Source organism: Mobula hypostoma, chromosome 13, assembly GCF_963921235.1.
Source record: "Mobula hypostoma chromosome 13, sMobHyp1.1, whole genome shotgun sequence".
NCBI classification, from domain to species: Eukaryota; Metazoa; Chordata; class Chondrichthyes; order Myliobatiformes; family Myliobatidae; genus Mobula; species Mobula hypostoma.
Genome location: NC_086109.1, coordinates 23,067,242 through 23,352,228, shown reverse-complemented (window position 1 = coordinate 23,352,228; position 284,987 = coordinate 23,067,242). Strand labels below are relative to the sequence as shown.

General features: G+C 41.8%; 2 protein-coding genes across 4 annotated transcripts; one reads left to right on the top strand and one right to left on the bottom strand.

Annotated features, from left to right (window-relative positions):
- Positions 1 to 36,337: 36,337 nt before the first annotated feature.
- Positions 36,338 to 54,227, bottom strand: fam72a (family with sequence similarity 72 member A). 2 transcript variants are annotated; one of them, XM_063066454.1, is made up of 5 exons: positions 54,069 to 54,227; positions 52,972 to 53,147; positions 45,283 to 45,360; positions 41,587 to 41,711; positions 36,338 to 39,278 (listed from the first exon to the last, which is right to left on the bottom strand). In XM_063066454.1, exons 2-5 carry the CDS (start codon positions 53,115 to 53,117, stop codon positions 39,190 to 39,192), a joined length of 438 nt encoding a protein of 145 aa, XP_062922524.1. In that variant the 5' UTR covers positions 53,118 to 53,147; positions 54,069 to 54,227; the 3' UTR covers positions 36,338 to 39,189. The 2 variants fall into 2 exon arrangements, with proteins under 2 accessions (XP_062922524.1, XP_062922526.1); XM_063066456.1 differs by having other exon boundaries at positions 52,972 to 53,144.
- Positions 54,228 to 80,752: 26,525 nt separating this feature from the next.
- srgap2 (SLIT-ROBO Rho GTPase activating protein 2) lies at positions 80,753 to 279,319 on the top strand. Of its 2 annotated transcripts, none has more exons than XM_063065453.1 (22): positions 80,753 to 82,114; positions 196,490 to 196,685; positions 203,097 to 203,259; positions 212,699 to 212,761; positions 229,948 to 230,163; positions 231,133 to 231,261; positions 233,886 to 234,107; positions 235,058 to 235,159; positions 236,816 to 237,013; positions 239,337 to 239,421; positions 244,583 to 244,610; positions 245,302 to 245,332; positions 247,146 to 247,206; positions 248,270 to 248,347; positions 249,054 to 249,188; positions 254,954 to 255,059; positions 257,308 to 257,532; positions 258,943 to 259,022; positions 268,507 to 268,687; positions 271,708 to 271,854; positions 272,146 to 272,470; positions 275,080 to 279,319. In XM_063065453.1, the coding sequence occupies exons 1-22, from the start codon at positions 82,048 to 82,050 to the stop codon at positions 275,461 to 275,463; spliced, it is 3,222 nt and encodes a 1,073-aa protein (XP_062921523.1). In that variant the 5' UTR covers positions 80,753 to 82,047; the 3' UTR covers positions 275,464 to 279,319. The 2 variants fall into 2 exon arrangements, with proteins under 2 accessions (XP_062921523.1, XP_062921525.1); XM_063065455.1 differs by lacking the exon at positions 80,753 to 82,114 and adding an exon at positions 187,629 to 187,767.
- The last annotated feature ends 5,668 nt before the right edge of the window (positions 279,320 to 284,987 follow it).

Genomic DNA, 284,987 nt, shown 5'->3' with positions numbered 1-284,987 from the left:
AAAACATAACAGTGGTGATAAAAAAAGTTTTAATCAAACCCGGGTAGACTATTTACCTGTCGAAGCACAGCTAGACATTCAAGTTAATAAAAATAGCACAGCTTGCTTTCATTGCAAGAGGAAAAAATGCTTGAGTTTATAAAAAGGGCAGGAAATAGACAAATTCACAGGTTCATAAATAAAACAGAAGCAGAAGTGGTTGGCTACATCAGAAAGATAGATGTGTTTGATTGCACAAGAAACAACTGGATAGCGTATACTGAGCAATTGAGCAGTTTTTTAAAGCAAATGGAATAGTGGATGAGAAGTGGGTGTCAGTTTTGCTTAGTGCATTTGGTTTAAAGACATACAGTTTGCTTAGTAGTTTAACTGCTCCAACCAAAGTAGCCAAAATAAGCTTTGCTGATGTCGTAAAATAGGGGAACATTTAGGACCAAAACCATTGTTAATAACAGAATGCTTTAGGTTTCATAAGTGGAATCAAAAGGAAGGGAAGTCCATTTCAGCATTTGTGGCTGAAGAGATTGTCTGAGCATTGTCAGTTCAATAATGGGCTTAATGATCCATTGACAGATTGTTTAGTTGTGATATTTTACAAGAAAACATTGAAAAACAGCTTCTAACTGAAGCACAGCTCACATTTAAAAGAGCAGTTGAAATTGCTGTATCAATGGAAACGGCATACAGAGATGCAGTTGAGTTGCAGTCAGGAATGAGAGCATGAACAAAATTGCAAAGTCTAGGCAGAAACCTGCCCTGCTGAACAAATTGTGTTACCATTGTGGCAGCGGTTCACATACACCAGACCAATGGAGATTTAAAGAGGAAACTTGCAAAAAATGCAACAAAGGAGGACAATGCAAAAAGTATGTGAGGCTGACAAAAATAAATAAACTGGACAGGAAAGTGAAAAGGGTAAAAAGTCAAGTTGTAGTTTCAAAAAGAGCACTAATCTGCATGTTGTTGATGAAAAATCTGTTGATGATGAGAGTGACACAGGACTGTGTAGCCTTGAAATTTACATGTGAAAACTAACAGTAGATAAGCAATAAATACGAGGAAGTCTGCAGATGCTGGAAATCCAAAGCAACATGCACAAGTTGCTGAAGGAACTCACCAGGTCAGGCAGCATCTATGGAAATGAATAAACAGTCAACAACTTGCCCTTCTTCAGGACAAGTAATATGGCTTACGCTAGAAGTGAACAGAAAATTACTTAAAATGGAATTGGACACTGGCTCAGCTGTTCCCGTCATTCCAAAAAATGAATTTAAATGGTATTTCAAAATACTAAAGTGAAGTGTGCAGATACCCAATTAAGAGCTCAAACTGAAGAGAAGGTAACTCCTGTGGGAATGAAATTTGTAACAGTGAAATACAACAAGCAACAAGCCACATTGTGCTTACAGGTGGTAAAAACAGAAGGGACAGCATTGTGGGGATGTGAGCTGCTTAGACAACTACAGCTTAATTGGAGATTCATCCACCATTTGCATTCCAGATCCCTAGCAATAGAGTCCACTGAAAGTGAATTAAGAAAAGTGATGGATGATATGACTCATTAAACTTATGGTCCTATGTAATTCACATTCTATTGCTCCAGGTTTCTTAGGAAAAGTGATAAATACTGATTTTTTTCATCTCTTCTGGTATTATTCCAGTCTCATAAATGTCATTGATCAAATCAGTAAGTTTTTCAATTCCATAATCTTCAAGATACTTCTAAGAATTTTGATGACAAGAGCTAAAAGTAAGATACAAGCTGAAATAGGTAAAGAACAATGTGGTTTTGTGAGAGACAAAGGTACAAGAAACGCATTACTGTATTGATGTTAAAGGTACTATCAGAACGAGCTATTCAAGTGCAAAAAGATATGTTTGTTTGTTTTATCAACTACACAAAAGCATTTGATAAAGTAAAGCACAATAAGTTATTTGAAATATTACAGAAAACTTTAGATCTAGATTCGAAAGACCTCTGTAATCTGTACTGGGAACAAACTGCCACTGTAAGAATAGATGGAGAAGTGAATCAGTTTACGAAAATCAAGAGAGGCGTTAGTCAAGGGTATGTTCTCTCCCCTGATTTATTTAATGTATACAGTGAAACAATATTACAAAAAATAAGAGACATCTTGGGAATCAAAGTTGGTGGTGAAAACATCAATAATTTCAGATATGCAGATGAGACTGTGTTAATTGCAAGTACGGAGGAAGAACTACAAAACTTAATTGATATAATTATTGAAGAAAGTGCAAAAATGGATCTATCTATCAATTGCAAAAAGACGGAATGTATGGTGATAGCCAAAAAGAAGGAAAATCCTATCTGCAGGCTGAGAATAAATGGGGAAGACATAAAACAAGTACAGAACTTTTGCTACTGAGGAAGCTGGGTGACATCAGATGGCAGGTGTGACATGGACATCAAAAGAAGAATAGGGATGGCAAACGACACCTTTACGAGAATGAAGAGTATACTCACCAATACTAAACTAGGCATGACAACCCGCCTCAGAGTACTGAAATATTACATTTATCCAGTTATGTTATATGGCTCAGAATGTTGGAAAATATCTCGTAAGATGAGGAAATGAATTGTAGCAGCAGTGATGTGGTTTTTGAGTAGGATGCAAAGAATATCATGGACAAAACGAATATCTAACGAGGATGTCATGAACAGAGCAAACTCAGAAAGAGAAATAATGTATGAGATCATGAAAAGGCAACGTAACTTCATTGGACATGTGATTAGGAAAGAGGAGTTAGAATGCACGGTAATTATGGGAAAGATTGAAGAGAAGAAAGCAAGAGGAAGACAAAGACAAATGATGATGGAGACAGCAGCCAGAGAACTGGAAATGAATACCAATGAATTAATCCACTTGACCTGAAACAGGAGTGTGTGGGCCATGGCAGTCAAAGCTGAAAATGGGCATCTGATGATGATGATGATGATGATGGATGATGTCACAGCAGTGGTCAAGGATAGCATTGGAAAACTGAAACATATCAAGGATAAAATGAAAATGCCACACCCAAGTTTTGTAAATCCGGTCAGTTTCCTTTTTTTCATCCTTGAGAAAGTAGCCAGTGAGCTCGATCACATGGAGATCTAAGGAATTCTTTCCGAGGTTGATTGGAGCCCAGGAGCAACACCAGTGGTCCCAGTAGAGAAGAAGAAAAGTTCGGTCAGGATCTGAGATGATTTTAAGGTCACCATCAATCCAGCATGAAAGTAGATCAATGCCCCTTACCCAAGATAGAGGATATCTTTGCAAACCTTTCTGGAGGAAAGTACTTCAGCAAAGTGGACATAGCTGAGGCTGACCTATAGATGGGGATGGAAGAATGGTCTAAAGTGTTTCTCACCATAAACACTCACAAAGGGCTCTTATTGTTATTATAGGATTATTTTTGAAGTAGCATCTGCACCTGCACTTTGGCAGAAAGCCATGGACCCACTGCTGCAAGGGTGCCCAGTGGTATTTGCATAACATTATTGTTACCGGTGACGATGTCACAAAACATCTACAAAGTCTCAAAACACTGTTAAAATAATTAGAAGATTATGGGCTCAGTGCATAATGCAACAAGTGTGAATTCTTTAAACCAAGCATCTTTTACTGTTGTCACACCATCAATGCACAGAGATTACCCACATATGCTGAGAAAATTCAAGCAGTGTTGGATGCCTCAGGACCAAAGGGCATGTCACAGTTGTGGTTATTTTTAGGATTTGTCAATTACTATCAGGTTGCTGCCAAAGTTGGCTACTGTGCTCCAAGTGAAGAAATGGCAATGGAGAACGCAGTGTGAGGTAGCTTTCAAAAAGGCAAATGAAATGGAGACATCCAAAACTGTACTAACATATTATGATCCACATTGTCTGCCTGTGACACCTTGCCTATGGTATAGGTGCAGTCATGTCACATGCTATGAGTGATGGAAGTGAACACCCCACAGCCTTTGCATCACAGTCCTTAACAATGCAGAGAAAAATTACGCACAGATTCTCGGAGAGGCCTTGAGTCTGGTTTAGGATGGAAAATGTTTCAACCAGTTCTTGTATGGGGGAGAGTTTACCCTTGTTACTGATCATCAACCACTAGTGTCCATTTTCAATCCGCAGAAGGGTTTGCTACTAACAGCAGAAGCACGTATACAGAGATAGGCTTTTTTTCTTGGAGAACACAATTACCATATCGAATTCAAGAAGGTGGCTAATCATGGGAATGCTGATAGATTGTCCCATTTACCTTTGAGGAAGGAAATACCTGAAAAAATTAAAAAGAGGGCACTCCTCTTGACTTATTCTCTCTAGTGCAAATCAAAAGTCTCCCTTTTTTTTTCAGATTATGAGGACACTCAGTCCTCGTTTATTGTCATTTAGAAATGCATGCATTAAGAAATGATACAATGTTCCTCCAGAGTGATATCACAAAAAAACAGGTCAACCCAAAGACTAACACTGACAAAACCACATAATTATAACATATAGTTACAACAGTGCAAAGCAATACTCTAATTTGATGAAGAGCAGACCATGGGCACGGTAAAAAAAAGTCTCAAAGTCCCGATTGACTCCCGATAGTCCCCAATACCAGGCGTCAAAAAGGAGAGACTCTCCCTGCCATAAACCTCCAGGCACCGACAACTGCCGATGCATTGGAAGCACCCGACAACAGCCGACTCTGAGTCCGTCCGAAAACTTCGGGCCTCCGACCAGCCCCTCCGACACAGCCTCCCGAGCGCCATCCTCTACCGAGCACCTTCGACGCCGCCCCGGCCGCCGAAGCAAGCAAAGCTGAGGTCTCGGGGCCTTCCCCTCCGGAGATTCTGGTCCACACAGTAGCAGCGGCAGCGAAGCGGGCATTTCAGTATTTTCTCCAGATGTTCCTCCGCACTCTCACGTCTGTCTCCATCAAATCAGGATTGTGCACGGCACCCGACTTGACAGATAACAGACATCACCGAAGTGGTCGCGCGCGTTGCATCGCACCGCCATCTTCTCCTACCTATTAATGCGGAGATGATCCAAAGGGACACTAGAAAAGATCCCACACTGTCTCAGGTCTACATGACAACTCAAAATGGCTGGAATGTGCAGCAGAACCTCCAGTTCCCCCATTTTTACCAGTGCCGGGATGAACGTGCCCTTGACAGAGGTTGCCTTATGTGGGAATTGAGAGTTGCTGTGCCATCCAAGCTGAGAGCTAGAGTGTTGGGAAAGCCAAATGCTGGTCATCTAGGTACGGTCAAAATGAAAGTGTTGGCTTGAAGCTTTGTCTGGTGGCCTGAGATAGATCAGCAGACTGAGCAGCTCGCCATGCACTGTTCAGGACGCCAATATGTCCAGAAGATGCCAACATCAGTGCCTCTTCACCCCTGCGAATAGCCTGCATTGCCCTGGCAGAGGACGCATGTGGATCTTGCTGGACCATTCAGGTGTACAATTTTCTGAGTAGTAGTGGATGCAGCCACGAATTGGCCAGAAGTGCTCCCAGTGGTCTCCACTACAGCTTCGCATGCTATTGATGTGTTAAGAAGCCTCTTTGAAAGGACTGTGTTCCAGAACACTTAGTGACAATGGACCACAGCTTAAGCAGAAATTTTTCAGTCATTCCTATAAAGTAATGGAATAAGACATATTACATCTGCACTGCACCACCCAGTTACCAATGGCTTGGCGGAAAGGTTTGCCCAGAGACTAAAGAATGCACTGCAAGTAATGTCAGCAGAACACACTACACTAACACTGAACCAGAAACTCACCAATTTCCTCCTTGCATATCATACTGCAGCACACTCCACAACCAACAACTCACCAGCTATGCTGTTCCTAGGTCATCCCTTGCACTCATTCTCGGACCTCCTCAAACCCAATCTCAGAACAAATTTGCCGGAAAAACAGCTGAGACAAATAGAGGGTACCTCAAACAAGGAGGTCCAATGTTTCACTCTTGGGAAAGCAGTCCTAGCAAAGGATGACAGAGGTGATTAAAAGTGAGTACTCAGAATGATTAAGGACGGAACTGATCCTCTCTCCTACACAGTGGAGATTGCATCTGATATCATCTGGAGATGACACATCAATCAGTTGAGGAGAGCATAGACAATTGCTAGACAAGAAAGGTGGCCCAAACCGTCAGAACCACTTCCTACAGTCCCAGAGTCAACTCCTATGACCACCAGGGAAGAGGCCCTAGAACCTGTGATTGGTTCATAGGCCTTAGAATCTGAGATTGGTTCACAGCCACAAGTCTCACCTGCCAAGCAGAGTGATCCCCTTTATCAGTAAAGACCTTATGCCACAAGAGTAAAAATGCCTCCATTGTGATTAAATCTTTAGGCCTGAATGGGACAATTTAACAATTTAAAATTTACTGTGCTGTGGATATCTATATAGCAGTTACATTATATGGTATATTCTATATTGAGTTGTTTAGAACTAAATAGGGAGGAGTGCTGTGTATTTAATGTTTGAGTAATTTAATATTGTAAATATGTTGTTTGATTAAGCATTCTTTGTTTAAATAATTTATCATGGGTTACATGTAACAGTACGTAAGTTACATTCATCATTACGCCACCATGCCATAACATGCGTGCCTCGCTTAAAGTAAAAACAAAACTAGACAAGTTATCTCCGGGCTTCCGTCTGTTTTTTAAAATCATCTTTATGTTTTGGAGTAATGAAACATAACACCAAGGAAGATCCGGAGCATTATTTGTTGATCATTGATGGCTCCAAATGTATTCCGAGGCATTAAAATAATCTCTTGAAATTTGCCTTTTATCAGTTCCTCCAGGAACACCCTCAGTCTGACAGCCAGTTTCTGTCACAATAGGTTGACTGATGCATGAAGTTCGCTTTGAAATATCAGCAGAAAACAGAGACTCTGCACCAGCACCTTCCAAGTAAACACAGTGACCTTTTACCAATAGAAACAAAACAAAGCTTTTCTAATGGAACTAGGTAGAACTAAACATGAGCTGGGAATGCATGAGGCAAGGTTGCCAGTGAAATTCAAGACTGTGTTTCATCTTCATACTTCGTTTGAAAGACTGAAACTGGCTTTGTAGGTTAATTATATTATTAAAAAGTATATTTATCCTTTACCTAATAAAGTGGCCACTGAGTGTACGTTTGTGGCACATGATTGGCTGATTAATATTTGTACTAATGAGCACAAGACCATAAGATCATAAGATATAGGGACAGAATTAGGCCATTTGGCCAATCGAGTATGCTCCACCATTTCATCATGGCTAATCCATTTCCCACTCAGCCCCAATGTCCTGTCTTCTCCCCCTATCAATAAGTTCAATAGGTACATTTAATATCAGAGAAATGTATACAACACATCCTGAAATTCTTTTCCTTCACGAACATCCAGAAAACAGAAGTGCCACAAAGAATGACTGAAAATCCCCCAACTCCCCCCTCCCACGCATAAACAGCAGCAAAGCAATGACTCTCCCCCCCCCCACCAGCAAAAAAGCATCGGCACCCCCCACCGAGCACTTAAGTGTGCAGCAAAGCATCAATAAAGACACAGACTTGCGGTACCCCAAAAACTACTCGTTCAGATGGTATTTGACATAGCACAGACTCTCTCTCTCTCTCTCCCTTATAAGGGAAAAAAAGGTGTCCCCAATTTCACAGCGAGTGCGGAGACATAACAAAACAACTCGCCGACTTATGGGGTTAAAAGTCTGTTGCATCGCTTTTTCTGAGCTCTGTGCCCAAAAATCTCAGGTCTCTGAGCACATAGTCAGCAGCCAGCTCACTGCTTTCGACCTTCCGTGTACTCCCACGACACATCAGGCGGCAGCACCGTCCTCGAACCAGCCTGTCTCCAGAGCCACGAAAATCCAGCACCCTGAAGACCACCCTCTGGTCTTAGACTCCCCCACCATAGGAAACAGCTTCTCCACATCTGCTCTTTTGAGGCCTTTCAACATTTAATAGGGAGTCTATGAGATTCCCCCCTCTTTCTTCTGAATTCCATTGAGTTCAGGCCCAGAGTCATCAAATGCAAATGCTCCTCATATGATAAGCCCTTCAGTCCCGGGATCATTAGCAGCAGTACGGGAGTGCCTAATAAAGTGGCTGCTGAAAGTATTATTTAAAAAGTAAATATAGTACAGTTCATCTCTTTTAAAATGGAGCTGGTATGGATATACTAAACACGTCAAATTTGCCACGATGCAGAATTTTCTGGTCATCACAGTATAAGAAAGATACAAAGCTACAAGGGAATTTGCAGAAAACAGATCGCAGAGCTGAGAGGTTCAAGCACACCAGTTCCAGAGGAGTGACGTGACAGATGAATTAAAGATTATGAACAGGTTTGGCGAGGTGGGATGCGGAAAAGATATCTCCATTTGTTGGGGAGGCCAAAAATGTAAGAAAGTCAGTCATAAATTCAATGACTTCTTCACTCAGAGATTGATGTGAAATGTACCATCAAATGGAATAATTGAAGTGAGAAATGCAAATGCCTTTAGGAGAAGATAGATAATCACTTCAGGGAGAAATAAATAGAAAAATGTGCTAATGGGTTCAGGTCAAATCGAGTGGCGGGCTCTGGCTGGAACATTAATGAAACCAAGGACAGAACACATTGATTCCATGCTCCAGATTTACTGTAGTTCAATGTGACATTGTCTGATTTCCCTCCTGTGCTACAAGATTTGTTGAATCATTTACATTCCTACTCCCTTCTCTCTCATCTTCCTAAATCTCACAATTGACACCGTGGTGAGTGAAGAGCATGAAATTGTGTACATTTTTCTCCATAAGTGCGTGCATTAAGAGCTCCTGCACAAACGTGCTATCACACACAGAAACAACAGAAGTGTAAAATAAAATGTCTAGGCCGTTGTCAAATTGCTCATTCTGGAAGAATTCCAGTGAATTAATAATGAACTCACAAATGAGCTGTTGCTCTGTCCGCTCAATTAGGCAACAAAGCTTGCAGGTTTCACAGAATCTTCAAAGTGTATGGCTGAAGAGGACATCAATCGGCCCTTTATCTTTGTGCCATCTGGAGAAAGCCATCCACCAAATCCCACCTCCCATTTCTTGTTCTTCAGCCTTGTAGGTTACAGCAGCTTCTAATGTCCTGCCGGATACTGTCAGCACACAATCAATGTTTCTTGTTTTCAGACCTCTGTCACTTATTGGGTAAAAGTATTTCGGGTCATAGAAAACTACAGTGCAGAAACAGGCCCTTCGGCCCATCTCATCCATGCCGAACTAGTCTGATACTTAGTGTAATTTCCCTGCTCCCAGACCAGGCCTCTATACCCATCTCATCCATGTACCTATCCAAACTTCTCTCAAATGTTACAACGGAATCTACATCCACCACTTGTGCTGACAGCTCGTTACACACTCACACCACCTTTTGAGTGAAGAAATTTCCCCTCAGATTTTCCTTAAATATTTCACCTTTCACCCTGAACCTATGACCTCTAGTTCTAGTCTCACCCAACTAGTGGGGGAAAAGCCTGCAAGCACTCACCCTATCTATACCCCTCATAATGTGCATCATCACCATCATTATATGCCATGTCATATGACATAGGCAATCATAGTTTCATGACCATTATTGCTCTTGGCAAATTTTTCTACATAAGCAGTTTGCCATTGCCTTCTTCTGGGCAGTGTCTTATATACCTCTATATTATCAATACAATATCTCGCCTCATTCTCCAGTGCTCCAGGGAATAAAGCTCTAACCTATTCAATCGTCCCCTATAACTCAGGTCCTCAAGTCCCAGCAGCATCCTTGTACATTTTGTCTGCACTCTTTCAAGCTTATTGGTATCGGTTCTGAAGTAGGTGCATAGAACTGCACACAGTACTCCATATTCAACCTCACCAGCTTCTTATATGACTTCAATATAACATTTTAAAACTTGTACTCAGTCTGCTGATTTATAAAGGCCAGTGTGCAGAAGTTCTCTTTATTACCCTATCTACCTGTGATTTTTCCCCAATTCCCATTTAAGCCTTTTACTGTTAACTGCAGCCTAGGCCTCCTGTTATAGAAACTGCTCTCTAAAGGGAATTAGGTCCTTCGCTTCTCCAAGCTATCAATGACCTATATTTTATAGGTTTATATCCCACAGTCTCCTCTTTTCCAAAGAAGATAAACACAACAAATGCAACGCTGATCTTTCCCAGATCAGGGTTCAAACTGTCAACAATAATAATTAGTCCGTCTGCATTAGAGCATATTGAACGTTTCACACAGTGGTTCAGTTGCAGTGGTGTCAAAATAGCAGCGGGATCACACCATGATCATCAGCAAGATGAATGACGTTTCATTGGTTTTAACTGATGGTAATATGTTCATCATAAATATGTGAGGGCTACCCTGCTCCTCATGAATGGTGTCATACAAAGTACACTGCCAAGCAAACAGGTGTGGCCTCACTTCTGAAAGATCGATCAGTGCACTATGCTCTCAATATTGCAGTGGAGGGCAGGCTCGGATTATGAACTCAAGCCTCTGTTGGAGACAAGAGCGTTTCCAAAAAAGTAGTAAACAATCTTACATCAGTGTATAAAGTCATGAGGGGCATAGACAGGGTGATTGTACATAGTCTTTTGCCTGGGGAGAGGGAAGCAAAAACCAGAGGGCAGAAGTGTAAGGTGAGAGGGGAATGATTTAAAGGGGACCTGAGGGGCAACTTCTTTAAACAGAGAGTTGTGTATATATGGAATAAACTGCCAGAGGAAATCGTTGAGGCAGGTACAGTAACGACCTTTAAAAGACAGTTGGAGTGGTACTTGAATAGGAAAATGTTAGAAGGATATGGGCCGTATGTGGACAAGTCCGACTCACTCAGGAGGGCACCTTGGTTGGCGTGGACAAATTGGGGTGAAAAGGAATGTGTGTATACAAATAAATAAATAACAGATGGGGTACGAGGGGCAAGTGGGGCATTAGCGGAAGTTTGAGAAGTCAATGTTCATCCGGCATGAACATTGACTTCTCAAACTTCCGCTAATGCCCCACTTGCCCCTCGTACCCCATCCATTATTTATTTATATACACACATTCTTTCTCTCTCTCTCCTTTTTCTCCCTCTGTCCCTCTGACTATACCCCTTGCCCATCCTCTGGGTTCCCCCCCTCCCCCTTTTCCTTCTCCCTGGGCCTCCTATCCCATGATCCTCTCGTATCCCTTTTGCCAATCACCTGTCCAGCTCTTGGCTCCATCCCTCCCTCTCCTGTCTTCTCCTATCATTTCGGATCTCCCCCTCCCCCTCCCACTTTCAAATCTCTTACTAGCTCTTCTTTCAGTTAGTCCTGACGAAGGGTCTCGGCCCGAAACGTCAACTGTACCTCTTCCTAGAGATGCTGCCTGGCCTGCTGCGTTCACCAGAAACTTTTATGTGTGTTGCTTGAAATTCCAGCATCTGCAGATTTCCTCGTGTTTGAGGCTTTTTCCATGCTGTTTTACTCGATGACTATGAACATATTAGTTTATCTAATGTAATTTTCTCCCATCCCTCCTTCTCTCTTTTTCCATTCTCATTCTGGTTATCCTCTCACCCCTCATCTTCCCTTTCCCTGCCTCCTTCCCTTTTTCCATGGTCCATTATCCTCTCCGCTTAGATTCCTTCTTCTTCAACCCTCTTTCACCTATCCCCTCCTAGCTGCCAACTTCATTGCCCATTACCTCCGACCACTCAGATCTCCCCTCATTTGGTCGCACCTATCACCTGCCAGCTTATACTCCTCGCTGTCCCCCCACCTCCTTATCTTGGCATATTCTCCCTCCTTTTTCAGTCCTGATGAAGTGTCTCAGCCCTTTATTCTCCTCCATTGATACTGCCCATTTGCTGACTTCCTCCGGCGAGTTGTATGTTTCTCGAAAATTCAAGCACCTGCAGAATCTCTTGTGTTTATGGTTTATGTTATGAGCATTTGAATCTAATTTCTGGCTGTGTAAGTTTTAAGAAAACACGCAAAAGTGATGGAGTGATTGCTTGTTTTAATCTTGATAAATTAATAGAGAAGTATAAATTTGAAAATGTAATAACTGAAAGAAAGTTTAAATATGAATGAGAATCGATAAATGGGAGGACTGAGACTTGAAACTTGCACTCAGGTTCCTGTGACATTAGTAACCTTAGTGTTACTGAGATCCCAATGAGTGAGTTCCCCAACTAAGTGGGAACTCCAATGGTGCTATACTGATAGTCCGACCCCACCTGTGGATGGTCACACAAGCACTAGGAACAAAGAGGAGTGTTACTATACACACCCGACCGCACCAGCTTCCGGGGTTTAGACACTCCAAGTCTCCGGAATATGGCTGGCTGGTGCGGCCCCTTTAAAGACTCAGGCCCGCCCCGCTAATTGCCAACCATGTTCTGGCACCAGGATTTAATACTTAAAGAGCACCTGAACTGAGGTTCGGTGCTCTGCATTAAACAAAACATTGAAAATGATAGGGAAACACCAGACAGGATTGTGTGAGGAATGTCAGGACGAGGAGTCAGTAGAACATGTAGTTCTCTGTTGCAGGAAGTATGGGATACAGAGAGAGATGATGAGAAATAAATTAAGGGAGTTGGGGATGCAGGAATTCACATTAAAAGGGTTGCTGGGCATGGGTGAGAGAGCACAAGTCCGGGTATTTTTAGCGTTTTTAAGGGGTACAGGGGTTTTTTATAGAATATGACGAATAAACAGGAATAGGATACTAGGATGGTCAAAGATGGGAGGGTGAAGTGTAGGTTTGTATATATATGTGTGTGTGTGTGTGTGTGTGTGTGTGTGTGTGTGTGTGTGTGTGTGTGTGTGTGTGATTGGGTGAAGGGATTTAGAATGTATGTCTAGTGCACATTCTGGAGCAGAGGGTGGCGGTAATGCACCATTAAGCTGGATGCCAACCGCCGTAAAACAAGATACAGACAGACAGACAGGATCGGTGCTCAGCCGTCAGCTCAATTTTGGATTCTCGTCCCGTATCTAGTTAAAGAACCCTGTTTTCATCTCAGTCTTGTATTGTCTTGATTCTAGTCTCGGATACTGCAGTACTTGGGTCCTAACCGTCCTCACCTAGGTTTCTAGTCACAGGGAGGCTGTTCAATCTTTAGAATCTGTTTGATAGGAAGAGCACTTCGTGGACTATTCAGCCCAGTTAAATTAGAGCACGGCATGGGAGCAGCCAGTCCATTCCATACAATGGATTGCAACTTCATTCATTTCGGGACAGCTTCACCGAGATCACAATTCATCTCTAAATAATTATCAGTCTCAGTCCTAAAAGCTCCTTTGATCTCAGGCATTCGCAGCCCTTTGCATGAGAGACTTCTAGACATCCACAATCCTTTTTCTTTGGTGAAAATAAAATCTCTGTTTTCACTTGTGAATGGCCCAGCTGTAATGATTATGTCTCCTGTTTTAGGATTCCCCTGACAGAGGAAACAGTTTAATCATAACAACTCTGTTTAATCTCTGAACCATTTTAAACACCTTGGTCCAATCACCTTGTGAGTTTATTCTACTCAGAGGAATAGGAGCCAGATGCCAGTGCATTGAATTACCATTGGAAGATTACAGGCAATTCACTGAAAACATAACCTGGAAGGAAAGGAAGTCACAACTGCTCTGAAAAGCCAGTCATACTGGTATCCAGACAACAACAAAAACAGGCTTATATTTGGTTCATTGCCAGAGAAATGATTGTAGGCTTTTATTCAAAGACATACTGTAGATTTCTTCAAAAACAATAACTTACTTGTTCTAATATAGTCTCACTAAGCAATTATTAGAGCACAGAATATTGAACAGCACAGCATTGTACAGGTCCTTTGGCCCACAATGTTGTGCCAAACTTTTACCTGCTCCAAAATTAATCCAACCCTACCCTCCCACATAGACCTCCATTTTATTTCATCAATGTTCCTCTCTTAAATGTCCCTGAGGTAGCTGCCTCTGCCACCAGTCCCAGTTGGTGTAGGGTGGGGAGGTTTGAGTATCTCAGAAACTGCTGACCTCCTGGAATTTTCTAGGTATAACTAGAGTTTACAGAGAATGTTGTTTAAAAAAAACATTCAGTGAGTGGCAAATCTGTGGGTGAAAACATCTTGTTAATGCGAAAAGTCAAAGCAGAATGCCAGGCAGGTTGACACTGACAGGACTTTCTTCCTTTCCCCAAAAGAAACCATTTGGAAACATTAATGCAGTTGAAAGATCGTAACATTTTACAGTATTGAAGGAAGCAATTCTGCTCACTGTCCCTGTGAAAGGCCTAATAAATACGATTCACACCACTAATCTTTCCCTGCAAGCCTGAAATGTCGAAGATCTTTATTGATCTTCTTTTTCCATCCTTTTAAACATTGCCTTTGAGTTCATAACAGTCCACTGTATAAATAAATTCCCTATACCTGTTTCTGATTACCTTAAATCTATCTTTATAGATCTCCCTCTGAATCTCACCTAATTTTAAAGCATACCTATTAAGTCATATCTTAATCTCAAAGTTAAAGTCAAAGTCAAGTTTACTTCATATGCACAAATACATGTGTGAAAAAGTTACTTGCAGCAGTGTCACATAGCATCAGAGACACGACATTCACAAGCATAACATATATTAACCATAAATTCTACATAAACTCATTTAGGACAAATAAAAAGTCAATTTTAGTGCAAAGTGGTCATAATGTTGCTATACTGAGGTAGTAATTAGGGTTGTGCAGTTTGGTTCAAGAACTGAATGGATGAACAGAAGTTCAAAGTTCAAAGTAAATTTATTATCAAAGTTGTTATTACAATACCATATGCTACCTTGAGATTCATTTTCTTGCAAGCAAACAAAAAGAAATACAATAGAATTTTATGAAAAACCCATACATAAACAGGCAAAGACTGACAAATAACCAATGTGCAAAAAAAATCAAACTGTGCACATAGAAATAATCCTGAGAACAAGAGTTGAATAGCTGCTCTTGAACCTGATGGTGTGGAACTTCAGGCTTCTGTACTTCCTGCCTGATGGTAGCCACGGGACCCTCTTTTGATAATTTTTCAACTTAATACTGTAGAGAGATAATCACTTCCTTCTTCCTGTGTAGAAGAGTTGTTGCAATAATTTCTGAGTGGATAAAGAAGAAGGAATATTTGGGATGGTATTCTTTTGTCAAACCATTGACATTGTCTCCTGACTAAAAAGCAATTTTAAAATGGCCATCAGACATTAAAAACACCAATTTCAGCAAAAAAGGCTCCTAGATTTTATGTATTTGGATTCAAATGGATAATGGTTTCACCAGTATGTTAACCATAAGGAAACAATATCCTACTCGCAATAGTTGGATTATTTTCTAAATTTGGGGACCAATTGCTTGATCATGAAAGAATAGTCAGATCTAATGTGACCTGGTTCAGAAAGTTGATTGCCCAAACCTCTTATTGCCATTAAAATGTAATACAGTTTAATTATTAGTATGATTGAATAAAGCACAATTTCTCACCCTCATCTCAAAGTCAAAATGCCAAGACCTCCAGTCTTGCATTGCACACTGTGTGGCAGCGCAGCCTAATAAGGTACTCCAAGTTCAGAATTTGCTTCAAAGTACACAAAAGGAACATCTTGGAAACATACCATCTTAAAGGCATAAAATATGCTTTTAGGCTTAAAGCCTGGTATTGAAAGACTAATGGCCAAGAAAGGGAGAAAGAACCTCCAAAAAGTAATGTATACAACCCAGTCCATCACAAGAATAGCCCTCCCACTATTGAGAACCTCTACAAGGAGTGCTATCACAAGAAAGGGGCATCCGTCATCAAGAAACCCGCCGTCCGGGCCATGCCCTCTTCTCGTTGCTGCCATCGTGAAGGAGTTACAGGAGCCTTTCTTCCCACATCATCAGGTTCAGGAACAGTTATTACCTTTCAACCATCAGGCTCCTGAACTAGCATGATAACTTCACTCACCTCAACTCTGAACAGATTCCACAACCCATGGGCTCACTTTCAAAGCATCTACAACTCATTTTCTCAGTATTATTAATTAATTAATTATTGCAGAAATGTATTTTTCCTCAGCTGAAGCTGATGAACCCTGAAGTACAGGCATAGCCAAGCACTTGTCAATTGCTCAGAACTTTCGGGCTATTCCAGTGGTGTTTACGATTGCGGCTTTGTGAAGATTTACATAGATATTGTTGTGTAGGCCTAATTGTTTAATGCTATTGTGTAGTGACTTTGGAATGATACCAGTTGTAGGTATTACTATTGGGACAATGTATATATACCCTGTTTATGTTCCAAAGTCTTTCAATTTCCTCTTTTCATTCAGCATATTTCTGGTATTTTTCACCTAATGATTTTTGTAAGTTATGTGTGTTTGGAATGGTTCTATCTATTAAATAAGTTGTTCTTGCTTGGTTATTCTGTATTATCAGATCCGGACAGGTATTATGGATTGCCCTATCTGTAATAACTGATCAGCCATAATATAATTTGTGGTATTCTGACTCTACAACTGCATCAGGCTTGTATTTATAGTAAGGTATGATTTCATTTATGAGTTTGAATCTTAAAGCAAGAATTTCATGAATGATGTTTGCTTCTTGATTGTGCCTGTATATGTAATTAGATTGTGTTAAACTGCTATAGGATTCTGTCAGGATTGTTTCTGGTTTTTCTTGGAATTCATTACACTTATCATCTTGAATTTGTTGGTCTTTTATTATGTATTTTTGATATTTTATTGTGTTAACCACCCGGTCCTGTATTGCCACAAGGAACCCCTCTGTTTCTGGGAAGACGTCACCAACTCTGAACCAGGTGTTCGATGCTTTCTTGTCAACATCTAGCCTGCTCAGCTTGTGGGGCTGTCTTCCATGGAGGGTCATGCTCTTTCATTGGTTAACTTATACTTCCATAGTGATAATGTCTTCATTTTTCTGGGTTGTGGTCTTAATTAAGTTTAGTGGTGTATATTTCTGATCAGAATTGCATATGCTTGTGTGGAGTACTGATTCCTGTGATAGGAGAGGGTAGAAGACCATGGAAGAAAGGAAAAGGAGAGGAGCACCAGAGGGAGGTGATGGGCAGGTAAGAAAATAAGGTGAGAGAGGGAACCAGGAATTTGGAATGGTGACGGCGGGGGGGGGGGGGTGGAGGGTAAATTACTGGAAGTTAGAGAAATCGATGTTCATGCCATCAGATTGGAGGCTAACCTGACAGAATACAAGGTGTTGCTCCTCCGTTCTGAGTGTGGCCTCATCGCGGCAGCAGAGGAGAACATGGACTCACATATCTGACATGTCCGCCAGAACAAGTGGGATCTCCTGGTGGCCATCCATTTCAATTCTACTTTCCATTCCCATTCCGACATGTCAGTCTATATCTTCTATGGTCTTCTACCCTCTCCTATCAGATACGCCCTTTTCCTGTCCTTTATCTCTTTCATTAATCTACTTCCCAGCTCTTTACTTTACCCTCCTCATCCCCCTCCCCCATTTCACCTACCATATAACCACCTTGTACTTCTTCCTCCCCTCCCTGCACCTTCTTACACTGACCTCATCTTTTTTCCCAGTCCTGATGAAGGGTCTCAGCCCAAAACATCGACTATTTACTCTTTTCCATAGATGCAGCCTGGCCAGCTGAGTTCCTCCAGCACCTTGTGTTTGTCGCTCGGATTTCCAGCATCTGCAGGCTTTCTCATGTTTGTAGTCACCAATGGGTTTGTAAATGGGCTTCTGAAAGGATAAACACAGCAGAGTCAAGGATTTGAACTGCAGCCCATGCAGAATTTAACGGCAGACACTAGACTGAAATAATTACACATAAATAATTAATTTTTTTTTGTTGTGAAACTCTGAAATACTTCAATACTCTTCCCAGCATGAGAATTGATTTGAATAAAGAGATTCCCAGAGATTGGAGACTGCTATAAATCTGCAGGAGAAGGAATAATGATGCTTGTCACTCGCAGACAATGTGATATATGTCCCCCTTTGAAATCGATAGGTATCACTGAGAAATGGATGGTGATGAAATCCTTCTGCGAGCTCTTCACCTCTGCAGACGAGAAGTGCTTGGTGTTTCACATTGAATTCAGTGTAGCATTTCAGTGAAATGAGAGTGAATGGACTCGATTCATCTCTTTCGAGTCTGAATAAAAGTTTTGTTGTACTAAAGGAATTCAAGTTTTTTTTTGCACCTCCATAATTTATAATCTGCCTCTGTCCTTGTCCTCTTGTTCCATAATGACACCGACTTCAGGGAGTGCTGATCTATCAAACATGCTGTCTTTTAGGTCTGGTATTAAACAGAAGCCCTGGCAGCCATCTCAAATGTATATAGAAGATTCAGTGATACTATTTCAAAGAAGCAGGGGATCGTAAGACAAAAGACATTGCAGACACTGTAATCTGGAACAAAATTAAACAGGTCAAGCTGCATATGTGGATGCAAAAGCTGTGTGTTAACATTTCATGTCAAGACCCTGCATCAAGACTTGGGTAGGGGGTGGGGTGGCTGGTTGGGAGGAGAGGAGTAGGTACATGGAAATGTGGGCAAGAGGTGGGGCGGGAGTTACTGGGTGGTAGGTGGAACAAGGTGATGGGTAGATAGAAGCAGGGGGAAGAGGGGAATAGGTAAAGTAAACAAATGAGAAAAAAAAGCTGGGTGGGGACAGTTTGGCTTGTGTCAGAAAAGATCAGGGAGAGGGGAGGGAAAAGTTACCTGAGACTGGAAATAGAGCTAGTAAGAGAGATCTCTTACTAGCCCTTCTTTCAGTTAGTCCTGACGAAGGGTCTCGACCCGAAATGTTGATCGTATCTCTTCCTAGAGATGTTGCGTGGCCTGCTGCGTTCACCAGCAACTTGTATGTGTGTTGCTTGAATTTCCAGCATCTGCAGATTTCCTCGTGTCTGAGACTGGAAAACTCAGTGCTCACATCATAGGGCTGTAGGCTACCCAAGCAGAATATTATTCTTCTAATTTTGTGTTTGGCCTCTAGGGAGAAATGGAGGAGGCCAATGATAGAACATTGATTGTAAATGATTTCCATTACTAGTGCACCGAGTTTTTTATCTAGTAGGCGACAAAGGTCTGAAGCAATCAAATAATTTCTAATGTACTTGGAACAACATTTGAAAAGCTTCAGCCTACAAAGCAAGAACTGGAAAGTTGGATTTAGTTGAATAGCTTTTTATTTCAACTGGCACAAACATGATGGTGAAATGGCCTCCTTATGTGATTTAAATTTCCATGGTTCAACATATTGCATGACATTACATCTTTACAGCACAGATGTAGGCTATTTGTCTCAATTGATCTTTGTTTCACTCAAGCGTCCTCACCTGTTCTTTATTTAAACTTATCAATACATTCTCTTATTCTTCTCTTTCTCATTTATCTAGCTTTCTCTTAGATGTGTGCTGGCTATTTATCTCAATAACTCTTTTAGATACAGCAGGAAGTAAGTTCCATATTCTCTCTACACTTAAAGAGGCTGATTTTGAACTCCCTTTTCAACTAATAGTAACTGTTTTATATACTGATGCATCTAGTTTTGATTAGCCTCACATCTTCAGTATCAAAGGACATCAGTTTAGGTCAATGGAGGAACGTTTAGGGGAGATGTCAGAGGTACAGGGTGTGTGTGTGTGTGTGTGTGTGTGTGTGTGTGTGTGTGTGTGTGTGTGTGCGCGCGCGTGTGCGTGTGTGTGCGTGTGTGTGTGTGTGTGTGTGTGTGTGTGTGTGTGTGTTGCTAAAGATTTCCAGCACTTGAAGAATCTCTTGTGTCTCCAACAAACCAGAGTGGATGAAAGTTAATCAGAGATGTCATGGGTATGATTTGTTTACACAGAGGGCAATGGTGTCTGCAATGCACTGCTAGGGTTGTGGTTGTGGCAGATACAATAGGGACATTTAAAAGACTCTTAGAGGCACATAAATGTAAGAAAACTGGAAGGTTATGAGCTGTGTAGGAGGATAGGGTTGGATTGATCATGGACTAGGTTTAAACAGGTCAGTACAACATCATGTGCCAAAGGGCCTTTGCTGTACCGTATTGATCTATGTTCAAAGTTTTATATTCTCTTCATTCAACTGATCACAAGAACATAAGAAAACCCATATGTCAACCTAAAGAACCCTTAAGCCTTCTCCAGTATTGAACAAAGCCACGGCTGACCCCTTATCTCAGATCAATTTTTTCATCTGATCTTTGCATCCCCTGATTCTCCTGGTCAACAGTTTGTCACACTCAGCTATGTATGTACTTAATTGAACATATATGGCCGCTTAACATTGGATTTTAAACATTTGCAACTCTCTGTGTACAGAAGTTTCTTCTTATCCATGTCCTAAGTAGCCAAATATTTAACCTGAGACAATGGTTCTCCCTTTCTAGTGTCTCAGGCTAGAGGTAAGAAATGATGTCTTTCTATACCATTTTTCACAACCTCCAGATTTGTATGCTTCAAAGTATAAATGCGTAAAAGACACCTTACCTTACTAGAAGTACAAGCCTGATCCAGTTTTAGAGTGAGAGCTCTACAAATTACACTACGATTGATCTATTATTACAGGTAGGATAATCCATAGTAACTGTCCAGATATAATATTACAGGATAAGCAAGCAAGAACAAATTACATAATAGATATAGCTATTCCAAACACACATAACATAGAAATCAGTAAGTGAAAAACATTGACAGATGGAATTTAATTTTGACAAGTGTGAAGAAACGCACTCTGAAAAGTCAGACAGGTGGAACATGAAGTAAATGGTAGGGCACAAGGAGTGTTGATTGAAGATGTAGGGGCCTTGAGGTTCAATTCCCATAGTTCCCTCACTTAGTAGATAGGACGGTGAAGAAAGAATATAAAAATTGAAATTGTTGTGTGCCAGAGAGAGTGCAGAGGAGATTCACCAGGATGTTGCCTAGATTGAAAGACTTAAGTTATATTGTATGCATGTAAAGAAAAATTATGGGAAACAATCACTACAAACAATGAAGAGGTGAGCGAAGGGGAGTCTGACTCGAGGGCCAAGATTTGCGGGTGCGATGCAAAGTCAGAGCGAGGTTGAGGGATGTTTGTGGAGCAGTGGTTTGAGCGAGGTTGAGATATGGTTGAGACGGTGTCCATGCACTCACCTTCATTCTGAATGCTGTTGCTTGCTTTTATTGTTTGCATAATTCCAGTTTTTTTTTCTCTCTCTCTCTCTCTCTACATATTGGGCATCTGTTGGTGTTCTTTTAATGGGTCCTTTTGGATTTCTTGTTTTGTGATTGGCTGTAAGGAGATGAATGTCAAGTTTGCATAATGCATACATACTTTGATAATAAATGTACTTTTAACTTTAAAACTTTGAGATTGGATATACTGGGCTTGTTTTCCACAGAGTAAAGGAGGCTGATGGGTATCCCGATAGAAATAAATCAAATTACAGGTGACATATACAGGGTAAATAGAATACTTTTTTCTCATAGTTGGCTATCTAAACTAAGAGGGCTAAGCTTAAGGTGAGAGGATGAATTTGAGGGGAAATATTTTTTTACACAGAGAGTGGTTGGTATCTGAAACTCACTGCTTGGGGAGATGATCAAATCAGACACAATCAGAACTTTTAAGAGATATCAAGATAGGCACTTAAGAAAGCAGGGCATTGAAATATACAGTCCTAATACAGGAAAATAGGATTACTGCTGATGGACAAAATGGTCAGTATGAATGTAGTATTGGAATTGCTTTATTATTGTCACATGAACTGAGGTACAGTAAGGAGCTTCTGTTTCACACTGCTCATACAGATTAATTCATTGTACAGTGTGTTGAGGTAGAATGAGGTAAAACAGCAACAGAATGTGGAATAAAGTGTAACATCTACCGAGGAAATGCAGTGCAGGTTGACAATAACATGCAAGATCAAAATGAGGTCAAGGGTCCATCTTATCATTGTAGGAAACCATTTACTAGTCTTGCAACAGCAAGGTAGAAGCTATCTTTGAGCATGGTGGTACATGATATTGGAGCTTTTGTATTTTCTGCCCAGTGGAAGAGGAGACAGGAGAGAATGTCTGGGGTGAGTGAGATCTTTGATTGTGCTGGCTGCTTTACTGAGACAGTGAGAAGTGTGAACACTGTCCGTGGAGGGGAGGCAGGTTTCCATAATGAGTTGAGCCATGTCCAAAACAGTCACAGGAGGAGCAGTTTCCATACTAAGCTGTGATGCATCCAGATTGGATGCTTTTTGCGGTGCATGGATAAAAATTGATGGGGACATGCCAGATTTCTTTGGCTTCCTGATGAAGCATTGATGGGTTGAAAGGAATTTTTCTCTGCTGAATGACTCTGTCTAATGCTGCCATGTTTATGGGCAGTAGTTGAATTGAATTGACTTTATTTTTTACGTCCTTCACATGCATGAGGAGTAAAAATCTTTATGTTACGTCTCCATCTAAATGTGCCATGTGCAATCATAGTAATTTATAATAATTTATAATAAATAGAACAGTCAATGTAATATTACACTCAAATCAGCGTGAGTTCATCAGTCTGATAGCCCGGTGGAAGAAGCTGTCCTAGAGCCTGTTGGTCCTGGCTTTTACGCTACGGTACCGCTTCCCGGATGGTAGCAGCTGGAATAGATTGTGGTTAGGATGACTTGGGTCCCCAATGATCCTACATCCCCTTAGCTGTCCTTGTAAATGTCCTGAATCATGGGAAGTTCACAACTACAGATATGCTGGGCTGTCCGCACCACTCTCTGCAGATTCCTGCAATTAAGGGAGGTACAGTTCCCATACCAGGCAGTGATGCAGCCAGTCAGGATGCTCTCAATTGTGCCCCTGTAGAAAGTTCTTAGGACTTGGGGGCCCATACCAAACTTCCTTAACAATCTGAGGTGAAAGAGGTGCTGTTTTGCCTTTTTCACACACAGCTGTTGTGTACAGACCATGTGAGGTCCTTGGTGATGTGGAGACCTTGAAGCTGTTTACCCTCTCAACTCCAGATCCACTGATGTCCATAGGGGTTAGCCCGTCTCCATTCCTCCTGAAATCCACAACCAGCTCCTTTGTTTTTGCGATATTGAGGGAGATATTGTTTTCTTGACACCACTGTGTCAGAGAGATGACTTCTTCCTTGTAGGCCACCTTGTTATTGTTTGAGATAAGGCCAATCAATGTACTGTCGTCAGCAAATTTAACCAGCAGATTAGAGCTGTGGGGGGGACGGGGGGGGGGCAACACAGTCCTAGGTATACAGGGAGAAAAGAAGGGGACTCAGTACACACCCCTGAGGGGCTCCTGTATTTGGAGTCAGAGTGTTAGAGGTGAGGGAGCCCACTCTTACCACCTGCTGATGATCTGACAGTAAGTCCAGGATCCAGCTGCACAAGGCAGGGTCAAGGCCAAGATCTCTGAGCTTCTTGTCGAGCCTGGATGGAACTATGGTGTTGAATGCTGAACTGTGGTCCAAGAACAGCATTCTCACATAAGCACAAAGGATTTGGCTGTGATGCCTGCACAAAGGATGAAGAGGGTGTCAGCAGAAACTGCACGTTGGTTCACACAAGAAGAATGGGCATTAAACTGTCAACTGATGAGGTGTTTTAGAAAAATGGTAATGATCTCACCCCTGAATAGAAGGTCAGGGATTCAAGTCACAGCACAGAGACGTAACATTATAAACTGGACTGGCAGCACATAGAATATGTTAAATGAAGCATAGTCTGTGATGTCATCTTGCAGAAATGGCCTTAAACCAATGCCTCCTCTTTTCTCCCAGGGGCATTGAAACCTTGACGAACAGCAACAAAGTTCACATCATTCTGGACAACATTTATCGAAAACAAATATGCAATATATTTAGCCCAGGGCTATTGATGGCAGCTTAATAAACACAAATGGTTCCATATTTTTCAATGAAACAACAGTGACTACACAAAAAAAATCATATGTTTGAAGTACCCTGGGACATGCCAAGTGTATAGCATCTTTCCTTTCTTTTTAATAGAGTAATCCAAGTTTTGGGTGGCGGGGTGGAGATGCGTCGTTACCAAAGGAGATGTAAGGCCCTCCTTACATCCACTGCCCTGCAGGTCATCTTTGGGCATGGTATAGCACCTGCTGAGCCCCCCCCCCCAATCAGGGTCGCGTGAAGCAATGGTGGTGGAGGGTTGTATGAGCAGCTGGTGCGTATCACAAGTCGTGGTTATACGATCACTGACACCAGGCAGACAATCTCTGAAAGAGCATTGATAATGGTTAGGGACACCTGTCTTGAAAAGACACTGCCCAGCAAAAGGCAATGGCAAACCACTTTCGATAGAAGAATTTGCCAAGAACAATCATGGTCACCTATGTCATATGACATGGCATATAATGACCATTGTGATGATGAACTCTGAATTTGAGTTTCTCACTTCCCTGCAGGGGTTGTTCATAAAAATCCTGCCCTGATTCCCTACATTTTTTGCCTCCTCCTGACTTTACTTCCTGTAAGCTCCATCCTGTTTGCAATGAATTTTCATATGCACATACAGCTGGAGAAACTCTGAGGACTGAGCAACATCTTCTTGTGGGGAGAGGGGAGGACTTGAAGTAGGGTTTCAACCTGAATCATTGACAATTCCTTTCCCGCCGCAGATGCTGCTCAAGCAGATGTGTTCCTCCAGCAGACTGTTTCCTGCTCCAAATTCCAACATCTGCCTTCTCCTTCTATAGATAGGTGTTCTGCAATCTATGAGGATCCCTGCAGCACCCGGTGATCCTGTGCTGTCTGCGTCGGAAGCCGACATCAGGCTGCCTTTCAAGAGGGTGAGCCGTTGCAAGGCGATAGGCCTCAATGGAATATCTGGTAGGGTTCTGAAAACCTATGCCAACCAGCTGGTGGGTGTGTTCAAAGACATTTTCAATCTCTTATTGCTACAATTTCTCCCTTTGAAAGCATGCATGAACGGCGTAGAGCTCATCTGGGAGTGAAGCATCTCTGCCATCATGATGTTAGGTTTCACTTTGTCGGAAGTAATGGCCTGCAAACCCTGCCAGAAATGATGTGCTTTGATTCCTCTTCCAACTTCATTCAGAATTGTTCCTTTGCTCTTGAGATAGCCCTCCATAAGTCATACCTGGTCTTTTTGTGTAGTCCTGTGTCACCAGACTTGGGTGCCACAGACCTAAGCTTCAGCAGACTATGAACCTCCTGGTTCATCCGTGGCTTTTAATTCGGCTATGTGCCAAAATACAGTGAAAAGTTTGTCTTTCATACTGTTCATACAGATCAAATCATTGCACGGTGGACTGAACTAGTACAAGGAGCCTTAGACCTGATGTCCATGGCATCTAGCTGTATGTGTTTATACACCAAGAAGACATAATAAATTGGTGAGATCAGATAAAACTACTGTGTGAAAAGAAAGTTTTTTTTCCAAAGACTTTCCACTTGTAAATCAGGGAAGTCTAGCAACAGTCTTGTGAGAAGAGTGATACTGGCATCAGCTCTCTATGAAGCTTGTACTGACACAATTTTAACACAAGAAGAGTGCAAAGCAACCATGGTCCACGGTTGTGAAGTAGATTACAAGGGTCCCAGCGGTCTCTGTAACATGGGAATCAGTTTAAAAAGATGGTGTTCACTGGGTCCAACCCTGCAGTCACTAAATTAACGAAAAAAGATTTAGTGTGCTTATATGTAATATTACCTTTGATAACAATGAGATCTAACGGGGAATATAAATCAGTGAAGGGTCTGGATGTGAATCACCAACTGTTTCTCTCTTTCCACAGATGCTGCCTGACCCGATGATTGTTTCCAGCATTTTTAACCTTCGACCTCTCCCTGCTGTGGCCTGAGGATCCTACCTGCTTCGTGCCAGTGCCGAATAACATCGGGGTGAGCTGCCTCAATGACTATCAACTGGGTGTTTGAGAGATTGGCTATGGCTATGGCTAGAATTAATTCCTGACTGAGCAAGGACCTGGGACCTCCGCAATTCACCCACTGCCATAACAGGTCTACAGCAGAATCAATCTCACGGCCTCTCCACTCTACTTTGAAGCACCAAAACTAGAAAGAAATATACATCGGCCTGCTGTTTGCCACTCAATACCATCATCCCTCCAGTATTAGTCACCAAGCTTCTAAAGTTGGGCCTCTGTCGCTGGATCATGACTTCATCATCTGGAGAGCAGTCGGTACAGATCAGTAATAACATTTCCTCCTCACTGACAGTCAACACAGGTACACCTCAGAGATGTGTGCTCAGCCCACTGCTCTATTCTCTCTACACCCATGACTGTGTGGCTAAGTACAGCTCAAACACTCGGTATAAATTCATGAGTGATATCACTGTCATTTGTAAAATCTCAGATATCAATGTGAGTATCCAAGTATCCAAGACATCTTCAGGGAGAAGTGCCACAGAAATGTGGGGTCCATCACCAAGGACGTGCCCTCTTAGACCATAAAACTATAAGATATAGGAGTAGGAGTAGGAGTAGGCTATTTGGCCCATCAAGTCTGCTCGAGTACTTAGATATAATATTACCTTTGATAACAATGAGATCTGACGGGGAATACAAAATGGTGAAGGTTCTTGATGTGAATCACCAGCTGTTTCTCTTTCCACAGATGCTGGGCTGATCCAATTCTTCCAGTTATCCCCACTCCCCTGCTTTCACCCCATACTGTCTTCTCGTTGTTACCGTCAGAAGCCTGGAGGCACACACTCAGTTTTTGTTAACAAAGGCTGTCACTGATGATAAATGATTCAAATAATGTTATGCCTTCTCTATGTAGTGAGAACATGTACAACAGGATACAAAGATATCAAAGCATGATACTGTAATGGTTGGCAAACACAGATGAACCCAACTAAGTAATGGATATTACACCTTCCCATTCTAGACTGATTGTTACAACTGTATTTTACATGACTCCATCATCCAATTTGAATATTGTATGTTCATATGGATATTCAGTACACCAGTGTATACTGCTATCCTGGGAGAAAAAACTATTTTCAGTAAACCACTTAAGTCTATGTGCCTTTCAAAAGCAATAACAATATTAATATTTCACATTATTTATTTAATATTTTCTTATGACACAGCTGAAAGTGATTTGAACTATTGAGTCTTTACTGGCTCTCAGAGTAATCCAATCCATCCTATTTTTCTCATTTATTTTCCTGTAATCTTTTCTTACTCATATGCCTGTAAATTTGCCATGTTTCTCCTACCGCTAACCTCAGTAAGGGGTAACTTACAGTAGCCAATGATCCTACCAATTAGAAGGTCTTTGGGGTGTGGACCATTGACTTAATTACATATGTCCCTCATTGGAACCACGTAATCCACATTCAAATGCCCGATTATGTCTGTAATCACAACCAATAACTATCATTACCTTCATCCATTTTAATAGAGGCGATCCAAAAGTTTCCCTCTTTGGAATCTGACTGGAAATATTGTTTCTGGTCATTTTATTTCTGTTGCATTCTGTCAGTAACATTTGTTGAATGAAGCTCAAACTCCTTTGCTGTCATCTTTTCAGGGGAACGACTGCTGGCATGTAAATCGTTGTGCCATGTGGAGTAGTTTTATGTTTTATGGAAATTTGCCAAATAATATTTCATGCTGAAAAGAAAATCCTGGTAGTACTTGATTCAGTAAAGCATCCTTGATTATTTTGACAGATCATTCAGCTGCTTCATAGGGTGCTTGATGATCGGGAGATAATAAGGTACTTATGTTGATACCATTCCACTTCACAAAATTTTTAAATTACCATGTGCAACGCTGTGGTCTGTTGTCAACAACTATTTCCTCTGTTGGACTGTGACACACAAAAATTCACTAGAGTTAACTTTCAGCTACTTCAAATTACCATCAATAAGGGATAGGAAATGTTGATGCTGCCTTTTGGAGAAATTTATAGGCACGATAAGACACAGTTTCTTTGGCCATTTTCACATTTGCAATGGAATTTTCATGGGAGTTGCTCTGCACTTTTGATAAGTAGTCAGACTCAAAATCAGGGTTATATCACGGACATATGTCATGAAATCTGCCGTTCTGCAGCGACAGTACAATGCAATACATAAAATTATTATAAATTACAGAAAGAAGATGCAATATATAAAATAAATAGTGTAAAAAGAGAAAATAGTGAGGTAGTGTTCAGAAATCTGATGGTGGAGGGGAAGAAGCTGTTCCTAAAATATTAAGTGTTCATTTTCAGACTCTTGTAGCTCCTCATTGATGGCAGTACTGAGAAGAGGTCCTCTGACTCATCAGTAACACACGATCTCAAACCAAACCTGGCTACTTTCATTGTTCCTGTATCATCTGTCTTGACTAGCAGGGCATAGTTTTATTCACTCTACATCAAAGAATAGGATGGCAAGTGGTTTTAATAGAACATAGTACCGCCCAGGTCACAATATTGTGCCAAACCAATTAAGCTAATGTTGCCTAATTAAACTAATCCCTTCTGCCTGCACATGGTCCATACCCCTCCATCCTCAGCATATTCAAGTACCCATCTAAAAACCTCTTAAGCGTCTTCATGCCATTTGCGTCCACTACCACACGTGGCAGTGCATCCACATTGCAAACTGGCCCTGCACGTCTTCTTTGAACTATCGCCCTCTCATCTTAAATGAAAACTCTTTATTCCTAAACATGTTCACCTTAGGAAAAAAGACAGTGGATGTCTATCTACCAATGCCTCTCAAAATGTTATAAATGTCTATCAGGTCTCCCCTTAGCCTCCTCCATTTTTCTGAGTCTCAAGTTGCAGCTTTCAGTTAGCTCTAAAGCAGGGAACTTGAAGCAGTCTTTTATTTTCTTCGCCATCTCTGCAAAACAATGCCTTTTGAGGTGAGTAACTTGGTCAGAAACATTCTCAATTTTCAGTTAAGAGGATTAATTTCTTCTCTTGAACTGTGCTGTTGAGTGTTTCAGCAGTTTTTCTCCAGTTCGTCGAATTGTAAGATACCAATGGTGCGAAAAAAAGATCTCTACACCATGTATGAAGCAAAGTGTTCTAAATCCTTGTCTAAAGTCCTTTAGTTTTCCAAAGTAAAGGAAAAAATTGATACCTTGTCTTAAAAGCAGAATCAGAATTGGATTATCTCTGCCTTATATGAAATCTGTAGGTTTTGTTGCAACAGTAGTACAGTGTAAAGACATAATGAATTACAAATAAATAAATACAGTAGTTAAAAAAAATAGTGTGGTAGTGAGGTAGTGTTCATGGACCATTCAGAAATCTGATGATGGAGAGGAAGAAGCTATTCCTGAATTGTTGAATGTGTGTCTTCAGTATCTTGTACTTCCTCTGTGATGATAGTAATGAGAGGAGGACACGTACATGATGGTTTAGGTCCTTAATCTCCTCAAACTCCAAACACAGTAGAGCCATTGGTGTGCCTTCTTAAATTTTGCATCAATATGTTGGGCCTCGGTTAGATCCTCAGAGATGTTTACACTCAGGAACTTAAAGCTGCTCACCCTTCCCATCATTGAACCCTCAGTGAGGACTTTAGTGTGTCCCACAGACTTCCTGTTCCAGAGCTCCACAATCAATTCCTTGCTCTTGCTGATGTTGAGTACTAGGTTGTTGCAACACCAATTTACCACCAGATCTATCTCACAAACACGAGAGACTCTGCAGATGCTGGAAATCCAGAGCAACACACAAAATGCTGGAGGAACTCAGCAGGATAGGCAGCATTTATGGAAACGAATAAACAGTTGACATTGCGGGCTGAGACCCTTCATCAGGACTGGAAAAGAAGAGGGAAGATGGCAGAACAAGAAGGTGGGGGAGGGGGAAGAGGACAAGTTAGAAGGTGATAGGTGAAGACAGGTGGATGAAGTAAGAAGATGGGAGGTGATAGGTGGAAAAGGCAAAGGGCTGAGGAAGAAGGAATCTGATAGGAGAGTAGAGTGGGATTTCTGCACAACTCAGAATCAGGTATAATATCATTGGCATATATCGTGAAATTTGTTAACGTAGCGACAGCAATACAATGCAATGTATGATAATATAGAAAGAAATAAGTAAGTAAGTCAATTACTAATTATATATGTAGTTAAATTAAAAATAGTGCAGAAACAGGAATAATAAAAAAGAAGTGAGGTAGTGTCCATTTAGGAATCAGATCACAGAGGGGAAGAAACTGTTCTTTGTTAATAAAAACTGAGTGTGTGCCTCCAGGCTTCTGATGGCAACAACGAGAAGACGGTATGGGGTGAAAGCAGAGGAGTGGGGATAACTGGAAGAATTGGATCAGCCCAGCATCTGTGGAAAGAGAAACAGCTGGTGATTCACATCCAGACCCTTCACCATTTTGTATTCCCCATCAGATCTCATTGTTATCAAAGGTAATATTACATATAAGTAAGAACTTGCCAAATTCACCTCTTAGCCAGCCCTTACACTCCCTTCGTCTGTAATCTCCTCCAACCTAGCAAGCATCTGAAATCTTGCTCTCAGCAAATTCTGATCTCTTCTATCTCTTTGACTTCAATTCCACTACTAATAACAGCCATGTCTTCATCTACCTAGGCCTTAAGCTTCAGAATGCATACTCTAGATCACTCAGCCTCTTTAAAATGCTTCCTGTTCTTAAATTTTGGTCCCCTCTCCTTATATTTGATAGCATGCATGTGAAGCTGATAGAGACAGCTTAGCACATAAAACATGCTCTGCAAAGGGCAACTTGTCATTGCTTTTGTATTTTTCTTAGGTTGTGAGTATCACTGACATTAATTGCCCACTTGAATTGCATTAGAGAAGGTGTTTGTGGGCCATATTCAATCAACACTGAAGTTAACAAGAACAAACCATGCAATCTCACATTTGCTTCTTGTATAAATTTGTTTATGTTGTTATTTTAATTACTGAACAGTAAATGTCATTGAGGAAGTAATTCCATTTTTCATTTGGATGTGTCAAAACATGAAACAGTCACATTCTAATACTTCAATTCTCAAAATATTGTTAACCCTATGATTGCCAGCGCAGAGGAGGGCAAGTTACCAGACCACACAACGCCACCTGCAGCAACACAAAAAACGCTTGAGGAACTCAGCATGTCAGGCAGATTCTATGGAGGAAAATGGACAGTTGACGTTTCAGATCAACACTTAATCTGGATTGAAAGATGGGGGAGGATACCTAGTACGACAAAGAAGGGGTGGAGCATGAGCTGGCAGGAGGATCCAGGTGAGGGGGAAGGGCTGCAGTGATAAACTGATGAGGGTGGGGGAGATTAGGAAAACCACCTACAGATCCCCTCCAAGTCACACGCCATTTTGACTTTAAAGTATATCACCATAGTTAATGCAAAGCTTTAGATAAAGGCTGCCATTTTCTGTCCCTAATATTACTCTGACCTTATCTGAAAGTTTAAAGTTTAGCCTCCACCAGCCATCAGACAAGTAAACATGCTTCCATCTTAAATTATATAAAATCGATTGCTTAATGTTGTGAAAAATTTGAGTGTTTGTTTTATAAGTGAATCATACAGACTTATCAGTATAATATCAGAGCTGAGTGTCTACATCTAATAGAAAATATTTAAGAGGATGGAGTTTGGGTCTGTAAAAGAAAATAAATATGAAGATGATTTAATGGAGAATATTAAGACTGTAAGAGAACTTGGAAGAGGTATTGACAGGATAACCACTGAATGGTTTTCGTGAAGTGCAAATTGGCTGCCACATTTCCTGTAGTGACAAAATTTCAGAGGTTACTTCATTGGCTGTGAAATACTTTTAAGATGTGAGGTTCTGAAAGCTACTTTCTAAGTGCAAGTTATTTCACTTTCATTGGCAAAATCAGTGGTTTATCATTCACCCTGAACTAGAGGTGCTGAAACTAATTGCACTTCCCTATGTTGTATTGGTGGGAAGGAAAACTTTGAAAAAGGAGAGGAATAATATTTTATTAAATTATCTTAGTTAACCAATATTAAATGTGGTGGTTATTTAGGCAACCGTTGGTTGAGTTCTGACCTAATGACTAAGTCTGGGCTGCCACACCAATGTATTTAAATATCGCTTCTGTGATGGTGGTTGTCCAGCCTGTCTGATGATGACAGAAGACCTGTGTGGGAGAGCTTTTAAAGTGGAAAAGCTGTTGCACTGGGCCAGGTCCACTCGCTCGACCTCAGAAATCTGGGTCCAGTGGTATGAACAAGCGTCACAAACTGCTTCCTTGTTTGCTTCTCACATTGTTAAATATCCCAAGTAACTTCATAAGAATGATCACTAAATAAAATCTGAGAACAATCTACAGTAAAGTGCCATTTCAAAGAGCATTATCTTAGAGGATGAGAGGAAGGGGCCATCTGATAACAGCAAGGTTCAGGAATGAAATTGCAGAATTTAGAATTCGGGCTGCTGCACTCAGTCACCACGGTGGAGAAATTAAGGTGTGCAAGAGGCTGGAATTGAAGAACATACAAATCAGCTGGGCTGGAATGACTAAAGATTAGGGAGTTGAAGGGCAATGGACTGGTAATGACCAGTTTCATCAGGGCTCCAAAATGCAGGAGGAACTCAGCAGATCAGGCAGCACCTCTGGAGAGGAATAACAGTCGTCATTTCAGACCGAGACCTTTCATCAGTACTTGAAAGGAAAAGGGAAGATGCCAGTAATAAGAAAGCGGGTGGAGAGGAAGGAGTAAAAGTTGGCAAGTGCTAGATGAAACCAGATGAGAGGGAAGATAGGTGGGAGGTGGACCGGGTGTGAAGTGAGATTCTGGGAGGAGATATGTGGAAGAGGTAGAAATCTGATAGACTTCCTAAATATAGTTCACATCTTACACTCTCCTGACTATTAGATCTGTACATCTGCATTTTGTATTCAGACTGTAACCAAGCAACTATATCAACTTCCAGAGTGAAGCATATTGAGATTGCTTAAAATTACATAAGACTGCCTAATGAGAGATATTTTGTTTTGAATACAAAAAGATTTATGAGCCCATGTTTCAGTTATATGTTATATTGGAAACGGAATTTTATATTGTGAGTTGGTTTTATTTTTTGCTTGACTTGTTTTCTCATTGTTTAAACTCTGAAAATTGAAGAGCAATGCAAGAATTCTAAATGAATCTCCTGCTGATATAAACCTGAATAGTTGCATATTCTTTGATTGTATAGCCCTTCAGATGGTGAACGGAAAGAAACCAAATTTTTTTTTGTATTCACTCTCTACTCTTCCAGGAATTTTCTTCCTTTTAATGTGGCAAAAAAATGACAAAATTCAACTGGTCCAGCAACAGATTTTTCATGATGGCTTGATCTATAAGTTCAGTTATAACCTCCTTGCCTAAAAGTTCACGTGTACACTCCCTTATCCCAGTAAATCTCTTCTTTACAGCATCTCTTTATGAGAAGTAAGAGAAAGCTAGATGTGAGCTGGGAGAGAATGCTGTCCCATTGTTCAAAGGTCTTACTTCTCTGCATTTATTTAGCATTTTTAATATACAATGACACAAAGAAACTTTATGAAGCCATGAACAAAAATTGACTGAGTGTGAGATATTAGGACAATTGACAAAATGTTTGGTCAGTGAGGTAGTTTTTAATGAGTGCCCATAAAGAAGAAATGTTAAGTGATTTGGGGAGAGAATTTCAGAGTTTAGGTCCTTAGCAATGAAAGAACAGACCCACTCAGTATGATCAATAGGAGAGAACATGAGGAACACAGCAATTTTGGAGGATTGTAGGGCTGGAAAAAAAGATCACAGCAATAGGGGAAAGAAGGCCTCCAGGTTTGTGGAGTTCAAATCAAACCTGTGCTTACCTAGAAACCAATTTGGATCAAAATGTTCAGGCTGTCATTTTGTAGGAAGTTACAGGAACATAGGGCCCCAGGCAGAGATAGTTGTATATTGATTATTAGACTCAACACTAGCAGCAGGTCCAAATACTTTATACAACAGAAAAATAACTATATTTCTAATTAGAAGCTATAAGTTAAGAATGCCCAGTAACTGGGACCAAAGCCTAACTCAAATAAGCTCTAATTTTAAATCACACAACAAACACATAAATTAACTCCTCAATGTGAAAACCCAATTTATCTGTAGTAATTGAAAAATATCAAGTCAATATTAACAGAGTAAAATCTCTTTCTCTGAAACTTTGCCATTACCCATCAGCTGGGGAACTCATTATCCCTGGATCAAATAATTATGTTTCAAACACCATTAGGGAATTATAAACAAAATCCAGGTTGACACTTGCAGTACAGTACTGAGAAAACACAACAATATCAGACAGGCCAAATTTTGGTTCAAATACGTCCAGTTTGTTCTTCGCTAATCTCAGACAAATCACATAGCATTCTACTCAGCAAGGAATCCTCTACAATTTTGTGAGCATATATTTGTCCATCAATTTCTAATCATGAAAGGAGATTAGTTGATAATTGTCACATTGTTTTTGTGATTATCTGTTGCAGCAATTGGCACTACAGTGTTAAAAAGTACTTATAACATTATCTGGGGCATTCTGAAGTTGCAAAAGATGCAATGTAACTGGAAGGACTTCCTTTTAATAATAAAACCTGTAATGATGAACACACAAAACTCTTTTAATATGTTTCAGGACAAGTGGGAAAATTTAAAAAAAGGAAATGGAAAAATTTGTTTTTGTAAGTAGAAGCATTTTGAAAGCAGGATGAATGAGCAAATGGCAGACATATATCTGGAGGAGGTTTTAAGGACTGAAAGTGTAACCATCACTAGTGAGTATAAAATGGTGGTAATGGATAACCCAGGTGTTTAAGGTACAAAAAAAGAAATATGGAACAGCACGTCTGGAAAATTAGCTGACAAGAGGTCAGAATGAATTGATGGGAAATGGGAAGAAGAGGACAAGATAAGGTGACAAGGCTTTCTACAGAGTGAGATCTTCGATGGTTAGCTGATAGCATGGAAGGACAAAATGGAGAATGGGAGAAGCTTGAGTGAATGTAAAAGTACATATAATATAATTCTAAGTAATTACAAAATTATAATTTCAACTGATGTTCATCTCAAAATCAAAGTTCTAGGATTGTGAAAAATCAAGTAACAAATAAAAACCCACCCTGTTCTACAGAGAAAACTATAGAATTGTTAATGTCCACCAAAGCAATGAGATCAGGCAAATAAAACATATATTCCTGATGAAGGGTCGCAGCCAGAAACCTTGATTGTTTATTCCACTTCACAGATGATGCCTGACCTGCTGAATCCTTCAGTATTTTGTGTGTTTATATAGTGCTGGTACATTAAAATTCTGCAAACGCTTTCAAGGAACTAAATTCAGCTGACTTCAATGTAATAAGTGGCTTGATTCAAGCAAAAGTATGCAATTTGTTTATGAGCACACTTGAATGAAAGTTTTCTTCTCTACACTTTACTGTTTAACATCTTTGATTTGATCTTAAAGATTGCAAAGATCATTAGGAACATACAAGGGTCTGAAATGCAGAAAAGACACAGGTGATGAATGATTATCATCAGCAGTACACATTCCACTATGTCACACTGTGAAAGTTTAAAAAGGAGTCAATAAATCTAACCATTTACACTGGAGCCAAGAGACCTGCCACACTGTCATGTTGCCACTGAATTGAAGAGTGGGAAGTAAGAGGGGGAAGAAGAGAGAATGGAAAAAAATCATTTTGGCTCACCAAGTGTACAATGTACTGCAATAGCAAGGATCACCTGGTACCATTTCTAAGGAATGTGCAAATGCAGACACACTGAGAAAACTCTCAGTTTATCAGTGAAGAACAATAGTATATTTTTGTAAACAAAATAGAAATAAGAAGAAAAAAATGAAAAAAGACTACCTGGTGGTACTATGAGCATTGGGAAAGAAAAGTAAAACAAGTTAAAAGATCTATTCTAGTGAAAAAAAAAATCACCTCTGCATATGATAAAGTTTTTTTTCTCAGACGTTAGTTGATCTGGTGTGATTTGTTGAATTTAATGCTAATAAAATGTCAACACACAGACCTTTAAACCTAGAACATGTTTTTTGTTGCAATAGAGACCAATTCATGAAAAACTGTACATTAATGACCTATATTCCTCACATTCACTTTACTGTGATATTTATGAATCCTTCCTTAAACTTAAACTACTCCCTGAAATTTAAGGATTCACACAAAGAATGTTAGAAACACAATTCATGCTCAGATTTCTACATTCTGAACTCTTCAATCCAGCACATCTTTAGAATGATATCTGATACTATCATCCTATATTTAGGCTATCACAAAGAAAAAGTGATGTCACCTGTGGTTTCATTTCTCTTTTATTGATTGACCAGAAAATCTATTGCAATATGCCAGTCTTTCCCAGGATATTGGTTTTGAATGCACAAACTAACTAGAAAATAAAACCACATACATATTCACAACAGGAATAAATATCACAGCACCAAACTCTTCCACACATTTACACTATATTACACAAGGTTCACTTCCAATTCATTCACTTTTCAGAGTCATGATATACTGAACTTGCTTTTGCCTTTACTCTAAGACAATACAAAAATCCAAGCCAAGAATAACATATATTTAAAAAAAGCCAATAAAAGAAAACAGAGGATGCTACTGTAAGTAATTCATCTGTGCATTACGATCCCTTTCAGATCTGGATCCCTTGTGAGAAAATGATAACACTATAATATTTCCTCTGTAGAAGCGAGGAATTAAATACTCGGCAGGTACTGATTTCTGCATTGAGGAGTTTCTGTGTGTACCATTTTTTCCCTGTCTTTCTTGTGGAGGCATCAAATAAACTCGGTTTTGTTCCACATCCACAGTAAATCATGCTGTCATAATTTATGAGCATGTCCAGACAGGTTTTTTACTACAAGAACTGGGAGGATATGCAGCAGGGATAAATGGGACCTCAGTGCACTTGTACACAATTTACATGCACATACTTGCAAACTAGCAAACAGGAGCAGGGTCATAATCGATATTCCATCCCAACATTTTTGCAATGGACATTAAGAACATATCTACAAATGAGCTACAAATCAGGGAATCAAAAATTGGCCTATTGAATGGTTATCAATTAAAAAATCATTCCGCTTTTAATTTATACCAGATTTTCCAAAAGTAATTTAGGCTAAAAGGCACTTCGGCCTTTGTGAACATTCAACAAGTTGTCCCAAGTTTTGCTCCTCTGACCTACTTGTGATTGGAAGGACAGAAGTAGTTTAGACACACATAGTCATCCTCCTAAGAGCTGAAGTTAGCCAAATCAACTTATTATTGCAAAACCCAAGGATTGTGAGAACTCGAACACATTGCTTGTGGTAAATTATGAAGCAAAGCAAGAATTAAAGAACATTAATTTGACAAAACTATTCAGATAGACTGTAAATATAAAATAACTGATAGATATTTGTACAAATTGTTGTAACTTTTACAGTTTCAAACAAATCAATAATTCCTTTCCCATACTCATAGCATAAGTATATCGGATTTTACATACAAATATCATTCAATAGTGCAGCAAATGAAATATTTAGCCCTTAGTGAAGGACAACTCCACAAGGACCAGGTACCCATATCTTAGACAACGGATCATATTTTCTTCTGAGTCTGGAGACAGAGTGCTGAGTGGAGATTTCACCATAAGCCATGTAAATAAAGGACAAACGCCAAGCAGACAACCTTTTCTTTTATGCAAATAAAGAAAAATGACTTTCAGAAAATGTTTCAGTTACTCTTTGTAGTTCGGAGATTCATTAGCATTGTTGTCATTAATACTTCATGATACATTGAGTGTGAGCCATATGTGGCTAGTTACATTACAGATTAATATACAAAAATAGTAAATAGTATCATATAATCTTAATATTTGTATCTGTGTGATGTGCACAATAGACTTTGTCCATCATTTGGAAAAATAATAGGATTTAATACAGCATGTGTAACTGAGTCTTCCTTCATTCAACTTTGTCAGCGTCATCCCAGTACAGTTAAAATACCAGTAACTGCTGCAAAAATGATCTAGTAACTGTCTGAAAACTCAAGACAGATGCCCATCTTTGGTAAATAGAAAATAGTTTTCTATTGTATCTTCAGTGCATAAATGGTGTCCCTATTGTCCATTCACGGTTAGTTAGCATTTTTTTATAAAATAGATTACTGGACATCCAATCAAAGGAAACATTAACCATTTCCCTCTCCCCAAAGATATTGCCCTGCCTGTTGAGTATTTACAGTATTTACAATAATATATATTTCAAGTTAATGGACTTAATGCCTAAATTGGCTTTAAAAACCAGAAGATCAGTACAAGCACCTGAAAATGGCCATCATCATGAATGAGGATGGACAAACTCACACTTCATTTCAATTTGTCCAGATATATCATTTAGCCATAAATCCATCATCCCACGCACGCATTTGTTTATTTAATTGAAAATTTGATTAGCATTCCAACATTGTGGAAGTATAGCAGGGTTATTATTCAAAATGGGGTCCTTTCTACACAGTGGTCACTCTTGAGGTAATGACAACAAATATGCCCAATTCCATCTTGAATCTGGTTAAGTTTCCCTGAATAAATTGCTCTCAAAATAAACTAATTCCTCTTTATTATCCCTGCCAAAATAAATTCTCCATCTCAAACTTTACTTTAGAGTGCAAAAAAAGCCATCACATTAGAGTGAAAAAATATAATTGAAGGATGTAAACTGGAGAACCAGCAGAGTAGTTTCCAATTCCAGCAACCGTGAAGGGCGTAACAACTTCTTCACTGGCTGTTCATGTTTCTGTGAAATCTTATATTTTCTGTGCAAAGCCTGTCCAATGATGGGTCCACCCAAAGCTAACCTTCAATCAAAAGCATAACTCTGTGCCAACATTCCTAACAAATATTTGGAAACTTGCAAAGGTCCAAACCTGGCTACTGCATACCTCATAAGATTGGTACACACTTGCTGTTCATCAGGGTATGTACATTCACATCCTTCCCTGGATAAAAGAATTTCAAACAAGCTTGCTCTGCTACATAAACTGCAGTTAACCATTACGGTTAATTCAAAGCACTTGTGACCTTTGAAATAACGTCAAAGTACTTTAAACAAAAAATTGGCAAAGCAACAAAATTGAAATACTGTTATCTTGATTACTCCATTCCATTATCTGATACATTCCTCTTCAAATAGATCGGATTCATTCTCTTCATCCTCTGTATCTGGCAAGTTGCCCCAGAGAAGAAAATCAACACCTGAAATTAAATAACTTGTACTGTTAGTATTTGCATTAACTTTCTCTTCAATACTTATCCCATATGCAAAGTTAAAAGAAAGTTATCGTAAAAGTGAGAGCATTTGTAACTCAGCTTCAAATACTTTATTTCCTTATCTCTCATTAATATTTCAGCCAGACCTGCACCACTCGCTCTCCACGTTCTACTTCCCTTTGATCTACTCCGCATTTTCCAAGCCTCAAACATCATTCCCTTCCACTCTCATATCTTTGTAATGCATAGTAATTTCCCCCACCACCCCCTGCCCTCCCTCATACTCTGATTACATTGATTAATTAAAAATGGTCAAGAAAATGAATAAGCATTAATTTAATTAAGTATTTGTTTTAAATATTGAAATTAAGAAGAATTCTGGACAAGCAGGCACTTAGGCAAGGAGCTGAGCTATTGTGAAGAGGTAATTAAGATAAATGGGAACTGCAACCAAGATCCACATGCTACTGCATTGAAACCACCTGGAGTTTTTCAGATTTCAGTAAAATGCTTTTAAAGCATATGTAGGATTTCCCTTTCCTCCAAAGATACTTGATGTTCTTTTTCACTCAGCACCAAAGTAAGTAGTTAATTGTACATTCACCTCCAAGAGGACCACAACCTCGTCATAGTTTAGGGGCTTGCATGCCTCAATGACCTGGAGAGCTATGTTGGCTGGAGTCAAGGCTTTATGCTTTGTAGGGTTACATGTGGGCACATGGCCAAGTGGTTAAGGCATTGGACTAGTGACCTAAGGTCGTGAGTTCGAGCCCCAGCCGAGGCAATGTGTTGTGTCCTTGAGCAAGGTACTTAATCACACATTGCTCTGCGATGACCCTTGTGCCAAGCTGTATGGGTCCTAATGCCCTTCCCTCGGACAACATTGGTGTCATGGAGAGGGGAGCATGGGCAACTGCCGGTCTTCCATACAACCTTGCCCAGGCCTGCGCCCTGGAGAGTGAAGGTTTTCTGGGCGCAGATCCATGCTCTCGCAAGACTAACGGATGCCTTTAATTTAAAGGGTCACCCATGACAAACAGGTCAAAGGGTAAAGAGCAGACTAAGGGTGGTCCACTGGTCTTCCAGGTTTGGGGGATTCAGCTCAGATGAACTCTGACTGGGTAAAACAAAATTGTTAAAGAAACAGCAATGAAGAGCCCTTGTACATCTGAGTGCGACAGTATTCCTGTGTCTCCACCCGGGACTTGCATGACTGACAGTCGTGAAAATCAAGAGGACATGATGAAGGAAGCCCTGAACACCACCAGAGATGGAGGACCTTCATTGCTACCTAAACATCAGCGGGGTAACCGGCAGTAAGTATACAGTACATTCATGGTTTCTCACATATCAAAAGTATTTGCTCTGCTTTACTGAGTCGACCTCTACAACTTTGCCTCTGATCATATAATTGAATGCCTTAATTGCACATAAAATCTTTTGAATTTTTAAAACTACTCTTCCCTCCACCCTCGACTAACAATGTTGATTCATGCTGGATTATTATTTCACAGGTACTGTCTACCACGAGACACCCAGGAACAGTGAGTGTTGACAGACAAATTGATAGCGGAAGGTATAATATACAGGCTCATCTTCTGAATAACAGGCATCTTCAAAGGAACTTTCTAGTCGGAGGCCCTAGATAGTAATTAGAATTGGAAACCATTGCTGAACTTCTCTTTTGTATTATTTTTGTTGCTGCTCTCCGAGTTCAAAGCACCAACAGCACAAACCACAGACTAAACACTTGATATTCAGCAGGTATTCAATTTAGGTCACCTTTTACTAGTGTGATTTATTCTATTTTCTCCACTAGTGATAGACTAATCAATAACACAACAGAAACGGAAAGGAGTTCTCCCCAGCCGTATGCAGTTTATCTTTCACTGGAAAGCCTGAAATTGGGAGTTCTTCACAGACAGCGGGAAACCCATTACTCAGAAAAAGAATTACAAACCTTGCAGATGCTTTGATAGCATTCAGCTTTCCTATTACTGTAAATAAGCAGAAGGTAAGGGTTCATGAAAGTCTTGGTAATCTGATGTTATACCAGTAGAAGCAAAGCAGATGGCTCTTCAAGATTACTAAGAAAGTAAGTAAAAATATAGTGTGCAAAAACTTAACTCTATGCAACAATATTTGAGTTCCTGATCAACAGACACAACAATATCCTGTGATCCAATAGATAATAACTAGGCTATTAGTTCCCCGCACAAATACAAAACCAACAGGCTGGACAATGAAGGAACTATTCTGCTGTTTTCCAGACCCAGCCTGACACTGCACTCACCAGAGGAATCCAGTCTATTAACAGCGTAGATCACCTGGCTGTGAAACATCCAGAAATGCCCATTGTTACAGGAAAGCAAACAGGATTTGCATGGGACAACCACATGGTAGCCAACAGCATTGCCACTGAAATGAAGAAAAACATGATGATCATGCAAAGATGTGTTTTAGAGATGTGCAAAGGACTCTGCCCGCCTGCTTTTACAGAAAGCTTTGTCGTGAACTTTTTGTGCAGTAACAAATTGAAAATCAATGCATAGCATAAATTCGTGATATATTTGAAGCAGCACGCACGATAAGAATATTAAAGCACACACAAAGTAAAACTAGAACTCAGGGGCCACTTTATTAGGTACAGCCATACACCTGCCTGTTAATGCAAATATCTACTCAATCAATCACATGCCTGCAACTCAGTGACAAAAAGCATGCAGACATGGTCAAGAGGTTCACTTGTTGTTCAGACCAAATATGAGAATGGGAAAGAAACGTACCTAGTGACTTTGACCATGGAATGATTGCTGGCTCTAGATGGGGTAGTTTTAGTATCTCAGAAACATGACCTCCTGGGACTTTCACACACAACTGTCTCTAGAGTTTACAGAGTGGTGTGAAGAGCGAAAAACATCCAGTGAATGGCAGTTCTGTAGGCAAAAACGCCCTATTAGTGAGAGAGGTCAGAGCAACATGGCCAGACTAGTTCAAGCTGAGAGGAAGGGGTCAGGAACTCAAATAACCACATATTACAACAGTGGTGTGTAGAAGAACAGGGTGTACCTAATAAGGTGGCCACTGAGTGTAAATCCTCAGGAACTAATGACCCAATTGCTAAAAGCACTGATATGTATAAGTAAGAAAAAGCTTTAGACCTTAGCTGATCAAGTTGTGCTTGATAGCCCGTGCTACTAACTGTATAAAAGTATGCTCTGTCACTTTCTATAGTTAAATAGACTGTCTTTGCACATGGATGACAAAATGCATTCTGAGAGCATGTGGGGGGGTGGGGGGGGAGACATCATCAGTAAAATCAAACACCTAGTTAGGACTCATAAAAAATTAATAAAAATTTACACATTAATTTTGGTCAAAAATTAGATCTCATATTCACCTCTGCGCAGAATCCTCAATGTGGTAAACTTTAAACTTCAATAGGTGGCTTGGAGGAGGGAGCACACAGTAAAAATGAAACAGAGGATGAGCTGGAGAAGTGCAGAGATGCCCCATTTTATTATGCATACAAGTGAGTGAAGCAGACGGGTCAGGAACACAAATGGTTTCTATTAGAAAACTGAAGGATGGAGGTTTAAAGAAAGTAGTTAGGAGGGAATGGAGTGATACAACAGCAGAATTGAGAGGTAGCAAGGAAGATAAATACAACACGTTGTGGGTCAGTATGTCAGTTTGAATTAGTGAGGATAAGTGTCGTTGAGTGATATATGGAATTATGAACCAGGCAGAATGTTGAAGAAATCTAAATCTACAGTTGATTAAAACACAAAGGCTTCAGTGACTGTGGAGTTGTGTAAGCTTAATTGCAAGCAATTTCACTAATGGATCAACAAGATTCATTGTTGGGTTTAAAATATTTAAATTACTTTTGGTTGGGAAGGACCTAAAAATGAACAAAATCATGACATTTGTTTATACAGATCATTGCAATTCAAAATAATTTACTGCAGAAATGTTTAATGATGATGAAAATATCTTTTTTCATTTTTAAAGTTAATTTAATTATGATATATGCACCCAAGCACAAACTTACCATTCACTTTACCCTACTTTCAGTTTGAAAGGGAATTGCTGTAATTTCCTTACTTGGATTAAAGCTATACAAGCAGTAAACATATTAAGTGGATTATTAACAAAACTAATTTCTACGTACATAGATTACTTATGAAGTTGCAAGCAACATATTCATCAATTAAGAAGCAAGAGTTTAAGAAATGCATTTTTTACAATCCACGGATGAAGTCAACTGGACATACATACCGTACAATACAATATAAAAAATAAAATGACTTTACAATGAATGAACCAGGAAGCAACTGAACAAAATCAGTTTGGTAGTTGTAATTCTGGAGGAACATTGTATCATTTCTTAATGCATGCATTACTTAATGACAATAAAAGAGGACTGCGTGTCCTCATAATCTAATCTAATCTAATACAAGCCAAATAAACAAATGCATTTGATGGTCCTCAAGATGGAGTACCAAAAGAAAACAATACTCTAAAGAAATCTTGTCAATGATTTGCATGGAATTAATTCTTATCTTTTGTATCCTTATGGTATTTATAAAGCTTCATACCTCAGTGTTTTTGAAGTTAATCTTTTTTTCTCCTGGCAAAATCACGTAAGTATTAAATAAATTAACATGGTTGAAAACGGAAAGAAGTTTCTGCTCTTCTTTGTTCTAGTGATGCTCCAACATCTTAAACTCATTTGTAGCAATAAATCCTCTAAGAGAACTGCAACTTTGTTGTGCTTTGGAGGCTTGTATACTGCAATGACCCAGAGAGCTACGTTGGCAAGAGTCAGAGCTTTATGTGTTGGCTCTTGGTAGGGTCACCCATAACAAACAGGTCAAAGGGTAGAGGCCAGAGTAAGTGTGGTCCACCAGTCCTCCAGTTTCAGAGGTTCAGCTCAAAGCTAACAACCCCAAATGGTAAAACAAAATTGTTAATGGAAACAGCAATGAAGAATCCTTCTACATCTGAGTGCCACGGTATTCCTGAGTCTCCACCCGGGATTTGCATGACTGACAAGTAGTGAAAGCCAAGGGGAAGCTACTGACACGATGAAGGAAGCCCCGAACACCGCCAGAGATGAAGTACCTTCATTGCTGCCCTAAATATCAGCAGCATAACAGGCAGTAAGTAAGTAAGAAGCAGTGAGTAAAATTCAATTTAGTGCAAAAAGTATTACTGAAACATTAACTTAAGGGTTTGCTGGTGGCATGGAGTAGGACACAGCTGCTGCACGTAGTGTTGCTGTCTCCCTGTTCCAGTAACTAAAGTTCATTTCAGGTTTCTGGTTGTACAGAATCTGGACATTCTCTCTGTGACCATGTGGGCTTCTCCTCGGTGTTCTTCTTTCCTTCCACATCCTAAAGATATGCTGTTTGATAGCTTAGTTGTGAGGATGGCAGAATCAGGAATTCTTAATTGGTATGTGCGAGCAGATCACTTACAGCAAAGAAAGCGGGCAAATGGAATTAATGGGACTATTACAGGGATAGCATAGACTCAGTGGACTAAATGAGCTCCTTCAACTTTTTACAAAGTTATGAAAAGTTAATTCCACAAATCTGTGGTAATCATTGGTCTTCCGGCAGAGGTCAAAGGTACTTCCACTTGTTTAGCTGGCACTTAGAGAATGTTAATAAAAGTCAGAGAAGATAAAATTAATAGAATATTTTTATGTTAGAGAATTAGGGGTAATGGAATCAAAACTGAATAAATATATTTAAAATGTGAATCAGCTATGATCTAATTGAAATGTCACAACAATTTTTAGAATCCAAAAGGCCCTCTCCTGTTTATATGTGCCTTAATAAGCCTAGAAGAATATCTGTTACTGCAGTTAGGGACCAAGCAATTTAGTTATTCTTGTCACAAGACAAAAGCAGAATCCAGACATTCATTCCTCCATGGCCATTCATTTAAAACGTCAAATTACAGATGAGAACAGACTTACCATTTTAAACATGCAATATCCTTTATTTTACACTTGCAGCTTTCTGTGGAGTAGCAATTTCCAACAAAGTCCACGGCCCTATAATTTAGAACAAGTCAGCATGAAGTAACAGCTGCAATGCCTATCACTCAGCGGGACATGTCCAACATGTCTATAGTCATTTACACCAGTGTGCAATGCTATGGTTATCAGCTTTGAAGTATTTAAATTGTATCAGCCGGGATAACAGTACAAGTATCCTTACTGACTGTTCACAAGATTATCAAGTAACGAGCAACAGTAGACGTGAACGTATTTTCTTGTGAGTTGACAATAGGCATAACCAGCTCTAACTTAGTAGCTTTAAGTTCAGAAAACCAGCACTCATTTTGAGGCTTATACAAAGAAAAGCTGGTTTGGATAGAAGCCAACGATTGCAGATGTAAATGGAAACACATCCAGTGAGGAGAGGAGGAAAAACTAGGAGTCATTATTTTGGCAATAGTACAAACACCCTATGTGGGAATTCTGCATCGAAAGATACACAATATTTTGATAAAATAGAATATGTCCGAGCAGGTCAGAAAGTTTGTGTGGAAAGAGAAGCGGGTTTAAAGTTCCAAGTCTAACATCCCTCTTCTGAACTGAGGAAGAGATAAAAACTGTTTGCTTCAAGTTACAGAGGTGGAATGGATGTGTGATAATGGTTTGAAGGAATGAATGTGACAAGGTGAATTCACAGTTACCACAAAAATATGTTTTGGAGGACACCCAACCCGTAACTAAACATATCCTCTAGTTAGTGGATTAATGGGAAAGAAATAAGACAAAACATAAAATGCTACAAAAACACAGGTTCTGCTAATGGAGACAAAATAAAACTGAACCAATATCACAGATGTTTGCCTGATAACAGAAATGGCCCAATAAGAAGGAAAGCACTTCAGTCACCTGTGTGGAGACTCTCATCACTGGAGCGAATACAATAGGGGCAGAGTGACTGGGGAAAGAATGGAGTCCTTACAGAAGCCCGGAAGGAAGAAGGATGGCTGTGGGAGATAAGTTTGCAATGATGTTATAGCTGGAGATAGAGAGATCTAGAAAGGGTAGTGTCAGAGATGGACTATGTGAAGGTGACAGAAGGGTAGATATTGGAAACAAAGGTAATGAGATTCTTGAGTTCTGCGTATGTCATAGGGAGCTGCATTAATGCAGTTATCGATATACTCAAAAAGCGGAGAGAAGGGACCCACTGTTTCACATATCCCATGGAACGACTGTGTAGCTCGGGCCTATGCAAGTTCCCATAGCAAGGTTCAAAACAAACTTAAGGAGCAGCCCCTTAATATATATTAATATATATATATATATATATATATATATATATATATATATATATATATCATAACTCTCTATCTGCCTCAATCAATCGACCGACCATTGGACTTCTATAACCAGTGAGGTTAACATTGGCTTTGACCTGTCACCAGATGTTCATTATCCCATCTACCCAACCTCCTCTCCCACCATATACTTTACCGTGCAAAACCAACTTGTTTGTCACTCTTTCCCAGTTCTGACAAAAGGTTATACTAACCTGTGGCTGTTTCTAATGTTTTCTGCTTTTTTTAAAAAAAATTCTAGATGTACAGCATCTGGACATTTTTGATTTTGTCATAGTATTGAGGAGAAACTAGTGATCAGGCAAAATAAATATTAAACTTGGGTCACAATGTTCTATTTTCTGCTGAACCAAGCTGGTTCAACATGAGTCCACAAGAAGCTGTAGATGCTGGCATCTGGAGACCTCTATTGATCCACCAAGCCTCCATCAGCATTCCTCTACACTCTCCATTTGTTCCCCTCCCCCCGGTTCTCTCACTGCACTACTCCTACCCATACTCCGCACCTCCCTCCATCCCTTAATTCCATGCTCCATCTTCACTCTCCTGTCGGATTCCATTGTCTTCATTCACTTCCACCTACAACCTTTGAGCTTTTCTTTCTGTTCCCCACTCTTCTACAGGCCTATCCCCCTTCCTCACCTGGATACCTGCCTATCATAACATCTGTTAGGTCCTGCTCGAACCCTTCAATCATTCTACCTTTCCATCTAGATGAAGGGTATCAACCCAAAACAATGACTGCTTATTTCCCGCCAGAGGTACTGCCTGACCTGCTGAGTTCTCAACTTTAACTCTGTTGCTCCTGATTCAAAAGGATCGCATTATATCCTGGACTTCTATAATCTCAGAAACGGGTAGATCAGTAATTTCAGAAAGTATATTCAGTTTATTTTGTGAAATATTATGCATCATGCTTTGTTTAGTTCAATATGGCAAGATAATAACCAATTACATTTAATATACTAACATCCACAAAGTGCTGGAGGAACCTTTCAGGTCAGGCAGCATCTATGGAAATGAATAAACATTCAATGTTTCAGGTCGAAACCCTTCCTCAGGACTGAGAAGGAAGGAGGAAAATGCCAGAATAAAGCAGTGGGGGGAGGGGAAAGAGCAGGAGAAAGAAGAGTCTGATAGGAGAGGAGATTGGACCATAGGAGAAAGGGAAGGAGGAGGGGACCCAGGAGGAGGTGATAGGCAGGAGAGAAGTAGAAGTTCAGAGTGAGGGGAGGAGGGGAATTTGGTTACTGGAAGAAGAAATCGATATTCATTGCATCAGGTTGAAGGGTGTCGAGATGGAATACAAGGTGTTGCTCCTTCACCGAGGAAAGCCTTGTCTTGGCACAAGAGGAAGCGCCATGGACCGACACATCAGAACAGGAATAGGAATGGGAATTAAAATGTTTGGCCACTGGGAAGTCCCGCTTGTGGCAGGTACTGCACTTAAAATAACATTTAATATCGCAATTTTATCTCCAAAATCTCCCAATGTCATCTGCACTCACAAATGAGAAAATATACTCCCAGGTGTCACACTCAAAACAGCAGCTCAAATGAGAGAAACAATTTCTTCCCCACCCTTTGACACTAAGGTGCCAGATGTGAAATGGGTGTCATATTTGTATTCTATGTTTCAGTAAAATGTTTTACCTTCTTTAACTGTATTTAAAAGACCTTGTATAAGTTCCTGTCATTGTTGTAACACCAGGAAGATTCTGGGCAGTACAGTGGTGAATTAACATGCAGTTCTGACTCATAAAATGTACAGAGGCTCTCTACTCTTTAAAGTAAATGAAAGTGGTATTTGATTAATGCAACACCCCAATGGACTAACAGTTACTACCAATGGTAAAAACTCTTTACACATTTATCTTTCAGTTATTTGAGGGCACAGGCAGGTGAGGAAGCATGGATTATAAAAAAAATTACACATTGTGTATATTAATTCATTTTTCAGGGTCTTAATATTGTTGGGAAGAACAACATTTACTGCTCATTCCTTTTTTCCCCATTGAGAAGATGGTGTTATCACCTCTTTAAACATACAGTCCTTCTGGCAAAGGTTTTCCAGGAGAGAGTTCCAGGATGTAGATTTAGAAGGAGTTGCAATATATTTCGAAGTCAGGATGGTGTATAGTGTGGAGGGGAATCTATATGAGGTGGTGTTCCCTTCTCCTTCTTGGTGGTAGTTTACATACTTCAATGGTTCAATTTAATATCAGAGAATATATACAGTATACAACGTGAAATTCTTACTCTTCACAGACATCCACAGAAAAAAAAACAAAGAATAAATAACAGAAACGTTAGAACCCTAAAGTACCCCCCACGCACACACAAAGAGCAGCAAAAGCATCAGCCCTCTCCCCTCCCCACTTGCACCAGTGAAAACATCAACCACCTCCCCCCCAAGCAATAACAAAACCCTCAAAGAGACCATGATCTCTAGACGTCAATATAAAAACTACTGTTCATCCCAACACTTTGACATCTCAGACGTGCTCTCTCTCACTAGCAAGGAAGAGAGATATTGCTCCTGCAACAAACGAGAGTGAAAGACTAGCAGCTCGCTGGGGTGGGGGAGAGGGGAGAGAGGGGGAGAGAGGGGGGGAGAGGGGGAGAGAGGGGGGAGAGGGGAGAGAGGGGAGAGAGGGGAGAGAGGGGAGAGAGGGGAGAGAGGGGAGAGAGGGGGGAGAGGGGGGAGAGGGGGGAGAGGGGGGAGAGGGGGGAGAGAGGGGAGAGAGGGGGAGAGGGGGAGAGGGGGAGAGGGGGAGAGGGGGAGAGAGGAGGGTGAGGAGGGCGAGGAGGGCGAGAGCTAACAATTATTCCTTTTCTTAATAACTTACCACCCAGCTGAGAGGTACATCTAACACAAAATGAAAAGGATCAGAATCAGGTTTAATATCTCTGGCATATGTTGTGGAATTTGCCGTTTTGCAACAGCAGTATATTGTAATACATAATAATAAATATACTATAAATTACCATAAGTATACATAATTTACTTAAATAAGTAGTGTTAAAAAAAAGTTAAAAAATAGTGCGGTGGTGTCCAATCAGAAATCTGATGGTGGAGGGAAAGAAGCTGTTCCTGAATTGTCAGTGTTTGTCTTCAGGCTCCTGTACTTCCTCCTTGATGGCAGCAAATGAGAAGGGGCCATGTCCTGGATGACAGAGCTCCATGATGACAGATGCCACCTTTTGACGATGTCCTTGATGCTGGGGAGGATAGTGCCCACAATAAAGCTGGCGAGTTTCTAACTTTCTACAGCTTTTTCCAATCCTGTGCAGTGGGCCCTCAGTAACGGACAGTGATGCAACCAGTTAGAATGCTCTCCACAGTACATCTGTAGAATTTGCAAGTGTCTTTGGTGTCATTCCAAGTCTCCCCAAACTAACAAAATATAACTTTGTAAATATTCTTTTTAATTACATCAATAAGTTTCAGAGATGTCGACACCCAGGAACTTAAAACTGCTCATCCTTTCCACAGCTGTTCTCAATGAGGGCTGGTGTGTGTTTCCCCCACTTCCCCACCTGAACTCCACAATCACTTCCTTGGCCTTACTGACATTGAGTGAAAGGTAGTTGTTGCGACAAGACTGAACCAGCTGATCTATCTCACTCCTGTACCCCTCCTCGTCACCATCTGAAACTCTGCCAACAATAGCTGTGCCGTTCTTAAATTTATAGATGGCGTTTGAGTTGTGCCTAGCCACACAGTAGAGCAGTGGGCTAAGCACGTATCCTTGACGTGCGCCAGTGATGATTGTCAGCAAGGAGATGATGTTATTTCTGATTCTGTGGTCTCCTGGTGAGGAAGTCAAGGATCCATTTGCAGAGGGAGGTACAGAGGCCCAGGTTTCAGAGCTTGTTGATTAGAACGGAGGGTATAATTGTGTTCAACACTGCGCTGAAATCAATAAACAGCAGCCTGACGTTGGTTTTACTATTGTCTAGAGGATCCGAGGCCAAGTGGAGAGCCGGTGAGGTTACATCCACTGTATGGTATATTCATTGTTGTGATAGACAAATTCCAGACAGTCTGGGTTTTTGCTTAGACAGAAGTTGATTCTAGCCATAATCAAAGCACTTCATCAAAACAGATATAAGTGCCACTGGATAATATTTGTTGAGGCAGCTCACCCTGCTCTTCTTGGGCACTGGTATAATTTTTTTTTTAATAGTACAGCACAGTACAGGCCTTTCGGCCCACAATGTTGTGCCAACCCTCAAACCCTGCCTCCCATATAAGCCCCCACCTTAGATTCCTCCATATGCCTGTCTAGTAGTCTCTTAAACTTCGCTAGTGTATCTGCCTCCACCACTGACTCAGGCAGTGCATTCCACGCACCAACCACTCTCTGAGTAAAAAACCTTCCTCTAATATCCCCCTTGAACTTCCCACCCCTTACCTTAAAGCCATGTCCTCTTGTATTGAGCAGTGGTGCCCTGGGGAAGAGGCGCTGGCTATCGACTCTATCTATTCCTCTTATTATCTTGTACACCTCTATCATGTCTCCTCTCATCCTCCTTCTCTCCAAAGAGTAAAGCCCTAGCTCCCTTAATCTCTGATCATAATGCGTACTTTCTAAACCAGGCAGCATCCTGGTAAATCTCCTCTGTACCCTTTCCAATGCTTCCACATCCTTCCTATAGTGAGGTGACCAGAACTGGACACAGTACTCCAAGTGTGGCCTAACCAGAGTTTTATAGAACTGCATCATTACATTGCGACTCTTAAACTTTATCCCTCGACTTATGAAAGCTAACACCCCATAAGCTTTCTTAACTACCCTATCCACCTGTGAGGCAACTTTCAGGGATCTGTGGACATGTACCCCAAGATCCCTCTGCTCCTCCACACTACCAAGTATCCTGCCATTTAGTTTGTACTCTGCCTTGGAGTTTGTCCTTCCAAAGTGTACCACCTCACACTTCTCCGGGTTGAACTCCATCTGCCACTTCTCAGCCCACTTCTGCATCCTATCAATGTCTCTCTGCAATCTTTGACAATCCTCTACACCATCCACAACACCACCAACCTTTGTGTCGTCTGCAAACTTGCCAACCCACCCTTCTACCCCCACATCCAGGTCGTTAATAAAAATCACGAAAAGTAGAGGTCCCAGAACAGATCCCTGTGGGACACCACTAGTCACAATCCTCCAATCTGAATGTACTCCCTCCACCATCACCCTCTGCCTTCTGCAGGCAAGCCAATTCTGAATCCACCTGGCCAAACTTCCCTGCATCCCATGCCTTCTAACTTTCTGAATAAGCCTACCGTGTGGAACTTTGTCAAATGCCTTACTAAAATCCATATAGATCACATCCACTGCACTACCCTCATCTATATGCCTGGTCACCTCCTCAAAGAACTCTATCAGGCTTGTTAGACACGATCTGCCCTTCACAAAGCCATGCTGACTGTCCCTGATCAGACCATGATTCTCTAAATGCCCAGAGATCCTATCTCTAAGAATCTTTTCCAACAGCTTTCCCACCACAGACATAAGGCTCACTGGCCTATAATTACCCGGACTATCCCTACTACCTTTTTTGAACAAGGGAACAACATTCGCCTCCCTCCAATCCTCCGGTACCATTCCCGTGGACAACGAGGACATAAAGATCCTAGCTAGAGGCTCAGCAATCTCTTCTCTCGCCTCATGGAGCAGCCTGGGGAATATTCCGTCAGGCCCCGGGGATTTATCTGTCCTAATGTATTTTAACAACTCTAACACCTCCTCTCCCTTAATATCAACATGCTCCAGAATATCAACCTCACTCATATTGTCCTCACCATCATCAAGTTCCCTTTCATTGGTGAATACCGAAGAGAAGTATTCATTGAGGACCTCGCTCACTTCCACAGCCTCCAGGCACATTGTTGCCCCTTTGAAGCGGGTGGGAACTTCCAACTGCAGCAGTGAGAGATTGAAGATGTCCTTGAACGTTCCCACAGGTTTGTTTTCAGAACCCTACCAGGTACAGGGCCTTGACGCCTTGTATGGTTTGTAAACTCCTAATCAATGCTGATCAAATTCTTTAGCATAAGGAGTGCGTCATTACAGAGTTTAGAGCAGTCTATGTTTTCATTTACGCTACACAAGACTTCATCCGACTGTCAGAGAATCACTTCCTTCCACTAACACGTAATTATCTCGCTGACCTTTAAAAGTTTCTAAGCTATTTCTTATCTACACCCCGTGGCAGGAAGATCACTTTCATTCAAAAGTAATTAAAATACAAGGACTGAAAATCACATGACACAACAAAACAAGTCATCGCCGATCCTTACCTTGTGGGGGGAATATCAGTCGAGTACAGTTCTACGTCTGTGTCAGAGAGCAGGACTGCCCTCATGCCCCGAGCGCACAATATATTGTCACAGAACTTGCAACACAGCAACGTAACAAGCTTGTTTTTAAAAGGCAGTGTTGACATCTCCGTCTCGATCGATAATTATTAGACCTACTTTTAAAAAAAAAACAAAATATTTTCAATATTTGTCTCCCCTTTCTCCCACGGGTTACCAAACCTGATCACTAATTATTCTTTATCATTGCACAATGTGAAGGATTAATACCGTTCGTTCTGGAACAAACCGAACACACCCGGTATTTCCTGTATTTGAGGGTGTTCACCCAGCCTGAGTTCTTTAACAAGAATCTTTTGCTTTGATTTGCATAAAGTTAGTACCGTTGCTTTCCCTTGTAGCAACATAGGAATCTCGCGAATTGTACGCTCCATTCACTTCCACCATACTTCTCCATTCACTATCTTAAATCATAGCGTTCTCACATGCTGTTTTCTGGTCCTCATGTTCCCAACTGGGATCTGCAAGAAAAGCCTTTACCTCCACCCTTGTGTTCACGGCGATGTGTCTAACATTCAGTATCTAACCTGCACTCCAGTGTTTCTCTGTACTTCTCTCATTGCCCCCACCAGTATATGCTTTGTAGGTAGATGTCTTTCCTGTCCTGACGAATATCTTAGAATATTATCTCTTCCATGCATTAGCACGAAGCAAGATACTTTACAGTTTCTCAGGAATCATGTCAAGTTTATTTTTTTAATGACTTAAGGCCATAACTTTATAAACCCCCCCCCCCCCGAATCCACCGCCTGTCCAGCAACTCTGTGTGTGCCTATTTTTCCTGCTATTTATTTCTCAGTATATAACATCTAATTCCCGTGGTCTACCATTTCTTTCATTCAGTTTAGTGTGCACCTTTCCTATCTCTGTATCTCACAACAACTACTTCTGAATCCACCTCTCTCACACTATCCTGGTGCATTCTGCGGGGTATTGTTTGCATCCAAAAAAATGCACTGCAATCGTGCACCTTTGATTCTCTGGAATATCTGCCAAATCATTTCTTCATTTCTATGCACCTGCTCCTCCGTATCCGAGACTGCAAGCTCGATCCCTTTGACTGCACCCTGGGGTCTCTTCAGGTCTGCACCCTGGGGTCCGTTCAAGCTGGTCCCCTCGGTTTCTCTGTTTGCATCCTCTGCCCGTACCCTCCGGTCTCCCAGTCTGCGGTGGCCGTACCCTCGATCTCCTGTACCCCGGGGTCTCCAAGCCGGCTCTGTCGCTGACTGACGTGCTTGTCTCCTGGGCTCCGCCCACTCACCTTGACAGTTGACACTAGAACGTTCATCGGCATTCAAATTCCGGAGCTCGTTTCCCATTGGTTGTAATAAGCTTAAGGTACGATTGGTTCAGGCGGATGATTTAAATACAGTGCTCTTTTCTCGTTAAAGAGAGAGCCGTTGCCTAGACAACGGCCGATTAAACGGTCCGGTGTGAAAATTGTGCATCTGCCTCTGGCTGGGGCGTTGTGGAAACTGTTATATTTGCAGTGCGAGTAACTGTAATAATTCTGCTAGGTTCCAGGCTGAAAACTATCATTTAAAAATTATTCTCTGTTAATAGAACAGATTTTAATTTCGTGTAAATTTAAAGCGCTGAATAACTGATAACATAAAGAGCAAATGCTGAAATAAATGACTGACTGCTGTAGAATCAATGGTGAATGAATTCTCAATCTGTACAGCAAATATTTCTGTCATTTCATATCTTTTCTCCCAAAAGGTTCTTTCACCAAGTAACATATGCGAGGTCTGAAATTCTTGGGAAAAGCTAGAAAACACTCTGTACTTTTGGGCAGCAGCTGTGGAAAAAGAAACACACTTGAATGTTTCAGTTTGAACACATTTAGTCAGAACTATGAAAAGTTGGAAGTCGGCATGATTTAAGTTGGAAAGAACAAAGAGGAAGCCTGTGAAAGGACCAAGACTGGGTTAAATCATATTTATGGCGTCGATGCCAGCTGAGGACAGGCAACGGAGCTTGTTGGTTGCAATTGAGTGTCTAGGGGCGAAAAATGAGAGCAGCTTGCAACAATGAAATATTGGTTCTGGTATATTATTGTCGCATGTACCAATCTACAGTGAAAAGCTTTTGTTTGTGAGTCATCCGGAGAAGGCTCACCTGGTGTATTGAGAGCATTTCAGGGCCCCTTATCTGAGAAAGGATGGCTGAAACTGGAGAGGGTTCAAAGGACGTTCACAAAAATGATTCCAGGATTAAACAGCTTGTCATATGAAGAGCGTTTGGTGGCGCTGGGCCTGTATTCACTAGAATGCAGAAGAATGAAGGGTAACCTCATTGAAACCTATCGAATGGTGAAATGCCTTGATAAGAGTGAATGTGGAGAGGGTGTTTCCTGGGGTGTGAGAGTCCAGAGGACACAGTCTTAGAATAGAGGGGCATCGTTTTAGAACAGAGATGAGGAGGAATTTCTTTAGCCAGAGACTGGTAAATCTGGAATTCTTCACCACGGGCAGCTGTGGAAGCCAAGTTTTTATGTATATTTAAGGCAGAGATTGATATATTCTTAATTGCTTGGTCAGGATATGAAGGGATATGGTGAGAAGGCAAGAGATTGGGGCTGAGAGGAGAAATAGATCAGCCACGATGAAATGGCAGAGCAGACTTGATGGGCCAAATGGCCTAATTCTGCTCTATATCTTATGGTCTTATCCAGATAGGTGTAAGTGAATCAAATAAAAAGAAAGACAAACTGCGGAATAGTGTTCATGGACAGGTGAAAGTCTGTAGATGCTGGAAATCCAAAGCAATACATACAAAATGCTGGAGAAACTCAGCAGGTCAGGCAGCAATGAAGGGAGTCAACATTTCAGAAACAGAAACTTCTTCAGTACTGGAAAGCAAGGGGGAAAGATGTCAGAATAAAAAAGGATGGGGAGGGGAAGGAGGATAGCTAGAAGGTGATAGGTGAAGCCAGGTGGGTGGGAAAGGTAAAGAGCTGGAGAGGAGAGAATCTGATAGGAGAGGAGAGTGGACCACAGGAGGAGGGGACCCAGGGGAAAATGATAGGCAGGTGAGATGAGGTAAGAGGCCTGAGTTGGCAGGGGATAGAAGAAGAGGGGAGGGGAGAGAATTTTTTTACCGGAAGGAAAAATCAATATTCATGCCATCACATTGGAGGCTACCCAGATGGATATAAGATATTGCTCCTCCTCCCTGAGGGTGGCCTCATCTTGGCATAAGAGGAGGCCATGGACTGACATAATGTCAGTACCTCAAGTTCAATTTTGTCTTTTTTGTGTGTTTTCCCCCTAGCCATCAGTCTGTGGTTTTGTATTGCCATGTGCTCCTGCCCTACTCCAGCCCCTGTATTACTGAGTACTCTGCCTCTCACCTGTTTCTCATTATTATCTGTTTTGCTGCCACTTCTGTCTCATTGTGCTCCACCTATCACCTGCCTCTCTGTTTATTGCTCAGTGTATTTCAGTCCTGTGTTTTCACCTGTTTGTTGCTAAATTCTGCTAGTGAATTTTCCTGAGTCTGTCTGTCTGTCTGTCTGTCTGTCTGTCTGTCTGTCTGTCTGTCTGTCTGTCTGTCTGTCTGTCTGTCTGTCTGAACTTTGATGCAGACTTCGTTTGTGCCATGCGATTTGTTATGCAATTAATATCGCTGTGTGCAAAGTACTGGGTCTGCGATTGGATCCCTGCTCCGGCATACTGACATATAGGACCAGAAGTGGGCCATTTGGCCCATTGAGTCTGCTCCGCCATTCTTTCATGGGCTGATCCAATTCTTCCAGTCATCTCCACTCCCCTGCCCCTGCCTTCTCCCCATACCCTTTGATGCCCTGGCTAATCAAGAACCTATCTATCTCTGCCTTAAATACGCCAAATAACTTGGCCTCCACAGCCGCTCATGGCAACAAATTCCACAGATTTACCACCTCTGACTAAAGTAGTTTCTCCGCATCTCTGTTCTAAATGGACGTCCTGCAATCCTGAAGTCGTGCCCTCTTGTCCTAGACTCCCCTACCATGGGAAATAACTTTGCCATATCTAATCTGTTCAGGCCTTTTAACATACAGGATGTTTCCAAGAGCTCCCCACTCATTCTAGGGAATACATGTGCGAGTGGGAATTGGAATTAAAATGTTTGGCCACCGGGAAGTTCCGCTTTTGGCAAATGGAGCAGAAGTGCTCAGCGAAATAGTGTTGTTGCATCTACAGAGAAAATACAGTGTAGCTAGACAAATAAAGTGCAAGGGCCACTATGGGGTCAAATGAGAGATTGAGAGATAAAGAGTTCACCTTTTTGCATATGACTGGTCCAGTTAAGAGTATGATAATAGTCTTCTCCGTGGATTGTCACCTTGTCGTGGTGGAGAAACTTGTATGGTCCTGTGATCCCGAGAGCAATGCAGTCTGGAGCTATGCTCCTGGTAGTGTCACCCATGGCGGTAAGGTCGAGGGTGAGGTCCCTGACAAAGAACAATCCAACCAAGACCTCAACGGTGGAACAGGTGGACGAAGTTACTATGAACTCAACGGCTGTGAAGGCGGATGAAGGCTGCAACAAATCCATCAGCTCCAATCGTCGTGGTTTCCATGCCATTGGAATCAGTTGGTTGATTTGTGAAGTATCGTGTGCTTCTTGGAGTGCAACATCAGGTATATGTTAAACAAATATATGCATGGGTGTCTTCACTCTGTGGGCCACTTCTTCAGAACGAAGACCATCATCCTCAACCTCGAGGGATAGCCACGACAATGATAAAAGTGGGATAGAAACTGCTCTTGAGTTACAAAGCATGTGGTTGGTGATACAATATAAGGTATCATATGCCATTTTACCTTATATATTACCACCTGAAGAATAGCTATGATTGTTCACATATTCTAATAGGTAAGTATATGCAGATAAGCATTCCGTTACAATCAGCACTTGAGTTTTATAGAAGCTGCAAAGGGTTTGAAGGGCAAATATGTGATTTACTTCTCACTGTTGAAACCACTCTGTTATAAGCAAGGGGTTGCTATGGCTGACCTAATGCAACATTAGTCAGTAGTGATTTCTCGTATTTGTTACAGTGAAGGACTGATTGGGATCAAGGTCAAAAGAAAGTGGATCTGCTTTCTTTTGCAAACAAGAGGAATTCTGCAGATGCTGGAAATTCAAGCAACACACATCAAAGTTGCTGGTGAACGCAGCAGGCCAGGCAGCATCTCTAGGAAGAGGTACAGTCAACGTTTCAGGCCGAGACCCTTCGTCAGGACCCCTCGGCCTGAAACGTCAACTGTACCTCTTCCTAGAGATGCTGCCTGGCCTGCTGCGTTCACCAGCAACTTTGATGTGTGTTGCTCTGCTTTCTTTTGCTCAGGATTCTTGTCCTGTGGCATACATTATAAATGTTTCTTGTTTCTCTTCACTTCATATTTGGATTGGATGTAACTGAAAAGCTGAACTTGTGGTCACAATATCCAGTAGATACAAGTGTCCACGTAAGGAAGTGAGTAGATCTAGTGTTATAGGTTTTCATTGCAAACACTTGCAGATTATTAGGTTCACAATGTAAGTTGCTTTTATTGTGCTTTGCTACTTTTTGGCAATTGACAACATTTCCTGGAGTGAAATGCAATAAGGACCATTTTCAGGAATTTAACCCAGCACTTCCTTAAAACACACACATACTTGTGATGTAGTTCTGGTGCAAGCCATGCATCTGATGATCTCAGTCCTTGTGTAATGTTCTTTTAACAATGCAGGTAAAATTCAGTAATTTCTGACATTACTGTCTAGTTGAGAGAATGCCTCTGCCTCTTTATTGTCTCTGAAATGTACCCCCATCGCCTTTAAGCCTACTACTGACTCCAGTGACTATTTCGGAACGTGGAAATTCTTTACAATGTTACGTTGTAGCACTATTGATATTGCTACACTTCTTTATACGCATGAAAATGTGGCCTTTCTACTAAAGTGAAACAGAATGTGTATTTTCCAGCATTGCAGCTTCCCTGAAGTTCAGGCTGTAACAGATTCCTTGGATTCCCTTTCAGAACCTGGAGCTCTTCATTAATTACAGAACCCACTCCTTCAGTGTTCGGTCACAAACAAGGGAAAATCTGCAGATGCTGGAAATCTAAGCAATACACACAAAATGCTTGAGGAACTCAGCAGGCCAGGCAGCCTCTATGGAAAAGAGTACTCTTTTCCATAGATGCTGCCTGGCCTGCAGAATTCCTCCAGCATTTTCTGTGTATTGCTTCAGTATTCAGGTTCTTGTCGCAGTATTCAGGTTCTTGTCCTTAGCATTCATATAATTCATTCACATTAAAGCAGTCAGAGTTTCCTGTCATCTTTTAGAGGCCTGTGAGGAAAGAGAGGATTTTCAAACCAAACGGTGCCACTGGGTCTCTTATAGGCTTGGGACTGCTGTTATCCAGATTACAAATTCCATAATAGCCTCTAGAATCCTGCCAACTTCAAATATTGAGCATGGCATCCATCTCTTCCCTCAAAACAACAATCTGCTCATGCTGAAAATCAATCAACTGTTAGCTTACTATTAGCAAAGAAATGAATAGACTTGACCTGAAACTCCACGATAACACAAGTACTTTGATCGATGTCAGCTTGTACCACCATGCAGCCAGAAACATGATACGTTAATGCTGTGTTGTTGGAGTGTTAACGGTGACTCCCGCAGCTGTGTTTCGCTTCCATAGTAGAAATGATGCTTTCCTGGCATTACATGAGCCCTTGCATGGTGCAAGAGGTAATTGCTATCATGTCGTCGGGCATTTTATATAGACAATTCACAAGTATTTCTCACCATGCATACCTACCATTCTTTTGCTTCCCTTCCATAGTCCTCACTAAACTGATAATTAACTTGTGTCTCTTCAACTAGCTTTGATTGATTGCCTTATATTGCCTATAATTATATGCTTCGATGCTATTTAAGTCTGAGCAAATTATCATAGGCCAAAGATATTATAGATACTTGGAAATGCATGTAGCATGATGCCAGTTGTCACATTCAATGATGTTTTATGACCATTGACATCATGTATAAAAATCCACCACAGTTAGAAAGCCCATGGTGCTGGATTAGAGCACTATAGGTGACATTAAAGGAAAGATTGAGTCTCTTTCAGTTTTGATCAAGGATTTGATGCTTACTGAGCCACTACCAAAAAGTTTAAGGAATTCACCTTCTATCAGGTAAGTGGATGGAGGGGGACATACAAACAGCGCCCAACATCAGACTCAAACCTGAATTCCTCAAGCTATGAGCATAGAACATAGAATAGCACAGCACAGTACAGGCCCTTTGGCCCACAATGTTGTGCCAACCCTCAAACCCTGCCTCCCATATAACCACCCACCTTAAATTCCTCCATATACCTGTCTAGTAGTCTCTTAAACTTCACGAGTGTATCTGCCTCCACCACTGACTCAGGCAGTGCATTCCACACACCAACTACTCTCTGAGTAAAAAACCTTCCTCTAATATCCCCCTTGAACTTCCCACCCCTTATCTTAAAGCCATGTCCCCTGGGGAAGAGGCGCTGGCTATCCACTCTATCTATTCCCCTCATTATCTTGTACACCTCTATTATGTCTCCTCTCATCCTCCTTCTCTCCAAAGAGTAAAGCCCTAGCTCCCTTAATCTCTGATCATAATGCATACTCTCTAAACCAGGCAGCATCCTGGTAAATCTCCTCTGTACCCTTTCCAATGCTTCCACATCCTTCCTATAGTGAGGTGACCAGAACTGGACACAGTACTCCAAGTGTGGCCTAACCAGAGTTTTATAGAGCTGCAACATTACATCGCAACTCTTAAACTCTATCCCTCGACTTATGAAGACCCATAAGCTTTCTTAACTACCCTATCCACCTGTGAGGCAACTTTCAGGGATCTGTGGACGTGTACCCATGAAGCAGCAACACCAACTGCTGTGCCACCATGTTGCCCACTGATCTGCTGTGGAGACTTCCCTGTTACTCTTAATTGGATGTGGTTTCTTTTCATCCATCTGGCAAAGGCAAGAAATACTTAATTCAACATCTTATCCAGAAGATAGCCCCTCTAACAGTGTAACTGTTCATAAGTAAAACAAGTGTCTACATGGATTACAGATTCATTTCTCAGGAAAATATTCCGACTTGGTCAAGAGTACTCTGCCTAATTCAAAGTTAATGTCCTTAACTAAACTATAATTTGGAATCTAATTTTATATAAATGTTCTGTATTTTGTTTTGATTTTTTTCATGGGTCGAACAGTTATACCACTAATAAATTGAGCTCCTTTATCCTGGATGAAGGATTGACCTGGTAAACTGGGTCTATTAATCTGCTGCCAGGATAAAACACTGGGATTAAGCTGTTTGAATGTTAGGAACCAGTTTAGATATATGACATTACCAGTATTAAAAAATGTAAAAGCAGATGTACTGTCTGTTACTGTGCACCAAAAAATTGCAATTATTAGAAAGTACAGTAAACAGTGGAGTGATTAGTATTGGCAGTTCTGTCCATTTAATGAGTAACTGAGTAACACAGTCTGCAGAGTCAGCTCTCTGCCATCAACGCTGAGTGATCCAATTGAAGATAGTTAGGTGAGAGGGATTCATTACTGAGAAAAAGAAAATCAGACAAAGATCTTTCTGCAGATAATGTAACGCCAGTGCAAAATAATGAGGACAAAAGTGTACTTGAAGGATCTCGGCCTGAAACGTCAACTGCTTATTCATTTCTATTGATGCTGCCTGACCTGCTGTGTGTGTTACTTTGGATTTTCAGAATCTGCGGACTTTTCCATGTTTATAAAGTGTTCTTGATTCTATAATTTGTGAAACTGCTACCTGGGTGAAGCACTTCAACAGCAGAAATGGACAGTAAAGATGTTATGTGGAGGGCTGATGGATAGGCAAAACATCATGCTGTTTTAATAAATAAGTACTATATTGCCAAGTTTGGGTTGTATTTGGGAAGATTTTCTTTCTGATAGTACTGACAGGGAACCCATGGGGTAATCAATGCCCACAGCCTTTAAAACAAGGGTGCCACTGACACAAATAAATGGACAATGGAACCAAATTAAAATCTCTGTTGAGTAAGCTGTCTCATAATTATCAGATCTGGGTTAATTAGTTTGTTTCAGTTTATGTTATGACATATCAATAAATACGAATAATCTCCTTCTCCCTTTCACTCTCCAATGCCAGTGGAATCTTTTTTCAACTCAAAAAATTTCTGTGATTTAAGGAAAACCTATTGGAGTAATTCAGCTTGGATTTCCCATTCAGGCTTTCAGAATTCACATCTGTTTCCTGTAAGGGAACAGCTGAAATTTGCATCTGTTGTACACTCCTTTGCAATGGCCTTTTCCAGTGCTGACTTGTGGCACTGGGACGCACTCGGTGGAATGGAATCGTAAATCCCCAGTTCATGCCAGTGATTTCCTCACTTTGGCGGCCCCAGTACTGGGGATGAAGTGCAGCCCAGTAGGAGATCTTGCAGAGTTTTATGTGAAAGGATGAGTGAGAGTCAAGGAGGAAGCAAACCACAGCAGCTCTCTCATAACCTTTGATGCTGGATTATAGAACAGCAGTGTCACAGTTTGAAGTACTCGTGTACTAGTATGGCACACAAAAGATGGCGAGGGTTATAGAGGAAGGAGGAATTAACATGTTTTACATGCTAGAATAAAGATATCAGTTCAATGTCTCAAATCTAGTTGTCGTGTAAGAGGCTTTAAGCTGCATTTTTTGTTATTTCAATTTCCTCTTTCTTTAATGGATTTGTCATTTCAATTTTCTCTTTTTTTATTCCTGCATGGAGGTACCTCTTCCTGCAGTGATGTAGTTTTCCGGATAATAGTTGTCTGCTACTGTCTCATATATATTCTTCATGCATTATTATGGATGGTACTACCAGAAGGCTTTCAAAGAAGGGAGGTTCAACGGTCAAGAACAATTCTGTTTTCACCTACCATCCAACCACATCTAAGTGCGTTTAAGAGACGGGCTGAATTGCAAACACTGGGTACAGGCCCCAGAGCGGTCCGAGAGTGAGGAACTACTTGATGTTTGTACAATTTAAGCACTGGGCCAGATTGAAAAGGTCAGGGTGTTGGGACCGGGTGGGGGGTGCGAGATGAGATCCAGCTCTGGCTGGTTCTGCTCGCTACTCCACAGTATTTACTCGGCTCTGGTTCGAACTGAGGCTGTTCCCTGCTCTGCCTGCAATGATGCCTGGCTTTATTGCTGTGGTCCCACGATGCTTATTCAACTACGCAATGAACTGAGGCTGTGGGCTCCTCTGGCTGCAGTGATGCCTAGCCTTGTGTCTTTTGTAAAACTTCAGTGCTGAAGCTATTTGCCTACCTTTAGTGTTTGACGATTTGTTTCTTTTCTTTCTTTGCACACTGGGTGTTTGACAGTCTTTTCTTTAATGGGTTCTTTTGAGGTTTCGTTGATTTGTAGGTGCCTGTAAGGAGACGAATCTCAAGGTTGAATATGTATACATACTTTGATAATAAATGTACTTTGAACATTAAACTTTGATTTTTGACAATGGGTCTGAATGCAATGAACTTTTTGACCTCAAAGAAGTTCAGATCATTCCAATAATACAGGTCAGACATGCAAATTGACACCATGAACATGGTCAAGAGGTTGAAATGCAGGTGGGAGGCAGATCAGTCTGTTATCAGAAAACATGTGACTTCTGGTGTGCAGAAAGCTTTGTTGGCAATGTAATGAAAATAAGGTCAAGGAATATCAGAATAACTTTCTGGAGAGGGAAAATTGTGAAGATGATTAGAAGAGAAACAATTGCTGGAGAGTTTCTAACTAAATCAAAGTTCAAGGTAAAAGTTATTATCAGAGCGCATACATGTCACCACATACAACCCTGAGATACTATTTCCTGCAGCCATACTCAGCAAATCTATAGATCAGCTACTGTAAACAGGATCAATAAATAACAACTGTGCAAATGCAAATATAAATAAATAGCAATAAATAACGAGTATGAAAAAATAAGTGCTTGAAGTGAGAGAACATCGGTTGAGGGGAACACCAGAAATAGAATCAGTGTAGTTGTCCCCTTTTGTTCAAGAGCCTGATGGATGAGGGGTAGTAACTGTTCCTGAATCTGGAGGTGTGAGTCCTAAGGCACCTGTACCTTCTACCTGATGGCAGCAGCGAGAAAAGAGCATGGCCTGGGTGGTGAGGATCTTTGATGATGGATGCTGCTTTTTTACAACAATATTTCATGTAGATATGCTCAATGATTACCTGTGATGTACTGGATTGAATCCACTACCTTTTGTAGGATTTTCCGCAAGAGGGAGATTAAAAACTTGGTTGAGTGGTGCAATAACAACAACCACTCACTCAATGTCATTAAGATCAAGGAACTGATTGTAGACTTGAAGAGAGGGAAACCAGAGGTCAATGAGCTGGTAATCATGGGAGGATCGGAGGTGGAAAGGGTCAGTAACTTTAAATTCCTGGGTGTCACTAACTCAGAGGACCCATCCTGGACACATCATATAAATATAATTGCAAAGAAAGCATAACAGCGTCTCTACTTCCTCAGGAGCAGAGATTTGGCATGTCATCAAAAACCTTGGCAAGCTTCGACAGATGTGTGGTGGAAGGTGTGCTGACTGTCTACATTACGGCCTAGTATGGGAACTACATTTGAAAAGGTAGGAATAGTATCAAGCAAAGGCAAACCAGTGGGGTTTGACACCAGAAAGATTTTGAAAGGAGATGACAGTGACCATTATTGAACACTGTAGTAAGTATCAGGAGATAGGGGTTGTATAAACAATACTTAAATGTACATTCATACACTCTCAACAACTTCTTTCAATTCTTCTGACTTTCTATTTATCAAAGATATACCATGGCCACTCACTCGGGCCCAAGATGCACCTGTCCTTTTATTGGCTGAGTGGAACAGTCCTTGTTCCAAAGCTACAGTATACTCTCTACCACCCTTTCCCATCTCTTTCACCACTACATTGATGATTGCATTGCATTACTTCCTCCTTTTGAGCAGTACTCATTAATTTTATAATCTTTTTCGATAACTCGACTTTGCCTAAATAGTCAAATTCAGCTGGACTATTTCTGATATTTTTCTTCCTTTTCTGGATCTCTGTCTCCATTTCAGAAGAAAAACTAACACCAACACCTACTTTTAACCCTTGGATTCCCATAGCTACCTCAACTACATCTCCTCCCAGTCCTGCCTCCTGTAAGGATACCATTATTTTTCTCCAGTTTCTCCATTTCCGGTGCACGTTTTCAAGATGAGTCTTTCCATTCTCTAACTTCTGAAAAGTCCTCCTCCTCAGAAAACATGACTTTCCTTCTTCTGTAGTTCATGGAACCTTCACTCGCATTTTCTCCATTTCTCCGATGCCTGCTCTCATCCCGCCCAAACAAAACAGAGATAGTGTTTCCTTTGGTCCTCACCTTTCCCTCCAACAGAACCGCACCACCAGCCACATCTTCCCCTCTTCTCCCACTTTCTGCTTTCCGCAGCAACCACGCTCTCAGTGACTCTCGGGCACGTTCATTCCTTCCTGTCCTCTCCTTCCCTCCCCACCCCCCAATACTTCCCCTGAAGCTGGGGGAGGTGCAACACTTGTCCCTACAACTCTCTGCTTTCCACCATTCAAAGACCTAAACAGCTTTTACGGGTAAGGCAGAGATCAACGTGTGCCTCCTCCAATCTGTTCTGTTGCACTGGCTGCTCATAATATGGCCTTCCCTACGTTGGCAAGACCAAGTGTAGAATAGGTGAATATTTTGCAGAGCACCCGTGCTTTATCTGCAATGACAATCTTGAACTTCTATTTGCATATCACTTCAACTTAGGGTTGCCAACTTTCTCACTTCCAAATAAGGGACAAAAGTAGCAGTCAAATATGGGACACTTGTGTTTACCCCGAGAAAGACTACCATGACCATGAAGCCTTGTGCAGGCACCTGTGTGGACATGTGTGACATGCCGATTTTTTTCTACAAATTGGTTTTGGCTTAACCTTTCCGATTCTGTTAAGTGAAACTAGACTGTACATACATTGTTTCTACTTTATATAGGCTGTGTATTTATCATATCATTCCTGCTTTTACTATATTTTAAGATTTATGTGTTATCTGGTATGATTTGGTAGGTTATTTTTTGGGTCTGGGAACGCTCAGAAATTTTTCCCATATAAATTAATGGTAATTGCTTCATCGCTTTACGCCATTTCGGCTTACAAACAGTTTCATAGGAACGCTCTACCTTAGCGGGGGAAATACGGGGCATGGGCGGTCCCATATGGGAGAAACCAATTTAGCCCAATATAAGGGATGTCCCGGCTAATACAGGACCGTTGGCAACCCTACTTCAACTGCCTTTCCATTCCCACACTGACTTGTCCATCCTTCTCTACTGCCATAGTGAGGTCAAATGCAAAGTAGAGCACCATCAAGAATATCCTGTCCGGCTGCATCATTGTGTGGTAGGGAAGCTGCAAGGCAAGACCTTACGGAGGATAGTAAGAACCACCGAGAGGATCACCAGGGTCTCCCTCCCTGCTTTTTGTAACATTTACCAGGAATGTTGCAGACAAGGGGCCCAAAACATTGTTGAGAATCCCTACCACCATCCCACAATCTCTCTGACACACTACTGTCAGGGAGGAGGTACAGAGCATCAGGGCTGCCAGACTAGGTGACAGCTTCTTCCCTCAGGCTAATACCCTGCCTCCGCTGAGGTCTCGTCACTAGGACAGCGATCTGCTTACTGTTTACCTGTTCTGCTCACGACATGCCTTTTGAATTACATTTTATTAATTTATTTATGGTAATATTTTGGTTCATGTGCTGTGCATGATATATGTTTTGTGGGTGCACTGTGGTCCAGAGAAACATTGTTGCATTTGGTTGTATGTATGTACAGTCAGATGACAATAAACTTGAACCTTACAAACAACATTTCATATTCTGCTTTGCTAGCATTGGATAGCCCAATGATATGAACACTGAAGTGTCCAATTTTTTGTAACCCATACCCCTGTGTTCTTTTCCCACTCTCACCAGTCTACCCTGGGTCTCTCTTCCTTTGTTCACGTTTTCCACCCCTCCCCTCTCATCAGCATCCTTCCCACAAGGTCCCATTCCATCTGCCCATCAACCCCCCTTTTTATGGATTCCTGTCCCAACCTCCATCTCAACTTTTGACATTTGTTTTCTTCCTTCCAGACTCTCTGTTCTTATGCTGGAACAACCACCATTCCTTTTCCTGCTGAAATCCTTCCAGCAATTTAGTTTTTTTGCTTACATGCACGAGCTTACACATAGCAATTTTACTACTTGTATCATAAGTTTTGAATAATGCTTTGAATGCCAACAGTATTTGATTAAAAGCCTTATGCAAATTCTGTCTGCCCTGCTACAACTACAAGCCTCTTATCACCAGGTGGAGCTGCTGCAACTCTTCTCAATTTCCCATGTTTGGTGGTAGAAACAAGGGGACATCATTCATTATGGTCAGGATGGTCCATGTTTTATCTATATTCATCACATTTTCTTAGCTTTAAAATTAATTGATCTAATAACTAGAGTTTGTGTTTTGTTTGGAAGATCCAACATTTCTAAAACCCATTGCATGAAGGAGGATTTCCTAAGTGCTCACCCGAATTACATCGTTCTAGTTCTAAAGTTATAACTCTTTGTCTTAGACCAACTCGCCGGCAAACAGTGCTAGCAGCTCAGTGTAATAGGATACAGTTGCTACAGGTTGGAGAGACAGAGGAGTTGCCTTCTTAATGAAAAAAGGGCCTCACAATGGCCAAAAGAGGGTATTCCTGGGGAACCATCCAGGGAAGCCAAATGGGCAGAACTTGACACAAAATAATCTGCAGATGCTGTGATCAAAGCAACATTTTCAGTGTGCTGGATGAACTCAGCAGGTCAGGCAGCATCAGTTAGAAACGATGAGTCGACGACGGCCTCCTCTACTGCCATGATGAGGCTAAACTCAGGTTGGAGGTGCAACACCTCATATACCGTCTAGGTAGTCTCCAGCCCCTTAGTATGAACATAGAATTCTCCAACTTCTGGTAATTCCCTCCCCCTCCCTTCCCCCATCCCTATTTCACTCTACCCCCTCCCCCAGCTCCCTCATGGTTCTGCCTCCTCCTTCTACCACCCATTGTTTTCAGGGCTATGACGTCAATGCTTCCCCTCTCCCACCCCTTTGTCTTTCAAATTACTGGTCTTTCAACTGAAGCTACAAGCATTCTTCAAATCCTTCCCCATCTTTCATTCTTCAGTCCTGACGAAGGGTTCCGGCTCGACACGTCGACTCATCGTTTCTAACTGATGCTGCCCGACCTGCTGAGTTCATCCAGCACACTGAAAGTGTTGGGCAGAACTTAGAAACAAGAAAGGAACAGTCAATTTGATAGAATTGTACTATAGGACCCCAGCAGTCATAAATATATGAGATTTTGCAGATGCTGGAACATACATAAAGAGTCAGACAGCATCTATGGAGAGGAATAAATAGCCAATGCATTGGACTGAGGCCCTTCATCAGGACTGGAAACGAAGGAGGAAGAAGCCAGAACAAGGTGGGTGTGGGGTGGGAATGGCTGACAGGTAATAGGTGAAACAAAGTGAGGGCGAAGGTGGGTGGGCCAGGGTAAGGGGATGAAGTACGAAAAGTACGAAACTGGGAAGTGATCTATGGAAGCGATAAGGGGCTAAAGAAGAAGGAATTTAATGGGAGAGGACAGTGGATCATGAAAGAAGGGGAAGGAGGAAGGGCGCCAGAGTAGGGCAATGGGCAGGTGAAAGGAAGAGAAGGGGCGACAGGGGAACCAGAATAGATAAAGGGGGAGGGGGTAGAAATTACCAGTAGTTAGAGAAATCGCTGTTTGTGTCATCTGGTAGGAGGCTACTCAGATGGAATATGACTCGTTGCTCCTCCAACTTGAGAATAGCCTCATCATGGCAGTTGAGGAGGTCGCGGACAGTGGGAATTGGAGGAACAGACATGTGGGGGATTGCAGCTTGTTATAAATACAAAAAGTATTACTAATGGGAGATTTTAACTTCCATAACTTAACTTTCTTGAGACAATCATAGTGTAAGAGGCTTGGACAGAGTACAATTTGTGAAGTGTGTCCAAGAAAGTGAGAATGGAGCACTTGACCGCTTCCTAGGGAATGAAGTAGGGCAAGTGGCAGAAGTATCCGCCGGTGAGCACTTTGGATCCAATGACCGTAATGCTGTAAGTTTTAAAATAGTTATGGAGAGGGGTACAACCAGTTCACAGGTTAGGTCCTGAACTGGGTCAGAGCAAGTTTTGGAGCCATTAGGCAGGATCTTGCAGACATTGCTTGGGTGAGATTGTTAGCACGGGAAGGAGGGTCTGCCAAGTGAGAGGCTTTTAAAAGCCTCAAGAATTGAGAGCCTGGATACTCCTGTCAGGGTGCAGGGCAAGTCTGGCAGGTTTCAGGAGCTCTGCTCACTCTCATATGCAGAAGTACACATGCATAGATGCGATAGAAAGTATACTTGCTGCAGCTTCACAGGTTCCTAGCTTCATAGAAGCGGTATTCACAAGGAAAACATCAATTATGTATGTTTTTTACAAGAAAACACAAAACAAAAAAAATCCGTTTTGGAGTAAAGTGGTCTTAGTGTTGCTAAACTCCAGTGATTTGTTTTTTCCCTGATTAGTTCAAGAACCAAATGGTTGAAGGGAAGTAGCTGTTCTTGAACCTGGTGCTGTGAGACTTCAGACTTCTGTTACTTCTTATCCAATGGCAGCTGTGCGAAAACGGCGAGATCTTTAGTGATGGATGTAGCCTTCTTGAAGCAGTGCTCCTTTAGATACTACCACTGGTGAGAGATGTGGCCATGATATAGTGGGCAGGCCTCACTATTCTCTGCAGCTCCTTGTGTTCCTGTGCATTTGAATTACCATACCAAACCATAATGCAATCAGTCAGGATACTTTCAACAGTACATCTGAACAGGCTTGTTTGTGTCGAATGACAAGTCAAACCTCCATGACCTCTTAAAAAAGTAAAGATGCTGACACATTTTCTTTATGTAAAGTGTGCAGCACAGGTAAACAGTTCACTGTTCTAATGACGAGACCTCGGTGGGGGCCGGGTAATTATTAAAATCGTTTTTTCTTCTGAAAACGGCTGCGCTTAAACCCAGCCCATCGTGGGCATCGATGTACCTGTGAGTGGAAGTGTTTCAGGAAAGAAAAACCCGAAGAATTTGCTTGCTGCGAGCGCATTTTTAAAGATGTCTTAGCAGACAATTTTGGAATTTCACTCCAATTTAAACCCCACTCTAATCCCCTTTAAGACGCCAACGCACCCCGCCCATATAGGACAGCCTTGTGTAGTCAGGTTGTCACCGCCAGCCTTGGGAATTTCTTCACCAGGCTTTTGTACTTCATCACCAACAGGTGCCGGATCATTTCAGCATCATTACAGACGGCAGTAACTGAACTGATGGACTATGGAAGAGAGAGAGAGGTTGACTGTAAAGCCTGTCTACAACTGATAGTCTACTTAGCACAAAGAGAGATCAAGCAGGATTCATTCATTTTCTTTCTTACTTTTTTTTCCCTCTCCCTCTCTAAAAAATCGATTTCCGGGATATTGTATATAATTTGCGGGCATCAGGGAGCCGCTATTGATATGCGGGAGACTCCCGGAACTCCCGGGAGAGGTGGGATGTCTGTGTTTGCATCTATATACTGGGCCCAGGACAGGCCATCCAATATGTTAATGCTCATTAATTTAAAGCTACTGACTCTCTTGCCACCAGCTCCCCAAAATATTCACTCTCCTTCTCTTTCTTGAAGTCAACAATCACCTCTTTTTTTTGTGTGTGCAGTACTCTGCCAGAGCCTCTTTAGTTCTGCTGATGTTGAGTGAGAGGATGTTTTTGCGGCTCCATTTAACTAACTGACCTCTCTTGCTCCAGGAAGCTGACTCATTGCTACCCGCCATTCGTCCAACAATAAGAGTGTCATTGGCATATTTGAAGATGGAATTGGAGTTGTGCTTAGCCCAGTCATGTGCGCACAGAAAGCAGAGCTATTGAGAAATATTGATGTTCTGGTTAAGTAAAAGAGGCAATATGCTGCAGAAGTGAAGGAGTGTATTTAAGAGAGAAGTTAGGAGGACAAAAAAGCTGCAATGAGAAGACAAGGTGAGGCAACATTGTAAGAGGTTCTGCAGGTATATTAAAATGTTGGCTCATGAGTAACTATGTCCCTGTCATTTATTTAGTTAGCAATACAGAGTGGAGTGTGCCCGTCTGGCACCCTGAGCCACGCTGCCACAGTAACCCCACAATCCTGATTAACCCTAGCCTAATCACAGAACGATTTACAATGACCAATAACCTACCTGGTATGTCTTTAAACTGTGGGAGGAAACTGGAGCACCTGGGAAAACCCATGCATTCCACAGGGAGGACATACAGAGACTCCTTGGATGGAGCGAAGGTGCTCAATGAAGCAGACTCCCCAGCCCACATTGTGTTTCGCTGACAGAGAGGAGGCTGTACCAGTTGCACCAGATACAGCGCATGATCCCCGACACACTCACAGGTGAAGAGTCGCCTCACCTGGAAGGACTCTTGGGGCCCTGAATGGTGGTGAGGGATGAGGTGTAGGGGCAGGTGTAGCACTTGTATCACTTGCAATGAGAAGTGCCAAAGAGAGAGATCATTTCGGAGGAAGAAGTGAGCAAGGGAGTCATGTAGAGAGAAATCCCTGTGGGAAGCTGGGGGGGGGGGGTGGGAGGGAAAGACGTGCTTGGTGGAATGGCATGAACATGGCAGAAGTCACAGGGAATGTGTTAGTACTTTTATGGTGATACAAAAATAGTTGGTATTGTAGACAGAGTAAAAGTTTATGAAACTGAGTGTAGGAGTTGGGAAGTTATATTGAAGTTATACAAGAAATTGGGGAGATCTCTCGAGAAGTTTTGTATCTCCCTTTTACTGAAAAGATGTTTTTAAACTGGAAACAGAGAACAAAAGATTTACCAGGGTGATGCCTAGATTTGGCACCTGACTTACAAGAAGAGATTATATAGAGTAGGACTTTATTCCCCGGAATGTAGGAAATTGAAAGGTAACATCATATGATCATGTGGGGCATAGATAGGTTGAAAGCATGGTCTTTTTTTCCCCCACAGGTAGAAGGTGCTGATAACAAAGGGGCTTAGGCTTAGGGTGAGAAGTAAGAGATTTAAAGGGGACACAAAAGGCAGCTTCTTCATGCATATTTGAAATGAGGTGCAGAGATAGTGGTTGAGGTGGGCACATTAGCAATGTTTAAAATTCATCCAGTGTATAGATATGAGAGACTTCGGGGGCTGTGGGCCATACAAGGGAAGATACAACTAGCTAACTGGCCAACACAGTCAGCATGGATGAGTTGGGCTGAATGGTCTTTTCCATTACATTAGACTTTCTGACTCTGACTGTAATCAGTTCCTTTAATCTGAAACAATTACTTGAATCCTGTCTTGACCTCCTGCATTCAAGGAGAGACAAGCCAAGTTTATGTTATCTCTCCCTAATTAAATCCATGGAGGCCTGGTAACATTTTTATAAATTTGTACACTTTTTCTGAGTCCAAGATTTCCTTTCTGAAGCATGGTTAGAGTAACAGAGCAAGGAAACAGGCCCTTTCTGTCAATGCTGACTATGGTGCCCACCAAGCAAGTCCCATGTGTTGGCATTTGGCCCATATCCCTACAAACCTCTTCTATCCAGCCACTTCTCCAAATGTCTTTTACATGTTATTTTTGTGCCTGGCCCAACCACTTCCTCTGGCATCTCATTCCTATTTACACCACCCTCTGCATGTCCCTTTTAAATCTTTCACTTCTCACCTTAAACCTCTGTTCTCTAGTTTTTAGTTCCCCTTCCCTGGGAAAAAAACTATGTGCATTCAAAGTAAATTTATTATTGAAGAATGTATGTTTTACCATAAACTACCTTGAGATTCATTTTCTTGCAGGCATTTTCAGGAAAAAAGAAATTATTAGAATGTTATAGAACATAGAACATAGAATAGTACAGCACAGTACAAGCCCTTGAGCCCACAATGTTCTGCCTCAAACCCTGCCTCTCATATAAACCCCCACCTTAAATTCCTCCATATACCTGTCCAGTAGTCTCTTAAATTTCACTAGTGTATCTGCCTCCACCAGACTCAGGCAGTGCATTCCACGCACAAACCACCCTCTGAGTAAAAAAAAAACTTCCTCTAATATCTTCCTTGAACTTCCCACTCCTTACCTTAAAGCCATGTCCTCTTGTGTTGAACAGTGGTGCCCTGGGGAAGAGGTGCTGGCTGTCCACTCTATCTATTCCTCTTAATATCTTGTATATCTCTATCATGTCTCCTCTCATCCTTCATCTCTATAGAAATTCTATCTATACCCTTCATTATTTTATACAACTCTACAACGTTACACCCTCAATATTCTACATTCCAAAAAAAAAAAATTTTCATGCTCAACCTCCTCCTATAACTCAGGATCTTGAATTTTGGCAGCATCCTTGTAAATCTTCTCTAACTCAGAAGTTGGTGGGTAAACTATCCTCATTGGGTCTCAACACCTCTCTCTGTAACTGGACCTTGGGCCTTGACAGAAAGTAAACAGTATAATGCTACTGTCTCCTCATACGTGATGAGACTTGGGTGGTAGAGCCAACCATGTTGGCAGAAACATCTCTAGCTCCGTCACGCTGAGCACAGGTGCTCCCCGGGTCTGTGTGCCCAGCTCACGGCTGACACATGACGGCGGCATTCCTAAATCCAGTTCAAATCCGGATCATCAAGTTTGCTGATGACACAGCAGTGGTTGACCTCATCAATAGTAATGACGAGACGGCGTTTAGAGAGAAGGTGGAGCGGCTGGTAGAATGGAACAAGCACAACAACTTGAGTCTCAACATGGACAAGACCAAAGAGATTATTGTGGACTTTAGGAAAGTGCAGGCTGATCACTCACTGCACATACATGGCTCCTCTGTGGAAAGAGTTAGAAGCACTATTTTTCCAGGAGTGCACATAATGATAACTTCACTGGGTCCCTCAACATCACCTCTTTGGATAAGAAAGCACAGCAGGGTCTCCACTTCCTGAGGAAATTAAGGTGAGTGAGGCTCCCTGCATCCCCCCCCCCCACATTTTTAACCATTTTTATAGGTACACCGCCATGAGTGTCCTGCATCATGGTCTAGTAAAGGAATTGCAAGGCATCTGACCACAAGACCTTACAAAGGACATTGAGGACTACTGAAGGATCATCGGGATCTCTCTTCCACCCAATACAATTATTTCCCATCCATCCAATGGTCTCTTTGATCCCCTACCATCAGGTTGGAGGTACTGTAGCATTAGGACAAGAACTGTTAAGATGGGAAACAACTTCTCCCCCAGGTCATAAGACTACTGAACTCCCTGCTACCACCCAAGTCTCCTCATGTATGAGGAGACAGTAGCATTATACTGTTTACTTTTTAACATGTATGGTATATATACCTTTTATTATTTGTTAATTTTTTTGTGGTAATATAATTTTATGTGTTATGTGTGTGAGTTATACACCTCATCTGGAGGAATGTTGTTTCATTTGGTGGTATACATGTGTACTGTTGAATTACAATAAACTTGAACTTTTTACAATTTAATGATGTCTTTCTTATAACAGGGTGGTCAAAGCTGTGCACGGTACTTCAAGTGTAGTCTCACATATGTCTTGTACAGCTGTAACTTAACAGCCCAACTCCTCTACTTAATGCCCTCTGATCTCCTTTTAATTCCTCCCCCCTTCTCCTTAAACCTTATCGTTTAGTTCTGGAAAAAGATTTTTGATTCTATGCTATCTAATCACCTCTAGCTCTTTATTAGGGCTTACCTCAGCCTCCTATGTTCCCATGAGAATAAAGCCAGTCTATGAAATCTCTCCTTTCATGACTACAACCCTCCATTCCAGGTGACATTCTGGTGATTCTCTTATACACTGTATCTATTACTACCACATCCTTTGCATGGTGTGATAACCAGAAGTGCACATGCTGTTCTAAGTGCGGTTTAACTAATGCTTTGTGCAGCTGGACCATGACAACCTGAACCTTGCATTCAATGCCTCGGCATATGAAGGCAAGCAAAGCAATTGATTATTTCAGTCTGTGTTGTTACTTTCGGGGAGCAGTGGCCTTGCTCCCGCCCCCCCCTACATTCTCTCTCTACATCAAACTCCTAAGGTCCCTGCAACTTACATGTTCTACCAGAATTTGACCTTCCAAAGTACATTACCTCACATTTGCCTGAATTAAATTCTATTTGCCACTGCTCTACCCGACCTTCCAGCTGATATATGTCTTAGTGTCTGCTTCGCCAATGTTATTCACTATCTACTTTACCAATTTTTGTGTCATCAGCAGACAGTCTGAACATCCCATCTACATTCTAATCCAAGTCATTTTATTATATTTATAAGTATAGACCAGGTTTATAATTATTGTCATATATGGCGTGAAATGTGTTGTTTTGCAGTAGCAGTGCAGTGCAAACACATAAAATTACTGCAAATTCCAAACTAAATTGTGTGCAAAAACAAAAGGAATAATGAAGTAGTATTCATGGACAATTCCATAATCTGATGGCAGAGGAGAAGAAGCTAGAAGTAAATAGGTGAGTATGACTCTTCAGGGCTCCTGAACCTTTCTTCCCTGATGGTAGTAATGAGAAGAGGGCATATCCTGGCTGGTGAGGGTCCTTTATGATGGATGCCACCTTCCTGTACTGCAGGGATCACTGCTGGGGACATTTTTTATTGATATATTATATTATCACCCCTGCACAAAACCATATTCACTCCTAATCAATCCCTGCTCTTTCAAGTGAAATAAAGTCCGGCCCTTTCATATCTTCAACAACTTCCCCACCACTGATGGAAGGCTCACTGGCCTGTGTTTTCCAGGACTTTTCCCTCTACAATTTGAGAGGGAGAAGGGAAACTCGGAAGTGTCAGTGTTACAGTCGAACAAAGGGAACTATGGTGCGATGAGGGAGGAGCTGGCCAAAGTTCAATGGAACAATACCCCAGCAGGGATGACAGTGGAACAGCAATGGCAAGTGTTTCTGGGAATAATGCAGAAGGTGCAGGATCAGTTCATTCCAAAGAGGAAGAAAGATCCTAAGGGGAATAAGGGGAGGCCGTGGCTGACAAGGGAAGTAATGGACAGTATAAAAATAAAAGAGAAGTATAACATAGCAAAGGCGAGTGGGAAGCCGGAGGATTGGGAAACTTTTAAAGAGCAACAGAAGGTAACTAAAAAGGCAATACGTGGAGAAAAAATGAGGTACGAAGGTAAACCTGCCAAGAATATAAAGGAGGATAGTAAAAGCTTCTTTAGGTATGTGAAAAGGAAAAAAATAGTTAAGACCAAAATTGGGCCTTGAAGACAGAAGCCGGTGAATTTATTATGGGGAGCAAGGAAATGGCAGACGAGTTGAACAGGTACTTTGGATCTGTCTTCACTAGGGAAGACGGAAACAATCTCCCAGATGTAATAGTGGCCAAAGGACCTGGGTAATGGATGAATTGAAGGAAATTTATATTAGGCAGGAAATGGTGTTGGATAGGCTGTTGGGTCTGAAGGCTGATAAGTCCCCAGGACCTGATGGTCTGCATCCCAGGGTACTTAAGGAGGTGGCTTTAGAAATTGTGGCTGCATTGGTAATCATTTTCCAATGTTCTATAGATTCAGGATCAGTTCCTGTGAATTGGAGGATGGCTACTGTTGTCCCTCTCTTTAAGAAGGGAGGAAGAAAGAAAACAGGGAATTATAGACCGGTTAGCCTGACGTCGGTGGTGGGAAAGATGCTGGAGTCAATTATAAAAGATGAAATTATGACACATCTGGATAGTAGTAACAGGATTGGTCCGAGTCAGCATGGATTTACGAAGGGGAAATCATGCTTGACTAATCTTCTGGAATTTTTTGAGGATGTAACTATGAAAATGGACAAGAGAGAGCCAGTGGATGTAGTGTACCTGGACTTTCAGAAAGCCTTTGATAAAGTCCCACATAGGAGATTAGTGGGCAAAATTAGGGCACATGGTATTGGGGGCAGAGTACTGACATGGATTGAAAATTGGCTGGCTGACAGAAAACAAAGAGTAGCGATTAACGGGTCCCTCTTGGAATGGCAGGCGGTGACCAGTGGGGTACCGCAGGGTTCAGTGCTGGGACCGCAGCTGTTTACAATATATATTAATGATTTAGATGAGGGAATTAAAAGTAACATTAGCAAATTTGCTGATGACACAAAGCTGGGTGGCAGTGTGAAATGTGAGGAGGATGTTGTGAGAATGCAGGGTGACTTGGACAGGCTGGGTGAGTGGGCAGATGCATGGCAGATGCAGTTTAATGTGGATAAATGTGAGGTTATCCACTTTGGTGGTAAAAACAGGAAGGCAGATTATTATCTAAATGGAGTCAAGTTAGGAAAAGAGGAAGCACAACGAGATCTAGGTGTTCTTGTACATCAGTCACTGAAAGCAAGCATGCAAGTACAGCAGGCAGTGAAGAAAGCTAATGGCATGCTGGCCTTCATAACAAGGAGAATTGAGTATAAGAGCAAAGAGGTCCTTCTGCAGCTGTACAGGGCCCTGGTGAGACCACACCTGGAGTACTGTGTGCAGTTTTGGTCTCCAAATTTGAGGAAGGACATTCTTGGTATTGAGGGAGTGCAGCGTAGGTTCACAAGGTTAATTCCCGGGATGGCGGGACTGTCATATGTGGAAAGATTGGAGCAACTGGGCTTGTATACTCTGGAATTTAGAAGGCTGAGAGGGGATCTTATCGAAACATATAAGATTATTAAGGGATTGGACACGCTGGAGGCAGGAAACATGTTCCCGCTGATGGGTGAGTCCAGAACCAGAGGCCACAGTTTAAGAATAAGGGGCAGGCCATTTAGAATAGAGTTGAGGAAAAACTTTTTCACCCAGAGAGTGGTGGATATATGGAATGCTCTACCCCAGAAGGCTGTGGAGGCCAAGACTCTGGATGCTTTCAAAAAAGAGATGGATAGAGCTCTTAAAGATAGCGGAATCAAAGGTTATGGGGATAAGGCAGGAACTGGATACTGATTGTGGATGATCAGCTATGATCACAGTGAATGGCGGTGCTGGCTCGGAGGGCCGAATGGCCTACTCCTGCACCTATTGTCTATTGTTTATTGTCTATTTTTCCTTCTGCCATTTTTGAATAAGCGATTGAACATTAGCTGTCCTCCAAGTTTCTGATATCTTACTTGTGGCTACTGAACTTGCAAAAATCTTCATCAGAGCCACAGATTTCTCCTCCTTTGCTTCCTTTAGGAGCCTAGGACAGATCCCATTTGGCCCAGCGTACATTCCACCCTAATGTACTGCTAAATTTCTAGCATTTCTTCCTTCCAAATGTAGATGTGCTCCAGAATATCAGAGTATTGCTCTCTGACTTCTCCTTCTCCCTCGTGAATACCATAGAGAAATATTCTTTTAATATTAAGTACTTTTTGAGAGCCACAATTAAATCTGCTTCAATATTAAATAAGGTATTCCATTTTAAATTCTTAGTCCTCCTAAAGAAACCAAAAAAAATCTCATGTTTCATTTAGTTCTTTACCCTCTGTTTCACAATTCTTCCACCAGCTGAAGTATTTCACTTGAAGTACTTTGTCACAATCCTTCATAATTTTGGATGCATCCATTAAAGCTCTTCTCAACCTTCCAAGGAGAATAATTACAGGATCCTCAGCCATCCATATGACTGAACTCACTGAACAGTGAACCAGTCTGCTGACTAGCTTACGTGTGCTATCAAAGGCTTTCCTATCCTTCCTTAGCACACTATATTACGATGACACAACGTTCCTGGTATGGCTAAACCAGTATTTTTTTTGAAAGGTCAACATGACTTCCTTGCTGTTGAATTCTATTCTTCCATTTACAAGTTAGGATCCTATATGTTCTCTTTAACTATTTTATTAACTTGTCCTCTTGCATGCAAGGGTTTATTCACATATATATATATACACCTAGGCCTCTATCCTAGCACCCAATTTGGGAATTCTATCCTTTGGGACTAATGTTAGGTAATCATGTGCCAGATATAGATTAATCAACAGATTTTCCCATCTAAAATTTATTTTGTACGATGATGATATGTTGAAGGATGGAGCAAATGTACAATTTGCTCATTTTTCTTATAATTCAAAGGAGGGAGGCCAAGAAAAATTCATTGTAAGTATCCATGGGAAACAGAAGCTTTCATTTACAAAACATATTGATGTAATAAAACAATCTAAAGCTCTTCACAGCTCTAAAATTATCAGTACAATTACATGTGAATACAAGTCCATAATTTGTTGAAATGCTGTCACAGGTAGATAGGGTCATAAAGAAAGCTTTCAGCACATGACCTTCATAAATTAAAGTATTGAGTACAGGAGAAGGGATACTATGTTGAAATTGTATAAAACATTACCGAGGCCTAGTTTGGAGTATTGTGTGTAGTTTTGGTCACCTACCTACAGAAAAGATGTAAGTATGATTGAAAGAGTACAGAGAAAACTTACAGGATGTTGCCGGGTCTGGAGGACCTAAGTTATATGGGAAGACTGAATAGGTTAGGACTTTATTCGTTAGAACATAAAGGATTGAAGGAGATTTGGTAGAGCTATCTATAATTACGAGAGATATAGCTAGGGTAAATGCTGACAGACTTTTTCCACTGAGATTGTGTGGGATTACAACCAGAGGTCATGGGTTACAAGTGAAATGTTTAAGAGGAGCATGAGGGGAAACTTCTTCACTCCGGGGGTTGTGAGTCTGTGGAGTGAGCTGCCATTACAAGTGGTGTATGTGAGCTCAATTTCAACGTTTAAGTGAAGTTTGGATAGGTATATGGACAGTAGGGATATGGAGGGCTATAGTCCTGGTGCAGATCAATGGGAGTAGGCAGTTAAATGGTTCAGCATGGACTAGATGGGCCGAAGGACATGTTTCTGTGCTGTATGACTCTATATGAATTATTAGGGTAAATGATCAAAAGACTGGCCAAATGGGTAGGTTTTAATGCACGTCTTAGAGAACACAGTGAAGATGTGGGGGTATCTCGAATTTAGCGCCCTGGTAGATAAAAGCTTGGCTGCTGAAGGTGGAGTGATTAGATTTATTGAAGTGCAAGGTCAGATTTCGATATGTACAAGGTTAAGGTAATTGAGATTTGTAAAAAATATCAAAACAAATGACATTGCTTAACCAACACATGTAAGTCGGGGAACGCAAGGGTCGTGGAATAAGACCTGTGGAAGTTAGAACTGGAGAAGTTCTGAATTATCTAATTTACAAACATTAAGGTCGACTAGAAGTATGTGGTAATTGTCCGGCTAAAAATAGTACAACACAATCTCAAGGTATTTTTATTTTGATTGTTATTTCATGCTTTGTGTCGCTGCATTTCCTTTTTGAGAAGGCTAGAATTTTTTTTCATCTTTTTGGTTTCGTATGCATTCCTACAGTCCCACTCCGAGACAGAAGGAAGCGCTCCTCGTTTCCTAACAAGCTTTTTTTCTCTCCGTTAACTAGCTGCTCTCATCATGGATGGGCGAAGGGAGGCTCCTCTTGTCTGAGTTTGGAGCTCCTCGTTGAATAGACTGCAGAGAAAAAATTCCAGCAACTTTAAACCTCTGCGGGAATCTGAGTTAGCTGGACGAACGTGGAATGAGAAGCAAAGTGTATATCTGAAGTCGGCGGAACAGGCGGGAGGATTTGCACAAAGGAAATTGTGTATTCGAGTAAACAAGGGAGGAAAGGAAGGGAAATAAGAAGAAAATTTGAAAAAAAAGTTTCTGGACTTGGACAAAAAAAATGTCAGTTTTGTGGAAGTTTGCAGGGACCGGAAAGGGTTGGATGGATTTTTCTACGATGTGAATTTGAAATGAATCCAGAAACAGCGATTTAAACTCCGGAAAACTTTTTGTTCATTATTACTTGTGTTTTTGTAAACTTTGTTTAATTACTTGGATTTTTGCCTTTCCATCAATCGTGGAAGATATTTCCCCCCTAACAAGGTCTATAATACTTAGGATTCTATTCTACTTGAAAAGATTTTAACATTTTTAGAGGAGGAAGAAGATACATTAGGTGACTTGCCACCCCTCTTAATCTCGTTTAATCTTGGATAGAGTTCAACCCCCCCGTTACTGAAGGCGGGGTGGGGGAGCGGAGGTGGAAATCACTGGAAAAACTGACATTTCAGGGTTCCTTGTCCTAACCCGGTAGTTTGATCACATTCTGGATCATATCAACCTTTAAGAAGAAAAACGATAAATTATTTCAAACACATCTCCGCTTCCCTGAAAGAGTATTTATTTTTTTTTAAAAAGGCTCTGGTTATTACGACTTGACCAACAACGCCTTGTTTTTTTTTCCAAAAGCGATATAAAATCTAATTTTGTGAATCCGCATCGAGTGTGGTGGAATTCGCCTGGTTTAGGATTGCAGCATGCTGAGCTTGGATACAAAGACGCACAGCCTTACATTTTTCACACACTGCTCCCTATCTCTTCCTGTTATTTCCACCATCTGAAAGCTTTTTAATTATTTTCGAACCCATTCATTCCCCTCCTCCTCCGCCTCCTCCTTGTTTGAAGGACCTACCGTTCTCTGAGGGGATTTGCTGCAGTGTTTCTCTCTCCCTGTCTATTATACATATATGATAGCCTTTTCTCTTCATGGTCAGTTTCCGTCTTGATTGCGTGGTTTCCATTTCCATCCGAACGTTCTCATTCTTCTGGACTGATTGAAAAGAGGGGGAAAAATCGCCAGCAACAAGATTAGCTTACTGCGGCTGCAATTTCTTTTAGCGGAAGAATAAAACGTTTCTACACGAACAGTCATGACATCGCCTGCTAAATTCAAGAAGGACAAGGAAATTATTACCGAGTACGAAACACAAGTCAAGGGTAGGTTGATGCCCATTTTTTTTTCCCAGCATTGTGTGTAGAGCAGAGTTCTGCTGTATGAAAAAAATATTGGCAGTCTAGGTTGTTACAGGGTTAACCATGCATTCGATGGGTTGCTGCTGCCCACCCGGTTGCTAGTATATTATTGTGAAATAATCAAGGAAATTAATATTGAAATTATATTTGTTAGTATTCGACAGCATTCTGAATACGCTTATCGACAGCTTTCATGGTACGTTTGCAGTTTCTGTGTCTGATTTCTCAGGCATATAGACAATTCTGTAATTATTAGTAACAGTTTTTTAAATCTTGCAATCAATTTGAGATTATTTTTGCATTACAAGGACAACTGTGTCTAGATTTTTGATGTGGTGGAAATCCTATTTGTAGGGGTATGTGGGGGAGGGGGAGACAGATAGTTGGGTCCTGCAGCAAAGGGGTGAAGGGTCAAGTTACTTCAATGATGGGCTACGACCAAGGAGAAGGCGTTTTCTCGGCAAACAAGAAGACCAACTTGCAACGGTCCACGGGACATCTCTGAATTCAGATTTTTAATCGCAAAAATGTCTGGTATCCTCAAGGAATAGATAGTACAGAAGCTTGCATAAAGTGTTTGCTATGGTCCTCAATCAGTGTTGTGTTCATTCAAGGCAACAGGTGTGATATTGCAGCAAGTCCCAGAGCATTGCCCACCCACTTACCAGCTACATTTCCTCCTTGATGGCTCACCAGTGACTCCTGCTGGAATGTGCCAACAGATCCTGGACAAGGCATGGTCATACCTTGCCATGCTAATGATGCAGCCTTTCAAAACTCAGTGTCTGATCTTCTGCTTTAAAAAAAAATGCATATATGGTGAAGCATTGGGAAGGTGATGCTGATGAGGCAAGGGTGGTGGGAACCATAGTTGATTAATTTTTGGACAACAAGAATCTGGGATAAAATTGCCCTTGGGCAGAGGCACAAACCAAACTATAGCTCAAAGTAGTCAGTTTAAAACTCTACTGCATTTGGAGATAATAGGAAAACGTGATGGGTAAAATGTGCTGCTGATTTTTTTAAAGTACTTATTCATGCACCATTTTCCCCTCCAACTTGCTTGAGAAGGCTAGTGTGGGGGCGGGGGGAGGCACAGGCAATGTATGTCTCAAAGCAACGTAAGGAGGAGGGCACAGAACAGGACCAGATATGTGAATGCACGGTTCTCCATTCTCTGAGACAAAGGATTACATATGAAATTCTTGTCAGAACAGAACATTGTACAGATTTAAAATCCTGAATAATCCCAATCTCCGCCTCCGGTTTACAGATGGCTTTCCAAAAAAATCCCTGATGCATTACATACTCCAGAAAAAGATGCACCAAAATGCTGTACATACTTAAGATCAAGACATAAAGGCCATCAAAAGTGCATTCAAAGGATGACAGTGTTGAACCAATTTTACCTGTCATCCTCCACCTCATTCCCTCCCTACCTACCCCCTTCCCTTTGGACTTTGCTCCTTAACAAAATTATTTGGGTTACCCCCAAGACATTGGGCGTGAAGACACAATCCCTCAATCCAGTAATGACACACTATCATAAATTCAGATGAATTTTATTCTCTATATCCTAATCTGTTTTCAGCGATGGTTGTACCATACATTGAACACTGCTACAAGTCTTTCAATTAAATCCACAATAATTGTAACTTGTAATCATTTTAATTTTCTCTATTATGGATTGGGCAGTATTGTCATCTTGGGATCTGCACCCAAATTCCCAGGAAAGAGCCAAGTTCTAGAGATCCCTGAGTGTCTGTACTTTAAAAAAAATTAGTTGTCCATTCTTTATTGGCCTTGAAGCGAGATAATCTCATTGGTAGGCTTGCAATTTTAGACCAGAGTGAGTAGAAAGACAAATTTGTTTCCCTGAAGAGCATTAGTGAACAGATGGGTGGAGGGATATAGCTTAGTTTTTAATAAGCCAAAAACATCATGAGCTCTGAGTATCTTCCTGCTACTTACAGTGCCCTGTTTAAGTAGTTGGGAGTCAAACTCAAGGTTTAACTGTTTTAGCAAAAGAGGGATTAAGCTGAGAACTGTAGATTGCTGATTTAACTTGGGTGGGAACTGCACAGGATTTCTGAGGCCAAAGAAATGAAATGAAAGAGATCTTCCAAATCCACATTCATTCATCACTTCACCTTCTTACCCCAGCACATTATTTGTGCTAATGGTGATTGGATAAATAAATGGAGAGAAAATTACAGGATGTCTAGACACAAAGAGAAGCAAGTGAAGCAAACTGCATGGCTTTTTTATAAAAAGCTGACATAAGCACAATAGGGCAAATAGCCACAGTGCCAAAGGGTTTAATTACTGACCTTGACAGAGCCACGTTTTGCAAAAAGTTGAACAATAAAGCTATTTTTTTTAAAATTTGCATTGAATTACAATTTTTTCAGATGTCAGCAATTTTGCTGGGCAGGGAACAGTAGAGATATCCATCTAAACATGTGGTAGCTTCATTATAATGTAATGCAAAAGACCGTGCATTACATTATATATGTTTTAATAGTGTTTGCTGCTTTTTGTAAGACATTGAGGATTATTGTTATGATTAAGTATTCTGGACTGGTATGGATAATTTATGACACTTGAAAATGAAAACTGAAAGAACCGTAAGGGAGCAATTTGAAGACAATGTTCATAACTATTAGATTTATTATAAATATAGAAAAGATGAATTTAGATCAGGACTAACAATTTTAAACTGGTGTTAAAGTCTGTTAAGGACTTGGAAATGGCTGCTTTAAGATGAAATCAGTATCACAGTGGTAGAAGCTGTTCAATGATAAGACGTCGAGGGTTTTCACCAACTATATTCAATTTAAGAAAAGAGAGACATTCTCAAATATATATCTCCATGGATGTCAAAGAGCATGTTAGATTTTTTTAAAAATTTGTATTCCCAACATTTTAATGAAAGCAGTAGATGAAATAGCAAGGGGAATGATTATTGTTTTACAATCCTCTTTGGCTCCCCTTATGCTGTTGGGAAATTAAAAGATGGCCATTACAGAACTTGTGCTTTTTAGCAAAAAGGAGTACACAAAAACTACAGACTAATTGTAAATGGTCTAATGTCAGTGGAGGACATATTAATGGGAAAGATTCTGAGCAAAGGCATAATTTAGCATTTGGAGGGACACGGAAAGTTGAGCCAATCAGTATGGATTTGTTAAAGAAATAATGGTTTTTACTAATGATTATTTTTGTCAGGGGAGGGGTGGGTGTTAGATGTGGTTTACATGAATTTTAGCAAGTGTTAATGGTTAATATAGCAGATTGATTAAGAAAGTAGAAGTTCATTGTACACAAGAGAAAATGGTGTTTGATTAAATGTTGAAAATGAAGGATAATAGGAACCTGATGCTTTTCAGTGACAGAAAGCTGTATGTAGTGAGATTTTGCATTGAATTGTGCTAGTTTGCTTGCTTTTTGTGATTATATATTAATGATTATATATATTAATGACCAACTTAAATTCTGCTTGAAAAATTGTCAAAATGTCCAAATCATGACATAGTTAATAATGAGGATGCAGGATGACATCACTAGCAAACCAAATACAAAGCAGGGAAGTACAAGATTGTACCTCTAGAAAGAACAAACAAGGCATGAGAATGTGTGGTAAATAGTAAGATACAAAGAAATGTCGAGAAACAGAGAGATTGAAGTACATATCCACAGGAAATTAGCCAAATGGTTAGATAAAATGGTTAGGAATGCATGGGAGATGCAGGTTGCAACTCTGAGTGTTTCTACCTGTGGTCTTGTATTCTATGGTCCAGCAATTACAGTGGTCTAGCATGTTTTGAATCTATAGTATATATTTGTACAGATTTAACTAATTCTAGCTAAGATAAACTAGGATCTAAAATTAACCAAAATCTCTATTAACTCATTAACCTACAAGTGCAACGTTTGCTATTTCAGATGACGATATTCCCAATTTGGTGAAACTTCAGATTATTTGAACTTCTGCGTAACTCAGTCTAAAGTAGACTGTACTCTAAAGAAAAGTTCTGCTTCAGAGGAAGGTGATCGGTGGACATTTTCTATGTCCCGGCATTTTCTGTGGTCTGGCACCAGTCAGATCCCTAGGGTGCTGGACTGGAGAGTTTCAACTGCTACTAGCTTTTATAAGCCAAGGCAAAGGATATAACTAGAGGGAGACTGTGCTTGAAGTTGTATAAACATCAGTTATGCTACAGCTGATGGACTGTGTATACTTGTTGCACCACATTGCAGGAAGGATGTGATAATGGTTGAAAGTACAGAGAAGATTTATGAGGATGGGGATTTATAATTATGAGATTGATTGGGCTGAGATTGTTTTTAGAATGAAGGAAGCCAAGGAAAAATTTAATTGAGATGTACGGAATTATGAGAACTTTAGTAAGGGTGAAAAGGAGGTATCTATTTTTCTTGGGGATCTGGGACTAGGAGACAGATTTAAACTAACTGGTAGAAGAACTAGAGGCAGGATGAAGAAAAAAGGCTCCCAAAGAGCAGTGAAAATATGGTGGAGGTAGAAACACTCATTATATTATTTAATTGGAGATAAGCGCAGAATACGTCCTTCTGCCTCTTTGCACCGCCCAGCAACCCCAACGTCCCCAATTTTCCACCTGGGGATGAGGGAGGTCTCCAATGGAAGTCCCTTTACGAGGGAGTTCTTCCCATGCACCTTGGGGATCTGGGGTGGAGGCTGCTGCATAGAGCAGTGCCTTGTAATAAATTCTTTAGTTTGTACACAGATCTCCCAGCCGCATGTCACTTCTGTGGGCTGGAGGAGACTGTGTACCACATATACATGGAGTGTGTGAGGCTGCAGACCCTTTTTGCGTATCTGTGTGGGCTGCTTCTCGGCTTCTGGCTGCATTTTAGCCCCACCCTATTTATCTACGGTCATCCAGTAAGGGGGGGGGGTGTGGAAGGATGAGGATGTTCTTGTCAACTTGCTCCTGGGGCTGGCGAAAACAGCCATCCGTGGGTCTTGGAAATGGGTGGCGAGAGGATTTGCCCGGGTAGACTGCCTGGCAATGTTTAGGGGGGTATATTCGTGCCCAGGTAGATATTGAGAAGGAACACACGGAGTCCACAGCGACCTTAGAGGTGTTCCGGGACCGTTGGGCTCTACGGGGGTTGGGGGGGGGAATAGTTGTCATCATTGATAGAGATGGAAACATTTTGGTTTAATGTATACTGTCTATTTGTAGTGAAATAATTGTGTTAGTCACTGTTTTGTATATATAACACTGAACTTGTAATAAAGATTTTTTATGGGGGAAAAAAAATCCCCAATTTCACCCTAAGCTAATCACGGGACAATTTACAATGACTAATTAACCTACCTGGTATGTCTTTGGACTATGTGAGGAAACCGGAGCACCCGAGAAAACCCACGCAATTCCATGGGGAGGACATATAGGGAACGCTGGTGTTGAACTCTGAACTCTGACGTCCCGAGCTGTAATAGCGTTGTGCTAATGGCTATGTTACTGTGGCACCCAAAGAGGTACCTTTGGGGATTTGTAATCTAAAAGGTTTCACATCAAGGGGTGCAAAGTGAAAGGAGCCTAAATGTACCCACTTTGATCAGCAGGCGTACAGTGGACTAAAGGCGTATTTCTTTGGTTCTGTGTCCACAATCAAGGAGGGAGACCCATAATAAAGCAGACAACGGATTTTACTGAGAATTTAATTTTGTTTTTCTAACTGATATTCATTAAACCATTTTATGCAATCATTTTCTTCTAGAGCACCCACCTTCCCAGCTTGCAAGTTTGACTTGGAAGTATGTCCTTGCATCTGAACTGCTAAACGCCTAGTTTCCAGGAGTTGTATTCTGAGTAGCCTGAGGCTAGTTCAGGATCGGAGAAAAAATTTCAGTTGAGACCCCAGTAATTCAAGCCTTGTCAAATCTTTTATTTGCTTTTTTTTATTGTTAAGTTGGTTTGTGTGTACACAAAGGTAAAGGCAGCAGATAAATGTTGGCTTAATATTTATACTCACAACCTTGTGTTTAAGTTAAACTGCAGGGATAATTGCTGTCTGCAGTAAACTCATGCATTTCCAAATAATATACTATACTTAAATATATGCTAAAATTTAATTTTGGACTTGGTGTAACTGCTGAAAGCTTCTCTAGTCATTTTATTCGGTAACAATTCAATTATTGAATGATACAAGTGCTTTCACTTTTAGCCTAACTTTGAATTAACAGGCATAGATTGTTATCTGCCTATTCTTCCTTACTAGATATGACTTTTAAATTCATTTTGTAATATTTTGACCTTGCGTTAGCCAATTTTAATGATTGTTAAAGGATGCTTCAGAATTGTGGGTGAGACTTTCACCCAAAGTTTGAAGTCATTTTAGATTCAAACGAGTGTTATTCCTCTCTTCTTTGCATCCTGTTGTCTTGACCCAATTCCTGTCTGGCAAGAAAAAGTGTTAATTTAGTACCAATTGGCACTGCATCCTTAAGCTCAATCAGTAAGGTTTAGTTTGCTGGGAAGTAGAGAGATAGAGAAGGAGAGCTCTTTTCCAAACTTGGAAATAACAGTCTTCATCATTGGGTGCTGCTAAAGTTTTAATCTAACACTGGTTATATTCTTCCTATTCTAGGTTTACTTGAAACTCAATGCTTCAAATCCATCCTTGATATAGAAATATATTGGCTCAGTGAGCGTAAACATGACTAAAAAGGAAAGAAGATACCTCATTACTGTTCTGTGTAATTTGGAGGAGTGTTTCTTTAATTTAGGTACCATTTTCTCACTTCAGAAAAAAAAATGAAAGCCAGTTATGACTAAATCTAGTCTGGATTATAGTCAATCTCAATCATAAATACCTCATCCACCCTGGTCATTCTTTCTTCTCCTCTCTCCTATTGAGCAGAAGATACAATAGCCTGAATCACATACTAACCAGCTAAGGACAGCTTCTACCACACTGTTATAAGACTGTTAATTAGCTCCCTAGTACAATAACAAGGATACTTGACCTCACGATCTGCCACGTAATGATCTTGCACCTTATTGTTTACTGGTACAGTATTGCACTTTTCTCAGTCGCTGTTTCACTTGATTCTGCGACACAGTCCACGGCCTTCTCTTCTGCCGCGATGAGGCCACACTTGGGTTGGAGGAGCAACACCTTGTAATCCGTCTGGCCTGATGGCATGAACATTGATTTCTTGAACTTCTGGTAATGCCCCTCTAATTCATCATTCCTGTTTTCCCCTCTCACCTTACCTCCTTGCATGCCCATCACCTCCGTCCTGATGAAGGGTCTCAGCCCGAACCGTCGACTGTTTACTCTTTTTCACAGATGCTGCCTGGCCTGCTGAGTTTCTCCAGCATTTTGTGTGTGTTAGATTTTCTCGTGTTCGTGTTCTGCACTTTATTTTGCATTGATATTGTTTTAACTTTTTCCCACCTCAATGCACTGTAAAATAATTTGATCTGTGTGAACAATATATACCTCGGTATATGCCTCTGTGTGACAATAATAAATCAATTCCAATTTTAATCCTTCTTCCCATCATCCCTCTTGAATTGGTGCATGCTGACATTGTTTCCTGCCCCTTTGTCTTCTGATTCATACGGTTTCATAAACTGTCAGTCAGTCTGTTAAGTCACCCAAGTGATTAGTCTTCAAATTTGAACTAAACTATGGTCAATGGGATGCCTCATTCTGTATAGTCTAGTTCTCTAGGACATCTGCATGCACTTTCCGGTATGAATCATGGACTAGAGCTCAGTGACAGGAACAATAGATTTGTTCTTCCTTCCCTCACTTTGGGAGGCAGAGACCTATCATAGTTTCCACTGTTTCCCATTTGAGATTATCCCTCCATTTAGCTTTGCATTCTGTTTCCTGATGCTGATTGCCATTCTGGAAAGGATCTACCTTATATCAAAACTAAATTAATAGAATTGGCCTTTCAAAATCAAATAAACGCAACACAGCAGAAACTGGCTCATGAATAAAACATCTATGTATAAGGATGCTGCTTTTTTCTAATTGATTGCACTGTAGTCAATCCTTTCTAAACATAGGATTTGTACAAAGAATAGGTCTTTTCGAAAGATGATCAAAGTATCCTGTTATACAATGGACCAAGACACACATTTGCTATGTCATAGCAGTAATTCTCAGATGCATATAGTATCTAACTGTGGTGGGAATGCCATTATCAATTATAGCTTGGGTCCTTAACCTGCCTGATGTTTAGCCAAGTAATTGAATAAGAAATATTGCTGATATTAGACCTCCCACAGTACCAAGGGAATGATGCACTCTAAGGATTGTTATCTTTGGGATTTGCAAGAAGAAATCAAGACACTATTTGTTCCTGTAGGTGAGTGGAAAAGATCGCATTGAAAGAAGTCGTGGAGAATCCCTGATGTCCTTTGAGACATTAGCCATTTCTCAGCACCATCTAAAATCAATTTAAAGAATCTCTATTCCATTGTTCTTATTGGATCATGCCACAGGACAAATTGATTGTTGTGCTTTCTACATTATAACATTAGTTACAATTCAAACATACTACATCAGAGGAACAAAGCGCGATTGCTGTCCTGAGCTTGTGAAAGGCATTATATATTTCTAAGTCTTTGTTCTTGCAAGTTTTGCTTTCTCTAACTTCCCCATTTGATTTTTCTTTTGTTAAATATGTTTTGTTAAATGTAGTACTGTACTTGTGATACAATGGTCCATGGTCTGAAAACACACTTGCTAAACCTGTCCTGTATTTTAAATCATCTGAGATTTCAGTCAAATCATAGAGGATTAGAAGCTAATTGAGTCTAATGATTTATTTCTGGTTCCTGTTCTGTTGCGCTCCAGATCAGTTGCTGTCACTTGTAATTGAAATGGGAATTAGAAATCCGTGTGTCTTCTCCAAATGTCCCAATTTATGCGACTGTTTCTGATTGCTATAATGGTCACAAGCCTCTGTTACTGTGTTGTTTGTCCAATTCCTTAGCCCTATCTTTTTTTAATCATTTAGAATATTCCATCTCTTCAGGTAGTTAAGTCATACCAAGCTTAGGCCCATCACTCTCACAGATGGGATGCGCTCAGAGGTACAGGCAGCAAGTTTGGTTGAGATGCTGGCGGCTCACCTTGAAACGTAAAGCTATTTTTGAAACTGGTATTACTTTGATTTTTATGACCTTGTGTGGAAGATACGGATTTATTGGTTTGGCATAAATTTTATAAGCAACAATTGAACTTAACAGCTTTATCAACATTTTTTTAAATTTGAGGGTAAAACTATTCCATGTGACAGGCACTACAGTACATTTAATATTTAACATAAGGACCCAACATCTCAGACGTTTTAGTGAAGAACTCACTATTGCGAGTTATGGAATTTGTGCAAGTTGGTAATATATAAGCACAACTCTGAAAGCAGCCAGTTGTTGAGAGTTACTGAAATGGGTGACTCATGATTGTCACTGCAATACTACACTGCTGTCTTTAGGGCCGTGTCCATATGGCAATGCCAAAAATCAAATCTGTTCTCATCCAAAGTCTCCACATGTGGGAGGTATCTCATAATCCAAAGTTGGAACACTGACAGATTTCTGCAATTCCCTCTCCTTCCCATCCCAAAGTAATTTTTATCCTGTTGTTTCATCTCAACTGTTGCCCTGCTAGGAACTGTTTACCTGGTGCAGATTAAGATTTAGTTCTTTCAGCCTGGTCTTATTCTATAGGCAATGGTTTTTGGAGAACTGCTGCCTCATACTTGAGGGCTGAGATTAAAGAGATCAGGGTCCAATAGTTCTTAACCAGCTCCTAATAAAATTTCTTGCATTCAAGCAAAAAAAATGAAGTATTTGTAAGTCCAAAAGAACCTGCAGGTCACAACACGATTTTATGCTTAAAGAGGGGTAACTTTGAAGGTATGAGACGAGAATTAGCTAAGATAGACTGGCAAATGACACTTAAAGGATTGACGGTGGATATGCAACGGCAAGCATTTAAAGGTTGCATGGATGAACTACAACAATTGTTCATCACAGTTTGGCAAAAGAATAAATCAAGGAAGGTAGTGCACCCGTGGCTGACAAGAGAAATTAGGGATAGTATCAATTCCAAAGAAGAAGCATACAAATTAGCCAGAGAAAGTGGCTCACCTGAGGACTGGGAGAAATTCAGAGTTCAGCAGAGGAGGACAAAGGGCTTAATTAGGAAGGGGAAAAAAGGTTATGAGAGAAAACTGGCAGGGAACATAAAAACTGACTGTAAAAGCTTTTATAGATATGTAAAAAGGAAAAGACTGGTAAAGACAACTGTAGGTCCCCTACAGACAGAAACAGGTGAATTGATTATGGGGAGCAAGGACATGGCAGACCAATTGAATAATTACTTTGGTTCTGTCTTCACTAAGGAGGACATAAATAATCTTCCAGAAATAGTAGAGGACAGAGGGTCCAGTGAGATGGAGGAACTGAGCGAAATACATGTTAGTAGGGAAGTGGTGTTAGGTAAATTGAAGGGATTGAAGGCAGATAAATCCCCAGGGCCAGATGGTCTGCATCCTAGAGTGCTTAAGGAAGTAGCCCAAGAAATAGTGGATGCATTAGTGATAATTTTTCAAAACTCGTTAGATTCTGCACTAGTTCCTGAGGATTGGGGGGTGGCTAATGTAACCCCACTTTTTAAAAAAGGAGGGAGAGAGAAACCGGGGAATTATAGACCGGTTAGCCTAACGTCGGTGGTGGGGAAACTGCTGGAGTCAGTTATCAAAGATGTTATAACAGCACATTTGGAAAGCGGTGAAATCATCGGACAAAGTCAGCATGGATTTGTGAAAGGAAAATCATGTCTGACGAATCTCACAGAATTTTTTGAGGATGTAACTAGTAGAGTGGATAGAGGAGAACCAGTGGATGTGGTATATTTGGATTTTCAAAAGGCATCTGACAAGGTCCCACACAGGAGATTAGTGTGCAAACTTAAAGCACACGGTATTGCGGGTAAGGTATTGATGTGGATGGAGAATTGGTTAGCAGACAGGAAGCAAAGAGTGGGAATAAACGGGACCTTTTCAGAATGGCAGGCGGTGACTAGTGGGGTACCGCAAGGCTCAGTGCTGGGACCCCAGTTGTTTACAATATATATTAATGACTTGGATGAGGGAATTAAATGCAGCATCTCCAAGTTTGCGGATGACACGAAGCTGGGTGGCAGTGTTAGCTGTGAGGAGGATGCTAAGAGGATGCAGAGTGACTTGGATAGGCTGGGTGAGTGGGCAAATTCATGGCAGATGCAATTTAATGTGGATAAATGTGAAGTTATCCACTTTGGTGGCAAAAGTAGGAAAACAGATTATTATCTGAATGGTGGCCGATTAGGAAAAGGGGAGGTGCAACGAGACCTGGGTGTCATTATACACCAGTCATTGAAAGTGGGCATGCAGGTACAGCAGGCGGTGAAAAAGGCAAATGGTATGCTGGCATTTATAGCGAGAGGATTCGAGTACAGGAGCAGGGAGGTACTACTGCAGTTGTACAAGGCCTTGGTGAGACCACACCTGGAGTATTGTGTGCAGTTTTGGTCCCCTAATCTGAGGAAAGACATCCTTGCCATAGAGGGAGTACAAAGAAGGTTCACTAGATTGATTCCTGGGATGGCAGGACTTTCATATGAAGAAAGACTGGATGAACTGGGCTTGTACTCATTGGAATTTAGAAGATTGAGGGGGGATCTGATTGAAACGTATAAGATCCTAAAGGGATTGGACAGGCTAGATGCGGGAAGATTGTTCCCGATGTTGGGGAAGTCCAGAACAAGGGGCCACAGTTTGAGGATAAAGGGGAAGCCTTTTAGGACCGAGATTAGGAAAAACTTCTTCACACAGGGAGTGGTGAATCTGTGGAATTCTCTGCCACAGGAAACAGTCAAGGCCAGTTCATTGGCTATATTTAAGAGGGAGTTAGATATGGCCCTTGTGGCTACGGGGATCAGGGGTTATGGAGGGAAGGCTGGGGCAGGATTCTGAGTTGGATGATCAGCCATGATCATAATAAATGGCGGTGCAGGCTCGAAGGGCCGAATGGCCTACTCCTGCACCTATTTTCTATGTTTCTATGAATGAAGATGACAATTCCGCCATTTTCTTTTGCCAGTTGAACATAATGAACAGCAGAGTAAATGGTGAAGACCACACTGTCGGGCAGTGTGTTCAACCTCATGACAACTTAAGCAAAATGTAAGATGTTCTGGGGCTTATTTTGGTGGTGAGAAGTAGTTCATTTGCAGCCAGATGAAGAGTTTTTAAGAAAGTGCCTGTACTTGTCCTGAAGTCGTAACTTAGATATCTCAGCTGGAAAAGCTAGAATGCAGAGGAGAAGTGGATTTGGATTGAGCTGTGATACCCTTTATAGTTCAAAAACCTTCATGGTTAGTCTTGTCATTTTCCAGTTTCATATCATATGGGCACATTCAGAAATATCTCCCCACACCAAAACCCTCAGTTCTTGTTAGTTCCAAACTGCCATTGCTTCAATTTTCTTTTCCTGGCAGTGGTTAGTACTTTAGTACAGAGGTTCCCATCTGTTTTTATGCTATGAACCAATGCCATTAAGCAAGAGGGTCTGTGGATGCCAGGTTGGTATCCCCTGCCTTAGTGGTTCTCTGTTTTAAAGCTCAATATTTGCATTACATTATCATTTCCATTTGCTCCCTGATGACAGAAAGTGGGGCTTGTATGTTGCTTTTATGAACTACACAGGCTACATTTTATTTGCTGTTTACACAAATAGTTCAATTGGTAGAATTTAAGAATCATAGTGAGAAGGTGGGTGGGTGGGGCAGAGGTTGACATTAGAGATGTGCAGTACATCAAAAACAATCAGATGTGCAATTATCTACCTGCAAATGGGTTTTGCTTCACTCCAGTTAGAGATTAATGAGCTGATGAATTTGATTTAAATGACTGTTTAAAAAAATTTATGTTAAGACATTAGTTTAAGATTATCAGAATCAGGTTTAATGGCAGAGGGGAAGAAGCTGTTCCTGTTCGTTGAGTGTGTGTATTCGGGCTTCTGTACCTCCTTCCTGATGGCAGCAATGAAAGTAGGACATGTCTTGGGTGATGGGAGTCCTTACTGATGGATGCTGCCTTTTTGAGACATCGCTCCTTGAAGATATCCTGGATACTACAGTGGCTAGTGCCCATGATGGAGCTGACTAATTTTATTTTGCAGCTTTTTTCAATCCTGTGTAGTCTCCCCTCTCGCCACTCCCAGCCACACCAGACAGTGATGCAGCAAGTTAGAATGCTCGCTCCCTTTACTAAATCAACTTCATAGGTAGAATGTCCTGGTCAATCTCATCCTTATTTTATAATCACTGCCCTATCCTCCCTCCCACATGGCATTGTGCATGACATGGTTTGGAAGGAATAGGGGGAAGCTATGTAAATGCATATTTGGCATCCAGGCATGCTTGGGAAAAATCAAAGTGTCTCTCAAGCACTTTACATTTACATATTGGGACGTATTTGTAATTCTCCAAGGGTCAGACCTGCAATCAGAACACTCATCTAACACACAGCCTACAAGCTATGCACACCTCACATCTGAGCAAATAAGACTTGAAATTTTGCCTTAGGCCAAAGAATTAACAGTTATACTTTGAAGTTATTTTGTTTTTGGAATTTATAATTGTTCTCTAGTGTACCTGAAGTCCAATTCCATAGTTCAGATTCCATTAAATGGACTGATGTATACACTTATGTTATTAAATCATTCAGTGCTGTTTTAAAGCAAGTGAGTCCGGTGCTGCTTCCTTGTCATTAGAATTTAAGGTAAGTGAATCTGTGAATGCATAGCCCATTATTCTCATTGTAAACATCAGTGATAAAGGATGGACATGCTTTCCCTTAATCATTCCAGTCCAACATCCAACCCAAGTAGGTACTTTAAACTTACAGTGCTACAGGGTAAATTTTGGCAGTGTTGTGGATTATGTAAGCGGGGACATGAACACTAAGTATATTGGTTGCTTCTACCAGCCACAGACTCGCGAATGCACAGAGAAGAGGGCAGGATCTTTTTGATTATTCCACATCCTACTTTTGACCAATGTTGAAATACAATTACCCCTTGCATTTTGTACAATTAAAATATCATTTTATAATCTGATAACGCAAAATATGAAAAGCCCAGCACATGAAAGGTTATAAAATGCTGGAATTAAGAATACTGTAATTTTGTTTAGTTTGTGTCGATACAGTCAAGATTCTGTTCACTCTTTCATAAGGTCCAGTAAGTTCACTATTCATAGATGCCTAATTATTATACTTAATTACTTTCCCTTTTAGAACCCTTGAGCTGCATTAATGAGGTTAATTAGGGGCACAGCATAAATGATCACTGCACCAGCTGTACTATTAGCCCAGTTAGCAGATTTTCACCAGTTAGGTGATGAAACAAGCGGGTTTGCTCTGCTTTACTCCAATTCACGATGGCCTGTGTTTTGTACCCCAAATTCCAAAATGTTTTAAAGCAACATGGCTGATGCAGACTCTTGGATCTGCTTCTTAGCCAGTCCATTTGGGCTGAGGATGAATTGCTGCTCATTCACTGAGGAGTGGAAGGTGCCAATGTATGATATCTGTCCTTGCAGGGTTGTTACATATGCCTGCAAGATACAATTGCAAGGAAGACCATCATAAGTAGAGACCTGGTGAATTTATCTGCTGTTACCCACACCCTCTTCCTTAGCATCCTTTCCCCTATTTGTCCTCACACTCATTTCAGCTTTTGTTCCACATTCCCCTTGTAGATCTCCCATTTCTCATTTTCTTATCCTTCCCTTTTACCCCTATCTTTCAAACCACAGTCCCCTTTCTTCCTTCATCTCTTTACTTTTGCACTATTGCCTTTTCCACCTGTAGTCCCAATCCCCTGCCTTTTCCACCAGCTCTCCCACGTTCTGGTTCCAATCAGCTCTCCAAGCCCTGATCCCACCCCAATTCTCCAGCTGATGGATAACGGCCAACTTCTGATAATTCCCCCAGTGGCTTTTTCTTGACACTTGGGTTTCTACCTTGTCTGATAACCAGAAAACTTGACATCACAGCTGAAAACAATTTTTCCACACCAACAGCCCATGCTTCCCCAATTTCCAGGAACCATTGTGAATGTTGGTATAGACAACAAAGACCATACGAGTATATCTTGTTTTCCTTTCACTAACTCAACAAAACTTGAATTGCACTGCCCAGTTTGAAACCAAATGAGAGGATTGGAGCAGCACTGGTCCTAATTTTTATGGTTGATGACTTCCTGTAATCTCCACTGTTTGCTCTGTTTTATCCATTTACATTGATATATGTTCCAAATAAACGCACATTAGTGATAAGCTGCGCTTTTTTAACTGGGTCCCAGAGAATGCAGACTTTGTGTTGTGACTGGATACATGCTGCAATAAATATCATATCCGGCCTTTGGGACATTGTGATTGTTTGTGGACATATCTGAATAAATGAGCTGATTTTTCACGTCATCTCCACAACATCCTTGACCTACAACCTGACACAGTCTGCTACTGCATTCAAAAGGCTGCTGTGAGAGCCAATATCTGGTAGTTGGATGTCTCAATAGTTGGAACTGCACCAGTTACAATATCTGGGCTGAAAGCACATTACGTTTTTTAAGAATTCTATTAACAGAGAATAGTCATAAGGTTCTCAGAGATTGAATTGAGTGCCTATCCAAGAATTTACTATGGGTGGAGATCTATGCTATATTTGAAAGGACTTTGTTCTAAAGTGTTTCACAAAGGCTAAAGAAATTTGAAATCTGTTTTTAGGAGTCAGTTTACACAGCAGGATCCCAAAAAATATGCTCAAGATGAAAGTCTTGGTGCTCGTGATTCAGCCTCTGCGAACTCATTTTAATTTCTGGACTGAAAATAAAAGGAGGGAAAACTGGATATAGTTCATTTCTATTCCAAAAAAATTTAATTATAGTGGCCTTGGTTGTGTAATGGTTAACACAACACTTGTACAGTAGAGGCGACCTGGGTTCAATTCCTGCCACTGCCTGTAAGGAGTTTGTACGTTCTTCCCGTGACCTCCAGGTGCTCCGGTTTCCTCCCACCGTCTAAAGACGTACCGGTTGATAGGTTAATTGGTCATCGTAAACTGTCCCATGATTAGGCTAGGGTTAAATCAGGGGATTGCTGGTCAGCGTGGCTCGAAGGGTCAGAAGGGCCTACTCCGCACTGTGTCTCAATAAATAAATGATAAATAAATTACTGCTAACCCAGTGAATACTAATTTCATTAGTACCAGTTTGCTATGAATTTACATTGTTCATGGGCCTACATTCTATATCGAAACACCAGATGAAGTATGGTAATGTAAAGCCTACTTTCTGCACCTGTGACGAGGTGCAAAACCAAAATTAAATATATAATCTTATTCCATTAGTTGCAATGAGATCTAATGGAATCTCACGTTGCCAAGTAACTTCCTAAACTAGACAGTGAAAAAAGATCAAGCAACACACATCAAAGTTGCTGGTGAACGCAGCAGGTCAGGCAGCATCTCTAGGAAGAGGTACAGTCGACGTTTTGGGCCGAGACCCTTCGTCAGGACTAACTGAAAGAAGAGCTAGTAAGAGACTTGAAAGTGGGAGGGGGAGGGGGAGATCCAAAATGATAGGAGAAGACAGGAGGGGGAGGGATGGAGCCAAGAGCTGGACAGGTGATTGGCAAAAGGGATATGAGAGGATCATGGGACAGGAGGCCCAGGGAGAAAGAAAAGGGGGAGGGGGGGAAAACCCAGAGGATGGGCAAGGGGTATAGTGAGAGGGACAGAGGGCGAAAAAGGAGAGAGAGATAAAGAATGTGTGTATATAAATAAATAACAGATGGGGTACGAAGGGGAGGTGGGGCATTAGTGGAAGTTCGAGAAGTCAATGTTCATGCCATCAGGCTGGAGGCTACCCAGATGGAATATAAGGTGTTGTTCCTCCAACCTGAGTGTGGCTTCATCTTTACAGTAGAGGAGGCCGTGGATAGACATGTCAGAATGGGAATGGGATGTGGAATTAAAATGTGTGGCCACTGGGAGATCCTGCTTTCTCTGGCGGACAGAGTGTAGGTGTTCAGCGAAACGATTTCACAGTCTGCGTCGGGTCTCGCCAATATATAAAAGGCCACATCAGGAGCACTGGATGCAGTATATCACCCCAGCCGACTCACAGGTGAAGTGTCGCCTCACCTGGAAGGACTGTCTGGGGCCCTGAATGGTGGTAAGGGAGGAAGTGTAAGGGCATGTGTAGCACTTGTTCAGCTTACAAGGATAACTGCCAGGAGGGAGATTGGTGGGGAGGGATGGGGGGAACGAATGGACAAGGGAGTCGCGTAGGGAGCGATCCCTGCAGAAAGCGGGGGGGGGGGAGGGAAAGAGGTGCTTAGTGGTGGGATCCCGTTGGAGGTGGCGGAAGTTACGGAGAATAATATGTTGGACCCAGAGGCTGGTGGGATGGTAAGTGAGAACAAGGGGAACCCTATTCCTAATGGGGTGGCGGGAGGATGGAGTGAGAACAGATGTGCGTGAAATGGGGGAGATGCGTTTGAGAGCAGAGTTGATGATGGAGGAAGGGAAGCCCCTTTCTTTAAAAGAGGAGGGCATCTCCCTCGTCCTGGAATAAAAAGCCTCATCCTGAGAGCAGGTGTGGCGGAGACGAAAAAGATTCAAGGTTTGAGTATAGTTGGGATTCTTCACAACACCTTTTGTTGTTGATATTCTCTGAGGTACAAAAGACAGGTAGAAATTTATAAACTGGATTGTGTGATGCCATGTGATTCAATTTTAATGAAAAATAATTTGTGAAAGAAAATTCAGAACTTGCAGTGTATTGCACCGTTTGCTATTTTGCTCCCAGGTGCTCCGTGTGTTTAATAAAGCATGGAGGAGCCCTGACATGTGCACTTGTGTCCCGTGTTGTCCTGTGTGTGCTTGGACACTACCCACCTCTTGTATGCAGAAGTAGAATTTAACAGTAGGTAAAAAAAAAAATCTGCATATTTAGTTTCTCTTTAAACAATAGTCGTTTTCCATCTTGCAGTTTGTGACTCCTGTCTGATTTGCCAATCCAGCACTGACTGTGAATGGATCTGTTAGTCTAACACCCAAACTAGAATCAGTCTCCACCTGCCGAAGCCCTCCTGCTCCAGATCAGACCAGCCTCTTACCTGTCCTCTACCTAAAGCAATGCTGTGCTATGATTTTTTTTGCCTTTAAATTTCACTCGTTTCCCTTCTCCTATCTACCATTCGCTGCATCACCTTGACTTGTTTCTGTTGTTAAGAGTGGAACAGTAAAGTCTGCTCGGAGAGAGGTGTATTCATCCGAATGCCTGTTCAGTTGCGATGCCCTTCACTCTCATATCTTCAGGAGGATGACTAGAGTGAGCTTGGGATAGATCAAGGAACAAAGAGGAAATGTCAAGGCTATAAATCCATAAGACATAGGAACAGAATTCGGCCATTTGGCCTGTCGAGTCTGCTCCACCATTCAATCATGGCTGATCCTTTTTTCCCCTCCTCAACCCCAGTCCCCGGCCTTCTCCCTGTAACCTTTGATCCCGTGGCCAATCAAGAACCTATCAATTTCTGCCTTAAATACATCCAGTGTCATGGCCTCCACAGCTGCCTGTGGTAATAAATTCTACAAATTCAGTACCTTCTGGTTAAAGAAATTTCTCCGCATCTCTGTTTTAAGTGGACTCCCCTCTATCCTGAGGCTGTGCCCTCTTGTCCTGGACTCCCCCATTGTGGGAAATATCCTTTCCACGTCTACTCTGTCTAGGTCTTTCAACATTAGAAAGCTTTCGATGAGATCCCCCCCCCATCCTTCTAAATTCCAGTGAGTACAGACCCAGAGCCATCAAACGGTCCTGATATGATAACCCTTTCATTCCTAGAATCATCCTTGTGAAGCTCCTCTGAACCCTCTCCAATGCTAGCATACCTTTTCTCGGATAAAGAGCCCAAAACGGTTAACAATACTTAAGGTGAGTCCTCATCAGTACCTTAGAAAGCCTCAGCATCACATCCCTGCCGTTGTATTCTGGACTCTTGAAATGAATGCTAACAATGCATTTGTCTTCCTTACCACTGGCTCTCCATCTCAGATCTTTAGATTTTCTCCCCGCTTAGAAAATAGCCTGCACATTTATTTCTTTTACCAAAGTGCATGACCATGCAATTTCCAACATGTATTTAATTTACCACTTTTCTTGCCCATTCTGCAAATCTGGCTAAGTCCATTGGCAGCTATCTTGTTTCCTCAACACAACCTGCCCCTCCACCAAACTTCATATCATCTGCAAACATGGCGGCAAAGCACAATCACTGATATACAGCATAAAAAGAAGTGGTCCCAACACTGACCCCTGTGGAACACCACTAGTCACTGCCAGCCAACCAGAAAAGGATCCTTTTATGTCCACTCAGTGCCTCCTACCAATCAGCCAATGCTCTAACCATGCTAGTAACTTTACTGTAATACCATAGGTTCTTAACTTGGTAAGCAGCCTTGTGTATGGCACTTTGTCAAAGGCCTTCTGAAAATCCAAATATGCAACATCCACTGCATCTCCTTTATCTATCCTACTTGTAATCTCCTCAAAGAGTTCCAACAGGTTTATCAGGCAAGATTTTCTCTTTAGCAAACTATGTTGACTTTGTCCTGTCTTGTCCTGTGTCACCAAGTACTCCATAACCTCATCCTTAACAATTGACTCCAACATCTTCCCACCCACTGAGGTAAGGCTAACTGGTCTATAATTTCCTTTCTGCTGCCTCCCTCCATTCTTAAAGAGTGGAGTGTTATTTGCAACTCTCCAGTCCTTCAGAACCATTCCAGAGTCTAATGATTCTTGAAAGATCATTACTAATGTCTCCGCGATCTCTATTGCTACCTCTTTCAGAACCCAAGGGTGCAGTTCATCTGGTCTGGGTGACTTATGCACCTTTCGGCCTTTCAGTTTTTTGAGCAAGGTGCTCTCTTGTAATAGCAACTGCACTCACTTCTCTTCCTTCACACCCTTCAACATCTGGCAAATTGCTAGTGTTTTCTACAGTGAAGACTGATGCAAGATACTCATCTAGTTCATCTGCCTTCTCCTTGACCCCTGTTTTTTTTTCCTCTCCAGCCTCATTTTCTAGCGGTCCTATATCTACTCTCATCTCTTTTGCTTTTTATATACTTGAAAAACCTTTTTTTGTTGACCTTGATATTGTTTGCTAGCTTGCTTTCATATTTCATCTTTTCCTTCCTAATGATTACTTACTTCCTGTTGGTTTTTAATATCTTCCCAATCCTCTATCTTCCTGCTAATTTTTGCTTTGTTGTATGTCCTCTCTTTTGCTTTTACATTAGCTTTGACTTCCCTTGTCAGTCACGGTTGTAATATTTTGCCATTTGAGTATTTCTTTGTTTTTGGAATACACCTATCCTGCACCTTCCGCATTTTTCCCAGAAAGTCACACCATTGCTGCTCTGCTGTCATCCCTGCCAGCATCTCCTTCCAATTTACTTCGGTCAACTCCTCTCTCGTACCACTGTAATTTCCTTTACTCCACTGAAATACAGCTATGTCAGACTTCACTCTCTCCCTATCAGATTTCAAGTTGAACTCGGTCATATTGTGATCACTGCCTCCTAAGGGTTCCTTTACTTTAAGCTCCCTAATCACCTCTGGTTCATTACATAGCACCCAATCCAGTATAGCTGATTCTCTAGTAGGTTCAATGACAAACTGCTCTTAAAAAGTCATCTCGTAGGCATTCAAAAAATTCACTCTTGAGATCCATTATCAACCTGATTTTCCCAATCCACCTGCATGTTAAAATCTCCCATGACTATCACAACATTGCCCTTTTGACGCATCTTTTCTATTTCCTGCTATCTGTAGACCACATCTCAGCTACTATTGGGAGGCCAGTATATATCTGCCATCACAGTCCTTTACTCTTGCACTCTCTTAACTCAGCCCACCAGGATTCAACGTCTTCTGATCCTGTCTCACAACTTTCTAATGATTTGATGCCATTCTTTACCAACAGAGCCACGCTACATCCTCTGCCTACCTTCCTGTTTCTCTGATACAATATGTTACCTTGGCCATTCAGCTCCCAACTCCGACCATCCTTCAGCCACCTTTCAGTGATGGTCATAACATCGTACCTGACAATCTGTAAAAATGCAACACGATCATCCACCTTATTTCTTATACCCCATGATTGAGATAGTGTATTTGCTACCCTTTTTGATTCTGCGTCCCTAATGCACTGATACTCACCCTGCTGGCTGCAATTTTGTCCTATCATCTGCCTTCCCTTCATAACAGTCTGACTGCATGCTCTCTTTGCTTTTTTTACCATCTGTCCCATCCTGAGTCCCTTCGCTCTGGTTCCCATCCCCCTGTGCCTGAAGGGAGGTAGGGGAGGTCCTTGTGAACACTAAAACAAAGTATCAATTTGAGAGAGACCTTGAAGGTTTAGAAGACAGTGTAAAACAAGCTGATATGCTGGAACACATTGACGTTATGAAAGAGGATGTGCTGGAACTTTTGAAAAACATTAGGATAGATAAGTCCTTGTGGCTGGACAGGATATACCTCGAGTTGCTACAGGAAGCGAGGGAAGAGATTGCTGCATGTTTAGTTATGATCTTTGCATCTCCACTGGCCACAGGAGCATCCATAGAATATTGGAGGGTGGCACATGTTTTTCCTTGAAATGTTAATAGGGCTAACCCATGGAATTGTAGATCAGTGAGTCTTACTTCAGTGGTGTGCAAGCTATTTGAGAGGATGCTTATAGAGATAGGATCTACACGTATTTGGATAGTACTGTCTGATTAAGCATTGTTAACATGGCTTTCTCAGAAGTGAAAAAACAAATGGTGGGATCGTGGTCAGAATCAGGCTAAATGTCACCAGCATTGGTCTTGAAATTTGTTGTTTTGCTATTGCAGTACAGTGCAATTACATAATTAAAAAAATCTATCAAACAATACATGTAAAATAAAAGAAAATTAAATAAGTAGAATTCTCTTCTCCTTATGCACTGAGGTAGTGTTCATTGGTTCATTCAGAAATCGCTCGGGCGAAGGGCAGTAGCTGTTGCTAAAACATTGAGTGTGTATTTTATGGCTCCTACGCCACCTCAGCGCATGGCCAAGTGGTTAGGGCGTTGGACTCACGATCTGAAGGTCGTGGGTTGGAGTCTTGGCCAAGGCAGCATGCTGTGTCTTCAACCCAGCTGAAAATGGGTACTGGCAAATGCTGGGGGTTAACCTCGCGATAGATTGGCATCCTATCGGGGGGGGGGGGGAGAGTCTGGTATTCTCAGTCGCTTCATGCCACAGAAACCGGCATAAGCATTGGCCTGACGGGCCACAAGGCTCAGGACAAACTTTTTTTAAACACCACCTCAGCTGAGAAGAGAGCACATCCTGGTTGATGGGTTCCTTGGTGATGGAAGCTGCCTTTTTGAAGCATCACCTTTGGAAGGTGTCCTGGATGCTGTGGAGGCTGGTGTCCATGATGGATTTGGTTGATTACAACTTTCTGCAGCTTTTTTCGGTCCTGTACAGTGGCCCCTCCTTACCAGACAGTGGTACAACCAGCTAGAATGCTCTGAAGAAGGGTCTCGGTCAGAAACATTGACTGCTTGTTCTTTCGTGGATGCTGCCTGGGCTGCTGAGTACCTCCAGCATGTTGCTTTTGATTTCCAGCATCTGCAGAATTTCTTGTATTTGTGATTTCCAGCTCCCTCTTTCCACTTCTGATCCCTCAATGAGCCTTGGTGTGTGTGTGTGTGTGTGTGTGTGTGTGTATGTGTATGTTCCCTCGACTTCCCCTTCTGAAAGTCCACAATCAATTCCCTGGATGAATGCAAGGTTATTGCTGCAACATCTCTCAACCAGCTGATCTGTCTCACTCATGTACGCCCCCTCGTCACCATCTGAAATTCTACCAACAATACTGGTGTCAGCATCAAATTTATAGGTGGTGTTTAAGCTGTGCTGAGCCGCACAATCGTGGGTGTAGAGGGAGTAGAGCAGTGAGCTTCGTTGAGGTCCAGCGGTATTGATTACCAGCGAGGAGGAGATGTTATTTCTGATCTGCCCGGACCATGGTCTCCTGGTGAGGAAGTCAAGGATCCAGTTGCAGAGGCCCAGGTTTTGGAGCTTGATGGTTAGAACTGAGGGTATGATTGTGTTGAACCCTGAGCTGAAATCAATAAACAACAGCCTGATGTTGGCATTGCTGATATCCAGAAACTCCAGTTTTTCCCCCTCTACATCCCACCCCACAATCCAAGGATGCTGTAAATTTATTCCAAGGACAGTTCAACAACAAGGCGATCAGAAGGGATTCGAAGTGCGTCTGAGAAAGAATAGGTTGCAGAGAAATATGTTGATGGGCTGACAGCTTCCTTCTGTCTCTCTAGAACATAGAATAGTACAGCACAGTGCAGGCCCTTCAGTGCATGATGTTGTGCTAACCTTTTAACTCATTCCAAGATCAATCCAACCGTTCGCTCTCCATTACCTCTTGAACACAATTACCCGGCTAATGAAGACCAATGCAACATGTGCCGCCTTAATCACCGAATCAACTTGTGTGGCAGTTTTCTGTGGACATGCACACCAAGGTCCCTCTGTTCCTCCACACTGCTAAGAATCCTGTCATCAACTTTGTATTCTGCCTTCAAGCTTGACCTTCCAAAATGTATCAGTTCACACTTTCCCGGACTGAACTCCACTTGCCACTTCTCGACCCAGCTCTGCAGCCTATCAATGTCCCATTATGACCCAGGACAGCCTCCCATTGAGAATGTGCACATGCATCAGGGACAAAACCGGAGGTCGTTCAGGGTCAGGATTGAACCTGGTTGTGTGTGGCAGCAGCACTAACTGCTGCACTATTGTGCTGCCGGTGTAAAATGTCCAGCTGGCGCACTGCTATCTGGACGACCACGTGAAAAATGTTACTTAGACGGCGTTCTTGAGAGGAACTGCTGGTTGACTACAGTACTTTTTATTCCAGAGGAAAATTGAAAATGAGCATGCATCAAAAGCGTTTTCTTTCTTCTCTTCTCCCCAAAGAAAACAAGTAAACCAAGATGAACAAATTCTCCTCCGATTCACGTTAAATTTCAAAAGCATATCTTTCCTGTCAGCTGCCTCTGTCGTCTTGGCAGGGGAATGCTCTGAGGCCTGCTGTGGCCTGTTCCCTATGGAGCTATTCTCTGCTCGCTAGCAGAGAGGGGAAAAAAAAAATCCATGAACACCGACTGCACAAAAGAAGCATTGGCTTGAAAGAATAATTAACTATGAATGCAGGCTGAGGCGCAGCTGACCTTAGCACCATTACTGTAATGGCATGTTAGCAACAGCTCAGTCAAAAACAAAACAGCATGCTATCACCAGACAACTGGTTAGTTCCTGTCGCAGCAACAATTGTCGATTGCGCTGCGGGCGTGTCGGTAGACACACGAGAGATGGTTTTGGGAGATCTTGATGCTTTTAATACTGCTCACTTTGTGGCTTCTAGAATGCATTACGATAATGTTTTGATGCAGTGGGTTGCTATATAATATTTCCAGAAAATGTGAAGTTTTATTTTGCAAACTACTGAAGATGGGTTTCTGACATTGATAAGGATTACTGATGGTTAAGTGGTCTTTTTCTGCTAGTTCCTGTGTTCCTCCTTATTTACATCCAGCATTGATAGAAGATCTCAACAATCTACTCTTTCCAGTAGGCCTCAGATTCAAATGCAACAGCAAGACTAGTTAAATCATTGATTTAGCTCTCAAGCAGAGGTGCTTCTATATTTAGGATGCTGGTGAATATTGGTAGCTTGGTTTGAGGCGTTTGAATCTCGAACCTCACAGCATCATGGTCACTCTCAAACCAACAGTGACTTTAAGGAAGCTTGTCTCAAGAACCATGGTGCCTCTGACTGAAACGTCACGGGAGAACGTGACGAAGCAGGTTTGCTGCCAGAGGTTGTGTGTCCAGAGGGCTGCGCCTTTCTGTGCTGAGTCTCCGGGTGCAGAGCCCGGGAAAAGCAATGCAACAGACTTTTAACATCGTAAATCAGCGAGTCGTTTGTTATGTCTCCTCTCGCTGTGAAACGGGGACATCGCTTTTTCCCTTATTAGGGAGAGAGAGCCTATGGTATGTTGAATACCGGGTGAATGAGTAGTCTTTGGGGCACTACAAGTCTGTGTCTTTATTGATGCTTGCTGCATGCTTGAGTGCTTGATGGAGGATGCTGATGCATTTTTGCTGGTGAGGGAGGGGGGCCATTGCCTTGCTGCTGCTTGTGCATGGGAGGGGGGATCTGGGGTGGGGGGGAGCTGTGGGGTTCTAACATTTAACTGTCATTCATTCTTTGGGGCACTCCTCTTTTTGTGGATGTTTGTGATGAAAAAGAAATTCAGGATGTATAATAAACACACATTAAAAATTGCTGGTGAACACAGCAGACCAGGCATCATCTCTAGGAAGAGGTACAGTCGACGTTTCGGGCCGAGACCAGGATTAACTGAAAGAAGAGATAGTAAGAGATTTGAAAGTGGGAGGGGAGGGGGAGATCTGAAATGATAGGAGAAGACAGGAGGGGGAGGGATGGAGCCAAGAGCTGGACAGTTGATTGGCAAAAGGGATATGAGAGGATCACGGGACAGGAGGCCTAGGCAGAAAGAAAGGGGGAGGGGGGGGAAACCCAGAGGATGGGCAAGGGGTATAGTGAGAGGGACAGAGGGAGAAAAAGGAGATAGAAAAATATATGTATATAAATAAGGGATGGGGTAAGAAGAGGAGGTGGGGCATTCGCAGAAGTTAGAGAAGTCAATGTTCATGCCATCAGGTTGGAGGCTACCCAGAGGGAATATAAGGTGTTGTTCCTCCAACCTGAGTGTGGCTTCATCTTTACGGTAGAGGAGGCCGTGGACAGACATATCAGAATGGGAATAGGACGTGGAATTAAAATATGTGGCCACTGGGGGATGTATAATGTTTACATTTGGCTGACATTAAATATACCTATTGAAACAGTAAAGACAACCAACAAAAGCAATGTGGTGTACAGGGTCATCAGCGGAGACTGCAACAAGAACTTTGTCAGCTAGGCAGGACGTAAACTTTCAGCTCGTTTACAGGAACACAGACTGGTGGTATGGAGACATGATCCGCTGTCATTGATCTCGGTACATGAAGACCGAGAAAGACACCATTTGCTTCTGGTTCTGGCGCAGGCAAACTCGAAGCAGGCACGAGAATTTTTAGAAGCATGGTTCTCTTCTGATAGCTCCGTGAACACACGTAGAGAAGTAGACGCCATCTATAAACCCCACAGAGCCAAAGAAGTGCGAGCCAATAGAATTCAAAGGTCAACTGAAGGGATAGCCAATCAGGACTGAGGTAAGCAAATTGGAGCTTATATAAATGTGAGTACTGTGGATGTCACCTTGACTGGTGATGAAATGTCTGCAAGCTCGGTGAACACCTCACTATCAAATACTTCTCTATTGCCTTTATCAGGTATTCTTCAGATGAGTGCAGCTCAATCAACGTCAGGGGTTCCCAACCTTTTGTAGGCAGCGGACCAATACCATTAAGTAAGGTGTCTGTGGACTCCAGGTTGGGAACCCCTGATCCACATAGAGTGTGAAGCTCCGCCTCACGAAGTTGAGGTTGTGCAGGTAGATTCCACGAAGAAGTGCTAACTGTTGAGCAAAGAGTCAATTGTTGTAATACGATGCTCCTGCAAAATGCTGTTCTTTCCATAGACATTCCCATACTTGTTTGCCTTTGAATTCATTTTGGATGGTGCCTTCCCTTTTCAATACAGGCTGTCTTCTCTCATAAGAAGTATGAAGGTAAACCTTGCAATTTTAAATTAATAAGTGGAAGATAATTATACTTGGAGGCCTCACTTCTCTCTGATGCAGCTCTGTGAATTCCCTTGATTAGCTTATTTTAAGCAATTAGCGGATTTTAGATAAAATTGCATAAATCGAAGCCAGCATTTTCAGTTCTGGAAGATATGAACACATGTGCAACCTTTATTTGGCAGTTGCAGAAGAGGGATAAAGACAGGTTAATTGTGTTCTCGTCATACAGTGCACGCGCTGTTGGCTCATCAAGTGTGGGTAGAGTAATGTGCAGCTCCAGCGGTCCCTATAAAAGGAATGAGGATTTGAGCCATGGCCAGGGGATGAAGAAGATTCAAAGTATATTCACATGAAATGTAACCTGGAAGTGTTCTCTTGGGTAAAAGAGAGCACGTAAAGAGAGTTAGCTTGGGTGGGGGAGGGGGGGTTAAATGGTGGAGAAGCTGGGGCTTTGGGAGCAGGATGGGTGAGATTGTAATGAGGTTTGCAAAATTGCAATTGATCTGCAGTGTGAATAGTAAAAATAATTTGACTAATCCCCACTGGGTATCAAGGAAACAAAATAAAAGACCAATAGCTGAAAAATAAGTTAGATTTTTCACTCTGATTTGTTTCAACGTATAACAATTGAGACAGAAGATTGTCAGTTACTAGAGCCAATGAGTATACGAAAAGCACAAATATAAAAGATTATAAAAGGAAATAGATTGAAATAGGTTGCTGCTGTTGAGTTAACAGAAGTGGCATTATCTTTTTAAAATCATAAATCATAAAATCAATGCAGCAATGAGACCCATCAGCTCTTTGTAGATCCATGAATTCTAATTGCCTCCTCTTTACCTGAAGCATTGGGAAATATTTTCCCCATTACCACTTTGTTTTTAACCATCCGTTATGGTTTTAGGTTATATCCATTCTGCAATAAAAAATAATCCTTGCATCATTTAGCACCTTTTCCCCTTCACCTTGCATGGGTATTTAAATTATCCAAATCTGTCTCCATTCTGCTTGCCTTTATCAAATCTTCAAGCAGAACAGCCTAATCTCCTCTTGTAGCTTCGCATCTCTGGAACTATGTCTCATGTTTCCCTCGAAGGATTTTCAAACCCTCCTTGAAGTGTGGTGACCACAGTTGGGTGCAGTACTTTACTTTTGTCCTTGCCCTGATCATTGCTTTAAGAGCACTTAGCATAATCTCCTCACTTGTTTCTTGTCTCTTCATATGAAGCCTTGGATTTATAAGCTGCATTCTTTACGTCGAAGATTTAAACGTGCATGCACAAGCTGCTGTGCTCAGCTCTGCGCACCTTCCTGATTGTGCCATTTAGTACATAATGCCTCTGCTTGTGCTTTCTTCCAAGGTGTATCAACTAACACTTATCTGGGTAAAATTTTATCTACTTTTCTTTTGCCCGCATGTCTATAGTATGTCCTTGTAGCATCTGCAAAATTTCTTGTGTTTAACGATGTCCTTTTGGTCTCATCTGCAAATTTAGAAAATTAACACTGCATATCTACAGTATATTTCATTAATGTATATCAAATAATCTGAACATTCTGCGCTTGACGTCTGGGAAACATCACTGTCTCCCAAATTCCAGTCTGATGGAAAAAAGAAATCATGACTGTCTGCTTTCTGTACTTAAGCCAATTTTCTTATCCATGCTACCACTAATTGCAATTTTTTATGGGCCTTGATTCAGCTTATTGGCCTTTTATGTGGTATTTGGACAAATGTTTTTGGAAAGTTCATATAGACAGCATTTTTTTTGTATTTAAAGTTCATTTGTATCTTCCCCTGATTCTACGAAGGATGGAAGGAAATGTCGAGTCTTTCTGCATTTTTGCATCCTGGGCCCTCAGGAGTTGGGAAGCATCCACCCGAGCTGGGTGAACTATTTGGAGCACAGGCAGCTTTTTCGAATCCTCCTACTGTTTTTAGTTTCACCCAGGCTGGTTCATTTTCACCCGCCCTAAATCTCTGGTCTTTAAGGAAAGAAATGCCAATGTAAAACACTCATTTTAATTATTCTCTCCACTCTCTCTTTGTACTTCAGATGATCTTTTCCTCCAAATCGGCCTCATTATTGTCAACTAAATTTGCAAAGCAATCGCCAATACATCCAGTTTCGGTCCAAGCAGATTGTCAAAATGTGATAGTAGCACAGACTCCCTTATCCCTGTACTCACTGATAATTGAATGAATATATTTTGTTCCATTTGAAGATGGTAGATTTCAAGGTCAAGCTAACACAAGATCAGACTTTGTCATTTTTTCCCCTCTCTGGTTGGAGCTCCCAGACTATCTTCATGTCTTTAAATTACGACAATTTTGAGTTTACTTTTTCCTTTAGAAGTCCATGCTGTTACATTTGCACAGCAGTAAAGATGAGCAAACATGTTTACTGCTTTTGTGAGTTTCTGACGTCCTTGTTTTTCAAGGCACGTTGGGACGATCGCACCAAGTACTTAAAAAATTTGATCCTGTCGGCTGCGTGTGTCGTCATTTCTTTTACAGCAGTTCTGAGTTTTTAATCCATAATCAAGTAATTTGAGGCTGCTCCTCAGTCACTGATGCATCCTCAAGGACAAACATTGGTAAAGCCTAGTGACTGCAGAATGATGTTTTACTGGCTTGTCACCTATTCTTTATCATTCTTGCTGCGTCCACAATTAATTTCTGTGCTCTGCGTACACTGTATCTTTCAGATGCAGGACCAGCCAACCATAATTTCCACCACCTGTCAACACATCCAACCCATATTCCTGTAGGGATGCAGTTCCACGTCTTTTAATTCATTCACCGGCAGGCAGGACTTATTATATTTCTGTTGACTTAGGATTCAACAGAATCCATCTTGCCATTTTATAAAACCTGAATGATGTTTCTAAAGTTTCCTTTCAAAATGTTTCCATCGTACCAACTCTCAATACAATGTGATAAGTTCCAATTTCTCACTGGATTTCGAACATGAAGCAAGAAGTTGCATCCATTTGCAATGGTTACAAATTAGCGTAGTGACTTTGCAGGCTTTGGAAAACTGCAAGACAGTATAAGAAAGTTGTTTAGAATCTGGTATTAAAGTGTATTGACCTTGATCATCTCTAATGTGGTTATAATATCTGTCTTCATTTTGGAGATGGTGAGGCTCAGATGGGGTGAATTGGAACAAAGTTTGGCTTATTTTGGGGTGGAGGGATGCCTATCAGGAACAGGGACTTTGAGTGGCATCGGGAGGTCAGTTCAAATGAAGTATCATTGGAGGTGGGGCAAGATGTGAAGAGTTCAATGCGTGAAAGGTGGGAGCTGATAAATATCAGGAGAAAGGGACTGGAGAGTCAGAGTTGCAGGCAGATACAGCACTCTAGTCAGCCACAGTGGAGAAATACTCCTATTTCCCCAGCAATCAACTTTAGCTGTGGCCGATTGATTTCTGCGTGCATCATTCATGCACGACTGTCCTTCAAATCATTGCTTTTTATGAGAAGTCACCCCACTTCTGAGAGATGTTGTTGTAGTTTACTTCCTTGCATTTAGATGGTTAGATGAGTAAATTAATAATGTTTGTTGCTCTGTGGACTCTACTGGGAGTAGTGGGTGTAGAGGGTGGCATAGTAGCGTAGCGGTTAATGTGATTGCTCTACAGCGCCAGCGATCGCCAGTCAGGGTTTAACTCCTCCTGCAGTCTGTAAGGAGTTAGTATGTTCTCCCTGTAACTACATGGGTTTCCTCTGGGTGCCTCTGTTTCTACCCACATTCCAAAGGCACATGTTAGGGTTAATGAAATATGGGCGTGCTATGTTGGCACTGGAAGCTTGGCAACACCTATGGGCTGCCCCAGTACAGTCCTTGGACTGTGTTGTTCGTTGACAAGAAAAAAAACCATTTCACTCTCTGTTTCGATCTTTCAATATACATGTGACAAAACTGATCTGATCCAAGCTAATCATCTCATTATTTGTATTGCAAATGCGCACTTTGTGTTTCTCCAAATAGAGCAGCAACCACGTAGCTAGAACCTGAACTTAAGGGAGGACTGTGGGAAAGATGAAGACATCCAAAATGCAGACTGTTTGATTCAAAAAGAAAAAGAACTGTGGAATGGTTGTACTGTTGAGTTTATTTGTTGTGCTGTGCAGTTTTATCTTTACAATCAATGATAAATAGAACATAGAACAGTATGGTGTGGGACCTTTGGCCTACGATGTTCTATTGACCTATATAGATCTACTGCACCATCAATTTAACCCTACTCTCCATTTTCTTACAACGTTACTCTGCCTATGCAAGAGTAACTTATACGCCCTCATTGTATGTCTCCATCATTACCTCACTCAAGAACCTATCACTCTGTGTACAATTAAAAAACCTACCTCTGACATCTCCCGTAAACTTTCTTCCCCTAACCTTAAATGGATGACTTCTGGTATCAGCCATTGCTATTTTGGGGAAAAAGATGCTGGCAGGCCGCTCTATTTTACAGATGTCCATTATAGAGTCATAGAAAAGTCCAGCACAGAAACAGGCCCTTTGGCTCATCCAGTCTGTGCTGAACCATTTAAACTGCCTACTCCCATGGGCCTGCACTGGGACCATATCCCTACCATGCATGTATCTATCCAAACTTCTCTTAAATGTTGAAATCGAGCTGGCATGTACCACTTGTGCTGGCAGCTCCTCAACGCTCTCACGGCCCTCTGAGTGAAGAAGTTTCCCCTCATGTTCCCCTTAAACATTTCACCTTTCACCCCTGACCCATGACCTCTGGTTGTAGTCCCAAACAACCCCAATAGAAAGTGTTAAGTCACCTCTCATCCTCCTTTGCCCAAAGGAAAAAAAAACTCTTGCTCGATCATTCTTTCCTCATAAGATATTCTCTAATCTCGGCAACATCCTAGCAAATCTCGTCTGCCCTCTAAAGCTACTACACCCTTTCAACAATAAGGCAACCAGAACTGAACACAAAAATGATGGATCCACACTGTGCTCATCCTCCCTTATGCATGATGCATAGTGGAATGGAAAAAGACTCCCAAGTTACCATGGCTAGATGTGCTGTGTTTATAGTTTTCCCCGCTTGGCAAGGTTTCCTGCCAGTAATACACCTGCTTGTTGCTGAGCAGAGAGTGACTACTTTTCCTTTTTGAAGGGAAGAGGGTAGAATTCACTTATCTCACTTGCACTCCCCTAATTTAAATAATTCATGTTATAGAACAAATTTTCTTATAAGCAATCCTTACTATGTTGAAAATTGGATTGCAATATTTTAATTTTTTTTTGCATACACATTTAAAAAAAATTTATTTGCATTTGCCTTATGGCATTCATTTCCCAACCGCGGTAAGGGACTCAACTGACTTCCATATTGACAACCTTGTTCCGTTTCCCTAGGTGGAATAACCTAATCAACTGGGTCCATAGTTTATCCCGTGAGCTCTTTTAAAACTGTTTCACTGATCACAGCTTATTCTTCTGCTAGGAAATGCTTGAATTTAGAATGTACAGCCCCACCGTGTAAACCGTCATAATAAAATTGGCTGCTCATCATCAATTACCCCACCCCACTCCCATGAGAAAGGAAAGAGGCTTTAGTTTAATCTTCTTCCCTGAGTGCTCAACAAAGCTTTTCTTGTGTCTTTTTTTTTTCCCAGTTCACTTTCTAGTTATATTGTGAATAAACGAAGATGATTCAGAGAGTCACATGGCGTTTCACTTTGGGACGGCTGTTTCTTGTTGCAGGGAGCGTTCGGCGCAAGTCGGCCGATAAATCAAAGTGTTCAGTATGGAGCCACAAGTGGGGAATGTTGGACTCAGTACTCACTTCCAGATTTTTTTTTGTACTTGATTCATTTCATATGGTTCTGCGGCTTTCTCCGTGGACAGTTATGTAGCTGCAATGGAATGAGAGAGCTCACATAGAGCCCGTGAGGAAAGAATAGGATTAAGAGAAAAATAGTCTTGTATTGAAGGGTGTGAGCAGTTCTGCTTGCAAAACCTTGCAAAGAAATACAGGTCATTTGCACTTGTTAAATATTGTTTGTGTGTGTCTTACATGTAAGTAGCCAACGACACAGCCGCTAACAAATATGATTTGAACAATCTTTGTGGGCTGCTTATGTTCCAAATCCTGTAACTGGTTGTCTTCATGGTATGACAAAGGAAGATGGCTGCAGCTAATGCCCTTACAGTGCACTAACAGTAAAAAGTTTCAAAGTACATTTATGATCAAAGTACGTATACAGTATACAACCCTGAGATTCGTTGCCAGCAGGCAGTGACGGAACAGAAAAACACCATGGAACACAGGTTAAAAGCAAGTAAGTAACACACAGAATATTAAATATCAAACCACACAGTCCCCGAAATGGTCCAGGAGTGACAGCTACCGAGTCAGTTCAGTTTAGTGCTTCCTTCCTTCCTAGCGTGTCGCACCAGACAGTCAGCCATTCTTGTCTGGCGTGTAGTGTCAGGATTGGTCTCCTTTCAGATTAACCGGGTCACGAGATGAACGTTCCCGACTCGATCCTTGTTTTTTCCGAGGCCGAGTGGCTAGCTCAACGCTCAACCCGGCACGGATGGAAGGCGTGCTGGGCGGGGGCAGGTGGCCCGAATTGGATTCGAACCCAGGAGCCTTTGCTCCGAAGTCCGGTGCTGATGCCACTGCTCCACCAGTTTAGTGCTGTGTCAGTGACTGCAGGCCTCAGCCGCAGAGCCAGTTCTGCGCTGGAGCACCTCGATCAGATCGCGCAAGTAGCAAAAAGAGTAAACAGAAACGTGGAACATGAAATGCAGAGTTCTGCAAAAATGGGTCCACACCACAGAACATGTTCAGCACTGCAAAGTCCCGCAGCCATGAACCATACTGCCAAGGCGATCAAACCAGCACTCTCCTCTGGTAGCAGTGAAAGGGAGACCAGTCAAATGCAGGGACACGGCGCTGAATATTCACTTGCTTTCCACTCTCGTCCTTGTTGATTTCAACCTTGCTCGCTCTTTAATCAATGAGGGGCAATGGAGCCAACCATGGGTCCGCGCTCCATCGTTGAGAAATGATAGCCGCACACTCCACTCCCAACCTCGCCAAATTCAGCAGGAAAGAGCAAAAGCGCCGGATCGTTTGGTCGGCCCAAAAACATATCAACAAAATGAAAATTACAGGCTGTGATCAATCACAGTTCAGAAGAATTGAATTGACTTTATTGCTTACATCCTTCATACTCGTGATGAGTAAAAATCTTTGTTACACTCCCATCTAAATGTGCAATTTATAGTGATTTGTAATAAATAGTATGTACAACAGGACCGTCAATATAACATAGAAATACAATTGTATCAGCGTGAGTTAATCAGTCTGATGGCCTGGTGGAAGACGCTGTCCCGGAATCTGCTGGTCCTGGCTTTTATGCTGCAGTACCGTTTCCCGGATGGTAGCAGCTGGAACAGTTTGTGGTTGGGGTGACTCGGGTCCCCAATGATCCTTTGGGCCCTTTTTACACACCTGTCTTTGTGAATGTCCTGACTAGTGGGAAGAAGAAGCACATTTAACAGAAGAAGAAGAAAAAGGTAGCTTTGCGAGCTGTCTGCTGGATGTCGCTGTGCTTGTGTTGATCACTGGCATCATCTTGAAGACTAAAGACTTAGTGCAGTCACATTCTCATCTGTCTCATAGAATTCGTCACTGATGTGGTGGCTATATCTATTTGAAGCATGAGTTTCCACAAATGGATTTGTTTGGAGAACAGGATAAGTATCGTGTGCTAAATGAATACTTTGCATTAGTGTTCACCAGGGAGAAGGATGGGGAGCATGGAGAGTTAGGGGATGTGTACTGGGATAGTCTGGAGCATGTGTATCAAGAAAGAGGAAGTTAGCGATATCAATGCACATTAAGGTGGACAGATCCCCAGGGTCTGATGAAATCTATCCCATGGTGTTATGAGCAGTAAGGGAAGAGATTGCCAAACCTCTGACAAGAGATCTTTTGCTATGGCTGAGGTACTAGGTGACTGAGGGGTAGTTTTGTTGTTCCCATATCAAAAAGAGTAACAGAGATAAACCAGGGCCTTGCATTAGTAGTTGGGAAACTATAGGAAAAACAATTCTTCAGGGTAGGGTTTAATCTCTTGGAAAGGCAGGGGCTGATTTGAGAGAGTGAACATAGTCTTAGACCATAAGGCATGGGAGCAGAATTAGGCTATTTGGCCCATTGAGTCTGCTCCACCATTCCATCATTGCTGATACTTTTTTTCCCCTCCTTAGCCCTACTCCCCGGCCTACCCCCCATAACCCCGATGCCATGTCCAATCAAGAACCTATCAATCTCTGCCTTAAATACACCCAACAACCTGGCCTCCAGAGCTGCCCGTGGTAACAAATTCCACAAATACACCACCCTCTGGCTAAAGAAATTTCTCCGCATCTCTGTTTTAAATGGACGCCCCTCTATCCTGAGGCTGTGCCCTCTTGTCCTAGGCTTCCCCACCATGGGAAACATCCTTTCCGCATCTGCTCTGTATAGGCCTTTCAATATTTGAAAGATTTCAATGAGATTCCCCCCTCCCATCCTTCTAAATTCCAGCGAGTACAGACCCAGAGCCATGAAACGTTCCTTGTATAATAACCCTTTCATTCCCAGAATCATTCTTGTGAACCTCTTCTGAACCTTTTTTTTTAATGCCAGCACATCCTTTCTTAGATGAAGAGCCCAGAACTGTTCACAGTACTCAAGGAGAGGCCTCACCAATGCCTTGTAAGGCATCAGCATCAAATCCCTGCTCTTGTATTCTAGACCTCTTGGAATGAATGCTAACATTGCATTTGCCTTCCTCACCACTGACTCAGCCTGCAGGTTGTGAAGAAAGTTGATGAAGGAAGGGAGGTAGTAGATGTGGTATACATGAGCTTTAATATGACTTCTGAGAAGGCCCCACCCAGTAAACTGGTCCAGAAAGTTAACGCATATGAATGGGTCCAAGCTGTTTTAGCAAACTGGTTCCAAAATTGGCTTATTGATAGGAGGTAGGGGGTAGTCATTCAAAGGTCTCTGTTGGTCAAGGTCAACCATGGCTGTTCCATCCTAGCTGTCTATATAGACAAGCCAGAGCAATGCAATATGGAGAACAAGCTGTTGCCCATGTAGCAAGCTTCCCTTGTCCAGGCATCTGATGAATGCAAAGGAACTGCAGAAACCAATACATTTTGGCACCAGCAGCATTGTGGGAGTTGCCAGTCAGCATTGACCTCAAAGTGGGACTGCCTTAGGGACTCCAGCTTCGGAATTTTCCCTCTGGGTTTACTCCCGAAGTCTTCCCCGTGAGAGGGTATAGTTGCAAGGCTACACAGGTTTGAGATCAGAGTTTTCCTTCTAAATGAGCCACCGACCACGGCTGATGTGCCCCGTCTGCCCAAAGCAGCTGGTTTTAAGGCGCCAGTAACCTGCCTTTTTCCCTTCTCCTGTCAGTAGAAACGTTTCTGCAGGGCTTAGTAGCTAAGCCACACGTGAAGGGCTGGAGCTGGACTTGGTTGAGAGTAGTAGAGGAGAGGTTTTGTGAGGAGAAGTCTGTAATCGGTGGTATAGTGCAGGGTTTGGTGCTGGGACCTTTGCTGTTTGAGATATTTATGCTTGGATAAGAATGCGTATGGTATGATTTAAGTAAGATTGGTGAAGTGAACGATGGGGAGGATGATTGCCTGAGGATACAGAAGGACATGGATTAGCTAGAAAGCTGGATAGAGCAATAACAATTGGAATTTAATCCAGAAGGTGTGAGGCAATGCATTTTAGGTCATTTTAATGTTGGTCAGACAAACAATGTAAATGGAAGGGACTTTAGAAGTGTTGATGTACAGGGGAACCTTGGGAAGCAAGTAGTTAGCTCCCAGAAAACAGCAACTTGAGGTTAGGGTTTAGAAGAAGGCATTTAGTTTGCTTGCATTCATATGTACAAGTATCTGATATTAAAGAACGAGTACAGAAGAGATTCATCAGGACATTGCTTTGAAGGGAGGGCCTTAGTTCTAAGGAGAGATTGGTAGGCTGAGGATGTCCTCACCAGAGTGCAGGAGGCTGACTGGTGACCTTATAAAGATTTACAAACTTATGAGGGGCACAAATAGGTTAGATATTTCAGTTTTTTTCGTAAGGGAGGGACAGACTAAAACAGGGATTCCCAACCTGTGTCCATGGACCCCTCAGTTAATGGTAGGGGGTCCATGACATAAAAAATGGTTGGGAGTTGGTAGCCTCTGATCTAAAACAAGAGGCCATAGGTTTAAGGTAACACACACACACACACGCACACACAATGCTGGAGGAACGCAGTTGGTCAGGCAATATCTATGTAAATGAATAAACAGTCGATGTTTCAAGCCAAGACTCTTCAGGACTGAGAAGGAAGGAGAAAGATGCCTGAATAAAAAGGTGGGGGGAGGGGAACGAGGGTGATAGGTGAAGGCAGGTGGGTGGGAAAAGTTGAGGTCTGGAGAAGAAAGAATCTGATAGGAGAGGAGAGTGGACAATAGAAAGGGGAGGAGGAGGGGATCCAGTGGGAAGCAATAGGCAGGTGAGGAAAAAGTGGAAGGTCAGAGCGGGGAAAAGAGGGGGAGGAAATTCCTTCACTGGAAGGAGAAATCAATACTCTTGCACGAGGTTGGAGGGTACCCAGACAGAATATAAGGTGTTGCTCCTCCACCCTGAAGGTGGACTCATCTTGGTACAAGAGGAGGATGTGGTCCAAGATGTCAGAATGGGAATCAGAATTAAAATGTTTGGCCACTGGGAAGTCCCACTCGTGGCGGATGCTGCGGAGATGCATGATTTGTGATGACGGAAACACTTAAAGGAGATCTGAGGGGAAAGTTTTTATTTTCCACAGAGGGGGTGGATGTGTGGTACAAGCTGCCAGAAGAGGTGGTAGAGGAAGGTACAATCACAGCATTTAAAAGCATTTGGACAGGTACATTAATAAGAAATAAACAGAGGCATGTGGGCCAAATATAAGAAAATGGGATTACCATAGATAGGCATATCAGTCAGCTTGAACAAATCAGGCTGAAGAGTTTGCATCTTTGCTGTACAACTATGGCTTTATAATCAAGGATAATCCTTCTCTTGCTTGAACTGCATCCAAAATCACTGCTTAGCAATTAAGTAGCAGTGCGTGTTCTTTTCTTCATGCATGTCAATGCACTGAGGTACATTTATAACCAAGCAAGCTAATAATTAAAAAAAAAATCAAAAGAGCAACAAATGCTGGAAAAGTAAACTAAAAGAAACAGAAAATGCTGAAAATATTTTGCAGGTCAGTCATATGAGCAGGAAGAGGCACAGCTAACCTTTCAGGTCAAAGACCTTGAGTCAGATTTTGGAATAAAACTTACAAACATCAAATAAAAGGTGGTCAATAACTCCACTTGCTGAATGGCCAAGATAGATCCTCTTCCCACCTACCTCGCACTGGAGGTATTTTACAACAGCCAGTTAACTTACCTATATATCTCTAGGATGGGAGAGAAAATCATAATACTCAAAGGAAATCAATGTGGTCACAGAGAGATAATGCAAACTCCACACAGTCAGTATTGTAAGGCAGCAGATCTGCTGGTTGCATGATTGTGTGACTTTCTTTTCCTCTGCTAACTGGTGATTCCCTGGGAAATTGCTCACAGTGTGATCACCTGTGATGCCTCAGCAGTTAGTTAACCTGCTGTTACTCTTTGTCCCGTTGATATCTGAGTGATTCCGTTGGTGAAGCATCAGAGCCCGATTTGTCTTCCTGGATTCTGTACTTCATGAAGTCCAAACATCCAGTCGCTTGGAAAGGGCAAAAGAAGGAAGATTTGTACTGTAAATCAAACCAAAAATCTAATTGAAGTTGCTAACGATACACATTATGTGCAGTAATTCTTTGTAATATTACAATGAGATTCTCTCATTGAAAGCTTCCAACATGAGATGCTTTCCCCTTTCATCTCTGGAGTCCCATATGGCCCAGAGGGAATCAATGCCAACACAAACAGTGGTAGTCTGCTCAGAACATGTTCCCCAGTCACAATATATGAAGCATTCTGATGTTTCCTTGCAACTGCTATTCCTTCCCTTTGCTAGCAGCTGCCTCCTCGCTCCTTCCTGTTGCTTTTTTAAAGTTCTCTCTAATTGTATTGCTCTTAGGCAGAGCTGTTACTTTATGAAGTCGAGCAAGCTGTTATTGGAAGCTTGTCTCTGTTTTGGTTTGGGAGATGCGTTCAGTATAAGTGTAATTTACCCAGCCTTTTATTTAAGAAGTTCTCTGTAAAACTGTAATGCTGAATGATAGGGTGCAGGCTGCCTTGTCCTTTCTTCCTTTCATTCATTCATTGGATGTGGATGTTACTGGCCTCAGCAGCTTTAATTGTCCATCCCTAGATAGACCTGATCAGAGAAGATAGGTAAGAGTCAACCATATTACTGTAATGCATCTAAAGTCACATGAAGATGGTTGGTGGGAGGTTTCCTTCCTTGGAGAACATCATTGAACCAACATACATAACATACAACAGTACAGACTGGGCAAGCTATTTGGCCCATGATGGTGTGCTGATCTTGATGCTAACTTAATCTAAGTGTCCTCTTGTTCTGCATCGTCCATATGCATCTATTCCATTCATATTCATGTATTTATCTGAAATGGGTTCCCAGCCTTTTTTATGCCATTAACCAAGGGGTCTGTGGAATCCCTGGTCTAAAAGCTCTGAAACTCCACCAGACTGCCTGATTGCAGCGCTCCCCCAGTCATCCATTTCAGGCACTTGCCACTCCTTGCATGGCAAACTTGCCCCTCACATTCCCTTTAAACTCTCCCTCCCCTCGCTTAGAACATGCATACCCTCTGGTGTTTGATATTTCTACTCTGTGGAAAAGATTTTGATTGTCTACCCTATCTATGCCTCCAATAATTTTTAAAAAAGAACTTTTTAACAGGTCTCCCCTCAGCCCCTGAGAACAATCCATGTTTTTTCAGCCTTTCCTTCTAGCTCATATCCTCTAATCCAGGCAGCATCCTGGCAAACCTGCATCCTCTTCACATTCTTCCTATAATGGGGTGACCAGAAATGTACACAATACTCCAAATACAATCTGACTAAAGTTTTTTTTAGATTATGAAGACACGCAGTCCTCTTTTATTGTCATTTAGTAATTCATGCATTAAGAAATGATACAATATTTCCTCCTGTGTGATATCACAAAACACAGGACAGACCAAGACTGAAAAAACTAACAAAACCACATAATTATAACATATAGTTACAACAGTACAACAATACCATAACTTGATGAAGAGCAGTCCATAGCACAGTAAAAAGTTCGAAGTTTCTCAAATGTCCCACATCTCACGCTGACGGGAGAAGGAAGAAAAACTCTCCCTGCCATGCCCAACCACAGTCCGACTCTGAGTGATCCGAAAACTTCAAGCCTCCGATCAGCTCTCCGACACCGAATACCGAGCACCATCTCTATCCAAACGATTCGACCTCAATCTCGGTTGCCAACAGCAGGCAAAGCCGGGGATCTTGAGGCCTTCCCTCCAGAAGATTCTCGGATCGCGCAGTAACAATGGCAGCGAACCTGTGTTTCAGAAATTTCTCCGGATGTTCCTCTGTGCTTTCACGTCTGTCTCCATCAAATCAGAATTGTCCACGGCCCCTATTTAACGGATACGATATCATTTTCACTGGAGGGCTGCGTGCACACAGTGCACTGGTATCTCTTCCTCCCACCTTTTCCTTTATATAGATGCAGCATAACTCTCGGACTTTTTTCTCCCCCCGCCAATGAAAGCAAGCATGCCATATCCCTTCCTTACCACCCTATCCACTTGTGTAGGCACCTTCAGTGAACTATGAACCTGGACCCCAAGATCCCACTGTACCACAACACTGTCAAGAGGTCTACCATTAACTGTACACTTTCTCTGCCCATATCTGTAACTGATTAATATCCTGCTGTATTATTTGATGGTCCTTTATACTGTCCACAACTTTGGCAATCTAGGTCTCATCTATAATCGGCCCATCTGCATTTTCATCCAAATCATTGATAATTATCACCAACAACAGAGCTCTCAGCGCCGATCCTTGTGAAGTGCCACTGGTTGTGGACCAACAACCAGAATAACCGCCTTCCACCCCTGCTCGTTGTCTACAGTGGTCAAGCCAGTTCTGAATTCAGCCTTGCAGTTCAAATTTCAAAGTAAATTTTAATACTAAAGTACATGTATGTCCCCATATACAACCCTGAGATTCATTTTTTTCAGTGGGCACACTCAGCAAATCTATAGAATCTATAACAGGATCAATTTAAGATCAACCAGAGTGCAGAAGACAAACTATGCAAATACAAATAAATAGCAATAAATAAAGAGAACATGAGTGAACAAGATAAAGAGTCCTTAATGTGAGATCATGGATTATGGGAACATGGGTGGGCAAGTGAGTCTTGTTGTCCCCTTTTGTTCAAGATTTTGCAGGTGATAACCCAGATCCTATGCATCTTTATCTTCTGAATTTATTTACCATGGATGGACCTTTTCAAATGTCCTTACTAAAGTCAACAATGTCCACTGCTTTGTCCTCATTAAGCTCCTTTGTCACCACTTCAAAAAAAATTGTGAAGGCATGACCTTCCCTTACAAACATGCTGACAAAGCCATATCTCCAAAATGTTTTTCTTTATAAAATCTGGTGATCTTGTTGTTTCTGGTAGCAAAATTAGCTTTACTCAAAATCAGATTTATTTAATTATATTAATTTAAATTCCTTAGCTGCCTTAGTGGGATTTGAATCAATGACTGTACAGCCTTGACTGCAACTCTGGTGACTTAACCACTGTAGTACTGGTCCACTTCCATTCCCTCTTAGCAGAAGATAAACTCAGGAAATGTTCCACAGTCAAGCACGCAGTGATTCATAACTCACAAGAACCATGAGACAACAGTTATCCCAAAAGTACACAGAGGTGCTCATAGGGATTTTTTTGAAGCAGTGTAATCTTGTGCATGGTTTCAACTAGAAGTAGTGGTAATTGTGAGATCAATTCCAGCATTTAAAACTTATTTTGGTTCAATCCTTTCAAGCTGCCAAAGCCTATGCATCTCTTGGCTGTTCAAATGTTACTTCCTCTCTCACATCCGCTGCAATAAAACTTAGTGCTTATGATGCGCTCCAAGTTGTTTGTAATTGAGCTGTTACTGAATCTATCCAGGACCAGGCTGATTCCAAGTGACAGAGGCTGTTTAAAGCTGACTGGAGTTGGCTGCTAAAGTGGAAGGAATTGATCATGTTGTCATGATTCCAGCTTTATCAATAGAGTAGGAGCAGACTTCAGGTTATGTACTGCCTCCAGTTTCTTTTCCTTAAGTTCCAGGTTAAAGAACGGGTTTTACCCCTCAACCATCAGGCTCTTGAACCAGAGCATAACTTCACTCACCTTCACCTGCCCTATCACTCAACTGTTCCCTGTGGACTCACTTTCAAGGACCTCATCTCATGGTCTCAATATTTATTGCTTATTTTTTTTTTCTTTTTGATTTGTACATTTTGTTTTCCTCTGCACACTGGTTGTCTACCCTGTTGTGGTCCTTCATTGATTCTATTATGACTATTGGATTTATTTAGTTTGCTGACAAGAAAATGAATCTCAGGGTTGTATATGGTGACATATATGTACATTGATAATCAATTTACTTTGAAAAGCTTTTTTTTTTATAAAAAGAAAGATCCTAGACACATAAGAACAGATGTAGCCTATCTCACCCTTAAAGTCTTTGGTTGTTCAATGGATTACAACTGACTTGCCTTCCCCAATTTAAATTATTTTAAATTGTCTGCATTCCAGGGTAAACTTTACAATCGAGCTGTTCCAGTGGGGAGTTTGGCTCAAAGTGCCAGGGATAGGAGCAGAGAACAGGGGACTGGTTTTGAAATCTGCTATCAGTGGGAGTGTGGCTTTCTGCTGGGAGCATGAGTCAGGCCCAGAAATATAACATTGGTGAATTTATCTCATTCACACCCTCATTTGAAGCAGTTGGATAATGCAGTCTGGTTTGCAAATTGCTAAAGCCACATTGAAGTATTGTAAATAAAAGAAGTAATGTGATGTAATAAATTGTTACATAAATATAAGTTCTTCATTTGCTGAATTGGAGTCCAGTTAACCACTTGTAGAAAAAGAGGGAGGATTTTTAAATGTATTAATAATTTGTCCAATGGTGCCTTTTCTCTGACTAATACCATAAGACCAAGAGCAGAATTTGACCACTTGACTCATCAAGTCTGTTCTACCATTCTATCATGGCTGGTTACCCTTACTAATCAAGAACTTACCAGCCTCTGTTTTAAATATACCCAGTGACTCGTGTGAAACACCAATAGTCACTGGCAGCCAACCAAAAAAGCCCACCCCCCATTCCTACTGTTTACCTCCTGCCAATCAGCCAATCTTCTATACATGCTAATATCTTTCCTGCTGTGCTGGTATGTCAATTGAGAAAGCAAATCAGGAACTCAGAAAACAAGTGAAAATATGATCCCTGTTTTAAGCTATAATATCATTGTTTTAGGCAGACTTCAGTAGAGAGTAAGGCCAAATACAGAAAGTCCAGAGGGAAACTGGGAAAAATAAGGGGCAAAGAGAATATAGGAGAATAGATTGGGAGATAATGTTAAAACGGGAAGTAAAGCGTCTTTTTTTTTAATTCACATATATACTAAAACAGGATCAAAAGAAGGATGGGTCTGATTTAGAAATACAAAAAGTGATTTTTTTTTTGAGAGGCAGAGAGCGTGGAATCATTTATCTTTCCTAACAAGGTGGTGGGGTGGAGATGCATCTCTACCAAAGGAGGTGTAAGGAGCTCGTTTCGTCTGCTAGTATGCAGGTCATCCTTGGGCAAGGTGTAGAGGTGCCAGATGCACCCCCACCTCCACCTCCAGATCAGGTTCGCATGAAGCCGTGGGAGCAGGTGGTGGATGGTTGTATGAGCAGCTAGTGCATATCACAAGTCCTGGTTATACGACCACTGACACCAGACGGACTCTGAAGAGTATTAATAGTGGCTGGGTTTCCCCTTCTCGTAAAGACACTGCCCAAAAGAAGGAAATGACAAACCACTTCTGTAGAAAAATTTGCCAAGAGCAGTCATGGTCATGGAGAGACCATGATAACAATCATCGTCATGGAGATAACCATGATCATTATCATGGTCATGGGGAGACCATGATAACAATCATCGTCATGGAGATAACCATGATCATTATCATGGTCATGGGGAGACCATGATCGGCTGTGTCATACGACATGGCATATATTGACAAAGAATAGTGTAAAGAAATGGACACTGTAAAAACAAATAAATAGAATACACTTAAAACTTCCACAGCACTTAACTTGTTCTGAAGGTTGGCATCCCAGCCTATTGGGAGAAGATGGAAGTTCAGAAGCTTTGGCTTCAATCTTCCAGAAAAGCTAAAGCCTGTGGAATTAAAGATGAAGTGGCACGGTGAATAAGAAATTAGCTTAAATCATAAAGTGTGGGATAGAAGGAATGATTATTTTACCTCCGTGGCTGGCCAGCGGTGTAGTGGCATCAGTACTGGACTTTGAGGAGAGTGGGCCCTGGTTTGAATCTGGCCAGCTCCTTGTGCGCTTTCCATCTGTGCTGGGTTGAGCATCGAGCTAGCAACTCAGCCTCGTAAAAGACAGACAAAATGCTGAGGAGATGGTAAGGTCGCGGCCTGTTGCGCCACAAGGCACGGAGAGGAGTAACATAATTTCAAAGTCTTGGTGAGGTGCAGCAATATGGTATGCTGAGGATGAGGGGATTCTGTTACATATTGACACTAAATAAATTATCCTAGAAGCTTGAATGTTGAGGATATTTGAGAGTTCAAAATAAAGATTAGTTAAATGAGAAGAAAGTATATCTAGTGATTTTAAAAAGGTTAGTAATCGGGAGAAACAGATTTTGGTAATGGACCACAAGCAAGAGAAAATCTGCAGATGCCCTGGAAATCAAATACACACAAAATGCTGGAAGAACTCAACAGGCCAGGCTGCATCTATGGAAAAGAGTAAACAGTCGACGTTTCGGGCCGAGACCCTTCATCAGGACCAGATATTTAAAAAAAAACATACTAACATCTTTTGATTGCCTGCTGAAGTGGTGGGAGGAGATTTACTAGTAGCATTCAAAAGATGTTAAATATATTGGCAGTGGGAATAAATGAGGCCTTGGAGGTAGGCCAAAGGGTCACAATGGCTGGCTCCTTTAAAACATAACCATTCATTATAGCCGGAATGACCTCCTTCTGTGTGGAGTTTGATTTTATCACCCTGTATGAAAAATAAGTTCATAGTTTTTTGGTTGGCTATGTGAACAGTTTATTGCACAGTTTAAACATTTTACTACAGAAGTTTTGATCAGTGCCTGATTGATACTTGGCCAAACATAATAAAAGACAAAGTTCATGTGCAAAGTTTTCTCTATTCAAGATTGATTTTGTATGCAGTCTACACTACACTTGGAGCCAATAACAAAATATTATTGGCAAAGCGTTGATTGCATGGTCTTTCCAGGAGTTAAAACACTGCTCAGGAAACAAACTTCAAATTTACTTTACTCAATTCTGTGTCTGTTTTGTTTTCTGCCCTTACTTTGTCTTAGAATTATTATATATACAGACTTGTTGGATCATGTTTCTTTAAGCTGATGAGAGATGAAGCTAGTCTTCTGTGTAACTATTTAAACGTTAACTTTGAAACTGCTGAACTCTAATTTTAGAGGCTGCAATAGATTTGGATTTTTTTTGAGGTGCGGGAAATTCTGGCATTGCTGGTAAGGCTGGTGTTTATTGCTCATCCCTACCTGACCTTGAAGGTAGTGGTAAACCACCGCATTGAATAGTTGCAGTTCTGCTGGCAAAGGCACTCCTACAGAGTTTACGAAGGTGTTCCAGGATTCAGACTTGGCAATGATGAAGGAATGCTGATCTGTTTCCAAGTCAGGATCACGTAAGACTTGGAGGGGAATATATAGGCCTCTTCATCTTGGAGAGTATGTACAGTCATTTATTAGATGTTACACACTGTTGCTGAAAGGAACGAATATTAAAGGTGATAGATGGGTGCACCAGTGAAGTAGATTTCATTATCCTGGATAGTATTAAGCTTCTTCAGAGTTGTTGGAGGTGCTTTTATCCAGAGAAACATCCTCATGAGCAAACGGGCCCTAGTGTATTAGGAGGTGATCTACCTGCAGCAGTATTCACATCAATTTTCTGTTATTCAAATGAGGGAGACGTTACTTCCATTGGAAATAAATCCTAAAGTGTTATAGAGAAAACACTGAAAATTGGAATTCAAGAGGCAGAGATTCCATGGTGTCTTGGCATCCAATGATAATCAAGAGTTGAATATAATGGCTGAGCTACAGTATCTGTAAATACATAGTTCTTGAGATAGTAAGCTGATGGTGGCCTTGAATTGGTCTCATATGGAATGGTTGCAGGATCACTTTTAATGTTTCATGTAACATGTATACTATTTACTTAAAGATTATGTTTGGGTTATTTTGTCATAGTTATTGACATTCTTGAGTGGTGACGAGTGGGTGAGCAGTGTTGGTATATATAACTCTATACCTCAATACAGTAAATAGACTTGTGACAAAAAAACTTCCCAAGAAATAAATTCGTATGTTGTCGAGGAAATTTGTGCAATATAAAAGGATGTGAAAACATGGCCAAACGTTTGATCAAAGAGATTGTTTCTTATGGTGGGGTATCCAGAACCTGAGGGCATAGCCTCAAAATTAAGGGGTAACTTTTTAGAACAGAGGTAAGGAGAAATTTTTTTAGCCAGGGAGTGGTGAATCTGTGGAATGCTCTGCCACAGACTATGGTGGAGGCTAAGTCCATGGGTATATTTAAGGAGGAAGTTGATAGTTTCCCGTTTGGTCAAAGGATTGTCAAGAAGGCAGGTGTATGGGGTTGAGTGGGATCCGGGATCAGCCATGATGGAATGGCAGAGCAGACTCGATGGGCTGAATAGCCTAATTCTGCTCCTTTGTCTTATGGTTTTATGGAAGACTAATCTTAAGAAAGCATTCTCATCTGTCACAATAATTGATTTCTGGAAAGATGGATAATCTGAAGCAAAGACATCTTCAAATCTTGCTTGAACATTTTTTTGTGTCCCAAGAATGTGCAAACTTACAGAAAAGAGTGCAGAAGGCATGACATAATCAGATTTCTCTGGCAGCACATGGAGGCTAAGTACTGACATTGAAGGAGAAAGTACAGTGGTCAAACAGGCCACTCATATGCTACTTCGATTACTGCCTGTTTCAGAGCTTTTGGATACTCTGACAGGCTGATTAATTGCTCTGGAAATTCAGAATTGGATGAAGATTCGTCCTTCATCAGGAGACTGTCTCAGACAAAAAAGAGGGAAGTCAGAGATTTTAGGAAAGGTTTTTCAAAGCTTGGCGACCAGGAGGCACAGTTGCCCGTCATGGGTGAAGAACATAACATAAGAAAGAAGAGCAGGAGTAGGCCATCTGGCCCATCGAGTCTGCTCCACCATCCAATAAGATCATGGTTGATCTGGCCATGGACTCACCTCCCCCTACCTGCCTTTTCCCCAGCACCCTTAATTCCCCTACTATGCAAAAATCTATCCAACCTTGTCTTAAATATAGGTGGGAGTGTGTATGGTTATAGTAAGATTTCAAGGTTGGAGAGATTACACAAATGGAAAATATTACACTTTAAAAAAATTTCTTCACTATTATTGCCCACTTCTAATTGCTGTGGAACCGAAGAGGCAGTTGATAGCTAACCATATAGAAAAGTAACAAAAACAATAAGGAATTTGAAGGTCGCATTCAAATGTCATGAAAATTCTAATAATCATAATAAGTCAATGAAGTTGGTCAGTAGCCAAGTTTGCAATGGTGGCTATTTTTGTATAGCTGGCTTGCTTCAGAACATTCTCTCCTGTAAAATTTTCCAAGCGCGTTTATTATCAAAGAATGTATAAATTACACACCTTGAGATTTGCCTACAGGCAGCCACAAAGCAAGAAACCCAAATAACCCAATTTTTGAAAAGAGAAAGACCAAACACCACTGTCCAGAGAAAGAGGAAAAAAATCACACATCATACAAACAACAGAAGCAAACCAATAACATTCTGAACCAGACTGAGTCCCCAGATCTGCTCCCAGAGAAGCCGGGGAAGGTCCAAGCCTCGGTCCCAATTCATCGCAAATTTTATTTTGTATCCTCTCCTCACAATATTGTGCTATTTGTGATTTTCAACACATTTCATCCTCTTTTGGGAGAAACTGATGGTCTATTTAACTCCTATGAATATTGCTAATTTGAAGATCATGGAGTACACAAAGAGAAACGACTAATGTTTTGGATTGGGTCTGAAGAATGATTCCAGCTGGACTCTTTGGCTTGGACTCATTTAGCAGTTCATGAGGGATGGTAGAAATGTGAAAATGGGAGACAGATGAAGGTTAATGGTAGAGGAGGAACAAAACGCTAAACTGATATTTTAAACACAGGCAGAATTAATCTCCTGTTCCAATCCAATAAATTCGAGTGTTTTATAGAAGGGAATTCTTGAGTTCCATTGGGAGATAATGCAGTTGATAATCAGTTTAGTTTGGAAGAGAAGGTACTGATGTTGGGCTTCGACCCAAAACGGCAATGATTTCCGTCACTATTGCTCCCCTCTCCTACCCCCACCCACAGATGCTACTCAACCTGCTGAGTTCTTCCAGCAGATTATTTGTTGCCCCAGTTTAGATAACAGTTGCCATGTAATTTCCGAGGTCATTTCCAGTCCCGCATATAGTGATGTGTTTCTCTGACATACAAACATACATTTGGGCTTTCTGGATGCACAAATAAATTGTTGGAAGCTGTAGCCTTTTAAACGCAAGTGAGTTCTAAGTTCCCCTATTTTGTACATCATTTTTTCCCTCATTCTTCATTATTGCCATCTGGTAAAAACGACCATTATTGGTAGAATCTGTTACGTACCCCGTAACTGGGTTGCCAAACCAGCTGAAATGGACCACTTAGTTGGAGTCTGGATTACTGGAACTAAGAAAGTTTTATTAAAGAAATAAGTAACACAGTACTCTAATCGTAAGGATATGAATGCAACAGATTAGCAATGATAAAACACACATGTACACAGAACTAGGGTAATAGGAATCAAACAAGCTCTATCGCAGTATAGGGGTAAAATGATCAGTCTCAAGTGACGCAGAGTTCAGTTCAGCTTAGTACAGTTCGCAGTAGTCGCTGTTGTGCCGTTAGAGAGAGAGAGAGGATGATATGCAAATCTGATTCGGATAGACCTTGATGTTCTTCGCAGTTAGCTTTCGGGTGAACCCTTTTATGTCTTCTGTGGTCACCGACTGTGACCCCTCCGTTCCGGATACGACGGTTCTTCAGTGGTGAACCGGGCACCCAGGCAAGGGCGGACACACACACCAGGTTTCTGACGATCATACCTTTTCACCCTGTGCGTCTATGGTCGGTTCCCGCGACCAGACCTCCAAGACTCCACCAACTTGTGGGGGCACACCGCTTTTCCAGGGTCTCGTTATCTTGTGATCTCGTGGTGTGTGTCGTGCCTTAGCGAACCCGTTCTTTTTATCCCCCTGCTGGGGTATCACCTGTCCATCAAACTTCAAACAGTTCAGGTTCAAAACAATCGGTCTGTCAATACTCAGACTGGTGTCTCTTTCCGTTATCTCTCTCTCCTCTCTCATTAACATTTGGAATGTTTCTCCATTGTCTCACTTATCTCTCTCATTAGCATCAATCTTCTGATAACTTGGTTTTTCGTCACAAATCTCAGATGGAGATGAGAGGACGTACAGGAACGAGATATACTAGCCAGTTAAATGGTGTCACAGCAACAATCTTGCACTCAATGTCGGTAAGACGAAAAGCTGATTGTGGACTTCAGGAAGGGTAAGACAAGGGAACACGTGCCAATCCTCATAGAGGGATCGGAACTGGAGAGGGTGAGCAATTTCAAGTTCCTGGGTGTTAAGCTCTCTGAGGATCTAACCTGGTCCCAACATATTGATGCAGATATATATAAAAAAAAGCAAGACAGTGGCTATATTTCATTAGGAGTTTGAAGAGATTTGGTTTGTCAGCTAATACACCCAAACTTCTATGGATGCACAGTGGAGAGCATTCTGACAGGCTGCATCACTTTCTGGTATTGGGGGTGGGGGTACTGCACAGGACCGAAAGAAGCTACAGAAAGTCATAAAATTAGTTAGCTCCTTCCATTAGCTTCTGAGTACCCAAGATATCTTCAAAGAGTGGTGCCTAAAAAAGGTGATGTCTATTATTAAGGACCCCCATCACTCAGGACATGCCCTCTTCTCATTGTTGCCGCCAGGAAGGAGGTACAGAAGCCTGAAGGCACACACTCATCGATTCATCTGACTTCTAAGTGGACGTTGAACCCATGAACATTACCTCACTTTTTAAAATGTATGTTTATTATTTGTTTCTGCACTACTTTTAATCAATTCAATATTTATATATATATATTTACTGTAATCGATTTATTTATTTTTTTCTGTATTATCATGTATTTCATTGAGCTGCAGCTGCAAAGTTAACAAATTTCACGACACATGCCAGTGATAATAAACCTGATTCTGTTTCTGGTCTGTGTATCATTGCATTGAAGAAGCCAAACGTAACCAGGGTCTTGCTGTCTGGTGTCCTTGCTGGAAGGTTTGTGAATAGAATTCGTATGACTGTTAAGCCTGCTCTACATGATACTAAACATTGTATTACGATATGACAACTTGGTTTCATGTGGTAAATTTAATATGGAGACAGCATTTCATTGCACTTGAAAAGGAGAAATTGAGGAAAAAGGGTATATACATTTTATCTAGCCTCTTCTGCTTTGCTGCCTGCTGAGTAGATAATTGTGGAAGTTATTTTGCACAGATGATCTTTAAATGACTTGTCCAATAATAGAATCTCACAATATACTCCCCAAGCTCCTAGCTAATAATTTTGGAACTTGAATTGGAATTGGCTTATTATAGTCGCATGTACCAAGGTGCAGTGAAAAGCTCGTCTTGCATTCTGTTCATGGAGGTCGAATCATTGCACATATACTGAGGTAGAGCAAGATAAAATGATCACAAAATAGAGTAAGTGTAATAGCTTGTACTAACTGCTGTGCCCTAATTTTATAATTTTGCCTCAGCAGTCCTGTTGCAAGGTTTTGACCTGAAATGTCGACAATTCCTCTTCCCACAACCACCCCATCAACGGCAGCAGATGCCGCCTGGCCTGCTGAGTTCCTCCAGTAAATTGTTTGATACTCCAGGTTCCTGCATCTGTAATCTGTTGTATCTCCATTGAGGATTCCTTTGCCATTACAGAGACTGTAATACAGAATTGTACTGTCGCACGAGGGAAACGGTATGACAGCTCTATATTTTGAGGGAATGTTGCACCATCAAACAAGCAGTGCTAAGGAAAGGGCTGTTCAATTTTTCTATTGCCAACATCCCACATCAGGATATTCTGAAAGCCCTTCATTTCTTTGAACAGAAGCCTAATCAATTCCTTCCTACTACTCTCATCCTTGTCCGAGCTGAGCATTAAATAATTTTGTCACCTCCATTTACTTTGTCCAAATTATATTTGTAGCTTTGAGAACTTGCATTTGACTGCGTTATGCCTGTATTGTACTTGGAAATGTGGAACAATCCTTGACTCGAGCCCTCCCCATCAACAGTTCATCGAGTACGTTTACTTGCAGCCATTGGGACATCAACTGCTATATTCGATATTAAGGTAATCGCCCTTTGCTGCAATGGACAGTGAGGGAAGATGTGCTGGACTGTCAGAGGTAGCATATTTTTCATGAGATTTTAAACTAACATTCAGCTAGATGTAAAATGTGTGTCCAACCATCTTCCTTCAGCTAGCACTACTACTGCTGTCTCTGCAAAATCTTCCAAATTCATTGGATGAGTAAGCAAACCAATGTCTCGGTCCTCTCCCGGGCCAACATATCCAGCACTGAGACCCCATTGCACTCTGCTGGCTCCATCAGGCAGATCTGAACATTCTTATATGTACTGCCACACTCTGAAATGCCTTCCATTCTGAAATCTGATACAAGAAAAGATCACCATATGGAAGAGGGAAAAGGTTCAAGGATGTGTTCAAAGCCTCCTTGAAAACATGCAATGTCCTATTCTGACTCTTGGGAATTTCTGTGCCTTGACCACTGAAAGTAGAGAGAAAATATTTAAGATGCTATTGAGAAGTGCTAGGTGCATGAATCCAGAGCAAGTGTTCCTCTTAAATGGCAGAGGGTGTGTACAGTTCACAAATAACCCACTCACCTGCCCTGCAGACACTTCCTGTCCTGTCTCTGGGTCGCACATTTCTTTCTTTTCTTTTTAAATCTTTTTATTAAGTAAGTATACAAAAAAGGTAAGCCATATAAACATTAATACAATGTTAAAGTATAATAAAATTCCAAAAGATAACAATACCAAAAAGAAAATACTACAAACAATGTAATTTAAGCATAAGAAACCAAGATAACATAATAGTATACTAAATTTTATATATATCAATGGAAAAAAAAGAAAAAAAAAACCCCCAAAAAAAAACCCACCGTGCAGCTAACTAAAAGCAAAGCAAAGCAATGGGCTAACTTGAAACCAAACAGAGTTAAACTTAAAATCACGTCCTCAATCCCGACCTCCATTATAACAGTGAAAAAAAAACAAGAAGGGTAAATATTACATTAAATGAAAATATCGAATAAAAGGTCCCCAAATCTGTTCAAATTTAAATGAAGAATCATAAAGGTTACTTCTAATTTTCTCCAAATTCAAACATAAAATCATCTGAGAAAACCAAAAAAAGGTAGTTGGAGCATTAAGCTCTTTCCAATGTTGTAAAATACATCTTTTCGCCATTAAAGTAAGAAATGCAATCATTCTACGGGCTGAAGGGGAAAGATTACTAGAAATTTTAGGTAGTCCAAAGATAGCAGTAATAGCAGTAATCTGTCGCCACATGGAAATGAAAGTGCGTTTGCTGTTTAGATGTCTTATTGGGGTTGCCGCACGTGACTACTTTGTGGAGGTTTTCTGATGCTCTGTTTTCAGTTTACAGTGAGCATTGTTGAGAAGAGCATGAGCCACAAAATTCTATCTTGGATGCTGGAAATTTCAAAATAGTTTTTATTGTTAGTGATAACCATGAAGCTACCAGATTTAACAATCTAGTTGGTTAACGTTATTCAAGGAATGAAATCTGCTCTGGACCAATAGTAATGCAATTGACTTCTGTGGGTAGTGCAGCAGTTATCCCAACGCTACTAGAGCTCGGAGTGTTAGAGTTCGAAATTCAATTGTGGCACCTTCTGTAAGGAGTTTATATATTCTCCCCATGAGTGTGTGGGTTTCCTTGGACTGCTCCAGTTTTCTCCTGCAGTCCAAAGACGTACTGGTTAATAGGTTAATCGGTTATTTTAAATTATGATTAGGCTAGGGTTAAATAGGTGAGTTGCTGGGCAGTGCAGCTCATTGTATTTCTAAATGAATAATAGATTTTAGATTACGAGAACACTCAGTCCTCTTTTTATTGTCATTTAGAAATGCATACATGCATTAAGAAATAATACAATGTTTCTCCGGAGTGATATCACAGAAAACAGGACAAACCAAAGACTAACACTGACAGAACCACATAATTATAACATATAGTTACAGCAGTACAAAGCAATACCATAATTTGATGAAGAACAAACCATGGGCACGGTAAAAGATGTCTCAAAAGTCCCCGAGTCGATTGACTCCTGCGTCCCCGATAGCAGCGGCAAAAGGGAGAAACTCCCTGCCATAAACCTCCAGGCACCGTCAACTTGCCGATGCCTTGGAAGCAGCCGACCACAGCCGATACTGAGTCCATCTGTCCGAAAACTTCGAGCCTCCGACCAGCCTCTCCGATACAGCCTCCCGAGTGCCATCCTCTGCGGAGCGCCCTGGACCTCACCCCGGCCACTGAAACACCCAAAGCCGAGGATTTCGGGTCCTTCTGCTGCGGAGATTCCGGTCACCACACAGTAGCAGCGGCATTTCAGAAGTTTTCCAGATGTTCCTCTGTGCTCTCACGTCTGTTTTCATCAAATCAGAATTGTGCACGGCAAGCTACTTGATAGATAACAGATATCATCACTGAAGTGGCCATCGTGCCGCCATCTTCTCCTCTCTCCATTTTAGAACTTGTGTTTTGTGAGATTTTAGTTTCAGGGCTTAACTGTTGAATTTAGATTGACACTTAAAGTTCTGTACTGAGATAGTGATGGACTGTTAGCAATGTTTGCTGATGAAATATTCCTTCATACCTCCTTCAGGTTTAAGGTGATAACATCCAGTTTCACAATAGGAGAGAGAGTAGCGACTTCTCATCCCAATGAGTCTAAACTGATCTGTGTACTGATAGCACCACACTGGACCATTGATTGAAGTTCGACCCATATTGGTTTGTTTAACAGAGCTTCACAACGGGCACGTGACATAGTTACAGAGGTATGGCATTAGCGCGACAGACTGCAGAGGGTTGTGGACGCAGCTCAGCACATCAGCAGAGCCAGTCTCCCCTCTGTGGGCTCTGTCTGTACTTCTGGCTGCCATAGTAATACAGCCAGTATAATCAAAGACCTCTCCAATCCCAGACATTCTCTCTTCTCCCCACTTCCACTGGGCAGGAGATACAAAAGTCTGAAAGGTCAGCTTCTAACTCACTGTTATCAGGGCCTTCAATGTACCTCTTGTACAACAAAATCGACTACCTTGTAATGATCTTTTACTTTGTACTGCACTGCACTTTACCCGCTCTACACATTTTTGGTAGCTTTTGCACTTTATTTTGCATTGTTGTTGTTTTACCACATTCTAGCTCAATGTACCGTGTAAAGAGGTAATCTGTATGAACAGTATGCAAGACAAGACTGTTATATAAACCAATACCAGTAGTTCTGTTGAGATAGTAACCTACAGCTAGATGATGTAACGTAATACCCTCATTATCTAATGTTTTGATTGGGATTGTGGTCTGATAGTGCATTCAGTAAGTCCTCAAGAGTACTCGCCTCCTTCTGCCGCCATAGCTATTTCATATTTAGGGTACGTTCTCATCGATGAGTTGTGAAAGTACACGAGGAGAGGTCAGATATTGTGGTCTCTGGGCAATGTTCCATTTCAGAGCAGAAGAATCGGTCTCAGATTCAGCCACTAACAAAAGGGGAAGTTCTACGCAAGTTGGTGCATGTAGCTGTTCCACTGTTTGTTGAAATTCTTTACAGCTTGTAGTTTTTCAGATGGCAAAGGGAAGCATTTATCTTTATTTCTTGCTCCTTCTAAAATAAATATGCATTGTAATGTGTAGAATTCACTTTGTGTAAGGAAGTTTGTGTCATTTAAAAACAAATATTCCAGCTCTGCATTTTTGATAACTCTTTGTAGAGAGCAAGAAAGTGAGCAGTGTCATATCTGAGTTTCAGTTCCATTTCACTGCCAAAGAAGTTAATCTCAGCTGGAGACAGGGATTGACCAGCTAAGAGGATCTTCTGACTCCTTAAAATGGCATCTTTGGCTGAATATGTACAATGACAACAACGTGTGTTTAAATAACATTTTTTTTTCTAGCACAGCATTCCAAGACATTTCGTGATATCCTCTGAGTCAGTCGGGTTTATTATCGGTGACATATGCCATGAAATTTGTTGATTTGTGGCAGCGGTACAGTGCAAGATAGAAAGAGATACTTTTAAGTTACAGTAAAAAGAATAAGTGAACAATGCAAAGGAGGAATAGCCAAGTGTTCATGGACCATTCAGAAACCTGATGGCAGAGGGGAAGAAGCTATATTTGATACTGATACACACAAGGGTAGAAATGAGCATTTCCATAATGTAAAAACATTATTTTAAATATTTGAAGTTGCAGCACTTACTGCTGCTTGAGTGGAGAAGAGCTGTTAATTAAATTCTGTTCTTCTGCATCTACAATCATTTCTCATTTCCACAATGTTGTCACAACTACTTGGACTCCTCATTTTTCCTCAAAACCATAATGCCCATTAACCAAACTCCTCATTCTATTGGGAAGGAGTCTTTAACCACCTTTATTTCTTTATTTAGCAGCATCTTGTAATCAGTATTGGCATCAAAAACTTTTTGGACAAGTACTGCTCAGGGTAGATATTGAGTGTAGATAACTTTGTGTTCCCATCAAACATTCCCAGAGCAGTGCAGAATGTAACATGCCATCCAACTTCACATGGTGTATAGAGTATTCGGATGTCCATCAATGGAAGATCTATCTGTCTATTATTTATTTATTCAGCATACAGTGCGGAATAGGCCCTTCCAGCCTTCGAGCCACACTGCCCTGCAATCTCCAAATTTAATCCTAGCCTAATAACAGGGCAATTTACAATGACCAATCTACCTAGCAACCGGTACATTTTTAGACTGTGCGACGAAACCAGAGCACCTGGAGGAAACCCACACGGTTAAGGGGGCAACATACATACTCCTTACAGGAATTGAATCTGGTTTGCCTGTACTATAAAGCGTAGTGGTTACCCTGCTCCAACAATATTCTTTAATTACATCCCGGAAGAGAGACCTTATTACACTATTTTCTCTTTCTGCTCTCTACAGAGCTGTACTTTAGTAAGTTTAAGTGAGATACCAGGACAGTACTCCTATACTAACCAGGTGGTGAAAAAGGCGAATGGTATGCTGGCACTTATAGCGAGAGGATTCGAGTACAGGAGCAGGGAGGTACTACTGCAGTTGTACAAGGCCTTGGTGAGACCACACCTGGAGTATTGTGTGCAGTTTTGGTCCCCTAATCTGAGGAAAGACATCCTTGCCATAGAGGGAGTACAAAGAAGGTTCACCAGATTGATTCCTGGGATGGCAGGACTTTCATATGAAGAAAGACTGGATGAACTGGGCTTGTACTCGTTGGAATTTAGAAGATTGAGGGGGGATCTGATTGAAACGTATAAAATCCTAAAGGGATTGGACAGGCTAGATGCAGGAAGATTGTTCCCGATGTTGGGGAAGTCCAGAACAAGGGGTCACAGTTTGAGGATAAAGGGGAAGCCTTTTAGGACCGAGATTAGGAAAAACTTCTTCACACAGAGAGTGGTGAATCTGTGGAATTCTCTGCCACAGGAAACAGTCAAGGCCAGTTCATTGGCTATATTTAAGCGGGAGTTAGATATGGCCCTTGTGGCTACGGGGATCAGGGAGTATGGAGGGAAGGCTGGGGCAGGGTTCTGAGTTGGATGATCAACCATGATCATAATAAATGGCGGTGCAGGCTCGAAGGGCCGAATGGCCTACTCCTGCACCTATTTTCTATGTTTCTATGTTTCTATTTGTCAAAAGCATAAATCTGGAAATCAGGATTAGTGTATTTGGCTGACATGGCAGTGCAGTGCTGAGAGTTTTGGATACCAAGGAGTGCCCACTTGTTCAGATAAGGTTCTTTGGAAACATTCAGTAAAGAGCAGGAGGTCTGACCAACATCTAATTGAAAATACTCATCAGCTAGCTTGCTGATCTGACTCTTTGTGTGAATTTTGGTGACTGTGTTTCGGCAAAATAGCAGCTTAACATTTTAACTTTAATTTTTTAATTATTCTGGACCATTTTGGGAAGACCTAAGGTCTAAGTAACTCTATAAGCCCATATTTTTGTTTTAAATTTACCTGTTTTCAGTTGGAGAGAATTATTCAAAGCTAGAACATGCCATGTGACTGCGTGGCTTTCCTCCGGCTGCTCTGGTTTCCTCCCACAATCCAAAGATGGGCCAGTTGGTAGGTTAATTGGTCATTGTGAATTGTCCCGTGATTAGACTAGGGTTTAATTGGGGATTTGCTTGGTGGCACGGCTTGAAGGGCGGAAGGGCCCTTCTATCTCAATAATAAATAAATAACTAATGCAAACAGCTTTTACTAACATGTGAATGTGGGTGAGTGAAGCATCCTCCTTATCACCAGGATATCCTGAAAACTATGTCCAGAACTACCAACCCCTCCTCTTGACTGAAGGAGAGCGTATCTCACAATTTCTTTGTGTCCATGATTTTGTTTGTTATTTTTTTCGGCTCTGAATCTTTGACTAAAATTATATTAGAGTTTAATGAATTCCAGGAGTGAGAGCATGAAATAGATTGTGTAGCCAGTGCAGCCATTTGTATCACTCAACAGATTTCCAAGCCACCTGAGCTCCCCATAAATATTCATGAAGATACAATGCTGTGATGTAGTTTGAGATATTTGCGACTGTTAGAAAGGTAGGCTTCAAGTTCCTATTATCATATGGAACCAAAATCAATTTTTCTGGAAATGTGTTGTAAAACCTTCATCTTTAAAATGTTTTATGTTTAGGCCATTAGGTATTCTGGATCCCTGTATACTTAGCCCAATCATCTGCCACTGGTTACTCATTTTCCTACTCTGTACTTACAATATTCTGAGTCACTACGCGTGTCAACATTTCACTGCTCATCAATCTGATGCCTCTGAATAGTTTGGTAATCCAATAGTTATTCAATCTCCAGTTCATTAGTTAAGAAAAGACCCTTCTGTGAAGCTCACAAAATGTGGTCTCAATGCTCTGGGGTTTGTTCAGTTTGACACTAATGAGATGCCAAATTGCTATTTAATCAGGGATCTCTCTTCCACCTTGTCAATGGCTTAATGTATTTGAAGAATACTTGATTTGGTTAAATTATCCCCAAATCAATTGGTAAAGCCCAAAAGTGAATTTGTATGGCGTGAAATGTCAGAAACATTATTTGGAAAAGGATGGTAAAAATAGAAAATGCAGATTGATAAACAGCACTGGAGGGTTCAGAATCAGCTGGAACCTCGCTGAAAAATAAGAGTCCTTTTTATAGAATCGGTGAAGTGGGGAGGAAGGAGAAATGTACTTTAAAGGCAGATGGAGAGGAATCATAAGTAGAAATGGAAAACCGTCGGAAGTTCATCTTCCTGATTGTGCCTTTGTTAGCTTCAGTGAAAGTAGTCCCTGCATTTCAACTCTGCTCTTCTATGTGCAGTTGTGATATTTGGCATTGCACGCTTCAGAGTACGGTGTTAATGGTCTTGGCTGTAATGGAGCATCCAAACCAAGGCAGTGTACTCAAACGTTAACCTAACGAATGTATGGGCAAAAACCTTGTCATTATACCTTGCTCTTGTAGTCTCTACTCTTACTAATAAAATCTAAGTTACTTTTTTGTTTCATCTGCATTTTCAGGCTATTTTGCAAGCCTCAATTTATTAATAATGGTCAAGCCCTTGAGTCACTCATCTTGAAGTTTAGCTTGAAGACACAAAAGTTCCCGATTTAAAAAAAAATGTTTGATTAGGTGAAAGGGAAATTGGATTTTGGGAACTGGACTTAGTTGGACAGATATTGAGACATGTGAAAGCTGCTTTTTCTTAGTCTAGAGTGGCTAGTGTAGAAGAGAGCTTCTTTCCCGAGTGCTGAATTTGACAATTGCACTGAAATGTTTTGATATCATGGTTCAGTAAGAATGTGAAATGAAAAGAATGGGTTCTGCACAGTTTTCGTGTGATCCTAATGAGATAATTAATTCACAATAGTCATCACTGCTCCCTTGTATTGAGAAGAGTTGTCTTTGTTGCTTTGTTCTTTGATCTGACAGAACATATTATTGCTGTTCCAGGGTCTCTTTTCAAGCAAGGCTGCAATTTAGTGACAATTTGTCATGTATAATAGTAGACCAGCATTGGAAATTAGACAGAGCTATCTCGTTTATCAATGAATTTGTTTACTTGACCTGTTATATATCAGAGGGCATATGGTGCTGTTTATACCTCTTCACCCTTTTTAGTCTGTTACTTACACTTGAAGAGAGGTGATCTGTTGTGCTGCTTCCCACCTCTCTTCCATGATGAGACCATTTCTTCAGTTCTGGTTATTTTGCTGCTTAGCTTTGGGTATCATCAAGTACTCAACACATATGAATAACAACATGGATGTTCTTTGATAATGTATGAAAAATCTAGTTGAGAAAGGAGGAGAATGCCAGCAGAGCCTGAGAAAGACCCAAAGTGCAAGTACCACATCTTACACTAATAATTCTTTGTCTCTGTATGGCAAATCTATTGTCTTTTAAAAAATTATGGATGGAGATGGATTTCTCCTCTGGCAAGCACTGGAGGAGCTCAGGTCCCTCATCAACAGGCACGAAACAGTGCTCCCCGATACCTTCCCTGTCATTGTGGGGGATTTCAACCAGGCCAGCTTGAAGAATTCTCTGAAAAACCACACTTGACCACTGTTATATCACAATCAAGAATGCTTATCATGCCACGCCTGCACTTTGGAAAGTCTGATCACCTGGCTGTACTTATACTCTCAGTGTACAGGCAGAGACTGAAGACTGCAGTGCCAGTGACGAGGACCAAGAAGGTACGGTCAAGGGAGGTGGAGGAGGGCTTACAGGGCTGCTTTGAGTTGGTGGACTCAACCACATTCAGGGATTTGTCTTCTAATCTGAATGAATATGCCACAGTTGTCACTGACTTAAACAAGATGAGCGTGTGTCTTCATGAGCATACCGGATGAATGCTATCAATGAACCAAGAGATTCAATGTCTGCTGAGCGCTAGATCTGTGGTATTCAATACTAGTGCTCCAGAACTATACAAGAAATCCAGGCACGACCTACAGAAGCCTACCTTAAGAGCGAGGAAACAGTTTCGATTGAGGCTAGAGACATGCTCATCAGTTCTGGCAGGTTTTGCAGGCCATTTACTTCCTACAAAATGAAACCTAACATCATGAAAGGCAGTTGTGCTTCATTTCCAGATGAGCTCAGTGCCTTTTATGCATGCTTTGAACGTGAGAATAAAACTCCATCCTTGTGCAAACCCTTGCAGCATCTAGTGACCCCGTGATCTCTGTCTTGGAGGCCGATATCAGAACATCTTTCAAGAGGGTAAACTCTCGCAAGGTGTCAGGCCCTGGTGATGTACCTGGTTGGGCTCTGAAAGCCTGTGCTAACCAACTGGCAGCAGTGTTCAAGGCCACGTTCAGTCTCTCATTGCTGCAGCTGGAGGTTCACACCTGCTTCAAAAGGGCGACAATCGTACCAGTGCCCAAGAAGAGCAGAGTGAGCTGCCTCAGTGACTGTCACCCAGTGGCACTCACATCTACTGTGCTTTAAGAGGTTAGTCATGGCTAGAATCAACTCCTCCCCAAGCAAGGGCCTGGACCCGCCTGCAGCAATTTGCCTGCCGCCACAATATGTCTACAGTGGATGGAATCTCACTAGCTCTCTGCTGGCGTTGGGTAACTTGGACACTATACCAATGTCAGACTGCTGTTTATTGATTTTGGCTCAACATTGAACGCAATCATACCCTCAGTTCTAATCGAAAAGATCCAAAACGTGGGCCCCTGTACTTCCCTCTGCAACTAGATTCTTGGCTTCCTTACTGAGAGACCACAGTCTGTGCAGCTCGGAAATAACATCTCCTCCTCGCTGACAGTCAACACTGGCACACCTCAAGGATGCAGGCTTAGCCCATTGCTCTGCTCTCTATACTAACGACTGTGTGGCTAGGCACAGCTCAAACATTATCTGTAAACTTGCTGATAACAACTATTCTTGACAGAATTTCAGATGGTGACGAGGAGGCATACAGGAGCGAGATAGATCAGTCGGTTGAGTGGTGTTGTAGCACCTAATGCAGTAAGACCAAGGAATTGTTTGTGATCTTCAGGAAGAGAAAGTTGAAAGAACGCACACCAGTTCTTCGTTGAGGGATCAGCGGTGAAAAGAGTGAGCAGTTTCAAGTTCCTGGGTGTCAACTTCTCTGAAGATCTATCCTGGGCCCAACATATTGATGCAATTGCAAGGAAGGCACAACAGTGGCTGTTAGGAATTTGAGGAGAATTGGGATGTCACCAACAGTACTGTACTCGCAGATTTCTACAGGTGTACCATGAAGAGCATTCTAACTGGTCGTATTGCTGTCTGGTGTGACGGGGCCATTGCACAGGATTGGAAAAAGCTGCAGAAAGTTGTAAACTTCACCAAGGGCATAAGCTTCCCCAGCATTGAGGAGCATTGAGGACACCTTCAAAAGGTGAGGTCTCAAAAAGGCAGCATTCACCATTAAGGATTCCCATTACCTGGGACATCCCCTCTTCTTTGTGCTACATTAAGGAGGCAGTACAGGACCCTGAAGACATACACTCAGCATTTCAGTAACAGCTTCTTTCCTTCCGCCATCAGATTTCTGAATGGACTATGAACCCATGAATACCTCTCAGTATTTTTCCCTCACTTTTTGTACTACTATTTAATTTTCTCTTTTATACTGTATATACCTATTGTAGTTTATAGTTTTTATAACTTTGTACTGCTGCTGCAAAACAACAAATTTTGTGATATATGCCGGTGATATTAAACCTCATTCAGATTCTGAGAAGGCAGACAATTTGATTTTTTTTTGGCATCCTCTTTATTTAAGAACAATTCTTTCTCGTTGATGTTTAATCTGATATTTTGGGTTTCAGTTTCTCACACTTTGCTCTACAAAGTAAATCCTGCTCGTTCTGAAAATATTCTAATTACACCCGGCATTTAAAGCTGTTTGGGAGAAGAGGAGTTCAGATTTCCCTTTTATTAGTTCAATAGTTCCATTTAATTTCAGAGAATGTGTACAACATACAGCCCGAAATTCTTACTCTCCGCAGACATCCTTGAAACTGAAGAAAAAATCTCAAAGAATGAAGGATAGAAAAATGCAAGAACCCCAAAGCCCCTACCCCCATGAACAAGCAGCAGCAACCCTCCCCTCCCCTCCCCCAACGTATCCTAGTTTAAAGCATCAGCTTTTTTAATATATTTTTTATATATTGGCGAGACCCGACGCAGACTGGGAGACCGCTTTGCTGAACACCTACGCTCTGTCCGCCAGAGAAAACAGGATCTCCCAGTGGCCACACATTTTAATTCCACATCCCATTCCCATTCTGACATGTCTATCCACGGTCTCCTCTTCTGTAAAGATGAAGCCACACTCAGGTTGGAGGAACAACACCTTATATTCCGTCTGGGTAGCCCCCAGCCTGATGGCATGAACATTGACTTCTCTAACTTCCGCTAATGCCCCACCTCCCCCTCGTACCCCATCTGTTATTTATTTTTATACACACATTCTTTCTCTCACTCTCCTTTTTCTCCCTCTGTCCCTCTGAATATACCCCTTGCCCATCCTCTGGGTCCCCCCCCCCCGCCTTGTCTTTCTTCCCGGACCTCCTGTCCCATGATTCTCTCGTATCCCTTTTGCCAATCACCTGTCCAGCTCTTGGCTCCATCCCTCCCCCTCCTGTCTTCTCCTATCATTTTGGATCTCCCCCTCCCCCTCCAACTTTCAAATCCCTTACTCACTCTTCCTTCAGTTAGTCCTGACGAAGGGTCTCGGCCCGAAACGTCGACTGTACCTCTTCTTAGAGATGCTGCCTGGCCTGCTGCGTTCACCAGCAACTTTGATGTGTGTTGCTTGAATTTCCAGCATCTGCAGAATTCCTGTTGTTTTAGCTTTTTTTATATACAGTATTTCTGTTTTTGTACATTTTTAAAATCTATTCAATATATGTAATTGATTTACATGTTTATTATTTTTTTTCTCTCTCTGCTAGCTAATGTATTGCATTGAACCGCTGCTGCTAAGTTAACAAATTTCACGTCACATGCTGGTGATAATAAACCTGATTCTGATTCCCAGCACCCACCATGCAAGCAAAAGCAAAGCCTCCAAAACCTCCATGGTCTACAGTCCAACATAAACTAAGTCTCTCTCTCACTCTCTCTTTCACTCTCACTCACAAGGAAGAGACAGATATTGCTCCTTCCACAGTGACAGGGAGACAACAGTCATTATTTCGATGTTACAGTCGGTCTGGAGCATTGCATTTTTATTTTGAGTTCCCCGACTCAAGAATTGGCAAATCGATTACTGAGTGCAGAGCCCTCTGACAGTCACTCTCGCCGTCTTTGATGTTCCAAGTCCTGCTATGCTTCAGTATGCGGCACAGACGAGAATATGTGTCCCCTGACTTCAGGATGAACCTGGACACGTGGAAATCCTGAAGAAGGAAAAAAACGTAGAACCATATTTTAATTTCGGTCAAGAATAGGTTACTGCCAATTTGAATTCTTGCTATTTCTTTGGCTCTGTTAAATTTATTCATACCATTTATTCATACAGCTAGTTAAGAAATGTTTTCTAATATTTGATATTTTGTTAAGAAGAACAGAATACAAAGTGGGTAAATTGTGCTTCACTTGCACAGAACTGTCGTCAGACTGTTGTGTATGGCTCTTGTATCAAGGCCATATTATCTTTCTTTTCTACGATAACACATGATGGCAAGAGTGAAAACAGGTCCTCTAGTTTAACTTGTTGAGATTAGGAAAATGAACAATGATCTTAATGAAAAGTTTACATCACAAAAAAATGAATAGTGATATTTAGTGTTACATGAGCAATAAAATTTCATTGTTGATCTGCAGTAAAGCTTCCAGCAGCCAAGATGCTTTCTGCCCTACTTGTACCTGTTAATGTCCCTGAACAATTTCTGACTTTTCAAAATTGGTTGGAATGTTAAAAGTCTTGTCTTGGCTGCAATAGGAATTGGCTAAGTGTCATTGCGAAACAAAATCTCACCAGTTCAGGCTCTGTGAAAGGAAATGGAAGAAGAGGGTTCAAATTGGTTTAATCAGATCAAAACAGCAATATTCCATTAAAAATACAGATAAAGAAATATTAGAATAGAAACCACCTCTTCTGAAGTGATAATAGTATCTGATAAAAATACTGCTCAGTGTGAGTGGGACTCCAAGTCTTGATTAAAGAGAGCCCTTCCAAAATGCATGCCACTATCTCACACCATCCATCATTTTATTTTTCTTCTCCTGTTGTTCTCTGCCTTCTGTTTTCACTTGCTCCCTTTCTACCCCTCTTGCTTTTCGTTAATTATTCTCCGTGCATTGATCTGGGCAAATGGACCATGAGATGGGAAAATGGAATATTGCACAGCTGGGCAGAAAAACATTGTACAGAACAAAACCAAACAGGTGTTGAAAGCACATTAATGCTTTTATAAGAGAAGTTAAACTACTGATATTAGTGCTCAATGCAGAGCTTTATCACTGAGGATAGGATTGTATTAAGATGAAACAAGTGAAAACAGTGTGGCTTTAAAATCGCATTTGGTAGAAGGAAACTTTTGCCACAAATTCCCAAACTCAGATCCAACATGACAGGGATATCAGAGATGCCATAACTGCAACTACTTTCAAAAAAGGAGACAAATCTAATTACAGTAACTTTAGATGGGCTTTCCTCACATTTGTCACAGAGCAAGTGATTGCCAGCTTCCTGCCAATACCTACATCTGCGCCTTGACTCACAACATCTGGGAACATGGAGAACATGATATGTAAAGCACATCAAATGCAACAGGAATACATAGAATTTTGTCCACAGCTATACATGGCCTTTCTTAATCTCACAAAAGCCTTTGACCCCATCAGTCGAGGGCATCTGTCTTCAACTGGCTGCTTGTCGAAATTTATCTCCATTTTGTGTCTGCTTCATGATGGCATGAATTCCTTATCTTAATTAACAGATCCAGTGCAGACTGGTGTCAAGCAGGGATGCATAATCATTCAAACACTTACCTTAGATTCTCACACACAAAATGCTGGATGAACTCAGCAGGTCAGGCAACATGTGATGGAAATGAATGAACAGTTGACGTTCTGGCCCGAGACCTTTCCTTAGAACGGAAAAGGAAGGGGAGAGAAGCCAGAGTAAAAAGGTGGAGGGAGGGGAAAAAAGTACAGGTTAGGATTAGTAAATTGTGGACATGCTACGTTGCTGCCGGAAGTGAAAATTGCGAGGGTCCCCTCCCCCCACCCACACACATACTCGGACTGTGTTAGCCGTTCATGCAGACGATGTATATGTAAAATATAAAGCTAATCTAATCTAGAAAGACGTCCCTTTAGAACAGAAATGAGGAGGATTTTTTTTATAGCCAGAGAGCAGTGAATCTGTGGAAATCATTGCCTCATTTGTCTCTAAAGGCTAAGTTAATGGGTACATTTAAAGTGGAGGTTGATAGGTTCTTAATTAGTAATTGCATCAAAGATTATGGAGAGAAGACAGGAGAACGGGGTTGAGAACGAAAATAAATCAGCCATGTTCAAATGTGCGGAACAAACTTGATGGACTGAATGGGCTAATTCTGCTCCTATATTTTATGGTCTTGTGAGAAATCTTGGCCCATGACTATTCTGTACGGAGAAGGAAACTTTGGGTTGGCAATTTTAAGAGATACAGTGCCCAACAAGCCCATGCCAACCAATTATAACCATGTGCCCAATTAACTTACTAACCCAAGCAACATACATCAAAGTTGCTGGTGAACGCAGCAGGCCAGGCAGCATCTATAGGAAGAGGCGCAGTCGACGTTTCAGGCCGAGACCCTTCGTCAGGACTAACTGAAGGAAGAGTGAGTAAGGGATTTGAAAGCGGGAGGGGGAGATGCAAAATGATAGGAGAAGACAGGAGGGGGAGGGATGGAGCCGAGAGCTGGACAGGTGATAGGCAGAAGGGGATACGAGAGGATCATGGGACAGGAGGTCCGGGAAGAAAGACGGGGGGGGGGGTGACCCAGAGGATGGGCAAGAGGTATATTCAGAGGGACAGAGGGAGAAAACGGAGAGTGAGAGAAAGAATGTGTGCATTAAAAAGAGTAACAGATGGGGTACGAGGGGGAGGTGGGGCCTAGCGGAAGTTAGAGAAGTCAATGTTCATGCCATCAGGTTGGAGGCTACCCAGACGGAATATAAGGTGTTGTTCCTCCAACCTGAGTGTGGCTTCATCTTTACAGTAGAGGAGGCCGTGGATAGACATGTCAGAATGGGAATGGGATGTGGAATTAAAATGTGTGGCCACTGGGAGATCCTGCTTTCTCTGGCGGACAGAGCGTAGATGTTCAGCAAAGCGGTCTCCCAGTCTGCGTCGGGTCTCACCAATATATAAAAGGCCACATCGGGAGCACCGGACGCAGTATATCACCCCAGTCGACTCACAGGTGAAGTGATGCCTCACCTGGAAGGACTGTTTGGGGCCCTGAATGGTGGTAAGGGAGGAAGTGTAAGGGCATGTGTAGCACTTGTTCCGCTTACACGGATAAGTGCCAGCAGGGAGATCAGTGGGGAGGGATGGGGGGGACGAATGGACAAGGGAGTTGTGTAGGGAGCGATCCCTGCGGAATGCAGAGAGAGGTGGGGAGGGAAAGATATGCTTAGTGGTGGGATCCCGTTGGAGGTGGCGGAAGTTACGGAGAATAAACTTACTAACCCATACATCTTTGGAATGTGAGAAGAAACTGGAGAACCGAGAGGAAACCCATGCAGTCACAGGGAGACTTTGTTTATTTATTTAGAGATATAGCATGGAACATGGTCTTCCAACCCAACAAGCAGCAATGCCCAGTAACCCACCTATTTAACCCTCGCCTATTCACAGGAGAATTTATAATGACCAATTAACCTACTAACTGGTACGTTGTTGGACTGTGGGAGGAAACTGGAGCACCCAGAGGAAATCCATGCGGTGAGGTGGAGAATGTACAAAATCATGCCGGACAGCGCCGGAATTGAACACCAAACTCGGACGCTCCAAGCTATAATAACACCGCGCTGACTGCAACTCAACTGCGGCGCCCCCAAGTATACAAACTCCTTGCAGATGTTTGTGGAATAGAACCCAGGTTGTTGGCATTGTAATAGAATTCCGCTAACTGCAACACTACAGTGCCACCCCATGAACGAGTTTGACGTTCATTAGAAGCACTGGGAGGCTGAGCATAGAAGGAGTGCTTCTGGTGAGTGCTTAAGGTCCTTATGTACCACCAACCCACCAGCCTCTCCAACTTGAGCAACTCTCAAATTGGCTTTATCAGCCGCCTCTAAGCCCACATAACTGGAGTGGAAACCCATCATCCTCGATCTTGAGCGGATTGCCTAACAAAAGATGTTCTGTTATCAATGTGTTTTAAATAAACCTCCATTAAAAAAAAAGTTTCTTTGATAATTGAGTGAAAAGTATGGAGGACTCTTAACTTCTGTACCTTATTGTCGATCTGATAAATTCTCCTTCCTCTAAACTGACCCCCTCCATATATAAACCAATGTATGTTTTATTGCTTATATGTTTCTGATGCTAATGTATGCCCCATAAAAATCTTGAGGTAAATAAAAAGCTTTTTTTTAAAAAAAAGAACTGCAGTCATCCTTTCGAAGAAAGAGTGAAATTCTCTACGTATAAAAGAGCCACTGTTCCAGTCCTTCCCTCCATGGTTTCCCCTTTATTTTGTTCTGGTTGAATCACTATACCATATGTTCCCCCTCCCCCATCACCAAAGGCAGGAAGGGTTCATTGATTCATTCCAGATGTTTGCACTCCCTCCCATTTGTTAGACTCCAGGGTTACAGCATCTGTGGTATTTGTACAGCGAAAGAGAAAAATTCACTGACAAGAGCTTCTGGCCAGCGCATGCACTCACAAGTGCAGAGAAGGTTTCTTAAACGCATGCATTCAGGAATCCATTGGAATTTTAATGAAAAGCAGATGCGATTAGCAGCCAGGAACTGCAATCGAAGTACAGAGACTCCCAATTCTCAGCTGTTCAGAAAAATCAAGCCGGGGTGGAATTGAGAATTCCTGCTCACCCCCGGGAATTGCGGACAAGCTAAAGAGAGGGTATGTTCACGTTGTCTTAAATTTAACTCCTCAACATCGATATGTAAGCTCTACAGTACTGTGCAAAAGTTTTAGCACACGTAAAAAAGTTCTGTAATGCAAAGATGCTTTCAAAAATAATGAAAGGAAAAGTTTTTAAATATCAAAAAAATCACTATAAAGAGCAGTAAACAGTAAAAAAAAAGTAACTAAATTAAGTTAATATTTGGCGTGATCACCCTTTACCTATAAAACTGCATCAATTCTCTTAGGTACACTGTTGTGCAGTTTTATAAGAAAATTGGCTGGTAGGTTTATTCAAGCATCTTGGAGAACTTGCCACAGATCTTCTGCAGACTTCGGCTGTCTCACTTGCTTCTCTCCGGGTAATCCCAGACAGCCTCGATGATGTTGAGATCAGAGCTCTGTGGAGGCCATGCCATCCATTGCAGAACTCTTTGTTCTTCTTTTCACTGAAATTAGTTCTTTATGACCTTGGCCATGTGTTTGGGGTCGTTGTCCTGCTGCAGAATGAAGTTGGGACCAATCAGATGCCTTTCTGATGGTACTGCATGATGGATGAGAATCTGCTAGTACTTCTCAGCATTGAGAATTCCATTAATTCAGACCAGATCACCAACTCCATTTGCAGAAACACAGCCCCAAACCTGCGGGGGAAACTCCATTGTGCTTCACTGTTGGCGGCAGACACTCCTCCATGTAGCAATCTCCAGCTGTTCTGTAGAGAAACTGCCTCCTGTTTGAGCCAAAAAATTCACATTTTGACTCATCAGTCCAGAGCACCAGCTGCCATTGTTCAGCATCCCGTCCGTGTGTTTTTGTGCATAGATGTAGAGGGATGTTCTTGGGTTCCAGTGGTTTATATGAGTTCAGAGCTGATAGCAGTGCTGGACTACTTCCAATTCAGAATGAACGTCCATTTGATGTATCTTTCATCTTCTGCACTCAGTTTCTATGGCCACCCACTGTGTTTCTGGTCCTCAACCTTGCCTAGTTCTTTGTGTTTCTTCAGAAGAGCTTGGCCAACACATCTTCAGACTCCTGTCTGGAACAAAATTTCTGCTTGGGAGAGACCTTGCTGATGCAGGATGCATCAGCGAGCATTTTGCTATGCTCGCTCTTGCCCTTATCTGTTGCCACCTCTCACCTGCCTGCCCCTGCCTCACCTCTCCCTCTAGGCTTTTTATACTGGCTGGCTCCCTTTTCTATTCTCATCAATTAATTTTGCTTTTATCCTTCAGCCTTAACATCCCCTCACTCTGCCATTCTACACTGACTTCCTCCCACTACTCCCTATTCATTGCTGACCTCCCTACAATCCATCCATCCAAGTTGGTCATCTCGTCACACTCTTCAAATCTGTTTATTTGTCCTTTCCTCACTGATTATATTTTTCTTTCCTAATCTAGGTCTTTGGCTCACGGCTATCATAATTCAAAATTCCAAAGTACATTATTATCAAATAATGTATAAATTATACAACCTTAATTTGTTTTGCTTATAGGCAGCCACAAAGCAAGAAACCGGAAAGATCCCATTTTAAAATAAAAGAAAATGAAGACCAACATCTGATGTGCAGAGGAATGGGGGGGGGGGGAACCCACAAATAATGCAAACAATAGCAGTAAGCTACAACGTTCTGAACCAAAAAGACTGCTTGGATCCAAAAATTGAAGCAGCCTGGAATAGGCCCAAAGCCTTGGTCTCAATTTATCATATTGGGGGCATGGTGCACAGCAGATGAGGCAGCCTTCATATCCTCAGCATCATGGAGAAAGGAGTGAATATCACGGGAGAGCGAATGATATCTTTCCAGTCTATTTGGGCCAGCGTTTAAATTGTCCAAATAACATATTGTACCTCTCACTAGGACCTGGGCACCGCTGTAGTGAAAGGCTCCGGGCCTAGAACACAACACGTAACAACTCACTCTGGGCCTATATTTCACCGGCCAGCCAGAATCTGCTCTCGATTTTTCCAAATCGTCTCATCACCTAGAGCGATCCAACCTTGCATCCGGGCCAGTCGTATGGGTAACAAAACTCCACTGCCTCAACCTCTCTCCAAATGGCTCATCTCATCTGCGTTGATTCTTCAACGTACCAGCAAGGCTCATCCATCGAATTCGCTTCACCTTTGCTTGCCTCTTCGTTGTTTGCAGAGATAATTTGCCACAATTTACTTCAAAAAAGAAAGGTGTTATCAGTAATGTTTCTTGTGAATTTCTTGCCTTTTGAACTACCAGTAAGCTGTCACATGAATTCTGAGGTGCCATCTTAAACCAGAAGTTGCCATATTGCATTGAAGGACCAGGCAGCAAACTTTCGAACTTACAGACGTGCAATGCCCAGTTGTTTGTGGCAGAAACTCTGGGTCTTGGGTACCAGCCAATGAATCAGATAGTAGTTGGAACCTACTGCCATGCCTATCATACACAAACCCATTAGGGTACACTCGAAGTTTTAGACCACAAGACCACAACACTCCTGATATCTTAGATTATAAATGTGTCTACTTGCATTTGATGTCTACAATCCATTACTTAAGAAGAAGAAGGAAGAAAACAATAGATATTTCCTCCAGCATTTTGTATGTTTTACAATAGATAGTTAGCCTGACATCAAGGCAAGAGAAATAGTAGAATCTATAATCATGAAAATTGTGACAGGGCACTTGGAAACTGGTAATATTTTTACAGAATCAGTCTAGAATTTGGAAAGGAAAATTAGTTTGGCATGTATAAATTGGGCTGGGGGACCTTTTTACATGTTGTAATGCAGCGGTCCCCAACCACCGGGCTGCAAAGCATGTGCTACCGGGCCGCGAGGAGACGATATGATTTGGCGATAGGAGTCAGCTGCACCTTTTCTCGTTCCCTGTCACGCCCACTGTTGAGCTTGAACATACGCGAGGTCATTACGCATGCGAGGTCATTACTCATGCGTCATCCATGTCAGCACGGGAAGGAGATCAACTCCTTGAGCTTGCAAATGACGGTGGGCTGAAAAGTATGTTTGACATAACATCTCTGCCGGCATTCTGGATCAAAGTCAAGGCTAAATATTCTGAGATAGCCACGAAAGCACTGAAAACGTTGCTTCCATTTCCAACATATCTCTGCAATGAATGCAACAAAACTAAATTGCAGAATAGACTGGACATAAGGAACCCCCTTCGAGTATCGCTGTCTCCCATCACCCCTTGATGGGACCATCTTGTTGCAGGGAAACAAGCCCAGGGCTCCCACTGATTCAGCGATATTGGTGTGTTGCAATGATTTTATATGTTCATATGGGGAAAATATGTGCTGTGTGTTTAATATCCAAACGTTACTTAAAATGTTATGATGCTATTGATTTATAAGTGACTTATATAACCATATAACAATTACAGCACGGAAACAGGCCATCTCTGCCCTTCTAGTCCGTGCTGAACGCTACTCTCACCTAGTCCCACCGATCTGCACTCAGCCCATAACCCTCCATTCCTTTCCTGTCCATATACCTGTCCAATTTTTCTTTAAATGATAATATTGAACCTGCCTCTACCACTTCTACTGGAAGTTCGTTCAACACTTACTTCAAGCTCCCCTGCCCTCCCCTGATAATTGACTTATCACTATATTCATGCGAGGAAAATATGCGCTGTGTGTTTAATATTAAATTCGTCAGATAAACCCTTTTAGAAATGAAATTGAGTGTATTAGCCACTTATCACCTATATTCCGGTTGTGATTAACACCCCCCCCCCGAACTGAATTGCTGAAAATGATTTGTAGAAAAAAATTGGCATGTACACATATGCTCAAGTCACGCATGCGCACTGGTGCCCGCACAAGGCTTCGTGGTCATTGTAGTCTTACTAGGGGTAATCACAATGTACTTGATAGCTACTCTTGTCCGTTGGCAACCCTACCGCCCACCTCCCCCCCCCGCCCCCCGGGGGTCGGTCGGTCCGCAAGAATATTGCAATAATAAACCGGTCGGCGTTGTAAAAAAGGTTGGGGACCCCTGTTGTAATGATTCTAATTCTATGACAAATCTGTTAGAATTTCTTTGGGTTGTAACTAGTAGAATAAGTCAAAGTGAACTGGATGTACAGTATTTTGGATTTTTAGAAGGCCTTTGATATTTAATGTTAGAGATTAATAAACAAAACTTGAGCATGTTTCATAGGGGTTAATACTCTGTTGTGGATTGAGGACTGGCTAACAGACAGAAAACAGATATGGAATAAGCTAGTCACATCTGGTTGCCCAGGTTCTGACCGTTGAGGCACTTCAGAGATTCTAAGTGAATCCCTTGTAGTTTGTAATCTTTATCAAAGATTTGGATGAGATATTTGGGTGTATTATGACTAAGTCTGCTACTTGTACAAAATGAAGCAGTAAGCTGTGAAATCGATTGCAGAGGGATTTCAAGAGAAAGTGGTAGATGGAGTTCCTTGTGAAAAATTGTGAAGCCATCAATATTGACAGAAAAAAATAGAAAAAGCAGGATAGAAAGAGACCATTTAATCAATTGGGCTAATATTTCTAACAGTAAGACATTAATTTTTTCTGAAATAAAAGCATAAAGTTCAAAGAATACTCAGCAGGTGAGGCAATACCTGTGGAAAGAGAAACTGAATTGATGTTTTGTATGAATGGCCCTTCAGAACTAATAGAGCGATTACAGGAGCATGATTTGTGTTGCAGATAGGTATGGGGTGGGGGGTGGTAGAAAGAATAAAGGATTGTGTGTGATAGAGTGGAGATCAAGGTTTTCTTTGTGATGTCATTGCATTTGATGCCACCCAAGCGAGAGAGCTGATGGAGTGTAAGTGAATGCGGGCAGTAGAGAAAGAAAATTAATTTGCTGGAACTAAAATGCAGAACACAGTGACTGTCAGAAATATGCAGCAGATTAGATTGTATCTGTGAAGTGTTAAAATTGGGTAAATGCTGCAGCTAACTCCAAACTCAAGAAAAGCTAACTATCTGAAGTTGTTTAACTTGGTATTGAGTACTAGGAGAGCTTTGTTGGAGTAATGTCAAAGTAAGCATATTTATTATCATCAAATTGATGGTCACCATGTACTACCCTGTGGGCATTCACAGTAAATACATATAAACATGATAGAATCAAGGAAAATCCACACACAACAAATATGATCAACAACCAATGTGCACAAGACTGTGAGAGTACAAAATAATATATAGATAAGCAATAAATATCAAGAACATGAGTTGAAGAGTTCTTGAAAGTGAGTCTAAAGGTTGTGGGATCAGTTCAGTGCTGAGGTGAGTGGAGTTGGGTTTAAGAGCCTGATGCTTGAGAGGTAATTACTGTTTCTGAACCTGGTGGTATGAGTCTTGAGTCTCCTGTATCTCCTTCCTGTTGCTAGAAGAGAGCATGTTGGATTTCCTTGATGATGGATGCTGCTTTTCTGTGACAGCGCTCCTTGTAGATGTGCTCAAAGGTGGGGAGGTCTTTATCTGTGATGGACTGGGCTGTATCCACTTCTTTTTGTAGGCTTTTCCAGTCAAGAGCATTGGTGTTTCTGTACCAGGCCATAGTCCAAGCAGTCAATATACTCTCCTCTGTGCATCTGTGGAAGTTTCCCAAAGTTTTAGATAACATGTTGAATCTTCGCAAGCTTCTAAGAATGTAGAGGTACTGTTGTGTCTTCTTTGTAATGACATTATGTTTTGGACCCAGGACAGATCCTCTGAAATGATAACACCAAGGATTTTGAAGTTGCTCACCCTCTCCACCTCTTATCCCCTGATGAGGACTGGTTCATGGACCACTGGTTTCCTCCTCCTATAGTCAATAATCGTCTCTTTGGTCTTGCTGACGTTGAGTGAGAGGTTGCTGTTGTGACACCATTCAGCCAGATTTACAATCTCCCTTTGATTCGGCTAATGACAATGGTGTCATCAGCCAACTTCAGTGTAGCATTGAAGCTATGCTTAACCTCACAGTCATAAGTATAAGGTGAGTAGAGCAGGGAGCTAAGTACACAGACTTGTGGTGCACCTATACTGATGTGATTGTGGAGGAGATGTCATCAATCTGCACTGCCTGGGGTCTGCAAGTGAGGAAATTGAAGATCTAGTTGCAGAAGGAGTTATTGAGGCCTAGGTCTTGGAGTTTACTAATTAGTTTTGAATGGACCATTGTATTAAATGCTGAGCTGTAGTCAATGAAAGACATGGTGATATATGCATCTTCACTGTCTAGATGTTCCAAGGTTGAGTGCAGAGCCAGTGAAGAGGCATCTGCTGTTGAACAGCTATGACGGCAGGCAAATTGGAGCAGATCCAAGTTGCTCCTCAGATAGGAGTTTGTTTCATCACCATCCTCTCAAAGCAGTTCATCACAGTTGATGTAAGTGCTGCTGGAAGATGGTGATTGAGCCAGGCTACCATGTTCTTCTTGGGCACTGGTGTAATTAAACCCTCCTTGAAGCAGGTGGGTGACGAAGTGAGGGTAAAGATATCAGTGAACACTTCAGCTAGTAGATTAGCCGATTAGTAGAACATAAATACAGAAACTTCAGAGTGAGAACAGATAGAGCCACCAAAGAACCACCAAAGGCATTATCTTAAATGAAGCTGCACAATAGACTAACATTTCCTGTGTTGCTGAGGCACTTCAAAAGTACTTCACAGACTGGAATATACTTTGGGAATGACCTAAAAAGAATGTGTGAGAGTTTTATAAATGGAAGACTTACTATTCTAACCTTCTCCCTGAAGATTTAGACTGCCTTTTTTTTTTGCTTCTCACTTTCTTATTTTAACTGCTGACATCATAGTACATTGTACAAAACATGTCATTGGGTTCACCAAGGACTTCAATTATACCCAGCCTCAGCTCTTCCTGCAGTCTAGTTGTTTGTGTTGTACTAGGTTGAACTTGCATTCTTTTTGTTGTTTAAATATCTCCAGTCAATTTTCTAAAATGATCACATGCACCATTCATTTCTAGGCTGTTCTTTACGTGTGATTATCGTGCAGGAGTATTGCTTTTATTTGTCTGTCATCCAGATGGTTAGTTTCAAAGCCTTAGCTTTAAGTCATTTCTCAAATTACTCTGAAGTCCTAGGTTCTGTATATCCTATTTTGGTTCTAATCTGCCAGCTTGCCTTGAATCCTCTGCACTATAACCTTTTAGACCAATCTGCCATGTGGAACCTAATCAAAGGCTTAGAGACATAAGAGACTGCAGATGCTGGGTTCCTTTCTCAGATGCTGCTCAATCTGCCGAGTTTCTCCGGCAGATGGTTTGTTGTTTTAGTCAAAGACCTTACTGAAGTGTACGTGTACTGCATGAACCACACTGCCGTCATCAGTATGTTTTGTGACTACTTCAAGTAATTAAATCAAATACTGTTACATACAGACATAGAAGGATTCCTATATGCGGTTTCCATAATAATTTTGTTTTACCAGTTAGGGTTGTTGGCCGTGAGCTGAACCCCTGAACTTTGGGGACCAGTGGACCACTCTTAGTCCGGCCTCTACCCTTTGACCTCTTTGGAATGTGTGACCTTCCCAAGAGCCAATATATAAAGTCTTGACTCCAGCCAACATGGGTCATTGAGATACGCAAGCCTCCAAACCCTATGATAAGGTTGTGATCCTCTTGGAGATGCCCATCTATATTAAACCCATTTCCTGACTTGGTTGTCAGTCAGAGACAATACAGGTCTACATAAGCTCATCCAAGTAGATTCAAGTTCATTTATTATCAAAGAAAATATATATTATACAACCTTGAATTTTGCTTGCTCACAGGGAGCCACAAAGCAAGAAACCTGAAAGGACCCAAGTAAAGAAAAAGAATAAAAATAAAAGGTCAATACTTGATGCGCAAGAGAAAGAAAAAAAATACAAGTCATACAAACAATTGAAGCTAACAACAACATTCTGGACCAAATTGAATCCTCAGATCCAGACCCTGGAGCAGCCCGGAGTAGGCCCAAAACCTTACTTATCAGTTCATCATATTGGTGTCACTGAGCATAGCAACCGGGGCAATCTTCATTGCCTCAGTGCCATAGAGAGAAGAGTGAGGAATACCTTTTAATGGTGATGAGGACTTCTGCTGCTACCGTTTATTCAGGCTGCCTTCCATTTCCTCACAAGGCCCTGGTGAGACCCCACCTGGATGTGTGTAGTTTTGGTCTCCAAATTTGAGGAAGGACATTCTTGCTATGGAGGGAGTGCAGCGTAGGTTCACTGGGTTAATTCCAGGGATGGCGGGAATGTCATATGTTGAAAGATTGGAGCAACTGGGCTTGTATGCACTGGAATTTAGAAGGCTGAGAGGGGATCCGATTGAAATATATAAGATTATTAAGCGATTGAACATGCTAGAGGCAGGAAACATGTTCCCGATGTTGGGGGAGTCCAGAACCAGAGGCCACAGTTTAAGAATGAGGGGTAGACCATTTAGAACGGAGTTGAGGTAAAACTTTTTCACACAGAGGGTTGTGGATCTGTGGAATGCTCTGCCTCAGAAGGCAGTGGAGGGCAATTCTCTGGATTCTTTCAAGAAAGAGTTAGATAGAGCTCTTAAAGATAGCGGAGTCAAGGGATATGGGGAGAAGGCAGGAAAAGGGTACTGATTGTGGATGATCAGCCATGATCACAGTGAATGGCGGTGCTGGCTCGAAGGGCCGAATGGCCTACTCCTGCACCTATTGTCTATTGTCTATTTATAATTGCACGGTGTAAATCCTGGCTTCCCTTCCCTCCAATATTGTGGGATTCTTTCACTGTAGGACTGTAGTTGTGCAGTACAAGCTGATGGCATTCTTGAGGGCAATTAGGGATGGGAAGTGAATGACGGTATAGCCCATGATACCAAATCCCAAAGTGTAAATGAGTACTCAAAACACCCAAATCGGTGCCAAATGATGCCATTTACCACTTGAGAGATTTGCATTTAAGCAAAATAAAATCACATAGGGGATGTTTGCGCTTGGTAAATATGCAGATATGTGCCTTTGCCTCATTTAACCCATTGCAAATATAAACATGATATATTTGAGTAACTGTGAAAATTGGATTCTTTCTCTCATCATTTAATAAGTTCCAAGTAGCTTCCCATTCTAGTGTTGATTGTAAGCTCTACTGTTCCCAGTCTGAACTTCCCACTCTCTCCATTCTTAGTCCAGTTCAAATGTGGTCTCTTCTCCTTGAAGGATAGTTTGCAAATCCTGCTACAATATAGAAAAATTCATCATGCTTATTTATCACCTGATTTGCCTCCCTTCTAAAGTTGAATTTGATTTTTAAATTATGAAGCAGTGTGGAACACGAGCCTTTAATTTACTACTTTAAGCCTGCTGTCAGACTTGTGCTCAATTACATCGTTGCTCTCTGATTATCTACTGAGGTCCCTATTTGCATGAGAGGTAACCTATGGACAGATCAGCCAAAGGCTCGTTTTAGCGAATCATTATAATATAACCCTTGCTTTGTCAGTGCAATACAGATAGTATTATCCAGACAGGCAGATTGTACCCAGCTCCAGCATTCCCACCCCCTAATATGTGATTAGATGAGCCCTCGTTCCTTGGCTAACTGCATTGACAAAGCTTTTCTCTAGTATTACTTGGCAAAAAGTGTCATGTGCTTTTGTTTATTTAGATTTGGTGCAGGCCTCAGCTGTTTAGGGAAAATTATGATTTGGACTTGGCAGGATGTCGACTCTTTTAATTACTCCTGGCTTTGGACATTGCAGGCTTTGTGGAAAAACATAATCTGTGCAAGAAGTATTTATCCTATGACTGGCTCAATTTCAAATGATAATTCTGCAAGGTTAGCATCCAAAGTGTGTATACATTAGTGTAAGTCTTGTTGCAAATATGGATTATGATTAAGTAATCATGATTACTTTCATAGATAGTACTTCATATGCATTCATTTTTTTCAGGATGTGGACATCACTGGCAAAGCTAGCATTTATTTCCTGGAACTTCTAAACTGCAGAATTCATATCTTGCTCTGTCTGTTCTTGATAGTGTTCTTGAGAAGGTGGTGGGCTACCTACATAAAACACTGCTGTGGTGCTCATGAAGATACTTCAACAATGCTGTAGTTCAGGGATTTCTGTCCGTGAGAACAGGCAACAGTAAAGGAACAGCGACGTATTCCAAGTTGGGATGGTGGGCAGTCTGAGAGCCTGTGGAGGAAAGTTGGTAACCTTTGCATTCACCTGCTTCCTTGCGGTAGAGGTCGTGTCTCAAGGGTAGCCCAAGCAGGACAGAGGGTACATACTGCTGCTGTGGTATAGCAGTGAAAGAAATTTTAGGGCTATTGACAGTGTGCCAGTCAAATGGACTACTGTATCAAAAGACCAAAATACATAGGAGCAGAATTAGGCTATTCAGCCAATCAGGTATGCTCTGCTATTCCATCATGGCTGATTAATTATCTCCTGACTTCTCCCTGTAAACCTTGAGATTCTGACTAATCAAGAGTCTATCACCCTCTGCTTTAAATATACTCAATGACTTGGCCTCCGCAGCTGCCTGTGGTAATGAATTCCACCGATTCACCATCCTCTGGCTAATGGAATTCCTCCTAGTCTCTGTTGTAAATGGACGTCCCTCTGGTCTGAGGCTGTGCCCTCCAGATTTAGACTCCCCCACGGGAGGAAACATCTTCCCTACTCCCACTCTATCCAGACCTTCCAGTATTAAATAGGTATTAATGAGATCTCTCCTCATTCTTCTAAACTCAGAGAGTAAGAGCCAGAGCCATCAAATGCTCCTCATTGCCATTCATTCCTGGAATTATTCTCATGAACCTCCTCTGGAACCTCCTAATGCCGGCACATCTTTTAGATAAGGGGCCCAAAACTGCTCACAGTACCCTAACTCCAGTCTGACCAGTGCCTTATAAAGCCTCAGCATTGCATCCTTGCTCTTATATTCTAGTCCTCGCAAAATGGATGCTGACCTTGCATTTGCCTTCCTTACCACTAACTCAACCTGCAAGTTAACCTGAAGGGAATCCTGCATAAGGACTCCCAACTCCCCTTGCACCTCTGATTTTTGAATTTTCTCCCCATTTAGAAAATAGCCTATGCCTTTATTCCTTCTACCAAAGTGCATGATCATACACTTCCCTACACGTCCTTCTACAGCCTCCCTCCCTGCTTCCGCAAACCTACCTGCTCCTCCACCTATCTCTGTATCGTCTGCAAATGTGGCCACAAAGCCATCAATTCAGTCCCGAAGAAGCAGTCCCAACACGGACCCCTTTGGCACAGCTCCTGTCACCGGCAGCCAACCAGAAAAGGTCCCCTTTGTTCCCACCCTCCTGCCAGTCAGCCAATCTTCTATCCATGCTATTATCTTTCCTGTAAAACCATGTGCTTTTATCTTGTTAAGTAGCCTCATATGCGGCACCTTGTCATACTCTTTCTGAAAACCCAAATAAACCTTGTGTAAGACAGACTCTCCTTTGTCTATCCTGCCTGCTATTTTTTTCAAAGAATTCCCACAGATCTGTCTGGCAAGATTTTCCCCCTAAGGGAACCATGCTGACTTTGGCCTATTTTGTCATGTGCTTCCAAATACCCCAAACCTAATCCTAATAATAGGCTCCAACATCTTCCCAACCATTGAAGTCTGGCTAAATGGCCTATAATTCTGTTTTTTCTTCATCCCTCCCTTCTTAGAGTGGAGTGATATTTGCGATTTTCCAGTCTTCTGAACTATTGCAGAAGCTAGTGATTCTTGAAAGATCATTACTAATGTATCCACAATCTCTTCAGCTACCTCTTTCAGAATATAGTCCATTTGGTCTGGGTGATTTATCCTTTCATCTTCCCAAGCACCTTCCCCTTAGTAATAGCATCGCTGATGGCATTAAGGTTTATCAGTGTTATTGAGGCTATACTTCTGTAAGTGACGAGGCTTCTGTTGTGCTCATGACTTGTTCCTAGATGGATTAATTTAGGAAATGAGTCACTTGCTGCAAGATGCTCAGCTTCTGACCTACTTTAGTAATGGCCCTCAAAGGTTTGGATCAGGATTGCTGACCAGATGTCAGATGGTTGGACTTGGTTGGGCTTTCCACAGTATAACTGGATTATTTAGCAATAAAAGGCTTGGCAGAATCTAGCAACACACACAAAATGCTGGTGGAACGCAGCAGGCCAAAGAGCATCCATAGGAAGAAGCACAGTCGATGTTTCGGGCCCACCAGCACTTTGTGTGTGTTGCTTGAATTTCCAGCATCTGCAGATTTCCTCGTGTTCGCAGAATCTAGAATCAGTTTAATTGTTCAGGATTGTAAACTGCAGCATCTCCTTACTTTCTAGAATTTCTGACCTGCACAATTCATATCTTGCTGTGTTTGTGACATACATTGGAGTTTTTCAACCCATCCCAAGACCTGCAGATATTCTTCTGCAAGATAGTATCTATTATTACTTTTAGACAAGTGGTAAATTTACACATGGTCATTGCCCATTGCATATATCTCATTGGGTTCTCGATGCAGGAGTGGAAAGAGTAGCTCTACTAAAGGACTATTAGGCTTTTTTAAAAGCAGTTGCCAAGTGAAGAGCATGGTTTTCGTATTTTGTTTAATTAATCTATATAAAAAGTCTTTATCTTGGCCAATATTGTGTGTGTGTGTGTGTGTGTTTGTTATGTACTAAATATGCAGGTTTTTCTGTTTCCACAAGGAGTCTTTACAATCAGCACAAACAACACAAACAATATGCACTAAGAAATCGGCAAAAATTAGAAGAATGTCAGCTATTTCTCAGTTTTATTGGAAAAAGTTTGAGTGCTGTGAATGGCTCCTCTATACTAGTGAACAGGCGCTGTTGCTAGTGGGTTGTCTCACTTGTTTCAAGAAAGCGAATGCAGATCTCTTTTATGAATCGAATTGAAGGCTTTGGAAGGACATACTCAAGTTATCCTGGAAGGTATAGTTGCCGAGTAAGTGGTGGATAAGATTTGATTTCTTCCAGTCATTAAGTGTTGAGTGAGAAGGGTGTGCAGAGGTGGGTGGTGTTTGTCATTAATTGGCTGTTTACTTTTAAGAATCAAATCAATGAGTGGAACCAGAGTAAGAAGAGAAGCAGAAGGTCTGACTTTTCTCCCCAACATTGACAATCTCTTTTGATGAAAATGTTCCCATGTAATGAAGTCATTGAGGATATCAGATATATAGTGCATTTCAGTCTTTCCTTCACAAGTGTTTCACAGTTAAATGCTAATTTTTTTTTTATTGAGGCCTTCCCCCCTGTAACTATCTGGTTTGGTCTTAAAAAGTGCCAATGAATGGACCTTCTGTAGAACTGGGTGGGTAGACTGAGGAGGGCACATGACTCCTCCTCCAGCAGTTCAAACGAATGGATTGTTTATTCTCCCTCATCCATTTCAAGTCAAGTTTACTGTCATTTAACTATATACATGTATATAATATATATAATATACAGTATATAGAAATGAGATGTTTCTCCAAATAAAGGTGTAAAGCACAGTAGTACACATAACACACAATAACTTATGAAGGTAACGATGCAGTCTACAGATGACTCATGCATAAATAATGCACTAAAGTGCGTAAATTAAAAACTGTAGGTACGGAACAGATTAACCAGAATACAATGCAGCAAAGTATTCAGAAGCCCAATGGCCTGAGGGAAGAAATTATTCCCCATCCTGACCTGTCTTGTTTTTTTTATGCATCAGGGTCTCCTGCCTGATGGTAGAAAGTCAAAGAGGATGCTGGATGAATGGGTGGGATCCTGCATACAGCGTTCCTCATAAATGTCACCAGTGGATGGATGATTTAAACTTATCATTGCGTGGAAGAAATAGTTCTGAATGATTGGATCACTCTTACTCATTATATCCATTTCTTAGAAATGATTGTCAAATTATGCTGTTTGGGTCCTCAGTTGAGGAAATCTCCCAAATTTTGTTCATACCTGGAATGTCATTCCACCTTCCTGCCAATACCTCCATTCCTGACCACAACCTATATGCCATCCAGTCAATGTCAAATTTTGCAATATACTGCAAATACATACACCCCGAAAATGAGTTTTTAATGTATACACACACACTATACAATAAACATCCAGTGTTTAACACGTCCTGCCCTCAGAAGCAGAACAGACTGCTCCACAGATGTTCCTAGCACATAGTTCAGAGGATAGAAAGAGTTGAGAAATGTGAAATGAATTACTGACCACAATCCAGCAATGCTTGGAATGTTGACTGATCTCACCCCAAAAGCAAAATAAAATCTTTTTGTGTGTACAATAATCACAAGCCATGCCCCATTCCTCCTCAACACCACCCTATAATTTATTTTGGAGCATGGTTTACAATTCCTGCCTTCACTAAGCTTGTAGTTACAAAAAAATAAACCATTACCCAAAGTATTTAATAATTTGGCAGGTATGAAAAGAGCAGAATAATTGTTCAAAAGAAAACTTGGACTTTATTCTGGATGAAATCTGGCTCTCTTCAATTTGGAGTTGAGCAATATCAAGGAGGAAAGTTCCTCAGATACCAGCCTATGCCACCAGCTGCTGAAGTTATAATTGGCCGCAGAATCTGAGGCTAGGAAAATTAAACAAAATCTTCCTGCTTTTGCTTATGACATGATCCTGTGCTCATGAATCATGTGTGTCAGCTGGGAATAAGGTCAGGCGCCATCATGCAACTTTGCTTTATTTGAAAAAGGAACATCGTGTTACCCAATGTTCTGCTGATAACTTCACAGTGATACATTATCATTGACAGAATCACCTGTTCCACAGTTCAATGCAAACTGCTGCCTGTTATAGCAAGGATCAAGATCCCACAGCTGATCAGAGCCTTGTGACAATCAGAGTTGAGCAGAACAGAGATTTTAGTTTGAGCTTCCGTCACTCAGAAGAAGTCATGATGGCTGGCAATCTGCTTGGACATAAAATTGAAACAATTGAATCTAACATAAGCATTACATTCCATAATGGCTTCTTTCCCCCTCCATGACCTGTGTTTTCAAAGACTGCAGAATGAAAATCAGCCCCCGTTCATGTTCTGATTTTGTTATTCAATGATTCATACCATCAGAGTTCATCAGCATAGGATTGAGTTGGTTGTAATAAGACCATAAGATGCAGGAGCAGAATTTGGCCATTTGGCCCACCAAGTCTGCTCCACCATTTCATCATGGCTGATCCATTTACCCTCTGCCCTGATCACCTGCCTTCTCCCCATATCCCTTAATGTCCTTACTAACCTCTACCTTGAATATACTCAATGACTTGGCCTCCACAGCCACCTGTGGCAACACGTTCCACAGATTCACCACCCTCCAGCTGAAGAAATTCCTCCTCATCTCCATTCTAAAAGGTCGCCCCTCTATTCTGAGGTTGTGTCCTCTAGTCGTAGACTCCCCGATCAAAGGAAACATCCTCTCTACATCCACTCTATTGAGGCCTTTCAACATTCAGTAGGTTTCAATAAGTTCGCCCCTCATTCTTAACTCCAGGAAGCAGAGACAGAGAATCATCAAAATGCTCTTCATATAACAAGGCTTTCAATCCCGGAATAATTTTTGTGAACCTCCTTTGAATCCTCTCCAATGTCAGTACATCCTTTCCTAGATAAGCGGCCCAAAACTGCTCACAATACTCCAAGTGAAGCCTCTTACACACCTTGTGGTCAAATAACAGGGAAGCTGTCATCCATGCACCCAAATCCTTATCTGAAATTAGTGTCAACAAGAGGAAATGGCAAAAACTAGGAATGTTAAAGGAGCTGTGGTGCAGAATTTTGGGTAATAAAAGTATCAACCATTTTCATCAGGCTGCATGGACCTCTTAATAAATCTAACACAAACTATAGTAGTTGCTTAAGGCAGTGGTCCCCAACCTCCGGGCCGCGAAGCATGCAGAGGTGCAGCGGTAGCCGGAATGCACCCAGCACATCTTTAAGAAAAAAGCAGAAATAAACAAGCTAATTAATTAGGTGCCACGTTTGCACATAAATGTTGGCCCAGATCAGAGGCGATGCAATCGGCAATCACCTCTGATCTGGGCTGACATTTACGTGCCGGGCGGCACCCAATTAATTAGCTTGTTTATTTCGGCTTTTTTCTTAAAGATGTGCTGGGTGCGTCCCGGCTACCACCGCACCACTGCATGCTTCGCGGCAATGTATCGGTCCGCGGCCTGGAGGTTGGGGACCACTGGTTTAAGGCATATCTTCCTTCTGGATTGCTCTTTGAAAAGACCAAGAGGTACCACAATCGTTTTATTTTAAGTAGAAGCAGTGGAGTGTTCTGGCCATACTTGCACAGTGAAGTCCAGATTAGTAACACTGTGAGGACACAACTGGACTGCTTACAGGAAGCAGATACAGAAACAATTTGACACTTGACTCTTGAAGCACAATTTTCCCCGGTGCAGGAATTGGAAAATCCAAGCCCCTAAAAAGGTAGTAATTCCTGCCCTGGACAAGAAAAACTTGCAAGGCACATGGCATACCAGATGTTTGGTACGAAACTTCTGCAAAAGCAGTTTGGGAAAAGGACAGGGAACCCTTATGTCCAGCCTCCTGATGTAATGCCATCTTTGTTCCTCAATATCGCACAGGTTCATGGGCCAAGCGATTTAACGCTGATTGTGGCATAATGATCTACAAATCCTCAGTATCCGCAAGCATGCTGAGTTGATAGTAATGTACAAATTAGGAGTATATATAATTGGTGTTTTCCTTATCCCCAACCCAACAGTGTAGTGAAGTATGACTATCTTTGTCCAAGCCAGTTTTTTTTCCCACTCAAATGAAAACAGGAGAATGGATAATTAAATGAACTGGAGGACAAGTTGACCAGTTCCAGTTAGAAAATCAGTGAACATCATTCTCAGTCAACTGTTCTCCAGGCCATTGCCCTAACGTAGGGTTCAGCAAGAGAACAGAATAAATTTACATACATTCCTCAGGGTTTGGCAATAACCTATCTGCAGCACAGTGTAGTGAACTTGGAGTAAACCATTTTAAGTTATTTTTTTTTCCTTCTCTCTTCTCAAAAGAAGGCATGACTTATGCTGGGATATGATCACACAGCCTTCAGCTATCGCCCAGTGATATCTGCATGTGCCCGATAAGAGCAAAGCAGCAGGTTTCACAGTTGTGCATGATCCTGTTCTCATCCTCTCTGTCTACAAACATGAACTTTCCCACAGAAATTTGTCTGTTTAGATGATTTAGCAGCATAAATGTTGACGGATTTCTTTTTCTCTCCACCATTCTGACTCCAGAACATTGCTATTTCTAACATCGTTATTGACACCCAAATAAAGTCAGTTAATCAGCTTCAAGTTGGGGTCCTTTAGTCAGTATAGTGTAGAGATCGAGTGAGGAAGGTTGGATGAACACGTTAAAAAAAAAATCATGGAATAGAAAAGAGCAACATGGTCTATCACTTCTAAATACATAACACATGTTCAATTTTATCTTTTATCCTGATATTGGGAGTTCAAACGTGAGGTGAGTCCATACCAGATGAGGCTGTATGTTACCTTTCCTAAAGGATATGTTTAAGTTTGAACTTTGAATTCAATTTATGTGACAGCATCATCTGAAGAAATGGACTGTTGAGTAAAAGAGTCAGACTTGAATGAAGTTCAAGGGCAGCCTGAGCTCATGTGGTCAAATTGTGGCTAGACCTCCAGTGCTAATAAGCCACAGTTTTCTCCAGATGAGCAAAATATTACCCTGGTGTGTCCATCACAAACTTACCATCCATTCCATACCAGGTGTTCTGTAATATTTTACTTTGGATCTTGTTTGGCTCCATATCAGTTGCTTACCAACATAGAAAGAAAAGTGATGCAAGGAAAATTTTGGGCAGACACTAAAAACAAAACTAGAGGGTTTGGAAGGGAATGAGGACTAGTAGGTTACAATGGGACCTGTTGGAACCGAAAGTGCAAATGTCCCCCAAATGTGCAGCGATCACAGAAAGCACCATCCTAGGGAAGGCAAACATCATGACACTTACTTTGCCCTCATCAACTTAGGTAAAAAGATGATCTAAGATTGGGCAGCACGGTAGTGCAGTGGTTAGCACAACGCTTTACAGTACCAGTGACCCAGGTCCAATTCCCATCGCTGCCTGTAAGGAGTTCGTAGGTTCTCCCCGTGACCGCGTGGGTTTCCTCCGGCTGCTCTGGTTTACTCCCACAGTCCAAAGGCGTACTGGTTAGTAGCTAATTGGTCATTGTAAATAGTCCCGTGATTAGGCTAGGGTTGCTGAGCAGCTTGCCTTGAAGGGCTGGAAGAGCCTACACTGCGCTCTAGTTCAATAAGTAAATAAATTGGTAAAATGTCTTGTTTATTTGATTTATAAATGAATTAATTCTCACGGCATATGACTCAAATAGCCTCTGACAACCAAGTCCAACTCCTGGCCTTCTCGTGTGGCTTCGCCTCTACCCGGAAGAACTGTTTCTACTGACAGGAGAAGGGGCGAAGGCGGGTCCTGGCACTTTATAACCAGTGCTTCGGGTAGATGCAGCTCGTCAGCCTGGGAAGGCAGTCCATCTAAGAGAGGGAAAGCTCTGATTTCAAACTTCAGCTGCCTTGAGGCCATACCCACTCATGGAAAAGGCTTCGGGAGTAAACCCTGAGGACAAATCGGGAGCTGGAGTCCCTAAGGCAGTCTGGCAGTCAACCTCGTTCTGGCAATTCCTGTGCTGACACCAGTGCCAAGTTGTATTAGCCCTAGTGCCCTTCCCTTGGACAACATTGGTGTCGTGGAGAGGGGAGACTTGCAGCATGGGCAACTGCTGGTCTTCCATACAACCTTGCCCAGGCCTGCGCCCTGGAAACCTTCCAGGTGCAGATCCATGGTCTCGCAAGACTTAATGGACGCCACCACCACCAAATGAATTAAGTGCCTTTCTATATTCTATATAAGGTTACTACTGTAACAAGGTGGTAAACATTTACCCAGCTTCTAGTCCATATATACACAGCTGCCCACCCTACATACAGTACATATACCGTATATATTAAGCACACAGAGTAGTCCTTCTGTTTTATTTTACAAATTTAGTTGATTCCTACAATGTCTAGACCTGCTATTCTTCACCACCCTCCTGAGAGTCAACGTAATCCATTTACGCAGTTTCTAATCAGCTTTTGCTTTAAAATTATTCCAATGAGAATCAATTAAAAATGCAGAATTTTCTTTTAGAAAGCTGATCACCTCACTTTCCCCTGATCCTTGTACCAGATGGTTTGGAACTGTAGCTGTAGTTGGATAAGAGCCTGAGTGCTATTTAAAACCAATTAGAATTCCGTCAATTTCCTTGCTATTTTCCCCTCTTCGTATTGCAGACAAAGTGCAAGGAAACTGCAGCCAGCTTGTAAGTGAAGTGGATCGGAAATGGTTAGTGTAAATTGCAGCATGCCAATGTAAAATGTGCGGGCAGAACATCCATGGCTCAGTGAAGTAAATGGTGAGGCCTGACGCATGGGAATTTCTGTTTTGTTCTAATCTGACTTCAGTTCAATAGAGGCCCTTTTCTCTTCAGCACATGCAAGTGTAACTTACTAGAAATTCAATCACAAACAAGAGAAAATCTGCAATGTTGGAAATCCAGACAACACATACAAAATGCTGGAGGAGCCCAACAGGCCAGGCAGCATCTATGGAAAAGAGTACAGTCAACGTTTTGGGCCGAGACCCTTCAGCAGGATTTTTAGATTAGGTTAGGTTTTGAGGACACTCGGTCCTCGTTTATTGTCATTTAGAAATGCATGCATTAAAAAATGATGTAACGTTCCTCCAGTATGATATCACAGAAACACAAGACAGACCAAGACTAAAACTGACAAAAAAATACATAATTATAACATATAGTTACAACAGTGCAAAGCAATACCGTAATTTGATAAGAGCAGACCATGGGCATGGTAAAAAAAAAGTCTCAAAGTCCCGATAGCCCCAACATCTCACGCAGGCGGTAGAAGGGAGAAACTCTCCCTGCCATGAGCTTCCAGCGCCGCAAACTTGCCGATGCAGCATCCTGGAAGCACCCAAACACAGTCTGACTCTGAGTCCGTCCGAAAACTTCGAGCCTCCGAACAGCCTTCCGACACCAAGCACCATATCTGCTGAGCGCTTCAACCCCGGCCCCGGCCGCCAAGCAACAGGCAAAGCCAAGGATTCGGGGCCTTCCCCTCCGAAGATTTCAGATCGCACAGTAGCGGCGGCAGTGAAACAGGAATTTCAGAAGTTTCACCAGATGCTCTTTAGACTTCTTCCCTACAAATCTTGATGCTGTCAGTGACGAGCCTGGTGAAGGTCAGCTTAAAGTGGTCTATCATACACAAAAATGGGAATGCAGAAAATGAATCTTTAGTTGCATGTTGCATTTTATAGTTTTGAATGCTTAAAGCATGTTGTCAACCAGCTGTAGTTTGGTCATCTGTAGTTGCCAAGAAAATTTTCAACAACATCCTTGAATACCTTCCATGTGATTTTCTCTGGTCCCACTAGAAGTTCTTTGATTTGCCTGCCATTGATGACCTATTTGTGGGCTAACAAAAAGGACTTCCTTAATTTTGTCATCAGTTATTCTTGACAAGTCTCAACATTTTTCATGGAAATTTTTGTGTCTGGTAACAGCAGATTCCATCCTTGCAGTCCTGAATGCAGTAATTCTGCTTCTGCCTTTGAAAAACCCAATTCTCTCTCTAGGTCATTTAACTCAGATTGAATTATCAGATGAGGCTCACTTGACATAAAAGATTCAAAATCTGTATCAGTATCAGTATCATTCTCCATTCCTGGCTCATGCATCATGGCATCTTCATCAGCCTCCTCTAGACTCCGTATCCTGTTTTTCTAAAACCTGACCTGCCATGCAACATCTGCCTTGCCTAAGCATGCCCAGGCATGCCTGGACAAGAAAGGAAACTTTTCAGTTTACATTGTGGGCAGCATTTTAATTGTCTTGAATTATGAGCTGACATAAACAAATATAAGCATTTTTTTAAATGGTGTACAATAGGAAAATTTTGTGGTGATTTTCATAATCAGTAAAAAAAAATCCAAAATATACACCCTAAAGTATTCAGGAAGCAAAATCTTTGTTATCCAGTGAAATCAGCTTGGTGTATTCCTGGCATGAGTCATCTCTGTGCCTTTGAATTGCCTGAGAAATGAATAACTACTTGTAGGCATTCTGGGGTCAACATGTTTTCAGAGGTGGACAAGGGCTCCAGAAAGCTAAGTACGTTATTTAACTTATCTGGTCTCCACAATAGCATCTCACCTCCCGTCAGCACGTCATGTCTTTCATGATTAACCATACCCTCTCACCTCTGAGGGTGAAGGCCCAAACCTCAATCATTTTACCGCTGGATCCCTTGGATCTTCTGATGACGTGGTTCTTGATGTTCAATCCTGTACCCATGCCATTGACCTGAACACTACAACAATTCTTGGCTCTTTCTGTGTCCCAGTGTGGCCCACCTCCCCAGCACTTCAAGATTTCGACTTCATCCACAATCTTAGCACGAGCTCTGTTTATTCCATTTATCTCTATTTCACCCCTGACCACCACTAACATTCATCGCTCCTTACTATACCCTTTTCCCAACTTCAGTGTAATCCCTGGTTGGGTAAATGATGTCCAAACCCCTCCCCACCTCCCGATGTGCTTAAATCTGGTTTAAACAAGGCCTCTGTGATACTTTTCAAACACTAGAATCTGATTAAGCCTCGGATGCAATTGAAATTGGCAATGGGGAAACCATAGCAACACATTCAAAATGGTGGAGGAACTCAGCCGGTCAGGCAGCATCTATGGAAATGAGTAAACAGTACGAGGTTTCGGGCTGAGACCCTTCTTCAGAATGTGACCAAAACATTCGTTAGCACACCATACCAACGTGAGAATAGCATGTGCATTTGGGTGCATGAGTGTTTTTAAATCATTATTTTAAATTGTAATTTGACTAGCACCCAATTAGTGCAAACACAGATCATAATTGTTTTGGTAATTTTTGTGTCACTGTCTCCTGGTGTTCGTTTTCTACATTCGTGAGTTGATCTGAGCTTAACTTCGTTGAAGATCCATTAAGTTTATACCATAGAAGGAGCCTATAAAATGTTTTGCCACCTGTGTATGATAATTTTTTAAATGATAAAATGATAAATTCAAACCCCATGTGTTTTACTTTGATTAAGAGGTAGCATTCTCAGTTCTGATTCATAAAACATAGAAAAATACAACTCACAAACTGGCCCCTTGACCTATGATGTTTGTGCTGCCCATGATACCAAGTTAAACTAATCCCATCTACCTGCAAGTGATCCATTTGGTTGTTCAGATGCCCGTCTAAATGCCCTGTAAACATCACATATCTGCTTCTACCAGTTCTGCTGACAGTACATTCTAGTCATCTTTCCACCCTCAATACAGCAAAAGTAGCCAAACCTCACTGAGCTGTAATGTGACATGCTGACACTTATACAGTAGGGAGGGAGGAAACGTCAACTCAGACCATGAGAGGCCTGCGTCGGGCATTTTCATGCCTTACAAGGCGCAGATTGGAAGTCTGTGTGGGGCACCACTCTTCGCACAGACACTAGAGCAATGTGTGGTTAAGTGCCTTGCTCAAAGACACAAACACACTGCCACTAGCGACCATCAGATCACTAGGCGAACACCTTAACCACTTGGCCATGTGCCCAACACAAACTGAGTGTCCTAATTGAGGAAGCCAGGCATCTTATTTATTCATGTTCCCACTTTCAGGGACCAATGGACTTGCTCCCCAAGATCCCTCTATACATCAATGCTCCTAAGTGTCCTGATATTTCCCCTTAAATTTGGACCTGCCAAATTTGCAACAGCTCACACTGGTCTGGATGAAATCTATGTGCCATTTCTCCACCCATATCTCCAAATCATCTATATCTTGCTGTATCCTTTTTTACTCAGGATATCCTTTGATTCAGGAGATTGTTTGCTGAAGGCACAACAATAGCATAGTAATAATTGGGGGTTGCACAACTGTGTTACAGCTGAATTATTAGCTTAAGACTTCTAGGTAGACATTAGCAGACTCTTTGGAAAAGCGAGTTCTAGTGCCCTGATAACATTTCTCTCTCTCCTGTAACATTAAAACAGAGATTGATTTTTCTTTTAATCGTATTGCTGCCTGTGGGATATCCTGGCAATGTGCCTCTTGACTTGGTTACAGTGCCAGAGTAGCTCAGTATTTGCACGCACTAATGACTGCTCTCCAAATGATGATGGTATTTCAGAAATAATTAATTGGCTATAAAGTATTTTGGGGCGTCTTGAGAATAGAACTGCTATTATACAAATGAAGTTCTTTCCTTGAACTCTACTGCCCTGCCTTTCTTTTGACCAATGGAATACATAATTGTATCTATTCAGTGCCAAAATTAAGCTGCTACAATGTGTTAACTGTGAAATATTACCGTGTCTGGACACCTCAACAAACCACTCCCAAAGCCTATGTGCAGACCTGAAATCTAGACAGTCCTATCAAATGTTGTCAGAACGCAGGTTAGTTTGAGGAGGAACCATTCACACTGCACCATTGGTGTGTGTATGAAAAACATTAAGACGGCAGCTAAAATGGGTACATTTAGGGTTCTGCTTCCAGTCTTCCAAATTGTATTCAATACTCTTCATGCCCAAAATTGGGTTCTCCAGCAATTGATGTTACTGAGGCAAATTGTTACCTCCTCCTCTAGAAGCTTGAAGATAACTGCCTAGAATGTCTATTGCTTTACGCTCTATTTTTCTTTAAGCAATTGAAAATGACTTTCTGTCCTAATGAGATACATTAAGGCATTTTTGAATCATTTTGCATCAGACCAGAAATTCAACTGGCCATTCTTGTGCCTCTGACTATTTTCCATGCTGAGCTACACTATGACATCATTGCTTTGCGTCACTCCTTTTCCAGCATTGCAGAGGAATGTTGACTGTGGTGCCACGTGAACACAGTTAGACACTGAAAACGACATAGTTGTCAAAACACTCATCTGTGTTGCCTCACACATAACTCCTCTTGCTTTATGACGCCCTTTCTCACCCCCAATTTTGCAGCTGCCTGAGGCCCAGGACTCAATCTGACCCATGACCTCCAACCTGCTGGTCGACAATTTCCAAGCTTCATTTCACCATCACACTAATCAACTGGCCCTGACAGGCACCATCCAAACTGCTAGGCCATTGTCCACATCCCATGTCTTTCAAATTACAGGGTTCCAATGTACTGCTACCTGATTGGGTATGTGGCTGCTGAATTCCCAAAGCCATCCTCCAAAACTTTACCAGGCAGGAAATTTTACTGTTGAAACCGCCCAGGATCCTGTTAGTTTGCCCAAAGTCCTAAGGATTCCAGCATTGAGCCACTTAGAGAAAGTTTTCTAGAATTTCTAGGCAAATCTCTTCAAACTATTGATTTCCAATAAAATTGTAAGTGGAAATGAAGTCCTTTGGTATATATGATTTTGCCAGTTTTGTTTTTTTTTATTTCAGCACTATGTTCAAGCTCATGTCAAGAAGGATGGTGTTGCTTTGGTACCCAGTGGCAGGTGGAAAGCTCGGCTACTGATTCAGTGGCAATTTGGACTTGATTTTATCTACCGAGAGCTTTCTTTCTGTCCACTGAATTAACAGATTGCATCTGTGGATTCCATGTTTGATACAGTATTGAAACCTGTTTGCTGTTGTGTTTCTGATGTTTAGCGCAAGCTCCATTTTGGCCTCAATTTTGCAGTCTGCATATGTTTTCCAAGAGCAGATCGAAATTAATTTCAGCCATGTGGTTAAAGAAATTTCTGTTGAGTCCACCTCCCCAAAATATCGTTATTCTTGCTTTGTTATATTGAAGTGAGCTGTGAATATTCTGGGTTTCATAAATCTCAAATATCAAACTCACATTGAAGAAGATTATCTGAATTAAATACATATTTGAGGCATTAAATAATTGAATTTGAAGTGGAGCATTAGAAATATTTTCCATTTTCTTTCTAGTGGAAATCTTACAAAGAGTTCAGATTTGAAAAATTATTTCAGGCTGATCCAAGACTGGAGCTTCACTGATGGTCACTGGTTCTCCTGTCCATTGTATTGAAAATTGTTGGCCATTGCCTTTTTGAAGCATCATCCTTCCTATCATCTTAGCTTTCAGTTACCACTATCTCTGTTTGTCAATAAATTTCTGAGACCTTTTCTGTAGAACTTGTCCACATCCATTTATTTATCTCCAAATTTATTTTTAAAGCATCTTCTAGCACTATGTTCCACCAGCCTTTGGGTCACCTCTGCTGATTCATTCCAGTGCTCTTGTTCTCTTCACTTTCTGGGCCAGTTTCTACATTAAAGACACCATTAAAATATACAGTTCTTCTAAGCAGTTACAATTTAGGACAAGAAGGGTGATGACAAATAAAGACAATCTTGTTGCTTATATCTGTTAATATTCTGAAGCAACTAAGTAAAGAGTGGGCAAAAAAGATGCTGTAATTGCCATCAATGCTGTTGACTCTATGATAATTGATTATCTAAATATTGGGACTGTAGTGGAGAGGAAGTCATGGGGAAAAACTAGCACAGGTTTTGCTAGCTTTTATCTTTTTCATTATTACTACGTAAGAACTGGGGCTAAGAGTTTAGTCCTCATTTCTTTTCGATGTAAGTGGGCAGAGATGAACAGTACTGTGCAGTCATTGGCACATATATACACAACAATACATTACGTAGGCCAAGCATCCAAATAAGCTGGTAACAGCACCCATTCAGCCGTTTTTGCTAATCCTATCACAGACATTCCCTTTGGTCAACATGTGCTTCCCCCATCTTTTCTCCGACTTCTAGCTCTCATGTTTTCTAATTCTGATAGAGGACTGCAGAACTAAAACGTTTTCTGTTTCTCTTTCCACAGATACTCCCTGAGCTGAGTTTTCCTAGCGCTTTCCTTTTATACTTAATATTTCTACCATCTGCAAGGTTTTTAAAATATTGTCATTCACCATTGAGATGCTGAGTTAGAAGGGTTAAAGTGAAGTACAATTTCTGTACACTAGGGTTATATTTCCTTGGCTGTAGAAGATTAAAGGGTTATCTAATTGAGATGATTAAGATGATGAAAGGATATAATAGGGCAGATAAAGAGAAACTATTTCCTCAGCTGGGAGAAGCCAGAACAAAGGGGAGTAACCTTAAAATTGGAGCTTGCCTATTTTGGACGATGTTTTAAAAAAAACTGCCGTGGCTAAGGTTCAAATAAAAATTTAAAACTGGGATTGAAAGATTTTTGTTGGCTAAAATATTAATGGATTTGGAATCAAGATGGACAAATGGGTTTTTGATACTGAACAGCTGTAATAGACTGGAATATTGGAATGGGGCTGAGCTGCTGAGTAGACTACTGATAGTCCAATTTATAAACACAAGAAATTTTGCAGATACTGGAAATCCAAAGCAACATGCACAAAATGCTGAGGGAACACAGCAGGTCAGGCAGCATCAATGGAAATGAATAAATAGTCGACATTCTGGGCCGACCCCCTTCTTTAGGACTGAGAAAGAAGGGGGAAGATGCCAGAATAAAATGGTGGGAGAGGGGAAGGAGGCTAGCTGGAAGGTGAAGCTAGGTGGGTGGGAAACTGCAAGGGCTGGAGAAGAAGGAATCTGATAGGAGGACCATAGGAGAAAGGGACCCAGGGGGAAGTAATAGACAGGTAAGAAGTGGTAAAAGGTTAGAGTGGGGGGGGGGGAACACGGTTGTTTATCGGAAAGAGAACTTGATACTCATGCCATTAGGTCGGAGACTACCCAGATGGAATATAAGGTGTTGCTCCTCCACGCTGACGGTGGCCTCATCTTGGTTCAAGAGGAGGCCATGGACTGACATGTTGGAAGGGGAATCAGAATTACAACGTCTGGCCTGCTTGTGGCAGATGGAGCAGAGGTGCCCGATGAAGCAATCCCCCGAATTACAGTGGTTCTCAGCAGCGTGGAGGAGGCTGCATTGGGAGCTCCGAGCACAATAGACGACCACAGCAGGTTCAGAGGTGAAATGTTGCCTCACCTGGAAGGACTATTGGGGGCCCCGAATGGAGGTGAGGGAGGAAGTGTATGGGCAGCTTTAACTCTCCATTATTGATGCTGCCCTCACCTGCATCTTCTCCATTTCCCATACATTTGCGCTCACCCCATCTTCCCACTGCCTTAACAGTGTTAGAGTTCTTCTTGTCCTTGCCTACCATCCCATCAGCCTCTGCATCCAACAACTTCTGCCATCTCCAAAGGGATCCTACCACTAAACATACCTTTACCTCCCACCACCCTCTGCTTTCCACAGGGAGCACTCCCGCCGCAATCCATTTGTCCATTTGGCCCAACCCTGTGATCTCCCTCCCGGCGCATTTCCCTGCAACCGGCCTAAGTGCTAGTCCTGCCCCTACACCTCCTCCCTCACCTCCATTCAAGGCCCCAAACAGTCCTTCTAGGTGAGGCAACACTTCACCTGCTGGGGTCGTCTATTGTATCTCGCGCTCCCAATGAGGCCTCATCTGCATTGGGAGACCCATCGTAAATTGAAGGACTGCTTCTTTGAGCACCTCTGCTCCATCTGCCACAAGCAGGACTAATTTGTGGCCAGACATTTTAATTCCACTCCCATACCCATTCTGACATGTTGGTCCATAGCCTCCTGTCGTGCCAAGATGAAAGCACACTCAGGGTGGAGGAGCAACACCTTATATTCATCTGGGTAGCCTTCAAACTGAGGGTATGAATATCGATTTCTCCTGGTAAATACATTCCCCACCCCCTTCCTCTGTTCCCCACTCTGATTTTTTTTTTACCTCTTCTCTCCTGCCTGTTACTTTCTCCCTGGGTCCCCTCCTCCTTCCCTTTCTCCTATGGTCCATTCTCCTCTTCTATCGGATTCCTCCTTTTCTAGCTCTTAACCTTTCTCACCTGCCTGGCTTCACCCATCACCATCCAGCTAGCCTCTTTCCACTTTCCCTCGCCTTTTTATTCTGGCATCTTCCCCTTCTCAGTCCTGAAGAAGGGTCTCGACCTGAAACATCGACTGTTTATTCATTTCCATTGACGTTGCCAAACCTGCTGAGTTCCTCTAGCGTTTTGTGTGTGATACTCCAATAAGTTGCATGCAGAATTCCCACCCAATGATTTTCAGTGCCTCCTATGCTGCCCTCCTATGAAACAGGTTCCTCAATGAACAGGACAGATGAAAATCCTGCTTTCTGAATTCAGAACCAACCCTCAGGTGATCTGACCCTTTTTTAATTTTGGATAAATCCACTTTAAGTATATGGGAACTGGTAAAGACCAAGCTTATCAGAATTCCAGGCTGGCATGTTCCTTTCATTAATCTTCTCTAATTCAAGATTTGGTTAACTGAATCCAAGACTGTTGACTGAATGATTTGAACAATTATGACAATATTTGCCATCATGTAATGATAAAGAGTTTGGGAGTTTGCATGTAATTATGATCAGTTTGTCATTTTACTATGAAAACTGGTTGAGACAAGTATTACCTGAGAGCAATTCATAGAAAAGTTTTTGTGTTCTCAGTTCTAATTGTTGTCTTCTGATGTGCATCATTGTAGACAACTTCTGTGATCCTGTGTTTTCATCCTATATATCCCCATGCTACACACTGAATAAGCTGTAGAAATCGTAGCACCTTATATGATGGAATCAGTGTCTTTGGAAATGGAAGTAATCAATGAGTAATAGGGGTGTATTCATGGAATTCCTTCCTCAGATATTCTTCACCTGTCTTGAGAGCCAATACCACAACTGATTCCAGGACAACTTGCTGTGGAAGTTTCCTGTTTCACAAGTAATCAGCTATGTCGACATTGTCGCAACTGATGGTTTTGAATCTAATGATTTGCAATTGAACCGAATTTAGTCAAAAAGCAAAAACATGCAGATGCTGAAAATCTGAAATTAAAATGACGATGCTGCTGATGTTCCCATCTTCGTGGTCAGTTAGCTTTCAAAGTTCAAAGTAAATTTCGTTACCAAAGTTCATGTACATCACCATTTACAACCCTGACATCTATTTTCTTGTGAGGGTACTCAACAAATCTATAGAATAGTAACTATAACAGGATCTATGAAAGACCACCCAACTAGGACATTCAGCCAGAGTGCAGAAGACAACAAACTGTGCAAATGCAAATATAAATAAATAGTAATAAATATAGAGACTATGAGATGAAGAGTCCTTGAAAGTGAGTCCACTGGTTGTGGGAACATTTCAATGATGGGGCAAGTGAAGTTATCCCCTCTGGTTCAAGAGCCTGATGGTTGAGGGGTAGTAACATTAATAATGTGAACTGCGGCCTTGGAGGTTTGTGATGAGAATCTTGCAAGGTTGACTGTGGGAGAAGTAACATTGCTGTGTTCACATTCAGTATCTATGTCTATTCTATAGAATGTTTGTTCATTTTTGTCTTCCTTTGCTTTAACATAGCAGTTATGATATGATTGAGCAGCTCCTGGGCCTTGATGCATCTGGATAGGAGGCTTTCTATTGTGTATCAATTAAAAATCGATGTGACCAAGTGGTCATGCCAAATGTCTTTAGCTTCCTGAGGAAGTAGAGGCACTGTTGAGCTTTCTTGGACATGCTGTCAACCTGGTTAGACCAGGACAGATTATTGGTGATGTTCACTCCTCGGAACTTGAAGCTCTCAACCCTCCCGACCTCAGCACCATTGTTATCAGTTATATTTCCACCACTCCTTTTTGAGTGTTTTGGCAAAATGAAGAATAAATTGCCCCAGGAAAAAACCCTAGCTGTTCACTCTCACAACAGTTGGGTCTTCACCCCCCATAGTACTGCCACTGGATTGGAATCCACGTAAAGTAACCCCACTTCATCCTTTTACCAACTTCTACCCCACTGTCCTTTCCTCCTCCATCACCCTTTCTTCCCGCCCTCCCACGCCATGTTCCTCACAAACCTCTCTCATCACTGGACCCTTCCAACCCATGGTTCAAAGTACGTTAATTATCAAAATATGTATGCAGTACGCAACCCCGATATTTGTCTTCCTCACAGTGAAACAAAGAAAACGGTGGAAACTGTTCAAAGAAAAACATCAACCGTCCCCCTTCCATGCACAAAAAAAAACAGATTGTGCAAATGGCAACAAAAAAAGCAAGCGGCAAACACAGAATATAAGACACAAAATTGAAAGAGTACGGGCGTATTTCAGTTCAGCTCAGTGTTTGTTATCTGCGGGACCCCCGATTCAAAGTCCAAAATAGCAGCAAAAACAGCAGCCAGAAACCAGAAACGCATCATACAGAGTCCAATCCACAAACCGCATTGATTAAACCTTGTCCAAGACCCAGAACTCCAGCACCGTTCTCCAACAGGATCAAAGGAGAGAGAGAGATGGTTTGAACGCGGGGACCTTCCTCTGGGAGCAGCAAGCGAGAGGGAAAGGCAGTTCATCACACGCAGACACCCTCCTCCGCCAGCAGCCAGCGAGAGGCTGGTAAATGGCCCTGAGCACCTCCTCGCCTCAATGATTCCAATCTTCCTCAATGCTTAATCAGCCTTGTGACTGCACTCCCCATTCCTCAGATCATCAGGCCCCAGATTCAATTTGATCAATGACTGGTCACCCACATTGCACCTTCTCACCTCCTTCCTCCAACAGCCCTCCGGAGATCCGAAGCCTTCAATAGTCCAGGTTCTCTGCCCAGCCTAGCAGTAATCAGTCTAGAATATTTCTACCTTATGCACCTAATCAGCCCTGGCAGTTTACCCTCTCCACTCCCTCAATCCAAATGAGTTGATTGTTACTAATCTCCTTTCCCTCATTCCCCTGACAGCACCACAGGCTTTGACTAGACTCACAGACTGTGTCCAAACCCCTGAACATGGTCCTGACGATGTTCAACTCCAGTTCAGGAGCATCAGGTGCATATGGCCTCTGGTTCAGTGTTGAGACCTCCTTAATGGAAATGATCAATTGCATTCTGCGACATGAGTTTGGATACGCTAGACCTTCAAAGCAACTTCTTACCCTATATTGTTAGCATAGCTGGCATCATCTTGGGTGCATGTGCCGTGTTTACTTGACGTATCTGCACAGAACCGTCCCTTTCATTCTGTCACATCATTTCTTTGACATTCCTCTGAATGCAGTTTGCAATGGGTGGGTGGAGATTGTTCATTTGGGACCCAAAGGCGTTGTGAACTGCAAAAGAGATGTTCAAGCAATTTTGGCAAACTTTTTTTTTTGTGACTCTGTGTTTGTACAGATTAACTCCCTCTTCCTTTACGGCCTTTATAAAATGGCAGAGCACTTTCAATATTCATAGATAAATTCAATAGAATTTGAAGGCAGTCTTCTTGCCTATGTTCCTCCAAATGTTTTAAGGGTTTTCCATTGAAAGTACTGTCAGCATGAGATAAATAGTAGCTTCCTCATCTATGAGTCAGAAGATTGTCAGCTTAAGCCTTATTGTGGGGTTAAACAAAACGTATGTTGGGATTATCATATAATTATTGGGATGATTTTTTTTGGTTTTTTTTCTGTGGTTGGCCCTCCCTGCACTGAGGTCATCTGTTTTTCCCAAAATTATGTTTTCTTTGCAACACACATAAAAAATGCTGGTGAACGCAGCAGGCCAGGCAGCATCTCTAGGAAGAGGTACAGTCGATGTTTCGGGCCAAAACCCTTCGTCAGGACTAACTGAAAGAAGAGATAGTAAGCATCTCTTCTTTCAATTAGTCCTGACGAAGGGTCTCGGCCTGAAACGTCGACTGTACTTCTTCCTAGAGATGCTGCCTGGCCTGCTGTGTTCAACAGCATTTTTTATGTGTGTTACTTGAATTTCCAGCATCTGAAGATTTCCTTGTGTTTATGTTTTCTTTGAGTTTTTCTAAAATCTGATCTATCCAATCAATTTAATTTTCTCTGCGACCTTATCTTCAAACACTTAAGTGCTCATTATCTGGGAAATATATTGGAACACCCTGAGCATCCAGCATCTCAGCACAAAAATTAAAATGCTTTCAATCCTGCCCTTGAAATTCCATTGCAGTTTACACACCATCGGTTTACATACCTAGAGTTATTTCTCCAATTTGCCATCTTTGACCCTTTTCGTCTTGTTGAATGGTCCAAAAAAAGCAAAATAAATCTTGAGATCTCCTTTGGAAAATAAATCAAATTTGCTACGCTCTGTTAAGGAGGCTACTCCTTGAGTTGTTGGTTCAATGAAATGCCTTATCCTGAAAGGGAGCTGGCCAAAAATAAACAGATTGTTAATTGCTATCTTGGGGTGCCAGAGGTGAACATAAAGGATTGAAGGAGTTCATTTTCTTGTTTTTGACCAGTCTGTGAATTGGGACAGACCCCCATAAACTTGCTTCCCTACCTGTTTATCTCCTTTCATCAAGTGTCCTCTGCACTCTCAATTAATGGTGCTCACTTACCATATATACAGTACATGTGAATTCTCTCTTTACAATTCCTCTTCAGTTTCCTTCCTTGCATTCCTGCTTAATGTCCAATATCCATATTATTCCTCTCTTTGATCATATTATCACTCCCTCAGTGTTTATTAATTTTTTATCCAAATTTCCCTACACTAGCTTCCGATTTGCTTGAAGCACTTGATCAGGGTGGATTGGAATCTGAGCCAGAAGAGAATGTACGTGGGCTGTAGAGTAGAGTTCATGCATCTATGAGATCAAGATTGGGAAAGAATATCTGTAGCAAAAATAGAGTTAGATAGAATTTCCAAACTAATTAAAGATCTGGATGATACTTATGCAGTTTCTCCTAATGTTGATTTATTTAAACAAAGGGTTGAACTTCAATCACAATATAATTTACTATTAACTTATCCTATTGGAAGAAATTTGCTTTAATTAAAAAGTCAATTTTATTTGTTTGGAGATAAAAGTAACAAGCTGTTAGCATCTCAACTTAAAGCAGTTAGAGCTAAAAGACAAATTTTTAAAATTCGTAAGGGAGATGGTAGTTTAGCTTGTAATTATGAAGATATTAATAAAAGTTTTCAAGACCATTACAGTGAACTCCATAAATCTCAGTTTCCAGCTGACCCTTCTAATATGTATGCCTTTTTACAAAAGATTGATTTTCCTGGAATATCTGTTGAAGAGCAGCAAATTCTAGATGCTCCTTTTACTGAAAGAAATTCAAAAAGCTATTCTCTCAATGCAATCTGGTAAAGCTCCTGGATTGGATGGTTTTACTGTAGGATTTTATGAAAAATTTGAACGTTTGCTTACTCCTTATATGTTGCAAATGCTTAAAGATTCTTTTCTGTTAGGAGAGTTACTTCCACATTTTATGAAGCTTCTATTTCTTTAATTCTTAAGAAAGATAAAGATCCTACTGATTGTGCTTCATAGAGACCTATTTCATTATTAAATGTGGATGCCGGAATCTTTCAAAAATAATGGCTAATCGGATGGAGAATATACTAGCTAAAATTATTTCTCAGGATCAAACGGGTTTTATAAAAGGCCATTATTCTTTTTCTAATACTCGGAGATTGTTAAATATTATATACTCATCCCTCTCTAAGACTCCCCAATGTGTTGTTTCTCTAGATGCTGAAAAGGCATTCAATAGAGTTGAATGGAAATATCTATTCAAAGTTTTAGAGAAATTTAGCTTTGGTACTAATTTTAGTAAATGGATTAGATTGATATATAAAAGCCCTGTTGCCACTGTTACTACTAATAATTGTAGATCCCCCTTTTTTCCAACTTTCCCGGGGTATGACCCAAGGATGTCCATTAAGTCCTCTGTTATTTAACTTGATGTTGGAACCCTTGGCTATTGCACTTTGTGAAGCTAAAAATATTCAAGGAATTTCTATAAATGGGACTATTCATAAGATCTCCCTTTATGCAGATGATCTTTTGGTTTATGTTTTGAATCCCGAAGAATCTATTCCTAGCTATTGAAATTATTAAATGAATTTGGATTGTTTTCAGGATATAAATTAAACCTGCATAAAAGTGAATTATTTCCCTTAAATGATTCTGTTTCTATATATGATAATATTCCTCTAAAAGTTATGGATTCTTTTAAATATTTAGGTATTATCATCACTAAAAATTACAGAGACCTTTATAGAGCTAATTTAGTTCCCCTAGTGGATTTTATGAAGCAATCTTTTTCTAGATGGAATCCACTTACACTTTCGTTAGTAGGTCGAATTCATGCAGTTAAAATGATGATTTTGCCAAAATTTTTATATGTATTTCAAAACATTCCTATTTTTCTAACTAAGAAGTTTTTTGATCAGGTTGACTCTATTATTTCATCTTTTGTTTGGGATAATAAAAGACCAAGAATTGGAAAATGTCACTTACAAAAATTAAAAAAGGATGGAGGTCTTACTTTGCCTAATTTAAGAATGTATTATTGGTCACTTAATATACGTTATGCATGTTCTTGGTTATATTGGACCGATAAAAAGGAACGACCATCTTGGGTTGATTTGGAATTGAAAATTGTGAAACAATTTCATTTAACTTCATTATTAGGAGCTCCTTTTCCTGTACAATTAGCCAAAATTTCTAGTCTAAATATAAATCCTATGATTAATCAATCATTATGGATTTGGTACCAGTTTCGTAAGTTTTTTAATCTTAAAACATTTAACCTTTTTAGTTTAATTTATCAAAACTATTTATTTAAACCTTCACTTAGTGATCCTACCTTTTCTCTTTGGAGGAATAAAGGAATTTTTTCCTTTATGGACTTGTTTCAAGAAGGTCGATTGATGTCCTTTGAGAAATTAGTAACTAAATACTCTCCCTCATATTCACATTTTTTGCAATATCTTCAGGTCAGACATTTCTTACAAGAACATTTAAGTAATTTTCCATATATACAAGACTCTGACCTGTTAAACATCATTTTAAAAATGAACCCTTCAGTGAAAGGTTTTATTGGGAAAATTTATAATTTACTATTACAACAGGATAATTATCCTTTACTTAAGAATAAACAAGATTGGGAAAGAGAGCTTAATATGACCTTGATAACAGAGGATTGGTTGAGAATTTTGAAGCTGGTTAACTCTTCTTCGATTTGTGCCAGTCATTCTCTAATTCAATTTAAAATTGTACATCGTTATTATTTGACGAAGGAGAGATAAAATATTTCCTAATGTAAATAGTCAGTGTGATAGATGCAAAACTGAGATAGCTACACTGACACATATGTTTTGGTTGTGTTCTGTATTGAAACAATTTTGGAAATCTATTTTTTCTACAATCTCTAAAGCTTTAAAAATTAATTTACAACCTAATAAATTGACAACTTTGTTTGGTATAATTCCTCAACATATTCATGATATTTCTATATCTGACCAATACATAATTGCATTTGTCACATTATTGGCTAGAAGGGCTATTTTATTAAAATGGAAAGATGCCTCTGCTCCCACTTTGATACAATGGTTCTCTCAGGTGATGCTATGTCTTAGTTTGGAAAAAATTAGAAGTCGAACTTTTGATCTTAAATTTGACTTCGAGAAAAGGTGCATTCTTTTACCCGTTATTATCATTTGACTTGAGTTAATACAGGTGGTCCTTTTCTGATGCTTGGTTATATGGATTTGGTTGGCGCATAGCTCTGGGTTTGTGCTCCAAATGGGTTTTTTCCCCCCTTTTTTTTAGTTATTAGGGGTTTTCTCTGTTTTAGTTAGTAGGAGTTCTTTTTTTTTCTTTCTTTTTTCCATTAAAAAAAAGCTTTAATACTTTGTTTTTTGACTATTATTGATATACTGTTTAGCCCAGTTGATAGTTTAACTCTACATATGGATATGTTATCCTGATTATTTTGATGTATTTTTCTCTGTTGTTGATTTTCAATAATAATTAATAAAAAGATTTAAAAGAAAAGAAAGAATATCTGTTGTGAATGGAAAGACACTAACTGGGGTGAGTGGTATCCATTATAGTGTAGAGGTATACATGGGCGGCAGAGGGAAATGGGCGGAGTAAAATGAACTGTAGAAAAGGTGAAATGATAGTCTGTATGACAATACCACGCTCTCCATTCTTTGCTTACTGCTAAAATAATTTAAGATTCTTTATTGTTTTGTTAGCGTGCATATTACATCATTTAATTCAGAAAGAGAGAAGGGTTTTTTTTTAAGTTCCTTGTATGACCTGGGAATTTTTCCTTGAACATTTCAAAATGGGGAAATTTTCCTTGGTTTTTCCATTTATATTTTGGTCAGTGAAGCTAAGCGGAAGTCAGATGAATGCTGGCACTTGTAACTGAATTTAGCTGCATAAACTTAGTTTCACAAGCCTTCCATCTCGCTGTGTTAATTTCTCCCACCAGCTGCTCATTGAGGAAGTTGTAATCATCTGATGAACATGAAACAGAAACATATTGCAGTGGTAGTCAGAATGGCCCGGAGGGAAGATCTTAAATATCCAAATGCATCAGTTTGTTCTATTTAGATTACTGCAGTGGAGAGAAACAGTATTAGCAATTGGAGTTTTGAGAAGATCTCAGAAGAATGAAACATTCAGGGATAAAGAATACATATATACGTTTCTGTAAAGGTATTTAAAACTTGATTTTTTTTAATTTAACAAATAAAAGCAGTCTAAGAGGGTGTAAGGAGGGCAAATGCAATGTTTATATTCATTTCGAGTGGACTAGATTACAAAAGGAAGGATGTAATGCAGAGGCATTGGTCTGACTGCACTTGGAGCATTCTGAGTCGTTTGGGGCCCCTTATTGAAGAAACGACATGTTGATATTAGACAGTGTCCAGAGGAGGGTCACGGGAATGATTCCATGAATGAGAAAGGTTAATGTCGAGTACTGTCCAAAAGCCCCCTCGGTTTTTTTCTAATATGGTTTCAGATGGTGTTGTGGCCTCCACATATCCCTGATCTTAACATCATCGAGGCTGTCTGCGATTACTTGGAGAGACAGAAGTAAGCAAGGCAGCCGAAGTCTGTGGAAGAACTGTGGCAAGTTCTCCAAGATGCTTGGATAAACCTACCAACCGATTTTCTTTTAAGACTGCACAACACTGAAGTTAGGAGAATTGATGCAGTTTTAAACGATAAGGGTAGTCACACCAAATTTTGATTTGTAGTGCTTTTCTTACTGCTCACTGCTCTTTATATAATTTTTTTTGATGTTTAGAAACTTTTCATTACAATATTTTTGAAAGCACCTTTGCTTTACCAATTTTTTTATACATGCATAAGACTTTAGCACAGTACTGGATGAGGAGTGTCAGATGGCTCCGGTCCTGTACTCACTGGAGTTTAGAAGAATGTGGAAGGATCTCATTGAAACCTATTGAATAGTGAAAGGCTGAGATAGAGTGGAAGTGGAGAAGATGTTTCCTTTAGTGGGGAGTCAAGGAGCAGAGGGCACAGCCTGAGAATAGAGGAACGTCAATTTAGAACTGAGATGAAGAGGAATTTCTTTAGCCAGAGGGTCGTGAATCTGTGGACTTCATTGCTGTAGATGGCTGTGGAAGACAAGTCACTGGGTATATTTAAGGCAGAGGTTCTTGATTAGTAAGGGTGCTAATGATTACAGTGAGAAGGCAGGAGAACAAGGTAGAGAGGGATAATAAATGAGCCAGGATGGAATGGCAGAGCAGGTTTGATGGGCCAAATGGCCTAATTACACTCCTATATTTTATGCTCTTATAGTTTAAGAATAGATTAAATCACATTCTTTTTAAAGGGAATTGAATGAATAGCTGAAGAAGAATTCATTTCAGGACTTTGGAGAATGTTGAAAAGGGAGAATAGCTAATTTTATAGCACTTTCAAAGAGCCAGACAATGCATTGATTGGCCTTCAGTTTTATAGCAGTATGTACAGAAAATGCAATTTGTGCTCACATTTCCAATATAACACAGCTGCTGTTCTTTCCAGGGTCTGGAAAGATCGGAATCTAGGTTGATGCATGAGCAATAGGCTGAGCGATGTCCTGCAACTCCACCAATAACGTTGCTGCATTCACTTGAAGGCAGAAACTGCACGAGTTATACGACAATTCAGGGTCTCCACTAAACCTTTAGAAGACTGTGTCCATCGACAGCTGTTAAAAAAATTATTCCTGATCTATCGCTGTTTCAGCAAGATGCTAATTCCTGCCATGTTGGGATTTATTTGTGTATTGGCTGGAACTCTGAAGGAATAGTTTTAAACTTGCCCAAAACATTTTTATACTAGTAGGAAAAACTTGTGAAGGCATACACTTATTTGATTAAGTACCCTTACATCATTGAGGTGATTAACAAAAGCTACTTCTTCAGATCCCTCTAAAGTCTGACCTCCAGACACGCATTTACCTTTTCTCCTTCTGTCCCTACCTCCATCAATTGTTGACTGGGTCACCAGAGTACTTGTGATGTCCTGCCACTTGTGCATGACATATTCTTGGGCACGGCCCAAGTAGCTGCAAACAAAGTATGATTACAACTACTCTATGAGCAAAGCGCACACAAGTCTAAACAGAAATTGGAATTTGCCTGAAGGATTATCAAAATTAGAATTTCCTAATGGAGCAAATCTTGGCCTTTGAAGATCTCTTTCTCTGTAAATTGCAGACTTAGATAGTATATTGTTGTTTGATTTCAGATACTCATTATTATAGTATAGATGAATATGCTATTAGAGCTGTTTTGCTGTTGAATGGGTAGGTGGCTATTCAATTAAGTAAATTTAATCAAGATATTATGATCTGGAAAGCACTATCTGAAATGGAGATATATCAGATTGTGTATAGATGTTACTGCAAATGAGAGCCATCAAGCAGCATAATAGGATGAAAGCAAGGATACCGGATGAAATTGGGAATTGTTTTGAAGGAGTCAACAACTTACATGTCTTAGCATAAAATTTGGAAGGTTATTTAACCGCAAAATTATTGAAAATTTTTTGAACTAAGCTACAGAAGTAATGTCAGAACAGATGCCGGGCCTTGAGAAATGCCTCAAAGGATAAAGGGTAGATTTCTAGAGTGAAGAGCCTTGATAGATGAAAGCATGGCTGTCAGTGGTAAAACAGATAAATTACAGAATGATTAAAGGGCTGGACTGGGAGGAGTACAAAGATTTCAGAGATTGTGTGTCTGAGGAAATCAAGAGAGATGAGACAAAATTGAAAATCAAACCATTGCCTTAAAGAGGTGCAGCCAGCAGGGATAATAAATGTGCAGGGTAATGTAAGTTTACATATGGCCGGCAATGTTGGATGTCAAATATATGGACGATAGATCAATGAAGTGCATTGGAACAGAGGTAACAGAGTTGTTTGAGAATTTGAGCACCAGATAAGTTGACACAAAGTCAAGCTATATTAAGAAATGAGAAAACGTTGTCATCGTGATGACATGAGTAAGTGGACCAAAGGATCATGCCTAATATACTACGTTGAGTTTCATAAATTTGTCAGAAAAAAGGAACAGATATGATAGTGGAGAAATAGAGTTTTAGGATTAGGACTGAAGAGGATTGCTTTGATCTCTCCAATATTTACTTGGGTTTGTGGCAGAGTAAACTCTTTCTGTGCTGTTAAGGACATCATAATTTGTAATTAAGATACTTAACATGAAGGTTTTTTTTACTTAGGCTTGTGATGTAGAGATCACTTACTTATTTTCAGCCGGGTTACCGGGGTTCCAGTGGCATTTATGAACCCAGCCCAAGAATGGCAATTTCCTTCATCAACATTCATGGAAAGTATTTAATAGAACTGTTCTCATCTTTATTTGCCTCATTCTCCCAAAGGCCTTTGAAGATCCATTTTTCTTGCAGGTATCACCATATTGTCCATCCTTGGTTGTTTTCCTCAGAACATTGCTTGGGCTGGAACTTAAATAATTTTTTTCATTGTGATGCTCATAATAGAATTTGATAAGAATTTCTGCAATTTTACAACTTTACAAAATGTTGATTAGGCCACACTTTAGTACCGTGTGCAGTTCTGGTTGCTGTCTTATCGGAAGGATGTGATGTCACTGGACAGAATGCAGAGGAGATTCACCAGGATGTTGCCTGCAATGGAGGACGTTGGTTATGGGGAGAGAGTGGAGGGACTGGCATTCTTTTCCCTGGAGTGAAGGAGCTGAGGGCTGGTGTGATGGAGGTATATACAGGTCCTCCCCAGATTCTGGCAGGCTTCCATTCCCGTGAACTGTTCCTAACCATGACAGTTTGCAAGTTGGACCTGCAGCAGCGATCCAAGTTCCCACATAGCAACAGATGCCTGCAGCAGCTGGCAAATCCATCCTGTCTGTCTCCTAATGCTTGCTAGTATGTATGGGCTGTGCATAAACTGGGCATTGGTAAGCTGTGGAGGACTTGTAAGATTATGAGAGACTAAGTGGAGTAGATAGCGGAAATCTTTGATCACATGGTAGGGTTATATTAAAAAAAAACAAGAGGACATAGGTTTAAAGTAAAAGGAAGGAGTTTTAAAAATATCTTAGGAGAAAGCTTAGGACCTTAGATGCTGCCTGACCCACTAAGTTCCTCTGGTGATTTGTGTGTGTTGCTGTAGGTTTCCAGCATCAGCAGATTTTCTCACATTTGTAAGGAGAAAGCTTTTTTACACAGTGTTGTTGACGTCTGGAACATGGAGGTGGTAGAATCGTATGCATTTGCTGCATTCGAGAGGTATTTAGATAGACATTTAGACAGGCAAGACACAGAAGGATACACTCCTGATGTGGTCGAATTGGTTCAGAGTAAATGGGTGAAAATATCGGCGTGGACGTGGCATGAACTACTCAAAGAGAAGCACACCTCACCGGATGAAGTGTGAGCAACGAATTTAAATGGCTCACTAAATCCCAAGAGCACTTTTAAAACTCTGAGTTTAAGACTATAAGACATGGGAGCAGAGTCTGCTCCAACGTTTCATCATGGCTGATCCAATTGTTTCTCTCAGCCCCAATCTCCAGCCTTCTTCCTGTATCCCTTCAAGCCCTGATCAACTAAGAGTCTATCAACCTTCTCTTTAAATATACAATCAGACTTGGCCTCCACAGCTGCAATGAATTCCACAGATTCACCACTATCTAGCTAAAGAAATTCTTCATCTCCGTTCTAAAAGGCCGCCCCTCTATTCTGAGGTTGTGTCCTCATGTCTTAGATTCTCCCACCATAGGAAACAGCCTCTCCACATCCACTCTATCAAGGCCTTTCACCATTCAGTAGGTTTCCAATGAGGTCACCCCTCATCAAACACTCTAAATATGACAAGCCGTGCGAACCTGGAATCATTTTTGTGAACACTCTCCAGTTTCAGCACATCCTTTCTAAGATAAGGGGCCCAAAACTGCTCACAATTCTCCAAGTGAGGCCTCACCAGTGCTTTATAAAGTCTCAACATTGCATCCCTGCTTTTATATTCTTGAAATGAATGCTAACATCAAATTTGCCTTCCTTACCACAGACTCAATAAGCAAATTAACCTTTAGAGAATCCTGCACAAGCACTTCCAAGCCCCTTTGTGCCACAGTTATCCTGCGGATAGTTTTTGAATATAGATGTTTACATATAAAATGAATATATTCAGACAGACTTTGTATTAATGACCAATGCACACAATGTGCTGGAGGAGCTCAGCAGGTCAGGTATCATTAATGGATGGGAATAAACAGTTGAAGTTTCGAGCCGAGACTCTTCATCAGGACTGGGAAAGAAGTCAGAATAAGAAAGTGGGGTCAGGGGAGGAAGGATTACAAGGTAGCAGCTGAAAGGTGAAACCGGGAAAGGGGAAGGGGTGAAGTAAAGAGCTGGAAAGTTGATTGGTGAAAGAGATAAAGGCCTGGAGATTGGGGAATCTGATAGGAGGGGACAGAAGATGATGGAAGAAAGGGAAGGAGGAGGAGCACCAGAGGGAGGTGATGAGCAGATAAGAAGAGAAGGTGTGAGAGAGAAACAAGAATGGGGAATGGCAAAATTTCCCATTTCCCCCAGGATCAATAAAATATGACTGTGACTATGACTAAAAGAGTGGGGGGCATTAGGTTGGATGCTACCCAGACAGAATATCAAGGTGCTGCTCCTCCAACCTGAGTGTGGCCTTATCACGGCAGTAGAGGAGGCTATGGACTGACATGCCAGAATGGGAATGGGAAGTAGGATTGAAATGGAGGGCCACCAGGAGGTTTTTGTGGCAGACGGAATGAAGGTGCTCGATGAAGCAGTCTCCCAATCAATGTCGGGTCTCACTGATATACAAGAGGGCACACCAGAAACACTGGATTCTGTAGACGACCCCAAGAGACTCTTACAGGTGAAGTGTTGCCTCACCTGGAAGGACTGTTTGGGCCTGAATGGTAGTGAGGGAGGACGTGTAGGAGCAGGTATGGCACTTGTTTCATTTGCAAGGACAAGTGCCAGGAGGGAGATCAGTGGGGATGGGCGAATTGACAAGAGAGTCACGTAGGGAGCGATCCCTGCGGAAAGCGGAAAGTGGGGGAGTGAGGGAAGAGGTGCTTAGTGTTGGGATCCCATTGGAGGTCGCGGAAGTTATGGAAAATTGTGTGCTGCTTGAGGGGTGGTAGGTGAGGACAAGAGGAACCCCATCCCTGGTGTGGCGGCCGGAGGATGGGGTGAGGGCAGACGTGCATGAAATGGAAGAGATGCGGTTAAAGGTAGCGTTGATGGTGGAGGGAGGGAAGCCCCTTTCTTTGAAGAAGGAGGACATCTCCGTTGTTCTGGACTAAAAAGCCTCATCCTGAGAACAGATGTGGAGGAGATGAAGGAACTGAGAAAAGGGAATGCCATCTTTACAAGTGACAGGGTGGGAAGAGGTACAGTTAGGATAGCTGTGAGAGTCAGTGGATTTATAAAAGATATCAGTAGATAGACTGTCTCCAGAGATAGAGACAGAGAGATCAGAAAAGGGTTTATAAACAAGGGAATTAAATTGTGGAATTTAAGACTCTGTCTTAAATTCTGCATCAATGAATTTTCCTTTATTTCAAGAAGGTACCAAAGTTGGAGCACCCCAGTATCATAGCAGTTATCATAACCCTATTACGGCTTGGGGCCTTGGAGTTCGGAGTTCAATTCTGGCGATGACGATTTAACTTAACTTGGCCCTTTGCCAATTGAAACTGTAAACAGCTCTATCTATCCTGGTGCACTCCTACTACCATTCAAATATGCTGTCATCAAAAAAGCTTCCTTCACATTATGGTTGTTGCATTATGGTCTATGACCATTGGTCAGGGCATGAAGGGATACAGGGAGAAGGCAGGAATTTGGGGCTCTGAGGAAAATTGGATCAGCTGTGATGAATGGCGGACCAGACTCGATGGGCCAAATGGCCTAATTCTACTCCTATATCTTATGGTCTTATTGTCCTCTGTAAGCAAGTATTTTTACTTTCTTTCCGGTGTCCACATGGGTTTCCTCCGGTTGCTTTGGTTTTCTCCCACAGTCCAAAGACATACTGGTGAATAGGTTAATTGGTCATTGTAAATTGTCCCATGATTAGGCTAGGGTTAAATTGGCGGGTTTTAGAAACGCGGCTCAAAGGGCTGGAAGGGCTTATTATGTGCTGTATCTCTCAAAAAAAAATAGCCTGTGTTGTCACCTATTGGCAGCTAACCGGACGTTAAGCTGAAATCACTTGTTCCCTAATTTTTCTTTATTTATGAGGTGCTTTCTGAGAGAAGGATCAGAAAACTCAATAAAAATGTTGCACAATTTAACTTTATTCCTCTTCTTTCTGATCAGTGTGGTTTCCTGTTGTGTCTTGCTATTTAAGCCATACTCTTGAAACTGCTGTGTTTGGCGTCAATCTCACTGTCCAGCAACAGCATTGTGCTGCACACAACTTCCTCAAAACTTTACACTCTCCTTTAGCAGTGATTTGTTTTTTGTTTAACATAATTAAATACTTAATTTCACCAGAAAATTTATGTACTTCCTTCATTATCTCAACAACAAAATTGCCAACACAGTATTTACAACTAATACTTTCCTGTCTTTAAAGTACATAATCTCATATTTTTAAACACAGCATGTAGGCCACATCCTTTTGTACATTGTGTACAAAGGAGATTTAGAGGGTGCGGCGTGACACTGCAGCCTTCCCCCAAAGGTCTTTTGTTCAGTACGTAACTCACTTGAATGTTCTGATTATTGAGGTGTGTTAGCCGGTACCACTCAGTTGCACGAGTCCTTCTGCTGGAGAGGCAACACGTTCTAGGTAGATTACCAGGTGGCATTCACTGAAGCCCTCTTTATTTATTTATGAGATACAGTTTGGAATAGGCCCTTCTGGGCCTTGGAACCACACCGCCCAGCAACCACTGGTTTAATCCTGGCATAATCACGGGACAATTTACAATCACCAATTAATTTACCAACCAGTACGTCTTTGGACTGGGGGAGGAAACCAGAGCTCCCGGAGGAAAGCACATCTGGACGTGGGACACATTTAGAGTGATCCAGCAGATTGGTCCACTGACTTCCAAACTGTTGTCCTCACTTTTAAAAGAGAATGGATTAACCATAAAAAGCCAGATTATGGTAGCAAATGGATTATGTTAATAGACAGGTTTTTGGAAGTCCTTACAGTTGGTGTGAAGACAGGTACAAATTCCACCAAGTTAATTAGGCAACTAAATTCATTTTATTAAATAGTTCTGGAACAGCAAATACAGGATGGCTACAAAAAAACTTAAACTGTTTCACTAAGGCCTTTAGAAAAGGAAAGCTGCCATTCTTACTATTCTGCAGATACGATCCTGGGCCCACAGCACTTTCGTTGAGTTTTAGATACCAGGTTACTCATTTCAGGGCTTGTCAGGGATGGTCAATAGCACAAGGGATTCTGCAGATGCTCAGCAGGTCAGGCAGCAACTATGGAGGGGAATAAACAGTCGACATTTTGCGCTGAGACCCTTAATCAGGACTGAAAAGGAAGGAGGAAGAAGCTAGAGTAAGACGGTGGTGGGGGGAGGAGGGCTAGGGAGTACAAGCTGGCAGGTGATAGGTAAAGCCAGGAGAAGGGGGAAGGTGGGTGGGTGGGGGAGGGGAAATGAAGTGAGAAGCTGGGAGGTGATAGGTGCAGAAGGTAAAAGGCTGAAGAAGGAGGGATCTGATAGGAGAGGAGGATGCACCATGGGAGGAAGGGAAGGAGGGGTAGACAATAAATGTTGATAGTCCAGCATTACTTGGGTCTTGTGAATTAATAAATTTAAAATGAAAACCACAAGAGCGACATCTCCAAGCCAATCAGAGTCTATCTGTTGAATCATGATATACATTTTTTTTTACTTCAGAAATCCGAGCCCAGCTTCTGGAACAACTGAAATGCTTGGACCAGCAGTCAGAGGCCAGGGTCCAGCTGCTTCAGGACCTGCAAGACTTCTTCCGGAAAAAATCGGAGATTGAGATGGACTACTCGAGGAACCTAGAGAAATTAGCTGAGCGGTTCATGGCCAAAACTAGGAGCACAAAGGATCACCTGCAGTTCAAGTATGTGAAGCACAATTTAAATCCACAGACTCTCAGTGAAGTTCCTCAATTAAACTGCAGCTTTCAATTTGCATTTGGGTCTATTATTCTGTACGTAAATACCCCAAACCACTCAATTAGATTCAGCAGACCATGTTTGTGTATTTAAATCACACTGCTTTCAGCAAAGTGATGTGTGAAAATGTTGACAAGTATTTTTGATGGGAGTATCTGAACAAGTGTGAGTTCAATGTATGGGGATAAAACCTTGCATTTTAACCCTTAAGGTAATCAAACACATTGGCAGTGAATTTCCATTGTACAAGAGAGGCTGTGGGGTAGCATCTCTGGACATTATATTGAAAGTGCTGTATTAAAACTGGTCATTATGCATATACTGAAGAACTTAGCCAATTGAACTCAAGCTTCTAAATCTTACCCACAGTTTTGACTTTGTTACAAACACATCACATTTTAAGCTCAGAAGAAAAGTCATAGCTTTACTTTCTTGCTGAACTTCAAAACTGGTTTCACATTGACTGTTAATATTTGCCTAACATCTCAAAACTCACAAAGATTGCACTGCAGCCACTGCAAGACATAACATAGACCACTGTATCTATTTATACTTACACAATGCAAACAAAGATATAGATGTGTCCCTGAGAAGATTGGAAATGTTGATGACAACTACAACCTCACTGGTCTGCTGACATTCTGTAGCTCGGTTTTCCAATTCAATTTTGATTTCTGAGCAATAGCTTCCAACATCAACCCAACCCCATTTGCCTTGGGAACACAGCAGGTCAGGGAGCAGTGCTGAGCTACGAAACCCCAGTGTGAAAGAGAGGTTTATTAACTTTGCGCCAAAATGTTGATCTTAAGCACCGACTTGCTTGAGTGGAAGGAGACTCTCTTGACACCGTGATTTCCCATTAGCAGTGCAGCCACATGCACATGACCCGAGACTGGCAGGAGATCTGTAAAGGCTGTTAATTGCTTGGGGACCTCTGTCGCGATTTCATTTAGAAATATTATGGATGCAGTGTGATACAGATATGCCTTACTAAGCTGTTTCACGTAATTTGTGTTTTGTTTCGATGCCAGCCTATATTCAAATAGATAAGCTGTTGAAACACTTGGGACTATTTCCCTCTCCACACCTCAGGAAACAAATTTGTTCCATTTTTCTTTGCATTTGCTTCTTCTGCCAGGCCGAGGACAAAGGAGCACACTAGGTCATTTGAGTGGGGAGCTCTATAGTGCTCTGGGCTGCATGAACATCAGCGTGCATGTGGAACCTTTGGAGAGCTCTGCCTGATATACTCTATGTAGTCAGTGTCCCAAAAACTCTGGGCACATTTGGCACTTGCAAAGCACATTTAAGTAATAAACCATCTGTATGATCCTGTTCTGGGGAATTGCAGTGATTTTTGATTAGAGGAGGCTATTGAAAACTCTTTAGTCTGTGCAATCTTGAATAATAAGCAGATGGTTTATAGAGCAGGCATTATTTCACATCCACCACAGAGGGTAATGCTTGCGACATAAATACACTTTTTATTTTGTGTGACACTCTAATTCATTACCTTGATTCTCAATGAGTTCACCTTTTTTTGACCTCTGGGCCTTCCAAAGAACTTTCTGGCAAACTAAGAATATCTTACAGTATGGTTGATATTGTACACTGGGATAAATAACCAATTTATCTACATTAAGGCATTACATGCAGTAATCTCTTCTAGTGTGAGCAGTTAAAGGGTTAAGTGTCAGCCTGGATTCCCATACTGTTCAAAGTAGTTTAGTAGGATCATTTGCATCCAGCTGGGAGGCTTGCGCTTAACTTCTCATTTTAAAAGGCAGTTTCACCAGTTCCTCAGTGCTGTATGGAAACGTTCATGCAAAGAGGAACTTGAGTTCCAAGTCGTTGCATTTCACTGTATCACACACAAAATGCTGGTGGAACGCAGCAGGCCAGGCAGCATCTATAGGAAGAAGTACAGTTGAAGTTTCGGGCTGAGACCCTTCATCAGGACTAACTGAAAGAAGAGATTAGATTAGATTATGAGAACACTCAGTCCTCTTTTATTGTCATTTAGAAATGGATACGTGCATTAAGAAATGATACAATGTTTCTCCGGAGTGATATCACAGAAAACAGGACAAACCAAAGACTAACACTGACAGAACCACATAATTATAACATATAGTTACAGCAGTACAAAGCAATACCATAATTTGATGAAGAACAAACCATGGGCACGGTAAAAAAAGTCTCAAAGTCCCCGAGTCGATCGACTTCCGAGTCCCCGGTAGCAGGTGGCAAAAGAGAGAAACTCCCTGCCATAAACCTCCAGGCACCGTCAACTTGCTGATGCCTTGAAAGCAGCCGACACTGAGACCGTCCGTCCGAAAACTTCGAGCCTCCGACCAGCCCCTCCGATACAGCCTCCCGAGCGCCATCCTCTGCCGAGCGCCTTCGACCTAGCCCCGGCCGCTGAAACAAGCAAAGCCGAGGATTCGGGGCCTTCTGCTCCGGAGATTCCGGTTAACACACAGTAGCAGCGGCAGCGAAGCGGGCATTTCAGAAGTTTTCCAGATGTTCCCCCGTGCTCTCACGTCCGTCTCCATCAAATCAGAATTGTGCACGGTCCCCTGCTTGACAGATTACAGATATCATTCACCAGAGAGGCCGCGCGCGCTGCCGTTGCGTCGCCATCTTCTTGTCCTCCTATAGTGAGATAGTAAGAGATTTGAAAGTGGGAGGGAGAGGAGGAGATCCGAAATGATAGGAGAAGACAGGAGGGGGAAGGTTGAAGCTAAGAGCTGGAAAGTTGATTGGCAAAAGGGATACAGAGCTGGAGAAGGGGAGGATCGTGGGATGGGAGGCCTAGGGAGAAAGAAAGGGGGAGGGGAGCCCAGAGGAAGATGGAGAGCAGGCAAGGAGTGATTGTGAGAGGGACGGAGAGAGAAAAAAGAGAAAAGTGGGGGGGGCGGAGGAGATAGATAGATAAATAAATAAATAATGGATGGAGTAAGAAGGGAAGGAGGGGCATTAACGGAAGTTAGAGAAACCAATGTTCATGCCATCAGGTTGGAGGCTACCCAGACGGAACATAAGGTGTTGTTCCTCCAACCTGAGTGTGGCTTCATCTTTACAGTAGAGGAGGCCATGGATTGACATATCAGAATGGGAATGGGACGTGGAATTAAAATGTGTGGCAACTGGGAGATCCTGCTTTCTCTGGTGGACAGAGCGTAGGTGTTCAGTGAAATGGTCTCCTAGTCTGCGCCGGGTCTCACCAATATATAGAATGCCGCATCGGGAGCACCAGACGCAGTATGTCACACCGGCCAACTCACAGGTGAAGTGTCGCCTCACCTGGAAGGACTGTCTGGGGCCCTGAGTAGTGGGGAGGGAGGAAGTGTAAGGGCAGGTATAGCACTTGTTCCACTTACAAGGACAAGTGCCGGGAGGGAGATCGGTGGGAAGGGATGGCAGGGGGGTGGGGGGAACAAATGAACAAGGGAGGCATGTAGGGAGCGATCCCTGTGGAAAGCAGAAAGTGGGGGAGGGAAGGGAAAGATGTGCTTGGTGGTGGGATCCTGCTGGAGGTGGCAGAAGTTACGGAGAATTATATGTTGGACCCGGAGGCTGGTGGGGTGGTAGGTGAGGACAAGGGGAACCCTATCCCTAGTGGGGTGGCAGGATAATGGGGTGAGAGCAGATGTGCGTGAGATGGGAGAGATGCATTTGAGAGCAGAGTTGATGGTGGAGGAAGGGAATCCCCTTTCTTTAAAAAAGGAGGACATCTCCTTCATCCTAGAATGAAAAGCCTCAACCTGAGAGCAGATGCGGCGGAGACGGAGGAATTGCGAGAAGGGGATGACGTTTTTGCAAGAGACAGGGTGAGCAGAGGAATAGTCCAGATAGCTGTGAGAGTCAGTCGGCTTATAGTAGACATCAGTGGATAAGCTGTCTCCAGAGACAGAGACAGGAAGATCTAGAAAGGGGAGGGAGGTGTCGGAAATGGACCAGGTAAACTTGAGGGCAGGGTGAAGGTTGGAGTCAAAGTTAATGAAGTCAACGAGCTCAGCATGCGTGCAGGAAGCAGCGCTAATGCAGTCGTCGATGTAGCGAAGGAAAAGTGGGGGACAGATACCAGTATAGGCTTGGAACATGGACTGTTCCACAAAGCCAACAAAAAGGCAGGCATAGCTGGGACCCTTACGGGTGCCCATGGCTACACCTTTAGTTTGGAGGAAGCAGGAGGAGCCAAAGGAGAAATTATTAACAGCAAGGACTAATTCCGCTAGACGGAGCAGAGTGGTGGTAGAGGGGGAACTAGTTAGGTCTGGAATCCAAAAAGAAGCGGAGAGCTTTGAGACCTTCCTGGTGGGGGATGGAGGTATATTGGGACTGGACATCCATGGTGAAAATAAGGTGATGGGGGCCAGGGAACTTAAATGTACACGTGACAGATAAACTTGAATCTTGAACCTTCTAACTCGGAGAACAGAGAGCAATCATCGAGTCATGGCTGTAAAGTTAAAATTCACAATGTGTCATAGAGTTCTGTACATTGCAGGAATTAATTTTCCCATCTGTGCACATCTGCAGTGTGTCTCTAGCCTCTGTTTCCTCTGTGGTAGGGATGGATTTTGGGATCTCACAAAAATGTCAAAGTTCAGAATATCCCCACCTTCCCCCTGGCTAAGTCCATACTTGTACTCAGAATCTTTATGTTCCAGTTGTTCCTGTCTTGAACTGTTAACTCTTTCAGCACTAAGAGTTCCAACTCTGACTTAACATTATTTTGGAGCTTTCACCATATGATCACTTTTGTTCAGCCACCCTAGGTTCACATTCCACCACCATTTTATTGATCCTCGGATTGTCCCAGCCAATTAAGAAGTGACCAAGACTCTACATCAGGGGTTCCCAGCCTGGGATCCACAGACCCTTTCATTAATGATAAAGGTCCATGGCATAAAAAAGGTTAGGAACCCCTGCTCTACATTTACCCATTTGGTTGACTCTTAAAATATCAGGGGAAGTAACATTTTCCCCATAAACCTGAACAGAGATTTTAAGAAGAGCTTTTGGTCTTCTAACCCAGTATTTATCTAGTGGCTCAATTTTTTTTGGATAACCATCTTGTAGAAGAGATGCACATGATATGGAAAAATACCTTAATGCTGATGTTGTTTTCCACTAGTTCCATTTGAGATACAGAAGTTTAATTGTTTCTGTTCTGTGAAACACAGGAGCTGACTGAATGTTTTAAAATGTTCAAAGCTCAAAGTACATTTATTATCAAAGTACATCTACCATATACAACCTTGAGATTCACCTTCTTGCAGATAGCCACAAAACAAAGAAACACAACTAGTATCTACAAAAAGCCCCACAACACAAAAGACCATCAAGCATCTAATGTGATTAGAAAAAGAAGAAATCGTGTGATCAATTAAAAAGCGAACAAATAAAACACAGAACGTGGACTGCAGAGTCACTGACAGTGAGTCAGCAGCTGCTGGAGCCAGTTGGGCACTGTGGCGATTGAAGCCTTGTAGAGTTGTGAATTGATCACCTGTCCATCCTTCGCCCTCGGCCTGAACTCCTTAACCTTTGTTACCTGGTTTGACACTTAAATCGGCTAAACACTGGTTCCTTTTTCACTCATGGGCCCGGGCCCTTCCGCCTCAGTCTGACCTGAAGTTTCAAACTGGCCTGAAGTCCACTCCAGCAATGACCACTGCGGCCATACCTGCATTCTCAAGAGTGCAGTTCGCCGAATCCTCAGGGTACCGCAAAAACACCAGGCCGTACAGATGGTTCAGAAGCAGAACTCCCAAAGGGAAATTACAGGCTGCGGTTTGCAGTGATCGTAATCCAGAAATAAAAACATGAAATATGCAAGGAGCTAGGCAATTTTTTTTTGTTAAATTAATGTTCTTATTATTGACTTGGGTCTTTCTCGTGAAAGTGACATTTACTGATGTGGGAATGATAACCTGAATTCAGCTTGCATTTTGACCACTATCCGAGACTCCCTTTCCTAAAGTAGAAGTTAAGATTGACCGTTGGCATCAGAGGGAAACAGGAAAGTCAAATACTGAAAGTAAGTTAAGAGCTTTGTGCGAGAAATGTTGAAGTATGTAACCCAAAGAAATGTGCAGGGAGCTCTGTACTATCAGAGAAGCAGCAATTCTTTCTGCAAACAGCATCGAATTTTTAATTTTATTCTTTGTAATGCCTGTTTGTAGAATTTTTTGTTCTGTGCAAAATTGGTGCTGGCATAGTTTAAAGTGTCAAGTATTTCTGCAGCTCTTGAAAGGTTTTGCTTTGGTGGGTTTGATGTATTGCACAGAAGTTCTTTCTTTATCATTTTCTTCTATGATTTCTTCTGACTGCCTTCCATTTTACAGGAAGGACCAGAACATTCTGTCTCCTGTGAACTGTTGGTATTTGCTGCTGAACCAGGTCAGGAGGGAGAGCAAGGACCACACCACGTTGAGTGATATCTACTTGACCAACATTATTCCTCGCTTTTCACAAATCAGCGATGACTCTGTCCGCCTCTTCAAAAAGGTGAGCATCTTCTTTTGGATGTTGTTGGTTCTCAGAAATGATGTTTTCCTGTCCACTTCTGTCTGGTTCTGGTTTGGTGCAATGCCAACAATGTAAGGTACTTCCATGCTCTCCTCCCCCACCCCCCGCCACCCGCCACCTTACTGTGTACGTAACCTCCTGCTGGATAGTTTTCCGACTGCACACCATGCCTCCAACTTACCCACCATTTAAAAAAACTATAAGTTACAATAAATATATACAGTATTAAAAAAAAATTAAATTAGTGGGGAAAAACAGCGAGATAGTACATGACCAAAGAAAAAGAAAACCTGGAAAATTTATAAGGCTATTTTCTTCAGGGTAGGTATCATGAATATAGCAATTTATGAGATCCGTGGTAAGTACATGAACAGTGTTGATCACAATCAAATGACTCCAAAATGAAGTGGAAGGTAGGAAGAATACAAATCAAAGGATGTTGAATTGAAGTGATTGCATATTATCTTAATAATATCATTGGCTACTGAGTATTAAAGTTAAAGTATGGTCCAACAATGGCAAGCAAACAGCAGTCAGGTAGGTTCTTGATTAGTAAAGGTGTCAAAGGTTAAGGGGAGAAGGCAGGAGAAAGGGGTTGAGAAGGATAATGAATCAGCCATGATTGAATGGTGGAGCAGATTTGATGGGTTGAAAGGAAAAAAATTAGACCAATGTCTTAGTCTTATTGTCTAGCCTTTAAGATATTCATCTGCATTCAAAAATTATTGAAGGGGATTTAGGAGGATTAATATGATTTAGGAAAATAAAACTAAGTTGATTAAGTTTACCAGGATTTAATAAGTTTGACGGGCATCTTACCTATTTTGATCTTATTTAGAAACATAGAAAACCTACAGCACAATACAGGCCCTTTGGTCACACAAAGCTGTGCTGAACATGTCCTTACCTAAGAAATTTCCAAGGGTTACCCATAGCCCTCTATTTTTCTGAGCTCCATGTGCATTATTTAGCGGCTTCCTTATTTGATCAGTCTGTTGTCACAGAGTTGTGGGTCTTAAAACTGAAGCAGGTTTTACGTCTGGTTGGTTTCTAATATTAGATAATGCACAGGAGAAATTCCTGTTCATCCTTTTAGCACACACCTGTTTTCAAGCTGTAAAGTTCCTTTTCAAACTGGATTGTTGGAAAAGTAATTCATTTGTGTTACACATGCTATTCTTTAGAGTGAAAATGAATAAATCAGACAAACTTTTTGGGTGTGTTTGACAGATACAAGGAATAATTTGGGACTTTGTGGGGCTTTTTTGACTGCCCCTTCTTTCTTTCCCTGCTTCTGGTCTTGATTTCAGCAGCTTTGGCATCAGAGTCCTACCCTGTCCAAAGCTCATCCTGTATGATTCTAAATACGGAGGCAATGGGAGCTCACTTTAAAATAAAATAAAACCGTCTGTTAACTGGTCTCTCTTCTACAAAGCCTGACTTCAGATGGTTCTGGCACAAGGCAGCTATACACTTTGACAGACTCCAAAGTATACATGTTCACTGGGACACTATTGACATTGGGGTCATGTGTCTACTTTGTAAAATTTCAATCATAGCAGACACCATTGCTAAATGTTTTAAGGCAGTGACAATATTAATTCTTGCTTCAAAAAAGAGGTAGTCTGTTATTGGTAGGAAACATGTGGTTAAGGAAATACTGCCAGATTCCTCTAACAGTTACCGTGCAGATGCTAATTAGTTACCTACCAGAACAGGAGGGATCTTCTAGTACCCACCCATTTTAATTCTATTTCCCATTCCCATTCCAATATGTCTATCCATGGCCTCCTCCACTGCCATGATGAGGCCACACTTAGGTTGGAGGAGCAACACCTTATATTGCATTTAGGTAGCCTCCAACTTGATGGCATGAACATCAATTTCTCGAATTTCCAGTAACGCACCCCCCCCCTTCACTATTCCGCATCCCCTTTTCCCTCTCTCACCTTGTCTCCTTGCCTGCCCATCACCTCCTCTGGTGCTCCTCCTCCCTTTTCTTTCTTCCATGGCCTCCTGTCCTCTCCTATCACACTCCCCCTTCTCCAGCCCTGTATCTCTTTCACCAATCAACTTCCCGGCTCTTTGCTTCGCCCCTCCCCCTCCCAGTTTCACCTATCACCTTGTGTTTCTCTTCCCCGCCACCCCACTCTTTTAAATCTACTCCTTGGCTTTTTTCTTCTCCAGTCCTGCTGAAAGATCTTGGCCTGAAACGTCGACTGTACTCTTCTCCGTAGATGCTGCCTGGCCTGCTGAGTTTCTCCGGCAATTTGTGTGTGTTAATTAGTTTAAAGATTTCAGTTCCATACTATTCAGAGTCGGTCCTGATTGCAGCTGGTGGCAAGAACTGATGGGACAGAGCACCTTTACGCTGCCGGGCTATCATCTGAAAATGGTTTGAAGGGCCTGAAAAATAAATAAAAATAGGAACAAGTTCTGTAACTTATGGGTAATAGACCAGTTCTAAATCTGAAGAAGGATTTTCTTCATGGGACACACATTTTAATTTATTCAGTCCATTAATAACCCTAAACTTCGTAGGGGCTTTGCTCCATCTGCATAACTTAGAGTTCCAGGAAGAGTTATTTGGAGAAACAGGAGATAAACAAGAGAAGGGTCTCGGCCCAAAACGTCAACTGTAATTTTTTCCATGGATCTGCCTGGCCTGCGGAGTTCCTCTAGCATTTTGTGTGTGTTATTTGGAGGAACAGGACCGGTCTGTCTTGTAAGGAAAAAAAGCAGATGATTTAATTTACACATCAAAGTTGCTGGTGAACGCAGCAGGCCAGGCAGCTTCTCTAGAGGAGGCCATGGATAGACATGTCAGAATGGGATTCCCATTCTGAAGCCACACTCAGGTTGGAGGAACAACACCTTTATATTCCATCTTGGTAGCCTCCAACCTGATGGCATGAACATCGACTTCTCTAACTTCCGCTAATGCCCCACCTCCCCCTCGTACCCCATCCGTTATTTATTTTTATACACACATTCTTTCTCTCACTCTCCTTTTTTTCCCTCTGTCCCTCTGACTATACCCCTTGCCCAACCTCTGGGTTCCCCCCCTCCCCGCCTTGTCTTTCTCCCCAGACCTCCTGTCCCATGATCCTCTCATATCCCCTTTGCCAATCACCTGTCCAGCTCTTGGCTCCATCCCCCCCCCGCCCCCGTCTTCTCCTGTCATTTCGGATCTCCCCCTTCCCCTCCCACTTTCAAATCTCTTACTAGCTCTTCCTTCAGTTAGTCCTGACAAAGGGTCTCGGCCTGAAACGTCGACTGTACCTCTTCCTAGAGATGCTGCCTGGCCTGCTGCATTCACCAGCAACTTTGATGTGTGTTGCTTGAATTTCCAGCATCTGCAGAATTCCTGTTGTTTTAGATGATTTAATTTGACAGCTATGATTGGAGCTAAATTCTGATTGGGAGGGTAATGCAAATGGGTTTTTTTTGCATAATAAATCCTCATAGAAACTGGTTCAAATAGTCTGGATAGACCCTGTGATGATGCTTTTATACAGTAATGATGTGCCCTACAAGTCCAGTGTCCTCAACAGAATTCAGTACCCGTACTTTGTGAATAGGAAGAAAATACTGAAATGACCTGCTAAAGTAGAGTAACAGGTAAAAAGGAATTTGTATCTTTGTTGCATCTTTAATAACTTCAGGGTATCTCAGAGAGCTTCCCAGCCAACTAAGTGCTTTAGGTAAGCAGTCTCCATTGTTATATAGGAAACACTTATGCAAATTTGTGCACACCAGACTCCCATACTGCTGCATGTTGGCAGTGACCAGATAACTTGCTTTGTGACATTGGGTGAACATGATAATGATTGCTGGTCCGACAACAGGTCCAACAGTTTTAGCAGCACGACAGTTCTGTAATGAGATTTGCCATCACCCCGGTAGAGGAGAGGACAAGTCACGTGAACCTTAGAAATTAACAGCCTGGACATAATTCAGAACTAGCTAATAAACATTTGTCTGCTTTAGCACTCAACTTTACCTTTCGTCAGCCTATTAAAACTAGATATATGAAGCATGCTGAAGAATGTATTGAACCACCCAAGTAACTGCTGATTAATTCACTTGCAGGTCAATTCTTTTCTGGTTAGTCACACCAGGAACTAAATATTATTATTGCTGAAGTTTGGTAAATAGACGTCTCGGGAGTTGACAGTTTATGTTCTACAGTATGCAAGCAGAGGGTCTTAAAATACAACAGGAACTCAAACACCCTTTCAACCTTTTAACACAGTCAGCCTTTAAAATTAAAACTCCAGACTCCAGTTAGCAAAACAACCCTTCTTTCACAGAGATAATTTGTATATGGTACTGTATATTATTTAATTCAGAAACAATTAATATAAATGTGTCCACATCAGCACTCATTTTTACTGTTCATCTGCCTATTGAAAATAGATACATGAAGCACGAGGACTTTGAAAATACACGAGAAACAAGAAAATATATACATGAGAACTTTGAACATTGTTAGAATATACAATTGTTATATAATTGCCTTGTAAGAACACAGGAAACTTCAAAGAGTAAAACTAAACTACAAGATAATCTGTTATAGTAGCTAAATGGAATGATTGCACACTGTTTGAATGATAAAGCAAATCCCATTACAATACGCTGCCCTTAAAGGAAACTGATGAATGTGATTAGCGACCCCATATCTACATGGGCCAATGGTTGGTGCTTCACACTTTGCAGAGTTCACACTCGGCATTAATGTTTTGCAAATGTTGCACGGGTTAGTCGCACGAAGTTCAGTCGAAAAGGAGAAGTCGTTCAGACCTCTGGGTATAAAAGTGGAAGTTGAAACAGGAGAATTGCTGACTCTTGGTGTCTCTGTCAATCCCAGCTCCTGCCTCATGTTCTTAATTGAAATATTGCCCTTGTTTTTCTTGGGGGGGAAACAGATCAAACACATATGCCTGCAGTAAACATAAGAACATAGTTTGTTGGCGAATGGATTGTGCACTGGCTTAGTTCTTAGTCCATTCACTTCTGTTTGAATCCTTCCCATAATAACACTTCCATTTTGGTGGTGGGAGAGTCCTTTTCAACCAGGAGGTTGTGGCAGATTATGGTTGGCTTTTGGGGTTAAACTCTCTTATGTTTGGCAGTGACCCAAAGGTCATAAGTACGTTGTCATGTAGTCAATGGCACAGTCTCTAAATCCCAAATCTTTCCTCAGTCTACAATACACAGGCAGGAGTAGGACTGAAATTTCTCCACTTACTTTAATAATTGTGTACCAAAAAGATTCCCTGCCACACAGGGTCAAGTTGCTGGCTCCATGCCACCCAGTTCTTAGTGCTATTAAAAACACTTAGTCTTTCTGTCACCAGGCTGTCTTATACTATCAACAAAAATGTGCCGCAGTAATTCACCCAGGCAGATTCCAAACTCGTGGCTTGTGCTAACATGAAGGACGAGAGAAGCAGGCTCGTGAACCGACTCCCCTCCAGGTTTCTCGCTACTGCATTGAATGTTGCAGGGTCAAGAGCCCCATTAATCAATAAATTTATCATATATAAATTGAGCGCATATTCTCCAAGTCAGATTTCCATTCCTGTGCATGCTCTTCCTGTCCGGACTCGAAGGTATGTGAACTGCATTGGTCTTTGGCAAAGCATGGCACCACAAGGTGGTCCTGCCCACTTTGTGATGCTGTCCTTTGCCGTAAGGAGCATCAATGTAATTTACTGCCATAAAGTTGTAGAGTGTAGGAAGGTCACAAATAAGCAGATCAGCAGAGGTTAAAGTTAACTTTCGGGAAAAGTTGTGAAATTTATATTCTGCGTTTACATGTGCAGTATCTCATTCTGGGCTGGACGACTGAGTTAGTAAAATGACTACTTTCAATGTGCCTTGTCTTGAATACTTCTCTCAAAATATTGCTGCTTAAAGCAGATTTTATATATATAGTATCTTATTCTTGTATATGACACACTTTTGCATTCTCTCCACTGTCTTTGAGCATTAGTCCTCCCATGCCCCACCCTGAAATGTGACATTCTCTGAGACAATGATGCAGTATTCTTTCATGACTGGGTAGAGCTGATACTGAAATCATTGTATTAGCTGCTAATTTGTCCTTTAACATCCAGAAATACTTTTCTTCCAGTCCTTCTATGCTAATTTACCAGCCCTTGAAGCATAAGTAGTGTTTTGATAATTGTTTCAATAACATTAATCAAGTCAAGTCACTTTTTATTGTCATTTCGACCATAAACTGCTGGTACAATACACAGTAAAAATGAAACAACATTCCTCCAGGACCATGGTGCTACATGAAACAACACAAAACTACACTAGACTAAGTGAGACAACACAAGGCTACACTAGACTACGTAAGACAACACAAAAACTACACTAGACTACAGACCTACACAGGACTACATAAGGTGCACAAAACAGCGTGGGCAGTACAATAAATAATAAACAAGTCAATAGACACAGTAGAGGACAAATTACAATATAATAATAAATAATGTAGATGTCAGCCTTAGCTTAAATGCTTAGCCTTGGATGGTTTTGAGCATTTTTAACATTACTGGCTCTTGTCCAAGCAAGTGGATGAACTAAACTCATGACTTCCAATTTGTAGATGATACGAAAGTGTCGGGAATCGGGAAATGAGTCAGTTGCCTCATGCCATCTTTCTTGTGTGCTGTCTAAGCAGCAGAGCCAAACAAAAGGCAGATTGGTCTGAGAAACTGCTCTTAATCTGCCCTTTGCCGATAGTGGGACCCTCTGTCAAATAGGCATGGACCTTCATTACACTCAGCTGGGTAGAACTCATTGCAATGTAAAAGGCCTTAGTGACAGGGTTTTGTTTTTTATTAAGAAATAATAAAATTTTGGAGCATTATTTTGGTTTTAATTCTGTAATCTGTATCTTCTAATTTTAGCTGCTTTAATTTTTCTCTTTTTCTTCTCTAACTTTGTCTCTGTCTACCCCACCCTCTCTACTTGTTCTTGCAGTGTTCTTTCCCTTACAGTTATTTAATTGTAGATGTCCAGTCCTGGATTTTCACTGCAAGAGCTTTGCAGTTGTGTGGGCATTATTTAAACATAGGCATAACTCAATAGTTTGTCAATTTGGACTAAATGCAAGGCATCCTTTTATTATTGTGTATGGCCCACTGAGAAGTCTAAATTTCCCAAAAATAAAACATGAAGTAGACCACCTGGTCCCATGTGATCGTGAGTGATCTGGCCTAAGATTACACTCCTCTTCTTTGCCAGTTCCACAAAACCCTCAGTTCCTCAACCTTTCAAAATTCTACCTGCCTCCACTTTAAACACCTCCTGCGATCTTGCCTCCACTCAACTCTTTCGTGTAGAGGATCCCAGAGATTCACCATCCACTACGAGAAAGAGTTCCTAGGCATTTCAGTTTCTTAAAAATGCTCTTTTATCTTCTAACCATGGCCCTTCTTTTGAGACCGAGCCCCAAGTAGAAACATTTCAGTATCTACCTTGGTAGATCTTACATGTTTCTTTAAGATCGCTCCTCATTCTTTTTAACACCAAACATTATAACTCTAATCTCTTCAGCTGTTTGTGGTAAAGCAACGCTATCATCCCAGAAATTTGCATGGAGAATTTCTTATGCACTGCCCCTTATACTAATAGCTACTTTCTTAAGGAAGGAAACCAAACTCTGAGGTCTCATCAATACTCGGTAACAATATGTATTAATTTTACACTCCAACACCACAGCAATATAAAAATTGCTGCATTCATTGTTTACTCTATTTGCATGCTAACTTATTATATTTTAGTCATAGTCATAGTCATACTTTATTGACCCCGGGGGAAATTGGTTTTCGTTACAGTTGCACCATAAATAATAAATAGTAATAGAACCATAAATAGTTAAATAGTAATATGTAAATTATGCCAGTAAATTATGAAATAAGTCCAGGACCAGCCTAACGGCTCAGGGTGTCTGACCCTCCAAGGGAGGAGTTGTAAAGTTTGATGGCCACAGGCAGGAATGACTTCCTATGACGCTCTGTGCTGCATCTCGGTGGAATGAGTCTCTGGCTGAATGTACTCCTGTGCCCACCCAGTACATTATGTAGTGGATGGGAGACATTGACCAAGATGGCATGCAACTTGGACAGCATCCTCTTTTCAGACACCATCGTGAGAGAGTCCAGTTCCATCCCCACAACATCACTGGCCTTACGAATAAGTTTGTTGATTCTGTTGGTGTCTGCTACCCTCAGCCTGCTGCCCCAGCACACAACAGCAAACATGATAGCACTGGCCACCACAGACTCGTAGAACATCCTCAGCATCGTCCGGCAGACGTTAAAGGACCTCAGTCTCCTCAGGAAATAGAGACGGCTCTGACCGTTCTTGTAGACAGCCTCAGTGTTCTTTGACCAGTCCAGTTTATTGTCAATTCGTATCCCCAGGTATTTGTAATCCTCCACCATGTCCACACTGACCCCCTGGATGGAAACAGGGGTCACCGGTACCCTAGCTCTCCTCAGGTCTACCACCAGCTCCTTAGTCTTTTTCACATTAAGCTGCAGATAATTCTGCTCACACCATGTGACAAAGTTTCCTACCGTAGCCCTGTACTCAACGTCATCTCCCTTGCTGATACATCCAACTATGGCAGAGTCATCCGAAAACTTCTGAAGATGACAAGACTCTGTGCAGTAGTTGAAGTCCGAGGTGTAAATGGTGAAGAGAAAGGGAGACAAGACAGTCCCCTGTGGAGCCCCAGTGCTGCTGATCACTGTGTCGGACACACAGTGTTGCAAGCACACGTACTGTGGTCTACCAGTCAGGTAATCAAGAATCCATGATACCAGGGAAGCATCCACCTGCATCGCTGTCAGCTTCTCCCCCAGCAGAGCAGGGCAGATGGTGTTGAACGCACTGGAGAAGTCAAAAAAACATGACCCTCACAGTGCTCGCTGACTTGTCCAGGTGGGCGTAGACACGGTTCAGCAGGTAGACGATGGCATCCTCAACTCCTAGTCGGGGCTGGTAGGCGAACTGGAGGGGATCTAAGTGTGGCCTGACCATAGGCCGGAGCAGCTCCAGAACAAGTCTCTCCAGGGTCTTCATGATGTGGGAGGTCAATGCCACCGGTCTGTAGTCATTGAGGTCTTTATTCATAAAGAGATTCATAATTTCCCCCATTTAAACAGTAGACCACCTTTTGATTTCTCCTACTGAAGTGCATGACTTTGCATTTCCCAATACCTTAAACATGATTTGTCAAGTATTTTCCTACTCATTCAATCTTTCTATATTATGTCTAAACATCCTTATTTCAGCGTACCCTCCTGTTTGATTTTGCATCATCAGTCCTCTGAAATAAAGAAAGGATGGCTTGCTTGAATCTTGTTTAACCCATCTCTCTCTTTCAATGCAGAGTAAAGAGGTTGGTGTTCAACTACATGAAGATTTGATGAAAGTCCTGAATGAGCTGTACACGGTGAGTGTGATGCTTTTTGCTACGCCTCTTTTAATAAGACTAGAAGTTCACAGCTTCTATTCTAGTAATGACTCAATAGTTACTTGCACTGCCCGTTGTTACCAAAACTCCAAATTTAGTTCCATTGCGTTAGCTAATCGCTTTGCAATGATGGTGTTTAAAGCGTTAAGAACATATGAGCTGGATTTGACTATTTGGTGTTTTTTTGCCCGTTCCAGTGCACAATAAGATCACGGGTAACATGTATATGACTCTTATTTACTCATTTTGGTTTTGCAATTTTTAATAAGTTATCTAACAAGCTCAGCAGTCTTTGAGTTTTACAATTTTCAGCTAGGTTCTAGCCTCAATAACATTGCAGGAGAAAGTCCTGGCTTCCCATTACCTCTTGTGTGAATTTTAAGTTTATAATTGACTTCGCGTTCCCATCATTCACAAGAGATCTAATCAAGTTGGCTTACTGGTTTAGATTGCTCTTGGTGAAAGGCACACATACTTAGGCATTTATTGAGGGCTACGTTGCACTCCCATCTCATAGTTGAGCACATTATGAGAAGTCATACCTCATCAGCATAATCATTGTGAGCTAACATAAAATTTACCTTATTGAGAAAGATGTTGCTCTTTAACTTGTAGTGATCCATATTTAATCCAATAGTGGTTCTGTGGGTTCCAGCCAGGGAGATTTCTGTTTCAGTGCTGTGGTTACTTTCTGGAACTTAAAACCATCCTTTACAAGTAAGCGCTTTGTGCAAGCTGATTCATAGTGTTACAGCACAGAAACAGGCCTTTTGGCCCATCTAGTCTGTGCCAATCTGTTACGCTGTTTAGACCCATTGACCCGCAGCTGGACTATAGCACTCCATTCCCCGCCTCTTTGCATTAGACAACCACAGTCTTTAATTTCACTTACATAAAGTGGTGGAAGCATGTACAGTACAAGATAGGTATGATAATGTGCCCTATCATGGAACGATGTAGGTATGTAGCTCCTATTGAGGAAAGTGCAAATCCCTCAGAGGGGCTATTGGAGAAATGAGTGCGTACACATTAACTAAAAGGCATTAGCCAAAAGTCTGGTTCAAAAAGAAACATTTAACGTTGTCCTGCTATTTTGGGATTAGTCTGATATCCCTAGCCTGATGCAATAAAGAATCATAATCTTCTTCCGTGTATAGAATGTTTTACGCTGTACCCTGTAAATTCTCATTCAGGCCGAACTAAGGCAGGAAAAGAGTGGAGGGGCAGGTTGTTTTTGCAATAGGTGTGAAAACAGTTGAGGTCAAAACGTGCCAGACTGTTTGCAAACCCGCCCTAATTTGTTAGCGACTTGTAAAGTAGGGACGGTAAGGGATGACATTTTACAATGTTTTGATGATGCATGATTATTATTTGCATGTTACCACTGGAGAGGCAAGTATAGGGCAGTTAATGGGAGCCTGTGCTGAATACTTCTTTTCCCAGAGTTCACCAAGGTTTTCTTCTGCTTGAGATGCCATCACTGTCGAGCACCATCAAGAAAAATAGGAACAGGAGCAGGCCATCCGGCCGTCCCAGCCTGCCCCACCATTTAATGTAACCGTGGCTGGCCTCAACCTCTCTGCCATTTTTCCATACCCCTCTTTTCATGGATATATCAACTATTTAACTACCTCCACTTTGAATACTTCTTATATTACAATCCCCATACCTCCTGAGATAAAATATTCCAGAGATTCACCATCCTCTGCAAGAAGAAATTTCTACACACTCAGTTTTAAATTACTAGCCTTTTATATATTGCAGTAATGTTCCCTTGTTTAAGACTATTCCAGAATGGAAACATCCCAACATCTACCCTGTCGAGCTCTTATTGGGTCTTATATACAGTGGATTCTGGTTAATTGGACCATCGGTTAATCAGGGCAGCTGCGTATTTGGGACAACGCTTAAAGAACAAAAGCTAATGGAGAACTAGCTGGGATTCCCATAATTTATTTGGGCCACCATGCTGCTTAATTGGGACAGGAGACTTGCTGAACAGTTTCTATCTAACATCAGTCACGTGCATTAGGTGGCCGTTAGACACTACACTGTGCTTAGAGTGAACAATTTTTAAATAGAAGCAACACTCCCAAAATGCTGGAGGAACTCAGCAGGCCAGGCAGCATCTATGGGAAAGAGTACAGTCCACGTTTCGGACCAAGATCCTTCAACAAGACTGGAGAGAAAAAGGATGAGGAGTCAAAGTAAGAAGGTGATAGGTGAAACTGGGAGGGGGGAGGGCTGAAGTAAAGAGCTGGCTCCCCTCCCCTCTGGGTTTCACCTATCTCCTGGTGTTTCTTTCTCCCCCCCACCCCCACCTTCTTACTCTGACTCCTCGTCTTTTCTCCAGTCCTGCCGAAGGGTCTCGGCCCAAAACATCGACTGTACTCTTTCCCATAGATGCTGCCTGACCTGCTGAGTTCCTCCAGCATTTTGTGTGTATTGCTCTGGATTTTCAGCATCAGCAGATTTTTCTCTTGTTTGAGTTTTTAAATAGAGTCAGTTATGTGTGTTTGTGTTCAAAAAGCAGTGATTTTTGTCACTGATAACTGGCAAGAAATAAGCAGTAAAACAATTCGCAACAGCTTTGCTCGGCGTGGTTTCAAGCATTCAGGCTTGGAGATGCCAGAAATGGCCGGTAGTGAAAATTGAACGATTTCACAACTTCAACAAGATAGGGACTAAGACAAAATTGAAGATATTGACAATCATCTTGAATGTTAAATGAAAATGAAAATTTGGAGAATGCAATCATCAGAAGCATTGCATGAAGTCAGTCCATTGTTTGCACTAGATGTCTGCGTTGATTTTGTTCATTTACAGTCAATCAAAAGAACACAGTATTGTACACTGGATGAATTTCTCCGTCAATAACGATTAGGAACACAGTTTTATAGTACAGTAGAAGTATTGGTAGTGGTCTAATTAGTTCTGTATTTCATTTAAATACATAATTTGTTACTCAATTTGTCTTTAGTTTGTCTTTTCTATATCTTTGTAACTATTTCCATGAAACTTTGGCTTACAGAGGCAGCCACTTAATTGAGACAAGATGTACTAGTCCCACTGTGTCCTAATTAACTGGAATCCACTCGATTTGAATAAGGCTTCCTCTCATTATTCAAAACTTTAAGGAATATAGGTCCATTTTTTTTTAGTTATTCTTGGTAGGGCAAGCCTCTTGTCCCAGGAATTAAGCTTTGTATAGCTCCTTTATATAGCCTTGAATGTTACAATATTCATTTTAGGGTAAGGGGACCAAAACTATGCAGTTCATGTGGGGCATGATGGCCAACGGGACAATTCAAAGGTTTCAAAGGTGCATTTAATGTCAGAGAAATGTATACAATATACATCTTGAAATGCTTGTTCTTCGCAAGTGTCTGCGAAAACAGAGGGGTGCCGAGTGTCCCAAAGAATGAACGACAGTTATGTGTTAGAACCCCAAAGTACACCCCCCAGCTCCCTTCCCTCCCGCATGTAAGCGGCAGCAAGCAACAATCCCTCCTCCCCCCCTACCAGCAAAAAATAAGCATTGGCACCCGCCACCCAGCACTCAAGCGTGAGTAAAGCAACAGCAAAGACACAGACTTGCAGTTACCCCAAAGACTATATTGTTCACCCGGCATTCGACATACCACAGGCTCTCTCTCTGCCTAATAAGGGAGAAAGAGGTGTCTCCTTTTCAAAGCGAGCAGGGAGACATAAACAACTCGCTGGTTTACAATGTTAAAAGTCCGTTATGATGCTTTTTTCAAGCTCTGTGCTCAAAGATCTCGAGCTTCTGGGCGCACAGCCATAGACATCCGACTCCCCCGACAATACACGGGTCTCCTGCCGTGACACCGACCTTCGATCTGCCTATCTCCAGAGCCCCAAATCCTAGGTCTCCAAAGCCGAGCCGAACTCTTAGGCTGAGCCATTGGCATGCCAAACAACAGCCAATTATGAAACACCAAGAGTGGCTCCCATTCCCGCAAAGGACCGAAGCCTGCGTGTAACTCCAGGTCAGGGTCTTCAAAAGCATCCTGAAAGGGAAAAATAAAGATATTAAAGATGGAAATAGAGCTGTTTCTGAAGATAAAAGCAAAGGAGTTGCTGCTTAGCGCCATCATCATTTCGCTCCTCCTCCAATTACAACAAAACCTCCCTATTGTTAAACTCGAACCTCTTTGTAATAAATGTCAAAATACCATTTGCCTTTCTGGTGCTCTGAGACTCATGCACCAGAGTTTCTAGGCCCCTCTACACTTTACTCACCTGCAGTCTCTCACCATTTAGATAATAATCTGCATGTTGCTTTCTCCTACCAAAGCGCATGATCTCAAATTTCTGCAGGTCACGCTTCATTTTCCAGTCTTTTGCCCCACTGACTCAGTCTATGTCCCATGGCAAAATCACAGTATCCTTATCATAACATGCCCTTCTATTTTTCTATCATGGGCACATTTTGAAGCCTTACGAAACGTCCCTTCCACCAGAAAATATCATGTAAATACTGAACAGTTGTGCGTCAAGAATTGCTTCTTGTGGTACTCCAATAGTTACCACATTCTATCTGAAAAGAACCTGTTTATCCAGTTCTGTTCTCTATGAGACAACCAGTTTTCAATTTGTTCTAGCATAGCAGGTCCCAACAGTACTGTGGGCATTCAGATTTTGCACCAGCCTCTTATATAGCATCTTGCCAATTTGCCCTGGGGTCAATAAAGTATGACTATGACTATTTTGGAGATCTAAATACACACTTTTCTCCCTGGTTTATCCTCAGAGAATTCAAACGAGTGTAAGTTTAACTTTTATAAAACTGTATTGACTAGGTTTCATTATCTCCAACTTTCCTAAATGATTGGCCATTTCCTCTTGGATTGTTGACTCTCACACCTTTTCACTAACAGCAGTTGAATTCTCTGCCTTCTTCCTTTCTCCTTTTTTTGGACAAAGGAGTCACATTAAGTTTTTCAAAAGAAATGTTGAAGGAATGTGTTTGGAAAGGTGTGGAGGCAGGGCTTAATTTCATAATTGGCTGTTTTGGAGTAACTGAGACGAGGTGGGTGATAAAAGGCACAGGTGTTCATGCTCCAATCCTGAGAAGCTGACTTTTAAGATTATTTCATGCATGCATTTACCTAATGACTGCTTATGGAAAGACAACTCCAATATGAAATGAAAAATAGATCCATCTGTACTGTTCTCCACAATGATTTTAGAGTGACATAAGCATGTCTGCTTTTAAATATTCATATAGTCTGTTCTAATCACTTCATTCATGCTTTGAACTGTCTGAAAATTTGCTGTCTGCCCTAACGTTTAATTATATATTGGATGTTTTCATTTTGTTCTTGATCTTTGGTCATTGGTAATTGCGGACACTTTCTGCGCACTCTGTCCATCTCTTTTTCCATCTCTTCTACACAAGACCTCTTTTTTGCTCCCCTCTTCATGGTCTTAACTTTCACCAGCTGCTTGTTCTGTCAATATGTTGCTATATTTATTCAGTTCTCTGAACTTTTACTGCCCCAGTGCAGAGTCTTGACCTCAAATGATGACTTGCCCCTTTTGCCTCCAAAGATGCTGCTTGAGCCCCTGAGTTCTATGAAGATTCCACCTGTTTTATTGTTCCAGATTTCAGCCTCTGCAGTCTTTTTTGACTTCAGCCTTATTGCTTCTGTTTTCAGCCCCTCTTCATACATGATGGCACCATCCCAACCTCACACTCTTCACTCTCCTGTGTCATTCCATCTCATTGTTTCCCATTTTCCAAAATAATGCTCACTCTCTTTTGTCATCCACCACCTTCTTGTTGCTACCATCAGGAAGGAGGTACAGAAGCCTGAAAGTACACACTCGGTGATTCAGGGACAGCTTCCCCTCTGCCATCCGATTTCCTCTTGGACACTGAATCCATGTACACTGCCTCACTACTTTTTTAAAAAATTCTGTTTTTTCACTACTTAATTTAATTATTTAATATACGCATATGGTATATACTTACTGTAATTCACTTTTTCTATATTTATCAAGTATTGCATTGAACTGCTGCTGCAAAGTTGGCAAATTTCATGACATACAGTATGCTGGTGATATTAAACCTGATTCTGAATTCTGTCTCCACTTTGCTTGTCCTCATCTTTCTGTTTCCCTCTCCTACCCTCATGCTTGTTCACCATGTTGGCATTCCTCTTTATATAACTTATTTGAAATATCTTTGTAAGGAATTCTATAGAAAGTTAATTTATTGTAATGAATATTGTATCAGTAGAACAATCTTTCTCACCTTTCCTGGTTTCTTCAATTAAGTAAGTGCCAAATGCTTTTATCTATGATGACATTTAATTTGTCAGTCATTGAAGGAAGAGGAGATTGATGCCCTCTTCTGTTAGAGCAAAGTCGAAGATGTGTCCACCATTATTAGCTGGCTGTGGAAAGTTGACGTTCTTGAGACCACCGAGGGCAGGCGAGGACACGAACAGGAAAAAGGCAAATCAACTTTCCCTCTCCTGGGTTGACAATGCTCCTCAGCTATCTTTGTGATTCGAATTCCCTGATTTCTCCCCTGTAAAATGGCGGTTTGGTTAAGTACCCAGGACATCTTCAAGCAGTGAGGCCTCAAAAAGGTGGCATCCGCCATTAAGGACCCCCGTCACCCAGTTCACATCCTGTGCCCGTTGCTACGATCAGGAAGAGGTCCAGCAGCCTAAAGGTACACACTCAGTGATTCAGGAACAGCTTCTTCCCCTCTGCCATCCATATCTGTGCTGCAAATACAAATGTCACGACATAACCGATGATATTAAATCTGAACCTGGTTGATATGCATAGCTTAAGTTACTGGAGCTTGATTACCTTTGGAGACCGGAGCATTTATATAGAATTTTTGATCAAGAGATTAAATGGCGAGGAGAGCTAAATAATAAAACAGTTGTGTTTAGTCTTACTGTGACAGAGGTTGAATGGATGGGTCAAGTTAGTGCTTATATTAGCATAGGATATGGAAGAAAAGTGGTGAGTAGAATCCTTAAGTGTATATGGGCTCTGGAAGGAGAAAGATTGATGGAACGGGTCCGTTAAATGATGCATATGTTGTACCTGGTGACATTACAATTTAATCTAACCATTTTGGAAAATATCAAGAATTGAGTAAGGAAGCTGCAGTCACTACAACGACCTAGTGTACTATTATAGATTTCTGCATAGTTGCAGTGTGGCATGCTAATGAGTGTTTTGGTTGAAGGATCACCACCGCAGACTTCAGCAACAAATTCCTTTGCGAGCTGCGAAGCATACAAATAAGTCCGCACCACCCAGGAACAGAAAAGGCTTGTGATAAGAAGCTCGATTAGGACCTCCGTGATTGGAGGACAGGGAGTTCAGAGCCTCTTGGCTTCAGTGGAAGTGGTGCATTGTTAGGGTTGGAGCAGATCAGGGGCCCTGTTGGAGGAACTAGAAGGATCCCAAAAGCAGATTAAAAGGTTGACGCCTTATAAGGAGGGACCGTGAGGTGTTAGTGTACTTAGAGAGCTGAGGTATCAATGGACTGGGTGGCAGCAGCAAGAGTCAAGGAGAGCTGAAGCTATCAGGGAGTTGGGAATGTTGAAATTTGAGATACTGGGGATAGTGTTAGTCAGATAGTGTTGGGAGAGTGGACGGAAGGGAGTATCGGTACTATGGTAGTGGAGTCATAGCAAATGACAGAAAGTAACCATGGGACTCGTTTTGGTGGGATCCAGTCTGGCATTACACTGTGACAATGTAGTTGTTCTGAACGTGACCAACAATAGCGAAACCCAGCATATAACATAGATTAATTTCCGTAGAATGGTTCAAAAGCAATGATACATGGAAATAAATAAATTTAATAGACATCTGACACTGAAATGTGTCAGATATATAAATGTGACTTATAAATGTCATATCAAATATCATAATCGTACTGCATAAAAACCGGCCCTTTGGCTCAGCTCAACCTTGCTCACCCTGTTGCCCAGCGAGCCAGTCCCATCTGCACACATTTCATCCATAGCCCTCTAAACCTCTCCTATCCCGGATGGTTTTTAAATGTTGCTAATGTGCCCTCCTCCAAAAATAGAAATTAAAAATAGTAGTGAGGTAGTGTTCATGGGTTCAGTGTCCATTCAGGAATTGGATGGCAGAAGGGAAGGAGCCTTTCCTAACTCATTGAGTGTGTGCCTTCAGGCTCCTGTACCTCCTCCCTGGTGGTAGCAATGAGAACAAGGCATGGCCTGGGTAATGGGGGTCCTTAATGATGGACACCGCCTTTTTGAGGCATTGCTCCTTGAAAATGTCCTCAATTCGACGGAGGCTAGTGCCCATGATGGAGCTAAGTTTACAGTTCTCTACAGCCTACTTCGATCCTGTGCAGTAGCCCCCTCCCCATACCAGACGATGATGCAGCCAGTTAGAATGTTCTCCATGGTACAACTGTAGAAGCTTGCGAGTGTCTTTGGTGACATACCAAATCTCCTCAAACTTCAAATGAAATAAAACTGCTGTTGTGCCTTCTTTGTAGCTGCATCGATATGTTGGGTCCAGAATAGATCCTCAGAGATGTTGCCACCCAGGAACCTCAAATTGCTGCTCATTCCAAATACCCACCACTCCCTGTGTGAAGAAGCTGCCCTGATACCCATTGTAAATCTCTCACCCCTAATCTTAAACCTGTGCCCTTGTGATTTTAGTGTCTCTCCCTGGGAAAATGATTCTGTGTTTTCACCCTGTCTGTGCCTCTCATGGTGTTATATAATTCTATCAACTAACCCCTCAGTGTCCTTTGTTGCAGAGAATAAAGTTGTAGTCTGTGCAACCTCTCCTTGTAATTCAAGCCCCCAAGTTCAGGCAGCATCCTGGTAAATCTTTTCTGCACTCTTTCTGGTTTAGGGACATCTTTAACAGGGCAACCAAATCGACACACAATAAGTACGTCCTCACCGTCATCTTATATAACTGTAGCATAACTTCCCAGGCCATCGTAAGAAACACCTACTTCACATCCTATCTACTTGTGATGCCACTTTCAGCAAACCTATGCACTTTCACCTCTAGTGAAACTCTTTTCATAATGCTTCCCATTCTCTGTACAAATCCAACCCTGGATGGAAAGTCAGTCCTCAGCCCACATCCCTAACTGATCAAGATAATTTCATGTCATCTTCGACACCATCTATACTATTTTAGTGTTTTGCTGAACAGTATCCACTTGAATTTCCCGAATCTTATGAAATGATTTGGAAATAATTATTATCATATTTCTCTATCAGAATCCCATTTTCTCAGCTGCAGATTTACTGGAAGTTTCAGATATTTATTCTGCCTTACACTGAAAGACTTAATATGATGACACTGGCCTTGGAGATATAAAACTTGATGGATTGTGCAATTACATTTGGCTCTGGCTGCATCTTGCTGTTCCATATGAGTTTCTGTTGTAGTGTTCCTACAATAAGTCAGCTGCATTTCAGTGGGGAAGTATGCAATTTCTGTAAACCAGTGACTAGACTGCCTCCTACTCTTATCCCCTCAGGGACTTGGCCACACATCGCCTGATTTAATGAGGGGGATCATATAACTATTGCTGTCATCTTCCTTTATTTAAATGTTTGAAATCACTGTCCATGTGTCCTGTGCCAAATGAACACTTCGATTATGGTGTTTTAATTGTTATCCTTTGATATAGTTGTCTCTTGAAAACAAAAACATATGGAAAATTACTCTTTTAAAAGAAAAACAGTCATTGACTATACAGTGTTAAGTTACACTGGTATAGATGAAGGATTTCCTCGTAGGCTTCAGGTCCCACCCTCATTTCTCTGACCCTGAACTGTGGCTATGACACAGATGTTGGAAGCTGGCTCATCCTTATAAGGATTGCTGGTTATCACTGGGCAAGTGCTGCGTGGCTGGGTTTTAGCGAGATGGGTGGTGGGGTTGTGGACTCTGCAGATGTGTGTTTAGAAGGTCCATTTGATGGTCTGTCAGACTCACTGTCAGCAAAAGTGAAAGAATTGCAGGCCTTTTAATTCTCTTTTATTCATGGTAACTTTGATTGGAATGATCTGGGCATGTTCAGTCTTCACGCTACATGGAAAATAATTCTCCTGCCCTGTGTATTTCCAGTAAGTCCCTTCCAGTAGTTTCTGAATCTGTGCGTCTACATCATCTTCAAATATTAATTGTCTACGTGCGTTGCATCTTCTTTGTACTTGCAGCACTGTATCCTCAATGTACTTGTGTATGGAATGATTTGTTTGGAATGATGTCCTGCCAAAGGGTTTCAGCCCGAGACGTTGACTATACTTTTTTCCCATAGATGCTATCTGGCCTGCTGAGTTCCTCGAACATTTCGCTTGCGTTGCCTGGATTTCCAGCACCTGCAGATTTTCTCTTGTTTGTGAATTGTTTGGAGGGCTAACAGTCACATACTTTTCCGAAAGTTGAAGGTGTTTTTGAAGGCATTTGGCTGCATAATGGTTGGCTCATAACATTCACAATATATTCACAAACTGAAGGCTCTAGAGATTGATTTGGGAGATGGGAGATGACAGGTTAGGGATTCCCCCATCTAGACTGGAATTCGGTTGTTGGATTATAATCCAACGCAGTCACCGTGATTGTTCGGACCTCAATAAGTTAATCATTGCTCTTGTGCATTTGTCAATAAACCTGACTTTGTCATTAGCACAGAGGTCTGCCTTACAAAGTATGCAGAGTGCACAGCAAGGTCCAGCAAACAACAAGTGAGGAAAATGATCACTTGTTCTGTTTGCAGATAGTTAAGGGAGGAACGTTGGATAAGAGAGTGAGAGAATTGTTTCGAGAATTGTTTCAAAAATTGTTTGCACTTAAGAGCACCTTTCAAGATGAGAAAAGTGCTTCACAGCCAGCAAAGTGCTTTGGGGTGCATTTGGGTAAGGGTGGGACTAAGGTAGTCATATCAGAGTTTGACAGAATAAAGCAGACAAGGGCTGATTTTAACAGCTAGTAAGAAAGTACAAAATCATAAGACACCTGAACTGGGACTTGAACTCCCAAACTACTCATTGACGTTAGAGTGCCTCCCACTGTGGCCCTTGTGTTCAATGACATTAATTGCTTATTTAGTATTTAATAGCTGTAATTAAAGTTAATTATTTAATCTGTAATTAATAGCAATTATTAACTAGTAAAACAATATTATCTATTTTATAATTTCTTGAAAATGGAAACTAAGCAGCTTGGGTTATCTACAAATTACAATTCCTTTATCAAAATGCATGAGATATTCCAGTAAAATGTAGTGACTGATTTTCCAGAGTTGTGCAGCATTCTCCCCTCACCTCAGTGAATTAATCTATGATTATCGACTACTTATTTATTCATTTATTGAGATATGGCAAGGAGTAGGATCTCGAGCCATGCTGCCTAGCAATCCCCTGATTTAACCCCAGCCTCCTCACGGGACAATTTACAATGAGGGGTGTGTGAATCCGGAGCCTCCGGAGGAAATAGGCGCGGTCACAGGGAGAATGTACAAACTTCTTACAGAGTCCTTGACAAATCTTCTCTAAATTTCAGAGCTTGCAGTTCGGTAAATCTAAAAACCAAAAAACTGTAGATACACGAAATCTAACATAAAGACAAGATGCTGGATGTCAGGCAGCTGTGAAAAGAGAAGTGGAGATTATGTTTCACATCCCTGATTTCTCTGATGTCTTGCCTGAATATTTCCAGCATTTTCTGCTTTTAATTTGATGTCTCAAAAACTGCTTAACATCTGGGAGTTTAATTCCCTCCGTTGTGTTATATTTAGTGCAGCACTGGCACTTAATTCCTGGCTGCCTATTTAAATATACTAATTAGCCCCATTTATTTGAAATACTTCTTAATGATACATTGAAGTAGGACATTTGGCTTATTTAGAAGCAGGTTTAATGGATAAGACAGTGCTAGTTATGCTCAGCAAATCGGGCAGCATCTCGGGAGGGAGAACAAGAGTTAACTTTTCATGTTAATGATTTTTCATCAGAATAAGTAGCTACTAGGGATAAAACAAGTGCCAAGATATAATGAAAAGAGAGAGAAGGCTATTAATGTGTTTTATTGAAAGGTGCCTTGCTGTTGCCTGAATTTACATTGAACTTCATTGGACTAGCAATGCAGGAAGCTGAGTGTGGATATAAGTAGAGATTTACAGTAACAGAAGTGAGGTGTTCCATTTGGCATTCCCAGTGTAAGCAACAGCGTCATAAACAGTGAACGCAGAGGACCGTGAGTTGAAAGAAGTATGGGAAAAATTAATTAATACTAGCAAACCAATTTGTATTCTTCATTTGTACTTCAAACAGAACAGCTTTATTTGAAGATGTTATTTGGGAGAAAGGTGAATTAACTTGCTCAATACAGAGTGAAGGAGTAACAGAATGAAATACCAAATGCTTATGTTTTAAGACCCATATTTTGTGTACTCTTATGTCCAAGAGCTTCGATGGCCTACTTTCCATCTCCATAGTGGCAGGATCACTTTCCCAATTTCTGAGGAAAATCGTGCTACAGATACACTTATTTCACAAATCCAGAATTACTCAACAACACAAATTGTAACCACGTGTTATGGCAGCAAGCATTGGTTTGTGGTTAAATGTATCTCTACCAATATATTAAAATCATTTGCAAGAGAGACATGAAGTCACTGAAAATGAACATCGAGAGGTGGGAGGACATCGCAAGCGATTGCTCTCACTGGAGGCTGGAACTACGCAGAGATCTAAAAAGAGGAGAAGAGAAGCTGAGGCTTGCTGCTGAAGAAAAGCGCACTCATCGGAAAAACAGCACCAAGACAACACTGGAGGACAGCGCCTTCAAGTGCAGTTGCTGCAGCCGAGACTGTCACTCCCGTGTGGGACTCTACAGCCACAACAGACGCTGCTCTAACACAGACTGAAGCAAGACTTTCCAGGCGCAGATCCATGGTCTTGCGAGACTAACGGATGCCACCACCACAATATATTTTGAATTCACATATTAAAATCTATATCTTCATTTTCATCAGTGATATTTCAAAATGCGGTTTCCAATGACAGATTTTTAACTTTAAGTGAAATAAATGCTATTGTGAGGTGAACAGCTGTTCCTCATATATAAGGTTTCTTCAACAAACCTTTGGTATTCAGTGTAATGTTACATACTTTGAAACGCACCCTAAAAAGTATTTAAAATAGTTGAAGGAGATGACAGAATACAGTAGGGACAAACGTTTCCTGTAATTGACAGTGTCTAGGAACAGAACCATAGAATTTGAACTCAGCCATCATCTCATAGTTTACTTAGCAACACAGACTGAATGCTGGAGGAACTCAGCAGGTCAGGCAGCATCCATGGAAAAGAGTAAACAGTTGACGTTTCGGGCCAAGACCCATCCCTGTTCACTCTTTTCCATGGATGCTGCCTGACCTGCTGAGTTCCTTCAACGTTCAGTCTATGTTGCTTTAGATTTCCAGCATCTTCAGACTTCCTTGTGTTCATATTTTATTTATTTTCTTATACCAGAGAAAGAAGCTATTTAGCCCATTACATTCTGTAGCTGCCTGCAAGAAAACAAATCTCAAGGTTGTATAAAGCATATGTACTTCATAATAAATACATTGACTACAGCTCTGCCTTTAATACCATCATTCCAAATAAACTGATTCCTATGCTCTGGAACCTGGGCCTTAGCACTCAGATCTGCAGCTGGATCTTCAACTTCCTCACAGACAGAACCCAGGCTGTAAAAATAGGGGACAAGCTCTCCTCTACAATCACTCTGAGCCCCAGTGCCCCACAAGGCTGTGTACTCAGCCCCCTGCTGTACTCACTGTACACTCAAGATTGTGTAGCCAAGTTTCCATCAAACTCAATATATAAGTTTGCTGATGACACAACAATTGTAGGCCGTATCTCGAATAATGATGAGTTTGAGTACAGAGAGGAAATTAAGAGCCTGGTGGCATGGTGCAAAGACAATAACCTATCCCTCAACATCAGCAAGACGAAGGAATTGGTTGTTGACTTCAGAAGGAGTAGCGGATCGCATGACCTAATTTACATCGGTGGTGCGCAAGTGGAACAGGTCAAAATCTTTAAGTTCCTTGGGGTCAATATCACAAATGACCTGACTTGGTCCAACCAAGCAGAGTTCACTGCCAAGAAGGCCCACCAGCGCCTTTACTTCCTGAGAAAACTAAAGAAATTTGGCCTGTCCCCTAAGACCCTCTCACTAATTTTTATAGATGCACAGTAGAAATCATTCTTCTAGGGTGCATCACAACCTGGTATGGAAGTTGTCCTGTCCAAGACCGAAAGAAGCTGCAGAAGATCGTGAACACAGCGCAGCACATCACACAAACCAATCTTCCGTCCTTGGACTCACTTTACACCGTACGCTGTCGGAGCAGTGCTGCCAGGATAATCAAGGACACGACCCACCCAGCCAACACACTTTTTGTCCCTCTTCCCTCCGGGAGAAGGCTCAGGAGCATGAAGACTCGTACGGCCAGATTTGGGAACAGCTTCTTTCCAACTGTGATAAGACTGCTGAACAGATCCTGACCCGGATCTGGGCCGTACCCTCCAAATATCCGGACCTGTCTCTCGGTTTTTTTCCCACTACCTTACTTTCCATTTTTCTATTTTCTATTTATGATTTATTATTTAAATTTTTAATATTTACTATTTTTAACATTTTAGATATTTAATATTTGTAATCCAGGGAGCAGGAAGCACAGAATCAAGTATTGCTGTGATGATTGTACATTCTAGTATCAATTGTTTGACGGCAATGAAGTGTAAATGAACTTTGAACTTTGACGTCTGTCAGTTCTCAAAGCAAGGTCATCAATTCCTTATCCCACTCATTTCTTGGTCACATGATCTTTTTCATACGGCCATAATTGTCACACTGATTCCCCAATCATACCCTTGCCCCACTCAGTAACCAATTACCCTGTCACGCAGCACATGTTTATAATGTGGTAGGAAACTAGAGCATCTTGGAAAACCTATGAGATCACGGGGAGAATACGTAGACTTCACAAGGGCATTGACAGAGGCCAAAATCAAACCCAGGTCACTAGGGCTGTGGGGCAGTAGCACTACCTGCTGCACCAGTAGCCACCATAACACCTCACCGCACACAGGGAAGTGATGACTTAGAGTAGCTGCCACCTGTGGACAATATCTTCAGTAGTTTGTTTACTTTAGCGAGGGTAAGGAGATTGGATTGTGGTGAAACAGCTGAAATGCAGATCAGCCATTGTCTTTTCAATTGGCATATCAGGGTTGATGTTGAACAACATCTTCATGTTTTTCTGCCCACTCTATGACTTGAGATCCAAATATCCAGCCACCTCTTCAGATTATTTCTCTTTTTTTTGCAAAGGCAAATTTTGGGCAGCACACTCAACCCAAAAGTTAATTACACAAGTCTTGAATAATAATTTTATTGAATGATCCTGGTCCTGTTTGGCAGAATTTACAAAAGCAATATTTTTTCCATTGTTGATCAAGAATACGTCTGCCCTTTCATTTGGGACACCCACTCCACATGTTGCACAGATCCAGAGGACAACAATAGAATTCTATTATACAGATGCCTTCCTGTGAATGTTCTGGGCTTGAGGGCTCCTTAGTTTGTTTGCTGTAAGGGTCGAGAATGAAATGAAATGACAACCAGTTTCTTGCATATTCAAATCTGCAGCATAAAATTATCCCCACTTTAAAATGTTTAGTAATTTTAAATAGCAAGAGAGCTTTATTCTGTGCCTTATATTGGTCTCTTCCCTGACAGTGTTTGATGTAGCATTGTGGGAAGAACTTTATCCTGTATTTAACCAGTTTTACCTGTCCTGTCAATTGGAATCTGAATCAAGTTTAATGTCACCAGCATATGTCGTGAAATTGTTGTCGTTGTGGTAGCAGTACAATGTAATTCCTAATTATTAAAGGAAAAATCAATAAATAATCATTAAGTAGTGCAAAAATAGAAATAAAAAATGTGGTGAAGTAGTGTTCATGGGTTAAGTATCCAGTCAGAAATCACACAGCAGAGGAGAAGAAGCTGTTCCTGAATCGTTGAGTATGTGCTTTCAGGCTTCTGTACCTCCTCCCTGATGGTAACAATGAGAACAGGGCATGTCCTGAGTGATTGGGGTCTTTAATGATGGATGCCACCTTTTTGAGGCATCACTCCTTGAGGATGTCTGGATACTACGGAGGCTAGTGCCCATGATGGAGCTGATTGGGTTTACAACACTCCGCAGATTATTTCAATCCTATGCAGTAGTCCCCCACCCCTACCTACAAATGACGTTGCAGCCAGTTAGAATGTTCTCCATGGTACATTTGTAAAAATTTGTCTTTGATGACATTCAAATTTCCTCAAATTCCTAAAGAAATATAACCTCTGTTGTGCCTTCTTTGTAACTGCATCAATATGTTAGGCCCAGGATAGATCCTCAGAGATATGGAAACATGGAATTGCTCACTCTTTCCACTTCTGATCCTGCTAGGAGGACTGGCGTGTGTTTCCTTATCTTACCCTTCCTGAAGTCCACAATCAGTTCTTTGGTGTTATTGACATTGAGTGTAAGGTTGTTGCTGCGACACGACTCAACCAGCTGATACGTCTCGCTCCTGTACGCCCACTCGTCACCATCTGAAATTCTGCCAATAATGGTTCTGTCATCAGCAAATTTATAGATGGCATTTCAGCTGTGCCTAGCCAAACAGTCATGGGTGTAGAGCGAGTAGATAGTGTGCTAAGCACACAGCCCTGAGGTGCGCCAGTGTTGATTGTCAGTGAGGTGGAGATGTTATTTCCGATTGCACAGATTGTGGTCTGCTGGTTAGGAAGTTGAGGATCCAGTTACAGAGGGAGGTAGGGAGACTCAGGTTTTGGAGCTTTTTAATCAGAACTGTGGGAATGATTGTGTTGAATGTTGAGATGTAGTCAATAAACAGCATCCTGACAGGTAATAGTATTATCCAGGTGATCCAAGGCCATGTGAAGACATGCAAATGTTTGATGACATACAAACAAGATTCCTTCTGGAACACACTGAAGTTTCTTTAAGGCAAAACTTACTGTTAAGGAGTAGTCTGTGTTGTGACCAAGTGTCCTTGCTTTGCAGGTTATGAAAACTTATCACATGTACAATGCTGACAGCATCAGTGCAGAGGGCAAGCTGAAAGAAGCAGAGAAGCAGGAAGAGAAACAGATTGGTAGATCTGTGAAGCAGGAGGACCGGATAACAGGTCGTTCACCAGATCCAGTGGCCAACATCCGATTTGAGGAAAAGCACCAGAGGCGCAGCTCGGTCCGAAAGATCGAGAAAATGAAGGAGAAGGTTTGGCATCTTAGACTCTTTTTCTCCCCTTCCTCCATCTCATCTTCTTCCCACCGTCAGTTCTTTTGCCTGCATTTTTTATTCCACATATTCCCCCTCTTTTTCTTCTTTTTTTTAACTTTTCCTCCTCATGAGGTATGTCATGTCCAAATAAGCATCATTCACGTGTGATGCAAAACCTGAGGTGTTAGTAGATTGACAGGAAGTCCTTCGAATGGAATGACTGGTTAAGGAAGCAATTCTTGATTAGCTGAAGCAAGCTGTAGTTCCTCAATCATCTGCAGGGTTAACAATAGTGAATGCAACCCAAGTCGAGAAACATCGTTGCTGTTCTGTCCTTTGGGCAATTCGTTTATGTTTTTCTGTGTGATTAAGCACACTCAGCTTTTATTTTAATGAGCAGTGTCAGATCTGTATAGGGTCACTTCCTGTGCAGACAGGAAGTAGTAAGTATGAAAACACATTGGTTGGCGGTAGGCCAGAGTTTTATGTTAGGAGCAAAAGATGTTTCTATCTAAAGCCATCCTGTTGTTTCCCCAGCAGAAGAATTTCTTTTTCATTCCTGATTCCTGATTATGCCATTGAGTCTGCAATAAAACCAAGGAGCTAGGAGGCTATACCCTGACTCTCATGTAATTTTTCTACAGAGTTTGACTGACTGTCTAGTTGATGTTACAATACCTCAGTGAGGGCAATACGGCCGCCTTAACTCCTCCATTCTAATTAACTTTCCAATTGACTTAGTTGAAGGCATGGTGTAAATTGGAATTGTTAATCACAGATGCACAATAATGCATCTGTTTCTGAGTTTGTTTAAAGTACTGGTACCCTGCTGCTACAGAGCCAGGTTTGAAATCCCATCTGAGGTTTCCCTACCCTGATACAGACCACTTTAAATACTTGCTTTTAAACCCTGTGCCAGGTTGCCGGGGGATGTTTAACCCTTTGTCCTTGATCTATTTTTTCTAGCGTCAGGCGAAGTATACTGAGAACAAACTCAAAGCGATCAAGGCACGAAATGAGTACGTTCTGGCGCTGGAGGCTACAAACAGCTCCGTCTTTAAGTACTATATCCACGATCTGTCCGACCTACTTGATGTGAGTCATTTTGCCAAGTTTTCTAGACCGGCATACATCCTTTTTGATCTTTTTACCATCTTCAAAAGGGGTGAAAGAGTTAAATTCTGGGAGTGGGTTGCATCAACTGGGTTATTCTACATCACATAAAAGATTCTCTAATGAATTAAAGCAGTTCATACCTTAGACAGAAATAAATTATTCCCTCTGTGAAAGTCAGAACGTATGTTATGATCTTAAAATTTGAATTAGGCGATTCAGAGGTGGTATAAAAAGGCTGGAAATACATACTCAGATAGCATCTGTGGAATGAGAAAAAGTTAACTTTTCTGGTTCAAGACCTTTATCAGAACTATTCCCCTTTTCACTGGTATGGCTGAGTGGCCAGCTTTTTTATTTTCCTTTTTTTATTTCAGTTTATCAGCAACTCCAGTTTTTTGATATTCTGTTCCAGGAAGTCAGGAAATAGTGCTTCATAGAAAAGCTAATGGAAATCTGGAAGACGTGCCCACAAGATGTTGAGAGTAGGCCTTAACTGAAAATTTCATACTAATTTTCATTGATCTTTATTAGGCAAAGTGGGTGATTAGAATTAAGATATATAACATCCTTGTTGCATTTGAATGGTAATGTAAAGGGGCCGAATGACTTTTCAAGATTCAAGTTTATTTGTCATGTACATTGAAACATGCAGCGAAATGTGTCATTTGCATGAACAAACAACTGTTTTCCTCTTTATTTAAGTTGCAGAACATTCAAAGGTTGAATATGTTCGAATGGTTATTAGCTGTGCATGGATTTAGTGAAACCTGAATCACATTTAAGCTTACTGGCACACATGAAATTAGTTGTTTTTGCAGCAGCAGCACAGTGCAATACATAAAACTATCAATTACAGTAAGAAAGATATATATATATATATATATAAAATTAAATCAAGTAATGCAGATAATGAGCGAACAATAGTTCATGGGTTGGTTCATTGTCCGTTCAGAAATCTGATGGCGGAAGGGAACTCGGGCCTCTGGTGTTGAGAAGTGTTGTGCTAACCATCATACTATTCCTGAGTGTTCAGGCTCCTGTACCACCTCCTTGATAGTAGCAATGTGAAGAGGGCTTGGCCTGGGTAATAGGGGTCCTTAATGAAGGATGCTGTGCCTTATTGAGGCATCGCCTTTTGAAGATGTCCTTGATGCTGGGGTGGCTAGTGCCCACGATGGAGCTGCTTGAGTTTGCAACCCTCTGCAGCTTTTTCCAATCATGTGCAGTGGTGCACACTAGAAATCGATACTCAGAATTCCAGGAGGATTAGAAATCTGGTGTTCAATTTTCTCACTGAAAATCTCTTGAACAACACCGTGTTGAACAGCTTGTTCTTGGATAATGACTGCTTAAATGTATTACACCAGAATCAGAGGGTGAAATGACACAGTCCATGAGCCTCTTTGGTAGAGCTAGCTAATTAATCCCTTTCCCCGGTGAGGAGATAAGGCAGGTTTCCAATTGTTTTGGGAGTTTAATCAATGAATCCACATCACCGGTTTTTCAGAGGTTGCATGCCAAATCTTAGGAACCGACTGTTGGCGTATCTGCCCTTTCGAACTCAGAGCGTTTGTAGCGAATAGCAGATTGCCGACTTAAAGTAGAATTAGGGACAGACAGTAAATACTGGCCTTATCAGCAATACCCAGAGCTCATTAATAAGATGAAAAGGTTCTGAGAAAATTTCACATGTTATGTCACATCTTCTCATAACCTTCTCTACTCATAGGAGAGCAATCTGAACATTTCCAGGCTTAACACGCAGCTGGAGTCCCTCATCCCCAGGCACAATTTTAGTAAATCTTCTAGTACCCACTCCAGAGTATTGATCCCTTCCTAAACAATTTCTAAAGTTCTAAGTTCAAAGGAAATTTTATTATCAAAGAACATATGTCACCATATGCAGCCCTGAGATTCATTTCAGTTTCCTGTGGGTGTACTCAGCGAGCGTATGGAGTAGTAACTATAACAGGACCAATGAAAGATCAACCAGAGTGCAGAAGACAGCAAACTGTGCAAATGCAAATATAAATAAATAGCAATAAATAACAAGAACATGAGTTAATGAGATAAAGAGTCCTTGAAAGTGAGATCATTTATTGTGAGAACATTTCAATGATGAGGCAAGTGAAGTTGAGTGAAGTTATCCCCTTTTATTCAAGACCCTGATGGTTGAGGGGTAGTAACTGTTCTTGAACCTGGTGGTGCAAGGCTTGGACCTTCTACCTGATGGCAGCAGCCAGAAGAGAGCATCACCTGGGTGGTGGGGATCTCTGATGTTGGATTTTGTTTTCCTATGATAGCGTTTCATGTAGATATGCTCAATGGTGGGAGGGCTTTAGCTGAGATGTATTGGGCCTTGAAATTACAACAGCATTTTGTTGAGAAACAGCACAACTACCCTGGTCTAGAGCTCTTCTATTCATAGAAGTATGAAACCAAAATACTTTCATGACATTTTGTTGAATTATTCACTTAACCTCGATACCTTCCAAGATTGGTGCAAATACAGTTAGTGATCTTTCTGTTTTTACATTTGGGAATATACAGCGATTCTGTGAAATCTGTCGGGCAGCAGTTCTAATCTGTACTCTTTATTTTAGTGTTGTGACCTCGGGTATCATGCCAGTCTGAACCGAGCAATGAGGACATTTCTCTCAGCGGAGTTTAATGTTGAGCAATCCAAGCACGAAGGGTTGGATATCATTGAAAACGCCATTGACAACCTAGATGCTACCAATGACAAACAGCGTCTTATGGAACTGTACCACACTGTGTTCTGCTTGCCACCAAAGTTCGATTTCCAGCCACACATGGGTGACATGGTCAGTATACCTCTCTAAGCTCCATCTTGAAACAGTGCTTGTCTAGCTGGTTAATATGCAATATTCTTGTTATTTCTGATAGACCTGTACTCTTTGTACTATACTGTTGCAGACCTACAGTCATATATATATGTCACTGTTACACAGAATCCTAGAGTTACACAGGTAATGACTTGTACTTATCAGAACTCCGTGTCAAGACTGTATAGAGACCAATCTTGTCTCTGCAGGATTGTGCACCAAGTTTATAAAAAGGGAAGTCTGTACCCATCATTATTCTCCTCCAGTGTGATAAAGTCACAGGCAAAGGAAAATGCAGCGATGTCCTAGGAACCATTTTTCCTCCTGTGCCGCACGCCAACCTGACAGATGTAGTTTGGCCGTTTCTTCGTGTGGCTCCATTGCTATTTTAGAACCTCCTAATCAAGAGCTCTGTGTGAGATGGTGGTTTGAGAATGGAGCCTGTAACCAAGTTCACAATGAGTGAATGTACAATTAAGTTTGGCAACAACATTTACATCCTGAGAGCAAAAACACACACAAAAAAAATAAACAGTCCACAAAATCAACTTCAGTGCCAAATAGTAGGAAGTCTCTGCATCAGTGTGTGCTTGGAATTTGATGAAGAACGCCCAATTGTGCTGTAACTTGGATCAACACACTCATAAGAACAAGGAGTCCTCTGTACAGTTACTGGTCTTTGTATTATACCTCGCATCTCTAGGGGGGAAGGACATTACTAAACCTTTGCAGTGGTGAGCATCCCAAGTGTTCTCTCAGCTCAATGTAGTTTCTCTTTTGCATCAGCATAGATGATAATGTTCCATTGCGCTGGGTGTAAGTGACGTTCAGATTGCTCCTTGATGTTTCTATTTGTATATTGAGACTAGTTGAAGCACTCGTCCTCTTCTGTCCACCTGCCATAACACTGCTGTTTTTGGACTCTGCAGGTTTCTCACCTGTGCGCTCAGCAGCCAGTGCAGGGAGAACTGGTGCAGCGGTGCCAACAGCTCCAGTCCAGGTTAGCCACTCTGAAGATTGAGAATGAGGAGGTGAGTCTCTCAGCAGCACAGCTGCCAAACGGCTGAACTCTTCCCTGGCTTGGTACTTGCAACTGCCCCAATTCATTGCTTGGAGGCTTTTTCTCATGGCTGGATGGGTTACGTGCATAACCAGACTGGTCCAGATGCTCAGGTCCTACATGAGCTGAGGTCGGTAAGGTCAAAGCAGACAGCTTCAGTAACGGGAGGAATATGCCAATCTGCCGTTTTGACTCCAGCGAGAGTAAATATTTTCCCTCTGTGTGAAAGGTACTTCCTGACATCAGCCCAGCTCTCTCACTTTGTATCAGTGTCCCTGTGGTTTTGGACTAACAGAATAACAACTCAGCCTTACCCTTTTTTTTTATTCCGCTTAGTGTCACTTAACTTTATTCACTATCTTTCAAGGCTGAAAAATCTAAATTTCTCCAGCCTTGCAGCTTGTCATGCCTCTGACAGCTTGCAACTGGACAAAATATTTAGCTTCTCCAATCTGTTCCAACAATCAATTAGATCCCAGTTGATCTATATCCCGACTCTATTGAAACTCCATTCCTTTATTGGCCTTTACTAACAAAACGCTGATCAGTCTCAGTCTCTCAGTTGACTTTCACCATCCACCGTGTTAGCATGACAATACATAAAACTCCTAATACCAATTATGTGGAAAAGTATAGGTATGTCATGATTTCTGTCCTCAACAGTCTTGCATTTATTTTAAGATTATGTCCCTTCTTGCTTAATTCAACCTCAAGAAATGATTTCTTTGTAATAAAAAATTTCAGCAATCTTCTAAACTCAAAGAGCAACATGCCAGATTTAAGGAATTGTTTTCTTAATTTAGCCTTTAAGCCTTATTATCATTCTGGTATCTGGTGAATTTTGTCACAAGCCCTCTAAGGTCAATACGTCATTACTATGATGCAGAAGGCAGAACTGAATATTACATTCCACGTGGGGAGATGTATTAAGCAGTATTGTGGGGATAATTCTACTAATGATGTCACTCAACTTTGACCTCTGGGTACCCTCCATTCAGCACGTCTCTCTGGCCTATAAAATCATTTGCTTCCTTCTTTCAATATTTGTGACCACCTTCCTGTTTTACCCACACATCCATTGCCTTAAATATGTGAAGAAACCATTCACGTTGAATGTCATGGAAAAGTACATTCGCTATATCTAAACTTTCCAGTGTACACTTTTGAAGTCACTTCCACAAAAATATTTAAGAGTTTGGTCAGACAGGATCTACTTTTAAGGAAACTATGTTGGTTACCTCCGACTGGGCCACTTTGATATTGACTCTTGGCATTTACTATTTGGTCTACACCTACCCTGGTTTGTTTGTTCAGAAGTATTGAAAGTAGTCAGATTAGTTTGTTTCCAACTCACTCGTACCTCTCCCACAGTTGCTGACTCGTTTCTGATATCTTGAGCACTTAGTAGATTCATACCAAGCTTAACATATAGTCTTTAACCCTGGGGTGTAACCACCCCTATTTCCAACCCATGAATGTAAATAATAAGTGATAAATGCTAAAAATGAAAGAATTAATAACTTTGAATGACTGCATATTCGGACTGACTCTTATCCAGTTGTAGGCTTTTGCTAAGTTTACAATGGATTTTCTTGCATTAATGAATTCACTTGGTTTGTCTTTACAGGTGAAGAAGACCATGGAAGCCACACTACAAACAATTCAGGACATTGTCACCATTGAAGACTTTGATGTGGGTGACTGCTTCCAGTACACAAACTCCACAGAGTCAGTCAAATCCACTCTTTCAGAAACCTTCATGAGCAAACCCAGCATTGCCAAGAGGCGAGCCAATCAGCAAGAGACAGAGCAGTTCTACTTCACGGTACGGTGTCATGGAGGCAATGTTTGTGGTGCCGATTTTCTCTTGCAGCCATTTACTTTCCTGGGAATGATCACTTACACAAAGTTGCGTAGCAGTGACACAGCCAACAGAACTACTGCAGCCCGTGTCCAGTTCTATCTCTGCATGTCGCCCCCTTCTGTGTGTAAAGGTGAAAGGAAGGATTGGGTGTGGGGAGTGGGTGGAGATGATGGGGAGAATAGATTACAGGGAAAAACAATGGTGGAGGATAGAGTTACACTGTGGCCTGGTACAGACTTGAAGGACAAAGTGGCTTCCTTCTCTTTCATAAGGAAATACGTGTTTATCTTCATGGAGTGATATCTCTCATTCCCATCCATGAGTTGGGACATGTATGTCTCTCTCCTTGGGTTCGAGCTTGCACCATAGATTGCCCATGTACAGTATCCCACCATGAGTTAGATCCTCTGAGTGTCTGTCTGTCTGTCTGTCTCTCTCTCCCCTCTCCCCTCTCCCCTCTCCCTCTTTGTCTCTATCTCTCTCTCCTTCTCTGCTCTCTATCTCTCTCTGGTTCATTCTCTCTCTCTCTCTCTCTCTCTCTCTCTCTCTCACTCTCACTCTCTTCCCCCCTCCTCCTCTCCTCTCCTCCCTCTCTCTCTCTCCCTCCCTCCCTCTCCCCTCCTCCTCTCTCCTCCCCCCTCCCCCTCCTCCTCTCTCCTTCCCCTCATGCTCTCTCTCTCACACACTCACACTCTCTCTCCCCCTCACACACTCTCTCTCTCCCCCTCACGCACTCTCTCTCTCCCCATCACACACACTCTCTCTCTCTCCCCCTCACACACTCTCTCTCCCTCACACACACACTTTCTCTCTCTTCCCCTCACACACACACTCTCTTTCTCTCCCCCTCACACACACTCTCTGTCTCCCCCCTCACACACACACACACACTCTCTCTCCCTCACACACACACTCTCTCTCTCCCCCTCACACACTCTCTCTCTCTCCCCCTCACACACACTCTCTGTCTCCCCCCTCACACACACACACACTCTCTCTCCCTCACACACACACACTCTCTCTCTCCCCCTCACACACACACTCTCTCTCTCCCCCTCACACACTCTCTCTCTCTCCCCCTCACACACACTCTCTCCCTCACACATACTCTCTCTCCCCCACACACACTCTCTCTTCCCCCTCACACACACTCTCTCTCTCCCCCTCACACACACTCTCCCCCTCACACACACTCTCCCCCTCACACACTCTCTCCCCCTCACACACACTCTCTCTCCCCCTCACACACACTCTCTCTCTCCCCCTCACACACAATCTCTCCCCCTCACACACACTCTCTCTCTCCCCCTCACACACAATCTCTCCCCCTCACACACACTCTCTCTCTCCCCCTCACACACACACTCTCTCTCCCCCTCACACACACTCTCTCTCTCCCCCTCACACACACTCTCTCCCCCCTCACACACACACTCTCTCTCCCCCTCACACACACTCTCTCTCTCTCTCACTCACACACACACACACACACACTTTCTCTCTCTCTCTCTCTCCTCTCCCCGCCCCACACTCTCTCTCTCCTCCCCCCCCCCCACACACTCTCTCTCTCTCTCTCTCTCTCTCTCTCTCTCTTCTGGAATCTCTGCATCACTACCTGCCATCAGATGGTTTTGGAGTCTGTGTGTTCCTCGTCAAAGGTTGAGGGTTTGTGTATCCTTGCTTTGACTTGGGACTTTTGAATCTCCTTCTGTGGATTGTATTCCTCTTCCCCTCTATGATTTGGACATTCTGCTTCCCTCTCCATGGAACGCAGCCTGTGTGCTGTTGTTCAAGAGTGGGGCCCCCTGTGAACGGAGACTGTGCGTCCCATTCATTGGTTTGGGCCTTTGCATCGTTCACATGGATTGGGTGTCCACATACCATCCATGAGCACTGGCCTGTTGGTTCACCTCCATCGGCTGGTGACAATGCTTTTCCCTCCGAATTTCAGACTTAAAGCTACTTTCCTAAACAGAGTACTGTCCTTGGGCTAGGGTAGAGATGGGTGGAATCTATTCTTCCCTCTGCATGGATTCCAGCACCTGTTCTCTCCGGGGGTTTTAGGCCTGTGTGTTCCTTTCCGTGAGTTCAGCTTTTTGCCTTCAATTTTTCACTTTACTGTTTGCTTCTTGCTATATTGGAGCACAAGGCCAATCGGGGGTGCCCTGAACAATATCCATGCAATTTGCAGATCGTAAGCAGAGTGAATTTTAAAATGGAGGGCGCTATAAATCATTTGCTGTTTTTGTGGTAGTTCACTACCATTTCCTGTTCTTTTTCATAGAAACTGAAAGAGTATTTTGAAGGCAGAAACCTGATCACCAAACTGCAAGCAAAACATGACCTTCTGCAAAAGACTTTGGGAGAAAGTAAGCAAATATTCTTAATCCTCTTTGTAATCAGCCCATCAGTGGCAGTGTGAAGTCTGTTCAGTATAATTTAGTCCGTGTCTTATTAAAACTCGATTCCTTCGTTCAAATCTCTAAGATAATTGGATACTCTTTAATCTTTCAGCAAAATGCGAAGTTCAAAGGCTCTGTGTTGAAACATTACGTGGCATTGATTTGATTGTTCTGATTAGTGTCACAGCCTCCACTGCAACCAAAATACAGGCAACAATTGAAATGTATATGTACATAACTTCAGAATACTTGTAATTTTGTATTCAGAGTATTAGGTCCAAATAATAGATCTGATGTTTTGGTTGGAAATATTCTCTCCCCTTCAATGTAAGAGATGACTAGATTAGCATCATGGAGCTTTTTAGCTGTAAATGGGATTAAACTCTCTAAAATTGTCCCTATTTATCTAACTGCTATTTATCTAAAAGAATCAAAATGAGTTTTACTTTGGAGATGCTAGTCATAGCTGGGCTTACAGCCAATTTCACTTAAGTCAGACTGTTTGGGTCACCTCCTGGATTTTGCTGTCTCTGCTCTGCTTTCCTTCCAATATTCTGTTTTATAAAAACTAATCTTCTAATAAACACCCTGTGGCATCTAGTAAGGTTTGCCTTTGTACACCATAGGAACATTGGAAGCTGAATCAAGCTTCCAATGATTCATGGAGTACCACAGCACACAAACAGGCCCTTCAGCCCATCTACTCCATGGTGAGCTGTTACTCTGCCTCATCCTGTTGACCTGCACCTGAACCATTGCTCTCCATACCCTTCTTATCCACGTACTTACCCAAATTTCTCTTAAATGTTGTAATCAAACCTGCATCCCCTACTTCTGCTGGCAGCTTGATGCATACTTGCACCACCCTCTGAGTGAAGAGGTTCCCCTTAAACATTTCACCTTTTACCCTTAACCTATGACCTCTAGTTTTTGTCTCACACAACCACAGTGGAAAAAGCCTGCTTGTATTTACCCTGTCTGTACTCCTCATAAGTTTATATACCTCTATCAAATCTCCTCTCATTCTCCTACACTCCAGGGAATGAAGTCCGAACCTATGCTATCTTTCCCTACAGCTCAAGTCCCGGCAATATCCTTGTAAATTTTCTCTTACATTTCATGAAGCTTAACACAGAATTATGTTACTTAGTTAGACTTCTAAAAACACTCTTTGCTCAAGCACAAAAACTAGATGTTGAGAGATTGAAACCTTGAACCTTATCCGGGAACATTCCAGAAAAGAACAAGCCTCATGTTTCTTGAGAGATTACATGCTGTCTTTTGAATGTTGAGTAAACAAGACCGAGATTGAAAATGGGAGGATTATTTGTTTCAAATGTTATTGGTAAGGAACTAAAACTAGGATGTTCAGAATCCATCATATTTTACAATTGGAGTTCCTCATGAAAATCAGAAATACTGCAGATGCTGGAAATCTGAAACAAAGCTGAAAATACTGGAAACACTCGGCAAGTCGGGCAGCATGAATGGGGAAAGAACTGAATAATGTTTCAGATCAAACATCGTTCATCAGAAATGCAAAAGAGATAGTTTTTAGTAGAAGAGAAGGTGACGGAGGGAAGTGTTCATTCCTCCCCAGACTTCTCTGCAACTAAAAACTAACTTGTATTCTCTCTTTTCTGGTGTGGAATGGTTGCTTTTCTTTCTCTTTCCACAGAAGCTTCCTGACCTGCTGAGTGTCCCTGGCATGTTCTGTTTAGAATTTTTCATTGGCACTTTAAATGCTTTCACAAAATCTGCTTCTCTAGATGCATTTTTTTTAACAGTTAACTCCTTCCCGTTATAGTTGAGTTCAGTGGATGAATCAATTGCTTATCATTGTACTGAACAGCTGAGATCATAATCTCTTAATTAGGCTGTCTGTGGCAAACCCTTGTACAGTAAAGTCATCAAGACAGCCCCTTTGCCACGTGCAGTATTCCATATGGGGGTACACCATACTGGCCAACAGAACTAACGTTCTTGTGATACCCTTTTTCCAGAAATAAAGCTGTGAAGCAAAAAGCCAGGAACATAATGTGAAGGAGAGAAAGGGGTGAAAAATCTGTTATGAGAGGTCCTTTCTGAGTCACACACCTGCCATCTGCTGAGATGGTGCTTGGCTTCTGATGTGATCCCAGATTTTTCCACCCTAGTTGCTTCCGATCCAGGTTTGCCCTGCTGAGCTCAATACATCTCCGTCTGCTGACACTGAGAAGTAGCGTGGGGAGTGTGCAGCAAGTTGTTTAATCTATACGTTCATGTTTCTGACTTGCACCACCTTGTCCTTCAGTTTGAACTTTTCACTGTTGAGTGTTTCTGTTTATGTGAAATTTAACTCAGCTGCTTCACTAACTTTACAGACATACACCCCCTATAGCCCACTGTGCATATTAAAAGGCACTATCAGATAGAATTTACAGCGGAGTACCATGACATTCAACTCAAATGCTAACAATCTAGAACTTAAGCTGTACACAGAATCTACTTCAGTCAATCTTATTGCCATTTCTTTCCCGCTCTTGTATGTAACTAGGTTCACCTTCATTACATCTACAATAATCTCCTCAACTACACGTTGTGAGAACATTTCCACAGTCTTCCCTCTTTTCAAGCAAGCAGGGTTTTTGCTGAATTAGCAGTTGCCTGGTACAGCTCTGACCAGGTGAAAACTTCTTTTGCATATCTCAGTTATTTATCAGTTCATAATTTTAATGACCTTCATTGTAGCATCACTGAACCGTTTCATGAAAATAAAATCCTTCCAGGTAGTTAGAACTGCAGAGTTTTGAAATCATCTTTGTGAATCATTTTTGCATCATCCTTGGTGTCCCTGCATCCATTGGGTAAAGGTCTCAAGGTAGTTCTTGAGTTGGTTAATACAAATGAGGTATTATTCTGAATTTTTCAAAATGAATAGCCCAAGCTAAAGAGCAAAAGGTGTCTCAGAGAATACTCAGACCCTCCGATTGGGATTAGTTAATCTGCTGCTGAATCCTTTGTTTGCTTCAGGTTTGACTATTCTCATGCTGCCCAGGCCACCCTCATCTATAAATCTGAACTGATAGAAAATTCTACTTTCCATCTCCGAACTTGTACCAACTGGCATTTATTTCTCGCTGGTTCCAGGCTTTGAAATCTCTTGAACTTAAACTTAATTGAATTGTTTTTAAACTGACCAGTAGCTTTATTCCGTTCTGTCTCTGTAACTTCCAGCCATGAGGATTTTGAGATTTTAGTGCTTTTTGAAGTCTGCTCATGTTTTCACACGGTGATAAGCATACCTTCAAGTGAAGTTGCCCTAAACTTTGTTTTTCACTTCTTAATCCTCTCTGCCTCGCTCCTTTAAACCAATCCAGAAAATCCGACCCTTTGAGTAAGATGTTGGTCATCAGTTCCCAATCTCCTCATAAAACTTATTGTCATGTGTAACCTGGAACTTGACTTACGATCTTTTAACTGTTGAAGCTTTAAAAATAAAAACTTCTGTTAGGATATTGAGCAACTCTTCCTGTCGAGAGGGTTTAAAGTTGTGAGTGGTGATAGTGAGGAGATGGGGTCATACATTCAGAGTGGCATGGGCAGGAATAATTGAGCAGATGCAGTACTCTGTGGTGACAATTCCGGAATTAGTAGATTGCCAGCTGGCATCTTGCTGCCTTTTGTGTCTGTTGATCTTGAGTGTCTACACTGATTCAGAGGCAGCTCAAAACCAGCAGAACAGCCAGCCATTTTCAGAGTGAGAGAGGAAGTAACCAAGCTAACACTTAAGTCGTAAGTATCAATTGAAAAACTCAGAGCATTATTTTCTGATAATGGATCTACATTTTAATCTAGTTCATTTACAGTAGTGGGTAGTCCAAGAACCTTGTAAGTGGAGAGGAGGTGGAAAGATAGCGCTACAGAAAGAGAGTTCCTCTGTTGCACAGTTGACATTATGTGCATCACTGTGTTGGGAAGGGCCTTGAGGCATGATGGTGGTGGGGTGGGGGTTTTCATTGTGGGGAGAGAGGGCTGTGTTTGAACTCAGCTCTTTTTAAAGGCCTTCTTCTTATAAATGTTTGGTCTACATTTAACAAGAACTAGACTCCATGTGGAAGAAAGAGAATAGTTGCCAATACGACTCAATAAAATGAAGCTGTGAGCAACCCAAAGCCTGATGCTTAATATCTCCACTTTCCTTTGTCTGAACCAGATAGTAATAATGCTTTTACCATGCGTAATCATCCCCAGTATTGTAACAGCTTTCAAAGCCAGGATTTAGGCTTAGGAGTGAGTAAATGCAGACTTTAGATTTCCACGGGGCACAGGATGGCGAGTGTTTGCGATAGCCCACGCAGAGAGTATTTTAGGAAAATTGAGACAACACTTGAAGGATTGGGAAATTATGGAGAATTAGCTTCTGGGGCTACTCTAGTGATTTACTGCTGTTTATTAGAGGTCTTGCCTTATTCATTTTTGTATCATTGGCCTCAAACAGCGAACTACAGGCCCTCGAGGACCACATTATCAGATTCACATAGCACAGAAACAGATAGAGTGTCCAACTATACAGACCCAATTACCAGCACTCCCTTCATGGTCAAATAGGATCTGGAGACTTAAGTGGCCATCCAGATAGTTTATAAATGTTGTGAGAGTGCCTGTATCCACCACCTCCTCAGGCAGTGTGTTCCAAATTGTAATTGGGGAAAAAAGTTCCTCAGATCCCCTCCTCTCATCTTAAACCTTTCCTCTGGTCTTAGACAACCTCTCTTATGAGGGTAGGTTTCTCACTGTCCACCCATTCTATGTCCTGCATAGTTTTGTACACCTCTTTAAGGGCTGTCTTGACTTCTTCTCATATAAGGAGGGAATAAAAGACAGCCTTTCCAAACTCTCCACATATCAGAAATGTTCCATCCCAGGCACCATTCTGGTAAATTTGCTGGTAAATATGTTTTAAAGTTGCACAAATCATCTGAATTACTGCCATTTCTACTTAGACTTCAGGGGGTCTGGATTAGAGGCCCACAGTGTGCTTGTCCATCTCATTCCTTAATGCTGACCGGTTTATCAGTAATTTACAACATTTTTACGATGTGCTACTAAAATTTCCGTGTTTTTCTCCTCCCTCCTTCCATTTTAGGTCAGAGAACAGATTGTTCCATTGCCAGGTGGGTCTAATTGTTATAACTGTATGGCTTCTCACTCCTATAGTTTTCTTATTTTCCTTAATATCCGTGCTGCCAAGTTAACAATTGTTGTGATTAACGAATGGAAACTGGAAGGCTTAAAAACTACCTTTAAGATGAGAAGGCCCAGTTCTGTGTGAAGGTCGGCAGCCCTGTTACTGAGGATTAATCAGCCTTTATCTTCTGCAAGAAAGAGTCTGGGCACGTAGTGGATCTTATTGGCATGCTGACTGTTATGCCCCTTTCTCCTGGAAACACTGCACACAAGGGAGATTCTCAGTGCTTTCTTCTGTGTTTCCTTTGCCTCTTGTTGTAAGCCAAAGGTGGAAAAGCCAGCTGGTGGCGCGGAAGTACCCGGCAAGCTGCCATCCACCTTGGACGTCTTAACATATTGGCCTGCTTGAATGAAATTCTATCGAACTAGCGTTGACTCTTCCTGTAGTCATGGTAGCAACTGTGTAAGTCTACTTCATTTGGAATCGTGGCTCCAGATTTTGCTTGTAGGATTATCAAAGAATAAGCTGGTTCGTTAACAGGACCTACACAGCAGTGACTAGATTTTGATTTGTTACCATTGCGTTTCTGTAGTCATTAACCCTCCAGAATTGTGTTCAGCGTTTACCTTGCTGTATTTAATATTTTGTTTCTTTTTTCCTCACCATATTGTGTTCAGCGGGCGGCGGAACTCCAGTGTGAGGAAACAGGTAACTGCAGCAATGGCTCTTTTTGTTGTTTGGACTGTTTTCACTAATCATTCCTCGGATGCATATGGCTTACTGAAACCTGTCTGCTGGAAAGTCCATTGTGGAACACACATCTGGTGTCAAGGCTGCCTGGATGTCTCAGGTTAAGATTTCATCCCACAAGTCTGGCCTCAAGAAATCCAGGCACATGTCCAATCTTTGGATAGTCAGGACTCACGCATGTTCTGTCTGGAGTATCATTCTGAAGCTGTTTATTTCCACACTAGTCATGGGCATGTGGAGAAGCTATTTTGTAAAACCTAAAGTGGCTCCTTCCATTCCACTTCCTTGGGAGTTTGTATCCAGCTGCCATCAAGTAATCATTTATCTTAGTTCATAAAGTAACTAAGCGCGCCTTCTTATGAAAGATGCGTAATAAGTACTGGCAAAACACTCAGCTGTGCAAAGGGCAATGATGTACAAGCCTTCTCTATCTCTCTAGCTCTCTCCCTCATTCTCTCACCCTCCCTCGCGCTCTCCCTCCTTCCCTCCCGTTCTCTCTTCCCTATGCTCTCTCCCCCCGCGCTCTCTCTCCCTCCCCACCCTCCCCGCTCCCCCACTCCCCCTTACTCCCACTCTTCCCCTCCCCCTCACCCCCACTCTGCCCTCCCCCACCCTCCCCGCTCCCCCAGTCCCCCTTACTCCCACTCTCCCCTCCCCGCTAGCTCTCACCCTCACTCTCCCTCTCTTGCTCCCTCTCCCTCACTGCCTCTCACCCTCGCTCTCCCTTCCTTGTTCTCTCTCATGCTCACTGTCTGGTTTGCTTTCTCTTGATCTCCTCTTCCCCTCCCCTCCTCCCCCCCCCCGTGTATCCCCAACAATAGTTATTTGGTATCAGTATCATGTGATTCAATGGAAGTATGGTTACTATATCTAGTGATTTTGTGTATTTTCCAACATGGACAAATGTACTAATATGCCTGTGTAATAATAGAACCCGTTTGTTACCCAAGGACAGCCTGTCTTAGAATTAAAGTTCATAACTTGCTACCAACGTGTGTCCTTGAGGTTTGGGAAGGTCATGAAGGAAGAATTCTTCTTCACTCAGGATCAAGCATTGTGATGATTCGACTAAGACAGCGGGGTGGGGGAAGGGTAGTGTCATGGGGCTGTGAAGTTGATGTAAACTTAAAATGAATGCATAGGTTGATACAAGGTCAGTTATAGTGGTATGTCGTAAGTGGGAGGAAAGATCAGGTGAATGAAGATTTGCTGTAGTTTTGACATTCTGGGAGTCAATGAGTCAAAGTTGAGAGTGTCATGTCTTCGTCGCAGCGCAGAGAGAATAGGAGGGAGAAATGTAATACTGAGTGTAAGAAAGGATTTGGACAATGGAGGAACAATGTAAGAAAGTTCAGTGGAGGACAGACTGCATTCACAGCAAAATAGAGGCAAGAAATATTGTGGTGAGAGGTTAGACATCAGTCATGTAGAAATAGTGACATATTACTACAATCACTGCTACATGTGATTTTCCTGGCTGTCTTGACGATGAATGTGAGAGGGAAACTAAGCCTCACTAAGTCTGTGACGTGCTTACTCAAGCAGACTGCTTGGAAATAATAACATTAAAATATTGTACATTTGGGAAAACAAATGGGTCAGTAAATCCTGTAAAGAAACTGGGTAGTACTCAAGATACTTCTCACTCTTTGGAGTAATTCCAGGCTTGTGGAAAGGTGTTTGTGAAGGGTTTAAGAGAGCTGTAAAGGTCGGGATGATTTTCTGTGAGATTTACCAGCCCCCGCTGAGAATTCCTTTCTTTGGTTTCTAGGATGGAAGCCACATCATTCCCCTGGTGGTGGAGAGTTGCATCCGTTTTATCAGCAGGCACGGTAAGTGGAGGGCTGAACCGTGGGATGATAAAGAGAAAAACAGTCAAGGACGCTGTTTGGCCCGTATTAATTCTGACAGTGAAACACTTAGTTAATTTCATTTCTCTGCCCTTTTTTACTTAACCCTGTAATTGTTCAAAGTAATGTATGTCATGATTTTTTAAATCTCCATCATATCTCCTTTTTATCTTCTTTACTAAAAGAAAAATAAGCTTAGCTCACCACTGTCTCTACATAACTGATGCTTTTCTAGTACTATCTTTGGACTTCCAAAGTATGGTGTCCAGAATTGGTCATAAAGCTCCAAGTTGGGCTTCAATAGTTATTTAAATAGAATCACCTTGCTTTTCTCCGCATTTGAAAATTACTTTTTTCTGGTAACATTTCTGGATTGGTTGATGTTAGTCCAAAATTCAATTAGGTGCCTCTGGCAAAGTCACCCTGCATGCTTGATATTGGTTCTGCATTTTTTATATGTGGCGCCATTTACCATTGTGGAGAAAATTATCCTAGAAGCAATCATTGTTAGTCAGTCCTAAAACAAATAAGTCCTTCACATCATAGGGCTGTGTTGGGACCCTTTTATCATTCCCTAAGCCCTCGCACTTGCCGGCCGGTGGTGTAGTGGCATCAGTACCGTACTTTGAGGCGAATGGGCCCACGTTCGAATCCGGTCCACCTGTGCATGCTGGGGTTAGTATTGAGCTGGCAACTTGGCCTCGCAAAAACAAAACACAGACGCTAAAGAAACGGCCCGGTGCGCCGCAAGGTGCGGAGGAGAACGACAACAATCCCCAGCAACTCCAATCCTTGCAACTTCTTCAACCCCGGTGACCTGGGCTGGGGATGTAATGGGACTAAACTTGCAGATGGACATCGTGGTCCCATTCCTGGGGTACTGAAAAACAGTCAATTTCTGGGTTCAATCTCAGCAAAACTCTGAAAGTGAAGTACAGTAAGTAACTTGCACGAAATGCCTTCAAGCGCTAGTTAAGAGTGAGGAGGCGAGTTTCTTGCTGGCTGCCAGATACTAGGTACAATAATTGTTCATTTTTTCCCAAAGGACTGCAGCATGAGGGAATTTTCCGTGTATCCGGATCACAAATTGAAGTTAACGATATCAAAAATGCTTTTGAAAGAGGTTAGTACCAGAATAACTTCTTTCTTCACACCCTACACAGTTGTCTTTCCTTAACAATCTGCTAAAGATCAAAATCGGGGTCCTTCTGCTCTCCGGAACAACTGCTTCTGTGGGAAATTAAGAATTGTCTGATGATCGATGTAAACTGTTGCACTATGACGATGAAATTTGACGAGAAAGCCTTTTTTGTTCTATTCTTAGATTTGTCTTTCCCTTGTGTATGCACCGAGGATATATTAGAATTGAAACTCTGCAAGTCATCCTTGCATCTCCTCCTTGCTACCACACTGCATGCAAAGAACCCGAGGTGTCCTTGCACAATTCTTGGCCAGGAGTCTGTGAAAACTGATGCCATTACCAGCGTAGACGGGTTGGGTAGGTGTCAGCTTTCGGTGGGGACCAGTGGTCATCAGTGTACAGTGGAATTTTAAGGATGGTTGGCTTTCCCAGTCAAACCCTTCCACTCTCGCCCTTAATTTTGGAATTGTGATGGCCCATCTCATACAGATAGCAGGATGTTTGTGGAATTTAGTTAGTCACAAATATCAATAGATAGGAAATGTACCAAAATCTGTCTCCCAGTCATGTATAATAGTACCCTTAACAATTTTAACTGCTACATGCCTCACACAGATCTGATTTTAAAGTCATGGAAGGAACAAACAGCTTTTCAGATTTTAATCTTTTGTTGTTCTTTTGTATAAAGGTGAGGACCCCTTGGCAGGAGATCAGAATGACCATGACATGGACTCGATAGCAGGAGTGCTAAAACTATATTTTAGAGGCCTGGACAGCCCACTCTTCCCCAAAGAAATTTTCCATGACCTGATGTCCTGTGTCAGTAAGTTGAATTATGCTGGCCGTGGGTTTTGATGTTTTTTTTTCCTCCCACTCCAGGATGCGTCGGATTTGTCGATTGGTTACAATCTCTGTAGTCTTAGGAATTGGATAATAATCAGACAGGAAGGATTAAAAAGTGAATAGAAGCCAGTTGAAAGGACTTTGAACTGTATCAGAGAAGAGATTGCCAGAACAGGCATAGTGGGACACTGCATGGTGTGACTTTCTGTAGGAGAATTAACCGCTTCGTCACTTTGTATTGGTGCCACCTTGTGTATCTTTGGCATAGAACTTTTATAGTTGATGATTTAGTACAGGCCTTACTTGCCAATTACCAGACTCTTCTGGACTATTAAAGAGAAGAGCAGTGTTGGTGATCAAGCTCTCGGGAGGATAAAAAACAAGGATTGACAGACAATGGAACTGCCTCACAGTTGGAGCTGGATAAAAGGTCACCTATTGATCTGAGTGTGCTGTCACTCAGGACTGTTTGCCTCTTTTAGGCCTTGACATTGCTGCAATTAAAAAATGGGGAAAGAATTACTGGGGCAGTAGTCATTGAGATCTAAGTCCATTCCTTGGAAACATACAGCGGTAAATTACTGGAAAGTATGGAGTAATCAGCCCCACTGGCAAAGGGTCCAGTAATCAGAGATTGCAGGCTCAAGGTAACTGGTGAAGAAGCTGAGGAAAATTGACAATTGTCTTTAAACTGCACGGCCGTCTTCAGAAGATGGGTGGACGCAGAACTAACAGAAACTTTCAAAAGTAAATTGGGAACTTGAAAGGAGCTAAACGGGTTAATGGATTTCTTTCAGTGGCTTTTCAAAGAGCTAGCATTGGCCCGTGGAATGAAAGGGCCTGCTTCTCTAAGATCCCATGATATTGCTTGGAATCTAGTGTTCCCGCTTCATCTGGTGTCTAACCACAGCCTCACCTGCTTGCTCCAAAGGACATTTCGAAAAAAGACAAAGGATATGGTTGGGAATCAGGAAAGGTGAGACTGAGTTAGCAGCTGGACTCCTTGCCCAAAGCCATCCTGTGAGGCCTATGTTAAGCGTAAGATTTTTCTGTGTGTTATTGAAGATTAAAAAGCATGAACTTAGCAGCTGGAAGCCCAGTTCCACCTCCCAAGTCAGTACAGGAACTCCCAGTGGCAGGAGTCAATCGCTGATTGAGATATAGAAGCATCTGGGAACTGAGGGTGTGATTGTGACAGAGGCTTAGGGCACCGACCCCGTTTGCTGGGATGGTTGATAATTCCCTTAAATGGGAACTCTGTACAGTGTGGTCCATTGTCCTAGTAATCCCAGGGTTAGGTGTGTAATTGACCCATATATGAATACCACAGGCAGCTCGGTCTGCTGTTACGCTCAGGAATTTCTTTCAGTGACTTTTGAGACTTTAAGGAAGGCAAAGGTCTCTTTCAATCCTTCAATCCCTCATAAATTCTGAAGAGATATGTGCATATTTTTGTCAGTTTTTGTTTAATTCCTTTTATTGTCCGGTTTCCCCTGCCTCTGCTTCTTTCCCTGCCTTGTCCCTTCTATGTTATTTGCTCTCCTAATTTCCTCTTGCTTCACTCCTTCATTTTCTCTTTCTCTATCTCCCCACAACTTTCAGCTGAACAAGCCTTTGGGATGTCAGCCAAGGCTGAAGCTCTGGAAATTACTTATGAATCCTCTCTACTATTCTTGCTTTCTTGTAAATGTTCCTTAAAAGACATCATTTTTGTTCGTCCTTTCAGAAATCTTCTTCAGTAACAGTGAGATATTTGTGAGATTAAAAACATGAATAAAAATTGTTTGATGTTTTTTCTTTGCACCTCTCTTTTCCCCCTTTCTCTCCTTTGTCCACACTTCATGTTATATGACATTTTATTTTCAAGCGCATCCACTCACTCCCTTTCTCACTCTCACTCACGCTCCCTCTCACATTCTCTCACAACCGCTCTCACGGCAACTCTCTGTCACACTTTCTGACTCACTCTCACTCACTCACCCTCTCACACACTCTCACATTCTTTCACACTTCCTCACTCTCTCAGACTCCCACACTCTCCCATACTCTCTCACACTCGCTCCCTCACAACCACTCTCTCTCACTGTAACTCTCTGTCACACTTTCTGACTCACTCTCTCGCTCTCACTCACTCACCCTCACACACTTTCTTTCACACTTCCTCACTCTCTCAGACTCCCACACTCTTGCACTCCCACATGCTCTCTTACACTCTCATGCTCTCTCTCTCTGGCTCTCACTTTTGCTGTCTCTCTCTCTCTCACTCTCTCACACACTCTCATACTCACTCTCTCTCACTCTCTCACACTCTCTCTCACGCTCTCTCTCACACTGTCACACACTCTGTCTCTCCCACTCTGTCTCTCTCACTTTGTCTCTTTCACTCTGTCTCTCTCACTCTCTCAGTCTCTCTCACACTCTCTCACTATCTCTCACTCTCTCACACTCACTCACTTCCTCACTGTCAGTCTTTCACTCTCTCACTGTCTCGCTCGCTCTCTTGCCCTCTCTCTCTCTCGCGCTTTCTCTCTTCTTCTCTCTCATTCACTCTCTCACTCTCACGCAATCTCCAACTAATTGGAAGCTCAGGGTAGAAAGAACTGAAAGTAAATAAGTAAAAATAAGATGGAATTGGGCAGGCAGTGTGTGAAGATAAGGGGGGAGAGAGAGAGAGAGAGAAATTTTTGGGTGCAGCTGGGAGAATGTTTGAGGCAGAATTAGACTGAGGTACCAGGGTAAGAGAGCAGTTGAGTGTATTGGAAACTCAGGAAAAGAATGAATTTAAAACAAATAAGGGCAAATAATGAGACAGAGTGTGTGTGTGTGGGGGGGGGGCAGGCAGTGTGTGTGAAAATTAAGTGGTACAGTTCAGTTTTCTGGTTTTGATCATTCCGCCCTCCAGACCACTGACTAACAATTGATTTTTCTTTAAGATTCAGTTAAATGAAACGAGTCCTGTTTGATACTGTGTGGGTTTTATTCCCACTCCAAGACACTGATTACATTCTTCAGGCATTTTGATAGCTATCAAAGAGTTTTTGAAGTAGCAGCAGGGTCAGAGGCTGTTCACAATGAGTTTGAGTTTGTCACGCAGCCCAGGCCAACCCCCACATCCACTGTCGATGCTATTGGACCACCGTACTAATCCGAAATGACAATCTGATGGGGCAGGCAGTTGAGAGCAGCAGCATAAAATCTGCAGCTGCTGTGAATTTACTTTGCCTCTTCTCCAGAGGAAAGCTACTCTCTGGCAATTCCAAAGGGTATCTTGTATGATTGTACATAGTCAACATAAAATTTCAACATCTCATCCAAAGTAGCGTCATCTTTCCCAGATAGTGAGCCCTTCTCACCTACTGCTAACGCACATAAATATATGTAGCCAGATTTCTGGTCACCTCCTTGATCCACATGTAAGCAGCTGTTTGGATCAGAGGTTCATTTCATTGTCAGAGTGTGCATGTAGAATACAATACAACTCTGATATTCATCTTCTCCAGATAGCCATGAAATACAGGAAAAACCATGGAAGTCATTGAAAGAAAAGACACCAGCCCCCCCCCACCACCACACACACACAAAAGAAAAAGAAACAAAAACTCGCTAACCCCAAACCCCTACCTCACACAAAATGCTAACAGGTTATCCACATGGAAAATGGCAGCTAGAATGTCAAAAACCCCAAATTTCCAACCCCCCCCAAAAAAATATCAACAATAGCTTCAAACCCCAACCCCGTCTCACACACACAAAAAACTAACAGATGGCCTACATAGAAAAACGGTGACAAAAACATCAGACACCAAATACTTAAACCCCTCCCTTGCTCAAAAACTGACATATCGCCCACCTGGACCCCAAACTACCAACCCTCCAATCAGAAAGTCACAACAGCAACCAGAGTCCCAAATGAGCAGTCCTATTTTTAATGGTGGCATGATAAAAACTGGGGATGTGAAAGAGATTGTAGGACTAGAAAAAATTAGAGATGGAGAGGGGCAAGTCACTGAAATGATATTGTGTCCTTGTAGATAGGATGGAGGCTGGACCACAATATCTCCAAATTAGACCAACCTTCTCACAACTACTACTATTGTCACCTGTAAGGATTGTCCATGAAAGCAAGGTGCTCGGTCTGTTAAATCCAAAGTGGGTGCCGTGAGACAGATGAGGCAATACACTGTCTTATGCAACAATACTGCATCATCTCCTAGTGGGTCATTCTTCTATATAGTTGTTGTGTGCTGGGCACATTAATACATCAATACCGATGTTCAAGGGCTCATGTCCTGGATTGTGCCTCAAGCACGTGAAGCTCAAAGGAGGACATGAGGTAGTAACATTCATAAAAATCAAAGTAGTTTGAGATAGGTTGATGTAAGTCGTTAACAAAATGGAGAAAGAGCAAGAGGAAGCACAGAGACGGTGATTAAAATTGGAAAAATAATTCCTTTTCTAAGCTTCGTCCTTCGAGAAGTAGTAGGTCTAGATGTAGTTAGAGTATGTGAATGAAGAAGGAGCATAGCTAACTGGAAAGTTTTAAATTGTTGATGCCAGTAAAGTGCTGATCTAATAGTCCCTTTAAGGAATGTATTGAGTTGAACTGTTGCAAGAGGAGAGAGCAGAACCGATAAATCAATTTGTGGTTGTTGAGAATTGCTAGTTCTGGAGCTTGTTTATGCTTTGTAATAAGCACAGAGAAAGCAGAAGTTGTTCCTGGCATCACTGTGATTTCAAGCAGAGGGAATTATGATGTAGTAACAAACAGTCTGCCAAAGAGCCTCTGTGCCTCAAGTAGCAGTTGTGTGAGGAAAGGAATTGTCAACGTCTGGGGTCAAGATCCTGCACAGGACTGAGAGTGGAAAGGTGAGATGCCAATTATAAAGAGGAGAAAGGACTCCAGGGTGCTTGGTGAACTCTGGGGGGGTGTGAGATGACAGGTAACTTGCACTAGGTATGGAAGGGGAGACGGGGGTGGATTGACGGGTGAGTGAGAGAGAGGGAAAGGAGGGAGAGAGCTACTTTACTGAGAGACCATCAAAGATTTGAACCTTTCCAGTTTGCTCTTGTCCTTTTTCAGTCATACACTTTGGGACTGAAGAGCTACACCCAGACGTATGCGTTACCCAAAGAAGTGATTTACTAAGTAGTTGAACCTACTTGTAGAGTAGGTTTGGGTTGCTGCAGATGTTGTTGTGGATTTTAAATGTTGAGTTAAAAGCGTTCATTAGATTGAGATCTGGGTGTTTTTTTTAATCTTCATCAGAGATTAAGAAGAAAGCTAAAAGAATTGTGTCATCCTGAAATGTTTACCTCTTCTAATTACTTAAACATAGTCTGACAACTGTCTGGGTCAGAGTTGATTCCTGTATTTTTGATTATTTGCAATCATCCACTTTTGGACTGAGTCTAGGGGTCATATTGTGTCTTGACTGCAAGTTCGAATCTTCTTTCTTAGCTGCTCCTTTGTAGTAGATAGTAGTGAAAGAAAAGACAGAAACTAGGATTCCTTATGTCTGATCTAGGGTTCCTTATGTCAATCAAACTTGTACAGCAGCGCGCATATGTAAGTGATTGTTTTGGCTCCTGCTCTATGTATGTTTAGCCTATTATCAGTTGCTCTCTCTGTTATGATAGAATATCATACAATGCCCTTCAATAGATGGAGGAGAACATAGAACGTATGCGAATGAGCAGTGTCCAACCTTCATTTGCATTAACGCATTTTGTTCCTGCTCTTTACAGCTATCGAAAACCTTGAAGAGAGAGCTCTTCAAATCCGCAAAGTCCTTCTGACTTTACCAAAACCCACCATCATCATTATGCGCTATCTCTTTGGTTTCCTCAGTCAGTAAGTATCAATGTGTCTGTCACGTGGGTATGTTTAAGACCATAAGATAGAGGAACATCGAGTCTGCTCCAACATTTCATCATGGCAGATCCATTTCCCTCTCAGCCCCAATCTCCTGCCTTCTCCCCATATCCCTTCATGCCTTAACAAGTCAAGAATCTACTAACCTCTGCCGTAAATACACCCAATAACTTGGCCTCCAGAGGCACCTGTGACAACGAATTCCACAAATTCGCCACTCTCTGGCTAAAGAAATTCCTCCTTATCTGCGTAAAAGGCAGAACTAGAACATTTCTAGTTCAGCTGTTAGTTCCTCCCTCAGTGCTTGAAATTCTTGACCCAAGTTTGTTGATTCCTTGGAGTACTCTGCAGATTCTTTTCTCTCACTAGTTTGGGATCTTGGAGGTGTGTGGTAGCAAGCGTCTTCTGCACTGCTTTGCAATATGTAACTTCAAAAGGACTGTTCAGTTGTGTTCTGCTAACACATGTTGCACTTGAGCTTTTAAGTGATAGATGGTACTTTTTAAAAAGAGGTGCTGTTGAAATGCTTCAAAGTTCAAAGAAAATTTATTATCAAAGTACTTATGTATGATTGGATTGAGTATTTGTCTAATTTTGGCAATTTGCTTGCAAGCGTTTCCTCACCGTATGAAGAGAGATCATCAGTGGATTGTTTATTGTGGTGTGCCCTCCGAATGCTGGGCATTCATAGACTTATCAGTCAGCTGACTGGTCGTCATTTTGGAAACTCAGTTTGATGTGGGGAGGAAATCTCGCCGCTGATTGGTTGTGTGGCGAACTTCGTGCATTGCGGTCCGGAATTTTGCCCGCATCGGCTCATAAGTCGGATTGAGGTCTACGTGTTTGTTTATAGAATTGTTCGCTGAAAACCACACTTCTAGGAATTCTCTTGCATGCCACGTGTTTGCGTTAACAGCCCACTGACGATGTCTCCTCGTTATGGTAATGAAACGTTTGGAAGTAAATTGCCAAGTTCGGAGAATAACTCAACCCAATCATCAACCACCCATGCTACTATCTTCCAAATTATTTCCACTTATATGTATATTATCATGTACATACGCTTTGGTATGTCCCTGCACTCTGTTTTGTATCTGATACACTGTGCACTGGTCATAGGAGTGGGCTTTTAGGTTGCAGTCAATTGGATGGTCAAATTCCATTGGTGTTGTTGGAACAGCTCTCAGTTCAAGTTGGGAATGTTCTATCACAGTCCAGATATGTGCTTTGTAAATGTTGAGAAGTTTTTGGACAGTCAGCAGATAATGCATTCATTGTAGTATGTGTGGTCTCTTACCTCTTTTGGTCATGATATTCATGCATCAAGTAATCCTGCTGTGTCCAGGCCAACATTTTCCTTCTTCAAACACCTCCAGAAATAAAGCAATTAATCGTTAGTTTAACCTGCCCTTTCAGTTTGAGTATTTTATGGGGGAGTATAAAGATCTATTCTGTTTGTTAACATTTCTGTATCCGTCCTGCCATTGTCTAGAATGAGAGCATTTTCCATTCCGTTGCAAGCTACTCACACAAAGAAAAATCCTTTTAAAAATGGATTAAATTGGTACCATATGTTTCTGCACACTAGCCACTCATAGTGAAGCCAGATGTATTGTACGCATGCAACATTGCTTCATTGGCTAACCAGAATCAGAAGCAGCTGGATGGATTTAATAGTCACAGTTCAGAGTCAGCATATGTTCATGTGCGTTTCTGTGCATATGGCAGTCGTTACCAGTGAAGATTAGGGTTGGATCGCTTCTCAATATGTGAAAGATGCTATAGAAATACAAAATTTCAATTTCAAGTACATTTGTTATCGAAGTATGTATAAATTATACAACCATGAGATTTGCTTGCTCACAGGGAGCCACAAAGCAAGAAACCAGAAAGAATCTAATTAGAGAAAAGAATAAAAATAAAAGACTAACACTCGATGCGCAAGAGAAAGGGAAAAAAAACACAAATCATGCAAACAACAGCATTCCGAACCAAAATTGAGTCCTGAGGTCGGAATCCTGGAGCAGGCCCAAAGCCTCGCTTATCAGTTCAGTATATTAGCTTCTTATTGGCTGCTCACTTCTTGCAGAGTAAAAGTTGAATTTGAAAGTACATCTCAACATTAATACCAATGCAGTTTGACATTTTCGTTCATGTTCAGTATTAATTAATTGATTGAGTCATTAAAATTTAAAAGATCAAATGTTTTATATTTTTTTTTGTGAAGCTTATCGCAGTTCAGTGAGGAAAACATGATGGATCCGTACAACCTGGCTATCTGCTTTGGGCCCACCCTCATGTCCGTGCCTGAGGGCCATGATCAAGTATCCTGCCAATCTCATATCAATGAACTGATAAAGTCCATCATTCTACACCATGACACCATTCTCCCAGGACAAAAGGAGCTGGAAGGGCCTGTGTATGACAAGGGGCTGACAGGAGAGGATTACTGGTGAGTCTTTGCCTAACACTACCTATTTGTGACCTAAAAGGTTTGGAAAATCCCCTCGTTTGGTTTCCTCGGCTGGTGTGAAACTAAAACCTGAGAGCACAACTAAGCTCACTTGTGTGGGATTTCCAAGTTTCCCTATGCCCTTTCAATGACTGACAACGTTTGAGGCCTGAGCCCGACAACCACGTTGCCAGGAGTGTTTCACATTTAAAACTAATCTCAGGACTTCAGTATGTCTTCCTCTTAATTTACTGCTAGGCCATCAACAAGGATACCTCAATTGCAAAGCAATGGCTCAGATAAACATTCAGAATTTGTAAAACTATTGTCACCACAAGGCAGATTTAACCAGGTAATAGGGGAAAACTATGCTATCCAGCAAAGTATCCACAGAAGGAGGTGATATTCAGCCAAGAAAGCTATTAAAGATATTAACTGGTCTAGCCATGTAAACACAGTGGCTGCCAGAGCAGGTTAAAGGCTAGGAATCCTGCGGCGTGTAACTCACCTCCTGACTCCCCAAAGCCTGCCCGCTGTCTACAAAGCTCAGATCAGCAGTGTAATGGAATACTCGTCACTCACCTGGATGAGAGCAGCTCCATCAACACTCAAGAAGCTCGACACCATCCAGTACAAGGCAGCCCACTTGATTGGTACCCCTTTCACAAGCATCCAATCCCTCCACCATCGACGAACAGTCACAGCAGTGTGTGCTGTCTACAAGACGCACTGCAACGACACACCAAAGTTCCTAAGATAGCACCTTCCAGACCCACAACCATTACCACAAGAACAGCAGATACCTGGGAATACCACCACTTGGAAATCCCCCTCCAAGTCACTCACCATCATGAATTGGAAACATATCACTGTTCCTTCATTGTCACTGGGTCAAAATCATGGAATTCCCTCCCTAGCAGAACTGTGGATGTACCTACACATCAGGGACTGCATGGTTCAAGAAGGCAACTCATCACCACCTTCTCAAGGGCAGTAAATGCAGGCCTAGCTGGCAACACCCACATCCTGTCAATGATAAATGCTTCTCTTAGGACAATTAGTGTGCTAAAAGAGTCAGAAACAACACCTCTACTACTGATTGATTTTCTTTGGCCTTCAATCCAACCAGTCAGATCTTGTGAGCACCCTGATTCCTGCCAAGCATTCCTTTGTGCACTGACTACCCAGAGCAGTCCTCACAGGTCCCCAGCCACCTCCACTTGCCGTTAAATTTCTGCTCCCGTTCCGCTGGCCGGGCAGACAGATTAACCTGATGTTGGGAAAGAGTCGACGAAGGATTATTTAAAATCGGCAAGGCCTGAGTATCTGTGTCTCCACCATCCGCCCATTAAGTTTGACACAAACATGAACACATTTCTCCTTCTTTACAAGGTGTCTTTTATTTTTTAGTGAGAGTCCTCACGGGGACCCTGCCTCTGCTGAAGATGTTGTGCAGGATGCTGGTACAGAAGCACACACCAGTGAAGATGGTATGTTGTTGTCTTTTCCCTTTATTCGTGGATTCACAATGAAAGGAAGAGAATGTTGAGGAATGCAGGAGAGACATGTTGTTACACAAGAAATGCACTTCAAAATATATTTCACATCTCTGTATATCAAACGTAGATAGAGTCCATTTATTCTCATCCAGTAAAGTCATCTGCACTACTTTAGCCAGATGCGGATTTGTACCTGGAATCTTCTGTTTATTAATTTAGAGATGCAACGTGGAATACCTCCTTTGGGCTGTGCCAACCAACAATCCCCCTATTTAATCCTATCATAATCACGGCACAATTTACAATGACCAATTAACCTACCAACCAGTATGTCTTTGGAATGTGGGAAGAACCCAGAGCACCTGGCAGTCACAGGGAGAACATACAAACTCCTTACAGGCAGCGACAGGAATTGAACCCGTATTGCCTACACTGTAAAGCGTTGTGCTAACCACTACGCTACCTGTTTCAAGGACAGACACCATAGATCATTACAATTAGAGATGACAGACACCACCATCTTGCAGGAGGAAGCAATAAATGCCCTGTCTGTGTAACATCCATGAAAGTGAATGTATCAATAATATGGCAGAAATGGAAAACGTGTCATAGTCACAGTTATTTAATTTGTTCTGGGATCATTGCATAAACAGAAATGTAGGCATGAAGATTATGTCTGAGGAAGGATGTTTGCATCACAGAACTTTAATAATCATTGTCAGTATTGTACCTCCAAGTACATAACTCCTTGAAAGTGGCTACGCAGGTCGATGAGGTGGTTAAGAAGGTTTATGGAATGCTTGCTTTTAGTAGTTCAAAAGTCAACCGGTTATGTTGCAATTCTATAAAACTCTGGTTAGGCCTCATCCTGGAGTATTGCATTCCATTCTGGTTGCCCCACCGTAGGAAGGATGTTGAGGCATTGGAGAAGGTGCAAAAGAGGTTTACCAGGATGCTACCTGGTTTAGAGGGCATGTGCTATCACGAGAAGCTGGATAAACTTGGGTTGTTTCTCTGGAGCACCCGAGACTGAGAGGAGATCAGATAGAGGTTTACAAGGTTATGAGAGGCATCAACAGAGTGGACAGAGAGGATCTGTTTCCAAGGGTTGAAATATCTAATACCAGAGGGCATGCATTGAAGGCAAGAGGGGGTAGGTTCAAGGGGGATGTGAGGGGCAAGTTTTCACTCAGAGTTGTGGGTGCCTGGAATGAGCTGCCTGGCATGATGGTAGAGGCAAATATATTAGGGGCTTTTAAGAGACATCTTGATAGGCACATGGATGTAAGGAAAATGGAGGGATATGGACATGGTGTAGGTAGGATGGATTAGTGTTTGGGTGTTTTTGATAAGCTCTTAACTGATTAAAAATGGCCTCTTCTATATTCCATGTTCCAGTTCTTATCTGAATCAGGGCTCAGGGATCATAGGGACAGGTATTTTGTTGCTGATCTCGTACGTTTCTCACCCTTCTTCACAGAGATCATTAGCAGTTCCCTCCTTTGGAAATGCCCTTCCTAAACCCATCTCTCCAGATACTCTCTCCTGGAACGTACTTTCCAGCTATACCCTGACTCATATAAATAAGTGCACTTTAAGGCCAGTCCTTGGCTGTGAGATGACTTTTAGTAGTTTCTGTGAGTAAGCTGTGTAAGTTGAAGATGTGGTAAATGTGATGTTGTAAAACAAGTGGGAGTGGGTCTTCTGAAGTCCAGGAATTTGTATGGATTCCGCTGAGAGACATGTTACATCTCAGTGGGAGTTGCAGGATTGGGATTCTGTGGGAGTGACTCTACCTTGTAATAGATTTATGCAAATCACTATATTGCAGAGATCTGGAAAGAATTCATCACACAGGCAAGATTACGCAGCCTCTTAGTATATTCAGGTGTGCATGACACCATGAACAGCTCTCCCTGTCTTCTGTTGATAATCATCACCAAGGAAATCTTAAAATCAGTACTGGAGAGATCTGGGAAGATAGATCCATAATTCTTTGAAAGTGCCATCAGAGGTAGATAGGATTGTGTAAGATGTTGGTGAGGCCTAATTTGGAGTATTGTTCGCAGCTGGTCACCTACCTACAGGAAAGATGTCAATAAGATTGAAAGCGTGCAGGGAAAATTTACAAGGATGTTGCCAGGTCTTGAGCACCTGAATTATAGGTAAATGCAAGCAGGCTTTTTCCACTGAGGTTGGGTGAGACTAGAACTAGAGGTCATGGGTTAAGAGTGAAAAAGTGAAATGTTTAAGGGGTACTTCTTCACTCAGAGAGTGCAAAACAAGTTGCCGTCAGCAGAAGTGGTGGATGCGGGCTGGATTTTAACATTTAAGAGGAATTTGGATAGGTACGTGGATGAAAGGGATGTGGAGAGCTTTGGTGCAGGTGCTGGTCAATGGAACTTGGCAAATTTATGGTTTGGCATGGACTAGATGGGCCGAAGGGCCTGTTTCTGTGCTGTAGTGTTCTCTGACTCTAATGTTTCCCTCCTGTTTAATCCCTTCATTGTCTGTAGTACACTGTGAAATGTCCTGCCTGTATTACAGGGTCCTCCTTTATCTTTTGCTGCATCTCTGTATTTTATAATGAGGAACCTGTGTCCACAGTATGGCTTGCCTCACAAGTAGACATTGGTTTGGCAGAGAAGAATTCTCAGTTCCTGTCTTGAGTAAATCATCCTGTGTAAACAGGATAACAGCAGTGCTGTGTGAATGTTTGAGAGCTCCATAATATCTCACTCGCTGTTCCCCTGCTTAGATCTAGCTTCAGTGGGCTGAAAGGAACAGACTGCATGCCATATATAAATGTAAATAAACAGTGCGCTTCTGGCAACAGAGAGAGGAGTTAGACACGCAACCTGTGCTTACTTACAAGGCTGCATATATAACACAGTTAATGATTCTCTTATATCTCTATATGTGTCTGTACCAAATTTCCAGAACAGTATCCATTACTGATCAGTCCAGAGATGGCTTCGAGTCCAATTATACAACTCTTCGGTCCATTGAGATTTATAGCACAAGAGAAGCTCATTCAAGCTATCGGGAGTGTCCAAAGCTGATTGTACCCTCTGTCACAGATAGTTTGCAAACTGAGGATTTGGGTGAAGAGGCCTGGAGAATGTAGAGTGGGTAAGAGGAGACAAAGAGGACGCTAGACATGCTGACCAGGGAACTGTTTGGTCCCTGCTATTACCATGGCCTTTCTGGACAGGCAGTACCATATCCCAGGGATTATCCAACCCATGAGCTCAAATGATGTAATTTTTCTTACTATTAAAACCCAAATGCACAAGAGAGTAAAATTAAAACAACTGGAAAAACCTTTCCCCAGTAATTTTTTCCCTATTGTAATACCAACACTATTCCCCAACAGCTCCCTCCCCAACCACCACTGCTACCCTAGCCACCAACCCATGTTAACAAAAAGCTGTGCATTTTTTTTTCTGGAGCTTTCAAGACAAAATAAAAGGCTTCTAAAGATATGGAACAGGACTAAGTTAAGTGGAGGGTTTGGTCCAGATGAACAATGACCTAGTTAAATGATGAAGCAGTCTTTAGGGACTGAGTGGGCTCCTTCATCTCCTTAAGTCCCCGTGACCATAACTTGATCCTACGATTTCACTCTAACCGTTCGGTTGTGTTTGCTAACATTTGGCTGAGGCAGAGTTGCTCACCAAAGGCGCTTGCAAATTTCCACAGATATACCAAACTGGTTGCATCATCTTCTGGTACGGAAGGGCCACTGTACAGATCAGAAAAAGCTGCGGAAAGTTGTAAACTCAGCCAGATCCATTATGGGCACCAGCTTCCTCAGCATTCAGGACACCTTTAAAGGGTGATGCCTCAAAAAAAGGGCATACCATCACCCAGGACCTGCCCTCTTCTCATTGCTACCTTCAGGGAGGAGGTACAGGACCCTGAAGACACACTCAACATTTCAGGAACAGCTTCTTCTCCTTGGTCGTCAGATTTCTGAATGGACTATGAACTCATGAACACTACCTAAATCTTCTTTCCCCTCACTTTTTGTACGACTTATTTCATTTTCTGTTTTTATATATGCTTATTTTAATTTATAGTTTTTATTTTTATGCTTTGCAATGTGCTGCTGATGCATGCCGCAAAATTCACGTGTGCCAATGACATTAAACCTGATTCTGATTCTGTGCTTTAAAGGAAAAAAATCTGTAAAAATCTGCTCCTTTCTACTGGAACAAGAAACAAATTAAACCATAACCCACTCACTGAAGTTTTGTTTTGCAAAATTACGTGTTGCACAATAACAAAGGGGAAAAACTTCAAACAGAGGCCATCAGCAGGAAGAGTTTATTGGTGCATTAACAGGGCATTTGTGCAAATCAACTTTCTTTTGGCATTAAGTCTTTCAGTGGAACTAATCCAAAATAACTAAGCTTTGAATTTAGGCATTGCACACACACCAGGAAGGCTAATACTCTGTACTAAAAACTAATCTATTTTTCTCAAGGTGGTCAGCAATAAGGAATAGTCTTTGGTGAGGAGGTGCTATCTCTTGCAACACGTGTTAATTTGCAGCCAGGGATAGGAAATAATTTTGAAAAGAGCACGAAAGTTTCATGAACATTTCTTTAAATCAGTGGATCCTGAGAATGGGCGCCCCTCCCCGCCAAGAATGGTGTTAAAAATTGTTAAGTATTTTCTTTTGAGAAAATATAGAGAAACAAGTTTTATAACCAGAAGACACAGAATTCATGTAATTTGAAAATGAAGCAGAGGAAGAGAGAAAATTATTTTTAAATAGGTTGTTGTGATCTACCTATTGAGAAGAAGGGAACTGTGGTGTGAGGTGATCTGACAGTCTTAATTGCAATACACAGCATCTGCAGAATCTCTAGTGTTTAGTCTTAATTGCAGCCATCTTCCTCCTGAGCGGTGCCATTGCTACTGCTCATTTGGCATATCTGCTGCTAATTCAGACAAGAAGTGACTAAGCCAAGTAAGGGGATTATGCATTCATTAACTCCAAACTCAATTATCCCTCTGCATTCCTGGCCAGCCTCCCACCTCCCACCCCTTCCACATTTCTCTTCAAAAAATATTGCCGTCAATATCCATCAGCCTTGCCACAGTTCATGCTAGGTAGAAACAGGACCGTTGGCCCACTGTACCCATGCCGATCATCAAATACTCATCTAACCAACTTCCTTGACAGTGACCTAGTCAAGAACAATGGCATGTGATCGAATGCTAGTTAAAATTCTCATCAATGTGTTCAAATCTCACCATGCTTTTATCCTGCCCGTCCCTAACCTTTTCTCGTGCGACCTCTGAGCCCCTCCAATTCATCCTTGATTTTCAACACCTCATTATACTCAGTTAGGTCTTCCAGCAACCTGGCATCCAGTTCTGAAGTTGCCAGGTTGCATCATGGCCTGCTGTGAAAAAGCCTCCAAAAGGTACATTGTCCACCATTGCACAGATAAACACAGAGCACTGCCGCAGGAAAGCAACATCCATCTTCAGGAACCCCCACCACCAGGCCTTGGTCGTTGCTGCCATCAGGAAGGAGGTACAGGAACCTCAAGACCCTTACCACCAGTTTCAGGAACACTTATTACCCCTCAACCATCAGTCTCTTGAACTTCACTCGCCTGTCACTGAACTAGACTGGCTTACAAGGACTCTTCATCTCATGTTCTCGATATTTATCGCTTATTTATTTATTGTTTTCTTTCTCTCTCTCTCTTTGTACCGAACAATTTGTTGTCCTTTTTTTTTGTTGCACATTGGTTGTTGTCTGTCCTTTCAACTTTCAACATCTCTTTCCCTCCCCTCTTTTGTCACTTCGTTTACTGCTCCTCATTGGTGGGGTGCTATTTGCTTGCCTCGGCGTGGCTCGGGGTCAACGTGGATTTTTTATTGCTCTGGTGCATCTTTGGGTCTTTCACTACTTCAAGGTCCTGCATAAGCACATGTAGCTGTATTAGATTCAAGAGGGGTTCCTGTTCTGCTTGGTCTGCCCCATCTGCTGAAGCCTCTGTCTGCCATGTCTTGGCCCAGTCCCAGGGTCACAGGAGGAGCTAAGGATATTGGGTATCACAGAACCACAGGGGGCTTCTCTGCAGCTGTTCTGTCACGGAAGCTGAGGGGGAGATTCAATCTTAATCGGGCTGTTTCTGTTCTGTTTTGAAAAAAATACTGCTGTTATTTCAGAATTATCAGTTTTATCTTTTGTGAAAGCTGTCAGGGATGGTTGAAATTTTTTCTCCAGCTTTCTAGCTCTTGAGGGGGAAAGGAAGAACGTGTATGCGTCTGTGACAATGTGTGCAACTATGTACATGTGAATTTGCATGTGAATATGTGCTTCCCAAGTGTCAGTGATAGCTTGGTCACTGGCTTACTGCATAGTTGCACTTTTACTCTGTACTGAAAGCCATGTGATGTTCTGACGTGCAGTTCAGCAGTACAAACAAGACTATTTTTCTTCTAATTGACCTCCCCTGAAGGAAAGGGTGACCTTTCTACAACTCGGTTGTATTCTTCGTTTCCTCTCCCGCTGCAGACAGTGAATGAGTTACTGTGATCAGCCCGGTTCCATTCCACATTGTCTTGTCTGCCATTTGGCAGGACAGAGATCTGTGTGTGTGTGAGCGTGCATTCTGCAGATCTGTAAACGTTAGCTCACCATCAGGGGCCGACTTGTTTGGTCCTTAACTCCGACGCTATGATGCACGGGAAGGCAAGCAATATTCTGAGGGAGTGGTTTTAACCTTACCCTTCCAACGGGAAACTGACATAAAACAGGTTGCCACAAATTTCAGTAGAGCATAAGATCAGACAGCAGTTAAATGGAGCATTTTTAAATTCAAGTTGTTGTATGCCAGCAGACATACATTTATAAATACATTAAAAAATTAATCATTTTAGTTTTCTCAGCCTCCTTTGTGGCCAGTGCTGATTATCTTTCTGTCTTCCGATTCATGGAAGCAGGCTTTTTCCACTAAGGTTGGGTGGGACTGCAACCTGAAGTCATGGGTTAAGGGTGAAAGGTGAAATGTTTAAGGGGAACATGAGGGGCAACTACTTCACTCAGAGGGCTGTGAGAGTGCGGTGCATGCAAGTTCAATTTCTGGGATTAAGAGAAGTTTGGATAGGTACATGGATGGGAGGAGTATGGAGAGCTATAGTCCTGGTGCAGGTTGATAGGACTAGGCAGTTTAAATGGTTTGGGCTTGGACTAGATGGGCCAAAGGGCCTGTTTCTGTGCTATACTTCTCTATGACTCTCCGATTCCAAGTATATAAACCCAAAGCTCAGCAGTTATATTTTAGCTGAATGTTCCATCATTATTGCAGATGTTGGAAAAATACACTGCTCCTTCCTGTGGTTGATCAGTGTAGACAGTGGCTGAGACAGGAATAGGAAAATACATAGTGTGGTCGTGAGGGTGATCCCAGCTAGGTGAATAGCGTTAGGTATGGGCCAGGACAGAGAGAGATTAGTCAATGTTCTCATGCAGCGGAAACACCCCCACCACTACTCTCCAACTTATCTCCTCGCCATCTGGTGTCGTCTGTTCAGAAATACACTTAAAGTGAAAGTACTGTACTGATTTTGGCTTTGGTGTTGAATGTGCAGTGTATCCATTTTTTAAAAAAGGTGAACTTGCATTTTAGGTCGCTCGAGATATCACAAAGAGCTTTTCAGCCAGTTATTTATTTTGAATTGTAGTGAAAGATGGACATGCCACAGTCAAAAAATCCCACAAGCAGAAATGGAATAAATCAATAGATCATCTGACCTAATTAATTTGGTTAAAGGATAAATATTGACCCAGGCTTGAAACTTAGTCATCTGACAGGAGCTGACTGAATGTGCCGGATTCATGTTAGGATAGGTGTATGTTTGGATAAAATGTTCAAGGTCGATTCGGGTCTAACTGTAGCAGCCCATCTCAGTCCTTTATCCAGATCCAGATGATTTGCTTTGTGTTACACTGGCTGTCCTCTATTTTTGATCAAAACTCTATCTGCAGTATAGCAAGTTCTTCTTATCTGTTTTTCTGCCAACCTCTCTGGGGTTATTCAGGTATGGGTGGAAATTATACTCGGATTGATTCAGATTAGATCAGAGGTTCCCAACCTTTTTTTCCATGCCATGCACCAATACCATTAAGCAAGGTGTCTGTGGACCCCAGGTTGGGAACCCCTGGATTAGATCAACTTTCAGTTTTATGCATGAGCACGTGTCTACTCAGATGGACAAATTAATATATCTGCTAGAACTGGGTTTTAGTGAATGGACTGTATCCCATCAAGGGAAAGAAGGAGATGAGAAAGAAAGGAGGCATTGGCTGGAAGAAAATCTAATCAAGGCACAGTTAGCAAAGAATCAGTTTTCACCAGGGAATCTCCCCTTTTGTTAGCACCTTGCCATAAATATTGTTTTGACACACATAACTTTGTCCAAATGATGTCATTCTAGCATTGACCTTAAACTGAATGAATGAGGATAGTCAAAAAGAATGTGTTGAGCTCACAGGCCTTCGGAATGCTGTAATGCAAATCGTTGTGCCAAAATGAATATTGAATATAAAATGCAAAGAGCTGGACTTCTGAACTTGGCAAACAATTAGTAATAGCTGACGGCCCACACAATGAAACAAAGTCACCAGTTTTCTGTTGTGGCATCCACATTGAGTTGCTTATTCGTGCCTCCCCTGCCCCTGCCCTCGGACTCCCACTGTGCAGCCATGGGAACACGCTGCGTCGACCAGCACCAACAAAGATTATTTCACATCTTTCAGTTTTTCAAAGCAGCATCCAAAGAAGATAGTTCTCAGGTCGTTTCTTGCAAGATTGGCACATTTTCTCCTGAGTTGAGGGTGAGGCGATTTTCTTGAATCACTACATTGCCCATTGCTTAGGTCAGCAGTTCCAGGGCTCATACCAACAACATTTAAGAGTGAATCATGTATATAAATCTGCAGTGTGTGTAAGTTGGAAATTATGATGTTACCAAGTCATTGCTCTTTTCCTTCTCAACCATGGGGATCATAAGAGAAGGGTGTGTTTTCAATGTTGCTGTAATATTTTATTGCCAGTTTCACAGACACTTGCCCAATTGATGGCATCAGGTAAATACACTACCTGCTGTAATATTTAAACTGTCTAGAGAGCTTGAAATGCCTACTGTTGTGGTGAATATGAGTTTCAGCTCAGCAATTGTAATAATCAGTTCACTTGATTGCTGTCCTTTCTTCTGTCCGGTCCATGTGAGTGATTGGTGCTGCATGGACATGACCTGTAAGTCTCATATTTTGTCAGCTTTCAGCAGATGCTCGTGCAGTAAGTGCCAGGACCAATTAAGGCAGGACATCCAATATTAGAGTGTCTATTAAGAAAGGGATAGGGAGATTTATGGGAGGGGCAAGTGGCGCAATCTAAATAGTTCACTTAACTCATCAATGATTTTGCTTCTCTTCCTTTTGTAGAAGGTGAGCCGATAGAAGCCATTGCAAAGTTTGATTACACTGGACGCACAGCCCGGGAGCTCTCCTTTAAGAAGGGCGCGAGTCTACTGCTCTATCAGAGAGCTTCAGAGGACTGGTGGGAGGGCCGACACAATGGAATAGATGGACTTGTCCCACATCAATACATTGTTGTCCAAGACACGTACGTTCTTATCAATACTTAAGTCTTTGGCTACAATATTTTTGAGCAGCTCATCCCTTCGTGGCCCTCTGCTAAAGCAATCCAAAGATGGTCCTACTAGCCTGCCTTCTCTCCATACACTTGTACCCATCTCTGCTTTCAATCTAAACTTCTTTCCCGGAAAAGATGCACTCATCTCTCTCTCCATTGTTCCCTGTAACAAAGCATTGCATGTTCCAACAGTCCTTGAAATTTCTCTCAGTCTCTGTGCTCGAAGATGAAAAGCTTGTCACTAATGTCCCTTTGTCAAAGAAATAATCTTTTCTTGATCATCATGTCAAAAGTTTTAAGTTTTACTGAAAATAAAAATCGCACTCACTATCCCTTTCTGCTTTTTCTGGTTTTCTAAATGTCATCTCAAGGTAAGAATCTTTTCTCATATCTGTAATCTACCATCACGTATCACTTGGATGGGTCTTCACTCCATCTGTTCTATGATGTGATGGTAAGAACTTAATGTAATGCTCTAGCTGTAGACTGACCTATGTTCTATATAAATTAACCATCACCTTTTTATACTTCTGTACTCTGCTTCTATTTATAAAACCCAAAGCACTATGAGTACATTTTTCAATTTCCTCTGCTTATATGTTCAAGATGCTCTATATTTGAACCACAGGGTCTCTCTGTTAACCTTACTGCATATTCTTACACAGTGCACACACTCATTTCCTGCTCTTGTTTGTAAAGAAAAAAGGTAAAGATTAGCTTTATTTGTCACATGTACATTGAAACATGCAGTGAAATTCAAAGATTAGAGATTCAAAGTACATTTATTGTTAAAGTATGTATAGTATATAACCCTGATATTATCTGTGTACGCAGTATACAACCCTGAAAGTCGTCTTTCCCACAGACAGTCATGAAACAAACCATGGAAGTAACCCATTTAAAGAAAAATGTCAAACTTCAAACCCCCCCCCCTCCACCAATGCCACAAAGGAATTGCGCCAACAGCAACAAAAAAATGGGCAAAACTACAGAATATAAAACACAAAATCAAAAGGCATATTTTAGCTCGGTTCAGCTCAGTCGTCATTATCTGCAGGCCATCCTGATTCAGAAATCACCCAAAAGTAGTAACAGAAAAGAGCGACCAGAACCAGGACTAGAAATAGAACACATCATAAAAACTGAATTGGAGTCCAAATCTATAATCCACGTTGCTCCGGCGCCATCCGCCGACAGCATCAAGGGGGAGAGAGAGATTACTCAAACACAAGGACAGGGGCAGGGAGAGATCATCACACACAGACACCTTTTCCAGCACCAAACGGGAGATTGATGGACGGCACTGAACATGCGCTTGCCTTCCGCACCCACCTCGATGATATCCGTCTTCCTAGTGCTTTAATTGGCGAGAGGTGGAGTTGATCATGGGCCTGCTCTTGGCTTCCTGGCCACCAGGCTGCATGCTTTGCTCACAGCTCGTGGAACTCTCCGAGACAGCAAAGCGCCATCATATACATCAAGTCAAATCAGCAAGGGTTGTGCTGGGTTGCCCGCAATTGTTGCCATGCCTCCAGTGTCAACATAGCATGCCTGCAATTCACTAACACTAAACATAGGCCTTTGGAATATGGGAGGAAACCAGAGCACCCGGAGGAAACTCGGGAGTCACAGACTCCTTATAGACAGCGGCAGGAATCAAACCCCAGTCTTGCAGCAGGTGCTGTAATGCGATGCGCTCCCACGTCACCCGAATATTTTTTCACATTCATTCATATCAAACGGTTCCTGCCCTCACTAATCTGCCAGCATATCTTTAGAAATTGTCTAAAGTAGCTCATTGTTTGCAAACTACTGTTTCAGGAAGATTACCTTTCACCAAATCTTCACATCTGCAGCCTGGTCTGCTGACTACTTCCAACAATTTAGTTTTATTTCCGATTTCCAGCATCTGTCACATTTTTCTTATCCTCTCAATGTTTATATAATCTCAAAATTCACTGTGCTGGGATAGAATTCTAAATACCAGTGTCCTCAACCCACCTTGAGTGTCAGTGACTTTGTGCTGTGATAGTGTTATAACTACCGATATATGAAATGCAAACTGCAAAGTATAGTTTCAGAGATGGGTCTCCAAGTTTTTATTTTGTTTACACTATCTTAATTTAATACAGTATTTTTAATTGTGCCATGGCAAATTAATTGAGTTTATCTGTCTCTTGCCTCCTCTCACAAAATATTCTATCTCCTCTCAGCCCAAATTCTCACTTTTTCTCTTCCTTCCATCTCCTTTCCCACCTGCTCTGTAATTCCTGTATTCCCTATCCATTTCTGCACTAACACACCCACTCAATCCTCCAACACTCTACTGCATTCTTCTTCATTTTTCCATCTCTTCACATCTCCCTTCATCACGTCTGCAACATCCACGTGTCTTCTTCCCCTCCCTGACCCTCCTGTTCTGATCCTTTCTTTGTTCCACTTCTTTCTCTACTCCCCTTCCCTTTCTCCCTCCTCCCTTTCCTCTGCTAATGATTCTTCCATGCAATTTTCTTTCCCATCTCCTTCTCCTTTTCCTTCACCAACCCTCTCTCTCTTAACTTCTTTTTCTGTTCCTACCCTCTTCTCTCTATTCTTCCTCTTCCCTCCCTCTTTCTATGTCTTTCATCCCATCCTCTATCACTTCCCCTCCATTACTTGTCCACCCTGCTCGTCTTTTCCTCTGTCTATCCCTCCCTCCCTTCCATTTTAATTTTTATTAGAACACAGCAGGCCCAGTGGTATCTATGGAAACGAGTAAACAGTCGTCGCTTTGGGCCGAGACCCTTCATCAGGACTGGAAAGAAAGAGGAAAGATAATCTTTCCAGTCCAGTTGAAGGGTCTTTGCTCAAAACGGTGGCTGTTTACTCTTTACCATAGACGCTGCCTGGCCTGCTGAGTTCCTCCAACAATTTGTGTGTGTTGCTCTGGATCTCCAGCATTTGCAGATGTTCTCGTGTTTATTTTTAATTACCCTTCGTTCTTCTCTCAGTGATGATGCATTCTCTGACCGCCTGAGCCCGAAAGGAGATATTGAGCCCAGCAGTGCCCCACCGCTGGAGGAACGACCCCTGTCGAAGACCAGCATTGGTTCACCAACCGGACATGTTGCCGACATTTACTTAGCAAACCTTAGCAGGTCAGAATCACTGTCCTGAAGCTATGCTGTGTTTAAAGATAAGTGTACAGAATCTGCTTATAGAGATAGTTCCTGTCCAAGTCATATCAATAGCCTCCTGAACAGTCTTGTCGGATACGTCAATGAGTGTCTCTCTCGTGGCTCTGGAAATTTGAAACGTCTGTCGGGAGGGAGTGGCAGAAAGGCTTTGGACTTTGAGGTAGTTGTTCAGGGCTGCGTTCAGAGATGGTGGTGTCTGCGCTTCAAAGAAGTTTTTTCTCTCTGAGTGATTCTTTTGCACTGTTAATCTAGGCAGAAGAAGAAACAGGAATCCGGGAGTATCCGGCGGTCATTCCGAACCACTGACAGTCACAGTCTCACTGGACTGGCTTCCTCACCCACAGATGGTGCGCCCCAAGGCTCTGCCAGTCCCAAGGGCTCTCCACAAGTAACCCAAATCAGTTCCAAGGAAACGCCAGAGAAGCGGCCCGTTGTGACACACGGCAGCCTGAACTCAATCAACCGCCGGCCCTCGGCAAACAGGGCAGACAGTCCACAGATCCGTAAGGTGGTGGCAGCAGGAAGGTCCAAAAGCTTCAGTAACCACAAGCCACTGGACCCAGAGTCTATTGCGCAGGTACAGTTCCATACCTTACAACCTTAACTCAAATCAAATCAAGTTTAATTAGCACTCAGCCATACATGGACACAGCCGAACAAAAGAGTGTTCCTCTGGGTCCAAGGTACAAAACATACACAGCACTTAGCAATCAATAGTCAAAAGAAGGTGTAATATTGGTTCCTAACTCCTGCCAACTGCCTTTACACAGAGTAAAGAATGGCCAGATGTTTGCGAAATGACTACATGTACTGGGCTTTGCCCAGCACATACCCAGAAGGATACATGCGCACTGGAACTGTAAGCAAAAGTAATGGCCTGTGTACGGAAAAATTTTGTGCTGTGCAATTTTTTTGCCCAGTGACAGCAACATGTGCAGACTGAATTTTTAAGTGGAAGTAAACCTGAAGGATCTCTAAGGATAATAAACCATTCTGCTTTAATGAACTAGCAGTTCTTCTGCATTTCACGCCCTTTGCTTCTTTGAAGTTCAACATAGTGAATCAATCATTTCTTCAATACAAACAGTCAGTTCTAAAATCTGCAGACAAATCATTGCAAACTCCATATTGTCAACACCGTCCGCATCAGAAACCAGGAAAGGAAATGAGATTGTGTACGATCGTGAAATATACTTAACATGCTGACGAGGTAGAGGGTGACAACATTTTGTGCGCAGTTTACATTCCTTTGTGCACTAGTAGCAAACTGTGTGCGTGCGCGCATACGCGCACTGTAGAGGGAACATTGAACAAAATAATGCTCGTCGGCACCATGACATTGACTTTGCATAGGGAACACAGAATCAGAAGATTCATTAAACTGCATTGAATACACAGCACTGAATCCACCTAATAATTCACTTCCTTGCACCAGTTGGTGTTTCATTAGATCATAGCTGATCTGCACCGATTTTCCCATTATCACTCCTTATCCTTTGAAGCAGTTGACAAAGAGACTTGTACAGCAAAAATCTATTGAATTTAGTCTTGAAGGTTCAACTAAACTCCAGCAATCACAGCCTTCCACAACCTCAGATAAGAAAAGCAAGCCAAACTTAATTTGCAGATATTAATTTGAGCCTCCCACAAGAATCCCTCCTTTCCCTGTGCTTCCCCCTTCCCCCTTCTTTTTCAACGTCCATCCTTTGTTTTACTCTGCTCCCCGCACCCTCCCCATCTTTCCTAATGCCCTCCCTCTCTGAGGTTAGTAGCTGTCTGTTCCTCATTGTTCAAGAGAAAGCAGAGTGCTGTGAAGTCATAGTTATTGATGTGTCTTCAGCGAAGGAATACGATCCTGAGGATAGCATTACTGTCTGGGGCCCTTTGAGTAACTGCCGAGTGATTTACGATGATGGGGGTGGCGGGCTGGTTGATGTTGTTAGCCGGTGAGCAGTGACACGAGGTTTGTTACACAGGAATTGTTAGCTTTCAAGTTAAGTCAAACAGATCTCTGTGCACAGTTTCTGAACAGAACAGGAAAGCGTGGAATTAGGTTTCAGAGAAAATTCACATTCATGAAGAAGTTAATATCTCTCACTAAGGCTCTTGCTGTAGATGAAGTATTTTCCTGTCTTGTCTATTAAAAATCTACTGCAGCAGGAATCTGCTAAAGCGCCAGCATTTTATCTTAGTTCCCGAGCATTCGGAAATCCTTGTGTTGCTGAGGGATCCCGTGATCGTTGTACTATAATCTGCCGTGCCTTCAAACCTCGAGGAAGCCCTATTTTAAATTACAATAATTGCTTTGTTTATTTTTATGGTTTAAAAATAACCATAATTTATTTTTAAGGCTATGATGGAGTCACAAGGTTCTTTGTAGTCCTGTATTTAGTTGGGATGTGTAAATGTTGGATAGAACAAAGACACAACAAGATGATTCCATCTCTTAGAGGGATAGCATATGATCTAAAAATTGCATTCATATCGAGCTTTCTTATCCTCACCACATTTGAAAGCGATTTATTCCAAATGCACTTACACCTATGATCAATAGGTACAACTTGATCCTGGATAACTGAAGTAAATGATCGATTAATTTTGCAGAGTTCGCTTCAATTTAGATGTGAATTTCTTCACATCTCTCTGCTCAGGTAGCGAGGTTGTGTTTAGCTGAGTAGGTTGGGAGGAGCAAGCGTTCCACAAATCTGAGGAATAGCGAGACAAACATTTGAATTGCCAAGCCGTATAGAAGACCGTGGACCAAGTACTGGTGACCAGGATTAGTGTAGATGGGTAATTGAAGATCAGCATGGACATGGTGGGCCTCAGGGCCTGTTTCTGACTCCCATGTTTGTTTTTGGTCAAAGAGCATAGTCAAGTGATGTGGTTTTGCACAGATCTTGAAGGGTACTCAAACTACTAATTGCTTAAAATGAAGCAGGACAACAGTTTATAATGCACACCAACGTAAAACAGGATCTGGTTCATAAATGCTGGTGTAGAGTGGTGCGGGGGAAAGGGTTGGAGATGCTGCAGAAATCCAGGCTGCAGGTGTGTGGAATGCTTGAATGCTTGACTGGGGTGGTTTAATTTGCATCATTATGTTTCGCGCTCCACTTTAAGATGTCTGTTAACATCTCGGCTCTTCGGTACATCCTAATGCCTCCTGTTTGTTTTTCTCTGTAGGATATTGAGGCCACGATGAACTCGGCCCTTAATGAGTTGCGTGAGTTGGAGCGCCAGAGTACAGTGAAGCACGCCCCCGATGTGGTCCTAGATACTCTAGAGCCCATGAAGACTCCTCCGTCAATGGGCCCCACATCCGAGCCTTCCAGCCCACTCCATTCCCGGATTTTGAAGGACTGTGAGTCTTCTCTGCAGCGGAGTGCCAGTTCGTCTGGGGACATGCCGTGCACCTTCAGGCCCGTTAAGTCCGTGAAAATAGCAGCTCAGGTGAAACCTCCAGCACTGAGGCCAAAACCAGTGGTCTTTCCAAAGACAAATCCTAGCACTCCCAGCCTTGGATCCCCAACAACACAGCAAGCAACCGACAAGTCTTGCACTGTGTGAGACCCTCTGCATAGGCTCAGGAAGAAAAAGTGAGTGCCATTTGAGTGTTCATAAGAGGGGAGAAGGAACCAAAATAGCGCCTTCAATCAAGGTTAAGCTCAAGAAATGGTCTTGCTTTGAAGCAGGATTTGGTCCAGTTGTGCCAATCAATCCTGTCTCCTGATGAATTTTAGATCTTCCTTTGACATCTCATCAAACCAGCAAAGCCAGTATGCTTCAGTGTGCTGTTTCAACCTTTGCAACATAACTGGAAACCAATATAATGCAAAATTAATTCAGCCCTTGCAAACCAAATAGATTTATGCATTGATTTGTTCTCCATCTGTCTTCCCGCCTTTCTCTCTCAAATCCACGCATCCTACGCCTTTGCCAGTTTTCTCAGCAGATTTGGTGGTTATTCTGTGCCGTCCACATTTGGTTAACGAAGGAAGAACAGCAATTGAATTGTTTGTTGCCTTGAAAACAATGAACGAAAACTTTTGTTGAATCTTCATGACTGTTACGGTAACTCGGGTATTTTGTTGGGGCCCTCTGTTTGCCTCAGAAATTTACCACCAAAAAAAAAGACGAATTGAACAAGTGGGTTATGCAACACCATCAGCTCTTTTAAGAAGAAATTATAATCAAGACTTGCTGTGTCATTACTTTTTAAATTTTATTTTTGAAAGCTGAGTACATTTGTAGTACCAAACTAAGCAAGGCTTGTCCACTCGTGTGTGTAGGGAGCAAGGCCTTGTTAAAGGCCTCGGAGCTTAGCGCAAGAAAAAAACAATTAATTTTTAAATTTTTTTATTGGACTTTATTGTGAACAGTTCATTGTAAATGGTGAATTATATTTTGACAGATTCATTGTATTTGAAAACTGGAAACGTTTTGTAGGGTAGTAAATTTTAAAAAAATATATAATATTTTTAGGGGAGAGACTCCCAGTCAACCTCAGATGCTGTCCTGTGAAATTCCACAGCAATCTACAACTGGCATTTGTTATCAAATCTCTCACCCATGATTTCTTTGTGATCAGAAAAATCTTTAAATTAATTTTGTTTCTTCATAACTCCAATTTTTTTTGTCTGTGAAATGCCCCAGCCAATGTAAATTGTAAACGTACTCGGTGTTTTACTAACCTCTGAAGGAGTAATGTTATTTTACCAGGGTCTGATTGAGAAGCAGCATTCAAACTATTGTGAGATTCAGGCACCACCCAGTTGTCAGAGTGAGCCAAGCAGGCCAGAAGCACCCTCTCTCCTACTCCCCCCCCCCCCCCACCCCCAACACTGCCCAGTCAGAGCTGCGTTAATTGATCTCAGGAACTGCACTTGGGCACAGGGCCCTGAAAGAGAGTAACACCGTCCAAAGCTTCCTACTCAATCTCCAGCCATCGACACTATTCTCACCTCATCAAAATGCATTGAAAAGCAAAATATGCAGCTACTGTAAATCTGCAAACTAAATAGTAAATAATTTGTGGAGGGGGAGAGCAAAAGAATTAACATCCCAGGCTGATAGTACCTGGTCAAAAAGGTATTTTCTGCTTTGATTTTAGGAAATGCATGTCAAATGAGAACAGGGTCAGACTAGGCATGATGCGCCCCACCCCCCAATGGTAGGAAGGCTTGTGTCTGCTCATTATCCAGGCCCCTAATTCAATGACGACCATTTGCATTCATATGGCGCCTTTAATGCAGGACAACATGCCAAGGTGTTCACTGGGAAATACTCAAACAAAGTTTTTGGAACTCCACAAAGGGATATCAGAACAGCTGACCAGAAGCTTAGTCAAAGATAGATTTTAATCGTCACAAAAGAAGAGAGAGGGGTGAAGAGGTTTAGGAAATAAATTCCAGAGCTTAGGACCTCGGCAGCTGAAGCTTCAGCTGCCAGAGCTGGAGTGATTAAATATGGGGATAGAGGAGACTGAATGGAGTGCAGATAATTCTAATTAAAATATCGGAAAGTCTCTGGAATTTCATTCTTTGACACAAGTCGGAAGTTTGAATGAAGGCATTCCTGTCCGGAAAGGTCCAAGCTGAGCTAAACCCTTGCGTCTGCAACAGACGCGCCCAGCAGCGTAGTCGTCCTCAGTGGCCAGGTTAGGTTAACCTGCCGAATCTGACTTGCCAGTAAATGGGAAGTGGGAATAGCCGGGTGATCCCCATCCTGAGATTTGACAGCACGGAGCTGAACTCTGTGCCTCACTTCCTGCCACAGAATGCCTTAGTTTCTTGGTTTGGAGATGTTGAGTGGGGCTAAGATCTGTGTGGGTGAAAGATGTATTCTGCGGTCACACAGCATTCCATACGTCAGTCAGTTTTATCCTCGCTGTCCCTTCCCACCCCCACAATAAAATAAATGACACGGGATGACCATTTTAGCTGCGTGCTATCCAAACAGCCAGGTCTTCCGTTTCCACAGCACTGAAGTTTGTTTGGTAGTCAGCCTGCTAAAATCTCAGCCAGTCCACAAAATAAAATAGAGCAATGAAACCAACCAAAAGTACACGGCATGGTTTTGATTGCAGTGGTGAGAGAGAGAGAGAGAGAACTTAATGTATATTTAAATGCATTTTTAACCAGTGGCTTCTTGCAGGGATGAAGCGAGGCCTCATTTACGGTAGAAACCAGTGAATCCTGCCCGATCTCAGGTGAGGAGGAAGATGGCGTGGTGAGGCTTTGGGTGCTTATTCTTTGCACCGAGGCTAGTCATGAGAAGGGTAGTGTAGAAAGTCAGGCTGATCACAGTGAGTTCACTTTCCCTATTTTAAAAGTTCTTCAAGGACCCATTTGTATGATTCTCGGGGCTGAAGGGTTCTGGCGAGGAACGGGGAAGCTGTTTATAATCAGTCCTTTAATAAGTTCTGCAGCTACACGCAAAGTTCACCAAGCAAAAATTTTTTTCCTTTGGGATGATGGTGAATATTGGTAGGCTGGGTTGAGGCGTTTGATGTTGGGGCGTTCGCCGAGCTTGGCGATTAACCTGCAGACGTTTCATCACCAGTCGAGGCAGCATCCTCAGTGCGCAGTTGTAGGTGTTTCTCTCTGGGAGTGCTCGCGTTTACGTAGGCCCCTGTTCACTCTCCTCAGTCCTGACTGGCTGCCCCTTCAGTTGACATTTAAATTCTATTGGCTCCCGTTTCGTTGGCTCTTAGACATTTGTTCTGTGGCAATTTGAATCCAGTCACTCAGGACACATCTCAACAAGCTGGTCAAAGCAGCAAGGCCTTTTGAATCTCCGTTCTCAACAACTGCATATACCCCACCACGTGGACCCAAGCTCTACGAACTGGGGTAGATCACCAGATGTGACCTCCAGCCTACACTTGAGTTGATAACCCTCGGCAAAGGGATGGAGGAGCACTGGGATTGGCCTTCGATGTCATTCACCCATCGGGTCTCCTGGTGCTAACTGCTTTACAGCAGCTTCTGCTGGGTTAGTTTGGTTTGAAATAACGACTCCATCAAGGTCAAGTACAAGGCTAAGTGACAGAAGAATGGGTCATCATTGTCAAACGTCAGAGCTAAAGAATGGTCATAATCTGGAATAAATCACTGACCTGGGGGAGAAGTATGGGTGCACCATGTACACCAGTAATGTTTGTCTTGAAATCCCATCTTCCCCAGGAGCTTCAGTGCCAGTGTCACTCACTATCATTATTATGGGCCACTGTGGTTGAGCAGTTAATACCCAATGGTATGAAATCAGACCACTGCATAAGTAAGACTGTAATAATTAATTGTACAGAATATCTGTGTATATGTAACTACACATCAGTGACTGTAAGGTACAGCATTTTCTGGTACAGTACTGTGCAGAATAGTAGATGTTAGTCAATGAACAATAAATCTCATATTAGTCTCCATGTAATTTGTGTGTTATTCTTGGAGTGAGACCTCCCGTCGGAAGAGCTGAAACCCTTTGAAAGGCCTGATTTTCCGACTAAGTTATTGTCTTGGGATACATGCGTTTAGAGTGACAATACTTTCTTCTCTGTCTCTCACCTTCTCTCCATCCTCTGCTTGCTGTGTAACCCTCAACAATATCTGTTGATGGCACCAATGTGAAGAGGGATGGACCGACAGAGGGGGGTAAAGTTTTTATACAGCACTTTTCATTACAGCCAATAAAGCACTTTGAATTTTTAGTTACCCTAATACAATATATGAAACATGCAGCCAATATGCCAAGATTTTGCAAACTGCCTTATTATGATGACAAGCTGATCTGTTCTTTGTGATGTTGTCTATAGGATAGAAGTTGGTGAAGTCATGGGGATAATTTCATTCCCTGGCATCTTTTACATACAACAGGGATCTGTTTAAAGGCTGATCTGAGGCTGACAGTATATCACTCACTCAATTTAGCCCAGATTTTTCCATTCAATTTCTCCAAGGTGACACTTGAATCATTCAGCAAAAAAAAAGGATATCCACTGAGCCATGGGTGAGAAGAGGACGGTGAGTTTCTCCCTAAGTCAGCAGAGTCCATGTGGTGGTGATACTCCCATCATTGTGATTGGTGGGAGTTCCAGGACATTGGATTAATGACGAGGGAGCAATAACTAAAGTATAGTATGTCAAAGTTGGGACAGTATTGGACTTGGAGCTTATCGAATCATAAGCACGAGGAAATTGGCCAATGCTGGAAATCCAAAGCAACACACACAGAAGTCCAGAAGAAGGGTCTCACCCTGTTATGTCGACTGTTTCCTCTCTTCCATAGATGCTGCCTGACTTGCTCAGTTCCTCCCGCATTCTGTGTGTGTTGCTCATCGAATCATTATAGTTTATGGACTACTGTCTTCCTCCTGACCAAAAAAGTGCTGAAAAGACTAACATAATTTGAACATAGAACAGTTCAGCGCAGGAACATACCATTTGTCCTACAATATTGTGCCGGACTATTACATTAGTAATCGAATGCCCAACTAAACTCATCCCTTCCACCTACAGAATGTCCAAATCCTTATATTTCCTGTACATTCATGTGACCATCTATGAGACTCTTGAACACCTGGATTGCATTTGCCTCTACCTGCCATCACCCCAGGAGCACATTCCATGCACGCACCACCCTCTGCTTAAAAACACTTGCTTCCTTTGAATCTACCCTATCTCACCATAAACATATGCCCTCTGGTGACTGGACATTTCAACCCTGGGATAAAACCCCTGTGCTCCTCATAGTCTTATAAACCTTTCTCAGATCTCCCCTCAGTGTTCACTGCCCCAGAGAAAGCAACCCAAGTTTGTCCAAATGCTTATTATATTTCATGCCATCTAATCCAGGCAACGTCCTGGTAAACCTCTTGTAAACCCTCTCCAAAGTCTCAAAATCCTTCTTGCAAAGGAGTGACCAGAACTGAATGCAATAGTTCAGACTGATCCACAGCCTGATGAACTAAAGTGCATCTTGCATGTATCCTGTTACCTTTTATGTACTGAGGGATTTCTGACCCTACTATCCTTTTGGGCAGTGAGTTTCCCAGCACCCAGCCGGTGAGAATAGTTTTCCTCACCACCTTTGCAATTTTCTAAATAAATGGGAATGTAATGCTGCTTTGGGTTATGGATCTGGTGTATTCTGTAGCATCACTGTCACAGAGTCATGGAAAAGTACAGAGCTGAAATAGGCCTTCGGCCCATCTAGTCTATGACTGCTGTTATTGTGAGTTTGAGAACAGGTTTAGATTAGCAAAGGCTAAGGCTGCAATGTGGAATATTTATTGAATATATGCCCATGTGATGTATTCTCGCAGGCCATGTAAGGCCAAGCTCATCTGGGTACAGACCCTAAAGTTTACGGTCAAGTACCACCTAGGAACTGACCTTCAGAGGGAAAGAAGGGTGATTTAAGGGAATGTATTTTGAATGTTAATACAAATTATTAAAACTCAGGTCATTTCCGTTGGGATTGGGAAGAGACTGAAGTGAAATGGGATATTTACTAATCCTCAGACAGAACTACCACACTTCGTGTTCACAAATTGTTGTAAACATTCTGGATTCAGCAGTGACATAGAGTTCTCACTTCGCTTTTCCTTGGTGATTGAATCCGAACCAAATTAAATACTTACAGAACGTTGGGAGGAATGTGAGATCCCAGCTCAAGGACATTTATACAGCCCCATTCAATGAATCCTATTAGCTGGCTGGAGACTGGGAGGTGCCCGCATGTGCAGACTGGGGGGTATCAGCAGGAGCAGGCCTGACAAACACCAGCATCCTGTATAATAAAAATAAGTCAAAGCTTAAAACTTCCACATCTGTCAAAAACTGTGCTGTTCTTAGTTGGGATCAAAATGTGATTCTGTAACCACTGAAAGTTTTTGATTATTCATTTAGCAAAAGTCTGGAGCTACCCCTGTCATCTATAAATCTACAGGGTTTCCAAGGCATGTTCCAAACAAAACGGTAAGACTTGAAGATCCGTGAAACTGCTCCGTTTATTAGGTCACAGACTGATAGAGTGCACATGGATACTTTGACTTTCAAATTGATATCAAGCACACACTGAAATCTCCTGATAGGTACTGGAATATCACGCAGACATGGAGAGAGGTCCCTTGTGAAACTAGACAAGATATTACCTCAAACACGAGCAAGCCTGCAGATGCTGGAATTCCCAGTCCTGAAGAAGGGTCTCAGCTCAGGGTGTGCACTGTTTATTCTTTCCCATAGATGCTGCCTGACCTGCTGAGTTCCTCCAGCATTTTGGGTGTGTTGCCTCATGTTGACAATTTCTTTCCTCCTACTGATGCTGTTAGACCCACTGATTTTTTGTTGTTGTTGAGCAGATAGTTCAATATTTTGAGAAACACCTGTTTTGAAGTGAATTTCTGGATTGACTAGTGACTTGATGACCCTGAGTTCGGTGTTGAGTTACTTTCCTGAATTTCCTTCAGTTTGGCTCAGTCAGTAGCATCCTTGCTTCAGAATGTGATTTCGGCTTGAACCCTGTAACAGGACATGAACAGAGAACATATTCCATCTCTGAAGAGGGAAACTTAAAGAGAGGCCCTGTTTACCTGTTTGTGTAATACCACAGACTCCAGCAAAAAAAATCAATTATTGTTCCTTCAACCATTTAATACTGAAAATACCTTAACTCTTCAATGTATTTGCCCACTTAACAGGAAGTTATGCATTAGCCTTGAAGCATTTGGACCTTTCCAAAGGATGAGATAGGTGCTGCATAAATGCAATTCTGTGTTGTTTCTTATGGTGAAGTTCTGTGACCATAGCCCAGGTCCTACCCTATGAGATTGGACATGAGCATGGTAGCTCAGTCTAATTTGAGTTTCGAAATACTCTTTCTGCCACTGTTGTGTGCTGGTGAATTCAGCACAGAGCAGAGTTCGAACCTTTACAGGTCCAGCAAAACTATAAGGGGGGCAAAATGCCAACCAATAGCTAGCACAGCACGATCCAGGACCAGGATACGTGAATCTGTAACAGCTTGTCATTTGACCATGAACTTGCTAATTGAGTATGTCAGTGGGGTCACAGCTGCGAGAGGGAGGTAAGGCAGCTTTTCATACCGGGAGTAGCATCAACGGCAAGATGGGTGCAGATCCTGGGGCAAGGACCGGCAGATGCATCATTGACTCCAACACACCTGCCGTTCCTTTGAAACTGTTCCTTGAGCTAAAAGGCACTCTTTGTGTCGGCTTTGCCAGATGTATGAGATGTGGGATGGGTGCCTTTATCCTGCAGTGTGTGGAGCCTTCCTCCAGGACTGTGAGAAAACATGAAAGGCCAAGATCTCAGTGACCCATCACAGCATCCAGATGGAGGGAGCAGGGAGGCTGTGGGTTGACTGGAAATCTACGGGTACGGATTCTGTACTGGAAATGTTGAAAGAACACAATGACTCTGTCTGTTTCTACAGAAGTTTTCCTATCATGGTAATCCAGCTTTGTGTCACCTAATGACTGTCAAACTTAAATGGACAACTGCCTTAGCTAACGCTCTGGAAGGCTGTCTCCCCTGCTCAATTTGTTAAAGACAGGTACAGAACAGGAGAATATCAGGGTTAGTCAGAAAGGTGTTGATAAAAAGGCAATGGCAGAAAATGACTTTGAGGAAGAATTCAGCAAGCATAGGGGTCCAGTGGGGTGAGGGTAAGGTGGATTGTGAGTGCTTTGAGTGTTGGGTGTCAGCATCCAATGAAAACGTGAAAGGCAAGATACAGGCCCTTCTGGCACCCGGCAACCCACCTATTTGACTCTAGTCAAATCACAGGACAGTTTACAATAACCAATTAACCTACTAACCGGTACATCTTTGGATTGTGGGTGGAAACCGCAGCACCCGGAGGAAACCCACGTGGGCACGAGGAGAACGTATAAACTCCTTACAGACAGTGCCAGAATTGAACTCTGACACCCTGAGCTGGAATAGTTCTGTGCTGGCCGCCACGCTAACATGGAGACCTTCATTTTTACATGGAATGGCTCCAGAAGAATTGAGACATTCTGGAAACACTAAGCAGTTTCTCTAGACTGCACCCTCATTATCAGTAAAAACAAGCTGCCCACACCTGAATGTCGTGTCTAAGTTCCCCAATAACACTTCGAGCTTTGAATTTTGAGGATTCTACTCCCAGCTCAGATGCCTGTAGTCCCCTGTGCATGTTCCAAAGTGTATTGCCAGGAGTACACACAATGCTGGGATAACTGATTCATCAGGAGTGCATTCTCTACAGGTGCGTTTAAATTTCCATGTGTCTGTCCCAAGGTGGTAGCCTTATACACCCAGTAGTACACACAAAGCAGGCATACCCAAGTGCATCAAGCTTAGTTTTGGTAGTACTGATGATCTTTTTCCTGTTCCTTTTGTCTTTGTTAACATATTGGATCAATTTTAACTCTCCTTTTGCCAGGTGCTAACAGAAAGTCAAGGGTAGTGGAATTGCCTCGATGTTGTTGGGGCAGTGACCTTACCACCCACTTCCAGCAGTTTTTTTCTCTGCAAATGTAGCTCAAGGCAAAGATTATGTTGCCATCTGAAGGCCTATTTATGAATTGCACACACTTTCCACATTCAGGATTCAAGCTTGTTTAATGTTTCCAATACACAAGTGTAAAGGAGAACAAAATTCTTGTTACTGCAGATTTGACACAACACAAAGAGACACAATAAGATAAAGATCATAATATAAAAAACAGTAAATATAAATTCATAAGATAGTTTATGGACATACTTTACAATCAACCTATATATTTAAAGTTACATATAGGAGTGTCTGATGATAAGGTGACCGACCGGAAATGATAAAGTAGTGGTAGTTCGGTGTGTGGAGGGGTGCGTTAGTGGAGAGGTTGATTAGCCTTACTCCTTGGGGAATGTTTCTGTTTTTGAGTCTGGTGGTCCTGGTGTGGATGCCACATAGCCTCCTCCCCGATGGATGTGGAACAGACAGTCCACGACCAGGGAGGGTGGGACCCTCCATGATGTTGCTGGCCTTTTTTCCAGCATCTTTCTGTATACCTGTCTTTGATGGCGGGTAGGCTGGTGCCAGTGATACGT

Bases quoted from the DNA above. Each gene is read 5' to 3' on its own strand.
- srgap2 (XM_063065453.1), top strand. From the start codon at position 82,048: ATGACATCGCCTGCTAAATTCAAGAAGGACAAGGAAATTATTACCGAG. The intron at 82,115-196,489 runs GTAGGTTGATGC...TTTTTACTTCAG, and splicing joins GTACGAAACACAAGTCAAGG to AAATCCGAGCCCAGCTTCTG. The intron at 255,060-257,307 runs GTAAGTATCAAT...TTTTTTGTGAAG, and splicing joins CTCTTTGGTTTCCTCAGTCA to CTTATCGCAGTTCAGTGAGG.
- fam72a (XM_063066454.1), bottom strand. From the start codon at position 53,117: ATGTCAACACTGCCTTTTAAAAACAAGCTTGTTACGTTGCTGTGTTGC. The intron at 45,361-52,971 runs GTAAGGATCGGC...TCTAAATTATAG, and splicing joins ACTGATATTCCCCCCACAAG to GGCCGTGGACTTTGTTGGAA. The intron at 41,712-45,282 runs GTAAGTCTGTTC...TCTTCATTTCAG, and splicing joins GATATTGCATGTTTAAAATG to TGGCAATGCTGTTGGCTACC.